Raw genomic sequence first — 287,109 nt, 5'->3', positions numbered from 1 at the left:
ATTCCTTCTGCGCCGAGACATAAAGAATCTGAGCTTTGGTAAGTCCTGAGACGAGTTGTGCAGTTTCGGTTAGAAGATTGTGGGCTCAGGTCGCATGTGAGGTGTGCGGTTTCACCGTGAACGGCACACAATTCTAAGCGTTCTTCACACTGTTTGTTTTGCTGGGACGATTGTCCTTCCCAGCCACCTTGCAGGAAGTGCGGCGGCGGAACCAAGATCTGACCAATAGGAATGTGAGCAGAATACGTCACTTCCGGTCTGGGGCAGTTATGAGATGGTGCCGCCACTTTCGTCTCTTTTGCCCCGCTGCCTTGACCTTGGAGGCCTCGTGTTCCAGGTGGTGTAACTATAAAATGAAGGCGTGGGAGTTCCCTGGTGGTCCAGTGGTTAGGACTCGGTGCTTTCACTGCCGTGGCCCGGGTTCAATCCCTGGTTGGGGAATTAAGATCCCACATGCGGCACGGCCAAAAAAAAAAAAAGGAGGGCCTCCAGATCCCCAAAATTGTGAGATGAGCAAGAAGGAAACCAATATTGTGTTAAGCCACTGAGATTTCAGGGCTACTTGGTACCAGTGCCTAGCCTGGCTCATTCTAATGCACTGTAATCCAGTTCTAGTCAATGAAATCCAAGGCAAGTATACTGTGGAGTTTCTGGATGGATACTTCCACTTCCAATAAATTTACTTTTATTGGATACACGGAGAGAGATATATAAGTAGTGCTCATTCATTACCCTGGCTAGCTGTCGGCTTCTTGGTTTTGAAAAAAAAGTCTCATTAGATTGTGATGCTGGGAACCGCAGCAGCCGTTATGTGAGCAGGAGTAGGGACCAAGAGAATTATAGAGATGACAACAGCCCAGAGCCTTAACATTGTGAAATTACTGATCTAAACTAGGATTGTTTGATTCCAGACTTTTTTTTTAATTGATTAATTAATTATTTATTTTTTGGCTGTGTTGGGTCTTCGTTGCTGCACACGGGCTTTCTCTAGTTGTGGTGAGCACAGGGGCGGCTACTCTTCGTTGTGGTGCACGGGCTTCTCATTGTGGTGGCTTCTCTTGTTGCAGCTCTAGGCACGTGAGCTTCAGTAGTTGAGGCATGTGGGTCTAGAGCACAGGCTCAGTAGTTGTGGTACACGGGCTTAGTTGCTCCGTGGCATGTGGGATCTTCCCGGACCAGGGATCGAACCATGACCTCCCTCATTGGCAGGCAGATTCCCAACCACTGCGCCACAAGGAAAGCCCCCCGATTCCAAACTTCTTTTGTAACAAACCATAAATGCCCTGATGGTGTCAGCCTTTTCTATTAATTGCATCTAATGCACCTGCACTGATACTAGCAGCAAAGAGAATGAGGAGTGTGGTTATAATAGATGAGTAAAATGAACAGCTGTTCTTTGGGGGAGGTGATGTCATTGTCATCTCTTGTCTTCACCCTCATCCACACTATAACCATGGCTGAAAAATAAAAATAACCCTGGGCAGTATTTCCCCATCTGCAGTGTGCTTTCACGTATATTTTCTGGCTCTAAGGTGATAGGCAAGTGGCAGCATAATGTAGGAGGTATCAGCTCTGTCGCTAGAGGCAGACACACTCAGTTTCAAATACTAGCTCTGTCACTCTCTTTGCTGTGTGACCTTGGACAAGTGACTTAAACCCTCTAAACCATAGTTTCCTCATCTATATAATGGAACAGTTATAGAAACTCCCATTAGCATCACTGTGAGGATAAAATGACATGACACTTGGGAAGTTTTTACCCATATTGTGCGGGACACTAAAAACACTTAATATACAGGATTCCCTAAAATAAGTTGGAGTTTGATTTTCATGACAGCCTGGGAAAATCGCTGGGGCAGGCATGAACATTCCTATTTTAGAGTGGAGGAAGCTGCGGCTTAGGGAGTTGAAGTGACTTGCTCAAGGTCAGAAACAGATTTTCATCCCAGATCCAGTGGTTCCCATTTCAAGGCTCTCTCCACAGTAACATGCTTCCTTGAAATTGCCAAAGAAGCAATACAAAATAAAATTTAAATTCTGAGATTCTTCCTTTTTGATCTCCAATAAATAGAATCATTTCCTTTAGAAGGGAATTATTACTGTAGCATATGTGCAATTGTGAGAGATTGTTAAATTTGTACTGAAAATAATATACTCTGGAAGTTTTTCTTAATCCTCTAGTATCAGCTCCATCCCATGACCACCACCTCTTACTTCCACCTTATAAAAATCGAGTGAAAATACATGTCTTCCTAATCTATGCAAGGTGGCATAGGTGCCATTCTACAAAATCTGTAAATCAAACAGCAAAGCTGACCTTTTTCTAACTCTTTTTTTTTCCTCCTACTTTAAAACCTTTATTATCCCATCTGATTTTTAACATTCAAAAGTTTACTTTCTGTGTCTTTGTGGCGACATGCATCTCAACATCAAGTTAATAGGATATGACTTGTACCACAATCTGGATCTACACCTCTGCCCTTCCTCTACGCCCACATCCTTTGTCATCAGAAAGTAACTGATATAACACAGGCCATATTTTTCTTTAAGCAATGTTTAATGATTCACTTGCAAAATAGGTCCAGGAACAAACTCTGTTAAAACTTGAATATTATTTGTTTCCTTAAACTTAGCTTAGTCATCACCTCCTTCGTAAAGCCTCTCCATGGGGTGACCTCTAATGAGGCACTTAACCTCACTGTGTTGTCATTGGTCTGCCTTGATGTCCACCTTGCCTTGGCTCTGCTAAAGGTGGTCTCTGCTCTACCCTCCTCTCCACCACTAGTGCCTTGCACCACACCTTGCCCGTTGCAGATGGGTTAAATATTTGCTGAATCAAGTGAGGAGATCAGTGCTTGGTGCATACCCTAAAATGGGTGAGATTCCTTCAGGAGACTTAGCTGTAATACTTGTTCCACCATTGTAGTGGAAGATGTGCTGGTCCTGGGGCTAAATCAATAGAGTGAGTCTGTCAGGCAAGAAGGTGAAGGTTATTATCAGATGCTAACTCATTCTCCCATGGGTGCATGCCATTCCTTCTTTCTTTGGTTGCTTGGTTTGCGAGACACAACTTTAATCTGATTCTGAATTCTCCTCTCTACTCGTGGACCACAAGATGCACCCCAGGGATCAGCCTTCTCTGCCCCTTTCTCCATTATCTCTCCAGATTCTGGGCAAAACCCTAGCTTGATCCTGCCTTTCGCCTTTGTTTGTGTGTCACTACTAGATTGGACTGTTCAGTATCTTACTCGTGTTTCCCACTCAACCATCCAAAGCCAAAAATATCATTAGATTCAAAGCAGAGAGCACAGCACAGACGATAAGGAAAAATAAAGAGTACCAGACCAACAAACACTGGATTTGCCTTAGACGACAGAGCACTGGGGATCTTGGAAAGAGTAATTTTCCAGGAATCATGTCACACAAGCCAAGATGGTAGGGGCTCTAACAACCACTGCCATTGGGAGTCTGGTCCTCCCTCATTTTCCTGCAAACTTGCTAAGTGACCTGGGATAAGTCACGCCTCTCTCTGGGACTGTTTCATCAGGGAGTCAAGTTTGGACTAGCTCAGTCGTTCTGTCTTCAGTGATACATCAGAATGCCCTAGAGAACTCGTTAATAATGCATATTCCACGCTTCCCACCCCCAGACACCCTGATTTAGGAGATCTGGGGAAGGCCAAGGAATCAACATTTTCAACACACTCCAAGGCTGAGGTGATTTCCTGGACCAAAAACACTGAAGTAGATGACCTCATAGTTCCCTTCCAGCCCTGACATTCCCTCAATTGTCAGATTTGGGGACCAGGGGGTAGTGAGAAAATGTTCGCAGCCAAAAAGTTCTGTTTGGGAAATGTAGCCACAAAAGAATATCACATGGCAGGTGGAAGGGACTGGTCAGGGAGGGCCATGTTCACTGTGCCCCTCAGGGCCTCTTGGATTGAACTGGACTTGGGGAGACCTCAGTCCTCACACAGGAGGCAAAATTGAGAGCCTCCCTTAGCTTCCTGCCCATCTCAGGCTGAGCTAGTCACTCTTCCTTTTGCCCCATTCAGATGCTCTAAACAAATGTTACATACTGAAAATACGTCTGGCCCAGTGCTAAATTAAAAAAATGTTTTCCAACATTTAAAAATTGGGCCCTTTTGGCTCTCGGAGCAGCACTATGGCGGTCGGAAAGAACAAGCGCCTTACGAAAGGCGGTAAAAAGGGAGCCAAGAAGAAAGTACCATGGTTGAAGCTCACGTTGATGTCAAGACTACCGATGGTTATTTGCTTCGTCTCTTCTGTGTGGGTTTTACAAAAAAATGCAACAATCAGATTTGGAAGACTTCTTATGCCCAGCACCAGCAGGTCCGCCAGATCCGCAAGAAGATGATGGAAATCATGACCCGAGAGGTGCAGACAAATGACTTGAAAGAGGTGGTCAATAAATTGATTCCAGACAGCATTGGAAAAGACATAAAAAAGGCCTGCCAATCTATTTATCCACTCCATGATGTCTTTGTTAGAAAAGTAAAAATGCTGAAGAAGCCCAAGTTTGAATTGGGAAAACGCATGGAGCTACATGGTGAAGGTAGTAGTTCTGGAAAAGCTACTGGGGACAAGACAGGTGCTAAAGTTGAACGAGCTGATGGATATGAGCCACCAGTCCAGGAATCTGTTTAAAAATCAAACTTTTAATGGTGACAAATAAAAGACCTCATTTGTGATTAAAAAAAAAAAAATTGGAAGATTTCACACTTAAAAATACGAGATTTCGAGACTTCCCTGGTGGCACAGTGGTTAAGAATCCACCTGCCAATGCAGGGGACACGAGTTCGAGCCCTGGTCCAGGAAAATCCCACATGCCGCGGAGCAACTAAGCCCGCGAGCCACAACTACTGAGGCCGCATGCCACAACTACTGAAGCCCGCGCGCCTAGAGCCCGTGCTCCGCAGCAAGAGAAGCCACTGCAATGAGAAGCCTGTGCTCTGCAACAAAGAGGAGACCCAGCTCACGGCAACTAGAGAAAGCCCACGCGCAGCAACAAAGACCCAATGCAGAAAAGAATAAACAAATAAAAAATAAATAAATAAATTAAAAAAAAAAAAAATACGAGATTTCTCTTGGAAAATCTGAAAGATCAGCCACACTGGGCTTGCATTCACATACGACGTTGGCTGGAGCTGAGCAGCTGCGCCCCCTTTGGGTGAAGACAGGCATTTTCCAGCTTCCACGGTCCGGCTGGCAGGCTGGCTCATTGGAGTTCCCATCTGGCCCGTCAGAGGGGGCTTTTGAGTTGGCTCCTCTGACTAAAATTTACTCTGGGATAACCCAGAGCAGCAGAGAGCTACATACTGGGAGAGTATAGTATTGCCTGCCGTTGAGGATTATGGAATTGCCTCTGGACACGACGTTTTTCACCCCTATCATTAAGAAATCAGCGGAGCTTCCCTGGTGGCGCAGTGGTTGAGAATCTGCCTGCCAATGCAGGGCCCACGGGTTCGAGCCCTGGTCTAGGAAGATCCCACATGCCGCGGAGCAACTGGGCACGTGAGCCACAACTACTGAGCCTGCGCGTCTGGAGCCTGTGCTCCGCAACAACAGTGGCCGCGATAGTGAGAGGCCCGCGCACCGCAATGAGGAGTGGCCCCCGCTCGCCACAACTAGAGAAAGCCCTCGCACAGAAACGAAGACCCAACGCAGCCAAAAATAAAATAAATAAATAAATAAAAAGAAATCAGCGGAGTGGAATTCACTTCTGTTTAAGGCAAGGTTGTTGTTGAGGCCATGGACCTCTAGTTACATGTTTTCTTCTCTGCAAAGGCACACTGGAGGCATCTCTTTATAATCTCAGTACCAGGATCACTACAGTGGTGTTTCTCTTGAAGATCAGCTGTGAATGGGGTTCAGGATTTCTTCTCTGTGCTCAGTCTCAAACTCAGGGCTCCCCTCTCAGAAGCGCTCCATGGCCTGCCTCGGGGCTACCCTTGTGAGTGGCTCCATTTCACTTCTTAGTCTTGTTTTACTATTGCTTTTTCCTACTTCTTTTAAATTTTATCTTAGTATAAGACATATCTTTGAAGAGTCAGACCTCCAATCTTTATTAGACTAAAGCAGGGTTTAAATAAATCAATTCCTCTACTCAACATATACCTTGATTATAGCACTTCCTACAACATATTATACTTACGTGTTTAGCTGTTGGTCCCTTCTACCAGATTGTGAAGATGGAGCTGCATTTTACTATTACTGTATCACTAACACCTAGCCCAGAGCCTTGCGTGTGGTTGGCATTTAATAAACGTTTGGAGAATGAACTTAAAGATGTTGCCGAATTGGCACAGCAGGGATCCATGGAACAGGTGGAGGGGTTTGACAAGGCAGAACTTCCCAGACCAGAGGGATGAAAGAGACCAGGTGTGTTCTGCCATTTCTGTAACTCAAGAAACATCCCATTACTCCAGTTATATCACTTCAGGATACTGAGTTTGGAGAATTCATAAGGGTTTTCTGGTGGAGAGAAGACGGGCTTTGGAGTCGACCTGGAGTCTGAAATCCAAGGATGTCTTTTTTTTATGATTATGGGCATTTTGCTTAAACTTTCTGAGCTTCATGCAGTTTTTGGTTCCAAGGTATCCTGAACCACCTTATCATCTTACACTGTATGTTTATCTGTAACTCTCTGGCACCCCTCTCAGGGCAGAAATCTTACAATACCTGTCTATATACATATACACTCCTCAGAGCAAAACTTATTATATAATTTTATTCTTTTCTCCTCTACATTACTAACAGTAGCCCAGTGTTAAGCATTTTAGAAAACCTGAAGAAATAAAAAATTTCTTGGTTTACACACGCATGTATAAAAATATATATTCAGATAAGCAAATATCTGCTCATTACATCGCCCAGCTTTTGAGAGCGCCAAAAATAAATAAATAAAACACGTGCAAATCAAAAGAGAGGGCTAGGTGGTTTTGTCAAAATTCATTTTAACAATTTTAGCTAACCAACATGTGCTAATGAAATTCAAGTTAAAGTTATAGCCAGTTAACATTACAGAAAACATTGTGTGTGGCTACTAAGGAGTATTCCTTAAACAGAATCTGCTTTGTGCTTAGAACACAGGTAGGTTTACAGTTTCAACAGTCAGCAGCAATAAAGATCAGGAAAATCCCCAACTTTTCTAATAACCGCTCTATCATAGAAAGGAAAAAAAAAAATGAAAAAAGTATCACCATCTTTTCACAATGGACATCAAAATCAGAACTGTAGGCTTAATAAGTGCTTGGATTAAAAAATACTAACACAATAAGATCCCTGGTTAATTACCTTTGATTTTTAAAAATCCACAAAACATAAAATAGTTGCTTGTTGGTGTAACAAATTTGACCCACAAGCAATAACCTGAACTATCTTTTCTCCATCAAGTACTTCAACAGTGCAAAATGTTAGTCATCTCAGCATTCAATGCTCTCCACATTCTGTCACTAAAGCCTCAAGATGAACCACTGCAGGGAGGTATCACTGCCAAGGAAATGCAAATCAGGCAAAAAATAATAATAATACAATGATTCACTCCTATGCCAGAGTCTCAAAGGTATATAGCCACTTTCTGATCTGAGGTGAAATAAGTAATTCAAAATGTCCATAAGCTAATGTAATAAAATACAGTACTGAATCTTTTGACACAAAAACAAAGAATAATTATACTGTTACTCAGAACAGTATTCAACATGGGCGAGTAGATCTCGATGTTCGGTGGCTGGATACTGGATATTGCACTTGGGACATTCCACCAGGCTTTCATTTAGTGCAGCAGTAGGACTTTTTGGTGAGGCAACTTTTCCTCTGTTTTCAGTCTCTCCTTGGCAAGTGACTAATGGCTCTGTGAAGGCAAACTCTCGAAGCTGCTTCTGAAAAATAAATGTCAAACGAACATGGTTTGTATAGATGGACTACCATCCAGCAGTTGTAACTGCTCCATAGGTACTCCAGTCGCTTCAGCCCTGTAGACAGATTTTCTTCTGAATCTCTGGTCACCCGTATTATGGTGGTAACATACAAGGCGGTTATAAATCACCCAAATTACCCAGGAAGTACTAGGGTTGGGTGTTTACATAGATAGGTTTTATTAAAATGCTTAGAGCCAAATGTAAAGGTGGGCGGGTGGGCAGTGCTGACAAAGTTTGCTAGGTTTGTAAAGGAGGGGTAACTTCAGTAATAAAGAACTACATGGAATTAAGAGCAGCAAAGAATTTTAGCAGGTCAAACAGGTTATACACAGAAATGACTAAGATGTTGTATAATTCCTTTGTGACTTCCCTATTTCCTGATTTTTTCCCTGAGGAATTTAGAATAGTCAGTAAAGCTTAAAAATGAGCACTTCACAACATAATATGAAGATGGTGGATGGTAGGAACACAAAGAAAAATACAGGAAAATTATGGATTCTTTTGCATACCCTTTGGCTTCCTATACTTTGAAAAACAGTCATCAACAGGAATGAATTATAAATTTCAATTTCAAATATTATAAATGGTCAATATCAATGACATAAATAGAGCCAAAAATTTATTTTCTGTCTTTTCTTCATAAAGAAATTACAAATGATTTTAACAACTGCTTTTTTCTCTTTTGAAAACTGAGGAATTCTGTTTGTAACATTTCACCATCTGCAAATATTCTGCAGTACTAGGATGATATATGAAATGTGTGCTAATGGGACATAACACACACAGACCCTAACAGATTTGGTCCAAAGCTTATTAATAGGATGAAAATAGGTAAATCAAAAACCATTTCCTCATAGAAGCATGTTATTTAAAAGGTTAATGTTTAAAAAGATTATGTGTTCAGGGTAACCCACAGAAAGTACTCAACTCAATATGCCTAGAAGAGAGTATTAACAGTAATAGTCCATTAGCCCTAAAACCAGCATTTTTTTCTTTCTTTCTTTTTAAATAGAAAAGAATAATTTCAATTCAGGATGTACAACTGCCCTGCCTTGCCCCCTGTATCCCCCAGGCCAGGCACTGTTTAGTGCCTTTAGAATCACAGAGCCCAGGGTGGGTGAGGAATGATCCCAGGCACCGGTAATGTTATCATTACCAAGAGGCCCATGATGTCCCTCTGTCTAGTCCGCTGAACTGATGCTCAAAGGGCAGTTGCTTCAGAAGAGACAGGGGATTTGATTTGATTGATTTGAGAAACAGCCATTCTTTAAGCTGTATCCTCCTACTTCAGGAAATGGTTTTACACATAAATAGAAAGATGGCAGAAAGAGAAAGATGAAAATAAGTTTTAGTTTAACCATTCCGAACTCACCAAGGATTCCAACTGTGTTATTTGATTTCTTGCTTTTCGGAGCTCCTTAAGAATTACATGCAATTGATGCTGCATATTTTGACGGTCAAGTTTTTCATTTTCAAAGTCTAAAGTACATGCCTGCATCTAGAAAAAATGCCCAAGACAAGATAATGACAGCTAGCATATACTGTCTAGTTTTCTTGACTGGATGCTTGCATTTTTTTTTTTTATTAGCACAAGAAGCAAACATGTATTGTACCATTAGAGCAAGAATTCCTCTGAGCACAGTGAGATGTTGATAAATGAAAAAGCTTTGTCCAAGGAGCAAAACCAAAGCTTGAGGTATAAGTGAGTGAGGAGCAGCTTAAGAAGTTGCTGGTTAGAATTCGTCCTCCCCATCCTCCTTTTTGTGGGGAAGGGAAAGAGATGGCTGTTCCCTGGTTTGGAATATACTAAAAATCTCTGGTGTCTCTTCTGAGAATAACTGGTGTCTCTTTGAGTTCCACTTGAAGTTATCAAGCAGCCCTATTAGGGACATCCAGTCAGACTAGCAGCCATTTAGGGAAGAATAAAATTTGCGAGGACAAACATCTACCTGTCAAGAAAATTGCCATGTCACCTTAGAGAATCTGGTTTAGCCTAAAGATAGTAACGGGAACATATGGCTGGCACAGATAGTCACTTTAAATATTTTGTTAAAGTTTTTAAGAAACATTTTCTATGACTTTCAAATGTTTCTTCACAGAATAGTGTAAACATGAGGAAAAATTCCATTTTCTAAAGGGTTAAATGGAATTTAGAAGCAACCCCAATGAATACCTGTTGTTCCAACAGAGCTACCCTTGTCTGCTCCTCTTGCTGCTTCAACAGAGTCGTGTAAAGAAACTGGACCTGTAGGATGTAAATAGAACCAACACTGTCACATTGACATTTTATGGTTTGACCTTGACCTGGGATGCATAACAGGCTCACATTTCTAACCAGGGCAACACCTGCTCTTCTGGGCGAGTCCTTCCAGCTGTGGTTGAGCAGCCTATCTATATAAGCAGCTGAGCAGTACCGCCCAGGCCAAGAGTTCCCTGAGGCACAGACTGAATGTTGATAAAAAACACTAAACCGCAGTGGACACACCCACTTTCCTTCAGGTTCTGACATCCACTAATATTTCTGAGTAGGATAACAAAGCTGGCAGAGCCTGGCCACCTCGGCCAGAGTAGAAGCAAAATTCTCAGTCACTTCTGCATAATCTTTCATAAATAGCACTGCTTGCACCTGCAGGCAGAAGTAAGGGTGGTAAAGACTAAGAAGGCAAATGTTACAGACTATTTTTTTCCCTCTCTCTCAACTTTTGGAGGATTTTAAAAATTACTATTCTTTTTTTTCTTAAATTAATTTATTTAATTTTTGACTGCGTTGGGTCTTCATTGCTGCACTTGGGCTTTTTCTAATTGCGGTGAGCGGGGGCTTTTCTTCACTGCGGTGCGCGGGTTTCTCATTGCAGTGGTTTCTCTTGTTGCAGAGCACAGGCTCTAGGCGAGCGGGCTTCAGTAGTTGTGGCTCGTGGGCTCTAGAGCGCAGGCTCAGTAGTTGTGGCTCACAAGTTCAGTTGCTCCACGGCATGTGGGATCTTCCCAGACCAGGGCTTGAACCCGTGTCCCCTGCATTGGCAGGCGGATTCTTAACCACTGTGCCACCATGGAAGTCCCCAAAATTACTATTCTAATAGTAGCAATAACTAACATTTACCTAGCCCTTTAATTTACAAAGCGCTTTTACATTCTCTCAGTTGACCTTCATAAAAGTCCTATGAGGCGAGAAAAGGTTGTTATATTTACTATTATTAATTTGACACAAATAACCTGCAAGTCAGAGAAGTTAGCTGATTTTCCTCAGGCCACACAATTAGAGACCTGGTATGGACCTCAAATTATGTCTTTTCCATTATTTCATGCTGCCAGGCAAAATTTAAATTAATGAGTTTCTGTTGAAGTAGTATTCAATTCTAATAATCCTCAGTAATGCCAACATTACTGAGACGGACATCCTGGATCCGGCTGTGAGCATAGTGAGAACGTGGAGGGCGTCTGGTAATTAACTTGAGCCAGTGTCATCACAATCTCAGTGCCAGCCTAGGAATCAGCCTTGATCCCCCCTTAACTTCCCCTCTTTCAGCTTCTCACACATACCTAACTCCTCCTCACTCAGCTTTTGTGTCTGTGATTTCCTCCCACTAGGAGGGAATTCCCACAGTCACCCACCTCGCCGGTTCCTTCTCACCATCAGCATTGTCCAAATACCATCTCCTCAGTGATGCTTCCGCTGGCCCCCAATTTCTCTTGGTCATATTACCCTGTTTTATTTTCTTTAGTTTACTTGTTTATTTAGGTACTTGTTTATGGTCTGTCTCCCTTCTAAGTATGAACTCCTAGGAGGGGGCAGGAACTTGCATTGCTCCTCGCTGGTTCCCAAGTAGTTAAAATAGTCCCTGACACTTAGTAAGTACCATGAAAATTCTGAATTATAAACCATGGAAAACCTTGCTGGTTAGACTCACCTGAGATAAGAGCTCTTCAGATCTCTTCTTCTCTTCTTCAAGTTTTTCCCTGGCAAGATCATTCTCTTCCTTGAGCCTTTGTATTTTCTCTGTTTTATGCCTATCATCTTCCAGATGTTGTACATCTGCCTTTCTTTGTGAACACAACAGCTGATTTAAATCTTGCACTTCTTTTTGGGTTTCTTCATATTTTCTTCGAAATTCACTAAGTTCAAAATTCAACTGAGTTATTGTTTGTCGTTCCACATCAAGATCGTTTTTTGCATTTGCCAAGAGATGGTTGTAATATTTTTGCTTTTCTTCCTGAAGATAACCTATGACAAACACATCAGGGCACAACTCACTTTATAAAAGAGAGAATTTTCCTGAAGAAATAAATGTAAATATGTTTCTATAAACAAGATCACATTTATTTCCTCACCTTCAAAAACGAAGAGTCAAGAGATAGGGAACATGGCTGATATTTGACAGAACAAGAAACAGAAGTTCAGGTATACTACTTGAAGGCACAAAATGAATAAATAGAAGAACTAGAAACAGTAATATAATTATTCTGAGGGAGGGAAAGTCACGAATGTCTAAAGAAAACAAATCAACAAATAGGGCCATTAACTCATTATTTATAGATATGGAGGTAAGTGTCAGAGAAGCTGCAAACCACTTGGCAAAAAAGACAGCATCACTCAGAAGAAACTTCACCTCAGTTCTAGGGTGAGATTCAAATGATTGAAGAATAATGTATAAAGATGTAATCTTTCTCTTGGGATTGATATGAATAACTGCTAAAGGGAAGCTGAGTAGAAAGATAAGGTCAGCACTGGGGGAAATAAAGTTGGAGAAGGACTTTGAAGGAGGGGAAGGATATGCAAGGTGGAGAAAACTTAATGTGCCTTCAGGGCTGCAAGATCCCTTTACCCTGTGACTTATGCCCTTTGGTACCAGAAAACAATGGGAAATGAAACAGACTGGCTAAAATGGTATTTCTTACTTCAGGGCTAGCAGACCTGCTCTTACTTTACTTTATAACACATGTCTATAAGAATCTAAATTTGATGAATCTCTTCTTTTGAAAAATGTCAGCCAGGCCAACCCTAAAGAACATTTTCATACCAGTACCTTCTGATTCAGTCTTTTTTGTCTCCTGTGGGAGTGCATGAACATCTGTTTCCAATTTCTGTTCCAGCTCAAAGATCTTCGCTAAAAGTCCTTTTACGTAGACCTCTCGCTGCTGATCATACACAAGCCATTGCTGATTTTTCTCCAGAGCCTCAAAGTGAAAATGAAAGCAAATCAATAATAAAAACCCAAACTCTTAAAATGGACAAGGGAGCCCAAGGGATGCAGTCTTTTCCAGCACACAAAAACTCTACAGCTCATATCACGGAATGATTCTAGGCAACCACTGTAAAGCTCCTGACACAGAGACACATTCTAAGGCCACACACCTTCAGAATACCTAATAACATGGCAAAGTCACGTCTACATGGGGTTAAGTTCATTTGTCTGCTGTTTCCTATACACAATTTGCTTTGTGTCTGTGTCCATGTCATTCTCTGTAAACAGAATGTCTTTGTGGTAGAGGTGGAAATGCACTGCTCAGATACTCTTTTAAGAAAGAGCTGTTTCCACCCAACATAGGGCTCTGCCTGGGAGCTCTCCACGGGGTGGACAGAGGCTCTGTCAGGTTTGCATGCTGGCCTGACGGTGCCCCTGCCCAGTCCTGCTGCCTTCCTTTTCCTTTCACAGATGTCGCTCCCCAATACACCATTTGCACTGCTAACTCCATTTCAAACTTAAATACCATCCTCTCTCTTTATCACCAATTTTCATCTTTTACATCTTTTAGAACTCAAAAATCCCAAATTGGGACCAGTCATCTGGTTTGTATAGGGGCTTATGAACTCAGCTGTTATATATACATATATCTACATATTTTTAAAAATTATTTTATCAACCATCTTCAGCTTTTTTCTGTTTGCTGTTTCTCTCAAATAGATAGTAAGTTCCTTGAAGTGGCAGACCATGCTTTTCCAAGAGGATTCCCAGCTTTTGCATACAATGTATAGTCAAGAAATTATTGGAATGATGGGATAATATTAATAAAATAAAATAAGCAGTGTCTGTTTAAGTTAGCTGGTAAGAGGGAAAGTGCTTCACTTTACTGTTACTGCTAATATTATTTTTTCATTTCAGTTACATCTTTCCTACAAGAAACTAGATGATGCCTTACCAGCCACCTAGCACAAGCTGGAAAATTTTGTAAAATCACATCTACATTTTCTGTGGATCATACCATCTGATCTGTGGCAAGACATTAGCAAAATATTCACATAAGAAGCTACATTAAGGGCTTCCCTGGTGGCGCAGTGGTTAAGAATCCGCCTGCCAATGCAGAGGACATGGGTTTGAGCCCTGGTTCGGGAAGATCCCACACGCCGTGGGGCAACTAAGCCCATGTGCCACAACTACTGAGCCTGAGCTCTAGAGCCTGCGAGCCACAACTACTGAGCCCACATGCCACAACTACTGAAGCCCGCACACCTAGAGCCCGTGTTCCGCAACAAAAGAAGTCACTGCAATGAGAAGCCCTCGCACCGCAACGAAGAGTAGCCCCCACTCACCGCAACTAGAGAAAGTCCATGCGCAGCAACGAAGACCCAACACAGCCAAAATAAATAAATAAATAAATACATAAAAAAAAATTGAATGAAGTTTCATATTTAAAAAAAAAAAGAAGCTACATTTACTTCAGTGGATACAACAAGGTAGAAGATATGGACAGAGGTGTATAGATTTATGAAATTTCTTAATGAAAAATTCTATTGATATTTTGATTGTTAACTAGGACAAATTCATATATCTTCTGATTCTAACTCTCACTTCTCTTAACCACTGGATCCTTGCAAATTCAGTCAAAGGCAAAGCCAAAGGAGCCTGTGGGGCATCCCCAGCAACTGTACAGACCTCCTCCCCCTCATCCATACCTCCTGTTTTGCCAGTAACAGCTTTCATTGTTGTTATTGAAAGCAGGACGTAGATTCAGGTTGAAAGCTAGCAAAGAAGGCAATTCACCTGTGGGTACTAGAGGGAAAAAAGTCTTGAAATTCTTATACTGTAGCACCAACATGCAATGAGATTATAACTCCTCTCTCCTTTCCAATCTAGGTCTTCAGTCCAAGAGGATGGGACCGCCCCCCTTTCGTTCTATGTTACCGGGAGGCTGGGGAAATAAGTCTCAATTACTATTTGTGTAAAGAGAGCATGCACGGCTAAACCTGATGTCACATGCATAAAATGTTATGGGTGAAGGGCCCCAGGAGGAGGCGCACACAGTGACGCTAACACCCCTTCGCAATGGCCAAGCTCACTGGTACTGAGCCCTCTGTCCCTGCTGCCCATGCTATCACCTGTCTGTCCCCACAGGAATACCTGCTGGAGCAATGATTCACTGCTGGGTCTTGGTAAACCCTGATCATTTGGGGATTTAGAAATCCTCAGTTGGAGGGTGATTTCCCCATTGAGAAGAGTGAGAGAAGATGCAGGCCAGGACCAAAAGCTTTAAGTCAGTTAATACAACGATAACTCAGTATTTTGAATTAAAATAGTTACTGCTAATAAGTTCAGTTCAACCTCTTCCTTGGTCCCCCAAAGTGCTAAATTTTTCTACTTATATTAAATAACTGAGAATATTTTAAAGCTTCAGGACACCACTTGCTGAACTGTAGCTATGTTCCCTTAGGCTGACATTAAAATTGTCCACCATCTGCCGCCTCCCATCTCTTCAGGTCGCAGCCTGGCCTTTCCTCTCCTCCACTGCTGCCTTGTTGTCTACACAACTGTGCACACACTCTGTGCCTCTTCCCTCTGTGCAGAGTGCCCTAGAACCCCTTCCTGTTACCTGCCCACTTAAATACCACATTTTCATCAAGTTCTGATGAATCCAGGCTTGTCTTTCAAGGCTTCTCACCATAACTGTCCTCATTAAGCTTCCTCTCCTTCCTAAGCCAATAGTGATTTTCATGTCCACTCAATCTATTCGGCATCTTATACTCATGACCTTGATTGTCTCCTGATGATACTTATCTTAACTACATCCTGAGCCCTCTGGACAGCTGAGCACAGGCTTGTTTAGATATTTTCTTTCACAGTTCCTTGTTTGTGTTCACTGTTTCCGTAACCAGTGGCTGCCTGATAAATGTTTGTGAACGATGTTGACAACATGGGGTGGGGAAACAATGGCTGCAAGAACAAGCAAGCCTTGTAGGCCCAAACCAGAGTTTGTGAGTGTTCAGGGAAGAGGAGAGGGCAGGAAAGAATCTAGCAGTTCCTTACGCACAGTAGAACAATACATTTAGAGTGATTCAAAAAGAATAAAACATTTTCAAAAATCGATTACTCATTAACTAAGTAATGCGTAATGGAACTGTCACAACTATTTCTATAATCTTACAAGTGTATAATATGTATCCTTTATGTCATAATTCATCCCAGACCTGTTAGAATTTACTATTATCAATAATGAAAATGTGGCAGCCAGGATGTGTAACTTCTTAACCTTCAGGGCTGCCAGAAAGAGATGGCAAAAACACAAAGTTCTTAACAAAAAAGTTGCATGGTGTAACTCTACTGAAGTAACATATACATACTGGAATACATTTTCAGAAGTGTTCAATTCTTTATGAATCATCCTGCATTTGTTGTAGGTACACTGTAAAAGGTGGGGCTCCTGCCCCCCGCCCCACAATCTCACTCTAGAAGTGTGAGATGGGATAAGTGGTAAGTACATACTGGAAGTTTTTGGTTGCATATCAGGGCATCTTCTTTCAGGTAGGAATTTTCATCCTTTAAAGATACAGGCAGGGGGGCTTCCCTGGTGGCGCAGTGGTTGAGAATCTGCCTGCCAATGCAGGGGACACGGGTTCGAGCCCTGGTCTGGGAAGATCCCACATGCCACGGAGCAACTAAGCCCGTGAGCCACAACTACTGAGCCTGCGCATCTGGAGCCTGTGCTCCGCAACAAGAGAGGCTGCGACAGAGAGAGGCCCGCGCACCGCGATGAAGAGTGGCCCCCGCTCGCCGCAACTGGAGAAAGCCCTCGCACAGAAACGAAGACCCAACACAGCCATAAATAAATAAATAAATATAAATAAATAAATTAATTAAAGAAACGTTTAAAAAAAAAAAGATACAGGCAGGGACTTCCATGGTGGTGCAGTGGCTAAGAATCCGTCTGCCAATGCAGGGGATGCAGGTTCAATCCCTGGTCTGGGAAGATCCCACATGCCGCAGAGCAACTATGTGTCACAACTACTGAGCCTGCACTCTAGAGTCCGCGAGCCACAACTACAGAGGCCTGTGCACCTAGAGCCCGTGCTCTGCAACAAAGAGAAGGCACCACAATGAGAAGCCCACACACCGCAACAAAGAGTAGTCCCCGCTCGCCATAACTAGAGAGAGCCCGCGCGTAGCAACGAAGACCCAACACAGCCAAAAAATAAATAAAATTAAAAAAAAAAAAAGATTACACCCCAAGAAGTAATCACATATTAAAAAAAAAAAATCCACCTGCCAATGCAGGGGACACGGGTTCGAGCCCTGGACCAGGAAGATCCCACATGCCGCAGAGCAGCTAAGCCCGTGCGCCACAACTACTGAGCCTGCGCTCTAGAGCCCACGAGCCACAACTACTGAAGCCCACAGACCTAGAACCCACGCTCCGCAACAAGAGAAGCCACCGCAACGAAGAGTAGCCCCCACTCACCACAACTAGAGAAAGCCCGCGTGCAGCAATGAAGACCCAACGCAGCCATAAGTAAGTAAATAAATAAATAAATAATAAAAATTTTAAAAAGATACAGGCAGTTGAGCTCTATGTCCAAAAAGATCTCTATATAGGGAAACTCTAAGTCTAGAGAGTTCCTCCAACCTTTGCTAGGCTGCTTCCACAAGTATCCTAGAAACTCATGAGCAAAGCTTCCAGGTATGGGACTTAAAGGATTTTCAATGTCTGTTTTCTATAAAACTAGGAAATGGATCAGGAAGACAGAGGCAGCCTCTGGAATCAATGACTTAGTCCAGGGCCCTCCCCCCAGCCACTCTTCTCTCTGCACGTGTCAGGCAGTTATAACATTAGTTTTCCTCATATGGCTGAAGAGTTCATTTATCAAGCGGAGATGCTGTATAGCCACTCTGTTTTACACACTCAAATTTAATTGATAAGAGATGTAGCATTGTACGACTCAAAAAGCACGCATATATCCTAATACTTATAAATCATTGTTAGATGCTAAAGATACCTAACTTTATACCGAATTTAAAATATGTCCGTATTTAAGCAATATTTTAATATAAATAATTTAAGTCAATGTTGGACGGTCATGAAAATTTTCTTATTTTAAATGAATCTGTCGATACATTACTTAAGTAGGAGAAGCAAAACTATATTGGTTTAAGATATGAGAGACAATATTCTTTTTCTTTTTAAATATGGACTGCTTCACGAATTTGCATGTCATCCTTGCACAGGGGCTGTGCTAATCTTCTCTGTATCGTTCCAATTTTAGTATATGTGCTGCCAAAGCGAGCACAAGAGAGACAATATTCTAAAAGGCCACGTGATGGCGATGTTACTTCAATAAAGTAGTAAACACTTCTTTACTCCTGACCTCACTGACTCTTTGCATCTACTCTTTCATTTCTTTATAGAATCAATAATAAATGGATTTGATAGCTACCAGTGAATGCTGACATTATGAGTTTTGTATCCTTAGAGTCCTCCTCGCATTAGTTATCTCTTCCAGCTTTGTGTCATCTACACATCTGTTAGACATGCATTTACCATTTCCATCCAAGTTATCAGTAAAAATACAGAACAGGAGTGGGCAAAAGTGAAGCCGTATGGAATGCTACTAAAGCTCTTCCTCCTGCTTTGGCAGGGATCCATTAAATATTCCTTGGGCAAAAACTCTAATGTAGATTGAAACGTTAGCCTATATTGGAGGAAGAAAAAATGTACATCAATTGACAAAACCGGAATATGGATGGTAGATTACACACAAGTATTGTGTCCATGTTAAATTTATTAAAGTTGCTATCTGTACTGTAGTCATGTAAGAGAGTATCCTCAAAAAAAAAAAAAAAAAAAGAGTATCCTCATCCTTAGGAATATACATTGAAGTATATAGGCTTAAAGGGCTGTAGATATATGCAACTATTTTATGGTTCAGAAAAAAATACTGGACTTCCCTGGCGGCGCAGTGGTTAAGAATCCGCCTGCCAATGCAGGGGACACGGGTTCGAGCCCTGGTCCGGGAAGATTCCACATGCCGTGGAGCAACTAAGCCCATGTGCCACAACTACTGAGCCTGCGCTCTAGAGCCCTCGAGCCACAACTACTGAGCCCGCGTGCCACAACTACTGAAGCCCACACACCTAGAGCCTGTGCTCCACAGCAAGAGAAGCCACCACAATGAGAAACCCGTGCACCACAACAAAGAGTAGCCCCCGCTCTCCGCAACTAGAGAAAAGCCCACGCGTAGCAACGAGGATCCAATGCAGCCAAAATAAATAAAATTAAAAAAAAAAATTATATCTGTGTGTGTGTGTGGATGGGGGTGGGGACTGAAAGAGAAAGAGTATAAAATGGGGTAAAATGTTAACAATAGTTCAATTTTGGTAAAGAGTATGTGGGCTTCTATGTACCATTTTCCATTCTTGTAACTTTTCTGTAAATTTGAATTTTTTCCAAATAAAAAATAAAATAATTATTATTTATCTTCCATAATTCTACATTTAAAAATCCGATTTTCCTTTTTTTTTTGGCCTCACTGCACAGCTTTTGGGATCTTAGCTCTCCGACCAGGGACTGAACCTGTTCCCCCTGCAGTGGAAGCTGACAGTCCTAACCACTGGACCACCAGGGAATTCCCTAAAAATCAGATTTTTAAAATCAAGAGCAAGAAATGCCTATTAAAACTGACTTTTAGCTATTCGGTTTCAAAGTTACTGACACTGGAGAATGTTTACAGCATTAACTCCGTGTAATTATTTCAAAATATCAGCGAGACCTAAATGGTAGCTGAGGAATGATACAGCTCGGCCTTAAGATTATTTTAGCATAACAAATACTGATTCTTAAAATAGGTGGGTAAACTTCTACAGGAAGTTTTGTGGGAGCTTTGCAGAGGGTGTAGGATTAGAATTGCTGAGCTCCCCAAAGCCAAATACTGTGACAGTGCAGACTCTGAGGAGTGACATTTCTCTTTCCCTACTGCTAAGTCCTCCAACTATAATTCTCCTCCTGGTCGAAAAGATCTGCTGAGACTCCAAAGGGATAACCAGAGCTAAACCACCTCTTGCTCCCCAAATGTAATTTAATGGTTCTTAAAGGGTGGTCTTCAGACCACTAACAGTAGCAGCAGCACCTGGAGCTTACTGGAAATGGAGAATTTCAGGTTCTACCCCAGACCAATCCTCATTACATAAAAATAACTTCAGCTGCTCTTTGAAGCAGTTAGCACTGAGAAGCCTAAAAATTACCGGTGTTTAAGAAAACAGCATCTATTTTCAGGTACTTTGCTAAAAGAGACACTAGTGAAATTCAAGAAACTCCGCAAGATTCCATTTAGTCATTCTTTCCAATTTTGTAGATGCTGGAGATAGTATATGACATACAAAAAACTTATTTTGATAGTTTTTTAAGAATTATGTTTCTTCTGTATTTTTGTTACCTCTAGGTAAATTACTTTGATGAGGGTATGTGGTACCCAGTTATACAGACACTCAACAGATTTAAATTCTTCTTTTGAAGATCAAATAGACCTCAAGGTACACCTGCTAGATAAGACAAAACAGGAATCTTGAGAGCATACCTAGATCAGGGTAGACATGCCAGTAATATTTCTGGAATCACAATATCTACCTACTGACCCAATAATTAAATCAAGAATTTCATACTTTGCACATCTAATCTTAAAACTTGAAAAAGTACAATGTGAATAGTAGTCTTGTGTCCCCAATTTATTTAATTTCCAATGAAACTCACCAATCCATTTAAGACATAAGTTTGAAGTAATACAGCTTTACCATATATCTAAAATAACCTCATATCAAATTCTAGAAAAAAGAAACATTGAATACACAAAGAATGTGTTTCCTTTTCAAACTATGAAAGCAAACCCTGGTTCCAAGGGAATAATTTCAAACTAAGGAGTACATCTTGCGTGGATAAACAAAAAGAAAAAAAAAACTACAAGTTAAATTACATTATAAAAATCAAATAGTTGAGCAAATTAGATTTAGGTGAAGAAGGGATACTGTTGAGGTATTTGGTAGAAATGGTGATTTCTAGGGCTTTCTATCCTAGAGTCCATACTTAGAGGAACTGGCCTTCTTGAATGCCTGGAAAGAGACTTAAAGGTAGTAACCTAGAGAGCTGATCTCAAACCATTCATTTCTCCATCTCCTCAAAAGATTTTTTTCAAGCCACAGCATTACTGCTGTCAATTTGCATGAAATTTAATAATAAATGAAGTAGTCCTCTTTAGCCATAACTTAATAAAAGAAAAATGAACTTACATCTTTCAGCTGTATTTCCATTTCATGATTACTCAATGATGAACTGAAGCAACTTGCAGCCACAGTCTACAAGTAAATCAATATTAGTTAACATCATAAATTTAACAACAGAAGTTTCCTCATTATATTTAGTTTCATAATAATACAGTATACTTCACAAGGGCATCCCAAAATCCAGATCTGGTATATGCCAGGTGATGGGTAGCAGAGCAGAATTAAGATGTCCTGGAAGCTTTCTAAGCAGATTGGAAACCCTGAGATTTCATATCTAATTTGACCTCTGAGGTCACCTGGACCCCAGGATCGCCAGAATAGCCCTCAATGCATATGAACAGCCCACTGATTTTCACCAGAAGGAGACAAAACAGCTGGGCTATTTAAATGAAATCTGGAAAATATTAAATTGGCAAATAAAAGACGAAAGTTGTTTTCTAGAATTATATTTGTATTAGCAATAGTATTAATTAGTATTCATTCATATAGAACTCAAAACATAATTTGTCCCCTCTTTTTTCTTCATTTTCTCATAGAGGAAAAAAAAGAGGGGAAGTAGGTGGTAAGGTACCCAGGCTAGTCAACAAAACTCATAAAAAGCTATATTTCAGTCTTTTAACAGCTATAAGGAAAGAGATGTATGTGAAGGATGGCAAAGAAGCTCAAAACATTTTTTTCTCCAAAGATGCTCTAGCCACCCTAGTATGTAGCCCTTTCTCCCTCTCAATTTAGTCCTTTAGGTAGAAACTATGACAGAGATAGTTCATCAAATCCCTTTCCTTTCTCCCTGGGCACATTGTGGACTACATTTCCCAGACTTCCCTGTGGTTAGTGAGGTCATGAGACTGAATTCTGTCCAATGGAATGTGAGCAAAAGTGAGATATGCCATTCCCAGGCCTAGACCTCTCACGCTCCGCAATTCTCCACATGCTCTCTAGCCCACAGCTGTGTATAGCGGATCTGGTGGAGGACTGCACCCTGAGGGATGGGGGAGCCACTAGAAGGAAGGAACGTGGATCTCTGAATGACTATGTGGAGCAAAGCCTCCTCCACTCCAACCTGCCCTAGGCTGTGACATGAGGGAAAAGTAATCATTTGTCACATAAGACTCTGAGATTTGTAGGTCGGTTGTTAGGCAATTAGACATGCTGACTAATACAGAAATGAGTAGTGGGTATTCCACAATTATAATAAGAATACATTTTTTAAATTATCATTTCTTCCAAGATTTACATTTCCACCTTCAAAAGTAAAGAAACTAATTCTTGAGCTTTAAGTAAAGGTTTAGTCAACCACATAGGATCTGACTATAATGTTTCATGAGTTTCAGTTCTACGGAAATTCTCTAGAAAAGCTTAACCTCTTTGAACTCATCTGTAGAAACACTCAATTGCCCATCTATGAGAGTACACATAAATTATAGGTACTCTAAACGGGAGATAAAGTAGAAAGACCCTTAACATTGTTGACATATTGTATCTGAAAGCCATAGATTTTCTTCTGTAGGTGGTATTAATAGTTGTAGTATTAGTATTATTCAAATGTCCAAATTTCCAAAAGAATCAAAGGTCTGATCATAAGAAACCATTTATTTAGCACTTACTACATGCCAGGCACTCTGCTAGGCTATTTACATATACTGTAACATTTAATCTCCAGTATTCTTACCCTGATTTTACTGATGTGGAAATTGAGGTTTAGGAGAGGGGTCTGGTGAATTCTAGCATTGTCTCCAAGGCTAGAGAGGTTAAGGAATTTGTTCAGTCACAGAGCTAGCAAGTGGAAGAACAAAGATCTGAACTCAGATCTGCCTATCCACAAATCCTTGCTCTTTTTGCTACACTAGTGACGCTAAAACAAAAGAGAGAGAGAAAAAGCATGTACAGTTAGGAAAAAAGCATACTTGATATTTTAACTGGGTATCTCAAATAAGAAAAACAACCAAAAAATGAAGCCTATTGTTTTCACAATACAAACTATAGAAAAAAGAACTCAACAAAATCTTCCTGGCTGTTGTAGATACACTGCGGATTCTGTATTCTGAATACTCCCTTGCATAAAACAATGGTGTGGGGAGTGGAGGGAGCCATATTACCTATTTTTGCTTATGGAGAAGTACCAGGCTATAAAAAAAAAAAGGAACCTGTTAGTATACTATAGTGTTTCACCATTTGCCAAGCATGTTTTAACAAACTCATTCTCCATAAGAATTACAAACTGTATCAGAAAAGATTAAAAATATCTGGGTTTAAAGAAATTAGTACCTGTGATAAACAAAGCGTATCAGCTTTGCCTTCAAGTTCAGCAAGTCTTGCAGTTGTAGCAGACAACTGTTTTTTCAATACATCTGCCTCTTCAGACAAGGATTTCAACAGCTGTTCCCTCCTTTCACCTTCCTTTGTTTTCTCTTCCAGCTGTTCAAGCAATGCAGTAGTGCTGTGTTTGGCTTTCAGCTCGTCTCTGAGTCGCTGTATTTCTTTGTCCTTCTCTGTGAGGCGATAAGCATTCTTCTCTCTCTCAGCTTCAAGGACTCGAATTTTCTAGATATAAACCAAGAAGAATCTTAGAACAAGGCCAGGTCAAACACAAAAATAAATAGTACATTACAACAAGCGTTTATGAAGTGTTTATTATATATCAAGTCAGCATTATACCAGATACCAGGGCAAAAAAGAAGATGAAGCCTGGGAGGGGAGTCTGGGAGAGAATGGATACATGTATATGCATGGCTGAGTCGCTTTGCTGTGCACCTGAAACTATCACAGCATTGTTAATCAGCTATACTCCAATATAAAATAAAAAGTTAAAAAAAAAAAGATGAAGCCAAGGTCTTATGCTCGGAGAAATCAGAGAGGTAAACCAATACACTAATGCAACATGGTAAGTGCTGTGGTTAAGATATATAGAAAATGAATGGGACATGGACACAGAAAGGAGAGATCAACTCTGTCAGCAGTGGTTAGAGAAAGCTAAAGAAAAGCTGGCTCTCACCTGAGTATCTGCTAGTCATTCCCCCATCATGCCAGTTCTAATAATCTTAAAGGCTAAAAGTGAGTCACACAAAGAGATACATGCTCACTGATGAACTTGAAGCAACAGAATTTAAAAATAACAAAATGTTCTACCCGGATAAAAGTGCATTCATAAACTTGCTTTTTGTTAGTAAATGATTTGGTGTCAAATCTAGAAGGTGACCTTCAAAGGAGTGTTCAACATTTTCAAGGATTTGAAAGATAAAGAAGACATGTTTGTTGAACTCCTGCTGGCATAAGAGAGAACGCATCAATAGAGAGATGATAGAAAAAGTTAGCAGAATGGCTTTACATGCTAACAAAGGAAAAACAACATAAAACTAAAAACTTGCATTTGAGGGTGGGGAAGAGAAGCAGTTGTTCAAATAAAGATGGGGAAATTGAGTTGGACAGTTGTACGAAAATGATGAGGGAATTTTCAGTTGCCTACAAGCTTAAGACAAGACAGTAGTATGATACAGTAACCAAAAAACCGAATTCCATTTTAAGCTTTCATAGAGTATATCATCCAGATAACGGGAAATAATAGTACTGTTTCAACCTGTGTTTGCCACTGTATGCAATACTAGGTACATAATTCAAGAGGGACATGAACACACCACAGAGTGTTCAGGAAAGTGACCAGGAGGAGAAAAAGCCAGTAAAGCCGAAGAATATGGGGTTGGTCTACAGAAAAGTAAGAGGAAGCAAGATTTCCTTGGATATCTGAAAAGTTGTCAATTGGATAAAAAAGAAAAATAGACTTGTTCTGTGTAGCTTTAGTTGCCATAACTAGAACAAACGGGTAGAAGTTACAGGAAGTTTAATTTCAATTGATCATAAAGGGGTTTTGATAGCCAGTGCTCGTCAGAAGTGGAATGAACTGGAAAGAGATCTCTCAGGAAAGCTATTAGATTCCTTCACCGGATTACAAAATAATCTTTATGTCTAAGATTGGTGATATGCGTTAAAAAAAAAATGTGTTAAAATATGTTAACACATATTATGTATTAAAAAAAATAAATAAATGTGTTAAAAAATAATAAATCATTTGGTTTTATGACGTGCCTATAAAGTAAAATTTAAAGGAATCCAATGATATTATTTAGTACAGATCATTTATTATCTATGAACAATAAAAGTACTTTTGCAAAATAAATTACAATCAAATTAACGATTAAATTTTAAATCCTTCCAGTTCTAGCAAATTCCTAACTGCTTTACAGACTATATCATACCAAATTGTAAATTAGGGAAATATAGTTTAACAGAACACAAAATGCTAATATCTGTAATGATTTTACCTTAAAAAAAAAATGAAGACAAAGATTACTTGTAAAGCAGCCAATATACATGATTAAATGGGTTTTTATTTTATTTTATTTTTTTAAATGGGTTTTTAAACATTCACATTAAAAGCTAAATCCCAAAGTTGACATTAGATTTGTTTTTTACATTTAGTGAACATAAAAACTACATTATATCATTATACTTTCTCATCTCCTACAGCAAAGCTTACTACAGTTTAAAGGGTCTTACCTCCAAAAGTCTGTGTCTGTCTTTATCAGTCAGCTTTCCTTTTCCGCTTGCAATTTCATCCACCGATGTTTTTAAGGCTGCAATTTCTCCCCTAAATTTTTCTAATGCAGCTTCTGATTTGGAGTTACTAGGCTTTGGTCCCCATTTACTTTTAATTAAATCTTTGGGACTTCTGGAAGACATCTCTGAAAATGTCTGTAAAAATAAAAATACAGTTATAAGTCTGAGTTTACAAGGTCAAATCTCTGGTTTGAAAAGGTCTAATAACTAATTTGCTAAACAGAAGAACTTTTCTATCTAAATAGAAGTGATATAGCCAAACCAGTAGGGTATGGAACAGGGACTGGGGAAGGCTTCTAGCGTGCTAGTAACACTATATATTTCTAAAATCTGGGTGATAGATACATGGCGAGTATTCAATATGTCAACTTGTACTCTTGTGTTTGTGCAGGATTCTGTATGTGTGTCATACTTCAATAGAAAAGTTTCATTTAAAAAAAATGGAGGGATAACCAATGATTAAACCATTAAATGAAGCCTGAAAGAAGCAGATCACAATCAAAGACAAATTTTTTTTTTTTTTTTTTTAAATGGGAGCACTACTTTAAATTTATTTATTTATTTATTTATGGCTGTGTTGGGTCTTCGATTCTGTGCGAGGGCTTTCTCTAGTTGCGGCGAGCGGGGGCCACTCTTCATTGCGGTGCGCGGGCCTCTCACTGTCGTGGCCTCTCTTGTTGCGGAGCACAGACTCCAGACGCGCAGGCTCAGTAGTTGTGGCTCACGGGCCCAGTTGCTCCGCGGCATGTGGGATCCTCCCAGACCAGGGCTCGAACCCGTGTCCCCTGCATTGGCAGGCAGACTCTCAACCACTGCGCCACCAGGGAAGCCCCAAAGACAAATTTTACCCAAAAATAAAAAGCTAATGATAAATAATGTAATTCTGAATATCTGGACGTTGAAACGTCATTACCTGACATAATGGTGCGTCCTCTGTTTTATAAGCTAGGCCTAGTTCAGATCTATCTTAATAATAATAGTCAGCTGAGAGAGCACAGTGGGCAGAAGTGAGAAGAATCCAATATGAGGCATTTATAGGAAAAAGAGACAATATTCACAGAATTCAGGAATGACAGGAATTAAGAATAAGGAGTAAGGAGAAGTTTAGCATATTTGCTAATAGTATTAGATGACATTTAAGAAGCAAGGGTATAATATAAACTCTAGGAGCAAAATACATAGCAAAAATTACTGTGTATATAATAAAAGTAGTTTTAATTAGGGAGGTTAAAAAGCAATTTTCCACCTATGGATCCCAAGATAAAATAATGGTAATGTGACTAGGGAATCCAGAGGAATATGATACTATTCATGCATTCAAAAAATATTGGAGAATTTAATTTACCAGACAGCGTATTAGGCGCTGGGTATACACTGGCAGAAAAAAGAAAAAAGAAAGAAAGAAATGAAAGAGAGACATGTCCCTTACATAACGGAACTTTCGATCTAGCAGACGCGGCAGGCAGTAACAAGGAAACGAACATAGATTCTCAAGTTGTAAAATAAATGTTATCCAGGAAATGAAAAGTACAATGATAAATGATACCAGTAACAGTAGAGGAGACCTACTTAGACACCTCGGTGGAGAAGGTTTTTCTACGGAAGGGACCTTAAGGGTCATCCTGTGTGGACTCAGAGAGCCTGAAAATACCATTAGTGGGTAAACTGAGTTGAAGAGACCATCTATCACAAGGTTAGCCCTGGAGTTTTGCCCATTCTAAGGTGAAAGACTAAGATAACCAGCAAAGGGCACGACGCCTCTATTACAGGCCACGTCGTCTGCAAGTGGAGGCAAATCTTACGAAAACCCTCACAGAAGATCTCAAGTGGGAAGACAGGCAAAGAAAAACTGCAAAAACGGGCACCTTTTTTCTCACCCCCACTTTGAAGATGTCTGTAGAATAGACATGAAAGTGTCTGCTAATCCGCAAAAGGCTGTACTAACGGAAGACCTTGGCCAAGTCACTCGAACTACCTGCGCTTGTCTGAAAGAGGAGGATAATACCCGCCGCAGGGCTGAAAGGAGGGATCGAATCGGCGACGGCCGTGAGGCACCCAGCCAGGGCCAGGAACCAGTGAGAGCCAGGGAAACGCGATGGGCACCCGGGAGGGCAGAGATTGAACCCCAGCTAACGCGATCTCCCACTGACCCCCCCCTCCCTCGCGGTCTCGCCCGGCCCCGGGGCTGCGGGCCCTGGCCGCCCCCGCCACCCTCCGCGGTCGCCCCCCGCAGCAGCCAGCCGGCACCTGAGGGGAAGCGCTGCGCCTCGCTTCGGCCCAGTCTCACCCTCCGGCGCGGGAGCCGCTTCCGGGAGTTTGAATCCCGCGGCTGTGGGGTGGGGCACGTCACTGCCGGCGGGGTTGAGGCACGCGCGACGGGATCGCGGCTCTCCGATTGGCTGCGGCCTCCGAGGGGCGGGGCCTGGAACCTGAGGGCCGATGGAGTGCGGGCTGGAGACCCTCAGGGCCGGGGTCGAAGGGTGGGGCTGAGGCCGAGAGGCGGGGTCGAAGAAGGGAAGGCTTTCGGCGGACCCGCTACCGAGTTCTGGGACTTTCTCAACGCTTTTCTGAGGTTTCAGACCTCAAGCTCGGTGTTTCTTTGTAAGGAACTGATTTGTGTTTATCCACTTTGGGGCTGAAGCAAATTACTATGCTGAGCGAGATAAACCCAGTGACTGTGAGCGGGGACTAACCAGATCCGCGTCCTTGAGCATGATTCGCCCTTCCGAGTACCAGTTTCGCCCTTTATAAAATGGGAGAATTGGATTCCACAAGGGGGCACAGCCTCCTTGTTTTCCTCTTGGGGTGAGCCTTCCTCCTCCCAGAAATCAGGGTGGAGCAATGGGGAGTGCAGCCTGTGGGAGGATTGATAGGCACGCCCAGATTGAACGCTGAGATTATGAGCCCTAGAGGAAGCAAGCTAGGCAGGCGTTTGCTCCAGATTGCTGCCCTCCGGCTCGGTGTCTATTGGTTAAATACGGGTCCTGGTTACCCGCTTTGAGGACTTTCTCTTGCTAAAACCCAGAGGCACAGAAAGCGTTTGGCAGGGCCTGCCCTTCTCAGGCCGAGCATAGACTCATCAGAGGCTTGACACAATAAAAAGGATACACTAGCAAAACATCCTAGGAAAGCAGCGTCACACAGGGATTAAACTCTGGATTAGGAATGACTTTAGCTCCTGACTGCCTCTTACTAGCTGTGTGTTCTTGAATAAGTTATTAACCTCTCTGAGCCTCAATTTCCTGATCTGTAAAATGATACAAATAATAATATCATAGGGCGGTTATGAGCATTAAATGAGAGAACCCATGTAAAGTGCATAGTGGGGCTTCCTTGGTGGCGCAGTGGTTAAGAATCTGCCTGCCAATGCAGAGGACATGGGTTCGAGCCCTGGCCTGGGAAAGATCCCACATGCTGCGGAGCAACTGAGCCCGTGCGCTACAACTACTGAGCCTGAACTCTAGAGCCCGCAAGCCACAACTACTGAAGCCTGCGCGCCTAGAGCCCGTGCTCCACAGCGAGAAGCCACGACAATGAGAATCCCGCGCACCGCAACAAAGAGTACCCCCACTCACCACAACTAAAGAAAGCTTGTGCACAGCAACGAAGACCCAACACAGCCAAAAATAAATAAAGAAATAAACTTATTTTAAAAAATAAAAAATAAATAAAGTGCATAGTGTTTAGTAAATGCTCAACTGATGTTAGCCATTATTACATAAAAGCAACAAAAACCCTATGTTACTAAATAGAATGGATGAGAAACCATGTAGAGAATTTTAAAGAATAAAAGAAAAGGCAAGGGCTTCCCTGGTGGCGCAGTGGTTGAGAGTCTGCCTGCTAATCCAGGGGACACGGGTTCGAGCCCTGGTCTGGGAAGATCCCACATGCCACGGAGCACCTCGGCCCGTGAGCCACAATTACTGAGCCTGCGCGTCTGGAGCCTGTGCTCCGCAACGAGAGAGGCCGCGATAGTGAGAGGCCCGCGCACCGCGATGAAGAGTGGCCCCCGCTCGCCGCAACTAGAGAAAGCCCTCGCACAGAAACGAAGACCCAACACAGCCAAAAATAAATAAATTAATTAATAAATTAAAAAAAAAAAAAGAAAGAAAAGACAAGAAGGTAATGTTTGGTCCCTGCTGCCAAGGAACTCACATTTCTGATGGAAAAGTGAGGAGAACTGGGCTCTTTCCTATCTGTTGTATTAACCTATCAGATGGGATTAGGGTGAGAGTGAAGGTGTGAATGCTATTCATTGCCCAGAGTTGAGAGCAGCCCAGAGTTGAGAGCAAGGGCAAAATTAGTCTCCATAGAAATCTACAGAGATTCTTGGATGAGAGAGAGAAAGGGAGATTTCCCTGCTCAGCTTTGAGCCAAATGGGGAGAGAAAAGACAGGAAGTGGGAGGAACGATGTGAAGAGGGGTGGCACCTGATAGACAGAGGACCTGGTACCTAGGCCTGCTGGGCCAGACTGCCCAATTACACATCTGCTCCCCAGGTCCCTCTCTTCTGGCAGGAGCTCCCCCTGTGACTGGGGACCCCTGAGGAAAAGGAGTAGGCAGGAGGCTCATTGGCCTGGTGGCTCATTTAATTTTGTAATTGTCATTGTTAGACCCGAAAATCAATGTTTGCCCTTCGCAGGTAGGTGGGGCTAGGCATGAAGTGTGAGAAGCTAGTAGTTTGCAAAAGGCCTGAAGAGGTGATAGTAATTTGATGTTGACAGTTGACTAGGAGAAATCCTGGGACAGGGATTCAAAATTCATCTTTATTCATTAACAAAGAGAAAGGTAATGGCCAAGTGGACTGGATATTTATCTCAATAAATAATTAGGTTATTTTCTTCCCAGTAGGAAGATCTTGGGAAACCAAAACCGTACCAAAAAGAGGCTGAATGGGTTTAGGCTTTATAAAAAGAAATAGTGAGGCTGTTGTAGATGAATGTACTCTTCACCTTTGAAAGGTTATGTCTTCCAAAGGAAAGCTAATGACTACCCAGGGCTTCTCCAGCAGATCCATCTGTGCTTTATTATACCACTTTCTGCAATCATGGAAAGGTTCTTTCTACTCAATCCATTATGGTAGCACTGGCCACATATGGTTGTTGAGTGCTTGAAATGTGGCTACTGTGATTGAGGAACTGAATTTTTTGTTTTGTTTTGTTGTGTTTTTGTTTTTAATACATTTTATTTATTTATTTACTTATTTTTGGCTACATTGGGTCTTTGTTGCTGCACGCAGGCTTTCTCTAGTTGCGGTGAGCGGGGGCTACTCTTCCTTGCGGCGCGCAGGCTTCTCATTGTGGTGGCTTCTCTTGTTGTGGAGCACGGGCTCTAGGCACGCGGGCTTCAGTAGTTGTGGCACGCAGGCTCAGTAGTTGTGGCTCGTGGGCTCTAGAGCGCAGGCTCAGTAGTTGTGGCGCACGGGCTTAGTTGCTCCGCGGCATGTGGGATCTTCCCGGACCAGGGCTCGAACCCGTGTCCCCTGCATTGGCAGGCAGATTCTTAACCACTGCGCCACCAGGGAAGTCCCGAGGAACTGAATTTTTAATTTTACTTAATTTAAATTTAAAAACCGATGGTTGATTCAGTTATCAAAAAAACTTTTATGTTTGGAACAACTTAGGTATGTAAGCCTATTTTTTTTCTTTTTGAAATTTTGTTTTTTAAAAATTTTTTGTTTTATATTGGAGTATAATTGATTCACAATGTAATGCTAGTTTCACATGTACAGCAAAGTGATTTAGCCATACATATTCATACATCCATTCCCTTTCAGATTCTTTTCCTATTCAGGTTATTACGGAGTATTGAGCATAGTTCCCTGTGCTACATAGTACATCCCTGGTGATTATCCACTTTACATATAGTAGTGTACATATGACAATCCCAACCTCCCAATTCATCCCTCCCCTCCTCCTTTCCCCCTTGGCAACCACAAGCCCACCCTCTAAGTCTGTGAGTCTGTTTCTGTTCTGTAAACAAGTTCACCTGCATCACTTTTTTAGATCCCACGTATAAGTGATATCATATGATATTTATCTTTCTTTGTCTGACTTACTTCACTTAGTATGATAATCTCTAGGTCCATCCATGTTGCTACAAATGGCATAATTTCATTCTTTTTTATGGCTAAGTAATATTCCATTGTATACGTATACCACATCTTCTTTATCCATTCATCTGTTGATGGACATTTAGGTTGCTTCCATGTCTTGGCTACTGTAAATAGTGCTACAGTGAACATCGGGGAGCAAGCCTATTTTATCAACTGTAAATTTTATGAAAGCTAAATACAGATGAAGTATTTCTGATGAACGTTTTGTGTCCCAATTGAGATGTGTGAAATACACAGCAGATTTCAATGACTAAGCTTTTTAATATTATTACATGTTGAGACAATAATATTTTAGATATATTAAGTAAAATAAAATATATTAAAATCAATCTTACTATTGTTTTTTACTTTCTTTACTGTGACTATTAGAAAATTCAAAATATAAATGTGGCTGCTGTTATATTTTTATTGAACAGCACTGGTATGTACACAATAAATGTTCTCTAAATGCAGGATGAGAAGAACCTGGTAAACTCTTGCCTCCTTCCAATCAACTCCACAGGGATTTTTTGAAATAATGCAGATCTGATCATCTAACCAAATCCCCATTGTGTCCTCTCAGGCCTAGCAGGCCTAGACTGACCTCCCCAACCTGGTGTCAAAGGCCCACATTAGACACCCTTCATTCCTTGACCAGGCAGGTTCCTTCCTGCCTCAGGGCCTTTTCACAGGAGGTCCCCCCTGCCTGGAATGCTCTCGCTGTTGCCTCCTTTCCTATCTCCCAGATCTCAGCTCCATCCTCCCTGCCTAAGGGAAGGCTTCCCTGCCTCCCAAGTAAAGGATTTCCTCTCTTTACCACGGATTTCTTCAAAGGCTTCACTCCAGCTATAATTGCACATTGAATCATGAGTGATTCTTTGATTGGTGTCCCTTTCCCTCATTCCACTGTAAATTCCTTGAGGAGTCTGTCTGATTTTGCTCACCCCCATATCCAGAGTACCTACCATCACAGTGCTTGAACAAATTAGGTAATTAATAAATATTTGTTCAGGGAATTCCCTGGTGGTCCAGTGGTTGGGACTCAGCGCTTTCACTGCCGGGGGCACGGGTTCAATCCCTGGTGGGGGAACTAAGATCCTGCAAGCCACGCAGCGCGGCCAAAAAATAATAATAATTTTTAAAATGATAAATAAATATTTGTTCAATGAATGAATGAATTAATGGGGGTCTCTTCTGCTCTAGACTACTGTGGAGAAACGATTTGTTTACCCTCCTCCTTTCTGTTATCGATATTCCTTAACAGGCACCAAAAGCATCGGTTTACAGCCCAGCCCCTTCTCGGGGTAGACCCACTGCTCTTTCCTGGGTTAGAGTTCCTCTCCAACCAGGAAGGGCTTCATTTTAAATCGGTAAATAGGGAGACCCCCTCAATATCTAACTGAGATTATAGCAGCCCTATTAGTGACATATTTGAAAGCCATTTCAGGGGCAGGTTGAGCAGATTTTCTCTGACTGGTTAATGTCATATAGGAGAATTTTCATTAGCCAGTCAGTGATGCTTCCTGACTTGGTTCTCAATTCAGGGTATATCCTATTTGGAAAGGGCAGCTCTCCAGACATTGACTGCTCTGCCTGTTTTAGCTTCTTTTAAAATTAATTTTAAGTCTATTGGATTATTAAAATGTTTCATTTGTATTCAGAGAATTGGTATGCAATTCAGTCATTTTGCTCCCCTGCTGGAAAATGCATCTCTAATAAGTCCCAACTGCCACTGAAGCCTGGCTTAAGGAGTTAAGAGCAGAGGTTCTAGGGACTTCCCTGGCAGTGGTCCAGTGTTTAGGACTCCACGCTTCCACTGCAGGGGGAAATGAGTTCGATCCCTGGTCGGGAAACTAGGATCCCACAAGCTGTGAGGCTTGGCCAAAAAAAAAAAAAAAAAAAGAGCATGGACTCTAGAGGAAGACTGCCTGTGTTCAGATCCCAGCTCCGCTTGCTGTGAGAACTGGGCAAACTACTTAACCAAATTAGGTCTCAGTTTCCTCATCTGTAAAATGGGGATGGTGAAATAGTGCTTACTTCATAGGACAGGGCAGTGGAAGGATTAAATGAGACAAAATAAAATGCTTAGAATAGCATCTGGCATGTAGTAAGCACATGGTAGATGTTAGCTGTTATTAACAGAGCAAATGAGGCTCTCTGAGCTGGGGCCTGCCTGCCTGCCTAGGCTCACTGCTTGACTGTTTCCCCTCGCATATGATCTCCCACCCACATCAAATGGCTTGAGGTTCCCATCGCTCACCATGTTTATTCGTCTGTGTTTCAGATCTCTCTCTCTCTCTCTCTCACTCTCACACACACACACACACACACACACACACACAGAGACATCAGTCCAACCACTAATTCTCAGTCCAGCTGTCACCTCCTCCAGGAGCCTACCCTGCTTGCCCACGCTGCCCTGTTGACACCTGCTCCTCTAGCATCGTGCTCACTCCATTGTGCTGCGATTTCCTGTGAGCTTCTTGCAGAGAGGAAATGTGCCTTATTCGTCTTTGTAATTAGCATCATACCTGGCACCAAGTAGACTTTCATTAAGTGTTTGCTGAATAAATGCACGTGTGCCTGAATGAATCAAGATTCTTACAGAAGAATGACTGGGAAACATTTGTTTATCAAACATTTTGATAGGAATTATTGTTTCCATAAAAGTGAATACAGGGCTTAAGAGGATCCCACTTTTCTCCATTCCATTTTTTCTAGGTTTATTTTAGAAAATATGCTCAAGTAAGTTAACACTTACTTGGAGAATGTCAGATTCATTCCTGTCTTATATCTAGCTCCTCCAATTGCCTTGAATAATGATAATATAATGATGCCAAATGTTATGAAATATTTTATCCCCTCCTTCCCCCCCTGTAGACTTAAGTCACTGTCAGGCACTTCTTAAAAGAATGAAATTTAAATATACTATATATTAAGTTATTTTAAAATAGCGTCCGCCTTTACACAAAACCCTATAATTAAACTACTAAAACATAGTATTTTAGATCTAAAAACCACTTTAGTTATCAACTGAAATAATTCTTAAAGAAGCGTTTCAGCAAAAAGATCTTAACAATGGACCCTCTGTGTGTGCCAATTTGAAAATTTCTGTTAGGTAATATCTAGGATTCTGTGAAACTGAAATTGGAATAAGATATTATGAATCTGTCTTCATTTCTCTTCCACTAAATCCTCTTGGCCACCCCTCTTACTTTGTTCCTCACGTCTAGATTTTTTGCTAAGTCTCTCCTCTCCCTTAAATATTCCTCTTTCTCTATCCCCTTTGCCTCAGTGTAGGCACAAGGCCACTCACCTAGATCAATGCATGAGTTTACTTGATGAAAAAGGTGAGGATAATGAAAGAACAGAATGTGTGCTCTCATCTGAGGGCCAGCTGGAAAAGGAGTAAAGCTCAGAAGACATAGGGTTTGAATCTTGGCTCAAGTTTTTAACTCTTCTGAGCCTCAATTTCATCAGTTGTAAAATGAGCCCAGGAGTCCTAGCTCCCAGAGTTGTGGAAAGCAGTGGGCGATAGACACGTGAGACCCGGCACGTGGTCTCCACTAGCTGGGAGCTCCATCAGGTCCGAACTTTGGCTTATTCTTGGCTGAAGCCCCAGCAGCTGACACATGGTACTTGTAGACTCTCAAATATTTGTTGAACAAATGGACATATTATTAATGAATAAATGTTTGATCATTCTGTGTGAATTTACTCTTAACTCTAACTCTTACTCTTCCTTGATTTTTCCAGGAGGAAATATTTTTCCTTAAGTGTTTTTCTTACCGTGTTGATTGGAATCTTACACATTTATATCTAAAAACTGATTGTATGATGAAAACAGGCCCTGTTAGCTTTTTATATTTGAACAAAGCTGAAGGGAAATCTCCCATCCTTTTCTTCTCCTTCCCTGTCTTCAACTATAACACTAGTGAGTGTGTATCCAGGAAAAAAATAAGGACTGTCCAAAGAGAGGCCACCAAGGACTTCCCTGGAGGTCCAGTGGTTAAGACCCCACGCTTCCACTGCAGGGGGCACGGGTTTGATCCCTCGTTGGGGAACTAAGACCCTGCATGCTGCGCCGGTGCAGCCAAAAAAAAGAAAAAGAAACAAAGGCCACTGGGATGGAGGAACTGAGGGGTTAGCCCCTTCCCAGGCTCACAGGGTATAGAGAGAACTCCAGTAGCCACCAGAGACTGACTCTGTTACATTCTTGGCACAGGAAGCTGGAGAGCTCAGAGGACAAAGTCCTTGAGAGCAGATAGTAACCAGGGCTCTGGTTATGATGCACCCAGGCTGGTGTATTTGTCTCCAGGGTGTGTGGAGGCTGCAAAGCATGTTGTAAGGGATACATTCCAATAGAATGTGGCAGGAAAATTCACAACCAAACTACCTGGTTCGGATCCCAGCTCTTCCATTTATTAGCTATAACCTGAACAAGTTACCTAATCTTTTTGTGTCTCAGTTGCCTACGCTCATAAAGTGGAGGTTATTATAGAGCCTACCTCATAGGGTTGTTGTTAGGACCAATGCAGTTGATAAAAATAAAGCCCTTAAGACAGGAGCAGCCTGCTGAACTGGGCTCCAGGGCGCTGTTGTTGCACCAGAGGTGGCAGGAAGAGGGTAAGGCTGGATGGTGCAGGTGCCCGTTGTGATGGTGTGTGAGCAGACATGCATTGCCTTTGCGTGCAGCTCTGCAGTCTCTGAAGAACAAGTTCATGTTCCCACCACTGAATCTTCTCCACCCAACTCCCAACACACACACACACACACACACACACACACACACACACGCACACCCGTGCACACACACACGTTCTACAGACAGTTTGGTGTAAAGTCATTCTGACTGGCAGCCTCTGAGCACCTCCTCCCTTTTCCAAACACCACCCACCTTACTTCTGCCACTGTCTCCCGCTGGGCTCAGGTCTTAAAGCTCCTCCTTCCCTCTTACTATCCAGTGAAACACAGCTCGTGGCTCTCCCTGGAATCTGAGCCTCAACGCTCATGACCTTGCTCTGCAGCATTTCCTGATGTCAGGAGAGAAGCTCTGAGGCTAGGCCACACCCCTTGGCCACCAACTTTTCTACCCCTTAACTTTAAGTTACTACTTTCCAAGTATCCTAACCTCTTTCTCCTCAAATATTTATTTCTGAGGATGAGGATAATAGTGTTTCCTTCCAGGGCTTCCCTGGTGGTCCAGAGGCTAAGGCTCCACGCTCCCAATGCAGGGGGCCCAGGTTTGGTCCCTGGTCAGGGAACTAGATCCCACACGCCCCAACTAAAAGTTCGCATGCCACAACTAAAGATCCCGCGTGCCGCAACTAAGAAAAGACCCTGCATGCCACAACTAAAGATTCCGCATGCTGCAACTAAAAGGTCCCGCATGCCACAACTAAGACTCAGCGCAGCCAAATAAATAAATAAATAAATAAAATAGTGTTTCCTTCCACAGCAAAGCCATTGCAAGCTTGTTAGGAGGAGGACTGGTCCTTTTACTAGGTTCTACTTATACTGGTTAGCTCATTCTCTCCTGCCTGTGTTTATTCAAAGTTATATAAATCAGTGCCAAATAGAAGACTCCAGGAAATGCTAGGAATTGGAAAGTTAACCTGTTGTAGGGCTTACTTAACAATTTAACAGAATCCTGCTTTTGGATATATTACATCAAACATACTCAAAGTTACCTTATGCTGCATTTAAAAAATATATATATATATATTTTTTTTGATGTGAAAACCTTGAAAGGATTTTTAATAATTACATTGTTGAAAATTTGGGTTATGATTAACGAACTTATGATAGGTTGTGATTTCTTGGTGGTTATCATGCATCCTCAGAAATTCATTTATAGTGTGAAAATCTAACTACAAGTTCTTTTCAACTGAGATGAAAATTTTATGAATACTAAAAACTTACCAATTAATGAAACAGGCATTTTGTTTTGCCCATACACTTTAAAAATTTTTTTTTATTATTTTTTAATTTATTTCTGGCCGCGTTGGGTCTTTGTTGCTGTGCTCAGGCTTTCTCTAGTTGCGGCGAGCGGGGGCTACTCTTTGTTGCGGTGCGCGGGCTTCTCACTGCGGTGGCTTCTCTTGTTGTGGAGCACAGGCTCTCGGTGCGCGGGCTTCAGTAGTTGTAGCATGTGAGCTCAGTAGTTGTGGCTCACAGGCTCTAGAGCACAGGCTCAGTAGTTGTGGCGCACGGGCTTAGTTGCTCCGCGGCAGGTGGGATCTTCCCGGACCAGGGCTCAAACCCGTGGCCCCTGAATTGACAGGCAGATTCTTAACCACTGCGCCACCAGAGAAGCCCTGTCCATACACTTTTAATGAAATAATTATTGTTTCAATTTTGAAGGCTTCTTTTTTACACTTCTAAGCCAGTATTTACAAATTTATTTAATTTTATTTCTTTACATTTTATTTTGATATAATTTTAGATTTACAGAAAAGTTGCAAAGCGTACAGAGTTCCCTTGTGCCCTTCATTCAGCTTCCCCTCATATTAACATCTTACGTACTCATGGTACATCTATCAAAACTAAGAAATTAATATAGGCACAATACTATTAACTAAAGTGCAGACTTTGGTATTTTTCCAGTTTTTCCACTAACGTCCTTTCTCTGTTCCAGGAGCTGATCCAGGATACAATCTTGCATTTAGTTCCCATGTCTCCTTTGTCTCTTTCGATCTGTGACAGTTTCTCAATCTTTCCTTATTTTTATGACATTGACACTTTTAAAGAGTACTTATCAGGTATTTTGTAGAATGTCTCTCAACCTGGTTTTGTCTACTTTCTCATTTTTTTTTCCAGCCACACTGCACGGCTTGCGGGATCTTAGTTCCTCAACCAGGGATCGAATCCAGGCCCCCAAACTGAAAGCACCGAGTCCTAACCACTGGACCACCAGGGAATTCCCTGTTTTCTCATTTTTAGACTGGGGTTATGGATGTTTGGGAAGAATACCATAGAAATGATATGGTATCACTTCTCAGTGCATTAATTTCATTGTATTTTGTATCAATTTATTGTATTTTTGGCTTCATATATTTTATTGGGCCTCTGAAAACCTGTAGAACCTGGGAACTGTAAGTCAGTTACCTTATTGGTCAGATTTCTCCACCTAAATGCACAAAGGCAATGCATGAATCTTGATTGGGTCCTAATTTTAAAATATACAAAAAATGAAAAATGATATTTAGTATAATTTGTTATTAACATAATTAGATAATCTGAATACACACAGATGTGGTCATGTGATTGTAATATTGTAGGCGAATGTCACTCTTACAAGGTGCAGTCTTTAGCATTTAAGGGTGAAATTTCATGTCTGTAATTACTTGAAAATAATTTTATTTTTAAAAATCTAGATAGATAGATAACATGATCATGGCAAAATGTTAATAGTTGTCAAATCTAGATAATGGGCATAGAGGTGTTAATTGTACTATATTTTTCGTTTTTTATATATTTGAAAGCTGAAAGAAACAAGTTCCAGCATATCTAAAAAAAAAAAACGATGTTCAAGGCCTTTATAAATCATAAAATTTTACTGAGAGATGTTTAGAAAATCTAAGTAGATTAAGTGATATAGTCTATTCTTGAATTGAAATACTTACAATGACATCAGTTCCCCCAAAAATTGATCTATAAATTTAATGCAATTTAAGACAGAATTCCAACAGATTTTTAAAATATTTGAAACTTGGTAAGCTGATCCTAATATGTCTATTAAAATGCAAGAAGAGCCAAGACACTTGAAGAAAAAGAACAAGATGGGAGGATAAAATCTTATTATGAAATTTTTATAAGGCTATATTAAGACAGTGGTCTTGGTGCAGAGACTGGCAAATAGAACAATGAAACAGAAGAGAGAGCACAGAAACAGACGCACACACATCTACAAACCTGATACATGACCTGGGTTTGGGAAAAGGACAAACTTTTCAATAATGGTACTGGGTCAATTGAATATCCATGTGGGAAAAAATGAAACGTGACCTCTAATCATACATGACACATAATCAATTACAGGTGGAGTATAAAACTTAGTGTGCAAGATGAAACAAAATGCTTCTGGAATATAATGCTGAAGAGTATCTTCACAATCTCAGAGTAGAAAGCATTTCTTAATGTGAAAAATGTCCTGGGAGTTCCCTGGTGTCCAGTGGTTAGGATTCAGCGCTTTCACTGCCATGGCCCAAGGTTGGTTCAATCCCTAGTTGGGGAACTAAGATCCTGCAAGCCTTGTGGTGCAGCCAAAAAAAAAAGAAAGAAAGAAAAATATACTAACCATAAAGGAAATATTTTTTAAATTAATTAATTAATTTATTTTTGGCTGCATTGGGTCTTTGTTGCTGCTCGCGGGCTTTCTCTAGTTGCGGTGAGCAGGGGCTACTCTTCGTTGCGATGTGCGGGCTTCTCATTGCAGTGGCTTCTCTTGTTGCAGAACACAGGCTCTAGGCATGCGGGCTTCAGTAGTTGTGGCTCGTGGGATCAGTGGTTGTGGCTTGCGGGCTCTAGAATGCAGGCTCAGTAGTTGTGGCGCACGGGGTTAGTTGCTCCACGGCATGTGGAATCTTCCCGGACCAGAGCTCGAACCCATGTCCCCTGCGTTGGCAGGAGGATTCTTAACCACTGCGCCACCAGGGAAGTCCAATAAAGGAAATATTGATAAATTCAATAATATTAAAATTACAACCCACAAAGCACTAGTATTCAGAGCACATAAACAGCTCCTGCAAATGAGTAAGAAAAACACAGAGTACCCAATAGAAAAATCCACAAAATATTTGAATAGGCATGTCATAAATTAGGAAATGTAAATATGAAAATGTATGAAACCTCATTCGTAATCTGAAAAATGCAAATTAAAACTCCAATGAAATATTACATACTCACCATATGGGCAAAATTTAAAAATCTAACATTGTCAAATGTATGAACGGGAAGTCTCATACACTGTTGGTGGGAGTGTAAACAGTACAATCACCGTGGAAAACAATTTTGAATTACCTAGTAATTTTGAAAATATGCATATACCCTTTGATCCAGCAATTCCAGTCACAGGTTAGACCCGAAATGCGCTCATGCACATTTGTACCAGGGAACATGTACAAGCATGTTCAGAGTAGCCCTGTTTGTAATAGCCCCAAACTCTGAATAATCCAAATGTGTATGAACAGTGGAGTAATTAAGAAAATGTGGTACACTCATACAACGGAATGCCATAGAGAAATGAGAGTAAACAAAGTAGAGTTATATGGATGAATCTCACAATATAATGTTGAAAAAAAAAGAAGCCAAACACAAAAGAATTCACACTTATATTCCATGTCTATAAAGGTCATAATATGTCAAAGAATTCATACTATGTGAATATGTGTATGTATGCATGTATATACACATAGGTACAAATATATGTATATAATGTTCATAATGTATAAAATAATTCATATGATCATAATCAAGCAAATCAAACTATTTGGGGGATTAAAAACTATAAAGAAAAGCACAGAAATTATTACTATAAAAATCAGGAAAATGGCTACTGATGGGGGGAAGGAGGTGGCTGTGATGGGGCATGTGAGGGACTTCTGGAGTGCTGGCAATGGTCTCTGTCTTGACCTTGATGTTTGCTCGTTAAACTGCCACATTTATGTTGTATGCATTTTTCTGTAAATATATTTCACAATGAAAAGGAGAAATAAAAACCAGCTCCAAAATACAAACATAATGTTGTCTATATTCCACTAAAATATATACTGTATTTAGTCTACATGTCCACTAAATACAATAATGTATATGACATTGGGTTTATTGGTTCTTTATATAAGCCATTGAGAAATTCACTGAGACAAAAGAATTCTTGCAGGTAAACCACACTTTTTCAATGCACTTGAAGTGTTTGCTTACAGATGGGTCTTCAGAAGCAAAAGAAAGTCCTACGTTTTTTCATTCTCAGTTTTAGCCTTTTCTTCTGAAACGCAATGAGATCCTGATGTAAACCCAACTTGCATTAATGGAAATGCTATGAAATGCCATGAGTAAGGATGAACTTCTGGTTGTGGATGTGTGGAATTTACTACGTGCTTTCTCTAGTTGCGGAGAGCGGGGCTACTCTTAGTTGCGGTGCGCGGGCTTCTCACTGCGGTGGCTTCTCTTGTTGCGGAGCACGGGCTCTAGGGTGGGATCTTCCCGGACCAGGGCTCGAACCCGTGTCCCCTGCATTGGCAGGCGGATTCTTAACCACTGCGCCACCAGGGAAGCCCTCTTCTAGTGATCTTAATCACCAGGCTACACCACCTAACACACCCTCTAGGCCATAAAGACCTTTTCCTTGGCCAAACTTTAGTTAAGCTCCTGAACTTTCCCCTAGGCCCATCTGTGTATTTCCTTGTAAAATTTAGTTTTAGCGAGAACCTTGCTGAGTCAGTTTAACCAGAACTCCCCTCCCTCCATATCTGATCACTCTGTACCTTTTGGGGTGCCTCGTTTTCCACCATCACCCAGGTAATGTCTCGTCACCCTGACCTATGTTCAGTAAGAATCCTGTTAGGTCGGTTGAGCCAGAATCCCCTTTTCCCCCTGATATTTTCTTCTGGTAATTTCCCTCCACTGACCCCCAACCTGCTCTCTGGCTATAAATTCCCCCTTGTCCATGACCTATTCAGAGTTGAGTCCAAATTCCCTCTTACACTGAAAGATTCCTCCCCTTGAATAAAGTCTTCCTTACCCACTTTAACAAGTGTCATCGAATATCTTTTTCTTTAACAAAGGAAAGGAAGACACTGCTGGGGTTTGGGTCCTGAAAGAGTGGAGAACTCCATTTTCACTAAAGACAGCTAGCAGCTTTTGATGAACCAGGAAAACTTCGGTCACCAGCTCTCACCTCGTAAGGATTTTTAAAGAAGTCCTATGGCGAATCCTTTTGTGACTGAAAAGGGTCAGCCCCCAGGACACTGATTTTGTAAACCGCGATTACCACCTCCGGATAGGGCTTGCTTGAAATAAACTCATTTATTTCTCTGCCATACAATAGGGGGCACCCTTTAACTGATTAAAAACAAATTGTTCTATAACTTGTTGCTGCGTGGGTGAGTTCCACAGCAGGAGAGAAGAAATGGCAAAAGTAAAAAAAAATTTTTTAAATGACGCAGTAAAGTTTTAAAACTCCATGAAGCTCAGCAAAGAATGGAAGGGGTAACAGAAATCCAATTAATTGGATTTCACGAATTTGTTGCTCTTAGCTGCAGCGTCTTAGTGGTCTCTTGACCTGTCCACATTTATTAGCTCCAAATCCTTTTCAGTTTCATTTGTTGCCCATAATTATTTTTAGCTGAGGTTTTGTCCTTTTCACTCCCACATTTCCCGAATTCTTAAGTGGGTGCCTGCGGCGCTGCGGAGACTCGGGCATTTGGGTATCAGTTTACACGTAACCTTCAGTAAATACAGTAATCCGTCAGGGACCCACCCATCGCCTCTCCTCCTTCCCTCTTCGCTGGAGAAGTCTTCCCCCGCCTTCTCTCCCGGGCGGCGCGGCCGCGAGCTCCAGAGCCCGTGTCTTCTTAACTTCGTTGCTGAAATTTGCTTTCTGCCCATTGAGAGCCATGCTTCGAGTGATTGTTGAATCTGCCAGCAATATCCCTAAAACGAAATTTGGGAAACCGGATCCTATTGTTTCTGTTATTTTTAAGGGTAAGGACAAGTTTTCTTCTTTTTCTCCAGTCCTGTTTTGGAATGTTAGTTTCTTGGGTCTCATTCTTTGAAAGTCTGCGAATGATCAAATCCTCTGCGGCTTTAGCTGGAGTTTGTTACCTGTTCAGGTCAGGGGAGAGGATGGATTTCTGTGGAAGGCATTTTCCCCATGGCTTTGAGACCCATTGAATGACCTGATGTTTTAACTCTAATAATGTGATTTCTATAAGCCCCTGGAGGGAAAGATGTACCAAATTTCAAGTATCAAAAAGGTCTGTGTTGGTTCAGATTAAGAGTTTCAGCAGTCTTGTATGCAGTTTTTATTTCCTCTGCCTGTGAGAAATGGGTAAAGGAGGAAAAAGCACAATTAGGTTGTTCCAGGTATCATTACTCTGTAAAACAGACCCCTGCTGCTTTTATTGTCACTGGGCTTCTGGGAGGTGGATTAAAGTTATTATTTTGGCTTGTTTTCATGTTAATTTGTGCCTTTTTGTAATTGTTCTTCATCTATCCAAAGTTGGGGTGTTTTGTTTTTTTGTCTGTTCGTTGCTGTTCCATAGCTTTTAAATTGCTTTAAATGAACTTGGAACAATGCAAGTCTGAAGTTCTGGGCATCTAGTTTGGACTTGCTCAATGACCTTGGGCATGTGACGTCATTTCTCTGGATGTCAGTTTTCTTTTGTGCAAAACAGGTGAGGGGGGTTTAGACTAGACCATCTTTACAAGGCTTATTGTAATTCCAACAGGTTATTTTTCCTGACATTTGATTGCAGTGGAGGGGGACAGGAGTGGTTGGAGTGATGGCACACTCCCAGCCATTGTAGGTGATTCTAGTTTTGGCTGGAGTGGTGTGGCTAAAGCTGAATTTAGGAGCTTTATCATTTTCTGTTTGTCCAAGGTCATTGGTAAGATTGCCAGTTCGCTCCCTGGCAGGAGGAATGAGAGGGAGTGAGAGGGGAGGGCAGAAAAAGTGGCAGCCTTGATGGGTATGTGGTTCCTGACCACGCCTCAGCGCATTCTCTCTTCCTCCAGGAACCTGACTACTTCTCCCTTATGGTTTCTGAGTAATCTGTGCCTTTCTCTTTTCTTTTGTCCATTTTATCTCTGTTTCTTTCCTTAAACCTCTCCCTCTGAGATGAGCAGGAAAATGCCAGAAATGAAACCCAAAGCTGCCAAATGATTGTTTAGTTAAAAAAAAAAAAAAAAAAAAAGATCTGGGGGACAAAAGTTGGATTCTTAAAGGACAATGTAGTTTGAGAATCTGGTTAGTGAATATCATGTAGTCATGTTTTTTTGTTTTTTTTAAAAATTTATTTATTTATTTTATTTTTTATGTAGTCATGTTATATCAGAGTTCATTTGCATGTATTCTTTTAAAAAATATTTTTCTCTTTTTAATTTTAGTTTTAAATGTATTTTTTATTGCAGTAACATTGGTTTATAGCATTTCATAAGTTGCACGTGTACAACATTCTATTTCTACTTCTGTGTACACTACAGCATGCTCACCACCAAAAATTTAGTTTCCATTCTTCACCACACAGTTGATCCCCTTTACACATTTTGCCTTCCTCCCCATTCTTTCCCGTCTGGTAACCACTACTCTGTTCTCTGTATCTACAGGTTTGTTTTTGTTTCGTTTTGGTTTGTTCATTTGTTTTTTGTTTGTTTGTTCTTTATATTCCACATATGAGAGAAATCATATGGCATTTGTCTTTCTCTATCTGACTTATTTCATTTAGCATAATACCCTCAAGGTCTATCCATGTTGTCGCAATGGCAGGATTTCAGGTTTTTTTGTTTCGGAGTAGTATTTCCATTGCATATATATACCATATCTTCTTTATCCATTCATCCATTGATGGGCACTTAGGTTATTTCCGTATCTTGGCTATTGTAAATAATGCTGCAATGAACATAGGGGTGCACATATCTTTTCAAATTAGTGTTTTTGTGTTCTTTAGATAAATGCCAGAAGTTGGATAGCTGAATCATATGGTAGTTCTATTCTTAATTTTTTGAGGAATCTCTATACTGTTTTTCATAGTGGCTGCACTTATTCACATCCCCACCAACAATGTATGAGGGTTCCCTTTTCTTTACATCCTCACCAACACTTGTTATTTCTTGCCTTTTTGATAATAGCCATTCTGACAGGTGTGAGGTGATATCTCACTGTGGTTTTATAATTTTTTTTTTCTTGAAGCAGCTACATAATAGAGACATAACATGAAAAGTTTGTTTCCTTCACCATTGACATGTAAAGACATGTAAAAATATGTTGGGTTCAGTCTGGTGATGTCATGGGGCAAGTCATATAGGTTATAATGGAATTAAAATTTAACACTATATTGAAATCTGACTTGTTATTTGTCTGGAGTGTATATGCATTGGTCAAACTTTTAAATGACTAAAAGTATGTCTGCCTTAGCTATGGACATAAACACTCAACTGAAAGTGAAAAACTTCAGTTAAGGTGGGCAAATATAGGCTATCTAAACCATTACTTTTGCTAGGTTATTTAACTTCAGTCTGTTTTCCAGTCTCCTTTCATAGTATCAGTTGAGCAGTAAAGTCATTCATTCATTCATTCATCTGATAAGCAACCCAATGGAAGAAACAACTCAACTTAGAGTAGGAACATCTGAACTCTGGCTAATATTGACAAAATAGCCGATGACCCAGATTTAATCACCCACGTCTCAAATTTCTCAGCTGTGGAATCATGGGAACTGATCTTGAGATTTCTTCCAGCTTTAAGGTTTTATAATTTTACAGTTCCATGTACTGAATAACTGCTCTCAGCAAGGTATGGAAGGCATTGCCTTAGGCACTAAAGCAGTTATAGTAATGAATATGGCATTTTTCTTGCTTTCAATCTATTCCAATGGTTTAAAACACTGGTGATGGCAAACCCTTTCCAGGAGTGCCTTCCAACTTTGAGCACTGGGTAAGATTAAGTAACATTGTTCTCTTTTTTTTCTTTTATTGTTTTTTTATTTTTGGCTGCATTGTGTCTTTGTTGCTGCATGCGGGCTTTTCTCTAGTTGTGGTGAGAGGGGGCTACTCTTCATTGCGTTGCGCGGTCTTCTCACTGTAGTGGCTTCTCTTTGTTGTGGAGCACGGGCTCTAGGCACACAGGCGTCAGTAGTTGTGGCTCGCGGGCTCTAGAGTGCAGACTCAGTAGTTGTGGCGCACAGGCTTAGTTGCTCCGTGGCATGTGGGGTCTTCCCAGACCAGGGCTCAAACCCGTGTCCCCTGCATTGGCAGGCGGATTCTTAACCACTGCTCCACCAGGGAATTCGCTAACATTAAGTTCTGATGGAACTGAGGATATTGATACCACCATATATCCATCAGTGGGAATGGAGCAAAGCTGGATGCACTTCACGGGGTGGCGTGGGGGAGAGTGGGGAGAGTAGGATGTAAAAAGCCCTAACAGAGGATCAAGGCAGCACCGAAGAAAGCCCCTGAGTTTACTGAAATGTGTACACTTTTGCCTCTTGAGTACAAAAAACAGCAAGGTCAGGCAGTAAGCAACACTTCTCAAGCTGTAGGATGGTGGGAAGAATGGCCAAGCGATGGGAGTGTTAATGGTGATACCTGTATAGACAGTGAGGCCCCCTGTTAGACTGTAGTTGGGAATGTGCTGTACTGACAACCAACTGGTGTAGAGTTGACCTCAGTCTCTCGTGTGCAGTCCCCTTCTGAGACTGAACTTCTTAGGACCTAGTATGAACCAGGAGGATTTGGGGGTTACTGAAGTCCCTGTGGTGTGGATGTCATAGATACTTAGCAGTGCAGAAGGAGATTATGGAAACCACAAAACCCACTTGATTTTTCACGTTCTTTGGGTTCACCAGGTTCCGAGAGCCGGCTCTGAATCTTAAGATCAGAGTGCCTGCCAGCCAGAGGTGGCCATTTTCCCTTGAGTTTCACGCAGACAGCCAGGTTGTGAGACTGAATCTAGCTGAGATTAGATTAGACAGACTTCTGAGGCCTCTATCAACGTGAAGACTTTGTTTTTTGTTTGTTTTGTTTTGTTTTAATTAATTAATTAATTAATTTTTGGCTGCATTGGGTCTTCGTTGCTGTGTGCGGGCTTTCTCTACTTGCGGAGAGCGGGGGCTACTCTTCGTTGTGGTGCGTGGGCTTCTCATTGCGATGGCTTCTCTTGTTGCGGAGCACGGGCTCTAGGCATGTGGGCTTCACTAGTTGTGGCACTGATGTTGAATATACCTTTTAAAGGTTGACCCTAGAAACAATGCCCTGGCAAGAGATTTGAGACATCTTAGTGCAATAAAGTCATTGATTCTTGGTCCTGAAAGCCACCATCAGAAGTCCGCCATGCTCCCTTCTTTCAGGAAGAATTACGCTTAATATTCTCTCAGGTGCTTTGTGGATGAGGCTTGGCAAAGGGCCACTTCACACATTTCTAACGCTGAGTGCCTAACACCTGCTACCCAGGGGCAAATCGGTGTCGTGCTACTTTTTGCTTTCTTGATCCTGGCAAGAAAAATGTGAAGCTGCCAGTTTTATGTTGAAAATTCATACATGAAGCGTTCAGTGGTCTGTAAGGCATAATGCATCTGCTGTGATATGGCAGCGGTGACCTTACCTACTTTGTAATTTCTATTGGACAGCTGTTCTGTTGAATAGGGGTGTGCTTTGAGTGGGTCTGAGCAGAGTTTTCACTCAGAAACAGCTGCTTAGACATCTGACACCTTAAGCCTTATCAGCTAACTTGGCCTTAGGCATTAGGATACAAAGCCTATTGAGCCCTGGGCTTTGGAGTCAGGGAGCCCTAGGAACAGGATCCCAATTCTCACCTCTTACTTCCTAAGTGCTCATGAGCTAATGAATTAAAACCTTCAGCTTCAGAGTTCTTAATAACACCTCTTACCTTGCAGGGGTGTTTGAGGATTAAATGAATACACATGTGAAATTGCACACGGGAATTCCTAAACTTCCTTCCCTATTTGATAACGTTTACTTTTATGGAGCCCTAAAATGTGCCAGACCGTATATCAGAAATCAAGTCTAGAAAAAATATGTATAACATGGTTTGGTCTTCTAGGGAAGCAACTGGTTGGAACACAAGAATGAGTTACAAACCAGAATAGACATGCAAAAATTATAATGCAAAAGCAGATGGAAGAGTGAAAAGCTCCATGGACAAAGTGTCCTTGAGTTGGTCTTAAAGGATGAGTGGAAATTTGACAGAAGTAATGAAAAGAAAGACATTCTAGGTTTGGAACAGCACCAAAAAAGGCCGGGGAGCCATGGGCCTGTGGGGTGAGGTTGACAGAGTAATCTGGTGTGATTGGGATTGTGCTTTACTCGTAAATCACTGGGGGGCCACTAGGCTGCATTGTGGACAGATTAGTTCTAGTCAGGTAGACTAATTAGATGGTTTACTAGTTGAGGCAAATGCTTTCCAGGGCAGAGGGAGCTCATTCCAGGGCTAGAATGAGAAGGCAGGAGCTAATGTGAAAGATACTAAGGAAGCAGCCCAATCGAATTAAATGAATAAGAAAACCTTGCTGGGCAGGCCAGTTGGGCCATCCTTCCTCACTCTCTTCTGTAAAATAGGACATGAGGGTTAGGGTTAGGGAGTGTTTAGCCTGTGCATGCCTGCAGGGCTGGGTGGGGTGTCTCTGCCAGAGGCCGGCCTGAGGGCATTAGCTACCTGAGACTGGAGAGGGAGGCCCCGGAAGAGGTAGAAGAAAGGCACAGAAATAGAAAGTGATACCAAAGACACATTTTGCTATTCTCCCAAAAGTCAAATGGGGAGCATTTCCTCAACCAGGCTGAGCTGTGGTCTCACTCGCATAAGGTCCTTCTCTCCCAACCCAGTTGTCCCACCTGAGGGGTAAAGTGTCATGTCAGCAGTTGTTGAATTGCAAGGAACTCAGGTTTGCTCAAGTTTTTCCCCTAAAGTTAGAAAGAAATTTCCCAGAATACAATCATGGGCCTCACCTGTCGGGCAGGGAAGCCTTTGCTCTTGCTCCCCAGGGGACTGTGTGCCTCAGGCCTCCACCCTTCCCTGCACTGCATCTGTCTCCTCTCTGCACATTGGCTGCCTTAGTGGGGACTCTTACCGCTGCTCCCTTGCAGTTAGCAGCTTGCATGGGGCTCTGGGTTACCACGGAGATGACTTGGTCCTGACTCCACATCTGCTACAGCATCCGTGTCTCTTAATTGAGATGCTTGAGACCAAGACTCCAACTGGTTCAGTTTTGGTCTCACCCCTGGTCCAATCAGCTGTGACAAGGAATACAGAATCCCCGGACAGACAAGGTGGATCCTACACAAAGTAAGCTTCTGAGGGCCGAGAACATGAACCATCCAGTTTATCTCCCTCGTCTGGGGATTAGACCTGCTTCTTCCCATCTTTAAGCTGTAATCTGACCCCACCCCCGCCCCTCCTTTAAGGAGCCCCCTTTCTTTGTAATCAACACATTACGTGAAAGGGGCTGAACTTTGGACTGAGCAGAGTTTCACTCCTGACTGTATCACTAGGAGCTAAACCTTTGGGGCAACTATGTTTCTGAGCTTTTCTTTCCTTGCCTATAAAATGGGGAGAATTACACGGACCTCACAAGGGTACTCTTAAGGATCAACGGTGATAAAACACTATCACAGTGCCTGGCACGTAGTAGTTATATGGCAAATGCTCCTTTCCTCCCCCTTTTATGCCTGACTCCTTCCCCACTGCTGGGGGTACATACAGAACCCTGGGGGACACCTGAGGGGTGGCCTAGGCTTACATGAATAAATGGGATGCCCTTCCGCTGTGGCGCACAGGCAGCTTGAAGGCAGAGCCCATGTCTGATTCATCTGTGAGAGCACATGATAGCCTCTCAGCTAGGCATATAGCAGGTTCTTTTTTTTTTTTTTAATGGTGCTCTAATGTACATAGCATAAAATTTACCTCTTCAATCATTTTTAAATGTACAGTTCTACTTTCTTTCTCTCTGATTACTCTTAGGTACCTGGTATAAGTGGAATCATGCAATATTGGTCCTTTTGTGACAGGCTTATTTCACTTGGCAGAATGTCTTCAGGTTTTATCCATGTTGTGGCATGTGTCAGAATTCCCTTCCTTTTGTAAGGCTAAATAATATTCCATAGTATGTCTATGCCACATTTTGTTTATACATTCGTCCACTGATGGACTTGAGTTGCTTCCACTTTTTAGCTATTGTGAATCATGCTGTGAACATGGGCGTACAAATATTGTTTGAGTCTCAGCTTTCAGTTCTTTGAGGTTTATACCTAGACGCAGAATTGCTGGATCATTTGGTAAGTCTATGTTTAATTTTTTGAGATACCACCATACTGTTTTCCATCGTGACTGCACTATTTTACATTCCCACCAGCAGTGCAAAAGGGTTCCAATTTCTCCACATCTTCACCACCACTTGTTTTTTTCTGTGGTTTTTGTTTGTTTGTTTGTTTGGGGATAATAGTCATCCTAAGGGGTATGAACGGTAGATTCTTAGCAACTCTCTGTTGACCTGGATTTTCGGCTCACATTTGCCTCATTAACTCAGAGTGAGAATCCCTGCAGTGATTCTGCAGCCTCAGAGGCCAGCAATGAAGCAGCCCTCCTGTGACCGGAAGCCTGCCTGGCAGGGGCCCAGCAGCAGGCTTGAGAGCCTGGTGGCCTCTTGACCAGTGGGGCCCTGGCCTTGTGAGGTCTGTGCAGCCACGGTTGTGCTGAGAGTCATAGCAGAGCAGAAGGCAAGTGGGAAATAGCCTTGGTTCCCTGCAGTACCAGGTCTTCTGGTTGGCCTGGGCTCTCCAGGCCAAGGCTGGAACCAGAGGTCACCCTGCTTCTCCCAGCAGCACATCCTGGGAGATCAAAGTAGCCCTAGATCAGGTGCCCTGTAGTTCTGTCCCCTAACATCCTATACTCCTTTGTGGCATCTATTGGAACATGTAGTTATGTATTTGCTGGCTTATTTGATTTCTGTGTGCCTCCTCAATCAGACTGGAAGCTTCATGAGGGCAGGGACCATGTCTCTTTCTCCAGCACCTAGCTCAGTGCCTGGCAAATAGTAGATGACCAATAAATAATGTTGAATGAATGATTCTGGCTCCTCCCTTCAGTCATTCAGTTTAGGATCTCAGAGGCCAGGGGGACCACGTAGGACCAAATGAGACCAGATCCCTGTGACCACAAACTACAAAACTGATCTTGAGTATTTAGGACTTCAGGATTTCCACATGCTGTTTGGGATCCATTAAGCTGCATCTCGAAGGAAGCTGGAAGGCAGGGGAGCCCTAGCCTACCTCTGACCTTGACATTAGGGCTTTGGTCTAATTAATGACAAGAAACCTCTCTGAATCTCAGTTTTCCTAGCTGTGAAGTGCTTATAAGGCCTACCCATGAAGATTGTAAAAGTCAAATGAGATGATGTCTTTAAGGTACGTGGACTAAAAATAGATGTTTATTCCCACCTCACCTCTTGAAGTCTGGCTTTACCCATGAGGAAACTGAGACAGAGACAGGTCAGGATTCATCTCTGGACTCTTGATTCCAGAGCCTCCCTGTGTTTTCCTGGAGGTCATCATGGTTACAGAGAAAAAAAAAAAAAATGTGCCTAAAACAACCAAGTCAAATTATGATCCCTTCCTCCCCGCTCTGAACTGATTGAATTGTTCTGTGTGGTAGGGGCATCTGGCCCCAGTCTGAAAGAGGAAGACCTTGTACCAAGAACAAAAGAACTTTAAAAAAAGAAGAAGAAAAAACAAAACCCAGCCCTCCTGGGGTGAGTTTCCCCAGGGCATGAAAGCCTTTAGGACATGCCGTGACTCTGAAGCTCAGAGCTGACATAGCTTAGCAGTGAATCAGTTCCTGGAGAGTCAAGTGGGAGCCATTTTATTAGTGGAGACTACAACTCTTACTTATTACATGTAAAGTATTAAGATCCTAATATTTGAATGGCAAGGTGAGTTTCCACTTCCCCTTACCTTAGTTTTCTGGTTTATTACTTTTATCATCTTTTCATCCCAATAGCATAACTTATCAATTAAAAAAATAATCCCTTCCCTTATCCCTCTTTCATTATTTAAAAAAAGACAGGGAAAAAAAACCCCATTCTTTTTGCTTACCTCTCCTCATTGTTGGAATTCACTGCCTGGGCAGTCCCTGTCTCTTTCCATCCTCTTTTTTGCTGCTGTTTCTTCCTACTGCTCCTCTCAGGCATAAACTCATTTAACAAATCTTGGTCGAGCGTGTACTTTGCCAGGCCTTGGGCTCAGCACTGCAGGCTGGATGGGAAACAAGCCAGACTTGGCCACTGCCTGCATGCAGCTTGTAGTCTAGCTGTAGATCCAGCGAGAGTTCAGTGAATGCAGAGTTAAATGAGTTTAAACTCCTGGAAAGGAGGCATAAATTTTGCAGATTATATTGATGACGAGCACTTTCTAGCTATGAAGTATTGCACTAAAGCTTCACATATATGCATTCATTTATTTCTCACCAAAAAAGTGAAGTCCCTCATTTTACAGCTGAAGAGACCACGTCTTGGGGACAGTGAGTTGCCTTGTTCAAGACCCCACACTAGGTTCCAGGTGGAGCTGGGATACACAGGCCCACCCTGAGGCTGTAACACCCACCTCTGTGTGGTGAGGCTGCATTTGACTCACCCTGGGGTAATTAGTGCACCTGGGCTCAGGGCTTAGCTCCCTAAACCTGACAATCCAGGCTCTGTTTCCCTGGCCAAATTCAGCCCTGAAGGCATCTGATCAGACCAGTGCCAGGGCCTGGGGCTGTGGTGCCTTGGAGCCAGACACCTCTGGCTTCAGGGGTCTTGTGTGGGGCTCCAGATGCCCTCCAGTTTGTCCCAGTATGCTGGACACATTATAGTGGCCTCCCATGTGTGACATGGCCTGAGGAAGGAGCTTCTTCCCAGGGCACTTACAGGGCAGAAAGCCCTTTCCTGGGCTTGATTGTGTTTGTTCTTCACAACAACTCTAGCAGGTGTCCAGGACATGTATTGTTTATACTCATTTCACAAATGAGCACCTTGGGTCTCAGAGAGGACAAGAGTGGCCAAAGCTGGGTGACCAGGAAGAGGCAAGGACTCGAACCCCAGACCAAGACTCTTTGTCTCATGCACTTTCCCACTGCGTCGTGCGTGTCTGGCTTTCCCAGTGCTTGGCATCTCTCTTGCATTAAGTCTACCCTCCATCCTCTCCCACTAACAAGCCGCCATCCACAGACACTCCCGATCTCCAGTTCTCCCTCATACCTGCAGCAACTGACCAGCCCAGCTCAGCTCAAGAGCCCCGAGGCCAAAGCTCTTCTCAGCATAGGAAGGAGGGCTGAGTGCAGTGGATCTCAAAACTGCTGGGAATGGCAAAAATCCCGTTAAAAGAGACGATTAATTATGGGATACCAAGATCTGAGGCTGAGAGTCATAATTCAGCTAAGATTGTTGCCTAGGAGGGTTAGGATGGAGTTATCAAGCTTTTGACTCAGTGCTTTGTGCTTATTTTCAAAGTTCTTTTCTGTGACTATTTTCTCTTGATACGATCTCTTGGAGTCAGGGAGGGCAGAGGAACTGGATCCTCTTCATGTTGTCTGATGGAGGCCGTTTATGATTCTGATGTGAGTCCTACACAGAGGCATGTCCCTTGTGTCCTGGCACTTTCACGCTCTCTCCTTTGATCCTCAATGCAACCCTACGAGGTGACCTTTTTCATCCCCTTTTCCAGAACAGTGAGGCCTTGAGGGGCCCTCTTGAAACAATAGGAGGTCATCTCCTCAAGCAGGGTCTGAAGTGAATCTGCAGAGCACCAGCCTTAATTCAGTCTCTAGCCAATTATGTCTCAGAAACATGTTAGCCAGAGTCACCAGAGGTTGAGTCTTAGGAGCCAGAACACCTGCATCGAGATTCTGGCTTTGTTTCTTACTAGCAGGTGAGCCTGGACAAACTACTTAATTTTATTGTGCTATTGGGCTTAAATAAGGATAATAATAGCAACAGCTAACATACGAAGCCCTTTGAAGAGTGCCTGGCGTGAGCCCCAAATTTGGTACCTATTACTCCTGGGCATTAGGTTGCCATGTTTATTAATGATGAAATCTAGGTATGGAGAGTTGGAGTCAGTGCCCAAGGTCACCCAGCTGGTAAGTGGTGAGAATGTAGCAGGTTGCCCGGCACCCTCAGCCTGAGGTGCTGGTGAAGAGCACAGGTTTGGAAATGAGGCAGGCATGGGGCTGAAGCTCAGCTCTGCCAATTAGTAGCTCTGTGATCTTGGGCAAGTCAGTTAACATCCCTGAACCTCAGTTTCCTCATCTGCAAAATGGGGATATTAGTACCTCCCTGTCGGGCTGCACCCTGCAGGCCTACAAGGACTGTGCTTGCCCAGCTTCAAGACCAAAGAAAGAGCCCGGAGTCAGCAACAGAGACATCAGTGGTTTAATGGAGTGGGGAGCTTACACGTCTGAAGCAAGATCCTAGAGCGACACCCCACCATGTGTGGTGGATGGTGGGCAGGACATGGTGGCAGTCTTCACTGGGGGCGGGGGGCAGGGCGGGGAGATTACCAATTATAGGGGAACTGACATCAGGTGGGCTCATTAGTTACCACCAGGCCAGCCAGCAGAAGGGCACGCCCCTCCCGGCCCCTTTGATATGGATAATCACCAGCTGGGGCCTGGGGCAAGTACTAGGAAGGTGAGTCAGGTGAGTAAGATACAGGAGAAGCAGGCACTGGTCGGGCAGGGGATGTACAGAGAACAGGAGGACAGCCATCTTGAGTGGCCTGACCGTATATACTCCACCCCTACATACCCTGTATAACCCTTACAATCTTGGTCCGCCTCTCTTCCGAGATATCCCTGGGATCAGGTATGTAGAGGGGCACTGCCACCAGATACCACAGGTACAATACAAACAGGCCACCCCTGGTTTTCACAAACCCAGAGCCACCCCCAAGTGTGTGGTCAGGCCACTCAAGATGGCTGTTCTCTTGCTCTCTGTACATCCCCTGCCGGACCAATGCCTGCTTCTCCTGTATCTTACTCACCTGACTCACCTTCCTAGGTACTTGCCCCAGGCCCCAGCTGGTGACTGTTCTTATCAAAGGGGCCGTGAGGGACGTGCCCCTCTGCTGGTTTCCCTGGTAACTAATGAGCCCACCTGATGTCAATTCCCTATAACTGGTAATCTCTCCTCCACCACACGGGACTCCCTCCCCGGGAGTGAAGAGTGCTGCCGCGTCCTGCCTATCGTTCGCTGCACATGGTGGGGTGTCGCTCCAGGACCTTGCTTCAGACGTGTAAGCTCCCCCACTCCGTTAAACCACTGATGTCTCTGTTGCTGACTCCGGGCTCTTTCTTTGGTCTTGAAGCTGGGCAAGCACGGGCCTCGTAGGCCTGCGGGGTGCAGCCCAACACTCCCGCGTAAGGATTCGACGTGAATGTGTTTAAAGTGTCTGGCACAGAGTGGATGCTCGTATTCAGTTCTCCACCGAGAGAGCCGATCCAGGTGCCTGGCCCACTTGGGCTCCCTTCACCCGCAGCCCAGGCAGTTGGCAGGGCTGGAACGTGACCGCACCCCAGGGTCAGCTTTTAGGAAGTAGATGCTGTATGGGTTGTTCAGATTGACTGGGCTTCACCGCAGCGCCCCTGAGGATTTGGTTTTGATTCAAGAGTGTGTGTGCCTGAAGGGGGCGGCTCCAGAGGCCACTGGGGCACTGGGAACAGAAAGCTGAGCAGTAACCCAGCCTGCCTTTTCGTCTGGGCGTTCCTTTAATCAGCAACGTCAGTGACTGTTTCAGAAGTTTACAAAACAGCCTCGCTTTGTATCACAGTTGCTGTTTGGCCTAAATGCCTTTCTCCCAGAACCGGTTTGGCAACATCTCCTGGAGCATTAGTGCAGCCGGTTGGGAAGCAAATAGAGATACTCCTTCAGCCAGGTTGACCTGGATGGGCCACCTGTCTTCGTGCTCCCCCGAGCCTCTCTAACACCTGAGGGCGGAGTAGTCTCCTGCTAGCCCTTCCTGGAGCCGTCCCTGCCTCCCGGTTCTTGTGGACGTTCTTCCAGACGCTGGTGGCTGCCAGGCTCACTGCCAGGGAGGAGCAGGCACTACCCACATGCCAGCTGCGTCTGGCGAGCGTCAGAGGCCTGGATTGGGGCCACGTGGCAGACTTGCTCCACCAGGGCTGTGCCCAGGCCCCTGGGCACTTCCTTTAGTCACTGGGGCCCTGCCCTCCAGAGAGGGCTCCACAGCCTGGGAAACCTCCTGGAGTCCACAATGGGTGCTGCTCAGGTGCCGTAAGAGGAAATAATACTGATGTACTAGCTCCTGCTGGTTTAGTGCTTACGATGTGCTGGGCCCTGTGCTGAGCACTTTGTATTCATTTTCTTAATCATTAAAGCAACTTTAGTCATAATACTTATATGAGCTTATCAAGTCCATTTCATTCAAATCATGGAGAAATGACTCGGGGGTGGGGGGGGGATAACAATGTTAATAATGCAGTTCCAGCCTTTAAGGAGTCACTCTCTGGTCTTAATCCTCCAATTTTGGAAATTGCTCTGTGTCTGTATCTTCTAGAGTTTGAATCCTTGCTCTACCACTCACTTGCTGTGTGACTTCTGATAAGTTGCTTACCCTCTCTGTGTCTTGGTTTCTTCCTCTGTAACTGGAGATGATCATAATAGGACTTACCTCTTAGGGTTGGTGTGAAGATTAAATGAGACAGTCATGGGAGGCGCTGGGAACAGTGACTAGGTCAGAGCAGTTAATAACTGTTAGCCATGTGTGGAAGGGCTTCAGGGGGCTCTGAAATTTTAAGCCAAATAGTGGATGCCTTTGTGTATGTCTGTGAATGTTTCTCAAAACAAAGGGGGCATAATCCAGGACCCAGAGAAGATGCAGAAGTATTTCTGAATGGGAGGTCAAGTTTAGATGCATGGCTGATCTACCTTGCGTACCAAAGAGCTGAGTTACTTAAGAAAGCTTTGTAAGTAGCACCCCCATTTCTCCTGGGGCCATCTCAGTAAGACGCAGCCATCTCACCAGTCAGGACTTGGGGGCACTTCATATTGGACCTGGAGGAAAACTTAGAGATCATCTAGTCTAAATTCACCAGTTCACACAAGAGGGGCTCTGAGCTTGGTGGTTGAGCCTTATGTCTCCCTGAGGTAACAGCTCAGAGAAATGGAGAGTTCCCTGATTTGAAAGCCCAATGAGAAGAGCTGGACCAATACCTGTCTTCTCCTTGCAGGATTGTTAGGATCAGTGAGATGGTGTGTATGTATTTGGAAGTATGTAAAATGTGTTACCGTCGTAGATGTTATTGCTTCCATGGGCACCTGGTATTACCAGTTGGTTCCGTTTCTCTGGAACCAATAGTATATATGTACATATAAAAGGAGAGAGACAGAGACAGCGAGAGAGGGACAGAGACAGAGAGGGGGAGAGGGCTCATGCAATTGTAGGGGCTGGCAAGACTGAAATTTCTGGGGCAGGCATATGGTCAGGCCACTCAAGATGGCTGTTCTCTTGTTCTCTGCTCGACCAGTGCCTGCTTTACCTGTATCTTACTCACCTGACTCACCTTCCTACTTACTTGCCCCAGGCCCCAGCTGGTGATTGTTCTTATCAAAGGGGCCGTGAAGGACGTGCCCCTCCGCTGGTTTCCCTGGTAACTAATGAGCGCATCTGACATCAATTCCCCTATAAGTGGTAGCCTCCCCTTCTTCCCGGGACTGAAGACTGCCACCACATCCTGCCTGCCGTCTGCAGCACATGGTGGGGTGTCCCTCCAGGACCCTGCTTCAGACGTGTAAGCTCCCCCCCGCCATTAAACCGTTGATGTCTCTGTTGCTGACTCTGGGCTCTTTCCTTGGTTTTGAAGCTGGGTAAGCACAGGCCTTGTAGGCCTGCGGGGTGCAGCCCAACAGCAGACGAGTAGGCTGGAAATTCAGGTAAGAGTTGATGTAGTCTTGAGACTGAAATCTAAAGGGCAGGCAAGCAGGCTGGAAACTTGGGCAGGATCTTCTGATACAGTCTTGAGGCAGAATTCTTTCTTCTCTAGGAAACCTCAGTTTTTCCTCTTAAGGCCTTCAGCTGTTTGCTTGAGGCCCACCCACCTTAAAGAGAGTAATCTGCTTTACTTAAAGACAGTTGATTGCAAGGGTTAATCACATCTATAAAATACCTTCGCAGCAACATCTAGACTAGTGTTGGACCAAACAACTGGCACCATAGACTAGCCAAGTTGACATACGATTAACAGTCACCCTGGTCCTCTCAGCACGGATGTACCAATCTGGTCTTAGGAGTCATGGTGTCTCTCTTGCCATTTCAATAAGAGTTCACACTGTAGGTGAATAGCAAAGGAAATGGTTCCGTGCAAGAGGGCATGGTGGCTTGGCAAGGAGTGCTTGTTCAGTTCTTGGGAAATGTTATTGGGAGGTTGGCATGGGAGTTAATTACTGCAATGGTGACCTTCACAGAACTGAGAGGGAAGCAAGTGTAGCTAATCAAAAAACAGGAAATGTCTCAAAGAATGCCTTGAATCATGGTCCAGAGTGTATTCTGCATTTGAATCAATTGTTATGTTCTGGGTTGAAAGTATTTAATTCCTTACCGTAGGCAGAAACAGTTCTCTTCATAACATTAGAGGTGGGAACAGGGGGAGGTAGGGGATGTGGAGAAGGGGAAAGAGTTTCCTGTAATTTAATCTGATGTTTAGTGCCTGCAACTGAGGCCTTTTTAAAAAAAAGATGTGGAATAATTGAATAAATGTGTGACGTTGTGGCTGCTGATAAGACAGGAATTTATGTACTTTTTTTGGCTGACATGTGAGAAAAGGCAATAAAATGTAATGTGTGCACATTTTTAAAAAATTAATTAATTTATTTTTGGCTGCGTTGGGTCTTCCTTGCTGCACGCGGGCTTTCTCTAGTTGCGTTGAGCAGGGGCTACTCTTTGTTGCGGTGCGCGGGCTTCTCATTGTGGTGGCTTCTCTTGGGGACCACGGGCTCTAGGCGTGCGGGCTTCAGTAGTTGTGGCACACGGGCTCAGTGGTTGTGGTGCACAGGCTTAGTTGCTCCGTGGCACCTGGGGTCTTCCCGGACCAGGGCTCGAACCCCCGTCCCCTTCATTGGCAGGTGGATTCTTAACCACTGTGCCACCAGGGAAGCCTTGATGTGTACACATTTTGATTAAAAAATCAGAGCCTCCTTCTTGGAAGGGGTTGGGCTGGGTTTCTCCAGAAAGGTAGGAGCTAATGCCAACTTCTTAATTTTTCCTTATTAACTAGAGAGATAGGAGGGTAGAGTCAGACTAGTCCTGAGTTAGAGGTTTTCTTCCTAGCTCCGTGATCTTGGGCAAGTTATCTCACCATTCTGGGATTGCTTTGCCCACTTGCAAATTGGGGATAATAACAGTGCCTACTTTGCAAGCTTGCTAGAAGGATTAAATGAAATGATGTATGTGGAGGATTTAGCACATGCCTGGCTGGGAGGGTGCGCCCCTATAGGGCAGCGCCATTAGCATCAGCATTATGCACAAGTACTGGGTGGGGCATGAAGTTCCACGTGCATAGTCCCACCCCATCTGTGGTCTATCAGTGGCATCTGCTGGGACTCAACCCCTCTGCTTTGTTCTCAACACACAACTGAATCATGTGTTCAGGAACATGTCTTGGAAGATTTGTTGAGCAACTTGGTGTTTTTCGTTGGATAATGAATTCTTGAAGTTATAAAGTCCAGTTTCTAACATCCTCCTTCCTAAGTGGCATGTATCAGCCAAGTGAAGCTTTGCCTGGCATTCAGGGCTTCGTCGTGTGACCATAACCTTCCCACACAGCCTGGTTGCCTTGACTTCCTTACACATACTGTGGTTCCAGCCCATTGGGCTGTGCAGTGTCCCCAGACATAACCTGTTGTCTCTTCGTCCATGGCTGACCCACCATGCTGTTGCCTTCATCTAGAGTGACCTTTTCTTCCCAACGCCACGTTTTCAGTTCCTTCTATCCCCTGCTCAGCCTCTGCTTCCTCTGTGAGGCCTCTGGTTCCCACAGGCTGAAGTCACCTCCCCTTCCTCTGAATTTGCATTTTCATCTGTACCCCTCTGAAGCCTTCTTTCCATATCAGTTACCTGTGGCCATATCTACCTCCTCGAGAGCGGGACCCCACAGTGACCGTTTCGGTGCTTGGCAACTGATATTTCAGAAATATTTGTTGGATGGAGGAATCAGGAAGTTGATTAATGTCGTGGAAGAACTCACTTAGCGGATCATTTCCGTGGGCTGAGCTACCAGGTCCCTTGGCCTGACCTGGCCAGTTATCACTCTCATTATTCCCCCTCTTATGATAGGGAACTCCAAGATAAGAATAAAGCAAGAAAGAGCATGATGGGGCTTTTTGTACTTGGTGAAAACATGCAGAAAGATTTGTTTGGTTCCTCTATTCAATAGCCCATAAACTACATTGATGGAACATTTTGAGACCAGGGACTATCTTACACTCTTTTGTTTCTCCAGTTACTAGAACATAGTAAGTGCTTAATAAATGTTTGAGAATGAATGAACAAGTGACCTTTTCCACACTCTTCAGCTGCTGACTCTGGAACCATCTCCACTGGGGGAGGAGGGTCAGTGGTACCAGGCTCAGCATCAAGATAGCCTTGCAGCTGTGCCTTCCCACACTCTGATTCCCAGGTCAGTAACCAGGCTTGGGACTCAATTCAAGTGGGCAAGTGCTGACTCTTTGGCAGCTTCCCTGGAACCCTTATTCCTGCCTTAGCTCCCTGCCTAGAATCTTAGGGACTTAGAGGAGACTGGAATTTTGCTTCAAAACCTTGCTCCCAGTTCTAAGCCTTGTATCCAATTTCTATAAATTATTTGCTGCCTTCTCCTTGCTTTACCTACTTGCTGGGACCTCATACAGTTGCCCATCTTCTCTCTTGAATGCCTGCCATGATCTCAGGGTCCAGATTCACTCCTTCCTGACTCAGTTCTCCACCCTATTCTCCCACTTCCCCCACCCCAAGCCCTGGTTATGGCAGCAAGGGTGGTGGTGAGCTGCAGGGACATTAATGGTGCCCTTTCATGCTTGTCAAAGGCAGGAATTCCTAACCTTTGTCAAGGTCCCTAACTCATTTGAATCTGATGACAGCAATAAACTCTCTCTCCAGAAGAACTCCCAGATGTAATATTTTATGTCTTGGAGCATGCAGTCTTAGACACTTTCAGGATACCTTGAAACCTGACCTTGGACTTTTCCTATGGCCACTGCCCAGGATGCCAAGACCATCACACACATCGTATCTATGCATCTTCTTCTTCTTTTTTTTTTAATAAACTTATTTATTTATTTTTATTTATTTTTGGCTGCGTTGGGTCTTGGTTGCTGCGCGCGGGCTTTCTCTAGTTGCGGCGAGCCGGGGCTACTCTTTGTTGCGGCGCACAGGCTTCTCATTGAGGTGGCTTCTCGTCGCGGAGCACAGGCTCTAGGTGCGCGGGCTTCAGTAGTTGTGGCATGTGGGCTCGGTAGTTGTGGCACACGGGCTTAGTTGCTCCACGGCATGTGGGATCTTCCCGGACCAGGGCTCGAACCTGTGTCCCCTGCACTGGCAGGCAGATTCTTAACCACTGTGCCACCAGGGAAGTCCCTATGCTTCTTCTTTATTCAACGTTTCTGACAGCTTCAAGTGAGGCATTGGTGTGGTAGCAAACACACACTCAGGTTTTGGAGCCAGGGAGACGTAGGTACAGATTCTGGCTCTGTTTCCTTATCAGCTGTGTGATCTTGGACAAGTTAACCAGCTTTTCTCAGTTAACCACCTTGTCTATAAAATGAGGATGAGAATGTTTACCTTGAAGGTTTATTGTAAGGATTTAAGAGTCACCGCAGTAGAATGCACAGCCTGGCACCTATAGATCGTTATTTAGAGGGAGCAGCTACCATTGTGGATAGAAACCATTTTGACCAGTTCCATCGATTTCAACATCCTTTGCAGGGCTTCTCTTTTTCTCCCACACTTTCTGGTACTGTACCAGAGAGGAAGATTGAGAGGTTTCTGTCAGACGAGGGGAAGAGTGAGCGGGGTCAATATGGAAGTGTGAGAGGGGAAATCAGGACCACTTCTAGGTGACATCAGAATCTGATCCAGTGAGGGGCTCTGGAGGCTGCATAGAAAGACCACAGTCAGAGTCAGGATAGGTCCAGGCATGAGCTGATGAGTCAAGTCCTGCCGAAGTTTAGAAAGGGAAGCCAGTTGGGCGATGGGAGCCCACTCAAGTGGAGGAGTTAATGCTTAGCGGAGTGAGGGTGGTGACTCATAGCTTTGCTATGCTGAGGTCGTGGAAGAATGAGGTGGCTAGTCCCACAGCTGGCCGTGTGCTGGGAGCCTTAGCAACGTGACATTCAGCTGAACAAAACCCACTACCTTCTCCATTCCACAGCAGTAGAGGGGAAGCTGAGGAGTGGTTCAAAGCTTGGCCACCAACGTGAGACTGCCTGGGTCCAAAACCTAGCTCTGCACCACTTACTAACTCGGTGACTTTGAATTCGTTACTTGACTTCTCAGTTTCCTTAGCTGTGAAAGGGGGATGAAAATAATTATACATACCTCCTAGGGTTTGAAGGAGATTAGGTGATGTGAGATAATAGAAAAAATATATGTTGGTCTGTGTCTTCCCCCCAACCCCATGCCCTCGCTCATTTTTCCTGGCACAGAGCTCCTAAAAGCCTTGTAACTTCCTAAGGGATAAGAGTACTAGGAGTATCTTTTGTTCTATTGAAGCCACTCCGGATGGGCTCCTGGATGGGGGCTGGTCACCAGAAAGACGAAGCCATGATTAGAAGCTGGGGATTTTCAGCCCCAGCTCCACTTCTCTAGAGTGGGGAGAAGGGCTGGAAATGGAGTTAATAATTGATCATGCCTACGTGATGAAGCCTCCATAAAAATCCCAGAAGTATGGGGTTCAGAGACCTTCCAGGTGGGTGAACACATCCATGTACCAGGAGGGCAATGCACCCCCAACTCCATGGTGACAGAAGCTCCTGTGCTTGGGACCCTCTCAGACCTCACCCCATGTATCTCTTCAGCTGGCTGTTCATCTATATCGTTTATCAATCCTATAATAAACTGGTAAATGTAAGTAACTGTTTTCCTAAGTTCTGTAAGCTGCTCTAGCAAATTAATTGGATCCAAGGATGAGGTCATAGGAACCTCAGATTTATCGCCAATTGGTTAGAAGCCCAGGTGACAACCTAGACTTGCTGTTGGTGTCTGGGGCTGGGGGCAGTCTTGTGGGACCGAGTCCTTAAGCCCTGGGATCTGATGCTAACTCCAGGTAGACAGTGTCAGGATTGAGTTAAATTCTAGAACACCCAGCTGATGTTGCAGAAGATTGCTTGGTTGGGGGAACATGCCCCGCCCAATACATCTGGTGTCAGAGTGTTGTGAGTGTTCTGTGTGATGGTAGAAGAGACCCACAGGAAGAAAAACTTTTTTTTCCCCTGAAAACAGGTGAGCTAAGGTTTACAAAGCCTTTTGTACTGAAACTTAGCTTTCATTTTGTTAAGTGTCTGGGGACTCAGGGACTCAGTAGAAGCCCCTGCTCTTTGGACTTTGCTCCAAGGAAGCTTTAGGCACTAGCTAGATAAACATTTACTCATCTGGGCAGGTGTGCTGTCCAGTCTCAGATGCAGAGAAAGAAGACCTTGTGTCCTCAGAAACAGTGAGCCAGGAGTAAAGGAAAGGCCCAATTCTCTGCCGGTCCTAGAAAGTGTTCATCTACGAATTACCTTGTATTAGGGCTGTGAGAGGGAATCCAGCATAATCTTTAAGCTGTGTTGGGGTCTTATCACATGTAAAGGCAGCTTGGACTTCAGAGCTGAAATTCCAGGTTTCTATCAGGGCACCACTGCTGCATATGAGGTCAGACACATTCCTCAACGCCTTTGAGTCTCAGTATCCTCATTTATAAAATGGGATGCCTGTGGGTCAAAGGTTACCTTCGTTGGCTTCTTTCTGCCACAAGCTGGGGAGATGCACAGGCCCTGCGTGACTTTGGTCTGCAGGATTTGCTGAGGGAGAGACAGAGGATCACAGCATTTCTGTGATTTTGAGTCTCCCGTCCCTCAGCTCCTTGTCGGTCTGGGGATGGGAAAAATGTTTTTAGGCCAAAAATGCTGTTCAGTTTGGAAAACTGATTCAGGTAGCCCTCACCCTAGTCAGATGAAGGTAAAATGCAGGCACACCTTTTGCCCTCAGGGAAAGGGTCTTTGAATGAACAGATGAATGGTACAGGCTCTGTAAATATTTCTAATTGACTGATATCTTATTTTTAATTTGCAGATGAGAAAAAGAAAACAAAGAAAGTCGATAATGAACTCAACCCAGTGTGGAATGAGGTGACTTCGTTATTTTTCTATTTTGTTTCACTGGATAAGCTACCTCTGATTGTCCCATCTTTGGTCAGAGGTTAACTCTTCCGTTTGGAAGGAGAATCTCTGCATTTCACCCCTACCCCCTCCACCTCCCTCTGTGGCCACAGAGACAGCAGAGCAGCTTAAGGACCCTACTGCACAGTGACATCTCCTGTGCAGTAGTGGTGTGGCAAGTGGAGCCTGGATGGGTTAAGGAGTGTGGGGTTCTAGCCTGGTGCAGCCATGCGCTTGCTGTGTGACCTTGTCCAGTTATGCTGCAAATTGGGGCACATCCCTAGAGTGAAGGGTGGGATTAGATCACTGCTGGAGTCCCAGAGGGAAAGCTCTGTAACTAAAAACATATCTGCATGTGATTCATCCAGATGGTATGACATGATACTTTGTGTGTCTGGAAGAGTGTCATTGTTTTTTATGTTGATAAAAGTAATATATACTTAACATAGAAATTTTGAAAACTTCAGATTAGCTTAAAAAAATTACTTTTGGTGCTACTATCCAGAAGCAAATACTGTTAACATCTCAGAGGGGGCTTCCCTGGTGGTGCAGTGGTTGAGAATCTGCCTGCCAATGCAGGGAACACGGGTTCGAGCCCTGGTCTGGGAAGATCCCACATGCCACAGAGCAGCTGGGCCCGTGAGCCACAATTACTGAGCCTGCGCGTCTGGAGCCTGTGCTCCGCAACAAGAGAGGCCGAGATAGTGAGAGGCCCGCGCACCGCGATGAGGAGTGGCCTCCGCTTGCCACAACTAGAGAAAGCCCTCGCACAGAAACGAAGACCCAACACAGCCAAAAATAAATAAATTAACATCTCGGAGGTATCAACAAATATTTATTGAATGAATACATTTAATAAAATAGGATGTCTTAGAATTAGCCAATTAGTATCATACAGTGAATACAGTTTCCTATCCTATTTTTTCCTACTATTATATCCTGAACATATACACCTATCATTCCATTCAAAAATGTTTTTATTGACTATGTAATATTGTATTGAATTGATATAATTTATAGACCTCCCCCCCACTACTGACTTTATATCTATTTTATAAATTGTTTCAGTGTTTAATAGATTTACAGATATGTGAAATTTTTAATTCTTTCCACTGAGTAGGATTTTCCTATGCTGACTAATTTTTAAAAAGTTGAACATCTGCCCCATTGTTTTTCCGAAAACCAGGTCAAACCGTTCTGGATAAGTGCAGTGATAAATGTCTTTGTTATTTTGCTAAGTCACCAGGCTGTGACGGCTTCCTTCCACCAACTGCAAATCCCTTCTCCCCTTTCCCTCCCAATGAGTTTCAGTATCCCTATAAAATAAAGACTACTCGTTCTCATTGGATGAGGCCAAGACTAAAAGCTTCTTAATGCCTATCTGAAATGCCCTGCTGGTTTCATGCAGGTTGAGAGGGAATTCCACTTCTCTGCAATTTCACTGGAACCCAGAGCACAGCCAGCTGCACTGCCAGCTCCATGAGAGCCAGAGGCCTGTCTGGTTGGTCCCTGTGGAAACTGTGGGTTCCTAGCACCTCACACAGAGCTCCAAGACTAAAATAAATAAAAAGTACATGTATGTGTGCATTTAGTGATAACATGCCTCTTTATTTTTAAAATTAATTAGTTTATTTATTTATTTTTGGCTGTGTTGGGTCTTCGTTGCTGCACGTGGGCTTTCTCTAATTGTGGTGAGCAGGGGCTACTCATCCTTGCGGTGCGCAGGCTTCTCTTGTTGCGGAGCACGGGCTGTAGGCGTGTGGGCTCAGTAGTTGATGCTCTCGGGCTCTAGAGCGCAGGCTCAGTAGTTGTGGCGCACGGGCTTAGTTGCTCCGCAGCACGTGGGATTTTCCCGGACCAGGGCTTGAACCCGTGTCCCCTGCATTGGCAGGCGGATTCTTAACCACTGCGTCACCAGGGAAGTCCCAACATGCTTCTTTATATTTGAGCTCAATCCATGTGGCCGATGGCAGAGAGGTATATGGTCACATGAGTAGGCGTGTTTTCCCCAGGGCATCATCCATCTTACCCCACTTTGTTTCCAATGCATTTTTTTTCTCATAGTGCATATGTATTTATCAAGTAAACTTCCCAATTGCAGCTTTATAACTGAAACCAAACCTAAATGAAATGCCAACCCCAAACCCATTTGGATTGGTAGGTATGTTCTAATATGAGCTGTGAGACTCCTCTTCCATCCATTCCAAACCCATTACAAGCAGCATCAGATCATCATCATGCACTGCTTTATTTAATTCATTTATTACATAATCAAAGACATCAGTGGAACTAAGTTAATTTATTTTATTTTATTTTTTTTAACATTTGCCGTTAGAAAGCAATTTACTGCCTTAAGATGAGAGACTCAGCTGACTACAGCACTGACCACGGTGGGACTTAAAATAAGGGGCTGATGCATTTCAGAAAATGTTTTCTTAGATTATTTACCACTTTCTTCGATAGTAATATGATTAAGAAAAGCAAATAATTTAAAAATAACCACTGAAGAAAGCATTTTCACATACATATTTTGTTCTATTTGTGCTACAGTTGTGGTAGGCATTAAGTCTAGTTCTCTGCCTATGAGACGGATTTGGTGACTTGTCCAAAGCCACAGAGTCTAGAAAACGGGAAGCTAGGAGTCTGGTTTGCTTTCCCATGAGCCTCAGCAGCCTCCAGGTTCAGAATTTGATCACTTTTATCTAACTATAGAACTGAGTACTTCAAAAGATTGTCATTGGTGGAGATGATCTGATATTTAGTATCGGTGCATCTTATTATATTCCCGGATCCTTTTAACAGCCTCTTTGTTTTTATAACCTACCTGTGGACAGATTTTGGAGTTCGACTTGAGGGGTATACCACTGGACTTTTCATCGTCCCTTGGGATTGTTGTGAAAGATTTTGAGACAATTGGACAAAATAAGTAAGTCGATTTCAATTGTTTTTCTCATTTTACATACTGTCTTACTATTGTTTATTTTGTTGAAGGAACATATCTTTAATAACATAATATTTCCAATATAATTGTGCTTTAATTCTGTGCCCTCCTCCACCCCTTATGAGCCAATATCAGGTGTGGTTAATCAATGACAGTGCTCTTTCCCAATGACTGCTGTATTCATAAGAGGTTGCAAACACTAAGCCACCACTAGTCTAGCCAATTTGGCACTTAACAGTGAAATCTTTTTATGCTCCTGCAGTTTCTTTGTTAACTACGTATAGGCACTGATGATTTATCCAAACTGTAGCTTTATTGGACACAAACAAAATCATTTCTTCTTCTGATTGTGTATAACCCATGTATGTCTCATTCAAGTTCTCTTTCCAGCCCTGCTTCCATTTTAACGCCTCGCTGGTTTTTTAGACCCAACAGATCCAAACCAGATTCCTACTCTTACTGCCCCTGCCAGTTTCAGATGGGGAAGAGTCATGGTGGTGCCCAGTGGTGGCACACAGAGTTGTCCCCTGGGTAAAGCTGAGGTTCCCATGGGACAGAATGACCTCAGTAAATTCACCCCAGTCCTTGATCTAGACTTTGGCCTTAGACTTGGAACGCAGTCTTAGGTTATCAATCCAAACTAACTAAACTCACAAGAGAACAATTCTTAAAACCATAATACTTGTTATTTTCCAATGGAAATAAATTGCCTGGATGGGGAGGGCATTCTACTCTCTGATTAATGAATTTTTTTTAAAATGAATTAAAAAAAATTTTTATTTTATATTGGAGTATAGTTGATTTACAGTATTGTGTTAGGTTCAGGTGTACAGCGAAGTGATTTAGTTACGCATATACATGTATCTATTCTTTTTCAGATTCTTTTCACATATAGGGTATTACAGAGTACTGAGTAGAGTTCCCTGTGCTATACAGTAGGTCCCTGTTGATTATTTTATATAATGTGTATATGTTAATCCCAACCCCCTAATTTATCCCTCCCCCCCACCTTTCCCCTTTGGTAATGTAAGTTTTCTATTAAGTCTGTGAGTCTGTTTCTGTTTTGTGAATAACTTCATTTGTATTATTTTTTTAGATGCCACATAGAAGTGATATCATATGATATTTGTCTTTCTCTGTCCGACTTAACTTCATTTAGTATGATAATCTCTAGGTGCATCCATGTTGCTGCAAATGGCATTATTTTGTTCTTTTTCACGGCTGAGTAATATTCCATTGTGTATATGTACCACATCTCCTTTATCCACTCCTCTGTCGATGGCCATTTAGATTGCTTCCATGTCTTGGCTCTTGTAAATAGTGCTGCAGTGAACATTGGGGTGTATGTATCTTTTCGAATTATGGTTTTCTCTGGATATATGCCCAAGAGTGCGATTGCTGGATCATATGGTAGCTCTATTTTTAGTTTTCTGAGGAACCTCCATACTGTTTTCCACAGTGTCTGCACCAATTTATTGTACATTCCCACCAACAGTGTAGGAGGGTTCCCTTTTCTCCACACCTTCTCCAGCATTTATTGTTTGTAGACTTTTTGATGATGTACATTCAGACTGGTATGAGGTGATACCTCATTGTAGTTTTGATTTGCATTTGTCTAATAATTAGCGATGTTGAACATCTTTTCATGTGCTTTTTGGCCATCTGTATGTCTTCTTTGGAGAAATGTCTGTTTTCCTTCATGTCATTTCACATGGGAAGCCAAATTACTCTCTATCTTTGATTGTAAGATATCATTGACTGTAAGATGTACTATTAAATTAGTAACATGCTTGGGGCGGGCGGTGTTGGGGGGGGAGAAGCCTGATATTAAATGCCCACATCAATTGTGAGAAGCATCCCAGGTTTTAGTAATGTGAATTTATTTTAAAATGTATGTCTTATTCTCAGGTACATTTGGTATGATCAGAAGACTGCAGTGAGAGCAGTAAATTAGAATGAATTTGTTGAGATAGGGTGGCCATATGCTCTGATTTGCTTTGGATAGTCCTGGTTCGTTGTCCCAGCACAATGATTTATGATGTCGCTTTTGCTGTCAACAGTGGCTTGATTTGGACAGTAAATTAGATGGTCATCTTAGTCATTGGGGTCTTCTGCTTAATGGCGTCAGACTAAGAGCCTGCACAGGCTTTGATAGCTACTGCCCATGTCACCTTTCATGAGATCCTTTCTTCCACGTTTCATTGCTGACCAAATGTCCCTGTGACCGATGCATTTTTTTCTTAAGCTACATAAATACATTCTGGTAGATTCTGGCCCTACTCTCTTGGATCGAAAAACCATTCTAGCTTTTTAAGGTTATGTTGTACATCTCAGCTTTGAAGCAATTATATGATTTTCTATCCCCCACCCCAACTTCCAGAGGGCAGTTTTATTTACCAGATTTCGAAGTTCTGGGGAAGTGGGTGATTTAGCCTCACTGTAGTCTCCTAACTGTTACGAATAATAGTTCTTTCTCTTCTTTCCTCTCCTCTTTCTGCAAGTGGTACCACTGTTTATATTCTAGACCAGCCCTCTCCGAAAGAAGTATAGTGCAGGCTGCATATGTAATTAAAATTTTTCTAGTAGCCATGTTATAAAACAAAAAGAAACAGATGAAATGAATTTTAATAATATGTTTTATTTACACATAGAAATGATAATATTATATACACTATGTGAATCAATATTTTAAGAATCATTAAGACATTTTACATGCATTGTATTCTTACACGCCGGATTTCAAAGACTTAGTATTTCACATTAGCAGCACATCTCTGTCCAGACCAGCCATATTTCAAGTGCTCCCTCACCACGTGTGGCTGGTGGCCATCACAGTGGAGAGCACAGCTCCAGACCACTGAGCTCAAAACCTCCGGTCTCTGTGGATCTTCTCCCTTTTACATCCTATCCAATCTGTTGCCAAATCTTACTTCTCTTTCTTTCCACTGTTTGTGCCATGTGCTTCTTCTATTTTTTTTAAAAAATTATTTATTTATTTATTTATTTATTTATTTATTTATGGCTATGTTGGGTCTTCGTTTCTGTGCGAGGGCTTTCTCTAGTTGCGGCAAGCGGGGGCCACTCTTCATCGCGGTGCGCGGGCCTCTCACTGTCGCGGCCTCTCTTGTTGCGGAGCACAGGCTCCAGTCGCGCAGGCTCAGTAGTTGTGGCTCACGGGCCCAGCTGCTCCGCGGCATGTGGGATCTTCCCAGACCAGGGCTCGAACCCGTGTCCCCTGCATTAGCAGGCAGATTCTCAACCACTGCGCCACCAGGGAAGCCCGATGTGCTTCTTACTTGTAGCCACAGCCAGCAGCCTGGTTCAGGCCTCATCACTTTGTGCCTCATCTATCTGAACTTGGCAATAAAGCCTGGCAGGCTGGCGTGGGAGTTCTCATCTATGTTTTAAACAAAGTTGTTGTTTTCTTGTATGTTTCATGCTCGAGAGAGAGTCAAAACAAACAAATACATGAAGAAATATGTAATAGATCAGGTACTCTGACGTGCTGTAATCTAAGGAGGAAACTGTCATAGCCCATGAAGAAAACTAAAGCAGAGTAAGAGGATGGTTACTGAGGGTGGGGGAAAGTTTTATGTGAGGTGATGATAAGGTGACAATTGAGCAGAGACTAATAAAGTGAAAGAATGAGCCATGCAGCTTTCTGGGGGAAAGAATATTCTCGGCAGAGAGAACAGCAAGTGCAAAGGCCCTGAGGCAGGAGTATACCTGGGTGTTAGAGAAAGATCGAAGAGGCCAGAGGGCTGGGATGGGGGAAGGAGATGAGATCAGCAAAGCCACAACATGCATGGCTTTGTGAGCCACGATGCGAGCTTTGGATTTCATTCCTAGTAGGATGGAAGTTTGTTGAAGAGTACTGAGTATGATCTTATTTACATTTTTAATGTATCGCTTGCACTTTCTGTGTGGAGTTTGGATGTAGGAACCAGTTAGGAAGCAGGGAAAACAATACTGGGAGAACATTATATATTTATTTTATACCTGTTGAAAACACAGTGGGGCCCTTGGATGACAGCAGGGCAGTATTTTAGCTATGTTTGTCCAAAATATTTGTGTATTTTGGTCTCGTATTTTCTTCTTGGCTTTTCTATGAAAGATTTGGCCTTGAGGCTGTGCTCACTGCTCAGTGTGGGAACGTCTCCCTCACCTGGAAGCACAGGGTGGGGGCAGAGAATTTTTCTACCGGCTTAAGGAATGTCTTGCCTGTGAACTTTGCTGTTGCCATGGAGACTGGCTGTGTAAATAGGGCCCTCACGCCAGAGTCTGCAGCCCCAGGGCATGTAAGCAAACAGCACCAGGCTGCCTGGGTTTGCCTGAGCATGGTGCCCACACCCATAGGGACTGGACCGGGCAGTCTGAGCACGCGCAGTGCTGGTGCATCAGCAACGTCCCTCCCTAGGTGCTGTGAGCTGGTGGGGCTGTTTGGCGCAGACTCTGTTCTTCCTCATTTTACAGTCATCCAACCAGCCTGTGGACTGAAAGAGGGTGAGGGAAGAGCTAGAGGAGCCTCTTGGTCACATGATGCACATGAAATGGTATTTTTAGCTGAAAAGTCAGAGTGGAAGGATTTTCCCAGTGGCTGAAGAATGAGAGTTCCCTTTCCAGACAGGCAATGTGGCCGTCCCTTAATGAGCCCTTTGAATGCATTATCCCACCTAATCCTCACAGATACCCAGTTTTTTCTCAGAGAGGTGTAGTCATCTGCTCAGGGTCACACAGCAGGTATGTATCAGAGTCAGCATTTATATTCAGACCTGTGCTCTTGACTTTTCCATTACACTGAAAACCTCTGACCACCTATAGGGACCAAAATGTAGGTGGAATGATTATCTTTTAGCTTAATTTTTTTTTTTTTTTTTTTTTTTTTTGCCATGCCGCACTGCTTGTGGGAGGATCTCAGTTCTCCGACCAGGGATTGAACCCGGGCCACTGCAGTGAAAGCACCGAATCTCAACCACTAGACCACCAGGGAACTCCCTAGCTTAAAAATTTTTTTCTAATTTTGCCAAAAATCAAACAAACAAAACAAACAAAAAAAAAACCCCACTCATTGTCGGAGTATTGATACCTCCTTCTTAGGTAAAAGTTTTAAGCAGGCATTTTATGCTATTGAGTAATAAGTCACTTAAGCTCATTCCCTGCAATGAACAAGATGAGTTCAGAGAATATATCTCATCTCATGTGATCTTCACAATGACCTCGAGAAGTGGAGATGAGACTTGAGGCTCAGAGGGGTTGAGGCTGGGACCCTGATCTCTTGGCATCCTGTCTGTGCTGTCACTCTGCTTGAGTTCTTAAAGAAGAAGCATCTTCAGGAGGCTGGAAATATAGGAATGAAAGATTTTTACAAGTTTTCAGATTTGTGCATGTGTGTATGCGTGTGTGTTCTGCTCATGCTAAGGTGATGTCACAGGGACCAGATTTACCCTCTCGCCTGACACAACTGAAAAAGTAGATGAAATACATGCCCCAGTGGTTTCAGATACTGGACACTAGCAGCACAGGACAGTGACCCCCAAGAGAGGGGGATAAATGAGCTGAGCCCTCTGAGCGCCCAGCTTCATGCCTAGAGAGCACTTCCAGGCTGCACTGCAGGACAGGCAGATCTTGGTTGTCTCCCAGGGTTGGGGAGGTGCAGCTGGGAGCCTAGAGCTAGGCGCGCGTGCACACACACACCCACCCACCACCCACGCAGAGTGCTCCAGAGATTTGCACAGGGCTCCGCTTGACTCCTCAGGTGAGTACTGGTCAGTGAGGAAACTACCTGAGGGCTAAGAATAGTTAATGCTCCCACCATCCAGAGTGGGAAAACCTTCAAATTCATGAGCATAAGGTAGAGTACTCAGAAGGATTTTACCTCAGTATTGTGAAGAAAAAAATAGATACATCGTTATTAAACAGATACACTGTTAGATGATATTATGAGTAGGTATGGACAATGAAACAGGTATTATAATCGTATTCTACAGGTTAAGGAAGGTAGAGGAAAGCTTGAGCAAGTGAAGTAGAGACGCGGAAGGTATTAAAAAAGATCCAAATTGAACGTGTAGGAATGCAAATTACAATGTCTGATATAAAATGACTGTAACTGTCTAAAAGTTTGCCTTCCTAGTACTCTTATTTTTCCCCTCCACCTGTGTGTGCTTGTACATTTGAAACCGTCACATATACCCCACACAAATGCACGGCAAAGTTAGAGACATCCTCTGAAGGTAAATTGTCTGCATTGCTGTAATGTAAGAAGAAGATAACCGAAGACCTCACAATATACCTAGGAGGAAATTTACCCGAGTTCTTGCATAAGAGGTGGTGTGGGCAAGTGGTCAGCTGCATGATCATGAGATCAGTTTGGATTTTGGCTCTGCTACTTACTGGTTGGGTGGCTTTTGGCAAGTTTCTTCATCTTCATGATGGTGGCTGGAATACTTCCTCAGTAAGTGATAGACATAAGGGCAAATTTAATATAATTAAGGAAAAAAATCACTTAAATTTCCTGATGAACAACATAATAGCTAATATCTATTGTGGGCTTACCATGGGCCAGGAATTGTGCTAAAACTGCTCCACACACCATCAGTTTTCATCTTTATAATGACTTTGAGTCAGACAGGCTTATTGACATCTTAGAGTTGAGAAAAATGTGGCTCAGACAGGTTCACCAAATTGCTTAAAGTCACCCAGCTCTTTATTTGGAAGCATGTGGATTTAACCTCGTAAATCCAGAGTTTAACCTCAGACCTTCCAATGTTTATTTCCTCTGTGTGTGTGTGTGTGTGTGTGTGTGTGTTGAGGGCCAGAGTGCCAGGATGTGAGTGAGAGCACAGCATAACTAACACACACACTTACACACAGGATGGTACTGGGGGCTGTAGAATTAGAAAAAGTAAAAGGACAAGCCTGGGTTATGAAATATACTAACTCCCTGGGCAAGGGTTTTTTGTTTTTGTTTTGTTTTTGCTTAGAGAAAACAAAGACTGCGGTTTGGAATGGAATTAATTTGATGGGATGGTGTGGTATTGCTTATGAGAAATTTTTGTTTACTGGTGTACGAAAGACCTTGTGTTCAAGCTTTTAATACTTTTATTTCCCCTAGTGGTGAGACCCGCTTCTGCCACTACCATGTGTAAACATAGCAGTGGGATTAATTAAGGCGGTCCCCATGACCTCTCCTTTTCCCCCGTGTGGTTGGTGAGAAGGGTTGAGGCAGGTTTTCTACCTGGAGTAGCTTCTCAGGCTGTGTGAAAGTCTAAGCCAGAGGCAGATGGTACTTGGAACAGAACTCCCAGTTCTGATTTCTTTTTAGTTCCGCTTTTTCAACAGAGCAACAAAGCTATGCAAAGATCAAAGCTGGTTTGGGCTGGCTGGCTCTGGGTGCTGGAGAGGCTGAACCCCGCTGTTTGGGGAGATCACAGCCCTGGTGAGAAACACCCAGAGAGACTGAAAGAGAAAGGCATTTCATAATAAGAGCTGTAATTATCTCCTGATTGTACTTGGAGGAACATCTCTTAGGAGAGGAAGCTTCATAACCTATAAATCATTTGCAAGGTCATTGGACTATCTTCAGTGATGTATCAATTAGTTGACTCATTCAACAAATATTTGCTTATGGCTGCTGTGTGTCAGACACTGCTATAGGCTCTGGGGGTACTCCATGCCTTTCATGGGGCTCACATCTGAGTGGAGGCAACAGACAATAAACAAGTAAATCCACATATAGTTTATCATGGTGATAAATATGATGAAGAAGAATGAAGCAGGGAAAAGGGGAGAAAAAGACAGGGTAAAGGGTGTGTGTGTGTGTGCGCGCATGCATGTACACGTGTGCTGGTTTAGAAAGGTTTTTCATATAAGGATTTGCTCTGGGGTCTCTCTTATAGTGAAACGTTTTATGAGACCTATGGCTTTAAAAATGCATTCAGATTCGACTAATTGGATTTTATGAGAATTCAGCTACAGCTGAAGTTTACTTCTGGTCTAATCCTGAAAATAAAAATTGTTTTCCAAACAGATTCACGGTGTATATGTAGCACTGATGGTGGGGAGGGAGCTATCTGATGTACGTAAGAGAAAGGATTGGTTTTAAGAACTCCGCACAGTGATTGTATAGAAATGGCTGTGGGTAGTTACAAAGGGTTCTTGTCTGTTCATTCATGCCCACTTGCCCACACTCCGCATAGATAAACCCGCCTTCCTGTGATTTAGGCTGTGCATGAGTTCAGACCAGCTTTCCCTGCAAGTACTGACTTGGAGTCATATTTTTTTTAGGATCCCTTTTTCCAGAATAGTGTCTGAAATAATAATGAAAAGTGATATTAAGCACTTACCAGATCATCCTTTTAATCCTTACAACAATACTGTTAGGTAGGAGCTGTCATTATCCCCACTTTGCAGATGAGGGCACTGAGGCTCAGAGAAGTTACACAATCTGTGGTACAAGGATAAGTCTGAATCAGTCAGCTCTGTCTAGCGCCAAGTTCTTAGTCACTATGTTATGCTGTCCCCCTTACTTTATAAGGTCCAAGTGCTTGATGAATGAATGAAAGAATACTACTGCCTTGAGTCTAAAGGATGAGGGCATTAGACAGAGACAGAGCCTGGGAGTTCTGTTGAACTGTCCCGAACGGGCAAGCGTAGAGCCAGAACTTTGAGGACTGAATGAACAGGAGAATTGGTCAGGAGCAAATAGCAAAATGGCGGGTTACAGTCATCTATTCAAGAAATAACTCTCGGACATCTTCTACATGCCAGGCATTAGGCTAGTTAACCCACCCCTGGCCTTGTAGCCTCGCTGCCCGGGAGAGCTTTGGGGAAGAGACCTGGGCTTCCACTCAGCTCCTTCCCCTGTTAAAGTGATGCCGTCTGCAGCAAAGGCTGGCCCTGAATCCTGCAGATACTGCCACAGCCTCCAGGCTAGTTCAGTGATTCCAAAATCTGGGCATGGAGTTTGTTGCACCTCCACCTCAGGGGGGCTTGTACACGGCTAGGTTGGGGAACCACTGTGGACTAGGAGTTTCTAGGTTTTCTAGAACCCCTGCTCCCTTGTGATGAACAGGACAAAGGCCTCAAAGTCCTCTGACAATCCTGGTGTGGAGTAAGGAGGGGAAGCCACGGGAGGGCGCAGGTAACTAGGTCTGCCGAGTAGATTCTGATGGAGTTTTGCTTTCTCCTTTGTTCTATTAAATAATTGATTGCTATGTCCATGTCTCAAACGTGAACCTGTATTATCACATGGAATGTACTTTTAGAAAACTGCACGTGTTCCCTGTTCCCCAGGTCTGGCTTTGCCAGCTGCCTTCCCTAACCCCCCGCCCTCCATCCACCCCTCCACCTGTTCTAGACCATTGTTTCTCAGACTTCCTGGGTATAAGAATTAACTAAAGAAAAAGTCTGACTCAGGGTCCTGGGAATCTGTATCCACCCTGCTGATTCTGCTGCAGGGAAGTCTGGGGAACCACATTCTGAGAAACAGTTTTAGGAGCTAATCCAGAGCGCAAGGGTGGGCCGGTTGGGAGACGCGGAGGGTTCCCCACAGGTGAGGTGGGTGGGAGAGCCGGGGAGGTGCTTTCCGGGGTTCCCTGTGATAGGACTCACCGCCATTGCCGCCTCTGCCTCTCCCCCGATCTGGTAGAAAGCAAGGTGCAGGGCTTGGCGCTCCCTCCTTTCGGCTCAGAGCCGAGGGAGGAGCTCCACTGATACTGGCCTAGGGGAGGGAGAAGTCTGCGGAGGGGACGGGACCCAGCCGAGCATCCCCGCTGGCCTTCTGGGCCTGGCGCAGACGACAAGGCCCAGCTGGCTGAGAGCCCAGTGCTTCAAAGGGTGGGCGAGTCATGGTCCTGCAGGAGACCTGGGAGCCACTCAGAAAAGCATTTGTTCCCCAGCCCCGTTGGGGATTGTTACTGCCCCTCGGAGGATGGGAAGTTGGTAGTTCTGCAGTCCTTGGGAGCAGAAACAGAGCAACGTGTGATTTACTTTCCAGCCTCCAACTTATTTTTCCTTTCCTTCATGAGGGAATTTCCAGTAAACCCTCCCCCAATAATCCATGTGGGCTGTGTCCCTGCTGCACAGAAGAACAACTCGCTAGATGTGAGTTCCCCTGACTAAGAGCTCAGCCAGCAAAGCCCTTACTCACCACAGTGGCATGCGACTGTTAACATTTGCGTCCAGGCCAATGGGGAAAACGTTTTCCATTTCTCTTTTAAACACACTAGACTCTGTTTTAACAAGAAAGAAACAAAAGTTCTTAACCAACACTTGCATGACTGAGTTGACTAGTTTACAGTTAAACTCTTTAGTTCCCCCAAACCTAACATCTAATTTTCAAGTAGTTGCTTCCATTGCTTAGAATTAGTTTGATGTCACAGAGAGAACCAACAACAAACTATATGGGCGTTTGTGGACTGAAAGGAATAGGAGAAGGACTGGCTCTTTCTTCATTTCAGAATACATCTGCTGTTTATTATTCTTGCACCATAAGTTTCTTTTTGAGGCGTGGTCCATCCATTTTAGTGTTGGGTGGAGCCCATGGGGAGACTCTTATTTTTCCATGAAAACACAGGGCAAAAGTTTCCCCATTACTTTCACACCATAATATTTTAACATATTTATAGCATTAGTAATATGAAAGAAATAGGGTCTTGGTTTAGTATCACCTTCTTTAAAGAAAATTGGCTTGTGGTCCGACTGAACTCTTCTTATTCCCTGTGTAGGAGGCCAAGTCATCATTTCCCAGTCTCTCACTGTATTTTGTATCCAAGCAACATCATAGAAAATAGGCCAGGCCAGGCTTGCCTTCAAAGCCCTATAGAGTTCAGACAACCATAGTGGATGTTTTCTTCAACTTACAGTGAAAGATCTTAGAAGTTGTAACTGTTTACACTTTTCTTCAACTCACTGAGCCGTTAAAAATATTTTGTGGATTAAAGTCTTTCTAGGCTTTCATCTAAACACGCACTATCTTTACTTCAGAAAAAAGAAATTTAAGTTTTCTTTGACGTCTCCCTCCCCTCCCCCCACCCCACCCCACCCCACCCCCACAAGCATAAGAATTTTATGATGAAAAAGCAAATCTTAAGAAATGGGACTAAAGGTTTCTGAAAGAAGGAATTGAGATCAGACTTCATGATTGGCTTCTTTTATTTCACTCCGTTCCTGGTCTGTTATTTGTTACCATACTCTCACACCCTCTCATGGGGAGGGGAAAGCGGCGGATACTGGATGAGTCAGAATGGAGGTTGTAAAACCATTCAGGGCCATAAAGGGCCAACAGATGGGTTTTGTGTTTTAGGCATAGCTGTTCTCCCCAGTTAGCCACAAGTCCCACCACTCCCTATTGTCTTACCTAATACTCACTGTATTCCACATTTCTGTTATTGGCCTAAACTTTCCTCCTGACACCCTGTGGGAATTTGTTTGACTCCTGATGTTATAGGCCAATGCCTTTGAAGGCAGAAAACTTGCCTAGTATTCTGGATTGTTCATTATGGACATTTTCTAGGATATTTTTTTCCCCCTAAATCAATGAACAAAGGCTTTAAGAGAAAAGAAATGTATAACATGAGAGAGTTTTCTGAATAGACATACATAGGAACATCACATGTATAAGCCAGTAGCAGACTTTCAGGGCTAAAAAGGGTCTGAGGAATTCTTTCAATCTACTCATTTGCAGATAATGAAGGGGGCTCAGAGATTTGGGTGACTTAAGCAAGTCCTCAAAGGAAGTTGAGACACAGAGTTAGGGGTAGAACAGGAATTGTCTAACCCAGTGGTTCTCAGCCTGTGGTGATTTTGCCTATGGAGACAACTGGCAATGTGTAGAGATGCTCTAGTGGGTAGAGGCCAGGGAAGGTGCTGAGCATCTGACAAGGCACAGGACAGCCCCCTAAAACAAATAATTATCCAGTTCAAAGTGTCAGTAGTGCCACTGTTGATAAATGCTGGTCCAACCCAGGTCAGCCCTCTTTCCACTTCAGTATCATCCCTGCATGCTGTATTTTTTGTTTTTTTGTTCCAGGGATTATTTATTGTTGATAGAGATTCAGGTCATCTTGGCTTCAGCAAAAGCAAATCAGTACATGTTCAAGTGTACAATGTTATGATTTTAATCATGAAGTTAGGTTATGAATCATGGAACTGTGAGGAGTAAAATCCAGTGTGTTTCCATGTCTTTCCAAGGTGACCAGTCAGATAACTTTTAAACCTTTTCACACTTTGTTCTTATTGAAAAAACTGAATTAACCAACCCCTTGGCCTGCTGTCTTGAAACATGGAGAGAAGCCCATGGCGAGAAGCTCACACCCTGTGGGGCTGGAAGAGATTTTGCCAGGGGTTCTCACCTTGTGTGAGAGGTTTCTCTGTTTCATCAAGTGGACATGGAGTCATGGGTAGTCTCTTGTCCTCAATATATCAGGGGAATAAAAACCCAAGTGAGAAGAAAACATACTGATGTTAAGAAAACAAAAACAAACAAACAAGAAACTAACATACGGAGTGAACGTACTCATCTGAAAAATTACTCTGTAAAGGTCCCGTCAATTCTCAGCATTGACAGAGAGACCTAATTTCTATATTGACCTAAAAGGGCTGAAAAGTGCACTCTTAATCCTCTGGAGGAAAAATTTTTCTTTTCTGACTCTACTTGTGATATTAGAAGAGAGGAGAATCCATCATGGTTGTTGAATGTCTTGGGTGTGTTCGTTTCAAGTCAGTGCACTCTTCCAAGAAGCCCTGTGCCAGTGGCTCACGTCGTGGGGTAAGTTGTGTGAAACAGGGTGCCATAGCAATGTTTGGTCTCGTGTGATATAATGTATCTATTCACAGAAAGTGAAGTCACTTATTCTGAGTCACTGGACGTATGTGGTTGGATGACAGACCCCGAATCTACAATCTGGTCCTATTTCTGAAGTCCGAGTGGGGGATGAGAATACAGATATATGTCTGTTTAAAAATAATGTGTCTATGTTGACATCAACTTTCACTTCCTGATTTTAAAACAAAATGTACATTTTTTTTTTTTAAGAATAATTATTTATTTATTTATTTATTTATTTTTGGCTGTGTTGGGTCTTCGTTTCTGTGCGAGGACTTTCTCCAGTTGCGGCAAGTGGGGGCCACTCTTCATCACGGTGCGCGGGCCTCTCACTATTGCGGCCTCTCTTGTTGCGGAGCACAGGCTCCAGACGCGCAGGCTCAGTAGTTGTGGCTCACGGGCCTAGTTGCTCCACGGCATGTGGGATCTTCCCAGACCAGGGCTCGAACCCGTGTCCCCTGCATTGGCAGGCAGACTCAACCACTGCGCCACCAGGGAAGCCCAACATTTTTAAATAAAATGAATATTTCTCCACAGGGGGATCTTTCCTGATTATTGTTTTTGCCTGAAAACCCAGAGCTATTTATATTCTCAACTACAGTTTCTTCACCACGGGGTTTTTGGTATAAGGAATCTCTCCTATCATTTTGAGGACTTGATGTTTAGTTTTCTAACTTTATGCTAATGGTATTCCAGGCTATCATATCTGCTATTGTTAGTATAAGTGGCTGCAAATATAGACAAGATATAAGTAAATAGCATTTAAAAATTCTTACTATTTCTCTTTTCCTTTTTCAGTATCTATACTGAGAGCACACCCCTGGACTCTCTTTGCTTTTTTTTTTTTTTTTTTTTTAAACATCTTTATTGAAGTATAATTGCCTTACAATAGTGTGTTAGCTTCTGCTTTATAACAAAGTGAATCAGTTATACATATACAATATGTTCCCATTTCTCTTCCCTCTTGCATCTCCCTCCCTCCCACCCTCCCCATCCCACCCCTCTAGGTGGTCACAAAGCACCGAGCTGATCTCCCTGTGCTATGCGGCTGCTTCCCACTAGCTATCTATTTTACATTTGGTAGTGTATATATGTCCATGACACTCTCTTACCCTGTCACATCTCACCCCACCCCCTCCCCCTATCCTCAAGTCCATTCTCTAGTAGGTTTGTGTCTTTATTCCCGTCTTGCCACTAGGTTCTTCATGGCCTTTTTTTTTTTTCCTTAGATTCCGTATATATGTGTTAGCATACTGTATTTGTTTTTCTCTTTCTGACTTACTTCACTCTGTATGACAGACTCTAACTCCATCCACCTCATTACAAATACCTCCATTTCATTTCTTTTTATGGCTGAGTAATATTCCATTGTATATATGTGCCACATCTTCTTTATCCATTCATCTGTCGATGGACATTTAGGTTGCTTCCAGGTCCTGGCTATTGTAAATAGAGCTGCAATGAACATTGTGGTACATGACACTTTTTGACCTATGGTTTTCTCAGGGTATATGCCCAGTAGTGGGATTGCTGGGTCGTATGGTAGTTCTATTTGTAGTTTTTTAAGGAACCTCCATACTGTTCTCCATAGTGGCTGTATCAATTTACATTCCCACCAACAGTGCAAGAGTGTTCCCTTTCCTCCACATCCTCTCCAGCATTTATTGTTTCTAGATTTTTTGATGATGGCCATTCTGACCGGTGTGAGATGATATCTCATTGTAGTTTTGATTTGCATTTCTCTAATGATTAATGATGTTGAGCATTCTTTCATGTGTCTGTAGGCCATCTGTATATCTTTTTTGGAGAAATGTCTATTTAGGTCTTCTGCCCATTTTTGGATTGGGTTGTTCGTTTTTTTGTTATTGAGCTGCATGAGCTGCTTGTAAATCTTGGAGATTAATCCTTTGTCAGTTGCTTCATTTGCAAATATTTTCTCCCATTCTGATGGTTGTCTTTTGGTCTTGTTTATGGTTTCCTTTGCTGTGCAAAAGCTTTTAAGTTTCATTAGGTCCCATTTGTTTATTTGTGTTCTTATTTCCATTTCTCTGGGAGCTGGGTCAAAAAGAATCTTGCTGTGATGTATGTCATAGAGTGTTCTGCCTATGTTTTCCTCTAAGAGTTTGATAGTGTCTGGCCTTACACTTAGGTCTTTAATCCATTTGGAGTTTATTTTTGTGCATGGTGTCAGGGAGTGTTCTAATTTCATACTTTTACATGTACCTGTCCAATTTTCCCAGCACCACCTATTGAAGAGGCTGTCTTTTCTCCACTGTATATGCTTGCCTCCTTTATCAAAGATAAGGTGACCATATGTGTGTGGGTTTATCTCTGGGCTTTCTATCCTGTTCCATTGGTCTATATTTCTGTTTTTGTGCCAGTACCAAACTGTCTTGATTACTGAAGCTTTGTAGTATAGTCTGAAGTCAGGGAGCCTGATTCCCCCAGCTCCATTTTTCGTTCTCAAGATTGCTTTGGCTATTCGGGGTCTTTTGTGTTTCCATACAAATTGTGAAATTTTTTGTTCTAGTTCTGTGAAAAATGCCAGTGGTAGTTTGATAGGAATTGCATTGAATCTGTAGATTGCTTTGGGTAGTAGAGTCATTTTCACAATGTTGATTCTTCCAATCCAGGAACATGGTATATCTCTCCATCTATTTGTATCATCTTTAATTTCTTTCATCAGTGTCTTATAATTTTCTGCATACAGGTCTTTTGTCTCCTTAGGTAGGTTTATTCCTAGATATCTTATTCTTTTTGTTGCAATGGTAAACGGGAGTGTTTTCTTAATTTCACTTTCAGATTTTTCGTCATTAGTGTATAGAAATGCAAGCGATTTCTGTGCATTAATTTTGTATCCTGCTACTTTACCAAATTCATTGATTAGCTCTAGGAGTTTTCTGGTAGCCTCTTTAGGATTCTCTATGTATAGTATCATGTCATCTGCAAATAGTGACAGCTTTACTTCTTCTTTTCCGATTTGGATTCCTTTTATTTCTTTGTCTTCTCTGATTGCTGTGGCTAGGACTTCCAAAACTATGTTGAATAATAGTGGTGAGAGTGGGCAGCCTTGTCTTGTTCCTGATCTTAGTGGAAATGGTTTCAGTTTTTCACCATTGAGGACAATGTTGGCTGTGGGTTTGTCATATATGGTCTTTATTATGTTGAGGAAAGTTCCCTCTATGCCTACTTTCTGCAGGGCTTTTATCATAAATGGGTGTTGAATTTTGTCGAAAGCTTTCTCTGCATCTATTGAGATGATCATATGGTTTTTCTCCTTCAATTTGTTAATATGGTGTATCACATTGATTGATTTGCGTATATTGAAGAATCCTTGCATTCCTGGGATAAACCCCACTTGATCATGGTGTATGATCCTTTTAATGTGCTGTTGGATTCTGTTTGCGAGTATTTTGTTGAGGATTTTTGCATCTATGTTCATCAGTGATATTGGCCTGTAGTTTTCTTTCTTTGTGACATCTTTGTCTGGTTTTGGTATCAGGGTGATGGTGGCCTCGTAGAATGAGTTTGGGAGTGTTCCTCCCTCTGCAATATTTTGGAAGAGTTTGAGAAGGATAGGTGTTAGCTCTTCTCTAAATGTTTGATAGAATTCACCTGTGAAGCCATCTGGTCCTGGGCTTTTGTTTGTTGGAAGGTTTTTAATCACAGTTTCAATTTCAGTGCTTGTGATTGGTCTGTTCATATTTTCTATTTCTTCCTGGTTCAGTCTCGGCAGTTTGTGCATTTCTAAGAATCTGTCCATTTCTTCCAGGTTGTCCATTTTATTGGCATAGAGTTGCTTGTAGTAATCTCTCATGATCTTTTGTATTTCTGCAGTGTCAGTGGTTATTTCTCCTTTTTCATTTCTAATTCTATTGATCTGAGTCTTCTCCCTTTTTCTCTTGATGAGTCTGGCTAATGGTTTATCAATTTTGTTTATCTTCTCAAAGAACCAGCTTTTAGTTTTATTGATTTTTGCTATTGTTTCCTTCATTTCTTTTTCATTTATTTCTGACCTGATCTTTATAATTTCTTTCCTTCTGCTGGCTTTGGGGTTTTTTTGTTCTTCTTTCTCTAATTGCTTTAGGTGCAAGGTTAGGTTGTTTATTCGAGATGTTTCCTGTTTCTTGAGGTAGGCTTGTATTGCTATAAACTTCCCTCTTAGCACTGCTTTTGCTGCGTCCCATAGGTTTTGGGTCGTCGTATCTCCATTGTCATTTATTTCTAGGTATTTTTTGATTTCCCCTTTGATTTCCTCAGTAATCACTTCATTATTAAGTAATGTATTGTGTAGCCTCCATGTGTTTGTATATTTTACAGATCTTTTCCTGTAATTGATATCTAGTCTCATAGCGTTGTGGTCGGAAAAGATACTTGATACGATTTCAATTTTCTTAAATTTACCAAGGTTTGATTTGTGACCCAAGATATGATCTATCCTGGAGAATGTTCCATGAGCACTTGAGAAAAATGTGTATTCTGTTGTTTTTGGGTGGAATGTCCTATAAATATCAATTAAGTCCATCTTGTTTAATGTATCATTTAAAGCTTGTGTTTCCTTATTTATTTTCATTTTGGATGATCTGTCCATTGGTGAAGGTGGGGTGTTAAAGTCCCCTACTATGATTGTGTTGCTGTCGATTTCCCCTTTTATGGCTGTTAGTACTTGCCTTATGTATTGAGGTGCTCCTATGTTGGGTGCATAAATATTTACAATTGTTATACCTTCCTCTTGGATCGATCCCTTGATCATTATATAGTGTCCTTCTTTGTCTCTTGTAATAGTCTTTATTTTAAAGTCTATTTTGTCTGATATGAGAATTGCTACTCCAGCTTTCTTTTGATTTCCATTTGCATGGAATATCTTTTTCCATCCCCTCACTTTCAGTCTGTATGTGTCTCTAGGTCTGAAGTGGGTCTCTTGTAGACAGCATATATATGGGTCTTGTTTTTGTATCCATTCAGCCAGCCTGTGTCTTTTGGTGGGAGCATTTAATCCATTTACATTCAAGGTAATTATCGATATGTATGTTCCTATTCCCATTTTCTTAAATGTTTTGGGTTTGTTATTGTAGGTGTTTTCCTTCTCTTGTGTTTCTTGCCTAGAGAAGTTCCTTTAGCATTTGTTGTAAAGCTGGTTTGGTAGTGCTGAACTCTCTCAGCTTTTGCTTGTCTGTAAAGGTTTTAATTTCTCCATCACATTTGAATGAGATCCTTGCTGGGTAGAGTAATCTTGGTTGTAGGTTCTTCTCCTTCATCACTTTAAGTATATCCTGCCACTCCCTTCTGGCTTGCAGAGTTTCTGCTGAAAGATCAGATGTTAACCTTATGGGGATTCCCTTGTGTGTTATTTGTTTTTTTTCCCTTGCTGCCTTTAATATGTTTTCCTTATATTTAATTTTTGACAGTTTGATTAATATGTGTCTTGGCGTGTTTCTCCTTGGGTTTATCCTGTATGGGACTCTCTGTGCTTCCAGGACTTGATTAACTATTTCCTTTCCCATATTAGGGAAGTTTTCAACTATAATCTCTTCAAATATTTTCTCAGTCCCTTTCTTTTTCTCTTCTTCTTCTGGGACCCCTATAATTCGAATGTTGGTGCGTTTAATGCTGTCCCAGAGGTCTCTGAGACTGTCCTCAGTTCTTTTCATTCTTTTTTCTTTATCCTGCTCTGCAGTAGTTATTTCCACCATTTTATCTTCCAGGTCACTTATCCTTTCTTCTGCCTCAGTTATTCTGCTATTGATCCCATCTAGAGTATTTTTAATTTCATTTATTGTGTTTTTCATCATTGCTTGATTCCTCTTTAGTTCTTCTACGTCCTTGTTAAATGCTTCTTGCATTTTGTCTATTCTATTTCCAAGATTTTGGATCATCCTTACTATCATTATTCTGAATTCTTTTTCAGGTAGACTACCTATTTCCTCTTCATTTGTTAAGTCTAGTGTGTTTTGACCCTGCTCCTTCATCTGCTGTGTGTTTTTCTGTCGTCTCATTTTGCTTATCTTACTGTGTTTGGGGTCTCCTTATCACAGGTTGCAGGTTTGTAGTTCCCGTTGTTTTTGGTATCTGTCCCCAGTGGCTAAGGTTGGTTCAGTGGGTTGTGTAGGCTTCCTGGTGGAGGGAACTAGTGCCTGAGCTCTGGTGGATGAGGCTGGATCTTGTCTTTCTGGTGGGCACGTCCACGTCTGGTGGTGTATTTTGGGGTGTCTGTGGCCTTATTATGATTTTAGGCAGCCTCTCTGCTAATGGATGGGGCTGTGTTCCTGTCTTGCTAGTTGTTTGGCATAGGGTGTTCAGCACTGTAGCTTGCTGGTCATTGAGTGATGCTGGGTCTTGATGTTGAGATGGAGATCTCTGAGAGATTTTTGCCGTTTGGTATTACGTGGAGCTGGGAGGTCTCTTGTGGACCAGTGTCCTGAAGTTGGCTCTCCCACCTCCGAGGTACGGCCCTGATGCCTGGCTGAAGCACCAAGAGCCTTTCGTCCACACGGCTCAGAGTAAAAGGGAGAAAAAATAGAAAGAAAGAAAGAAAGAAAGAAAGAAAGAAAGGAAGGAAGGAGGAAGGAAGGAAGGAAGGAAAGAAAGAAAGAAAGAAAGAAAAGAAAGAAAGAAGCTATAATATAGTGAAGTAAAATAAAGCTATTGTAAAGCAAAGCTATACAGACAAAATCTACCCCAGAAGCATATACATATACACTCACAAAAAAAAAAAAGGAAAAGGGGAAAAATTAATATATCCTGCTCCCAAAGTCCACCTCCTGAATTTGGGATGATTCGTTGTCTATTCAGGTATTCAACAGATGCAGGCACATCAAGTTGTTTGTGGAGTTTTAATCCGCTTCTTCTGAGGCTGCTGGGACAGATTTCCCCTCCTCTTCTCTGTTTGCGCAGCTCCTGGGGATCAGCTTTGGATTTGGACCCGCCTCTGCGTGTAGGTCGCCTGAGGGCGTCTGTTCCCCGCCCAGACAGGACGGGGTTAAAGGAGCAGCTGCTTCGGGGACTCTGGCTCACCCAGGCCGCGGGGAGGGAGGGGTACAGAGGAGGCGGGGCGAGCCTGCGGCGTCAGAGGCCGGCGTGACGTTGCAGCAGCCTGAGGCGCGCAGTGCGTTCTCCCGGGGGATGTTGTCCCTGGATCACGGGACGCTGGCAGTGGCGGGCTGCACGGGCTCCCGGGAGGGGCGGTGTGGAGAGTGACCTGTGCTCGCACACAGGCTTCTTGGAGGCGGCAGCAGCAGCCCCAGCGTCTCACGCCCGTCTCTGGGGTCCGCGCTGATAGCCGCGGCTCGTGCCAGTTTCTGGAGTTCGTTTAGGCGGCGCTCTGAATCCCCTCTCCTTGCGCGCCGCGAAACAAAGAGGCAAGAAAAAGTCTCTTGCCTCTTCGGCAGCTGCAGACTTTTTCCCGGTCTCCCTCCCAGCCAGCTGTGGTGCGCTAACCCCTTCAGGCTGTGTTCACACCGCCAACCCCAGTCCTCTCCCTGCGATCCGACCAAAGCCCGAGCCTCCGCTCCCAGCCCCCGCCCGCCCCGGCGGGGGAGCAGACAAGCCTCTCGGGCTGGTGAGCGCTGCTCGGCGCCGAGCCTCTGTGCGGGAGTCTCTCCGTTTTTCCCTCTGCGCCCCTGTTGCTATGGGATCCGCGCTGTTGGCTGCGGCTCGCGCCCGTCTCTGAAGTTCGTTTAGGCGGCGCTCTGAATCCCCTCTCCTCGCGCACCAGGAAACAGGGAAGAAAAAGTCTCTTGCCTCTTCGGCAGCTGCAGACTTTTTCCCGGACTCCCTCCCGGCTAGCTGTGGTGCACTAACCCCTTCAGGCTGTGTTCACGCAGCCAGCCCCAGTCCTCTCCCTGCGACCGAAGCCCGAGCCTCAGCTCCCAGCCCCGCCCGCCCCGGCGGCTGAGCAGACAAGCCTCTCGGGCTGGTGAGTGCTGGTCAGCGCCGAGCCTCCGTGCGGCAAGTGCGGGAATCTCTCCGCTTTGCCCTCCGCACCCCTGTGGCTGCGCTCTCCTCCGTGGCTCCGAAGCTTCCCCCCTCCGCCACCCGCAGTCTCTGCCCGCGAAGGGGCTCCTAGTGCGTGGAAATCTTTCCTCCTTCACAGCTCCCTCCCACTGGTGCAGGTGCCGTCCCTATTCTTTTGTCTCTGTTATTTCTTTTTTCTTTTGCCCTACCCAAGTACGGGGGGAGTTTCTTGCCTTTTGGGAGGTCTGACGTTTTCTGCCAGCGTTCAGTGGGTGTTCTGTAGGAGCAGTTCCACGTGTAGATGTATTTCTACTGTATCTGTGGGAAGGAAGGTGATCTCCGCGTCTTACTCTTCCGCCATCTTCTCTCCTCCTCTCTTTGCTTTTTGATTGCATTTCACAAAGGGAACTCCTTCAATTCACCCACTCTCATACCATGTTGTGTGTTATAACCCCAATTTACAGACTGTATTCCACAGGTTACACTTCTATATTGACCAACTCACTGGGGATGTGTGTTCTATAAATTTTTTTGATCATGTGCCCTAACTACAAAAATGTTTCTTTCCTTCATTCAGTAAATATCTATTAATAAGCAAACTATGTTCCAAGCACTGGGGTTAGAGGAATGAACAGAGCAGGAAACAATCCCTGCCTTTCAGGAGCTTCACTCTAGTAAGGAGGGACACAGGTGTACTTCTGTACCAGTATGTTATGTGCGCTAACAGGTAGATGGTCAAAACCACAATAAGATATCACATCACACCTGTCAGCATGGCTGTCATCAAAAAGACCACAAGCAACAAATGTTGGCAAGGATGTGGAGAAAAGGGAACCCTTTTACACTGTTTGTGGGAATGTAAATTGGTGCAGCCACTGTAAAAACAAAACAAAACAGTATGGAGGTTCCTCAAAAAACTAAAAATAGAGTTACCATAGGACCCAGCAATTCCACTCGGGTATATATTCGAAGAAAATGAAAACACGATTTCAAAAAGATATCTGCACCTCAGTGTTTATAGCAGCATTATTTACAATAGCCAAGATATGGAAGCAAGCTAAGTGTCCATCGACAGATGAATGGATAAAGAAGATGTGGCACATATACACAATGGAATATTACTCAGCCATAAAAAAGAATGAAATTTTCTTGTTTGCAACAACGTGGATGGACCTGGAGGGTATTATGCTTAGTGACTGAAGTAAGACAGAGAAAGAAAATTCTGTGTGTTATCACTTATATGTGGAATCTAAAAATTAAAACAAGTGAAAGAATATAACAACAAAAAAATAAGAGGTGGCTGGGTAAGTGGTAGAGGCTGAATATAATCCCTTGGGGTCCAGGAAGAGAAAGAAGTGCACGCATCCAACTTTTGAATGATGCTTCACAGCATGTGAGTTAGCAAGTTACCCCTCAGTAAACTAGCAACCTATTTACACTGCAAGAAAGTTTACTTGGGGGGATGTTTTTACAGTGGACAATGTTGGGTTTTTTTTTTGCTCAAATGTTCCCAAGTGGCCTTTATTTCACAAAACTATTTCCATTAAAATTATTTCCTATACCACTTTAACTATATGATACTATTCAAATGAAAATCAATCGGCAAATTTACAAATTATGCACTTTTAAGTCATTTCTTCTACGTTGAGGCTGTACACGTCAGACAGCATCAGTGCCCAGGCCTGAGTCAGTGAATTCCTAACGCTCTTCCATTAACCTGGACTCGGACTTTCACATTTGGTCAGGTATCCGTTACACCAAAGCAGCTTCTGAACCATGTGTTACCTGGCCCAGGTGGAAGCTTAGATTTTCTGTGTTCTTGTGTGGTTTCCTCAGCCCATTACTAAATCAATTAGCCAGTCTCTGAAGACCATGGCCTACATGAGATGAAGTCTACTACTGCTACTACCTACATGAAGGATGATGGAACCAAAACAAACAAGCAAAAAAAAATCAAAAAATTTTAGGAAATAAGGTGAAAGTGAGAAAAACTTCCGCATGACACCTGTATTAATTTTCTGTTGCTGCTTTAAATTACTACAAACTTAGTGGCTTAAAACGTCACAATTTTACCACGGTACAGCTCTACTGGTCTGAAGTCCAGTGGGCTTACCTTCAAAATGAAGGTGTCAGCTGGGCTGTGTTCGTCTTGGAGGCTCTAGGGGAGAATCCATTTTCTTGCCTTTTCCAGCTTCTATAGGCCGCCTGCATTCCTTGGCTTGTGGTCCCTTCAAACTAGTGACAGCTTGTTGAGTGTTTCTTGCAAGTCTCTTGACTCTGTCTCCCTCTTCTACTTTCAATCCTGGATTATCTGGGTAGGCCCAGTCTAATCATATTAAGGTCAGCTGATTAGCAACCTTAATTCCCTCTGCTACCTTAAACTCCCTTTTGTTTTGTATCACAGCATATTAACAGGTTACAGTGGGCAATGTTTTATGAGTTCTTTTAAATGTCCATTACAGAAGAATGCCTAAACTTTGTCCTACTTTTCTCTCTTCCTGGATTCTTCGAGGTTATATTCAGTCTTTGTCTCTCACCCATCGATCTCATTTGTGACTTGAAATTTCACAGGCACCATAGTTTGACTCTTGAAATGACTACTTGTTATGGAGACGTGGAGGCTGAAGTGTGATGGTTATTGCCAAAATACCCTGCTAGGGAGAGCACAAAATGGCCCACGCTTCATTATGAGTGATTTTAATGCTCGCAGATGAACAGGAAGAGGATTGGGAGGTCCAGTGCGGAAATGGAAACATGCCTCTTATGTGGGTTACTGTGTGCTTTTTCCTTTCCCCTGCAGGTTAATTGGCACGGCCACCGTAGCCCTGAAAGACCTGATCGGCGACCAGAGCCGATCGCTGCCCTACAAACTGATCTCCCTGCTAAACGAAAGGGGGCAAGAGACTGGGGTGAGCATTTCCCTCTTGTTGAATGGCTTTGAAGTGAGATGGCTTTGCAAAGGTTCATTAAGACAAGAGTGTGAAATTATAAGTAGCTCACTACACACACACACACACACTCTCCCTAATGGTTTTGAGATAAATAGGCGCATTTACAAATGATATGGCCTCATCCTGTACTCATACTGACAGAACTACAAAGTAGATTAACTTGATTTTCTATGGCAGAATGCTATAGCATGAGTGGGACCCTATCTTGGTACAGCTCTGGGCATATTCACTTGGTTGTTAACATTTGTATGGTGAGTATAGCTCTGTGTATCAGATACTCTTTGAAGCATTCTATATAAGGTAATTCATTAATATTAGACCAGAATATCAAGATGTTAATATGATTTTTTAAAATTAAATTAATTAATTTATTTATTTATTTTTGGCTGCATTGGGTCTTCATTGCTGTGCACGGGCCTTCTCTAGTTGCGGAGAGCGGGGGCTACTCTTCGTTGTGGTGCATGGGCTTCTCGTTGCAGTGGCTTCTCTTGTTGCGGAGCACAGGCTTTAGGTGCCTGGGCTTCAGTAGTTGTGGCTCGCGGGCTCTAGAGCGCAGGCTTAGTAGTTGTGGCGCACGGGCTTAGCTGCTCTGCGGCATGTGGGATCTTCCCGGACCAGGGCTCGAACCCGTGTTCCCTGCATTGGCAGGAGGATTCTTAACCACTGTGCCACCAAGGAGGTCCCCATGATCTTTATTATTCCATTAGCAGCTGAATGTTTTCTGATCACAGCCTCTCTAAACAAGTACACACTGATATTGTCTGATATGAGACCAGAAGAGAGAGACTCTTTTTCAAGTGCAGTTTAAAAAAAATTGACTCTAGCATCACAGCTTTCAGATTTCTTAAGGTTGCTAACAAGCACTCATAAAGCTAATATGCTTGCCCTGTTAACCTCTGACCTCTTTGTTTTCCAAACAATTTGTCAATATTTTGCTTGGGAGCCTGGGCAAAGGGAGAAAATTTAAAAGAGGCCATCCCTGAAGGCAAGAATGCATTAATGCCCATTAGGAATGTCAATTTTGCTGGTCTAGTCTCCAAAACTTATAGGTTTGCTGTGAATTAGCATTCTAATCATAAAATGTAAATTCAGAATGTCAGCTATCGTCTATCTACCCAAAACTGGCTGAGAGAAGTGATACTAAGGGAAGATGGTACAAGTCAGTGATTTTCCTGGCTGTTTTTTTCCTCTTTAAAGCAGAGAAGAAAGCATATGTAGAACCCTGAAATGGCAGAATTGTAGTCATTGAATGGGGTAAGGAAGAGTGAGGGCCTCAGGCCTGGCCCCTGGTATCCCCTCACCCCTGCAAGAGGGCCTGGAGCACCTCTGAGGACCCTGAAGTTACTGGGAAGCCACTGATACAGAGGTCGAGCCACTCATGGACTCTTCTAGGGTTTGAAAGGTGGATTCTTCAAGTTTGCCAGTTGAGCCCCTCATTGCATTCGGTGTTCCTATTGTGGCCTGGTTGTAGCCATGAGACGCTGCTCTTATGAGTCTATATTTGCCAAGAAACTGCTGTCAGAGGCATCATTTATTATCCTGTTCAGTGTCTCCCAGGTCATAGTTCTTAAGTTGGCAAAGAATGTGCTGATCCATGAGGGAGTATTTACTAACGAGCAGACAGATGGGAGAAAACAGGGCAATTGTGTGTGTGTGTGTGTGTGTGTGTGTGTGTGTGTGTGTTAGAGTTTACCAGGTGTAGCAAAAGTAGCAAATGGAAGTGTGGGATGCCCATTTCAATTTTTTTTTTTTGTGATTGATGGTTCCTTTTTTTATTTATTTATTTATTTATTCATTTATTATTTTTGGCTGCATTGGGTCTTTGTTGCTGCGCGCGGGCTTTCTCTAGTTGTGGTGAGTGGGGGCTATTCTTTGTTGCGGTGCACAGGCTTCTCATTGCGGTGGCTTCTCTTGTGGAGCACGGGCTCTAGGCGCGTGGGCTCAGTAGTTGTGGCACACGGGCTCAGCAGTTGTGGTTTGCGGGCTCTAGACCACAGGCTCAGTAGTTGTGGCGCACGGGCTTAGTTGCTCCACGGCATGTAAAATCTTCCCGGATGAGGGCTCGAACCCGTGTCCCCTGCATTGGCAGGTGGATTCTTAACCACTGCGCCACCAGGGAAGTCCCCATTTAAATTTGAATTTCAGATAAACAATGAATAATTTTGGTATAAATATGCCCCAAATTTTATGTCCTATATTTTATCTGATAACCTGGGTGGGTGTGTGTGTGTGTGTGCCATTCTTATTTTCAAAGGACTTCTTTTATTTTGAGGTTTATCCTTCCTTATTTTTGCTGTTAAAAGTCCTTTATTTTGTGAAATGATTATAGTAGTAGATGGTAGTTGAGGGCATGTGTTTGGCAAAATAAAACTTAGCGACCCTATGTTGAGTACCCCTCGCAAACTTTTTTGAAATTTTGTCGGTTTACAAAATATGAAAGTATAGGAAACTCTGCCCTAAAATAATGCCCCACGTGAGAAATTTAACTCAGATTTTTAAAATGGGAATAATTTTATCTCCTGTAACGAGTTAGTATGTTTCTTCCTTTCTGATAATGAAAGGTTATGTATAACATTTTCTGTTCTCCTTCTTGCCTTGGTTTCTAGCCAACTTGGGGTCATATTTAATGCAAGAGGTATGGCACTTATCTTCAACTTCATGTTTGCATTTTTGTTTCCTCTTTAATCAGACGTGTTTCCCTTTTTCTGAACCCCATTTTATGAATCACATCATTTTATAACTTTTTGTTAGTCACTTAAAATTCTTTTTGGAGAGAAGTGTGAAAATAAATTTCAGCAATTAACAAAGACGTCAATGAGCAAACAAAAAACTTAAAACACTTAGAATGAGCCTCTGTGACTGTAATTCTGTGATTGGAGGCCATCTCCAGCCTAGGAAGGAGGTTTGTTACAAGTTCAAGCTTCCTTGTCACAAAACTTTCCTCCAGTTTTGAGGCTGCCCTTTAGCAATGATAGATACACTTGGCAACCTGTACCAGGTGACTGCTTTCCCAGGCACGCCCGCCCCACCTGGCCTCACACATGGGAAGATATAATCAGTGGAGGGTGTGTCATCCTTCTCTCTTTCTCTTCTCACGTTCCCATCCCCCTGCTCACCCCTACTAGAACTTTTACTCCTGCTGAATGGGTTTGTGTTGAGTCTATAGCATTCTGATGCCCTGCACTGATTCTGTCTGCAATGAATTTTTTCTACCCAGGCCACCATTGACCTGGTGATCGGCTATGATCCACCTTCAGCTCCACATCCGAATGACCCCAGTGAGACCAGCGTGCCAGGCTTGGGAGGTAAGCTGACCCTCCTGAAGGCCCAGCCTACACCAGGGGGGATCTACTGATGGCACACAAGGACTCTCCAAGAAAGCTCTCCTTGTCACTATACTCTCTGTAGCTCCCTGCCCACCTAGACAGGGCCCCATGAGGCAGGTGGAGCTGCCCTGAACTGGGACATTACAAGAGTTCACCAAATGCCCTTCAAAGGAGAGGGGACAGAGAGACAGTCCTTTACTGTTGCCGAAATTCGGTGACAGAATACCGGTGCCAGATTAAATCTTGGAGACAGTTTTGGGTGAAGTAGAAAGAAATAGCTTTATTGCTTTGCCAGGTAAACGGGGCCACAGAGGGCTAATGCCCTCAAGACTGTGTGTCCCACCCTGGAAGGGGTAGTGAGGAATCTTATAATGTTCAAGGAGCAGGTCGTGATCAGCTCGTGAGCATTCTTCTGATTGGTTGGTGGTGAGGTAATTGGGAGTTAGCATCATCAACCTCCTGTTTCCAGTGGGTCTGGGGTCTGCGTGCTTGTGGACAGCGTACAGTTAACTTCTTCCACCTGGTGGGTGGTTTCAATATCTGCAAAACAGCTCAAAGGACATGGCTCAGAATAGTATCTGTAGTCCCTGAGGAAGAACTAAAGGTCCCTGACTTTGTTTAACGGCTAAAGTATTATTATTTTGTCTTCCTTGACTGTTGTTCTTTCTTTCTGCATTTTCTCACTTCTCTGATTAAATTTATTCTGTGACTAACGTTTTTCTACAGACAAAAGGCAGGCGGAGGATATGGGCGGGGTCTATCCTGGGAAGGCCTCGTGGGGTCCTGCTTGGTGACATGACTGAGCAGCCTCACGTGAGCCCGTCCAGCAGAAGGTCCCAGGCAGGGCTTTGCTTTGGGTTTGTAGCTTGCACCCCATACACTGTCGCCTGGTTGTGAGTCTCAGGAGTGGCCTGTACTCTCTTCACGTGTCTTCACCTCCTAAATGTGCCATCAGCAGGCTGCGCTCTCAGCCGCCAGTCTCCTGGTCGGAGCCCTTGGATTGGAGCCTCTCTCTCGCTTGGCCCTGACCCCCTCCCGCCTCCGAACAGCCCCTCGGTCCTTTAACCAAGTGCTTCCTGCCGCACAACCCACCTTGTGCTCCTTGTTCACGGACGTGGGTTGTGGGTCATTCAGGGCCATCAGGTGCTGCTTTGGATGGGGTTGGGGCGTGGGACTCGGGGTGGGTTTTGGGCCGCAGGTGGAGGGCGGTCTACAAGACAGTCAGGCCTTTCACGCAGCTGAGTCTGACCCCCCCCTTAGCGTCTTTGCAGGGTGACGGGATGCTAGACGTGTCTCTGTGTCTTCCTCTGCGCGGAGGGGTCTCACCAGACGCCCCCGTCTTCCCAGCCTTGGCGTGCACCCCAGGGAGGGAGGGCCCACTTGCCCCGCCTTGAAATTCTTCTTCCTGGGAGGGCACCCTGGCCCTGGTTCCTGCCAGGCTTGGCTCCTCAGGTCCTGGCTTCTCTGAGTTTTTCTTGGTTCTGAACTCAGCTCTCTGGCCACCCGAGGGGTCTTCTTGGCACCTGTGGCAGCACCTCCCTTCCTGCCCTGTGATGTCTCTGCCCTCTTCCTCTGTGACTTCTTCTCTGCCTCAGCCCATCCCAGCCATTGCCCCTGCTCGCCCAGCCCACTGATGCCCCGATATTAAGGTTTGGGCCCATTAATTGACCACGCAGTTGTGTGTCCAGCATGGGTCACCTGGCCCCTTCTCCTTTGGGGACATTTGGGACTGACATAGCCCCTTACCTCTTATAAGGGTACCAGCACATCAGCAACGCGCTCTGCCTTCACCCTCTGCCCACCGGCACCACGGGCACGCTGCTCTGTCCTTGGACACTCTTGGCCCTGCAAGGGCCCTGTGGTAGCTTGAGAACATCTGTGGCTCCCTTTGCTGCCAGAGCAGTGATGACAGATACATCACAGAGGAAACAGCGCAGTCCTGAGCAGCACGCCAGCAGGGGCTGAACCAAGTGGTCCGACAAATTTCTTTCTCCTCCGCCGATGCCCACTGTCACCAGCGTTTGCTTTGGCCTGGGAAGGACAGTAGGTACTTTCGGGCCCAAAAAAGGCAGCCCCAACTGGTGGGCTATCTGGTGTAGCCTCTGAATTGGGAGGACCAGGGTGCCTTTTCTTACACTGATGTTTTTCCTAAGCCAGATCCTATTTACTAGTTTCCTAAGGCTGCTGTAATAAAGTACCACAAACTGGGTGGCTCAAACTATAGAAATTTATCCTCTCGCAGTTCTGGATGCTAGATGTCTGAAATCAAGGACTCTAAGGGAAATTCTGTTCCATGCCTCTGTCCTAGCTTCTGGTGGTTGCTGCCAATCCTTGGTGTCCCTTGGCTTGTAGACCCATCACTCCAGTCCCTGCCTCTGTCATCACACAGTGTTCTCCCTGTGTGTCTCTGTCTTCACATGGTGCTCTCTCTGTGTGTCCATGTCCAAATTTCTCACGTCTTATATGGACACTAGTCATTGGATTCGGCCCACCCTAATCCAGTGTCATCTCAGGTTAACTTGATTACATCTAAAAGACCCTATTTCCAAATAAGATCACATTCTGAGGTTACAGATGGGCAAGACTTTTGGGAGGACACTATTCAGCCCTGTATACTGGTAGATAAAAGACAGTTTCATTATGTTTATTCCATTTCAAGAGCCAAAATGTTAAATGGGCCCTTTTGAGGTACCCCTTGAGCCGGGCCTTTAGGAAAAAAATAGCACTGAGGTTCATTCAAGTAGAAAGAGTAAACTTATGGTTTACAGTGAACTGGCATCACACAACTTTAGTATTTATGGAGTAAAGAAATTGGTTGCTGGGTTTCCTGACCCATTGCTCAATGCTGCAGTGAGGGTGGTAAATTCTGTAAAATACACCTCCTCCCCTCCAGGAACTTTCAGTTCAGGTTTGGAGACAAGACTTTTTTTTCTCAAGGTGTAACATTATGGATAAGAGCAAGGGCTTTGGGGTCACACTAGCCTACGTTAGATTCTGTCTATTGTTTTTGTTGTTGTTGTTGTTATAAATTTATTTTCTTTATTTTTGGCTGTGTTGGGTCTTCGCTGCTGTGCGCAGGCTTTCTCTAGTTGCGGCGAGAGGGGGCTACTCTTCATTGCAGTGTGTGGGCTTCTCATTGCGGTGGCTTCTCATTGAGGAGCACAGGCTCTAGGCACACAGGCTTCAGTAGTTGTGGCGTGCGGGTTCAGTAGTTGTGGCTCACGGGCTCTAGAGTGCAGGCTCAGTAGTTGTGGCTCACGGGCTTAGTTGCTCCGCGACATGTGGGATCTTCCCAGACCAGGGATCAAACCCGTGTCCCCTGCACTGGCAGGCGGATTCTCAACCACTGCACCACCAGGGAAGCCCCTCTGTGTCTATTGTTAATTAGCTATGTGACCTTGGGTAAGTCACTAAACTTGTCTGAATCTCAGTTACTCTACTGTAAGGTGGGGGAGAACAGTAGCACATCATGAAGTGGTTGCAAGGATTAAATGAGATAATGCATAGAAAGCACTTAGCCCAGTGCCTGGCATAGGGTAAGTTCTACCTTAATGTGGTCTTTATTATTATTATTATTACAAAAACAATTCTGGGTAGCTGTAGTTATGAGCTCAGTTGAGGGCCACAGTCTGTATGAACATTCAAATTGCTTCCTCTAAAAAGCAGAACTATTAGAAAAGAATGATCTGGTTTGGCTCAGAGTCATGTTGAGATGACTAAATGCTTTTTTGTTAAATATCTTAAGGGGGGGTGGGTTGTGTCCTAACGGACCAGGAAGACTTTGAGAATAAGCAATTTATCAAGCTGTTAGGAGCATAGGGGGAGGTCCCATCTCCTGAGATGGACCCTTGTAAGCCCAAGCTCAGAAAACTCGCCATTTCCCCGGAGCAAAGACTGCTTCCTTAGAAATGAGAAAAGCACCAACTCTTGAAATTTTATAACCCACTGGGGAGAAAACCCTTGCCATCCAGGCTTCCTTTGCCCAAGGCTCCTTCTCCTCACCTCGTGGGTTGTCTTGGCAGCACAAGTCAAGCTCCAGCAGTGCTTGTGGACTGAGTCCCCCATCCTCTTAGGAAGCTAGCTGATTTCCAGCGGGTTCCAATGGCAGGTGGCCAAGGTCTGCCTCAGAAGTTCTTTTTAATACCTGATACTGCTGGACGGAGATAGGAAATGAGCCAGAACTTGGGTTCCTTTTATTTGGATTTCAAAGAATGTTAGCAAGTGCTGGCCTGCAAATGAGCTGTGTCCGCAGGGCAATTTTATGTTTAAGTGTGAAATGACAAAGTGAAATTTCTTTATTTGAAAAATGAACAGGTTTCTTTGATCTGGAAGTGCCATCTTTGTTCTATGAGATTCACATTCACCACAGCTGGGTCAAGGGTGGCATTCTGAATAATGATTTTCATAATCTGGCTAAAAGAAACTTAGAAAAATCTTTTAATGTCCTAGATTATCTGGTTTTTTTTTTTTTTAACTTTTTTTTTAATTTGGCTGCATAGGATCTTAGTTGCAGCACGTGAGATCTTTCGTTGCAGTGCGTGGGCTCCAGAGCTCACGGGCTGAGTAGTTGTGGCACGCGGGCTCTCTAGTTGTCCCGCAGCATGTGGGATCTTAGTTCCCCGACCAGGGATCTAACCTGCGTCCCCTGCATTGGAAGGCAGATTCTTAACCACTGGACCACGAGGGAAGTCCCTATCTGGATGTTTTAAGGTAAAACTTTTTTTGTCTTAATGTGACAATTCAACCAAGCAAAGATATCTTTGAGTACTTAGTACAACTCCATGCTAGGGAAGACACTAAGGAAAAAAACCCAACACCTTACAGTCTTGGGGGAAATAAGAGCAACAAACATGAGACAGAAATAACGGCAAGGCAGCCACACCTCCTGCCATCACAGACCTTAACATAAACAGAACATCTGGCCAAGAAATTGGTTTTTTTCACTTTCCTTAAACTGACTCTTTAAAAATCTTTACCATTTTGTGTAAAAGTAACGCGTCCACTCCCTCTAATTTAAATATCAATAGATCTTTTCAAATTTTAAAACATGAACTCATTGGGGGTGTTTTTTGAGTTCAAAAGCATATCTGCTTATAAAAATATAAACATCACAGGGAATATAAGACACAAGAACATACAAATCCCTCATAGTCCCAACCTACGATAACCACTATTCACCATTACTGATATTGATTTTAAAGGTTACCATCCACATAGTGGGATCTGCAAAGAAGAAATTTGAAATGTTAATGATAGAACACAAAAGTGAAGATTTTCAGGAAAATTCACCTCTGCAAGTTGAAGAAACTAATTATGACCACAGATCATGGGAACTGAATACTTCAGAGGTTCGTAGGTTTTTGTTTTTTGTTTTTTTAAGACTCTTTTTTAAGAGAAGTTTTAGGTTTACCACAAAATTGAGAAGAATATACAGAGATTTCCCGAATGCCCTCTGCCCCCACGTACGATAGCCTTCCCCATTATCAATGTCACTCACCAGACTGGTGCAATTTTTTTTAACAAAGGATGAACCTGCATCGACGCATCATAATCACCCAAAGTCCATCGTTTACCTCAGAGTTCACGTTTGGTGTTTTACGTTCTGTAGGTGTGGACAAATGTATAATGGTATATATCTATCATAATAATATCATACAGAATATTTTAAGTGCCCTAAAAATCATCTGTGCTCTGCATATTCATCTTCTCCCCACACACCCCCCCAACCTTTGGTAACCATTGATCTTTTTATTGTCTCCATAGTTTTGCCTTTTCCAGAATATCACAGAGTTGGAATTATACAGTATGCAGTCTTTTCAGATTGGCTTCTTTCACTTAGTAATGTGCATTTAAGGTTCCTCCATGTCTTCTCATGACTTGATAGCTCTTTTTTAGTGCTGTATAATACTCCATTGTCTGGAGGTACCACAGTTTATTTATCCATTCACCTACTGAAGGATATCTTGGTTGCTTCCAAGTTTGGCAGTTATGAGTAAAGCTGCTATAAGTATCCATGTGCAGGTTTTTGTGTGGACTTAAGTTTTTAACTCCTTTGGATAAATGCCAAGGAGCATGATTGCTGGGTGATAGGGTAAGAGTATGTGTAGTTTGTAAGAAACCACCGAACTGCCTTCTGAAGTGGCTGTACCAGTTTACATTCCCACCAGCAATGGATGAGAGTTCCTGTTGCACCAACATTTGGTGTTGTCAGTGTTCTGGATTTTGACCGTTCTAATAGCTATGTAGTGGTATCTCATTGTCTTAATTTGCATTTTCCTGATGGCATATGATGTGGAACATCTTTTCATATGCTTATTTGCTAACTGCATATCTTTGGTGAGGTTTCTGTTAAGGTCTTTGGCCCATTTTTTACAGGTTGTTTGTTTTCTTATTGTTAATTTTTTTAAAAAATTAACTTATTTTTTGGCTGCGTTGGGTCTTGGTTGCTGTGTGCGGGCTTTCTCTAGTTGCGGCGAGTGGGGGCTACTCTTCATTGCGGTGTGCAGGCTTCTCATTTGCTGTGGCTTCTCTTGTTGCGGAGCACGGGCTCTAGGTGCATGGGCTTCAGTAGTTGTGGTACGCAGGCTCAGTAATTGTGGCTCTTGGGCTCTATAGTGCAGGCTCGGTAGTTGTGGCACACGGGCTTAGTTGCTCTGCGGCATGTGGGATCTTCCCAGACCAGGGCTCGAACCCGTGTCCCCTGCATTGGCAGGTGGATTCTTAACCACTGCACCACCAGGGAAGTCCCTATTGTTGAGTTTTAAGATTAAGAGTTGTTTGTATATTTTGGATAACAGTCCTTTATCACATGTGTCTTTTGCAAATGTTTCCTCCACTTCTTGGCTCGTTTTCTAATTCTCTTGATATTGTATTTCACAGAGCAGAAGTTTTTAATTTTAATGAAGCCCAGCTTATCAATGATTGCTTTCATGGATCAGGTCTTTGGTTTGTATCTAAGGGGTTCACTTTTAAGGAATGCTTTCCTGAAGCTCTTATTTCAAAATGACAAAGGTTGAAGAGCCTAGGGCATAGGTGGCTTAACTGAAAGTGTGTGGTGTCAGAAGGTCTGCTTTTCATTGCCTGCCTCTGAGACTTTTCCCATGACAGAGGGGTGGGCTGACTCAGACCACCGGCTTGACCTTCTGAAAACCTGTTGCTTTGCCGACTTGATTTGCCAGATGTCATTTAGGTTGACTGGAGCATACATCCCCGTGGCCAGAATAAACTACTTTTAAAATCTCACATCTATTTTTGAAGAACAGTCTGTTAAAAGTATGCATTGTTCAATGCTAAGTGCAAAAAAAACGAAAAAAAAAAAACAAAAAAAATTCATAACCAGAGTTGGCCACTTCAAATTCATTTCATTCCATGAACGCCAAAGTCATTTTGCTTGAAGTTAAATTCAATCTGGTTCAGAAAACATTTACTGATACCTGTCTGTGGAGCATACAGAGGTGAGAAAGGTATTGTTTGCCCCCAGGAGCTTGTGTTTCAGTAGAAAGGTAAGATATAAACATGAATAACTATAGGTCAGAGCTGAATCTAATAAATTCCTCAAGGGAAGACTAAGCTAATTATTATGTGGGAAACAATTTCTTAGAGAAAGTGCTTTTTCAGCTGTGTATTTCAACTGTATCCTTACCGCCTAGTACAGCACTTGGAAAACCACAATTGTCCAGTAAATGCATGGTTGATTGAATGAATGAATGGATGAATGAGTGAATGATAGATGAGCCATAGATATGGTTTAAGTTTTTGTTCAAGAGGGGCATTTTGGTGAACACTAGTGTATAGGCCAAAGTGACTGATTCATTCAGAGGAGTAATAAAAGGGAAGCATGTTCCTGAGGGCCGGGAGTGCCAGACTGAGACATTTGTCCTTGATGAACAGACCTTGAGGATCCATGGGAAGTTTTCTGAACAAGGGACTGTCTTGTTCAGAGCTGCCCTGGAACATGATCAATGTGTTAGAACATCATTGCAGGCACTGTTTCCACGATTAGGTCTCTAATTGGCTTTGTCCAGCAAACTGATTGTATTAGGCCATTTTTTCCCCCCCCAGGATATTTAGGAAAGTCAAAGTGAAGATAATAAACAAGTGGTTCTTAAATTTTAGAGACATGGTAAAATCATCGGGGGAAATCTTTAAATGTGCAGATTTCCAGCACCTATCTCCAGAGGGTCTAATTTAGCTGATCTGAAGGGGAACCCCCCAATCCGTATGGTTAACAGGAACTTCCAGGAGATCCTGATGAAGGCTGATTATGGAGCTCACTTTGAGAAGCCACGGAGTTGAGCATTTTACCTGGTTAACATTATCTTGTCCTGATCCAGGCAGAGCTCTTTGGGCAGCATTTCCTAGCCTGGCTCACAGCCTCCATCAATCAAAGGTAGATGCTGCCAGAATTTCCCTGCCAGCCTGTGTTTGCATCACTGTTTGGTTACAGGCACTTTTATGGTACCTTTGCTTTGGTCAATGTATTGGAACCGTTCCAGAAGATTCTTAGGGCCCATATAATGCCATTTACCCAAAAATCAGAGTGAAAGGTAATGAATTGCTTATGGTTGAATGCAGATATTTATTTATATAACTTCTAGTATGTCAGAAACCCAGCAAAGTTATTATTCAACATTCCAGCTAAATCAGCATATTATCTCCAAAATGTTTTCATGCTTAGAAACTTACTCTCTCGTGTTCTGCTTTGTACTTTTTAACTTACACTGATGATACCATACCAGCCTTCTGTCCTGATTTTGCAATGACCTTTGGCCCAAGGTAATTAAATTCTGCCTTAATCAGTACGACCATTTAACAAGACTTTGTCATGAGAAGCAAAATTAATATCACAGGCAGAGATTGGCATTCTAGGACTCTGGAAGAACAGGGTTGCTGTGGGGAAATAGTAAATACTGACAAAAAAAAAAAAAAAGCAAAAATATAAAGAAAGGAGTCTCCATCGAGGAATGGAAGAGGATTAGGTGGGATAGTGGCCCAATTAGTGCTTAGGTGGAAAAGATGAGAGGCATGGGAAGTGTTTGGATAAAGAAGCCTGCTGGCTAGGGTAGTCCTCGCCACCCTGATTGCCTATTTTCTCTGTGAAATAAGAAGGAAGGTCATTAGCTGATGGTGAGAAGGACAGAATGTTGGAAGCTTTCAAGGTGCAAAACAGGTGGGAGTTCAGAGAGGTGAAGGGATTTGACCTTGTTGGCTAATCAATGGCCATTTCAAACCAGGATTTAGGAGAACTTGGACATAGGTACTTTGGAAACATGGTAGGATAGCTGGGCAATCCTGTGAGTCCACTGAAGGTTTGAGATCATGAAATTAAAGTGACACTAGTCAGTAAGGTGTGTGTTCAAGTTCAGTTACCTTTGTGAATGAGTGTAGTAAGTGGAGAGTCAAATGAACCAGGTGAGTACGATGAAGTGAGGGGAAGGGAGGGATTGAGGGGCACTTAGAGGAGCTATTGCAGTGTTAGATTCCCAGAATCTAACAGGTTAGGAGAAAAGGACATGAAGGAAGTGGGGGCAGGGGATGTGATGTGGTCCATAGATTGGGGCGGCCTGTGTGACTGCACACCGTGGACTGGAGTCATACAAAGAACAAACTGGAAAGATACAAAAGATGGCCACTGGAGTCGTGTCTACACAGAAACTCAGAATGTGAACTTTTTTGGGAATAGGGTCTTTGCAGATGTAATCTGTTAAATGAGGTCATACTGGATTAGGGCAGGCTCTAAATCCAGTGACCGGTGTCCTTATGAGAATAGGTGAGAACCCACAGACACACAGGGGAGAAGGCCATGTGACAACAGAGGCAGAGGTTAGAGTGATGCAGCCATGAGCCAAGGAACACCAAGGATTGCCAGGAGCCACCAGCTACTAAGAGGCAAGGAAGTCTTTTTCTCTAGAGGCTTCTAAGGGAGCATGGCCCTGCCAACATCTTGATTTTGGAATTCTGGGTTTTGGAACTGTCAGAGAATAAATTTTCGTTGTTTTAAGTCACCCAGTTTGTGCTACTTTGTTACAACATCCCTAGGAAGCAAATACAACCAGCAACTTCCTATTCAGTCAGCAGTTCCTAACTTACTGTTGCCTTCTGTGGTCATGAAACACTCATACTTTGTAGATCCTCTTGGCTGCGTTCCAGGGCATGTCTGGGTCTCAATACGGGGCGGGGCATGCCAGTTCAGTGGCTAATGTTGGGTAATTTCACAACTTGTGCAGAAGGGTGTGTTCCGCAGTGCCCTAAGGGCCCCGGTCATTCTTTGTGGAACACTTAGGGTGTTAGCATTGTTTGATTCTGTGCAGCTTCCTGCCACATAAAGGGGCGATTTCCTGCTCAAACAGCCTTTTGCAGCTACGTAGAGGTGCGGGTGGTAGACATGACTTGGTGTGGTTTCCCTCTGATCCATCCCTGCAGCCTAAAGTCTGACTAGCAGAAGGTTTCCAGAAGAAATTGGCTCTTTGTTACTTGCAGTCTGTTTCTGGAACATCCATCAAGAGCTTAAAGAGGATTTGTTCAGAGTCCAGCACCACAAAGGGCTACGATTTACCCCTTCTTTTGCCATAAACAACCACCAACAACAAGTGGAACAGTCCACAGCAGGGAGGAAATCTCACTTGGGCCCAAGGTGGTCCAAGAAAGTTCATGTTAGTTGTTGGAGGAGCCTTAAAGCCATGTGGCCCAGCTATTGCCCAATCTGGAACAGGTTTGCACAGGGGAGCCTGACTGTCCATGCTTCCCTGAGGCTGGTGCCAGGGTTGGGAGGAGCGCCCCCTGGCATCTGGGTGCCCTCTCCCGCGAGCCCTGTGGGAGCTTTGCCAAACTGCTGGAGAACTCGAGAAGGCTCAAGCAGGGGTCAGGATGTCCTCATTCGTTTGTTTCCTCATTCCACATTCATCAAGCCCCTGCTATGTACTAGAAGGGTGCATGCCAGGCACAGGGCAGGTACAAAGAAGAAAAGGGCAAGCCCTCAGCTTCTGAAGAGTGGAGGTAGTGGGGAGGTGCACAGGTTAATAACAGGTGCAAGACTGGTGAGGACTGGATAGAACAATGTGTGGTAGACACGAGAGGGTGGACTCACTCTATCCGGTGGGGGTGGTGGGGACAGACCAAGACAGTATTTCATCTGGAACTTGAGGGAGGTGAGGAGCCCACCTGGTGGAGAAGAGGAAGGACATTCTGAGAGCTCGGATCCAGGCCCCAGGCAAACCCTTCTTTTGAAGCCTCTTAAAGAATAGGGAAGAGTAGGCCCAGATTATCACGCAGAGGTAGCTATTCTCCACCTGTGGCTTCTGTGGGGTTTCCTGGTGTCCTGACAAAGATGTTGAGGAACTAGGAGCACAGCATCACCTTCACCTGCAGCCTGGTTCTAGATCCAGTTTTAAACCAGTGAGGGAGGGTGAAGATGTGGTCTTGGTTTTAGCTCAGCTCCTAATAACCTAACAAGTTGCTTCAGCTTTCTGGACCTCAGTTTTTCTACCTATAAAATGGGGTGAGGGGCAGGTTGGATGAGGATCTTTAAGGTCCCTTCTAGTCTAAATTCTGCAGGTCTGTGACTCCTTGAAAGACTGAAGTGTGGCTCCGGAGAACGTTGGGTCAGAGGAGCAGAGGGCTGGGGAACAGAGCGGGAATGCACACTTGATGAACTGGAGACAAAGAGGGGGGCCTCGAAAGGCCCTGAAAATATTTAGAGTGCCAGCAGGAGAGCTGCACAATTCAGAGAAGTATGCGTGGGCCCTAGTGTCCAATGCCATGGAAGGTGGAGGATGAAGATTCAGAAAAGTGCCCTGAGCTTAGCAAGAACAGGTCCACGGTTGACCTTTGCAGAGCAGGTGCCAGGCTTAGATGGGACGAGAATGAATGGAGGGGTGGTGAGGAGGAAGTTTCCTCCCGGACTAAACTCTGAGGCAGTACATTGGGGAGACCTTTTACTTCCTTGTGGTTGCCACTTTCTTACTCTATGCCCCGTCCCCTGTGCCACTCACTCACTGCCCCCCACCACCCCCCGCCCCTTAACTGCTCGCTAGGAAGTGCTCCAACAAAACTGACTTCTCAACAAAACTAAAAAAAAAGAAGAAAAAGAAAGAAAAGATTGATTTGTTGGGTTGTGCTTTGTGCCAGGCATGGTATTAAAGGCTTTGCATATAGATTAATTTTATTTTTACAGTAACCTAGTGGTAAATACTATTATTTCCCCCTTTTTACAAATGAGGAGACTGAAACAGAAATTAAGAGACTTACTCAGACTCACATAGCTCAAAACTGGGATTCCAACCCAAACAGCATGACTCCAAAGCCCAAGCTTTAAGGGCCATGCTACACGGTGATTTGATGGAACTAATTCATACTATGATGTGAGTGACTGGCAGATGACTCCATGTTGAAATTGTCTCCTATGTGATTTTGCATCGTAAAGGAGGAGGTTCACGATCCAAAGGTAGGCAGTGCAAATGCTGGTATTTTTTAGACAAGGTAGTTCGTTGGTCTTCTAGTCTCTCTTAAATTATATTGTACAGATTACCAGGAGTTCAAACTTTTTGTCTATTAAGAAAAAAATCACTGAAGTTTGTCATTGAGTTTTAAAGAGTTTGTGAACCATAAAAAGGGGAGATATAGAAAGCAGAGTTGATTTTTGTTATTTTAGGAGAGAAAGATCTGTGTATATCTGGAGGCAGAGGGGCGGTCCCTATGGGGAAGGAGCCACTGGAGGTACTTGAAAGGGGGGACATTTAAGGGGTCCCCAAAGAATCAGCAGGAAGTGGGATCTCAGGCATGGGGAGGGGGTTCACTTGAAACACATTTTCCCCCCGAGTGTGAAGGGAAGCTAGGGGATAGATGTGTATGGAAGTGACAGACCAAGAGGACGAAGGGAGAGCATGATGGCCAGCTTGGTCTGCATGGCAAGAAACTGGGGGTGAGTTTCTCATCTGCCATGAGGGTGGAGAGGGCATTTGAGAATCAGGAGGCTCAGGCAGAAAGGAGACAGTACTAAACCTCATGAGTAAAGATCTAGAGAACAGATCTGTAGTGGGAAGGGTGGAGTTGAAGTATCCCCTGCAAGGCTTCACTTTTCCCTGGCATTTCCCCACCTTGCCGTCCTGCTGCAGGAAGGTCCCTGACCTCAGGCAGGGTTCCCAGGTCAGAACTGAGTGATTTCTGGCTGGGTCCATTTGCACCATCTCCTTGGTCTCCCCATGGCCTCTGACGTTCTCCCTGTCACCTTGAAGACAGCCTGAATGAGTGCTCTGATGCACGTGAACACATTTTCCTAAAGAAGCTGTATCTGAGTCACAACTCATCCCAAGTCGGTGTCACCAAGAAGTGTCTCCTTCACCTGCTGCCTCAGGGACACGGAAAACCCTCTTGGGTCCAGGAAACCAGAGTGTTCAGACGCATGCAGGGCGAGGGCCGTCTGATCAGGGCTGACTGATCCCTTTTTGGTGTTCTAGGAGAAGAGGAGGAGGATGGCGGTGACGAGGACGGGTTGGACAGTACGGTCAGGGTCCCAGGGCCCAGGGGGCCGGGACGGATGGTGTCGGAAGCTCACCTTGCCCGGAGGCTCACAAAAGGGAAGAGCAGCCGGTGGATGCTGTCCAACAAGCCACAGGACTTCCAGGTAGGAACAGCCCGAGGGGCCGTATTCCCGTTGTACCAACCCTGTGTTGTCCAGCTTCTGGCAATTGTGATGTTGCTGGAAGAGCTTCTGCCTGTGGGCAGTGGCTCAACTAATAAAAAGAGATGTCAGGGCACAAACCCGATAAGAAGAGCTCCCCATCTTTCTTCTGCAAGCAGCAGTAGATGTAGTCAATCCACATGAGGCTCTTCAGAGAAATAAAATCCCCTTCCGTGGTAGGAAAGAGCTAATTGAAGAATAGAGTCACAGGTATTGTGTTTTTCACAGCTCTGGCTACTTCCTTGGGAGACAGCCATGGAGTGAGTTGGTACCTCTCAGGGCTCAGGAAGACCAAGTAGGAGGCTGGGGTCTGAGCAGCAGCCTCTGTCGTATCCTGTGCTTTCCTGGGCCAGCTCTGGACTATTGCAACCCCACTAATGATCTTGGTTTTTGCAACCCAACCCCAGTTCCCATCATGAGAATGAGCGCAAGTGGCTACTCCCAGTCCGCAAGTACAGGACATTGCGAAGCTGCGCTGGCCTGGTTTCAGCGGTCCTGACAGGTGAACGAGCTGAGGCCGCACCTGAGGATTCTCTTACGTGCCGTGCTGGGAAAGCCTCAGTGACGACTCCCCTCCTGTGCTTGCAGATCCGTGTCTGGGTGATCGAGGGCCGGCAGTTAAGTGGCAACAACATCAGGCCTGTGGTCAAAGTCCACATCTGTGGCCAGACCCACCGAACAAGAATCAAGCGAGGGAACAATCCGTTTTTTGATGAGGTAAACGGGTGAATGCATGTCCTGCTCTGTGAGTCTGTTTTATTTGTATGCACCTTCCCGGCTTCCACCCACCTCTCCCCAGTTCCCTGTGGGAGGGGAACACATGTGCGCACACAGTACAAAGTTCCGACGTTAAACATTCTGCGCTAAGAACCACTGGGTCTTGAAGTCAAGTGGCCTGCTTCGTCGCTGGTTCTCAGAGCTGCCAGTGTCTTTCTGGTGGTTTTGCAACAACTTCTGGAGGGAGCCCTTTCTAATGGGTCCTCGCGACCCTTATGATGGAGCACACAAAGGACTTACACCTGCCTTTGCTCTTTTTAATTAGCAGATGTCTCTGAGGGGTGACTCCATGTAACCAAGTAACCTGATTGTCAAAGGTGTCAAAACCTACTTGACTATAAAAATAATATAGGTTAAAAAAAGCAATTATGAGCAAAAAGGGTTTTTTTCCTCCATACTGAAGTTATAGCCTGTTCTGTTGACCTCTTCTGCAACACTCCTCAAAAATACTGAATACCTTGACAGTTGTCTTCAATGCCACAAAACTCCACGTTTAGGACTGTGAAGAGAAATGATAAGTTAGGGGAATTTTTCAGAGTCCAGCCTTACTCTGCTGAGGAGATGCATTTCTGAGGTTCCTTGGGTCTCATGCTCTGATCTCTGAGGCCAGGCCTTTGGTACCACAGTTCCTCTTAGTTCCCTACAGCTTATAATCCCAGCCCTGGCTCTGGCGTTGGTTTTTTTCTGACTTCTATTCACAAAAGGAACTGGTTTCTTCTGTGTGGTGCTCCTGTTTCTTTCCCTTTGTTCAACCTGGACCCCAGCTTTTCAAAGGCCCCATCTTATTCTCACCTCTAACTTCTTAGATGAATTACAGGCAACAGCAGGCAGCTAGGTAGTGTCAAAGCTAACACAGAGGTGGGTGCATATGGAGATGGGGCACTGGAAGTGGACTTCGGGAAAGGCTGGGAGAGAGTCACGTTGGAGGACAAGACAAGATTGCAGGGAGGATGAGATGTGGGACGACTTGATGCCTAGAGCGTAGGACCCATCCAAGTGTTTATAATGCAGGACAAATATTTACTCAACCTCATTCTGCAGGAATCTCCAGCTCAGAATTTTCCATTTTAATGAATTCTTTTGAGATCTCTTGGTAAAAGGGAAGAATCAAATAACTGATTCTCAGACCAATTCATAAATCAATAAAAGGATTTTACTAAAAAATCCCTAGTTTACACATATATTCTTAACCAAGTGATTAAACTTGGTATCACCAATAATGGGACAAATGGACATGTGTGTCCTGATGTGATATAATGGAAGTAATCAGCATCATCTGTGTCATTTCTTGTCCAATGGTCAACTTGAATCTAACAATGAGGAAAAATTGACAAAAATCCAGATTGTGAGATATTCTGCAAAGCAACTGGTCTTGATAGAAATAAACAACAAAAATAAGCCAGGAGTATTGTTCTAGATAAAAGGAAACTAAAGAGATACAACAACCACATACAATGTAAGACCCTTGAGTGAATCCTAGATTTATTTATTTACTTACTTATTTATTTTATTCTAGATTTAAAAAAAGCTAAAAAGAACTTTTTTCAGGAAAACTGTAGAAATTTGAAAGCTGACTGTTACATGTTAAATTTCTTGGGTGTGATAATTATATTATGGTTTTATGAAAAGATATCCTTGCTCTTAGGAGATGCATGCAAATGTATTTTTAAGGAGTGAAGTGTTATGTTATCTAGAACCTTCTTCCAGATAGTTCAGTTAAAAAAAAAAAGTGACAAAGCCAAAAGCTAGTGTCCCAAAATGATGACAATTGGTGAACATAGGTGAAAGATGGTGTTTATTTACCGTTTTCATTTTTTTCTGTGAATTTGAAATATTTCTAAGTAAAAAGTAGAAACAAGTCTCAGTTTAAGAAAATGCTCAGTCTTTCTCTCTTAGGACAAAAGTTTATCGACACATAAACTTTGGCTTTATGGTACAACTTTTTTATACCCAATTTTCATTTCCCAGGAATCAACCTTAAACTTAACTGTAACAATGAGTTAAAATGTGGTCTATACCGACTCTGCTGAGGCCCTAACATTATCTAATGGGCAGAGTTGGCTTTAAAGATGTTTTGTTCGAAAGAACAAAATTCGAGTCACTGGATAGAAACAATAGCGCTAAAAATGGAAGAGAATTAACCTCAACTTTCCAGACATGCAAGCCTTAAGCACATGAAATAACCTTAGATCTCTGTTTTTTTTTTTCTTAATTAATTAATTAATTAATTAATGTTTTTGGCTGCTTTGGGTCTTTGTTGCTGCTCAGGCTTTCTCTAGTTGCGGCGAGTGGGGGCTACTCTTCATTGCGGTGGCTTCTCTTGTTGTGGGGCATGGGCTCGCGGGGCACGGGCTTCAATAGTTGTGGCACACGGGCTCAGTAGTTGTGGCTCGTGGGCTCTAGAGCACAGGCTCAGTAGTTGTGGCGCTCGGGCTTAGCTGCTCCATGGCATGTGGGATCTTCCTGGACCAGGGCTCGAACCCGTGTCCCCTACATTGGCAGGCAGATTCTTAACCACTGCACCACCAGGAAGTCCCTGCCTTAGGTCTTTAGTTAGCTACTAGATATCTGGTCCCAAATGAACAATTTTATTTAGTTAAAAAAAACACTACAGGGCTTCCCTGGTGGCGCAGTGGTTGAGAATCTGCCTGACAACGCAGGGGACACGGGTTCGAGCCCTGGTCTGGGAAGATCCCACATGCTGCGGAGCAACTCGGCCCGTGAGCCACAACTACTGAGTCTGTGTGTCTGGAGCCTGTGCTCCGCGACAAGAGAGGCCGCGACAGTGAGAGGCCTGTGCACCGCGATGAAGAGTGGCCCCCGCTCGCCGCAACTGGAGAAAGCCCTCGCACAGAAACGAAGACCCAACACAGCCAAAAATAAATAAATAAATAATAATAAAGTGCTTACCAGTGCTTGGCATATGGTAAGTGTCAATAAATTACTACTATTAAAAAACAAAAAACTACAGTTGTCACTTAACTTTTTTTCCTTTTCCTGACATGCAGAGTTTAAGTTGAAGTTCATGACACTTAACCTGAGGGCCTTTTCCAAGGTCCTTCAGTGGGTTCACGTGGTCACACCTAATTTGGGGTTGTGTCTTGTAGTTTTTTAGGAAGGCCCCCCCCCCAAATTGTAGCATCACATCCCACTAAACCTTAGACTACCCCTGCTGACATTCAAACATTTCTCTCTCTTGTTTCGACAGTTATTTTTCTACAATATCCACCTGACTCCTTCTGAATTGATGGATGAGGTCATCAGCATTAGGGTAAGGGGGCCACGGAGTAGGAGGGTAGCGCTCACTAACTGCCAGATGAAGCCGATAATCTTTTCACTGCTCTCCTTTCTTCCAGGTTTATAATTCCCATTCTCTGCGGGCAGATTGTCTGATGGGGGAATTTAAGGTGGGTGTCAACTGTCTGTTTCATTGAACTTACATCAAAGATGGGCACTTTCATAATGAGGAATCTGATTCCTGGCCAGGTCTCAGGATGCCCAGCTTGGTGACATCTTAAGGTTATGTGTAAGGCATTGATGCTGTGATTGTTGTTGAAGGTTGGACATGAATGCCCTGGGCGCTAGAAGCCAGTTGAGTGTCCTCTGACCTGGGTCTAGTCAACTTCCAAAGTACAGCACTTACCAGTGTCCTAAAGTAAGATGCCCAGAAACTGGCACACCAGGGCCCTTCACAGAATTCCTGCTGTGGATGGAAGCCAGTGCACTGCTACAAAGGGAAGGGTGCTTGACCGTGGCAAGAAGCCCATTACCCAGCTCCACTTGCCAGTGGCCCAGAGCTCTATCTACAAAGCCAATTACTGTAAATCTGGAGTATGAAAGGCAAGCCAAACCAGGGAAGAGAATCAAGATGCTTTTCCAAGTAACTCACACTGCAGTTAATGACAAAGACTTGGCTGGTGCCTTCTCAGCAATTCTACGTGGAATGGGCTGCTGCTTTTTTTTTTTTTTTAATTTATTTTTATTTATTTATTTTTGGCTGCATTGGGTCTTCGTTGCTGTGCGCAGGCTTTCTCTAGTTGCGGCAAACAGAGGCTACTCTTCATTGTGGTACACAGTCTTCTTATTGCGGTGGCTTCTCTTGTTGCAGAGGACGGGCTCTAAGTGCATGGGCTCAGTAGCTGTGGCTCGCTGGCTCTAGAGCGCAGGCTCAGTAGTTGTGGCGCACAGGCTTAGTTGCTCCACGGCATGTAGGATCTTCCCGGACCAGGGCTTGAACCCGTGTCCCCTGCATTGGCAGGCGGATTCTTAACCACTGCACCACCAGGGAAGCCCTGGGCTGCTTCTTGAAAGAAGGAGCTCCCAGTCATTAGAAGTCCTAGAAGATGATCTGGGTCTGGCAGACCTGTGTTCATACACTGTCTGCCACCAACTAGCCACATGTCAACCTCTGTGATCCTTAGTTTCTTCATCTGTAAAATGGGGTCATTGTGAAGACTAGGTGAGATAGGATATATAAAACACCTAGCACAGCACTTGGCATACTGAAGTGCCCAATCAGTGTGTATATTAGTATTAGCATTAACATTAATTAGTTGGAGAAAAAGGAGGAGGAATACTGGATAGGTGACTTCCCATAGGGTGACCAAAGTCCAGGTTTGCCTGAGACTGAGAGGTTCCACAGAATGTGAGACTTTCTGTGCTACTGGAAAAGTCTCAAGCAAACCAGGACACATTGGCCACCATGTCTCTTCCAGCTCTAAGACTAGCTCATTCATTCAAAATGATGGATTGAGAGCCTTCTTTGTGTCACACATCAGGCCAGGCATTGGGTATACAGAGAGGGTAAGATGGAAATGTTGGATCTCAAAGAAATTTGTCTAGTCAGAAGCCTTATTTTTAAGTGTAATAATAACGATGGTTTCTAGAAGTGACAAAACTGATTTTAAAATCTGTTTGAACTACTTTAAATTATTTTTTCCCAGATTGATGTCGGATTCATTTATGATGAACCTGGTAAGTAATGTTCTCCCATGAACTTGAAGACTCTGGGAATCTAGAAAAGTTGAGGGATCAGGGAGAATCAAAAAAATGTTTTTCTTGATTGAGAAGAGGAAAGGATACTTAGTGGGAATTATGGTAGTAGCAGTTTAGCATGAATGGCTTTTGTTTTTTTTTTTTTTAGTGGTAATCATCCAAATAGTAACAAATAGATAATTTCTCTCTTTTGTTGAGGGTATTTTAACCTTATCAAAATCAACTTATAAAACCAGTGAATAGAGCTTAGAGTCTTGTTTAAGTCACACCAGGGCAGGACGTGGGTGGGGAGTTAGGGCAAAGCAGAGGACATTAATATAGAGTCTCAGCTGGGGATTTTGGCATGTCATGAAGACACATTGGAGGACATGCTTGTTTATCTTACCACAGATGAAATCACAGACCTGTCAGCTTCTCTTTAGAGTATCCCTGTCCTCTTACGTCTTCTTTATTTTAGGTCACGCTGTCATGAGAAAATGGCTTCTCCTCAGTGACCCTGAAGATACCAGCTCGGGTGCTAAAGGCTACATGAAAGTCAGCATGTTTGTCCTGGGAACCGGAGATGAGCCTCCCGTGAGCCCCAAATTCTCTACCCTCTACATTTTTTTCACGAAAAAAGAGGACTAGGAGTTAAGCCAGTGGGCACCAGTAGTTGTGAAATGGAGCACAGCTTTCAATCAGTAACTCCAACCCTCCAGTTCCTCCAATTTTCCAGAAGTTGTTCTTTTCTTCATGACAGAATTATTATTCCAGCTCACTTAGGCTCCTTCCTGGTGTCTACGAGTGGGTTTTTCATTCAGTAAAGATACGTGTGTTTTGAAGGCTTCCCTGCATCACTGCATCTACAGAGCATGGTTCCCTTGCACAATCAGGCATCGCTACCTAAGGGGACAGTTGTTATTCTAGAAAATTGGACAGCAAGCCAGTGGCCAGAAAGAAATTAGAAGAACTTCAGGAGCTATCTCTCTTTCTCTCTTTCTCTACTATTTAGTGCTCAGAAGATTACAAAAGGACACATTATTTTCTTGTCCTGTATTGATCAAAGAAACATGAGCATTGATCTTGTAGAGCAGTTTTGAGGTTGAATTGGTGCTGAACTCTTAAGCCCAAAACACAGGAAATCCTAATGAAAACAGTTCTGATTGGTTTTATTTTATAAGCACCAATTTGGCTTCTTCAAGTTCTGCTTTCCTGTGTGTATAATTAGTCATCTTGTGTCCCCGCTAGCCTGAGATACAAGATCGTGGTAATGACAGTGATGACGTGGAGAGTAACTTGTTACTCCCTGCTGGCATCGCCCTCCGATGGGTGACCTTCCTGCTGAAGATCTACCGAGCGGAGGACATCCCCCAGAGTACGTATCGATTTAATCCTGCCCCAGGATTGTCAGTTATGTGCGTGATTAGATGTGTTAAAAATCATACTTTGAATAGTGATCGGTGCTCCCGCTGTATGTCTTTCTTCTTCTTCTTTACTTTTAAAGATTTTTTTGAAGGAGACATTAACTGAAGCATATGCTAATTGCCTTTCTTAGCAGTAGTTTAGGGTAATAACTTCCTGACTACAGTAGGCCTCCATTCTTTTTTAATTTTATATATTTTTGGCTGTGTTGGGTCTTCATTGCTGCGCGTGGGCTTTCTCTAGTTGCGGTGAGCGGGGGCTACTCTTCGTTGTGGTGCGTGGGCTTCTCATTGTGGTGGCTTCTCTTGTTGCGGAGCTCGGGCTCTGGGCGCGTGGGCTCAGTAGTTGCAGTGCGTGGGCTCAGTAGTTGTGGCTCATGGGCTCTAGAGCGCAGGCTCAGTAGTGTGGCGCATGGGCTTAGTTGCTCTGCAGCATGTGGGATCTTCCTGGACCAGGGATCGAACCTGTGTCCCCTGCATTAGCAGGTGGATTCTTTTTTTTTTTAAACATCTTTATTGGAGTATAATTGCTTTACAATGGTGTGTTAGTTTCTGCTTTATAACAAAGTGAATCAGCTGTACATATACATATATCCCCATATCTCCTCCCTCTTGCGTCTCCCTCCCTATCCCACCCCTCTAAGTGGTCATAAAGCACCTGAGCAGGCAGATTCTTAACCACTGTGCCACCAGGGAAGTCCCTGTCTTTCTTTTTAAAGGCCTTCATGGAGTTATTTTCATTCATTTTGGTCCTACTGAAAGCTACCCAAGCAGGTTCATGGGGCAGCCTATTGGTCATGACCCATGGCCATTATGGAGTCTCTGGCCCATTCATCTCCATCCCTTTTCTCTCCAGGGTTCCCCATCTTCCCCTTATTCTAGAGAATACCAAACAGAGGTCAGCAGTCAGCACTGCCAACTCCTTTCATCCCAAATGAAACTGAAATTTTATAAACAAATAAATGTGTTTGCTATCTGATTATTAAAAATGGCTGAGCAAAAGGTGGTTAAGTGCCAATAACTAGAAGTCTGTCACTATTATATTAAGAGATTGGATGCATTTAAGAGAATTGCTTAGGGGCTTACCTGGTGGCGCAGTGGTTGAGAATCTGCCTGCCAGTGCAGGGGACACGGGTTCGAGCCCTGGTCTGGGAAGATCCCACATGCCGCGGAGCAGCTGGGCCCGTGAGCCACAACTGCTGAGCCTGCGCATCTGGAGCCTGTGCTCCGCAACAAGAGAGGCCGCGATAGTGAGAGGCCCGCGTACGGCGATGAAGAGTGGCTCCCGCTCACTGCAACTAGAGAAAGCCCTAGCACAGAAATGAAGACCCAACACAGCCAAAAATAAATAAATAAATACTTTAAAAAAAAAAAAAAAAAAAGAGAATTGCTTAGAGTGATTCTATTCACAGAGGCTAGTCCAATTACTCCTCTGTCCTTGCTGAGGACCAAGCATCCTCTCTGCCTAACCTGGCCTGTCTGCTTCCTCCTGGGCCCTGGGACGTAGGACCCCTCTCCCAGTCCCCAGAAGGCAGCACCCACTGTACAGGCCATGGAGCACTTCAGGTTTTGCTACTTTCCTGGGGAACCACCCCCCCCCCAACCTTGTTTAACACCCTGTACTGCCTCCCCAGACCATCTTTCCCTCAGAAATATCTTAAATGAAGTGACTAAATTGAACCACATTATATGGCCTACTTGGGCCTATTCAGCTGAACTCTGTTCACTTTGAAGTTTGTTAAAACAGAGGCCTGCTGTTTGTAGTTGATTAAACAATATTTATGATTATGCCAAATTTCCTTGAATTTCTCAGAAAAAGTCAGATGAGGCCTATATGCTGACCTAAGGAACCTTTTCCAAATTGAAACTAGGCCTGAGTTTTTGAATTGCCTCTTACCCCACTTGGATGGACTTTCTTTATTCTACTGTTTTCCTCAATAAATGATTGATTCTCAACATAATAATTTATTGATTTCTTTTTCAAGGCGCTCCTGTTGATTTTCTCTTTCTCTCAACTAAGACAAAAAGGATTTCTGCAATCCAGTGCCACTGGTACTTGCCACTTTTGAGAATGATTCTTGTTGCAACTGTTTTTCTGTACAGGGGAAAATTTTTAATTTTGCTGAGTGATTTCTGTTCTTTTAAGAGAATCAAATTTAATTTCTGCTGTGTGACATGTTGCTTTCCAGTGGATGATGCCTTCTCACAGACAGTAAAGGAAATATTTGGAGGCAGTGCAGATAAGAAAAACCTAGTGGATCCTTTTGTAGAAGTTTCTTTTGCTGGAAAAAAGGTTTGTATGTGATCTAAATGCAGATGCCTCTAGAAACACATTTTTAAACCACCGTGCTTTCCTTGGAGTGATTTCTTGCTTATTCTTTGTTAAATTAGCCCCCTGATGAGCTGGGCACTGTGCAGAAACACAGATTATCTGAGTCTGAACATGCCAGACTTCTCCAGAGGTTTATTTTGGAGTGGAAAGTGTACAGGACTCAAAGTATTCAGTCTTTTGGAAGATTAGAATAGTGGAAGTGATTTCCCAGGTCTAAGCATTATCTTACTACTAGACGAAGTCCCTAGCCAACAATAATGATCCCTGGTAAATGTGGTAGAGGACAGCCCCCAGTACCCAGCTGCCCACTCCTGTCATGTTTCTCACCACCCGTGCTCCACTGAGCTGCAGAAACTAGACAGTCAGGCAGGGGAACCCCATTCCAGTCCTCTGAAAAAAGCTGGGGGACTCTTGGTGTAGGAACACCTGTAATTACCACTTTTACCTACAGAGATGGTCTAAGATTGGAGATTGGGATTCCATAGTATTTAGAATAATGATGTACCACAGATAGTTCTGGGCATGAGGAAGTAGCATCTTCTATGTATTTGAACCATGTGAAAGTGAGATTTGGCAAACTACACACACATACTGGGTTATGTCCTAGGAGAGTCAGTGGGAGATGGCAGAAAAGTTCTCAGTTCTGGAGCTAAATGAGGCCACATTTAAATTCAGACTTGACCCCTGTCCATAGGGAGTGAAGGCAAATTCCTTAACCTCTGAGTCTCAGTTTCCTGAGCTGTATGTGAGGATGATGATAATCTCATAGGATTGCTGAAAGAGTTTAATTAATTCGGGAATTAAACAGTGTGAGCCTACTAAGTATCAGATGCTGTCCCACGAGTTGGGGATAAAGAAGTGAGCGAGCCAGTCTTTGCGCTCATGGAGCTTACTTTGTAACAGAAAGGACAACAATAAACAAGTAAATAAGAAGTTGCATAATTTCAGTTAGCGCTAACTACTCCGCAGAAAATAAAGCAGCGGACAAGAAGTGATGGGTGGGGTGTTGGAGGCGTATCCAGCTAGGTTATCAAGTGGGACGCCTTGGAGGAAGTGACATTTGAGCAGAGGCCTGGATAATGCAGACATATTGGGGGGGAGGGGGGTGATTCCAGGCAGAAGGAAGAGCAGATGTAAAGGCCCCAAGGAGGATACACATTTGCAGCAAAAGAATGCCAACATGACTGGAGTGGAGCGAGCAAGGGACGAAACTGAGATGAGCTCAGAGAGGTGGGGTGAGGGGGGCAGGCAGAATATGAATCAGGACGGCAAGTATACCTGGGGAGCTGATGGAAGATGCTACACAGGAGTGACGTGAAAGTGAGGAGGCAGGAGAGGAAGTGCGGGTCCAGATGGGGACCAGCCGCAGGCATCTGGGGGCAGATGGGATGACAGTAGGGGTGTCAGCATTTACCAATGGATTGGATGAGGCATGTGAAGGGAAGAGAAGGGTTGTGGCTGACTCTGGTTCAAGCCTGAACACCCTTGTGAACAGCAGTGGAAAGAGCAGCCAGTCTGGGGAGCAGGGAGAAGGGCTGGTGGGCAGGATCAAAAGAGCTGTTTGGACATGTTAGTGTAGAGATGCTTATTAGACAGCATGTAACAAGTGCTCACTAAATATTAACTCTTGCGTCATTACACTAATCCAATGTTAGTAATCTGGCGATTGAAAACTAGCTTTTAGTGCATAGAAGAAGCAAAGATCAATGTTAAACCCGTGTCATATTTTACCAAATTTTTATCAAGAAAAATAAACTTTAACGAGGATACCAAGTCTATAACTTATGAGTAAACTGCTAGAGTCATAATCCACTATGCATATATTGTAAACTTTTCAAAATTAGAAACTTGAATACCTGCTGTTTTGTTTTGATGATTTTACAGGTTTGCACAAATATAATTGAGAAAAATGCAAACCCTGAGTGGAATCAAGTCGTCAATCTTCAGATCAAGGTTTGACTTTCTTTTCTTTTAGAAAAAAGTAAGAATACTTTAATTGTTACTGAATAAGTTGAGAAATAACCACTTTTTTTTTTCTTTCTCTTTAACAGTTTCCTTCAGTGTGTGAAAAAATAAAACTAACAATATATGACTGGTGAGTTAAAAAGGACTTGTGTCTAATTCAAAATTAAAGAATTAAATATTTGGATATTGAGAAACATTACTTCAGATGGTCTAACTCTTACTTTTCAGGACATTTGCTTTTCTTTCAGAGGGAAGGGGTACACTGCTCCTGGAATTGGGTGTTTTCTTGAAAAATAATAATAGTGGCTGTTACAGAAAAGCTTTGGATATCTTGGTTTAACTGCTCACAAACAAAAGGAAGGAAAAATGATCTGAATATAAGACAAGAAATCAAAATAAAAAATCAAGCCTTTACATACCATTAGGCTGTCCAAAATAGACTTCAGAAATGGAGTAAACTATTTCTTGGGAAGAATCACCAAAACATTCTGAGAGCTATTCTTTGTTATTGTTAGAAAGGAAAGTAGACAGAGCTCCCTATCTGAATGCAAAGAAAATTCATTGAAATTTTTTGATGGACTTTGTACTAGACCAGCATCCTAGCAACGATTGGCCATAATGAGGCCATTCTTGGGTATGTTCTAGTTGGATGGGGCATTCAATTGACAGCCCTTAGCTCCCTGAGAGTGGAAATGGTAAATAGCATCATCATTGGCACCAGCATCATTATCACCACCACCACCACCATCATCATCATCACCATCATCATCATCATCATCATGTTTATTATGATGTTAGCTGCTGTTTTGAGCACTGCTAAATGCCAAGTGCTGTGCCTCTTGCCTTCCCTACATTATTCCATTTAGTCTTTAGAGTAACCCTATGGAATAGAGACTATGATTAGTTCATTTTACAGACAAAGACTGAGGTTCAGAGAAGTCAGGTGACTTACCCACAGTCACACAGATAGTTAGAGACCCAGTTGGGTCCCCATTCTGTCTGGCCCTAGTTTTTCCTTTGGCTAAATGTATTTGACTTTCATGTTCATACCCTCTTGGCACTATGGCAACAAGGCACTTTGGGAAGAGGGGAGAAGGCTTTCTTTGTTCAGTAACTACATCACAGTTCATTGAGGGTCGTGAAGGGGCCTGAGGCCAAAATGCCCCTTCTGATGAGCGTGAGCTCATTTTAATTTACTTGGGACCCCGAGTCGACACTCTGAAGGTGCTCCAGGGCCTCAGGAACTGTCAGGAGTGTGGGCTTGGACCCTACATAGATCAGGTAACCACTCTGGCCTACACACTCTGCAGTGGGCTGATTGCTAGCTGAGCCATCCCCGAGTAGCCCATGGTCACAACAAATGGTGGGTTTTTCCCCTGACCTAGTCTGCCCTCTCCAAAGCAATAGTAGACTAGGATGTGCAGAGAGACCCTGTTTATCTGGGGAATCCTTGGATCCAGATCTTTGGTTACATACCCTGTAGGGTATTTACACAACTGAGGGAAAGCTAAGGATTCTTTAAATGTAGTCCAGACTCTTCTGGATGGACAGAGAGGATGCAAGCCCCACGCATGTGGCTTACTACCTAAAAATAAATTTTTCTCATGTATACTGTGTTTAATTAGTCACTTTCTGTAACCTAATATTATTATACTATATAATGTATAATATTATATATAACATATAATATTACTATAGTATACATAATAATATACTATAGTATAAGCTTTCCTCAAAATACTGAATGAACCTTTCTTCCCCCCCATGGGGTCCTAAACTTTAGAGTGGGTGTGACGCTAGATGGAATAAAGAAGAGAAGGAATTAAACAGAGGATGTTATCAATATAAACCTTGTGTGTTACATGTACTATGTGCCCAGCTACAGATCATTTCATGTTAGGCTCATAGACTCTCTAAGATACTCACAGAAATATACACAAAGTTGTAGGTACTTGTAGTGGGCAAACTTATCCCAACCATATAGATAAGATTTAGGTTATAGGCAAGCAAATGAAGTCAGAAAAATAGCATCTGTCACACAGTAGATGTTCAAGAAATGTTTGAATTGAAAGGGAATTTTTTTCCCCATGAAGGACCCTTAGAAATAGCCCACTGTCATTGTTAAACCGTCATAATAGTCAATATGAACATGATAAAATAAGATACATGCACTTATTCTATGTAATGAGATTTTTATTACCCTCATCATGTTATGTGCCTGCAACTGATCCATTCACTTTATGACAACAGTACTGAGTGTGGCCATAGGCAAATCCCTTGACCTCTGTAAAAATCTCAGTTTCCATAACTGAAATGAGTTGTCCGACTAGATCAGTATTTCTCAAAGGGTGGTTGGCAGACCATTTGCATCAGAATGGTCTCAAAAGTGAGACTCAATAAAGTCTCACTTTATTGAGTAAAGTGAGAGAATTTGAGACAAGGAGATGAGAGGTGGTGTGGGATGCAGAGGTGGGGAGCAGTAGTGGTTTCCAAGTGGTTTTAAAGCACAGTAAAGCTTGAGGCCCACTGGACAGGAAGATTTCTGAGGTCTAGGGTCTTTTCTGGCTCTCTCTTATTATTGTTGAAACGAAGATCTGTCTTCATAGATGGAGGTCTTAACCTGTTCTTTCATACAGGGACCGTCTTACCAAAAATGATGTCATTGGGACAACATATCTGCTCCTCTCTAAAATTGCTGCCTCTGGTGGGGAAGTGGAAGGTGAGTCACACAGCGGAGCAGGAACGAGACAGGGCGGAGAACTTCCGGAGAAGGAATGAACTGGGGTAGCCACCTGGCAATGGACTTGGTTTTTGAGAAGCCAAATGTGATGAGGCTAGTGAACCATTTCAGTGATGTTTTGATGGTGGCCAGCAAAACAATTGATTAGTAATTAATAACTGAGGTAACTATCAATTATCTGAGTTAAAAAAATTTTTGCTTTCTTGCTTCAATCCAAAAACTCTTTCCCAGTAGCTGTTTTACAAATTTTTGAGCGTCAATACGGAGGGTACCTTTTTTTTTAAGAGTGGCATTGACACCAGTCCACCCAAATATAAAATAATGTTCCCTTCTTTACTGACTTCCTTGGCAGGAACAAGGTCAAATGGCACTGAACCATGTACTGTCCACTCCAGATAATGTGCATTTTGTTTTTATGCATTTTGTGCTAACAAGCATTGATAACCAATATACCTTTTGTTGTTTTTCATACTGAGAACTAATTGCCTATACTTGGTATTATGGTCTGAAATTGTAATAGGGAATGAAGGAGCTAAATTAAGACGGTAAGAAAAAATTTAGTGTTAACACATTAATAATATGAGCAGCTTATTGTTTGTTACCAAAATAAAATTCTTGTAAATACCAGTAGATTAAACACATTGGGTAAAGTGAGAGAATTTGAGACAAAATTTTGTTTTAGGAAACCTAAGGGTCCTCTCATCCTTATCTTGTTTAAGAGAGGACTTTATAGGTTTTTAAAAAGATACTGTAAGCCAAGCAATAGATAGTATGAACGAGAACCTGAAACATAATAGAGATTTGATGAAGAAGATATAGATTTCCTCTCTCAAGAAGAAGAAGGAAAAAAAAAAGCATTAGAAATTCCAAGAAAAATAAAGAGTTGAACCAAGAAGATAATAGTCCAAATATATAGTCAGGTGTAGCATTATTTTAAGCAAATGATAGAAGGTGAGAAAGAGATTCCATGTAAACATTCTCTGCTAAGTGGCATAGGGGACCATGCTGCTGGACCTGTACAAAGGAATGGAATTACAACTCTCCTTTTCTCTGCAGAGAACAATACTTACGTGGTTTTTATAATGTGAACACTATTAAATGTTTTAAAAATTTTTTTGTTAAACCTGTAGTCAAGGCTCTAAACAGAAGGCGAACGTCATCGCCTCTTACAATGTAAAAGTACAGAAGATAGAGCTTAGAAGTGAAAAAAGGAAGGGGAGAGGTGGGGAAGGGTAGGCATGCTATTAGCCTCTTTTTATTAAGTGAGGGATACAGGTTAGATTAAATCATTGATTAGATAAAAAATTGGTTAAAGACTAGATTCAATTTATTGGTTAAAGGCAACCAAATAGAGTAATTAAAATCATGCTATAACTATATGGGAGGGAGGGTAAAAATTACTTAAATTCATTTAATTTAACAGAAAGTCATTAAATAATTACCTAAAAATAATTATTCAAGAAATAGTGGAATGAGCATTTTTCTTAGTCATTTGGTGGTTAACAGCCAGCACAAGTGAAGGTGAATTGTTACAGTGTCAGCCCCTGTCTCTGAGGTCTTCTCTCACGCAGGCCCTGCGGACAGTCAGTAACAGGGTCTCAAAATAACAGTGAGCAGCAGCCAACCTCCCCACCCTGAAAGAAACAGAGAATGTGCCTTAAGCTATAAACCTTTGCTCACACAGCCTTAGACTAAATGAACTTGGATTATCTGGTCTTAGTCCCAACTAAATTAGACACAGGACAAGTAAATGTTTTATTAAAATCATGAAATGTTGGTAACTTCCCCAGGCCTCCTTTGATGGTGGGAAGCTACTTCTCTGATGCTTCACTGCCTTGGGGCTGACGAGATTGGGTTATTTCATGCATGACGGTGCTGCCAGGTGTCACAGAAGTCTTGAGCCATTTTGTATTTAACCATCGACATTCGTGTACATTACAAAAGGGTGATGTGATTTGAGTCTGGATTTGGGGTTTTTCTGGTGTTGCTAAACCACTTGCCTAGCATTGGATTTGATTAACTTTTTCACTGTCTCTTTTATAAAGTCCGTGTTTCTCTTGTTGTTTAACCAACCGTATTTTTACTACATAGATGTCTCATCTTCGGGATCTGGGGCTGCATCATATACAGGTTTATGCTTTGTAATTTTGCTATCTTCTAGATCTTTCTGTTTACTATTATCTTATTAAGAACTTATCAATTGATTGCCTTTAGCTTTTTTTTTTTACGCTTTGCTGTCTTAAAAATAGTTTTGGTACAGTAACAATTTTTGTATTAGTGTTATATGGTTGTCCTGCAAAGCTAAGTTTAAACAAATGTGCTAACCAGGCTTTGCTACATGCCTCATGTTTTCACCTAGGTGCATACCATCCTGGCTTCATTGTAAATAATTGTATAACACTTTTTTGTTATTGTTGTTTATGCTTTTGTTATTGTTGTTTATGGTCTTCATCTTCCAACTATGCAGGATCATAACATGTCCTTGGGTTTGCACAGCACTCGCCATTCTTTGCAAGTTTGCTCAGTGCTCTCACACTTGACCTTACAACCCTGTCAGGGCAGATGTTGTTACCCTAATAGATGAAGACTTTGTGATTTAGAGACATTTGTTTTCTTTCAAATAAACATGACAATCCCTGCCATGCTAACCACCCAAGGTTGTAGTGAGAGGGAAAAGAGATACTGCATGTAAGAAAGTTTGCAAACTGTACAAAATTAAGGTTTTATCATGTGCCGTTATGTTTTGGCACAATGACTCATTCTTATTTGTTTTTAAAAATCAATCTCATTATCTTATAATCAGACTTTATGTGAATATTAAGTAGTCCTTAGGTTTGTAACAAGCTAGGCAGATTCCGTCACACTTCACTCCTTCATTCATTTGTTTAACCAATCAAAAAAATATTTATGTTGTAGTACTCCAAGACAGAAGCAGGACTAGGTGCTGAGGGAGTCAGAATAAAACATGCATGAATCTTACCCCACCTACCAAGGGAATTTATAGTGTAGTCACAGAGATAAGCAGCTATTTAAGGGTCAAAAATTAAAATATAAAATGATAACTTAATAGAAGTTCAAAATGCGAAGGAGCCTCAAAAAGGTGGAAAAGATTGCAAACTACACGTGTATATAGTTTGCTCAACTGTTTATTAATCGGCATTCTGCTCACCTGCTACTTCACATTTATCTTTCTGCCTTAGTTTTAAGCACAGAGCTGGAAAGGGCCATAGAGGTCATCTGGTCAACTTCTCATCCATAAAGGAATCGTTTTGACCATATCCTGAAAGATAGGCTGAAGTCTTGGCCTTAACATTTCCTCTGTCCTCAGTGCAGTCTGTCCCATTGTTTGACACCACTAATTCATAGGAAGCTCTTCCTTGCTTTGAGTGAACCAAAGCTGGCTTCCTTGTAGCTCCCAACAGTGGTCCTTCCCCTGCTTCTGGAAGTGAGTCCATCCCTCCTCCATATGGGAGCCATTCAGATGGCTGGCAGCAGCTCCTATTATACATCCCCATCTTCACCTGCAGTCTCCCTTTGACTCCTCTATTTGCTTACATTGCCTGCAGTGCCCCTCCTTGGGGAGTAGCTCTTGCTAAGACCAGGTAGCAGAAATACGGAGCATATTGGATTCTCATCAGAGATAGAATGTCATGAGTGGAGACTTCACATGGCTTATGAATATCACATGGTCATAACCGTAGGCAGACAGTTCATTGTTATATGTAAACATTTTAAATGTCTTGTATTTTAAAAATCATCTGCCAGATTTATACTAACTACTTGAGACTAAATGATGTTTTTGGAGAGCAAATATATAACAAATATATGTCATTTAAATGACTTCCCAAAACAATTATAATCTTTACCCCAATTGCCAATGACATGTTTACTAAAGAGCCAATTATAAACTTGCAGAAAATGGAAGATCAACTTCTTATTCTTTCATTTGAATAGCATCATCTTTTTGTAAGAATAACATAAGTTTACCTGAACTCCCCCCTGAAAATGTTTTTTGTTTAATGTTTTATAGCAATAAGATAAGGGAAATATGGCAGTTCTCACAAGTGTTTACAATTTGCACTAATACAACTAACTCACAAAATGGAGGAAAACAGTCTCACCCAGCTAACTAATAACTAATATTTATTTCAACAGATTGAGTGTTAAAAGCCTAAAATACTAATGATGATGTTATCTCTCAGCAAATACAGGAGAAACAGAGGTGGGCTTTGTTCCAACTTTTGGACCTTGTTATCTGAACCTTTATGGAAGCCCCAGAGAGTACACGGGATTCCCAGATCCCTATGATGAGCTAAATACTGGAAAGGTTAGTTCTTCAATTAAGGTTTGTTATTAATGAGCACTGATTAATGTGATTCCTTCTTCTAATAGTTATTAATCAAGTCTCATTTAGGGGACCCACCCCACCCCCAGAGACCCACCAGATGACTGATCAAGTGTTGAAGGATGTGGAAGTCTCATGTTCCTCAAGTCCTAGAATGCAAGAATAGGAAAGGATCCTGGAGATCATCTAATGTGGCAATTGCAAATGCATAGCATGGCCATTCCCCCATCCTAGACATAAGGCAGATGTCAGTAATCAATGTTGGCTCTTTCCAGAAAACAAATGTGCTACCTCAGAATTCCATTCAATGCCATGTTCTAGGAATTTGCCGAAAGACTGGAGGTGACATGCTTGACATTGCTACCACTGATCCGATCCAACCTGTTCATTTTATAGACAAGGACATGGAGGCCCAGAGATGGGAAGTGGTCTTTCCACCACATTAGAAGCCCAAGTACTGTCTGTTAGTTAGCTCCCAAAGCCCAAGAAAAGAGCTAGAGTAGAGAGAAAGCCCTGGGGATGGGGGTGGGGGTGGAGGTGGAAGCTTTCACTTCCTCTCCAGAGGGTTCTGTTGCCAACGCTACTTGGTATATTGGGAGGAGTAGCCACAATTAATACTCACACTCAGCCGCACCCAGAACATCTTCCTCTTTTATTTCCTGGCTACTCTGAGACTTGCCCTGGTTGCCAACATGGCAGCCTCCCTTTTCTGAGGAAAGGAGCAAAGTTAATGCAGATAAATGCAGAGCTGAAGTTGGGTGAGGGAGACTTCGAGCCCCTTCCACTCTTACCCCAGCATCTGGGAACCCTTTCTGGATCCGAGCATGGCTCGGAAGCCTCTGACACCAGCCGTGACTAAGATCCCTTTCAGCCCTGGCTGTCTTTGGGATCCTTCCTGAAGTCATAGGCTTTTCTTTCAGATACCAAAGACCAGCTGAGAGAGTTGCTGACTGATTCATTTTGGGAAGGAGAAACTTAAAGTTGTAGCTGGATGAGCCCAAATAGAGGGACAGATCTTTTCACTGTTGTTCATGCCTAGAAGAATAATCCTGTGCTGTTGCCTTTCAGGGGGAAGGAGTTGCCTACAGAGGCAGAATCTTGGTTGAATTAAGCACTTTACTTGAAAAGACACCACCAGATAAAAAGCTTGAGCCCATTTCAAATGATGACCTGCTGGTTGTTGAGGTAAATGTTGGAGTGTGGACTGTGTGTGGTATGGAAAGGGTGTTACAGAGTGTTGGTGGTGGGATGGTTAGTGCTGGCCTGCCTGAGCCAGCAGGCCTCAAGGGGGCATCCAGGGACTGAAGGGTCAGCTGTGGCAGAGGTGGAGAGATGGGAGTCATAGCAAGTGCAGCTCCACACCCTCTTGGTCTATCTACCACAGCCCTGTGGGGGTGATGAGACTTGCTTTATCTTTGAGATGTTGCTACCCTACTGAAAACCAGCAAGAGCAGTGATACCCCCAAATTGAATGGCCTGTTTGCTGACTGGGCTTGGGTGTGTCATGGGGAGGAGGCCACAAGAGCCATTCCAAATGATATAGCAGCCACCACTATTCACTTCCATTTTCAGAAGTAATTGCCATATCTCAGGCTTCCCAGCATGTGAGGGCATGTTTATACTAATGCCCACATTACAGCACCTCTGAGATGCCACTCCTCCTCGAAGACAGGAAGTCTTCCAAGTTCACCTTACCAACTATTTCTTGTTCTTTATTTTTTTTTTTTAATTTTTATTGAAGTATGGTTGATTTACAATGTCATGCTAGTTTTCAGGTGTACAGCACAGTGATTCAGTTATATATATATACATATACATACATATATATAGATATACACATACATATATATATATTCTTTTTCAGATTCTTTTCCCTTATAGGTTATTACAAAATACTGAGTATAGTTCCCTGTGCTATACAGTGGGTCCTTGTTTCTTTTTCTTTTTTTAAAATCAGCTCTTTCCCCACTATGGAGACAACTTATGCATAACATCCATGATTCTTATGGCAAAGAGCCACAGATGTAGTTTTTTCCTAGTAAATTCAAATGTCAGTGTAATTAATTCAAGGCAATAAATACAAAAAGAAGAATATTCTTATCATGAAACAGTTAGATGCTTAATTTTTTCCCTTGTCAGTTAATTGACATCTGCAGTACAGATTTGTTTGCATGTGTGTTGTGTGTGATGGATAGCCCAATATTAAATTAACCCTGTCTCTGTTGCTCACTGAATTGTTTCTGGCACATCCTATACCATTATTATGACTGTTGTTTTTTCTTTTTGATAAATCATGATAGTTTATTTATTTTTTTTATTTTTGAACTTTAAAAAAATTGACATGTGACATATAACATTGTGTAAGTTTAAGGTGTACAGTGTGTTGATTTGATGCATGTATATATTGCAGTATGAATACCACCCTACTGTTAGCTAACACTTCTGTCATGTCACAGAACTATCATTTATTGTGGTGAGAACTTTTAAGATCTAGTCTCTTAGCAACTTTATATAATACAGTATTATGGACTATGTTTACAGTGCTGTGCATTAGATTTCCGGAACTTATTCATCTTCTAACTGCAAGTCTGTACCCTTTGACCAGCATCTCCTCAATTCCCCCAACCCCTAGTAATGACCATTCTACTCTCTGCTTCTATGAGTTCAGCTTTTTTAGATTCCACATATATGTGATATAACACAGCGTTTGTCTTTCTCAGTCTGACTTATCTCGCTTAGCATAATGCCCTCCAGGTCCATCCATGTTGTTGGGCAAACAGAGGATTTCCTTCTTTCTTGTGGCTGAATAATACTCCATTATTTTATATATAGACACATACATACCACCTCTTCTCCAGCTATTTCTAAGAATCCTGGGTTGGTCCTTACATGTTCCAGAAATCTGAATTGTTTGCCGGGGCAGTCAGCTGACTGATGCCCCCCTGCCTACGGCCTCTCCTTGCGGGCTCCCCCACCCCATCCTACCCCCTCACCCGCCCAAAAGGCTTCCTCAGGCTGCTGCCCTCCCCTTACTTACCCTGCATTCCAAGAAGGGTTCATGTTGTGGGATCATGCAGTGTAAATTAATATTGGTTTGTTTTTTTACTTGTTAAAGAGACACTGAGTCAAAAGCAACAGGTTCGTCCAGTCAGCAGGGTCCTGGCCTGAGTCTGTCCGCTCCACAGCGCCATTACCTCTGAAGTCCAGGAATCATAATAGATCTTAAGGACAAGTTAAGAAAAAGGGAAAAGAGGAGCAGCTGTAGGGGGAGAGGTGGAGTAGCTTACGTACTGTTTACTGCCAGGATCATGCCAGAGAACGGCTAGAAACCACCCAAAGGCCTCCATGGAAACGCATGAGTGGTTCTGGCCTTGAGTAGTTACCGAAGGCTCTTGAAGATTCAGTTGGAATTGCAGTTAGGCGGAAATGTTGTGGTTTCTCAGCAATCGCAGTGCCTCCTTGTTCCATCACCAGAACGCAGTTTAAGTCCACGACCCTTCTCTTTGCTCTAAACATTAATAATAGAGGGGAGAAGGGGAAGGGAAAGGAAGAAGCCCGGCAAAGTGTAAAGGAAAAACTCTTTAGCAACTAGAATGCAAAACCAAATTAGTTTCCTTAACTCCAAATAATTAAACACATACAGGTAAAGAAGCTTATGTCGTAAAGTTAATTAAAATAAAAGCAAAATATAGAAACAAAGAACCAATGATATTTACTGCCCACGGTATATGTCAACAATATGAAAGAATAGCTTTTTAAAACTGAAATTCAAAACTGAATTAGTTTTCCTTGCTCCAAATAATTAAACCCAGAATGGTTTGTGTCACAAATGTAATAAAAACAGAAATGAATTATATAAACCAAAACCCCAACAAAATTAAAAAGCAGGAAAGGAGCTGAGATGCCAAGGATAAACCCACAGTTCAAGCAACCAGGAGTCCAGGAAGAGAGTGAGATGAGCAGATTTGTGCAGCTGCTGAGAGGACTTCATGAGAGTGGCCAATCTAGAAGGTGATCATGACGCTTGCCCAACTTAAAAAGATCCCGTGACCCGGTCATATGCAAGTAATGAAACTTTCTGGTAGAGTTGAAGAGGCTTTGACAAAAGGGCAACTTGGTCCTTGTGAAATAATAGAATATATATATATATATATATATATATCTGTCTCTGGTTCCTGGCACAGAGCTCCTAAAACCCCTGTAATTTCCCAACTGATAAGAGCACTTGTGAGCATCTTTTGTTCTAATATTTAGTCTTTGACTCTGGTTCCTGACACAGAGCTCCTAAGTCCCTTTCCTGGGTGATAAGAAAGTCTTTTGTTCTAATGAGGTGACTTGGTGGGCTCCTGGATGGGGGCTGGTCACCAAGCCATGATTAGAAGCTTGGAACTTTCAGCCCAACCCCCCATTATTCTTCAGAGAGGGGCTGGAAATTGGGTTAATGCTTGATCATGCCTACATGATAAAAGCCTCATAAAATCCCCAAGGTATGGGTTTCAGGGAGCTTCCGGGTTGGTGAAATCATGGAAGTACTGGGAGAGTGGTGTGTGCGGAGAGAGCGTGGAAGCTCTGCGCCTCTTCCCACAAACCTTGCCCTATGCATCTCTTCCATCTGGATGTTCATCTGCATACTTTATCATATCCTTTTATATTAACCCATAAGCAGTAAGTAAACTGTTTTCCTGAGTTTTATGAGCTGCTCTAGCAAATTAATCTAACCTGAAGAGGGGATTGTGGGAACCTCCAATTTATGGCTAATGGGTTAAAAGGGCAGGTGAAGTGGGTAGGGCAGTTTTGTGGGACTGAGCCCTTAACCTGTGGGATCTGATATTATCTCCAGGTGGACAGTGTCAAAATTGAGTTAAATTGTAGGATACCTAGCTGGTGTGGCAGAATTGCTCAGTGTGGGAATATCCTCCCCACATCTGGCGTCAGAAGTATTGACAGTGTGATCGTAGTGTGAGAGTAAAGGAGACACACAAGGGGAAGAGTGAGTTTTTCCTACTCAGTTGCCAAAGAGCCCAGAGCTCCCCCATGTCCCTAGAGCAGAAGTCAACCTGATGCTCCAGATGGGCTTGGTTAAGAGACCCCGTGAGAGATGCAGCAGGGTTCAGCCTGGGTGCTTTCCTAAGGAATCAGGCAGGAAGAAGAAGATCAGCTGTTGCAGCCCCAGGCTTAGAGCTCCCATCTGTCTGGCCCACGTTAAGTGTCAATAAATATTGCTTGAAACAACACATTGAGATTCATCCATCAGCTCCTTTAGACCAAAGGTGGCAAGTTGGGCAGTTTTCCTTGGCACAGTTTCCTTGTCATTGACCCTTAATGTCCCCTGCCTCCTGGGCCCACGGCCACTTTTATGAGCTATTACTTCCTACCTCTTATCAGTATTCTGCTTGACAAAACTCACCCCCCTCCCCAAATTTATCGATACTTCTGAAACGCTCCCTTATACCACCTACACCTACAACTTGCACTGGTCACTGAGGATCAGAAAGAGAGCCCCAAGGCCCTGCAAAGTTAAAGAAACATCCATCAATGGATGGGTTGAATTATAGTTCAGTAGACTATAATTTATATTCTTCAACTTTCCCTGTTGTAGGCGGTTTTGCCCCAAGGCTACTAAGCTGGCGGGGGTGGGGGGGGTGGGGGGGGGGATGGGGGGAGTGGGAACTGAGGCTGCAGAGTGCTCTAAACTGTGTTGCTAGTTACTTCTCACCACCTCTTTGTGCCCTGAGGGCACAGGGGAAGTAGGAAAGCGCTGGGGGAAGGGCAGTATTCTCAGCTTCACTATTATTACTCCAGGATCATGGGGCTCTGGGGCAGGGAAGCAGATGGTAGGGGCGCCCCTCGTGGATTTTGCCCTACAAAGTGGTCCAGGGAGCTGCTCCATCTTGAGTGGCTTGCTCACAGTGTGAGCCCACTCTGTTAGGAGTTGTGCTGGCCAGAAACACCACTTATTATCTTAGAGCTCAGACCCTCCAGGGTGAGGGTCCTGTCAGGGCTTCTGCGGGTGACTGTGAGTTCTGCGTGGGAAAATCCGGGGAGATCTAATGGAACCCTGGCCGTGTGGGGGTGTGCAGGGCAGAGCCAGCCCGGCCAGAGGCGGCATCCCCGCCTCTCTGCAGCACCTCTTGACGTGCCGTCGTTCTTTTCTGCAGTAACAGGCAGCTCTGGCTTAAATACTGATCGTTTTTTTCTGGGCCCTGACTTAGGTCCCAAATTACGTTTCATATTTTTGCTCCTTCCCTTCTCTGATATCATCCTAGATGGTTTACAAAGAAGAAGTTATGCTCTCTATATAAGGTCTGATTAATACAAATAACTTCCTACTTTGTAATTTTCATGCAGTAATTTAAACCAAACCTCGAATTTCCACGGCACTCCTGAACCATGGATAGTTCAGAAGGCTTAGGTGTGGGTAGTTAAGGGGACTCCTGACAAGTGACAAAAGTCCCTCAAGCCCCTCTCTACCAAAGTGACAGCAGACTAAGGTAAGGAAGTTTTTCAAATTGAAATGCCCAGGCAGAATCTCCAGAAGATGGGGCCCAGATATAAATATAAATATAAATATGTATATATATGTATATAAAAGGTCTTTGGGCGATCCAATTTGCAGCTAAGGTTGCAAATCAGTGTTTTAGAAAGTCTTTCAAAAAAGATTGAGACTCAGAGGGGTTTCTAATGAAATCCTATGGGAGGTTTCAATTGTACTATGTCAAAAATTTCTTTAACTAAAATGGAGATTTTGTAATAGTGGGATATCCCAAGGTATTTTTTTTTAATTGAAGTATAGTTGATTTACAGTGTTATGTTAATTTTTGCTGTACAGAAAAGTGATTCAGTTATGTATATATATTCATTTTAATATTCTTTTCCATTATGGTTTATCATAGGGTACTGAATATAGTTCTCTGTGCTATACAGTAGGACATATGTTTATGTCATTTATCCATTCCATATATAATAGCTTATATCTGCTAACCCCAATCTCCCACTCCTTCATCCCCCAACCCCCTCCCCCTTGGCAACCACAAGTCTGTTCTCTATGTCCATGAGTCTGTTTCTGTTTCGTAGATAGGTTCATTTGTGTCATATTTTACATTCCACGTATAAGTGATATCATATGGTATTTGTCTGTCTTTTTCTGACTTACTTCACTTAGTATAATAATCTCTAGTTGCATCCGTGTTGCTGCAAATGGCATTATTTCGGGTTTCTTTTTATGGTTGAGTAGTATTCCTTTGTATATGTATACCACATCTTCTTTATCCATTCATCTGTTGATGGACATTTAGGTTGTTTCCATTGTCTTGGCTATTGTGATTAGTGCTGCTATGAGCATAGGGGAGCATGTATCTTTTTGGATTAGGGTTTTTTCTGGGTATATGCCCAGGAGTGGGATTGCTGGATCATATGGCAATTCTATTTTTAGTTTTCTGAGGAACCTCTATACTGTTTTCCATAGTGGCTCTACCAACTTACTTTCCCACCAACAATGTAGGAGGGTTCCCTTTTCTCCACATCCTCTCCAGCATTTTTTATTGGTAGAGTTTTTAATGATGGCCATTCTGACCAGTATGAGGTGGTACTTCATTGTAGTTTTGATTTGCATTTCTCTGATAATTAGCAAAGTTGAGCATCTTTTCATGTGCCTATTGGCCATTTGTATTTCTTCTTTGGAAACGTCTATTTGGGTCTTCTGCCCATTTTTCAATTGGATTGTTTGTTTTTTTGCTGTTGAGTTGTATGAGCTGTTTGTATATTTTGTAAATTAAGCCCTTGTCAATTGCATCATTTACAGATATTTTTCTCCCATTCTGTAGGTTGTCTTTTCTTTTTTTTTTTTTTTATGGTTTCCTTTGCTGTGTAAAAGCTTGTAAAGCTTTGATTAAGTCCCATTTGTTTATTTTCATTTTTATTTCTGTTGCCTTGGGAGACTGACCTAAGAAAACATTGGTATGATTTATGTCAGAGAATGTTTTGCCTAGGATCTGCTCTTTTTCTTTTGGCCATGCTGTGTGGCTTGCAGGATTTTAGTTCCCCGACCAGGGATCAAACCCATGCCCCTTGCAATGGAAGCATGGAGTCCTAACCACTGGGATTCCAGGGAATTCCCTAGGATCTCTTCTAGGAGTTTTATGGTGTCATGTCTTATATTTAAGTCTTTAAGCTATTTTGAGTTTATTTTTGTGTATGGTGAGTGGGTGAGTTCTAACTTCATCGATTTACATGCGGCCGTCCAACTTTCCCAACACCACTTGATGAAGAGACTTTTTCCCATTGTATATTCTTGCCTCCTGTGTCAAAGATTAATTGACCAAAGGTGTGTGGGTTTCTTTCTGGGCTCTCTCTTCTGTTCCATTGATCCATGTCTGTTTTTGTGCCAATACCATGCTGTTTTGATTACTGTAGCTTTGTAGTATTGTCTGAAGTCTGGGAGGGTTATGCCTCCTGCTTTGTTCTTTTTCCTCAGGATTGCTTTGGCAATTCTGAGTCTTTTATGGTTCCATATAAATTTTATGATTATTCTAGTTCTGTGAAAAGTGTCCTGGGTAATTTGATAGGGATTACATTAAATCTGTAGATTGCTTTGCGTAGTATGGGCATTTTAACAATATTAATTCTTCCAACCCAACAGCATGGGATAGCTTTCCATTTCTTTGAATCATCTTCAATTTCCTTTATTAATGTTGTTTTTTTAAAATAAATTATTTTATTTTTTATTTATTTTTGGCTGCGTTGGGTCTTCATTGCTGCACGCGGGCTTTCTCTAGTTGCAACAAGTGGGGGCTACTCTTCGTTGCGGTGAACGGGCTTCTCATTGCGGTGGCTTCTCTTGTTGTGGAGCACAGGCTCTAGGAGTGTGGGCTTCAGTAGTTGTGGCATGTGGGCTCAGTAGTTGTGGCATGTGGGCTCAGTAGCTGTGGCTCGCAGGCTCTAGAGCACAGGCTCAGTAGTTGTGGCACACGGGCTTAATTGTTCCACAGCATGTGAGATCTTCCTGGACCCGGGCTCGAACCCATGTCCCCTGAATTGGCAGGTGGATTCTTAACCACTGCGCCACCAGGGAAGTCCCTAGTAATGTTTTATAGTTCTCAGCATATAAGTCTTTCATCTCCTTGGTCAGGTTTATTCTTAAGCATTTTACTTTTGGGGGTGTGATTTTGAAAAGTATTGTTTTTTACATTCCCTTTCTGAGATGTCATTCTTAGTGTAAAAAGATGCAACTGATTTCCGTATGTTAATCTTGTATCCTGCTACCTTGCTGAATTTGTTTGTCAGTTCTAGTAGTTTTTGTGTGGAGTCCTTAGGGTTGTCTATATATAGAATCATGTCATCTGCATGTAATAACAATTTCACCTCTTCCCTTCCAATTTGGATACCTTTTATTTCTTTTTCTTATCTGATTGTTGTGGCTAGGACTTCAAATACTATGTTGAATAGAAGAGGTGAGAGTGGGCATTCTTGTCTTGTTCCAGATTTTAGTGGGAAGGCTTTCAGCATTTCACTGTTGAATATTATATTGGCTGTGGGTTTGTCATAATAGCTTTTATTATGGTGAGATGTGTCCCCTCTATACCCACTTTGGTAAGAGTTTTTTTTATCATGAATGGATGTTGAATTTTGTCAAATGCTTTTTCTGCATCTATTGAGATGATCATGTGGTTTTTGTCTTTTCTTTTGTTTATGTGGTATATCACATTGATTGATTTGCATATGTTGAACCATCCTTGTGAACTTGGGATGAATCCCACTTGGTTGTGGTGTTTGATCTTTTTTATGTGTTGCTGGATTTGGTTTGCTAATACATTGTTGAGAATTTTTGCATCTATATTCATCAAAGATATTGGCCTGTAATTTTCTTTTTTGGTGGTATCTTTGTCTGGTTTTGGTATCAGGGTGGTGTTGGCTTCATAGAATGTCTTTGGGGGTATCCTTTCCTCTTCAATTTTTTGGAAGAGTTTGAGAAGGATTGGTATAAGTTCTTCTTTGTATGTTTGGTAGAATTCACCTGTGAAGCCCTCTTGGACTTCACAGGGACTTCACACTTTGTAGGGAGTTTTTTTTAAATTACAGATTCTATTTCACCTCTACTGATCTGTCTGTTCAAATTACCTATTTCTTCTTGATACAGTTTTGGTGGGCTGTATGTTTCTAGAAACTTGTCCATTTCTTCTGGGTTGTTGAATTTGTTGGCATATAATTGTTCATAGTATTCCCTTATGGTTTTTTGTATTTCTGCAGTATTGGTTGTTATGTCTCCTTTTCCATTTCTTATTTTGTTTATTTGAGTTCTCTCTCTTTTCTTCTTGGTGAGCCTGGCCAGAGGTGTGTCAATCTTGTTTACCCTTTCAAAGAATCAGCTCTTGGTTTTATTGATTTTTTTTCTATTGTTATTTTAATCTGTTTTAGGGATCTTAGGCTAGGGAGTGCAAAGTGATGGCACTGACTGCCTGTGCAGGTCTCTCTCCATTCTAGCTGCTGCAAACCAGCTGCTGCATTCTCCTCTGAGGCTCCAAAGCTCCTCCTCTGTCCCAGCTGATCTCTTCACTGGTGAGGGGACTTCCCAGGGTGCAGGAACCTTGCCTCTTTGACAGCTCCCTGCCAGGGGTGCAGATCCCATCCCAATTTCTTTCTCACTTTCTTTTTTCTTTTGTCCTTCCTGGTTACATGGAGATTTTCTTGCCCTTTCAGAGGTCTAAGGTCTTCTGCCAGCATTCAGTAGATATTCTGTTAGAATTGTTCCACATGTAGATGTATTTCTGATGCATTTGTGGGAGGCAGTGAGCTTCATGTCCTACTCCTCCACCATCTTGATCTCTCTCCCCAAGGTTCTTTGAGACAGGGGTCCCCAACCCCTGGGCCGCGGACCAGTACTGGGCCGCACAGCAGGAGGTGAACGGCAGGCGAGCAAAGCTTCATCTGCTGCTCCCCATTGCTCACATTACCACCTGAACCATCCGTGTCCTCCTCCCGCCCCGTCCGTGGAAAAGTGTCTTCCACAAAACCGGTCCCTGGTGCCAAAAAGGTTGGGGACCGCTGCTTTAAGACAGCAAACTACAGTGACTGTCAGATGTTCTTAAAATGGTCCTCAGGAAATTTAAAATAGAATTACCATATGATCCAGCAATTCACTGCTGGGTATATACCCAAAAGAATTTAAAGCACGGACTCAAATGGATATCTGTACACTCATGTTCATAGCAGCAGCATTCACAATAGCCAAAATGTGGAAGCAACCATGAATCCATTGATTTTTTGAATGGATGAACAAAAATGTGGTGTATAATTAAACAAGGAGACCATTAGATGGTGGTGGCTCTAAAGTCTTGGCAGCCTACATAGGTAACCAAAAACCTAGGCCTGGCAATATATCAAGATTAAGAAATCAAAAGTAAAGGACAACAAATCACAAATAGCCAAGTGAGCTTTCCCAAATAATGCAACCACTTAAGCTATAGCCAGTCAAGTAATCTCCTTGTCTTCCTTCTGGCTGTGCTCTATCAAAAGAGCACTTTCACTTACATGTAGAATCTAAAAAACAAAACAAATGAACAAACATAACAAAACAGAAACAGATTCACAGATACAGAGAACAAACTGGTGGTTGCCAGAGGGGAGGGGTGTGGAGGGATGGGTGAAAAGGTGAAGGAGATTAAGAGCTACAAGTTTCCAGTTATAAAATAAATGTCACAGGGATGTAATGTACAGCACAGGGAATATAGTCAATAATATTGTAATAACTTTATGGTAATTAGACTTGTGATCATTTTGTAGTGTATAAAAATATCAAATTGCTAGGTTGTACACCGGAAACTAATAAAATATTGTAAGTTAATTATATGTCAATAAAAAAATTTAAAAATACAAAATAAATTTTAAAAAGAAAGGAACAGTGTTTGATCTCTATTTCAGAAAAATAAGTGTACCTAATTTCATTTATTTTTAAATCTGACGGTAAAAGTCTTTTTTTTTTTTTTAATTGAAGTATAGTTCATTTACAGTGTTGTGTTAGTTTCTGGTGAACAGCAAAGTGATTCAGTTATACATATACATATCGTTTTCATATTCTTTTCCATTATGGTTTATTATAGGATATTGAATATAGTTCCCTGTGCTATACAGTAGGACCTTGTTTATCTATTTTGTATATAGTAGTTTGTATATGCTTATCCCAAACTCCTAACTTATCCCCCCTCCCCTTTCCCCTTTGGTAACCATAAGTTTGTTTTCTATGTCTGTGAGTCTGTTTCTGCTTTGTAAAGAAGTTCATTTGTATCATATTTTAGATTCCACATATAAATGTTATCATATGATACTTGTCTTTCTCTTTTTGACTTGCTTCACTTAGTATGGTAATCTCTAGTTGCATCCGTGTTGCTGCAAATGGTGTTATTTCATTCTTTTTTTTAATATTTATTTATTTATTTATTTATTTATGGCTGTGTTGGGTCTTCGTTTCTGTGCGAGGGCTCTCTCCAGTTGCGGCAAGCGGGGGCCACTCTTCATCGCGGTGCGCGGGCCTCTCACCATCGCGGCCTCTCCTGCTGCGGAGCACAGGCTCCAGACGCGCAGGCTCAGCAATTGTGGCTCACGGGCCCAGCCGCTCCGCGGCATGTGGGATCCTCCCAGACCAGGGCTCGAACCCATGTCCCCTGCATTGGCAGGTGGACTCCCAACCACTGCGCCACCAGGGAAGCCCTATTTCATTCTTTTTTATGGCTGAGTAGTATTCTGGTGTATATATGTACCACATCTTTATCCATTCATCCATTGATGGACACTTAGGTTGCTCATGTCTTGGCTATTGTAAACAGTGCCGCTGTGAACATTGGTGTGCGTATATCTTTTCGAATTAGAGTTTTCTCCAGATATATGACAGGGAGTGGGATTGCTGGATTATATGGCAACTCTTTTTTTTAGTTTTTTGAGGAATCTCCATACTGTTTTCCATAATGGACATACCAATTTACATTCCCTCCAACAGTGTAGGAGGGTTCCCTTTTCTCTACACCCTCTTTGGCATTTACTATTTGTAGAGTTTTTAATGATAGCCATTTTGACCAGTGTGAGGTGATATGTCATTGTAGTTTTGATTTGCATGTCTCTAATAATTAGCAATTTGAGCATATTTTCATGTGCCTATTGGCCATCTGTATGTCTTTTTTGGAGAAATGTCTATTTAGGTCTTCTGCCCATTTTTTGATTGGGTTGTTTGCTTTTTTTTGTTATTGAGTTGTATGAACTGTTTGTATATTTTGGAAATTAAGCCCTTGTCAGTTGCATTGTTTGCAGATATTTTCTCCCAGTCTGTAGGTTGTCTTTTTGTTTTGTTTATGGTTTCCTTTGCTGTAAGCTTGTAAGTTTAATTAGGTCTCATTTGTTTATTTTTGCTTTTATTTCTATTGCCTTGGGAGACTGACCTAAGAAAATGTTGCTAGGATTTATGTCAGAGGATGTTTTGCATATGTTCTTTTCTAGAAGTGTTATGGTATCATGTCTTATATTTAAGTCTTTAAGCCATTTTGAGTTTATTTTTGTGTATGGTGTGAGGATGTGTTCTAACTTCATTGATTTACACGTGGCTACCCAGCTTTCCCAACACCACTTGCTGAAGAGACTCTGACAGTAAAAGTCATTTTTTTCTTAATAAATTTATTTATTTTTGGCTGCGTTGGGTCTTCGTTGCTGCGCGTGGGCTCTTCTCTAGTTGTGCCAAGCAGGGGCTACCCTTCGTTGCGGTGCACAGGCTTCTCTTTGCGTTGGCTTCTCTTGTTGCGGAGCACGGGCTCTAGGCACATGGGCTTCAGTAGTTGTGGTGTGCGGGCTCAGTAGTTGTGGCTCACGGGCTCTAGAGTGCAGGCTCAGTAGTTGTGGCACACGGACTTAGTTGCTCCGCGGCATATGGGATCTTCTCCGACCAGGGCTCGAACCCGTGTCCCCTGCACTGGCAGGCGGGTTCTTAACCACTGCACCACCAGGGAAGTCCTAAAAGTCTTAATTGTTTCTGATTAGAAAATTAATACTTTAAACAATTCAAACTATTAGAAGTGTATAAGTTAGACAGTAAAGTTAGCCATAATCTCTCTACCTTCCCCAACATAACTACTGTTAACAATTTGATTTATATTCTTCCAGACTTTCTTTGTGCATATGCCAGTATTAAAATATATATTTAATGGGTTCACTTAAAAATATACCTTTTTTCCATGTTTGTACATATGAATCTACCTAAGCCTTTTTATGAAATTTCATTCCATTATATGGATGTAACATAATTTGCTTAACCAGTGGCCTATTGTTAAACATTTGTATTGTTTTCATTTTTTTCTCTATTTCAATCAACTCTGCAATGAAGATCCTGGTACTTCTGTCTTTGCCCACTTATTTGAGTACAAGGGGAACTGCTAGATCCAAGAACATTCTCCACTGGCATTTAACTCAACACTAATTATTACGGTTAGAATTACATCTGCTAGAATTCCACATGTAAACAAGAGCAAAAGGAGTTTCTCTGAGCCTTATGTCTGCTCATACTTTGTAGAAATATCAGCGAAGGCGGAAGTACAGCCTGTCTGCTGTGTTCCATTCGGCCACCATGTTGCAAGACGTTGGCGAGGCCATTCAGTTTGAAGTCAGCATTGGGAACTATGGCAACAAGTTTGACACGACCTGTAAGCCTTTGGCATCAAGCACTCAATACAGCCGTGCCGTGTTTGATGGTAAGACTGACAATGGCCATTCTCTCCTGTACACATTTACAGCGGGTACACCACAGGATGAGAAACATGCAGTGTATTCTCCCTCTGGCAGCCATTATCCCCAGCATATGCTTAGTGGAATGGGAAAGGTTGAATGGGGAGGAGAGGTGGCTGGAGTTCAGGCACCTTCAAGAATGAATGGTCAGACCCTAGAAGCTGCAGACCCTTGGCTGTACTCCAGTGCCCCCTCCCATGCCCAACTTTAACCCTTGCTGTGTTTTGTAAAGTCACAAGATGGCAACTAGCTGAACACTGAGCCTCCCCCCAAACAGCTCCTGCCCCAGCCCACCTCTTCCCTGCCGGGCCCCAAATCACTCTTAGATTGAGTAGTTGAAGTGGATGGAAAATCAAGCTTCTGGTTTTGGCTCAGTTACTTCCCAGCGCTATGACCTTAGCCATATCACTTCATTCTAACCCTCAGTTTCTTCATCTTCTCCAGAGTTGCCATGAGGATTAAATAGCTGTATTTGAACAAAGATAAATGAGAAACAGTCCCTGCTTTTAAGGAGCTTACATTCTAGTGTATAAAATAAATCATAATAGAAGGCAGAGTATGAGAGTGCCCTTATAAAGATATCGACAAATGGTTGGAGAGTATAGAGAAGGGAGAGAGAAATTCTGATCAAATGCCCCAACGGTTGTCGCCATAGTTTTTACCTAATTTTTGTACAAGTAGTGTTAAAATATAAAACGTGCTAGAAAATGTTGGCTAATAATTCTTAATTACTGTAAGGCTCTTAGTAATACCAAATTCCATGTATCTATCTAAGGCTTTTAAAAACCAGAAAATTCTTTTTTCTTGTCCTACTTCCAGCAAAAATATTTATTTAGAATAACAGTTTTCAGGGACAGCACATATAGTCTAATCTATGCTCTATTTTCTTCTGCTGTGTTATGTAATCATCAGTGATGCTCAGATACATGGTCCTGAATCACCAAAAGATCCTGAGATCATTGTGCTAGGTTTACTAGGGTCTTGTAGAGATTTTCAAAGCAGGCTAAATGAATAAGGACTTTCTATTTATTCCTCAGTTGCTTAATTAAATAAAATGAAAGAAGCAGACCACCCCAAACCACACCTCCAGGCCTGTGATTACTCAAGCCGTCCAGTTTGCACATCTTTTCAGTAAACGTGTTGTTTATTTTAAGTGTGCAGTGTTCACTGACCCTCAATATTCTACCCCAGGGAACTACTATTATTACTTGCCTTGGGCCCACACAAAGCCAGTTGTTACACTGACTTCATACTGGGAGGATATTAGTCATCGCCTGGATGTAGTGAACACGCTCCTAGTCATGGCAGAACGGCTGGTGAGTTTCTCTTTTCTGCATTTCCTTTTCACCAAACAGAGTGAATTATGTGTTAGTTAGAATGCAGGTTAGGCCACTGTACCACAAGACCACAGAATATAATGGTAAGCAAAATGAAAGCTATTTCTTTAGTAACAGTTGAGGTAGGTAATCCAAGGCTGGTATGGAAGTTCATTGGTGTTAGGGACCCAGGCTTTTTCCCCCTTGTTGCTCTGCTATCGCTAAGGAGTTGTCATAGTCTGCATGGGAGAGGCAGCTCACCACTACACCGACCCTTCAGCCTGAAGGAAGGGGAAAAGAGGGGGAGAAGATGACACAGGCCTTTTCCTTCAAGGGAAACACTCAGAAGTCACAGGCTTGATTTCTACTCATTTTCCACTGGCCAGAATCCAGTCATACAACCGCCTCTTACTACAAGGGAGTTGGGAAATACAGTCCTAGGCCTGGGCAGGCATATGTCCAGGTACAAGTTCTCTTACTGTGGAAAAGAGAGGATGGATGTTGAAGTAGGGGGACAACTCAGTTTCTGCCACAATTTGTATGTGAAGTATGGTGTGGAGAGTGGTTCATTCCAGTAGAAACATGCAACCCTTAGAGCTTTGCTATCAAAGCAGTAAGAATCTCTACTGTGGGAAGAAGTGGGCTCAGTAGACTTTCTTGTTTGGAGGTTGGGGTGGTTCCCTCTGGTGGGAACTTGCATAGATGTGATACCTTTGATTATCCTTCTAGTTGACATTGATGAGGAGAAGAAGAACGTGGTTGGGATATTTCTAATTAAGTCAAAGATACTAAGTTATTTCTATCAGGTATTGATAAAATCCATCTGGCATTAGTGTTTTGACTTCCAAATTATATGAATATTAATTTTTCTAAGATCCAACCTGTCAGGGTTGGACCATGACATTTGGGGGTCCTGGAATATACTTGATCTAAGACCCCACGACAGAAATCTGAAAATACTGTTTTATGTTTTAAAGACAATATTGAAGGAGAATTATACATTTAACTTAAGCATAATTGTTTACATAACAGAGCTACAATTGATATGCATTGTGGTTGTGGTATTAATTTCCAATCTCCATCTCAAGGGACTTGGTAGGGAATTGGTCACACCTCTATTCTAATTATGTTTTAGGTGTTCTTCAGCATTTTTCATCTTTGTTCTTCTCATCAGCTCTCTTCATTGACCAAGCTGTCCTAATTCCATACTAATCTGGACAGGACAGTGGATTTCCGTGATCTGACTTTTGGGGACCATGGTGGGCTCTCCTTCAACCTCTCTGTTGGCAGATGCTCAAAGTGATGCAATAATCTGTCCTGAGCTTATCTTGTACTTTCTGTACCCCAACCCTGGGATCACCATTTCTCCAAGGAGCCCTGGTTCCTTTTAGTAGGAATGGAGTGTGAAGAACAAGGTCTGGGTATTGGAGTGCTCACTGCTACTGAGATGTCATTGCTTCTAGGCCTTCTCAGCAGACAAACTTGCGTGAGAACACACATGTATATACATATGTATGTTTATGTCTATATCTCTCAATATACTGAATGCAATGAGTTTATAAGGATAACCCCAATTCCATTCTAATATCATGGGGTTTATTCTAGTCTTCACTCTTTCTGTATTTACAACTCCCTTCTCCAACAGTGAGAAACCTGGCTTCCGTTTTCCTCCATATATTTACTCATTAGTTTAACCCTAAAATCCGTAGGTGAAGTACCGCAAAAAACAAAGCTATTTAGAGTTTGATACGTTTATGGTTCTTTCCTTCAAACTGAGGGAATATAGTAAAAACACTGTACTCAAAAGTTACTTGGGTTACTTCAGTGTAGTTATGTTATTCATCTGAAATATAGTTAGGTTCACTTTTTTCTGTTTTACATTCCATTTTAGGGTTCCTTCCCCCATCCTTGTTGGTTTTTCTTTTATTTGCTTTTTGAATACTTGAAATTTGCCTGGTGTCAAAGGTCAAAGCTATATGAAAATCTTGTCTTATTACTTAAATATATGTATCAGTGTTGATGGCATTTTGAAGAAAAATAGTGTTGAGCTATAGTGAGCGTTATTAAATGTAAAAGAAAAAAACTTTTCATTTTTCTGTTAAGTCTTTTTGTGTATTTTTTTCTTGAAAATGAAAGTTAAACCTTTACCAGGTATAATGCACAATTACCAATTATTTCCTCCCTTTCCAAATTCTTCAGCAATCAAAAATAGAGGCTCTAAAATCAGGGATACAAGGTAAAATTCCCGCAAACCAGTTGGCAGAAATGTGGTTGAAGCTGATCGATGAAGTCATAGAAGACACAAGGTATAGTGATCTTATTCGTACTTTAGAATTCCCAGCCGTGCTCGCCTCCCTTAAACTGTAAGGCCTGAAGAGTCTCTAGAATTTTCTAGTGTTTGCCTGAAAAATGAATTTGAATCAGTCAGGCTTCTCAAAAGGCTGTCACTGGAAGAGTCTCTGAATCACCAGCAGGAAAAGCTCCACTTTCCGATCTGGTGCCGATTCTGAAGCAGCTGAGGGAGGCTGAGGTCCCACTTCAGGAAGCAGTCCCAGTGCAGCCTCTTGCAGGGGGTGGGGAAGCGGGGAGGGAGCTGGTCTGCCTCCCAGCGGTCCTTGTGTGCCCACCGCCCCAGGAAAGGTGACTCCTGGCTCCCCAGAGAATGGGGTCTGGGGCTGGGGCATTGATATTACCGTTTAGAACAGCGTTCCGAATTCATAAACACAATTTTAGCAACAGCCTTTTTACTCGCTCTTTTACTGGATGCCTAATGAGTACTCTGGCCAAGCCTCCCTTAGGTGAAGCCAAAAGATTCAACCCAAGCCAGAGAAACTTTCATAACTGTGGCTTAGGGTAACTGCTCAGATCTCAGGGTATTTGTAAATCAAAGGGGGAAGTGATAATTCTAAACTCATTTTAACTGTTGGCCAATAGAGCAGCGGTCAGGGAAGTTCCAAAAGAAAACTATATTAGATACTTCTAACCAGCAGCAGGAACCAGGGCTGTCCAGCACCCCCTACCCACAACCCCAAGCTCCTAACCCAAAGTCTCCCAGTCTTCTTGTGCCCTCTAGTGGTTCAGCTAGGTAACTGTCATGCAGCTGAGATCAAAGTATTGCTGGGTGCTTGTTTAAATTCAGAGAATTTATATCTGGGTCCTAAGAGGTCATCTCTTCCAGTCCCCTTATTTTATAGATGAGAAAACAGAGGCCCAAGGAGGTGAAAGACCCATCTGAGGCCCAAAGTTGGGTTTATTAGCATAACTTCTTTTCCTGCTACATGTTTCCCACCATCAGCATCTATTTGTTGAAGGTCTTATGTGTGACCTCTGAGCTAGCAGCTTCTGTCTATAGTTTTGCCTCAAAGCATCATTTCAGGGACTTAATCCTTCCAATGCATTGCCATAATTACCAATGCAACCAAACAAAAACATTTGGTAATACTTTTCATGTAGAAAATGCCTGTGAATTTTAAGAGATATCTATTTATACTGTTTTTGAATAATCGGTTTTTGAATAATCCAATTGGGCACTTTCTAATTTTAAGAAACTTGTGTTTAAGGGAAGTCATTTAGGATTTCCTTCATTTAAGAAGCTGGGTAAGGTTCTTCCCTGGTGGTCCAGTGGGTAAGACTCCTTGCTCCCAATGCAAGGGGCCCGGGTTCAATCCCTGGTCGGGGAACTAGATCCTGCATGCATGCCGCAACTAAGAGTCCCCATGCCACAACTAAGAAGCCAGCATATCGCAACTAAGAAGTCCGTATGCTGCAACTAAAAAGATCCTGCATGCCGCAGCGAAGATCCCAAGTGCCGCAACTAAGACCTGGTGTGGCCAAATAAATAAATAAATAAATATTTTAAAAAAATTTTTTAAAAGCCGGGTAAAATTCTAACCAATGAAAATTCTAGGTAGAAACAATGTGAGCAGAATTTCCTGGAATAGGTGACATCCTCACCGTGTGACCCCATCAGCAGCCCTTGTGAGAGGGGGGCCCTGGCAGAAAAAGTCTAATTCTGGCTCCAGCTCAGCTGTTCTAGTGGGAGCTTGACCTACACAAGTAGTTCTTAACGTTTTGGGGAGTACTCAGTACCCTCTGAGTACCTGATGAGATGATGACGATGATGGCAACATCATTTAGACTTTACTATGCGATAGGCATTGCTCTAAAGGCTCCCCATATATTAATTCATTTACTTCTCACCACAACCCTAAAAGGTAGTTATTATTTTCCCCCATTTGAAGATAGGAAAACAAGAGATTAATTGGTCAAGATCACCGAACTAGTAAATGGTGGAGCCAGGATTTTTACCCAGATAGCCAGCTCCAAAGCCTGTGTTCTTCATCACGATGTCATCTTCATCATGATGTCACACTGCATGTCAACACAGACAAACACTTTTCTTTATAAGTTCCAGGGATTCACAGACCTCCAGAGGCCCACCCGCAGACTGCCTAGGGGTGCATGGGCCCTAGGTTAAGAAGCCTTCCGCTAAATGATCTCTAATGTCCATTCTTCTCCTTCATTTTGTGGGTCTGTACAGTGATCATAGGAAGCAAAAGAAGGGAAGGCCAGTTCCTCCCAACTGCTGCCACTGTTTCCATCTTCTTCCCAGTGACTCCAGGGGCCTTGGGTCAAACCCAAGGAATTACTTTGGAATTTTCATCCCCCTGCATTCCCCATGAGAGTTAGGAGAGCCTGTCTGGCAGGTCTGCTCTTAAAGCCACATACACTCACCTTCAGCTTAAACCTGGTCACGCTTTGTGGAGTCTATTAGGAAACTGATGTGGTTTGTGAGATGGAAACCAACCGTAAATGAATTTGACAGTTCTGAAGCCTAGTAAGCTATTCTGCATATTCTCTGGTTCTTTTTCCTTTTTTAGATACACGTTGCCTCTCATGGAAGGAAAACCTAATGTCACAGTTCTTGATACTCACATCCAAAAGCTGCGATCCAGAGCTCTCTCCCAGATACACGAGGCAGCTGTGAGGATGAGGTCTGAGGCCACAGAGGTGAAGTCCACATTGGCAGAAATCGAGGACTGGCTCGATAAATTAATGCAACTGACTGAAGAGGTAAGGCTTTTAAACTACACTTGACATGGAGGAGGGATTCTGTAGAAGGGCACCAGGGATAGAGATGGTAGTAGGAAAATCTAGTGCGTTATCTTGCATATTGAGCAGATCTAAGCATGATGAAATCGAGGCATTACTGGGCTGAGGTGCTAATGGATGCATCATTGAGGTCAGGGCAGAAGAAGAATTTTGTGTTGGTTGTCCTAGAAAAGTCTTCATAGTGGACAAATCATTACCAGTGTCATGGTACAATCAGAATATTTCAATTAGAGTGATATAGTAGCAGATCTGTGTAGTACCTTTGTTTGGGATTGGGAAGACCTGGCTTTGATTCCCAGGTCTACCATGTTTAACCTTGGGCAAGGTACTCAAGCTCTCTAAGCCTCAGTTCCCCATATATTAAATGGAGATAAAACACAGCATTGCTTTATGAAGATTAAAGAAGGTGAAGAGCGTAAAGACCTTAGCACAGTGTGGGTCGCACAGTGAGGGGCTCACAGTGAGTGCTGGATAAATGTTGGCTGCCATTGACCTCTGTGGGTTGGAAGAACAAGGGAGTAGAAGACCCCTCCTACTGACCTTCAAAGGTGGGGGGTGGAGGGTGGGTAGTAATATATTTGTGGATAGAAATACATTTGAAAAACACACATGTGATTACAGGAAATTTTTATTTTTTACTTTATGCTTTGGTACTTTCAAAGTTTTTTTTATAGTAAACTTATATCACCTTTATAATCAGAAAAAAAGAGGTTTAAAAAAACTAAGTTAATATTTCATATTTGGAAAATATCAGATTGTGAGGTAGAGATGCTCTATGTCCTATGAAATACATGAAGCCTGTAACCCCTTGACTGCTGTCTATGGCTTTCTCCAAATGATGGGAGAGATGAATGGGGGTATTTTCCAAAATGCATCTCAGAGCTCTGTAGATAGGACCTTTGGCAGGTGAAGCTCCCCTTCTGCTTCCCTCTTTTCCCTTTGGCCAGTCACAGGCTGCCTCCCAGCCCTGCAAGCTGTGGTCCTAGAAGATGTGAGTGTCAGGAATTTGGGCTGAGCCCTAACCACAGTGTTTCTTTGCTAAATGGAGCCCTGAGGGTCCGGCCTGCAGGGTCTGTGGTGTCTCTGCATTTAGACTAACTATAGCTTTGCTTCCTTTTCCATCCACTCACGTGACCAGCCTCAGAACAGCATGCCTGACATCATCATCTGGATGATCAGGGGAGAGAAAAGATTGGCCTACGCACGCATTCCCGCGCATCAGGTTTTATACTCCACCAGTGGTGACAACGCATCTGGGAAATACTGTGGGAAAACCCAAACCATCTTTCTGAAGGTATGGCTTCGTCATTGTGTAACGTGAAATACTTAAGTGCAAAACCCATATTCCCAAGAAGGGCTGATTTATATTATTTGCCAGTCATTGAATGGCTAGGGCAATTGTGATCCATTTCAGCCTATTCTGGCACTTCCTCTAGGGTGGTAATTCCCAGAGTGGCCTGAGGTCTGCTGGCTTCAATCAAGGACATTTCCATAGAGGTCTCTGTGACGCTAATATTAATATGGCATTGTGAATGCTTTGCTTTCTGGAATGATTTTCCACTTACTTCTAATGTCTCATGTGAAGCAGTGCCTCTCTTCCTTTCTAGTGAGTGTTTGGGAAGCAAAAAAAAAGGGAAGGTAATATAGATAGTCCATGGAATCTATACCTAACCAAATGGGTCCTCAAATTGAAAAATTTTGAGAATTACTATTTTAGGGCCGGCGTTCTGAACATTTTTTGGAGTCGTAGACTCCTTTAAGAGCCTGATGAAAGCTACTGGCCCTCTCTTCCAAAAGAATGCACGTCTCCGATGCATCCAATATTTTGCATCCAATTCAGGGGCTTCGTAGAACCCATAAATCCATCCCAGGACCCTGGATTAAGAGCTTCTCTTATGTGCCTAAGGAGAACCAGAGGAGGGCCTGCGGATGGAAACAAAGAGATCCAAATGGTTGCCAGATGCAAGTTTTACATCCCTCTCCCTGCCAGACTCCAACCGAGTTCCTTGGAGTTTCAGGGAGAGGAAAAAAATTCAAAAGGAGAAAAAGCAGTCAGGGGAGAGTGTTCTCTTAAAACAGGGAGATATATGCTAACTTTTTAAATTATTATTAATTTATTTATTTATTTATTTTTGGCTGCATTGGGTCTTCGTTGCTGTGCGCGGGCTTTTCTCTAGTTGCAGCGAGCGGGGGCTACTCTTCGTTGCGATGCGTGGGCTTCTCACTGCGGTGGTTTCTCTTGTTGCAGAGCACGGGCTTTAGGCACGCGGGCTTCAGTAGTGTGGCACGTGGGCCTAGTTGCTCCACGGTTGCTCTCTAGAGCGCAGGCTCAGTAGTTGTGGCGCACGGGCTCAGTTGCTCCACAACATGTGGGATATTCCTGGACCAGGGCTCGAACCTGTGTCCCCTGCCTTGGCAGGCGGATTCTTAACCACTGCGCCACCAGGGAAGTCCTATGCTAACTTTTAATAAATGCACTCTTTGCTCTTTAGTCAAGAGGGTGAAAGTAGAACCAAAATGATTATCTTCTTTCAAGTGTCTCTTGGTGGAATAAATTTTACTTAAGGTAGAACCACAATTATAATTGACCTCAGCAGTGCGTGGAAGCAAACTGATTAATAAATAAAACTTCACAGGGGGTGGGAGAGCTCTGTAGATAGGGCCTTTGCCAGGTGAAGCTCCCCTTCTGCTTCCCTCTTTTCCCTTTGGCCAGTCACAGGCTGCCTCCCAGCCCTGCAAGCTGTGGTCCTAGAAGATGTGAGTGTCAGGAGTTTGGGCAGAGCCCTAACCACAGTGTTTCTTTGCTAAATGGAGCCCTGAGGGTCCAGCCTGCAGTGGTATTCTCTGCATTAGGTTTCCGAACTCAGTGGATAAACAGCAAAATGCTTTTAAGAGAATGTTTTATATATTTATTGATTTTGTTAACACTCATTATTCAGTTTAGGGAGTTATTTAATTCAGTGGGTTTTTTGTTGGTCTTAGGGCCCCTTTCACTCTTAAAAAAGTCATTGGAGATCCCAGAGAGCATTTGTGTATGTGGGTTACATCTATCAATATTTACTGTAATAGAAATTAAAACTGACATTAAAAAGTATTTATTAATATATTTTAAAATAAACAATAATAAATCCATTATAGGTTAACAGAAACTATATATTTTTATAAAATATAACTATTTCCTTTTAAAAATCAGAGAGCAGAGTGATACTGTTTTGCATTTTTGCAAACCTGGCTTTACAGAAATATAACTGGATTCTCAAAACTGCTTCTACGTTTCGTCCTATGGACTAAGTTGCTTGGTTGAAGTATATGAAGAGAATCTGGCCTCACACAGATATGTATTTGGAAAAGGGAGGAGTATTTTAATAACTTTTTCAGATAATTATGGGTACTCATCTTTGATACAATACCAAACTCAAGTGGTAGCTTTTAAAAGGTTAATTGCAATGTGGAATCTGACCTACCTGACCTACCAGTGAACTTTTCATTCTCTGCTACATTAAAATCCATTGGTCTATCTTGTACTTTGAATGGCTCTTTTAGCCATGCATGATTTTGTAACATTAAGCATTCATTTGGAAAATATTGATTCACTGAGTTATGCAAATCTTCCTAATGTTGACACATTTCATCATACAGTATTTTTAAAAATCACATTCATTGGGACTTCCTTGGTGGCGCAGTGGTTGAGAATCCGCCTGCCAATGCAGGGGACACAGGTTCGAGCCCTGGTCCGGGAAGATCCCACATACCACAGAGCAACTAAGCCCGTGAGCCACAACTACTGAGCCTGCATGACACAACTACTGAAGCCTGCACGCTTAGAGCCCGTGCTCCGCAACAAGAGAAGCCACCGCAATGAGAAGCCCGCACACCACAACAGAGTAGCCCCCGCTCACTGCAACTAGAGAAAAGCCCGCGCACAACAACGAAGACCCAAAGCAGCCAAAAATAAATAAATAAAATAAATAAATAAAAAGAATAAAGAATCACATTCATTGATATCACTTACAAGAAAAGCCCTTATGTATTGGGATGCTATCAAGCTCACCCCCCGAGACAGAAACAAATTTTCCAAAATTCTAATTTTAACTTGAAACCTTGAATTTTTTCATTGCAACAAAATACAGTCACCTATTATCCTTGAAATGACAGGCTCACTTTGTTTATTTTCAAGAAAATGTCTGCCCCATATATCCAAGTATGAATAACCATATTTGTCAGCCAATCACTGTTTCAGGAAGAAAAGGTATTCTATTAAAAAAAAAAAAGGCTAGTTCTGTTCACAGCTCAATTGCATAAGTTTTTTTTCTCAGAACATATACTAATATGCAGCAGAATTTCATCACACAAAATATTAAAAAGACATGTATTCAGGGATCATGATTTAGGATTAGCCATTTTTACTGCTTTATCAAGTAATTAGTAAGTAAAACTGGCATTTTGTTTTCTTCACTGAGAGTGATGAAGAAAACTATTACTACCAATGCAGTTCGGTGTTACTGTCTTGATTCCTGTTACAGTGCTTGGAGTTATACCCACCATTGCTTTTGCACCATCAGTGCAAATGTCAATGCAGTGAAAAAAGCAAGTAACATCCTAGTATTATTAGGAAAATAGTTTTGACCTTGTGAGCCTCCTGAATAGGTCTCAGGGACACCCAGGGGTTCCTGCTTTACTTGTTATTTTAATCTTTGCAGAAGGGTCATTTGGAAATATTTTAACTGCACAAACAAAATTAGACTGCTGAAAACAATGATTAGATGTTCAGTCTACTTTTGTTTTGAGCTTAATGCACAGCCTGTACTGTGCCCAGCATAACGGGTCATGTTATTGTGCATTTCACAGTACCCACAGGAAAAAAACAATGGACCAAAGGTGCCTGTGGAGTTGCGTGTGAACATCTGGCTGGGCTTAAGTGCTGTTGAGAAGAAGTTCAACAGCTTCGCAGAAGGAACATTCACCGTCTTTGCTGAAATGGTACATTTAATGACATCACTCTTTTCCTCTTTGTGTGGGAGTACTTTTACTTTTCATCCTAAGGGAAAATATTCAGATGTCAAACCAGCCACCACCATAATCGCTACCTAAAACCCCACATTCAAGGGCCCTTGACGAAGGGGGTAGGGAAAGATTGACTGGAGGTCTACATTGGGACACCCCAGAGTGATTCACACACAAGCAACCCAGGAGTGAGAACGCTTGAGAGGTGCCGACCTTGAGAAGCCTGCTTGGGGTCTGGAGTGGTTTTTTTGTAATTGAAAATATAGTTGATTTACAATATTGTGTTAATTTCTACTCTACAGCAAAGTGTCTGGAGTCTTTAAACCACAGAAGACTCAATCCTCAGTTGGGGAAACCTCAGAGGGGTTTGCGCAAGGGCAAAGAAAATGCTGCCTGGATACTTGAAAAACAATAGAGATAATTTGTAAATCCTTCACTGAGTTAAAAATCCATTTAGCTAATTAGAAATCTCATTAGAGTTAAACCAATGAAAATAATTTTCACAAACTTTTACAGCTAAAAGTGGCGTTAGTTGGATTTTTTTTTACTGGAAGTACTTATTGATGTAAATGTATTAGATATATTCAGTGGGTCTCTTCTGACAATTTTCAGATGAGCTCCATTCTTTCACAGATGGGCCTTCATGCTCAAATAATTGGGGAGAAGACTATCTTCATTCTAGCTAATTTGTAATTGTGTTTCTGCTGCCCGCCACTATGCCCGACCACTGGTTTAGGATTGTGGTTCTGATGTGCTTGCTGGGCAAGAAAACCCATGGCCATCTTTTAGTTTTGCTTTTTTTAATTTAACAGTGCCTGGCACGTAGTAGGCTCCTATAAATATTTATTAAATAAATAAAGGGTGACAGAATTCATCCATCCATCCATCCTCCCATCCAAGCCTTTAGGGAGTGGTAGCTTTATGTCAGGCACAGAGGCAGAGGCTGAAGATGATGAAGCAGCCAAGCCCTGTCCTCAAGGATCTCAAAATCTATCACAATAATAAAACTGGGTGTCTTGTTAAAAAAGAATCCCACCCCGAGGACTGTGATTCTGTAGCTGAGTTAGGGATTAGCACCTGCAGTGTGGGTGGATACGGGGCATTGCGGTCCACTTTGAGAAGCAGTGAAACCCATGGGAGACACACACAAAGGCCTTAGGATGCAAGCTTTGAAGTGCGATTGGAGAGAAATAGAGGGTGGGCTGGAGGCCTCAGGGGAGGCCCTGAGTCACAGATGTTGATGGTCAGTCATCTGGGCCGTGCGGAGGGGGCATCAGAGCACATGTGGGAGGGGCTTGCTCCTGCCCTCCTGTGGGATTTCTTGGCATCCACCTGCCCTACAGCTCTGTGGCTGGGGCCCAGAGAAGCCTAGCACTGAGCAAGGAGCAACCCTGCCTCTGTTTCCCATTTCCAGATCTTTTCTTGCACAGAGTGAACTCTAGTTTCAACAGGTGTAGAGATGATCCACCCATTTTAGTTGTTTTGCGTGACTCTAGTTTCTCCAAATTCTAACAGCCTCTGAGTATCAGAAGGGGCACATTTAATGACAATAATGGAAATTTCACTGGTTCTTGCCTTCCTGGGCTAATACCAGACCTCAGTTCTCTGCAAAATTTCACCGCCCCCCCCCCCCCCCCCCCCAGATTTCTGGAGGTCTCACTAGTGCTGTCTTAGATATTGCTCTGAACTTTAGGCACAAGGGGCTGTGAGACTTAGGGGCACATGCATGGCTTCTTTGGTTTCCAAGTGACAAGGACACAGAGTGGAGGAGCAATTCCTGCCACCTCTACTTGGAAGCCAGCATGGCTGTAGTATAATCCAGGTGAGGACCTTGGCATGGACAATAGGGCAGCAGCAGCAGTGGAGATGGGAGCCTCATGTGGCTTTGAGGCCTTTAAGTAGCACCTGTGGGGCGGGACCATTAGCACATGTGAAGCACCTCAGAGACCTCCAGTTTCCTCATCAGGCCCCTACCCAAACTTCTTCCATCATCCTTCAGCCAAAAACTCCCCTGCTGCTTATGCAAATCATCTTCTGGGTGAGCTCATCAGCAGACAAAGATATCAGCTTGGACCCAAGCAGAGACTCTCACCACTGGCAAATCTCAACCCTCTTTATGGTTGACATAGTGAAAAACAGACCATTGTAGATTTTATAAATTCTGTCTTAGAAAGGAATGCCCTGTAAACCTGGGTCTGCCATTGCCACAAAACCTGCTTCCAGAAAGGTCTTGATCCACTCACCATACTCCAGAGGGAATGAAGGCTCAGAATTTTTAGGCCCCATAACAGCTGGGTGCTAAAGGACCTTCATGTTTCAGATGGGTTCTTTGTGCTGCCCAGGAAATGTACCACTAATTATAATATTGTTTCTGTGGGGAAATGTGCCCAAGTTCTCGGCAGCAGACTTATAAATAAAGTTTTAGAAGACTACATGTTCATAAATTGAGGACTTTTGTAGGTATCTAAAAGATTAGGTTCGGAGCACCATTTGGAGCCATTCAAAATAATGGTAGAAACAACTAGCATGATATATCAATGTTTACAAAGCACTTTCACAATCATTTGTACATTTGAACTTCAGAACAACCCTATGAGAAAAGTAGTATTATCCTCAGATTACAGATGAGAACACTAAGTCTTAGAAAGATGAATGATTTACCGAAGTTGCATAATCAGCAACAGCGCAACTTAGGTCCGTACCTTCTGAATATAAAGCTTTTTCACTTTTCCTCATTGTTTAGCCTAGGTCCTAGATGGACTTGAAAATTTATGTGTTGGCTTTATTTCTTGCTCCCTGATGATGTTTCTCTAATTTCTTTTTAATAGTATGAAAATCAAGCTCTTATGTTTGGAAAATGGGGCACTTCTGGATTAGTGGGTCGTCATAAATTTTCTGATGTCACAGGAAAAATAAAACTCAAGAGGGAATTCTTTTTGCCTCCAAAAGGCTGGGAATGGGAAGGAGACTGGATAGTTGATCCTGAGAAAAGGTAAGTTTTTCATTTTCTGAGAAAAAAGGATGGTAATGAAGTCTTTCCTTAGAAATTGATAAGTGAATCTTCTCCATCATCATTCTTGATCATATTTACATAACACCCACTGAGCAGAAGTAAGTCCACAGAAACTCACAGAAACTTGAAAGATGTCATCAATGTCCCATAATAAAACAAAAAAGTATAAAAAGCACCTGGTACTAACATTATTGAGAACTTATTACATGTGAATGTGTGAAGCAGTGGGCTAAACACATGAATCATCTTATTGAATCTGGATTGCAGTCCTACAAGATAGGTAGTGTCAAAAATCATGAAGAGTCTGAGATTTTTATCCTACTTGCAAGCTAGCAAGGTCACCTGCCACAGTTTCGTGGATGTTGGCAGGAGACACAAGACTCCTAAAGCAGAGACAAAGGACTGTATTGCCCACAGCAAATAGTAGTAGTATTAGTAGTACCAGAGTATCAACATTTGCTCTTGTTCTCCAAGCCCCAATTCCCACAGGGCGACAAAAAGAGGGCCAGGTGACACTTGCACATGAAGTGGATTGTATAATAGAAAAGGAACCCTGAGCTTAGGGCACCTGAATCCTTTATAATGGGTAGGTAGTAAGCGTGCTGGCCCTTTGCTCTGGAGAGAAACACTATGTCTTCCGAGGTTTTCCTCATATAAACATCCTTGAGAAGATAGTCTGCAACAAAGGTCATGGAGCCTGTGTTTAGACTCACAAAGAATTATCTCCCAACAAAAAATAGTGTTATCTCCACTTTACAGATGAAACTGAGACCTAGAGGGATTAAGTCACTTGTCCAAAGGCACACAGACTGTGGGTGAGTGGTGTAGACAGGGCTAGAACCCAAATCTAGCCTGGGCACCAAAACCAGCTCTCAACTGTTATGCTGGAATGTCTGCAGGAAACAGTAGAGGGCATACTTTAAATGGATGAATTGTATGGTATGTGAATTATATGTCAAAGGCTATTATTAAACAGGAAGAAAGAAACAGTACAGGGGGCAAGCATGCGTCCCCTGGAGTCTGGAGGAAACCAAAGCCTGGTTTCTATGTGTTGCCAAGAGTACTGGAACCAGAATGCCCTCTTTTCTCCAGCTCAGGACAGTGTACTTGTGTTCGGAGGAAACAAGCTTGTGAAGTTGGATTTTAAGACCTTAAACCAGAGTTTGCTCTCTCTGTCCACATTTGTTTCCCATAATGACACAGGATTAGGGAAGGAGGGAAAGAAGTGTGCTGGGTCTGGTCTGTTAAGACCCAGTGTCTGCACATGATTGCTTTTAACCCATGACAGCTTGCTTTGGATGGAGTTGGAGTTGCTGATGAGGGGAAGGGAAATGGGGTTTGAACTGGAAAGAAGGAAGGAAGGTTAGTGAGGACAGGGAAAGGCCAGGGGAATTGGGACTGGAAAAGCAGGTCAGAGCCTGTCGGAGCTGGATGGGACCCCAGAGGTGGCAGCCAGTTCTGTTCTCCTTCTTTGGGGCCCAGAGAAGTGATGGACAAGCCCAACTGATACAAAGGGTGGGAACTTTCTGTTTTCTGATTTCTTTCCAGTGCTTGAGTCTAGGGGAGGATACAGCAGGGAAAAGATGTAGAGACAGTAAAAGGAAAAAAGAAACCTCACTTGATTGGATACCTGGCAGAAGACTTAAGTCAAAGTTGGAACCTCTGTACCTTCTTCTCTGGGCTGTCAAAATAGTTCCAAATCCAAGAGGAAAATTGGCATGGCAGGGAGTCAGTATGGATTTCTCAAGTGCCCAAATGGACTTTGGAGTCTTAAATGACCTGGTTTGGCTGTCATCCCTACCTAGGAACTATCCAGAAAATGTAAACTCCTCCCTTCAGTTTGTGTTACGTAGACCAAGCAAGCCATGAGTAAAAAGTTTCCACACTAGGCCCCAGGAGACCGTCTCCATTCCATTTTTTAAAATAGGTGGAAAGAGGGAAGATGACTCTTTATTCTTTTGAACTGTTAGCCAAGAGTCTTGCTGAGAAAATGCTGAATGGCCCTGACCTGACACAGAAACAGAAGCCTGGTCCCTAGAAGAAGCTGCCCACAATGCTGTTTTCCCAGTCCCCACCCTAATTACTGGGCAGGAGCAACTCTGCTAATTTGAGAGGTTCTCTGTAATTTAGGGCTCATTGTTCCAGCGGCCCCTCTTCAAAGGAATGTCAAAAGCTATTAGTACAAAGAAGAGTTTGGAGCGGAGAACCCAACGGGGTAGGGCGAGGAGGGAACGGGGGCCACCCCCAGGGTGTAGATGTCTCCCCGCCATTGGAAATAGATGGGGTGGTCGGTGACCACCTTTGGTAATGCGAGCCTCCTCTCCCTCAGCTTGCTGACCGAGGCAGATGCGGGTCACACAGAGTTCACAGATGAGGTGTATCAGAACGAGAGTCGCTACCCCCGGGGCCAGTGGAAGCCAGCAGAGGACACCTACACGGATGCGGTGAGCGCAGCTCCCGGGGATAAGCCCTCCTGCCTGAGCTCGGAGAAACCATCGCTGGATCACCAAGCACAAGGCGGGGCTGCCCGGTCTCTCCTGCTCCATCTCATGTCATAAAGCCTTCCCTTTATAACTGGAGCCTCCAAAGCGCATCTGTAATCAATTCCTATAGGAAAGACATGGGGCCTGTTTAACTAGGTGTTGGTACATGGTAAAGTCTGGGTTGTGAAATTTTTTTTTTACTATATTTATTATGGAACTAGTTTTAAAAATCATAACAAATTGAATGCTCATGTCTTTAGAACAGTCAAACAGCATAAAAGGAAATTAAAAGTAATTCTTCTCCCTGATCCATATCCCACCCCCACCCCCAGAGATAACCATTGAACCACTGATAGCAGTTTTCTGTTCCTATACAAATATATAACTTCTTTTTTTCCCCACCTGAATAGAATTGTGTTGTATGCACAGTTCTACAACTTGTATTTTTCACATAATATATCTTGACATCTTTTGATATCAATACATATAGATCTATGAGCCATTTAGAAAATTCCTACAGAGTGTTTTATTATATGTACCCCTCTATAATTTATTTAACTAATCCTCTCCTTGTGGATATTTAGGGGTTTTCTGCCCAGTCTTTGTTTTTTATAAACAATGTGACAATGAACATCCTTATAAGTACATTCTTATTCACTTATGAAAGTTTGTCTGTAGGAGAGGCACCTGTTGGCTTGGTCAAGGTTTCAATGCATATAAAATTTTGACAAATATTGGCAAACTACTTTCAAAGAGGTTGTACAAATTTATATTTCTAGCAATAGCATAGGGGGCTGTTTTTCTAGACACTCACCCTCCCACTTTAACATCTTTGTCAGTACATGAATAGATGGTATCCTGTTGTTATTTCAATTTTCACACTCTTAAAGTGAAGCTGACTATTTTTCTATGTTTATGGACCTCCTTTATTTCCTTTACTATGAACTTTTTTCATAACTCTATCAGTTTTAATGCAGAACTTAAGTCAATATTTCACGTAAACTTTGCTCAGTCTTACATGATTAGCATCTACAACCTCCTGTAGCATTACCCCATTCTTGAAAACATGTGTTTTTCATGCTTTATCCGTCTCTGATGGGTTCTCTGCAATATAACCCCTCATAAAGAGTTGTGCCATTTCATAATATTAAGTTGAACCATATGAAATTGCTGATATTTGATCATTTTTGACCTACAAAAACAATTTCCCATGGTTTAACATAACATATTCCCTAATAGTGGAAGCAGAAAGTATTCTTTAAAAATCTAGTTATTGCTTAGCAATTGTGTATAAATAAAGATTACGGCTTTTTCTGAGAAAGATTGATGTGTATGATGGTATTGAAATGAGTGAGTCTATAGTTAAGTGTGAGGAATTCTATCTCACCTATGCATCTTATTTAACACACTATGGCTTCTCTCTCTTTTTTTTTTCTAAGAACGGTGATAAGGCAACCTCACCCAGCGAGCTCACTTGCCCTCCAGGTTGGGAATGGGAAGATGACGCATGGGTCTATGACATTAATCGTGCAGTGGATGAGAGAGGTAACATTTCAGACCTATTACCTGACCAGGGGCTCTCCAGCAATGCCTTGGTTAAAGTCAAGTTTCCTTGGGAGGGAGGAGTCTCACGCCCCTTCGTCTAAGACGACCAGGTCAGGTGGTGTTACCTGTGACTATTCAGACGCAAAATCTGAAGGACAAGCAAGTACTTGGACAGGTGCAGGGTGGGGGGCTGTCAAGAATGAAAGATACAAGGTAACAGGATGCCGGGTGGCTGGACTTTGAGATGCCGGGGATCCAATGAGAATTTGGGAGGGGACTGGAGTTTGGAGCTTCTCTAGTCTAACCACGGCATACCCTCCCTGGGAACATCACACTCAAGGGCCCCCTAGCTCAGAAAGAAGAACTGCAAAATGCCTTAAAAGTCACCCTACTCAGCAGTAATGCAGATTATTGACATAGCTTCTGGTAATGATATTTATCCTTTTCTTTTTTTTTTTAATTTTATTTATTTATTTATTTATTTATTTATGGCTATGTTGGTTCTTCATTGCTGCGCGTGGACTTTCTCTAGTTGCGGTGAGCGGGGGCTACTCTTTGTTGTGGTGCGCGGGCTTCTCATTGCGGTGGCTTCTCTTGTTGTGGAGCATGGGCTCCAGGCTCACGAGCTTCGGTAGTTGTGGCACACGGGCTCAGTAGTTGTGGCTCGCAGGCTCTAGAGTGCAGGCTTAGTCAGTAGTTGTGGCGCACGGGCTTAGTTGCTCTGCGGCATGTATGTGGGATCTTCCCAGACCAGGGCTCGAACCCATGTCCCCTGCATTGGCAGGCAGATTCTTAACCACTGCGCCACCAGGGAAGTCCGATATTTATCCTTTTCTACAAATAGTAATCTAAAGTTAAATGAACTAGAACATTTAGAATTATCACGAGAGAAAATTTGACTTTTAAATTTCTTACAAGAGGGAATAGTACACATGAAAGAACTAGCATTGATATGGAAGGTTTCAAATAGATTATAAATTTCTTGATGGGACTTCCCTGGTAGCACAGTGGTTAAGAATCTGCCTGCCAATGCAGGGGACATGGGTTCGAGCCCTGGTCTGGGAAGATCCCACATGCCGCGGTGCAACTAAGCCCGTGCGCCACAACTACTGAGCCTGTGCTCTACAGCTCGCGAGCCACAACTACTGAGCCTGTGTGCCACAACTACTGAAGCCCATGCACCTAGAGCCCGTGCTCTGCAACAAGAGAAGCCACTGCAGTGAGAAGCCCACGCCCCACAACGAAGAGTAGCCCCCACTCGCCACAACTAGACAAAGCCCACGTGCAGCAACAAAGACCCAACGCAGCCAAAAATAAATAAATAAATAAATTTATTTTAAAAAAAAAGTTTCTTGATGATCTTGATGCACAAACCAGGCCTTTTAATAATAGTTAATGTTTTTTGAGTGCAAACTATATGCTAATCATGGTCCTAGTGCTTTGCATGCATTATTTTGATTAATTCTTTTGAAAAAGCTATATTTTACCTTTCTGCTGGGGAAATTTGACCATCAGCAGGTTTACTAACTTGCAAGAAACTTTAAAAGTAAACAGCCCCCATGTGGTGATGCAGGGATTTGAACCCAGGCTGTTGACTACACAGGCCATGCCCTTCATCGCTGTCCCTAAATGCCTCTTGCATTGTGCTTTACTCTTAGATGCACTCAATTACCATGAATGACTAGAAGTAGAAACATGGAGGAGAACCCCAGGGCCACAAAGGAAGCTTCTTGAAGAGGGATCCAGGGGAATAGGGCTGTATTGTTTGGCTGATTGCAGCAAAGTGATAGGAGCAGTGGCGTTCAGTCGTGACAGTGGAGAATGTTGGGGGGCAGAGAGTGACCTAATGATTCCTGGAACTTTATTTGGCAATCTGGCAAGTGCATCTCGTTTGGATAACCATTCACAAACTCTGTTCCAGGCTGGGAGTATGGAATTATCATTCCTCCTGATAATAAGCCCAAATCCTGGGTTGCAGCAGAAAAAATGTATCATACTCACAGACGCCGAAGGCTGGTCCGAAAACGCAAGAAAGACTTAACACAAACCACTTCAAGTACTTCAAGGGTAAGAGGAGCAATGGGAGGGAGCTGGGGGCTCTGCCTTCCAGACCACACAGAACCATAGTTAACTCGGCTATTTCTACAGAAACCATTTGCCAGTCAAGGGGCCTGATGCCCTGCTCAAGGGTTATAAAAGTGTATCCCCACCCTAAACCTGCTGATTTAGGAACTCTGGGGGTGAAGCCCAGCATTCCGTGTTTCAGTAAGTCTTCCAGGTGATTCTGAAGCAGGCTAAATAATGAGAACCATTCAAGAGGCAGTAGTAGAAACAGAAATTATTTTGGTAGCATAATGTAGTAGTGGCAATAGCTCAGGACCTGGAACAAGACACCTGAGGATTCAAATCGTGGCTTCATTTCCTTTCTCATCTGCAAAATGGATATAATATCATGCATCTAATTAGGGTATTATAGGCTTAAATGGAAGAAGAAGAATAAATTGAGTGGAAAAATAATACTCATAACAATAATAAGTGGTATGTTCTGTGTGCTTTTTGTGACGGTAGGTACTGAATATACATCATCTCCAATCCACAAAATCTGCATTTTTATCCTCATCTTACAGATAATGTTCACAGAGGTTAAATAGATTTGCTTTAGGCCATGGGTCTAGTAAGTGATAAGAGTGTTTGAACCCAGGCTAAGGTCATTCCAAATACGATTCCACAAAGTGCCTGACTCATAGTAGATGTCATGAAGTGCCTTTTTATTAGATAGTGAGCTTTTTGGTACTTCTAAGGTTCCAAAGCTCAGGACCTTGTTCCTAATAAATAATGGAGTAGAATGAATGAGCTAATGAATGAATATTTGTTTTGCAATCATCCTTATCCTGATAGGGTGAGAAGTTTCTAGAGGCACTTGACTCCCTCTTTCCACATGAGAGCACCAAGGTGAAGTGGAAAGAACACTGAGCCACCAGTCAGAAGACCAGAAACATGGCCCAGTTCTATTCTACCAAAGAGTATTGTTGAGACTTAGATCATGTTCCCTAACCTGCCTCACTCCTGGCTGCATAAAATATTTTGGTGTCACTAGTAATACTGCCAGAAGGTCAATTATAAGATTGTCCTTGACCTGGGTTTTCTGTTTATTCAAAGTTGAAAAATATAACCCCTACATGGAACTCTTATTTCTGAGATCATAAATATTATTCAGTATTATTTTACATCTACTAAATCTAGTCATATTTTAAGATATTTACATAAAATTTCCACCACTGAAATGTCATCTGCAGGAGGGCAAGGACCCTGTCTTTTTCTTCACTGCTTCCTCAGCTCTTAACCCAATACCACACTTAGAGTTACTGAATGAATTGAAAAAAAACATTGAAAACTGAGATAATTATATATAGTTTTTAAGATTAAAAGTGCTATAGTCGTTAGATAGTAGTTATTATAGAAGTAATATACTCTGACTTACTTATTAGCTATAGAAGCTATTACCTTAGACAAGACACTTAAACCCTAGGGAGGGTGGTATCGTTTTTTTCCCTCTCTATATAAAATGGACATAATAATATTTTCCAAACTATATCATAATGGCAATGTTCTTCTGAGCTAATGAAGTGAGGAAATAGGAAGCAATTTGGAAAAGAATCCATTTGCTTTCCCCGTTCCCTCATGCCGCCCCCAACCCCTGCTACCAAGTCTGAATAAGGTGCCCCTCCTGACGCTACAGCCACCACTCATTTCATTTCATCTCATTTCACTTTACCTGCCTGCTTATCTCTCTCCATCCCCAGAGTCCATCAGCTCTGCAAGGGCAGAGAGCCTGTCTATTTTGTTCTTTGTTGTATCCCTGGCTCCTAGCCCAGTACTTTGGCACAGAGTAGATTTTCAATACGTATTTGTTGATGGATCACATAATCTGCTTTATCAATATAAGGAATATTGTTATTATGATTATTATCATTCAGTGTGTTACTTCTATTTTAGGCCATGGAAGAATTTAAAGACCAGGAGGGCTGGGAATACGCTTCTTTAATTGGCTGGAAATTTCACTGGAAACAGCGTAGTTCAGATACCTTTCGCCGCAGATGCTGGAGGAGAAAAATGGCTCCTTCGGAGACGCATGGCGCAGCTGCCATCTTTAAACTTGAAGGTGCCCTTGTAAGTAATAAATAGCCAAAATTCAAATCATATTCGCAGAGGGAAAATACATGAGTGTTGGATATCATACCATCGACTCCAATACTGTAAGACTGCACATAATTTGGGAGAAAGCTGCACATCCTAGGTGCTCAATAATTTTTGTAGAATGAATAGACCATTCACATATGAAAGGTTCTACGAAGCACGTTTAATATTGTTTCATCTAGCCTTTTCCAAGTATATCTGTTCCAAAACCTTTGCTTCAGGTGACATCTATTAACATCCCTTTGGATTATACTTTGGAAACTACAACTGTTCAACAAACAAAGTTAAATATGCAGATGTGAGGGGAAGGAAAACAGAAGGATGGCTTACAAAATTGGAGAACAATTCATATGGAAGCACAATAAAAAGGCAGAGAAGAAAAAAGCACAAAGGTGGAAGGAATGAATAAGATAATGGTCATGGTTGATTTAAAACAATGTGGTAGTCAGGGACCATTTTTAGAAATTTGTGTTTGGACACAACCTATTTTTATATTTCTACACAGTGACCCTTCTCTGTTCTTCTTCCACTGCTCTTTTTCCTCCTCCATTCCTCTTAATCCACTTATGTATCCTTTATGCTCCTCCTTTTTTTTTTTTTTTTTTTTTCCCTTCATGGGCAGGTTTGGTAAACCTGGCCTTGGGGTAGAAAGGCTGGCTTCGACTTCCTGCTCTGTCGCTGTCCTGGGCTTTATTCATCTTTAAAAAATGGAGTGATTGGATGAAGAAAATCTCTTTTAAAAGCGACCATCCCATTTGTTTGTAATTCTTAGCTCTTCGTTTGTTTTTAGGCATTGTTAATTGGTTTTCCTGACTCTTATTTTAGGGTGCAGATACTACCGAGGATGGAGATGAAAAGAGTGTAGAAAAACAGAAACACAGCGCCACTGCTGTGTTTGGAGCAAACACTCCCATTGTTTCCTGCAATTTTGACAGTAAGTTTTAAATATGTATTTGTGTTTTTCACTTCTATGACGTTCATCTCAAGGAAACTCTTTGAATTCACCAAATATGATAGATAAAAATCCCTTTATGCAAATGTGACTTTCATTTTCATCACTTGATGGAGACGATTTTTTAAAATACAGTTTTCAAAATTATATTTGGGGTAGAGGGTGGTCAAATCATTGATTTCAACATAATCTGTCTGATATGTACTCATGCTACCTATTAAGCTCTCGCAAAAGATTATTCTAATTGGAAAAAAGGTTCAAAAAGTTAAGGTTGGTTTCAATGATAACCTTCAGGAATTTTGGAAGCAGACCTACTCTGTAATAATAATAGCAAATACTCATGTAAGTCTTCGCATGTGCCAGGCACTCTACGTATATTAACTCATTTAATTCTTATAACTACCCTAGAAGGTAGGTACTATTACTGGTCCCAGTTTTACAGGAGGAAACCAAGTGTAGAAAGATTAAGTAACTTGACCAAGATCTTATAACTTGTAAGCACTACAGACAAGATTTGAACTCAAGTAGTCTGGTTCCCAGAATCTGTGTAATGAATCAAAATGCTCTCCTGCCTCTCAAATTATGTGTGTTTGCAGGGGCAGGGAGGGATGGCAGCATAGTGGGGAGGGTCGTATATGCATTAGTATAATAATGATAAGGAGTATAAAGTCTTTGAAATATCAAAGAAACGTTTAGCAGATAACTGTTTGCTAGATCTGGTGCTGAAATGGTCTGGAAAGCCCTATTTCTATAACTCCTAGAGACCAAGTGTCATTTTAAAGGTCGGCGATGACAAGCAGTACCCTAAATCCAGGTAGTTTACACCAGGAGTATGTTCTCCTGATTGAGCTTCCTGTAGTACTTTTTAAATAAGTTTCATTTTGCAGGAGACAGAACTACTTTGGGAAGACATGTCATCACCACTGTATATGTGTTCTTTACCGTGGGGAAATAGATTTGGGTAACCCATTTATCTGAAGCATATATTATCTCCAAATACAAATACGGTGTTCTGTTTCTTGTAAGTAACCTCCATCCTGTTCTTTTTAGGAGTCTACATTTACCATCTGCGTTGCTATATCTATCAAGCCAGAAACCTCATGGCTCTAGACAAGGATAGCTTTTCAGGTAAAGGAAAAAAGTCTCCATCTCACATGTTATTACGCAGCAGGCTAGCTGGATTCTACTTTTCATCAAGTGGATGCTTTGAGTTATTTCTCACAACAACAAAAAGCCTTTCCGTATTGAGAGTAGTTTGATATGCATGAAGTCAATTGCTCAGTCATTAGATACTTGCTGAGTATACCGAGCATGGTTGCTGAGTGCTGGAGAAGATTCATGGTCTTTTAATACTAATCATCATTAATTGATTAAGTGATTAAAAAAACACCTTAAGAAAAGCAGTTTCTGCTTTCTGTTTATAGCTGTGTTTTTACCCCTGGGCTCTTGGGTTAATTGGTAAGTCCTCACCTTTATATATATATATTTTTGTAGCTCTCTTACGTTGACAAAAAGATCACCAGATCACCCATTCCCCTACTTTGGAGTCCATCTTGACCTCCTCTGCTGCCTGCTCCCCAATTCCCAGCACCATCAAACCATGAGGCTTCATCACCCCTCACACTGACACCCCAGCTGCTTTTGTTGCCTTTGGACTGGTTCTAAGAGGAAGGTCCTGGGCTCCTGCTGCTGGGGGATTTGTGCTGTTGCTAGTGGGACCATGAATAGTTCCTGGGCTCCCTGGGCTATAGGGGGAGCATTCTACTTCAAGACCTGAAGGCCATCAGAGCTTCCCTGGGGCTTCTATGGAAACAGCTCTAAGAGCAGTTACCTGACACTCCAGCATGCTTACATCAATTGTGAGGTATGTTCCGAGCACTAATATTAACCAACATATGTGAATGGTTTCCTTTTCTCACAAATTAAAGCAGATTCAAGGTTATCTCTGTAATACACATCTCCAAAATGGTTTTTGAAGACATTTTTGAATATTCACCACCAGGGGGCACTCAATCATTGAAAGTCAAAGTTAATTTCTCGACTAAAGTTGCGTAAAACTCTAAGCACATTCCTTGCAGTTTGAGATAAAAGATACATCATCAGGGCAAAAGCAAGGAATCCCATTCATGAGATGCTGCAGTGCTAAAAGCCAAGCACCCTTTGAGCTTATGCAGAAGCTTCAAGTTAGACGGCAGGGTATTGCTCAGATAGGTCAGCTCCCAAGCAATTGCAAAAAGGTTTGGTGAAATTATCTAGCATGGAGGAGAAATGGATTACTTCTTTTTTTTTTTCTCTTATCTTTTTTCAGCTTTATTGAGATATAGTTGACAAATGTAGTTGTAATATATTTAAAGTGTACAACGTGGTGATTTGATATATGTACACATTGTGGAAGGATTTCCACAACATTCATCGTCTGTCGTATTTACCTGATGTGTGAGTGTGTGAGAACACTTAAGTTCTACTTTCTTAGCAAATTTCAATTATACAATACAGTGTTAGCTGCAGTCACCACGTTATGCATTAGATCCTCAGACCTTATTCATCTTGTAGGTGAAATTTATACCCTTTCACTAACTTCTCTCCATTTCCCCTGCCCCCAGGCACCCTGACAGCACCATTCTACTGCCTGTTTTTATGAGTTCGACTTTTTTTGTTTCACATATAAGTGATACCATGTAGTATTTGTGTTTCTCTGTCTGGCTTATTTCACTTAGCATAATGCCCTCTAGGTTCATCCATGTTGTCACAAATGGCAAAATTTCCTTCTTTTTTAAAGCTGAATTATATTTCATAGTGTGTATCTATCTATCTATCTATCTATATTTTTTTCTTTATTCATCTATAGGTTGGCTTTCATTTCTTTGGTGGTTTACTTTGCTGCACAGAATCTTTTTTAGTTTGATGTTGTCCCACTTGTTTATTTTTGCTTTTGGTGTCAAATTCAAAAAACCATAGCCAAGCCAGTGTCAAGGAGCCTACCCCTATATTTTCTTCCAGGAGTTTTACCATTTCAGACTTCAGCCATGGCCCACTGTTATTCTTTTTTTCTGTTTTAGATCCATATGCTCATGTCTCCTTCCTTCATCGAAGTAAAACCACCGAGATCATCCACTCAACTCTGAATCCTACATGGGACCAAACAATTATATTTGATGAAATTGAAATTTATGGGGAACCCCAAACAGTCCTGCAGAACCCACCCAAGGTTGTCATTGAACTTTTTGACAATGACAAAGTGGTAGGTAATTGAGAATTTCTAAGATGGCTAGGGGAATGATGGAGATTTATAGGAATGTTTGTCGGGGAATTTAAGGATTGCTTGTTTCTCTAGGGCAAAGATGAGTTTTTAGGACGAAGCATGTGCTCTCCTCTGGTGAAACTAAACTCAGAAATGGACATCACACCCAAACTTCTCTGGTACCCCGTAATGAATGGAGACAAAACCTGTGGGGATGTCCTTGTAACTGCAGAGCTGATCCTGAGGCACAAGGTACTTACTGAGTTCTCACTCATATATTTTTTCAGAGTAGCCAATCAAAACACTTGTTAACAACTCCAGGCACTATTTACTTGAACTAAAGGGAGGCATTGACATTTCCATGTTTGTTTCACAGGATGGCTCCAACCTTCCCATTCTTCCCTCGCAAAGGGCACCAAATCTGTACATGGTCCCCCAGGGCATCAGGCCTGTGGTTCAGCTCACTGCTGTTGAGGTATGCTGCTCACTCTGTTTTATTGATCAACTAAAATGGATGTGTCTATAGAAATGGAATCTTTCGTATAGGAATGGAATCTTGCTGCATCTTCTCTTGCTGTCTCCAATTTCCTATAGAATTTGTCTAAAAAATTGAAATATTCATGGAAATAGAATGCTTGTCAAAGCAATAAAAACAAGTCAATCCCAACATTCCTGAGGGAATGTAGAATTCCCATTTACGGGGAGCCAGTGGATGTCTAAGTTTCCTGTGTCAGCTGGAGAACTGGGAGAGAGGAGACAGACTCAGAGCAGCGTGTCTTTATGTGCAGAGAAAAGGGGACCTCAGAGGGAGGTATAGGGAGGGAAGGGAGGAATGAGAAATGGTGACATGTCAGACAGAGCAGATATAGACGGAAGGAGCCTGATGGACAGCGTCCTGCCTACTATTGAGGGCTCTCCCTCTGTCCAGTCAAGCAGCTGTTACCTGGAGATTTCCGTTCTTGGGGTCTTGCTAAGACTGAGGCAGATGACTCTAAACAACAGCTCTTATTTTTTTACTTAGTGCCTGCATGTCAGTCACTATGTTAAGAAGTTTACACTTGATCCTCAGAATAACCCACGATAGGTGATGCTCTCAGCCCCGTTTGCAGATGAGACAGTGAAGTTACTAACTGGCCAGAGTTCTCAGAGCTGTGATATGGCGCAGCCAGGGTTTGATCCCTGCACTCTTATCCCCTCTGCTTTTTAGCAGCTTGGGTAGGAGAGGTAAATGGGCAAAACCCCTTTCTCTGTATGACCTCCAGGTTTTCTAGAGTGACGTTCTCAGAGATTTGAGGCAAATCTGTACAAGTCAATCTTAAAGAATTTACCAGTTATTAAGACAGGATTTTTCCTTTTGAATATTATTTTTCATATGCTGGGTTTCCTTCCCTTCTCTTTACATTGTTTTCTTAGATTCTAGCTTGGGGCTTAAGAAATATGAAAAACTACCAGATGGCTTCTGTCACCTCCCCCAGTCTCATTGTGGAGTGTGGAGGGGAAAGGGTAGAATCAGTGGTGATCAAAAACCTGAAGAAGACGCCCAACTTCCCAAGTTCTGTTCTCTTCATGAAAGTGGTACTGTATCAAGACTCCGTACTAGTTCACGTGTGTTGAATAGCTGAATTGTACTTGAAAATGAATATATACAAATCACACACATATTTTATATATATATATATATTTCCAAAGTCTGTAGTTTATATATTTCCAGTCTGACAACAAATAGAAAAACCCTGCCTTGCAGACAGCTTGTCAGTGACTTTTCCCCCTTAGATTCTCACACTGTAGTGATGGTTTCTTAAAGCTTCAAACAACCCCAGTGACACAGAAGTATCTATGAGCAATACTAATGTATTTCTCCAGTAAACTTTCCATCTAGTCAGCTCTCTGTAACAGGCTCTTGGTCGATCCCCCGAGAGCGGAATATTAACCCCCAGGCCCTGCAGGTGTACGTGGACCAGAACCCTCTGGATGGTGACTGGCTGGCTGGGGAAGGGCAGCTGCGGGGTGATGGGGCCATGTCCTAAGAGCCCATGACTGTGCCCTGCCTCCAGGTGTCCCTGGGATGGTGCCACTTTGTTCCATCAAAGTTACCCTCTGGTTATTAGAAAGGCAGCAGCCTCAGATCTGGTTCACAGTCCTCCATCATAGACCCTATAATACTTTGGAGCAAGAAGAGGTTACTCCGTCTTTCCGTTTTTAAAGCAGTTAAATCCTTAACTTTTTAAAAAGGAAAAAATCTTTATTTTTTACTCTACTATACAAAGCGTTAAGAAATAAAGGCATTTCTTCAGTTTCATGGGGTGGAAGGTCCAGAACCTTCCCATTTCTTTCCCCACCCCAGTCATTTTTCTGCCCTTGGGGTCTCCAGCACACCACTCTTGAACTCTAGGGTCTTGGAGCTTAACTTCTCTTACAGATGAGGCAGCTGAGGCCTGGAGAGGGGAACCGCCTTATGCAAGTTCCGTAGTGAGTGCCAGGTCCCGCGTGCTGTACTGCAGTGACTCTGTCGAGATTGCAGCAGTAGCTACACAGAGCTCGGTGCTGGCTGCATTCACACTCCCTGCATTAAGTCTTCAACCCTGCAGGGCAGGCATTTTCACCCCTCTTATGTGTGCTTTGGAGGAAACTGAGATGTTAAGTGATTTACACAAGGGGACACAGCTAGCAAGTGGGTGGCCAGAGTTTGGACTTAAGGTCCCTCCAACTTCAAAGCCAATACTTTTCCCCTTGCGGTGCTACAGATGAACGCCACCTGGAAGCTCCGAGCCAGAATCCCAGAGTGATCCCCTGGGCCACTCTACCCACCCTTGTTCCGTCCCCAGCCCCTTCCCCACCTCCCAAGCTCTAGCCTGGAATCTAGCCTCAGTCAGCAGAGGTGAGGAAAGCCACTCAGTTGATCCCAGCTTCTACTCCTGTGTGAAGACGAAGGTGGAAATCATCTGAACCACGCACCAGGCAGACCTGAGACCAGCCCGTGATTCCCCAATCAGACAATGTCACCAAGGCTACCAAATTCCATATAGAGGAACCAGGAGGCATGGAGGAAAAATGAGCATCCCATTTTGGCATTGAACTTCCAGGGCTGAAAGACTCTCAAGCCACAGTTATCTCCCGTGAAGGTTCAGTTTTATCTCGATCTAAATTTTAACTAATTCTAACTAAATGCTGACTTCACAACCTGTTACAGAGCAGAGCCAGGTGCTAAGGTACAGTGCTAAGCACTTCACATATATTAATTCAGCACCCCTACTCTTATTAAGGAGATCACTGGGACAGAGAAGAGTTCCCTAAGACCATGCAGCTGTCAGTGGCAGAGCCAGGGTTTGATCCCGGCTCGGAGCTCAGGCCCTTCAGCTCCAGGCTGCTTGCCTGGCGTGTACATTACTGAACTGCTCGCTGTGGGTCCCAGGGGCTACACCAAATGGGCAGAAAGAGCCTGGGTTGGTCCCTTTGGGGGAGTTAATTGGCAAAGCTGCCCTTGTCAGGTCTTAAACAGAAAAGTAACACCTACCTCTGTGACCCCCAGTTCTTGCCCAAGGAGGAATTGTACATGCCTCCGCTGGTGATCAAGGTCATCGACCACCGGCAGTTTGGGCGCAAGCCCGTTGTGGGCCAGTGCACCATTGACCGCCTGGACCGCTTTCGCTGCGACCCTTATGCAGGAAAGGAGGACATCGTGCCACAGCTAAAAGGTAAATGCAAGTCTCTAAATAGCATCTTGGGACTTTTCATGTTGAGTTGATTTAATCTTTACAAACTCTCAAAGTAAGTACTCATTGTCCAGATTTTGCAGATGAGGAAACAGTTTGATTTACAGCATGCTTTGTAACTTTCCCAAGGTAATATAGTTAGTAAGTGGCAGAACTACCCTTGAATCTTGGCCTTGTTTGAGGGGGCCCAATGCTCAAGCTATTACTTTCTGAATTGTCCTGCTCCTGGATGAACATTCTTTTTTGTATCATCCAGCAGAGAAGGCAAGACAATGGGTGATTGCAGTTTGCTGTGATAAATTTTTTTAAAAATAAATTTATTTATTTTTCGCTGCGTTGGGTCTTCTTTGCTGCACATGGGCTTTCTGTAGTTGCTGCGAGCGGGAGCTACTCTTCGTTACAGTGTGCTGGCTTCTCATTGCAGTGGCTTCTCTTGTTGCAGAGCACGGGCTCTAGGCACGTGCGGGCTTCAGTAGTTGTGGCTCGCGGGCTCTAGAGCACAGGCTCAGTAGTTGTGCGCACGGGCTTAGTTGCTCTGCGGCATGTGGAATCTTCCCGGACCAGGGATCGAACCCATGTCCCCTGCATTGGCAGGCTGATCCTTAACCACTGCGCCACCAGGGAAGTCCTATGATAAATATTTTGATGGGGAAATACAGGGACCCCTCCATAAGCACTGAAGGAGTGGGGGATTTTTATTTTAAATTGCTTTCCATCTATTGTCCTGCCTCATTAATGCATCACAACATTGTTGTGATATAATTTGAAAAATATGATTTCATTGTTATCTATCGAATTAAAAATAACACCTGCTTGAGTTTAAATTCCTGGCCTCGGGTCACATAATTAATAAGTGATGGAGCAGGGTATAATACTTACTGTTGGGTTCTATACTAAATAATAACTAATGAATAGCATTTTGCTCTTGTTTATTCAAGAATTACTTGTTTTTTAATTTACCATGTGCCAGAGAGTGTTAGGGGCTGGGGACTGGGTCCCATCCGTGAACAAGATCCCAGAGCCCTTAGGCTCATGAGGTGAAGCCCAGTGGAGAATTGACACCCATTCATCTGATCGTTGGTAGCCTCCAAACTGAAACAGCTGTCTTCTATTTGAGAGCTGTTCTGCTAACCAGTTCTATTTAATCTTCCATAAGGTTTGGTATTGATCTGACAGAGCCTCTGAAGCTCATCTGCTATGTGGGTCTGAGCATCCTGTATCCCTGATTCAGAGAAGAGAGAAAAAAATTCAGTCACACTTGAGCAAAACCCTACATGTGTTTATCCATACATTTCCCATGCAAAGCATTTTTGTGCTGAGTTGATGGTGCCTAAAACAGCAACATTTTTATAACATCAAGGATTAATGTAACTGCAGGCATTCTTTTATCTGGGGTTACTTAATGGAGAGAAACTGTTTTCCTAGTGTTTTTCCTACTGCTTTCATGAGAGAAAGTTCTTTGACACAAATATGTGAAATCATGAGGAAGGTACAAATGCTGCAAATTTTGTCTGGCCCCAGAATCGCTTGTATGGACCTACTTGTGTCTATGGGTCAGGGTTAGGCAGAGGTCTCCTGGTTCATGATTCTTTGTAGTTAGTGTGAAGTGGGGTCAAGGCTTCAGAAAGCCCCTGAAGAGGAAAATCCTTAAGGTGTATGGGGAGCACAGGGTTCCCAAGGCCAGAACCTGTTATTTTAGATCAATCTGATAGTTTCTTAAAACCAAACTGAGGTAGGAGTTGAGGAATGTACTTGGTTGGCCTAACGTTGGAAGCACACAGAATAACTTTCCTCCTGTCCCCGAGGCTTTGTTTACATGAGGATTGTAAAGTGGAGGAATGATAATATAGGAAGGAACTTGCATGCAGTTGTGTTCCGGCATGCCTGCCCTCCTGGCTGTCCCGTTCTGTGTTGCTGCAGTTGTTGGGAGTTGGAGGGGAGCTATCTTGGAAGCCTAGAGACTTCTGATAGATCTGGGGGTGCCACCTAGCAACAGCATAGCAATTGGCGTATCATAGATGCTCAATAAATGTCAGTCTCCTCTGCTTCCCCGGTGCTCCCCTGATCACTTATCTGACATTTACTAAGGGCCTACTTTGCTCTGGGCTCTGGTATGATGGTTAAAACACAAGCTTTGGGGTCAGACAGACCTAGATTACTTACTTTCACTTGTGATTAATTGTTTAACCAGAAGCAAATGACTTGCTTTCTCTTAGCCTCAGTTTGTTTGTTTTTTAACCTCTATAATGGGTATAATGCCACATATGCACATATTCTACAGGATTTTTGAGGGGTTAAATGAGGTCATGTATGTAAACAGGTTAGCCCACTGCCTGGCACATGGTAGGTGCCTAAAAAATGGGTTTTCCCTCCTTTATGTCCTATACATCAAATGCTGGGTTAAACACAAAGTTCTTTTGGCTTGGCAGAGTTTGTTCTGTCTGAGTTCTGCCCTCCTGTTGAATGTCTGGCTGCCTGATGCCTTCTTCCATAAAGGGTAGCTGCACCTCTCATCCCACCCCGCCCCAGGCTGAGGCTTCAGCACCCCCTGCAGCTGAACCAAACCTGGTGAGCCCAGGGGCTGCTCCTGAGCCCTTGCTCTAACCTCAACATCCAGAGCCACAAATATTCTGGGAGTTATTTAAAGCCAGGATGTGTGCCTTTTCCCTCTATGTACACTGTGAGAACCAAGCTGAATGAGCCACTGCAACTTCAGCCCTGAAATGTGCAACTATTCACCCTGCTTTGCTTTTCTGTGTCTTAGAACAGATTCCATGAAAAGGAGGCTCCTTTGGTGTAGCTCCCCCCAGCCCCCATTGCCCCGACCTCACTCCTACATCCTCTAAAGACATGTGTTGACACAATTCTTTTTTCAGCATTTCCTGTGTACAGGATTGGGCTAATTGTCTAAGATAAAAGAAAAAAATGGGCCATAAAATCCCCTTAAGAATGTCTAAAACCGTATCATATTTTGGGAAAAGCAATGAATTGGGTTATTTTTCTACATTCAGACGTGGTCTTCTCCATTTAGTAAGTCTCATCCAGGAGCAAACTCTACCTTCCACTGTGTGGCTGTTGAACTTGAACTTGGAGTAGAATGTTCACCACTATATTTTTGTAAGTATCTTAGATTATGAAATTGTCTTGCAGCCTCCTTTTTGTCTACCCCACCCTGCCGGGACGTCGTTATTGAAATAGAAGACACCAAACCATTACTGGCATCAAAGGTAGGCTTCAGAACTGATCATTGGATGATGTCAGTTTTATCTTCCAGGCATCTAAGCATTAGGTGAATTCAGTCAAACAACCATTCAATGCAACTAAAATAAAATAACAAATCAGCTTATCACGGTAAAAAACCTGAATCTTACACTCATCAGTAGCTACGGTGACATTGTGTGGACTCATGTCCTCTACCCTCAGTCACCCAGGATACTTAAAATATACTCAGACCCGTGCTCCACTCTCCATGAGGGAGAGGGATCTAGACAACAGTAAATTTTAAAATCTCCCCAAGTGATTCTAATGTGCAGGCAGGTCTGAGGACCTTTAGTGTGGACAGTCTGAGTGATATCATTTGCAATAAAGAGAAATTTCAGGAGCAAATACACAGCACCACAACATTCAGAAGAGGGATACATGTAGCACACCACTTTTTTTCCCCTACGTGAAACAGAAGTGTCATGGATTTTTAATGACCCTATTTGTCAGTGTATGGGACATCTCCGACTTTTATATTCACTGTGGTTTTCCAAATCAAGAAATTGGTGGAAATGCTCACTCAGGACCCTATGTTAAAACCATTCCAGCCAGTTCGACAAGAAGGAGAGGGAAAAAAAAAAGTTCCCAGCCCAGAAAAAAGAAAACATCAAATATCTCCCCGTTCCTGTTGGCATTCACGATGGACTTTCACAGCATGTTTTAATGTGCAAACTGGCCGAAAAGTGCACATGATTGCACTTTAATGTGTTATGTCCATAAACAGTGCCTTTAAAGAAATCCACTTTCTTCCCACTGCATTAAACTCACTAACAATTGGACCATACTAAATGTGGGCTCTACAGCCAGCACTGCGTAGCAGTGTGTTTGATTCTATTCCCTGAGAATCCTCCACAGTCAGAAATGACAGTATCAAATATGCAAAACCACTATGTTCACTTTATAAACAACCCCAAATATTCCCAATAAAACAGTAGTAGCCTAGGGAGAAGCTAAGTATAATATACTTAAGATCTTTTATGTACGTTTTCACAACAACTCTGGAAAAAGCCAGTTTAAGATCCTGCTCTGTAATCAGCCTCCAGCTTTCCTGCCTCCCATTGTCAATCAGCTCTTCTTTGGGCCTTCTGTATACTCAGTAGCCCCAGGTATGGAGGCCCAAGAAGAAGAATAAAGCCAGTCTATGCCGCAATCTCATTCATTTCTTAACAGTAGTTAACAGATGAGGCTACTGTAGCGACACATTGTGAAAGTTGAGTTTACATCATATTTTAAGTTGCAACTTAGCAGGACTGAGGAAGGTAGTATCAGTCATTCTCATGTACTATAAATAACTTTCACTCAGCTGCTCTCCTAACACCTACTGGAGGTATACTGTGTTGATAAGAAAGGCTATTTGGAATTGCCTCTAAAAATCTGATACCACCTATTCATTGGGGAATATAGCACTCATCTATGCAAAGTCAAATGAGCAAAGTTGAGCTTTGGAAGAGCCAATGACAAGCTTGCTGATGTCCTGGATTACATATACATGTAATATATGTGCATGCATGTAATATGCATACATGCATGTGATATGCATGTGTTACATGTACATGTGATGTGTGTGTAATGAATACCTATTACCACTAACTCAATTCAAGCCTTTTATTGGTAAATGGAGGGAATGGGTCCACACAGTGCTGTTGATGGGAGCTGTGGAATGTGGCTTCAGGTGACAGTTTCGGGCTCACAGAAACTCACACCACTACCTTGTGGTGACCCTGGGAGCTCTTAACAGATGTGCTCAGCACCACCACAAGTAAAGCGGGAAATAAGCACTGGGGACAAATTGCTAAGTGCTAGCCAGATAACACAGACGTTCCTACATGGCCATTTCAACAATTACCTTCCAATTCCAGTGCTTAAGCAGTATGTCAACAGCTCTCAGCAAAATGGCTTCTTCAACGACAGTGCATGTATGTATGATAAGAAAATGCATGAAGCTGCCTGGGGCTGCGGGGACCTCGGTCTAAAGACTTGAACTCTCCTTTCAGATTCTTTCTAGATTTTGGAGTGAAAGACGATCTTTAAACAAATGTGATTATTTTAAGCTTCAGGGGAGAATCTTCTATGCCGTTTGGATATAATGAAGCAAGTTACTTTAGCTGCTTCAGCTACTTTGCCACGTGAACTAATGAGCAAGCGGACATGAATAAATTCTCCCATATTAATCCTAGATTTTAACATCAGCAATCTGTTCTGAATAACGCTTTTTAAATCATAAACTATTCATTTCTTTGAAATGATTTCAAATAGCTGAGAATAGATGTGAATAAACAGACTCTAAATATATGAATTCAGGAACCATTCAGAATGTGAAAACACTTTTGGCATAAAGTCCCTCTCTCCAAAATCTCAATTCAGCTGTGATGATTTAACTTTTAATCGCGCTCTGACATGAATCTAATAGAAAGAATTGTTATGTCTATCTGTCTCTCTGCCTCTCTTGGCATTTCTGTGTGCTGAACAAAAGTCGATGCGGAAAATGCCGAGGGGCACTTGCAGAAGAAGCCCCGTGGCCGCCCGGCACTCCCTGCAGGAAGCGCCTGTAGTGAGGAGTCGCTGTCCCCTCACAGTGGAAATGAACTTGAAGTTAGGAGGTAGCAATTCTTCAAACTGCCCCTAAGGGTGAGCTTGGCTGATGTTCCAGCAGGTACCAAGAGACAAGTCAAGCCCCAGCATCCTAGCTGTCCATTCTCTCATCTCCTGGTGGATTCTCCACGCAGAAGCTCAAATGGGAGGATTTGGCCAATGAGAGACTTGACATCCATTTATGGATGGATATGTATTTGGTGCTTTATTGTCGGCATGGGGAAAAATCAAGAGAAGATGCTTACGTGATGGTGCTGCAGTCATGTTGGACATAAACATCTTGGGACAGGAGTTTTTGAAGGAATGAGAATTAGGCCAAGTTGGGGATATACTTTAGAAGCTAAATGGAATAAAAGGTTTGGGGCAGGAAGATGAGCAACTGTATTCATCCCCACCTCCACCCCACCCCTCCCCCTTTGTGATCACTATGCTGGTGGACAGATTGATTGTCTAACTCTATTAAAACATGGGACATGGGTGGCTACCTCCAACCCTTTTATTTTAATACTGTTTGTAACTCTTCTGCACATTTTCAGAGAAGAAACCAATAAGGTGTGTTTAATTATGAGATCATCTTGAATTGAATAAATAATCCATCAAAATGTTGATAATATAAGGCATGGATGAAAAATAACGTCTCCTTTTCTCTTTCTCATTGAACCTAATGCTCATGGGGTCTCCGTCTCCATGTGACCTGAACATGGTTTGTCCTCTTCCTGCCCATATATATGTGATGGGCAGCTAACAGAAAAGGTAACTATTATACACGTTTTGCTAGACTTAAGATTCATGTATTTTCTTCCTATAGCTGATATGTAAATAAATAAATAAATAAATAAATAAAATTTTAAATCCAGGGTTGGGTTACTGATCCATGAAGGGGAAATAACTGTAGGTGTATGTATAAACATATATATATATATACCATATATAAATAAGAAATAGCTTTTCTTGAGTGTTCCTTCTTCCTTCCCCCCAGATGGAAGAGGAGGCCATGTTGCTGGTGACACACTATTTTGAGCAAGCTCACTCTTCCTAGGTAGATTAAGCCATGGGTGGGTCTGATGGGATCTATTCTTGTTATAAATCTGAGTGGAATTTATAGCAGCCTTCGATAAACTACAGCCTTCTACAGTTTGAGAATGTTGCACAAGTGATTCTAAATGCTGTCCCTTCTGCCCAGTCTAAGAACCACCGGATTCTGAACTCTGGCTGCACGTTACCTGGGGAACTTTTGAAAGCATCCTGGGTGCCAGGTCTCACCCCAGGCTGATTGAATTAGAATCTCCAAGAATAGGTTGGGAGCCACTGGTCTAAACAAACCATGATGCCTCCCTACTCTTGCTTCACATTTTATAATTTTCAAAGCTCCTTCTCCTAATGATCTTATTTCATGTCCGGAACAACTCTATGAGAGACTTCCCTGGTGGTCCACTGGTTAAGACTCTGTGCTCCCAATGCAGGGGGCACGGGTTCAATCCCTGGTCGGGGATCTTGGGGAACTAAGATCATCCTGCATGCCACACAGCGTGGCCAAACAAAACAAAACAAAACAAAACAATCCTATGAGATGGATGGGGGCAGGTAGTGTTATTATCCTATTCAGTGGATGAAGACAGTGATGCTCAGAGATGTTAAACAACGTACCTGATGTGGTGTGGCTTGTAACATAAGGGTATGGCTTCTAACGTAAAGGATGGAACTTGAATTAGAACCAGTTTTACCCACTCTTAGCTTAGTGAGCTTTGTTTTGCAACGCATTGCTGGCTAAAAGGGCTAAGGAAATGAAACAGTGGAAAACACATACTGGAGGATGAAATAGTAAACACATACTGAAGGTTTTCTTTTATCTGCATATGTAAATATCAAGTCAACAGGATAAAAGAGTAAAAACAAACAAATGAATAGATTGTATCCATAGAATGTAAGAAAATCATCTAGTGTAGCTGTGGCCATTAAAGCCAAACACATTTCATTGGCCAAGGATCATCATTTCACCTCCAGCTTCTGGGTAGAAGAATCCTGAATACTTTGGTGCATGTAAACAAGAGTCATATAATCTTGCCTCTTTTAGGTTCAGAAGTACCTGTTTCTCTTGTCTATTACATATGAGTTTTCTTGCAATGATTGGAAATCCAGGGCACCACTAAAGAGTTTTCCATTTTCATGTGTCTTTCTTTAGGAGGAAGAAATTATTGACTGGTGGAGTAAATATTATGCTTCCACAGGGGAACATGAAAAATGTGGACAATATATTCAGAAAGGCTATCCCAAACTCCAGGTACCTGGGCCTATGCTACTGTCGGTGGGGGATTGACATGCGTTAAAACTGGCCACAGGCAGAGCTGAGTGAAAAACTGAAAGGTCCAATGGTGGGTGCTGAGGCTGAGGGGCCAGGAGCACCTCTGGCCTCCTGGGGAGCCCCCTTGTGATGGATTTTGGCTTTGCCAAGATTCCTCGGGCTTGAGGACAGCTGTTGATTTATGGTTATGTGACTGCCACTTTAAGGCTTGGGGACATCTGGCCGAGGGTTGGGAATGGGTTGGCACCGCACTAATTAGGCCAACGATTGTCCATTTTGACCAAGGGAGACCTTCAAAGTCATGGTGCTCTTGCAAAAAAGTATGAAATGTCAACATGCTTTATTCTGTCCTCTGAACGAGCATCAGTTTCACTAGCTGAGAAGTTGATTCTTTTACATGTATGTAGTGTACAATCACAACTCTGTGTCCAGGAGGAAGACAAGCTATTGGACTAGGCCGGTCTGGCTATGGATGATCTTTCTGTTAATGGTTTGGGTTTTCCAGTTCTTTATTCATTTTTTCAGAACGTGGAAAAATCTACTTTCTTTCATGTGATTGTCCTAACATCTCAATGCAGCTTGAGAAACACCAGCATGTAAAGAACTGCTTATCTAGAGAAATAAATTAGATCAGCCCCACAGTCCGTCCTCCATTCCTCCCTCTTTCCTTCCTTCCTTCCTCCTCCTCCTCTTCTAGCTTTTTATCGAGGTATAATTTACATACAATAAAGTAATCCATTCAGTGAGTTGTGATAATTGTATATACACCTACATAAACCACTACCAAAACAAGGCAAAGAACATTTCCATCACCCCAGAAAACTCCTTTGTTTGTACCCCTTTCCATTCAATTTCTCACAACCTTCCAACCCTCTTAGAGACAACTGATCTGATTTCATCATCGTAGATCGGTTTTGCCTTTTTTTATACTTCAAATAAGTGGGCTCATACAATACGGATTTGTGTGTGTGTGGCTTCTTTAGCCCAACACAGTAGTTTTGAGATCCATCATATTGTCTTGTGCATCAGTAGTTTGCGCCTTTTAATTGCTGAGTCATATTCCGTTGTATGGATATACCACAACTTGTTTATCCATTCTCCTGATGATGAAGCTGCTATGGACATTCTAATACCATGTGGACATGTTTTCATGTCTCTTGGATGAATACCTAGGAATACAACTTCTGCATCATAGAGTAGCTGGATATGTAACTTCATAAGAAATTGCCAGACACTTTCCCAAAGTGGTCATATCATTCTGCACTCCAGCCAGCAATGTGCGAGTTCTGGCGCTCCATCCACATCTCATGCCCATTGGGTACTGTCAGTCTTTTTGATTTTAGATTCCACCTGTATTTTAATGAGAAATTAAGAATCTGTTGATGGTTTGCAGATATATGACTGTGAACTAGAGGAGGTAACGGAATTCGAGGGCCTGACAGACTTCTCAGATACTTTCAAGCTGTATCGAGGCAAATCAGATGAGAATGAAGATCCTTCTGTGGTAGGAGAGTTTAAGGTGAGTAAAACATGTGTGTCTGTCCTGTTTAAAATCCACCTTTATTTTCTTTATAGACCTAGGATAAAGGACAACCAATCTCTGGGTCAGGGACATATCCTCTGACATCTGAAGGATGCTAGAAAATGCTAACAAGGAAGAGGACAGTGGGGTCGGGGGCAGAACACTCAAAGCCATTCTCCGTATCTTTCTCCCTGCTGATGCCAAGCAGCCTTGAATCCTGTAGAGTCAGCCTCTCTAAGCTCTAGTTCACACACACACACACACACACACACACACACACACACACACACTCACTCTCTCTCTCTCTCTCTCTCTCTCCCCCCCCCCCAACCAGGCTTTCAGCAGGACCAATGCAGCACTTTCCCAATCCACTGTCCTTGCCACCCTTCTCGTCCACACTCTAGTCCATCCTTGACGCAACCAAATCTGATCGTGTTTCTCAACCGCTTAAAGACATCGCTTGAGTTTCCACCGGGTCAAGTCTCAACTCCTTCCAAGGGTTGGGCTGGCCTTTCACAAGCTTCTTGTCTCTCCTGCCACTGCATCCTCTCCAAGCCCCAAACACACCCCATCCTCTCACAACTTGGAGCTCTGGGACAAGTTCTTCTTCATTCCCTGGATGCCCTTCCTTCCCTCTCTGTGGTCTGACAAACTCCTACTCATTCTTTTAAGCGCCAGCCAGCTCCGATGTCACATTCTTTGTGAAGTGTTCCCTGGGTGACTCACTCCTACCCCAGGCTCCCTGGGTCCCCGCTGCTACTAAAGTACCTTTCACATTGTAAGTATCTGCTTTCACAACTGCCCCTCCCTCCAACCACAGTTGGCAAATCCGTGGCAGACGTGCTGTTACTTCCTAATCCTTTCCAATAGCAGACATTGCTAATCGATCAGACCATTTTATCCTACATGTGGTTTCAAAATCCTTCTCATTATAGCTTTCCACCAAGCCATCAAAGATAGCATGAGAGTCAAACCTATTTAACACCCCTGTGCCAGAGTGGATTCCTTGAGTTCATTTTTTGGCCCCCAGTACCTGGCACATGGTAGGTGCTTACATCATGCTGCTTTGCTGAGTGAAAGTAGCTGGAACTAAGACCCACATGTTCTGAATCCAATTTTAGTGCTTTCTCTTGTACGTAAGCTGGTTTCAAGATAAAATATAAGGCCTCTCAAGCTGGCCTGATGGCTCACTCATTCAGAAACTGCTTATTGTGTCCCTGCTTCATGCCCAGCCCTGTGTTAGGTCCTGGAGATAGAGTGATAAACAAGAAATATTTCCCTCCCTCAGGAAGCTCACAGTCTAGTGAAGAATATAGACAATAAATAGACAGTGACGATGCAGAGGTCAGTGCTGCAATAGGGGTGAGTGCGGGGTTAGAACAGAGTGTTAGGAAACATATCCAACCCAGGGGCAATCAGGGAGGTTTCCCAGAAGAAGTGACACTTTTCAGCTGAGACCTGAGGGATGAATAGGAGTTTGCTTGGGAGTGGATGGAAGGGGGTTTACAGGGGTGATTTTTTTTAAAAAAGGGAAATCACCCTTTATACTTTATTGAGTTTAAAAAATAATCATTTTTATTCCTATCTTCAAAAAATGTGCAGAATTTCACTTCTCATCACCTCCTTTGCCATCGTACTGGTCCAGGCCACCTCCATGTCTTGCCTAGGTTTTTGCCAGGCCTCCCTACCTCTGCCCTGCCCTTTCTTCTCCCATGTGATCTATTAAGTAATTACTTTATCATCACTCACTTTCCCCACTGGAAACACACAAAGCACCCCATAGCCATTTCTTTCACAAAACGCAGCCCTTCATCCCCCAATCCCACAGCCCCCGTGGCTGCCCCCAGTGTCCTGGGGGAAAGGACACTGCCCCAGGCCCTCTGCCCTGATCGCCCAAGGTCCTGCGAGTACATCTGTGTGTCTCTCTCCTAGGGCTCCTTCAGAATCTACCCCCTGTCGGATGACCCCAGCGTGCCGGCCCCTCCCAGGCAGTTTCGGGAACTACCTGACAGCGTCCCACAGGAATGCACGGTTAGGATTTACATTGTTCGCGGCTTAGAGCTCCAGCCCCAGGACAACAATGGCCTGGTAAGAGTCTGGGCGTGGCGCCTTCTCCTATAGCAACATAATTACAGTCATCAGCCACAGTAATTGTCATGTTCTTTCTTTCTGGGCTCTGTTATCTTACAAGGGGAAAGATACTCTATCAAAACAATCTGTTCAGGAGGATTGTCCCAGTGGGGATTTATCTCAGAGCTTGAAGGGGCTTTGGAGCCTCTGGTTCACCCTTCTCATTTTACAGACGTGACCTCGGAGGAGGATTGCTTTGTCACTGCTCCTCGCCACTGCCTCTCCTCCAAACGAGCGCTGGCTGCATGGCGCCAAGAGGGAGCATTGCCCAGACCTGGTCTGAGGCTACCCCTTCTCACCAGCGTGGGAGCGGGGGTGGGGTCACACCTGAGTCTGTCCCAGAAACTGCCGTGAACTGGCACCCCATGGTGACATAACCTGCCGTCTGTTTTGTCCCCACAGTGTGACCCTTATATAAAAATAACACTGGGCAAAAAAGTAATGGAAGATCGAGACCACTACATCCCCAACACTCTCAACCCGCTGTTCGGCAGGTAACGGGCATTTCCTAACACTTTTCTGTGGTTCTTTTCTTCTTGGCCTCTGTGCTAAGGATGCAATGGGTGCTAGGCTCTGCTCTAGGCCCAGAAGCTGTGAAACTATGTCTGTGAACTATTCAAATATCCAAGTCGGTGGGGCAGGTAATAAATACGTAAATGCACAAATACAAGAAATTTGTGGAAGTGAAAAGTACCACGAAGAAAACTAAACCAAGTCTGAGAGATTTGCTGTGAGACCTGGAGGGGCAGGGGGCGGGTAATGAGGCCCAGGAGTCCAGAGGGTTTGTGGCTTCTAGACAAGAAGGGTAGGCAGTGATTTACGTGTAGTGACAGGTGGTTCTCACTCCCCGATCCTGCTGAGCTCTTTCTGGGATGCTTTGACTCCACCACTTTGAGCCAGTGTATGTGTTACTGACTCTGTTACTAAAACTGAGAAGGCAGCAGAAAGTGATGGGGTCAGATGTCCTGCTCCCTGTCTTCTGTTCCCGAAGATTTTATTTATGGCTGCGTTGGGTCTTCGTTGCTGCGCGCGGGCTATCTCTAGTTGCGGCGAGCGGGGGCTACTCTTCGTTGTGGTGGGCGGGCTTCTCATTGCAATGGCTTCTCTTTGCGGAGCACAGGCTCTAGGCACGCGGGCTCAGTAGTTGTGGCTCACAGGCTCTAGGGCACAGCCTCAGTAGTTGTGGCATGTGGGCTCAGTAGTTGTGGCTTGCGGGCTCTAAGGCACAGCCTCAGTAGTTGTGGTGCATGGGCTTAGTTGCTCCACGGCATGTGGGATCTTCCTGGACCACGGCTCGAACCCGTGTCCCCTGCATTGGCAGGCAGATTCTTAACCACTGCGCCACCAGGGAAGTCCCCCGAAGATTCTTGAAATAGCATTACCGTCTTCATCATTGCCACTTTACATCTGTTCTGGACTGTTACACTGATCTCATCAGAACCTTCTCAAGGGTAAGGTGCACCCAAGTGACCTCTAAAGAGGACGGGCTTTTTTCAGCTATAAACTACTTCCACATTTAATAATAGCTACTATTTGCGGAGCTTTTACTGTGGATGTGCACTGTGCCGAGCCCTTCATAGAAAACATCTCAAAAATCTCACAACTCTGAGGGGCTCCCCTCACCTGACAACAGAGGAAACGGAGGCACGGAGGGAGTCAGCACCAACTCACTCCACTGCTGGGCGCCAGAGCCGGGACTCATGCCCAGGCCACCTGAACGCAGCGTCTGCATGGCCACCACCATCTGATTTTCACCTCAGTGTCAAACCTGGCAGCTGACAGGGCAGGGAGTCGCGGCCCCACTTTGCAGGTGACAGAAACAGGGCAGCAGAGCTGTGTCCACACAGCTGGTGCACCGGGCAGCCAAGATTTAGGTAGAAATTCCTGACCAAGCCCCAGGCTTTTCCAACACTCTTGGTAATGTTTCATATTCCGGGCCAAGCCATCACCTGTAGAAAAATGTTCTTTGCACAGAGTATTTGTAAAAATAGTGTTATTTTTCCCCAGAACCCTGCCGAGAAGGAGAACACTTTGTTCTTATTTGACGTGTGCCTGTATTTTAATTTCTGGCTTTATTATCCTGCCCATCCGCTTCTTTTGTACTCGCGTTTGTTGGTGGGTGCCCTTATGCAGTCCTTCCCTCTCTTGTGTGTACGTGCGTGTGCACGCGCGCACATGCACACCTTCTGTGCCGCACACCCCGGGGCCGCGTGCCAGGGCCAGGCAGTGGAAGTAATCCTCTGGCAGGGCAGTTTGATTGTTTTCCTTTTCTTCCCCTGATCCAGCCCTGAGGTCTAGACAGGAAAAGGCACGCAGGGCAGGAAGGAGGGCTCCATGCGAGGGAGACAGGGAAGCAGCGAAAGCCAGCTTTTATGGGAGAAAGGCGGCCCTGTCTGAATCGCTCATCTTGGAGGAGCCAAGCACAAGCTTAATTAAGTGGCAGGAAAAGTCTAGCTTGGAGCCACCCCGGAAGGAAGTGATGCCGTCAGGCTCCGCACGGCCAATCGCCATCTCCTGAACGTGCAGACATCACCCCGCCCAGCAGGGTGGAGCCAGGGAGACACTGGCTCTGCAGCCCCTCCCACGGCTCCGGTCCCTGGCCTCCGTCTTTTCCAGGGTGACTTTCTTCTCAGCGGAGACCCTCAGGGATTCCACGAAAGGAATTCAGGAAGGAGCAACCTTTCCTACTTGCTCGGCCACTGTTCAGCATCGTTATCCCATAACATTCAATGGGATGTCAGTCTGCCAGAAGATGTTAATTGTGTTCTAAAGAAAGACGTATTCCTTCATCAAACCAAGATGCTTGGGTTAAAAAGATAACTGCAGGACTTCTCAGAACCTTCGGTTTGCCCAGAGGAACACCAGAAGTGGTTCTCAAACTTATTTGAGCAAAGAATTCTTTTTGTCAAGGGACACATATTACCTGTCCCTTGGAATCCAGTAATGGAATTTGGGGGCTCGTGTGGATATGGTGCTTCAGGTGTGGCCATGACTCCAGCACCTTCTATCCTGGGCCGCCTTCCTCCTGCAGGCCCCCGCCTGGCTGCAGCAGCCTGGAGAAGTCACTGAGATGTATCTAGGAGACGCCCTAGCAGCTTGTCTCCAGAGCCCCACTGACACACACCCTTCTGCTCAAGAGATGAATACTCCTGGCTCTTTGGGCAAGAACCAGTCCACACGCCAGAGTGACAGGAGGAGGAGTGGAGGCACAGTGAGAGAGGAGAGAGGCAAGACGCCTCTCACAGTTTTCTGTCCACAAAGTTTATTGAGCATCTACTATGGGACTCACCCCTCTGTGTGCAGATACAGAACCAAACCCCACCCATCTGGAGCTTATGCTGTACAGTTATCACCATCTCAGAACTGGCGCCATATTGCTCACCTACCACAGAAATTACTGCTTGATTATTTATCGTTCTCTCAGAAGTGTTTGCATTTTAATACAGATACTATCGAAAAGCCTCCACAAATCAGTGGCAGAGCCAGAGGGCCTGGGAGGAGGGAGGGGGCCTTCTTGGCAGCCTTCCACTCCCCCCTCCAGACCCTCATGCTCCTGTGGGGTGAGTCCAGGGTGTTCCATGGGGTAGTGGTCTCTGTTGAGGCAGAGAAGGGAACATAGTAGGGGCACAGATATGGGGGCTATAAATCGGGGTGCTTGTGCCTTACTAATCTCCCAGCTGGGTAGAGATGCCTGGGTGCCCAGATAATAGGCAAATGTGCTAATAATATTATAATTATTAACAATAATTATTATATAACTTATAATAATTTATTATTATTACTACTATAGCTATTGGGTTTTGAGTAATGCACTCATACCAAATGCTTTCTAAACATTTCTTCCCTTGACCCTTGTAACAACATGGGATGGTAGGGATTATTATCACCATTTTACAGATGAGAAAACTGAGCACAGAGAGGTTAAGTAGCTGGCCTAGGGTCCCGCAGCCAGTAAGCAGGAAAGCTGGGATTCTCGTTAGGCATTTAAGGCCCCGGATCTTCTCCTGAGCAAGTGTACAATCTGTTGCTCTCATTACTAACGTGCACTACTTAATCAAGCACCCCTGCCTGCCGCCACCCACCTGGTTATCCCAGCCATGATGTCCTCCTCCTGCAGCCCCAGCCCCAGCCCGGGGAGTCTTTGTGCAGAGCCCTGGTTTGTGTGAGACACCTGGGTGGGATCATGGCGATTCTAACCTCGCATTTGTTTATTCAGAATGTATGAACTGAGCTGCTACTTACCTCAAGAAAAAGACCTGAAAATTTCTGTCTATGATTACGACACATTTACCCGTGATGAAAAAGTAGGAGAAACGATTATTGACCTGGAAAACCGATTCCTTTCCCGGTTTGGGTCCCACTGCGGCATTCCTGAGCAGTACTGTGTGTAAGTGTGTGTTGACAGTTTGCTCCATCTAACATTAATACCTGGGGAAGCTCTGGCGCTCCACCTCAGGGCCTGTCTTAACTGAGCCCCTGCTCCTTTGAGTTGGGTAGATACCGTTGTTGATAATAGAATCATCTTAGAGAGAATCAGGACCATAGCATTGCCCATTCCCATTGGCGTCTGTGTACAACGCTGGCCCCTGGAGCAGTGCAGTGCTCTGTGGGGATGGCGCAGGTAGCAGCCGCTGAAGAAGCAGTCTCCACTCTCCCATTCTTTGAGCCCCTTCCCTCCTTGATGCCTGGGACCAAGAGCTGGCAACGTTTGATGGCAGGAATTCCCTGCCCCTTCCTCCAAACTGATCAATGCTGTGATGTCCCTCTTTCCCTGAGTGCTAAACAGTGCCTTTCTGTAGTATTGAATGAGATATAGCTTGTGATTTCTAATTTATAAGTTTACCTATTGTGATTACAGCGATCTCAGTCAAACTCATTTTTTACAGAGGAGGAAACTGAGGGGTGGGGGGGAGTACCAATTGGCTGAGGCCAAAATGATTGTGGATTTTAGGTCTCTAAATCCTAAATAGATTTCTAGGCAAAAGCCAACGTGTAGAGCACATTCCCTGCTCCCCCGTTAACATGAGAGCACCTATAAGTATGTGTGTGTATGAATCCAAGAAGAACTTGTGTGCCCTGCGGTAACTCTGGGTGTGGGATCTAATTCACAGTTCTGGAGTAAACACCTGGCGAGATCAATTGAAACCAACACAGTTGCTTCAAAATGTAGCCAGATTCAAAGGCTTCCCACCACCTGTCCTTTCTGAAGACGGAAGTAGAATCAGATATGGAGGACAAGACTACAGCCTAGATGAATTTGGTAAGCACATTGCCATGGACGGCAAGCTGGTTACAAGGTACAGCAACCCATTTATGCTGCCTGGTTTGCATTGGGGAGGGGGGTGGACAGAGCAGTGCCCTAATACCATAGGGAATTCCGTACACATGACCGTCTAACAAAAGCCCCATTATAGTAGAGTTTTGCTGTCATGTCAGGTGTCAAAGTGGACACGTTTTCTTGTCTGTCTTATGTTTCACTTGACCTTTTTAGGTCATAGCCATTTGAGCTTTGAACACAAAGTTCTAATAATTAACTTATTTCCATGTAATGCATAATTAGCTCAAAAGTGCTCAGACGGTAGTGGAAGAATTTCTCTTCCAATTTTATTCCATCATTCTCCCAGCCCTTCTCTGAGAAGGCTCAGGGAGGCTGGGGGCTGGTTTGAAGAATCTGCTAAGTTCACATCTGGCTCACATCCGAGCTCGGGGTCTTGCTCTTTCCTAAGCAGTAATTTATAATGCAATCTGTCCTGACACATCAACAGCTAACTGCATTATGACAGAGACTGAAATAAGCTTAATAGAGCATAAGAGCTGTGGCATGATTCAGTGTTTCGTAGGGAGGAGGGCTTCCTGGAGGGGCTGGCAGTGGGCTGGCTTTGAGGGCACATGGGATATCCAGAGAAAGCTGAGCAAGGACACACGGGAGTGAAAGTGCTTCCTGATCCTCAACTGTTTTTTCTTGACATTGTAAGAAACTATATTTGTCTTTCTCTCTTAAGAGGACTTGGTCAATATCAGGGACGATAAGATGTTTAACAAATGTCGATGCTGCTGTTAACATGAGAACTTGCAAAAGGGACTGGGAATAAACTGGCAAGCAACATGGCCCCAGGGAGAAGATTACCCCCAACAATTAAACAGCACCCCCAAAAAGCTGTATCAGTCAGGGTTGTTCCAGTTACTTTTGTCACATAACAAATCACCCCAAAAGTTAGCCGCTGAAAACAACCATATTGTTTTATTTTTTTTTAAATTTTTATTGGCGCATAGTTGATTTACAGTGTTGTGTTAGTTTCTGCTGTACAGCAAAGTGAATCGGTTATACATATATCTACTCTTTTTTAGATTCTTTTCCCATATAACAACCATTTTGTTTTACTTATAGTTTTGTGGGTTAGCTGTTCAGCAAGGGCTCACCTGGGCAGTTCTCACTTGAGTTGCTCACGCAGTTGACTGCCGTCAGATGTTGGCCAGGGCTGCAGTCATCCAAAGGCTCGACTGAGCTGGAGGTCCAGGATGGCTCACGCACACGGCTGGCATTTGCTGCTGGCTCTTGGATGGGAGCTTACGTGGAACTGATGACCAGAGCACCTACCCAGGCCTTTCCCGTAGGGTGATCTCTGGGCACCCAGACTCCTTACACGGCTGGCAGCTTCTGCCAGAGCTAGGACCCCAAGAAGACCAGCGTGGCCTTTCATGGTTAGCCTGGGAAGTCACACAGCATCCTTTCTTTAGTGGTCACATATGTCTGCAGATTCAAAGGGAGAGGACATAGACCCCACGTCCCAATGGGAGGAGTGACAGAGAATTTGGGGACTATGTTTTTTAAATGCCACAGTGATGCTAGCTAGCTACTGTAATAGTTAAACTTACAAATTTCAGTGGCTTAACACAATAGAAGTTTATTTCTCATAAATTCAAAACAGGTACTCCTACAGGTGGGTGGCCCTCTTCCAAACAGTGCTTCATGGACTAGGCTCCTCCATCTTATAGCTCTGCCCTTCTTCAGCTCAGGTGTCTAAGGTCACTGTTTTCTTCTGCATCCGGAAGAGAAAGTGCACACAGAGGATCCTACATGAGAGGGTTTTATGGGCTAGGTCTTGAAGTGGCACACACGTCACTTCCACCTACGTTATATTCTAGCCTACCTTGTTTGCATGGCCACACCTAACTGCAAGGGAGTCTGGGAGACGGAGTGAGCCCCTGACACCAACATAAATAGGGGCTGCTCTCACACATTCTGGAGCATTCTGGTCTCTTTACTGTTGGCAGCCCACAAGTCAGAAATGAGCCTGGTTGGGGCAGGGCTCTTGGTCAGGAGCTTTTTTTTTTTTCTCTTAATTTTAATTAATTAATTTATTTATTTTTGGCCCTGTTGGGTCTTCGATGCTGTGTGCAGGCTTTCTCTAGTTGCTGCGAGCGGGGGCTACTCTTCCTTGCGGTGCGCGGGCTTCTCATTGCGGTGGCTTCTCTTGTTGCGGAGCACGGGCTTTAGGCGCCCAGGCTTCAGTAGTCGTGGCACGTGGGCTCAGTAGTGGCTCACGGGCTCTAGAGCGCAGGCTCAGTAGTTGTGGTGCACGGGCTTAGTTGCTTCACGGCACGTGAGATCTTCCCGGACCAGGGCTTGAACCCATGTCCCCTGCATTGGCAGGCGGATTCTTAACCACTGCGCCACCAGGGAAGCCCAGTCAGGAGGTATTTCTATCAACAACTCTTTCACAAGCTGGTTTGCACACTGGCACCGCCTGACCATTTTTGCAGAGTCTGGGGTGAAGTACTGCAAATCCCTCAAGGCGATCTGGCTGAACTGTTCCCGGATGCCCATCCCTGTTTCACTGTCCTTCTTTATTGCAGAAGCCAACAAAATCCTGCACCAACACCTCGGGGCCCCTGAGGAGCGCCTTGCCCTTCACATCCTTAGGACTCAGGGGCTGGTCCCTGAACACGTGGAAACTAGGACTTTGCATAGCACCTTTCAGCCTAACATCTCCCAGGTAAAGGGCTCTCTAACTGTGAACCCCTCACCCACACTCCAAAGGCAGTGGTGATAGCTGACACAGACTTGCCTCTTTTATCTTTTTTGGATACTTTTAGATATACACGAAATAGAAATGAAACTCAGGTTAGCTTCATCCCCAAGGGGAATTTATTGTAAGAATTTTCAGGTAACTCACTAAATCCAGACAGGAGAGTGACAGTGACTCAGAACAACCTTGGACCAGGATCTCTCCCTGTCTCTTGTCTGTTTCTGAGTCTACTTTACCCTGCACTTTTCCTTCCTGTGATCACCTTCCCATGTGGCAGAATATCGTGGACCGTTTCTGAGTTTTTTATGTTATAATGTAGCCCCATCTACTTCCACATGTGGAAAGGATTGGTTGCCCCAACTTGGCCCATTTATCCAACACTGGACCACTCAGCTCTAGCCAGGAGGACAGGGATACAGTACACAGGATGGCTCATCACAGGGACCATGCTGATAGTGATGGGGGAAGGTCAATTCCCAGAAGCTGGGGAGCAGCTCCCAGAGAAGCAAGGAGAGACATGGAAAATGACAAAACAGTCCATGTAGAAGCTTGTTAGAATGAAGATTTCCAGGCCATGCCTGCAGAGATTCAGATTCAATAAGCCTGGGGTGGGGCAGGGAATCTGAATTTGTAACAAGTATCTGGAGAGGTTCTGATGCAGATGGTTAGGAAGTCACGCTTTAAGAAATATTTATCTAATGGATGCAAATATTGTTGACACTGATAGCTGAACCGTGGTCTCTTAAAAAGTGACCACAGGTAGCCTGGGCTTACTAGATGATTTTGTCACTCACTCTTATTTTGTTCCATATTTTGATTTCTTCCGTCTCTAATTATCCTTCTTTCCCCACAAAGAGCCCATTTCTCCTTCTCTCTCCCCTCCTACTCCTCAATTGAATAAAGTCTTAAGACATTACAAAGCGAGGAAGATTGCTCCCTGGGCTACCAATACTTCATCACCTCTGCCTACTGCATTGGACAGACTCTGGCTAGGTCTTAGGAGACACCTGGATGCCTAATTTCTGCGGTGTGCTTGATGTATAATAGACCCTTGAGCCCTAGAGATTAGTGGGAAGAGAGTCAGGATCACAGTAAAATGTATCCCTTTTCAAGAGCTTCAGTTAATTCATTTTGATCACAGTGCGTTAGGAAACCAGCCTAGTGGTTTCCTTGGCAACCTTCTTAAAGACCAGTCTGTTTTTGTCATGAAGGCAGAGTCTACAGAACATACAAAAACAGTTTGGGGAATTTAAATTGGTTTGTATCGTTGATACAGTGTGTTAATGGCATTCCTAGCCTGTCTGGAAGAATACTCCAGTCAGATATATGGGCCTGGTCTGTAGCCATCAAAGACTTGAGTGGGGCCTCACCAAGATGGCGCCACAGGTGTCAGTCCCCAGGCTCTCACTCTCCCCCTTCCTGCAAGCTCCCCCTCAGGCAGTAGACACTAGCAGGTCAATGCAGGGAGTCCTCAATTTGGGGGGAACAGTAATGTTCTTGTCATTGTTTGAGTCTCTCCTTCAAAAGTGCCATGCTGTAAGTTTTTCTTTTACAAAATTAAATACAGTTTTAAATTATTTTTATTTTCTCTCTTAAGGTAAGTGGAGAAACCCTTGGGTGTCACAAAACTGGGACTGATACCAAGTAGGCAATGTGAAGATGGATAGAGTGACAGCGGGAAAACTGTTCTGAGAGTGAAGGGCCCAACTTTTAGTCATTGTAAGAGGGTGTGTGTGTGTTTGTGTGTGTGTGTGTGTGTGTGTGTGTGTGTTGGGGGTTGTGTTAGCATTGGGAAGCCCCTCATTTTATTAACCAGGGAAGACTCAGACTGATACAGGTCGGTACATGCAGCCATCAGAGACTCCTGGGAGAGAATGGGGGGCGGATGGCCCAAGTGACACTAAAGGTATAAGATTCATCTTGGTTTGTTCTTTTACTCCATTTTTTTTTTGCCTTCCATATGGACTAATAAATTAAGAGGCCTGAAGAACTCGTTTCACCTAAGACGTATGAAAGAAAATTATAGTCTCTACCACCCATAATATAACTTCATTTCTCTTTTCATTTTTGAATGGCTTAGGGAAAACTTCAGATGTGGGTGGATGTTTTCCCCAGGAGTTTGGGGCCACCAGGCCCTCCTTTCAATATCACACCCCGGAAAGCCAAGAAGTAAGTAATCTTGAGACCCTGCTGTATCTTACTGGGGTCTTGGTTCAGGACCAGAAAAAAAAGCACCTTCAAAATGTGCTCCTTTCAGATACTACCTGCGTGTGATCATCTGGAATACCAAGGACGTTATCCTGGATGAGAAAAGCATCACAGGAGAGGAAATGAGCGACATCTACGTTAAAGGGTAAGAAAGACTGGCATGCAAGAGCATGCCAAACTCGGTGAACAAAGCAGACTCTCTCTTTCATGAGTGTTCATTATTGAAAGTGTCCACTATAGGATCCTTGATTATTTGAAGCTATTATATTTCATTAATGCAATCTGCTTAGGAAGCTCTAGGGAGACAAAGGGAGAGAGAACAGAAAGAAAAGAGAAACCTGCATGCATGTTGTTTATGAACAGAGGCATCTGATGCCTATAAGAACTAATAAGTGTTTCTTTTCTAAGAAAGTGGGTTTTGTTCAGTTTATTAAGCAGATTTGTTAAGAGACTTTTTAGTCATGCAGTTCATTTTTACTCTTTTTTAATACCTTGAGTAACTAGCCTTAGAAACAGAAGTAGAGCTTCCAAAGTTTCTTTTTTTTAATATATTTTATTACCAGAAGTTAATGTTCATGGAAAAGAGGAAACATTAGCATAATTTTTTTTTTAACCACAAAACCTTATTATGCTTTATTTCTTGTGTTAACCCTTGATCAAAACCAAGAGCATAATATTGAAACAGAACTCGGTAAAGATATGCCTTTGGCACCAAAACGTTAAATTATTATAAAATCCTGAAAAAGTATTTGTTTCCTATCTTGATCAGTCTGCAGATAAAATTATACTTGTCATTTAATGCTTTTTTTCTAAAAAGAGAATGCACTTTCCAAAAATTGAGCCAGTAAATTAGTTGTGCTTCTCTTTTTTATTCCACAAAGTTTTTATTAAATTCATACACATCTGGTTGTTTGCTCTTCCAATTTCTTTATTAAAGGATACCATTAGTCAAGATAACTTTTTGTAATTAGCTGCTACAATTGTTGTCAGATTTATTATTTCTCCCCATTAAATTGTTGGATTCATATAGAAGATTTTATAGATCTTCTCCCAAACTGTTGTTTAGGTTTTCAATCTGTTTCCTTGCTTGTCCTTGATTTACTTTAATCATGATTACGTTTTTTAATACAGCAGGTTCTTATATACACTAATATGTATAAAACAGATAACTAATGTCAATCCCAATCTCCCAATTCATCCCACCACCCCCATTAGCATAATTTTAAAAAATCATTCATTCCACCAACATTTACTGAGTGCCTGCATCCAATGTGCAGAGTGTCATAGGTATTCATTATTCTGTTACTTGCATAGCTCAATTCCAAATAATTCATGTTGATGTCAGTTTCGTGTTTTATATATATATATATTTTTTAATATTTATTTATTTATTTGGTTGCGCCGGGTCTTAGTTGTGGCAGCCGGGCTCCTTAGTTGTGGCACGTGTTGTGTTATATGTTGATAGTGAGTACAGAACCCAGTGATTAAGAAGTCAGACTCTGGAATCAAGCTACCTGGGTTGAAATCCGGTACTTTCCCTACTAGCTGGACAAGTTTGTAAGCTCACTGATCCTCATCTGTAAATGGGAGATAATGATAGTATCCACCACTCTGGAATATTCAGAAGATTGAGTTACTCAAAGCATTTAAGATAGCGCCTGGCAGATAGTAAACACTATGTGCATTAGTCAGGGTTCTCCAGGAAACAGAACAAGTAGGATGTGTGTACGTGTAGAAAGAGAGAGAGATTATGAGGGATTGGCTCACATGATAATGGAGGCTAAGAAGTCCCACGATTGGCCATCTGCAGGCTGGAGACCCAGGAAAGCTGGGGGTATCATTCAGCCTGAGTTCGAAGGCCTGAGAACCAGGGGAGCCAATGGTGTAAATCCCAGTCTGAGGTCAGGAGGAGATGACATGAGATGTCCTGGTTCAATCAATGAGGCAGAAAAAGGGGGTGAATTCCTCCTCCCTCTGCCTTTTGTTCTGTTCCAGGCGCTCAGTAGAATGGCTAATGCCACCCACGTTGGGGAGGTCCATCTACTGAGTCCATCAATTCAAATTCTAGTCTCATCCAGAAACATTCTCATAAACACACCCAGAAATAATGTTTAATCTGGGCACCCCACGGCCAGTCACGTTGACACATAAAATTAACCATCACACTATTATTATTACTATTCCACATGGATTGAGTTTGGTTCCTTGATATGTAAAAGATAAGACTTGTTGAAATTTAATATATTCATAAAGTGAGAACAAAGTTTCACTTATGATCCCAAGTGGCCTTCAATCAAACCTTTGTTAAAGACGTAATTACTGTCATTTAGGTTCACTATAAACAGGAAATGTTTCATCAAGTTCTTCATTATTCTTTCTCATTTCAGGATCTTATTGCCATTCCCCAGGGAAAACTAATTCCAGCTAATTATATATATGCAAATTTATTTGACTATCATAAGCATTTTTTTTCCAATCAGGGAAACAAACCCAAGTAATACTGGACTGAGAGATAACTCGAGTAATCAAAGAATAAAGCAAGATCTAAAGTACCATGTCATATTTGGAATGGAAATCTAATTACTGTACGTGAAAAGATGAATAATGCACAAATAACATGCTTAGCACTACAAGCATATGGGTATTACATACAAAGTTATACGTACAAGTACACAAATGCATACACTTAGAGTAGTTGTTTAACTTGTTTTCAAATTAAAATGTGAAAAGATTCATGAAAAAGAGGGAAGAGCTACAGTGGGTGGGCAGTCTAGGGGAGGATGACGGTGCTGTTTATGGAGGGGTTAGAAGCTGAAGCTACCAAGGTCACAGCCAAAGAGTATGGACTCTCTTCAGTGAGTTAGTTCAAAAGCTTAAAAGTTAGTTGTCAAAAGGCATCTTTCAACTCAGCTTACCTGGTTAGTCAATTGACTAGAAAAAGTAAAACTAGTATAGTTGATTGCTATCAATACCACTACTAATAATAGGACCTAACATTAGCTCGTGACTTTCTAGTCTCCATGGTCCTTTGAAGCAGAGTAATAGTCCTGGACTTTGAGGTCAGACAGACCTGGGAGTTATACTTACTTCTGTCCATTACTGGATGTATGAGATGTACATCCCCTCTGAATCTCAGCTTCCTCATCTGTGAGATGGAGCTAGTTATACAGTAGGAAAGAATAAAATAAGGCATTCTACATACCTGGTTCATAGTAGTTGATCCTTAACATGAGTTAAGGATTTCCCCTTCCCACTCTGGCTCTTCTCATTCTGTCCTCAGGTTGACCATGTGAAGGGAGCACATATCATTAACCTCATTTTACAGATGGGAGAATGAAGCTCAGAGGGTTAATGGCAGAGCAAGTTCACAGCCAGGCCTGCCTCCTACTGACAGTCTTTATTTGGGGAATCCAGGCATCAACATATATATTTTTTAAAAATAAATATTTATTTATTTTTGGCTGCACTGGGTCTTCGCTGCTGCATGCGGGCTTCTCATTGTGGCTTCTCTCGTTGCGGCACACGGGCTTTGGTAGTTGTGGCACACGGGCTTAGTTGCTCTGCAGCATGTGGCATCTTCCCGGACCAGAGCTCGAACCCGTGTCCCCTGCATCGGCAGGCGGATTCTTAACCACTGAACCACAAGGGAAGCCCCGGCATCAATATTTTTAAAAGCTCCCCAGTTGATTCCAATGATTCTAATGGGTAGTGGGTGTTGAGATCCATGCATTCCACTACTTTTCCAGTCTAAAATCTCGTGTTCCTCTGGTTCCAAACCAGGAGTCTTCCCCATAGCTGGCAGATGTGATAACACTTCCTCCCAGACATGTTCATTCATTCATTCCTCCCTCCAACCGGTCTGCTGTGTGCCAGGCACAGGCCAAAGGGAACTTTCCAAATGTCAAAAGTTAAGATGTCCAATTGTTGATGGAAATGAATTTTCATAGATATGAGTATGGATATAGCAGCTTACATCTCCCTTGCTAGTCTCATTAATGTGATCATAGTAAATTTAAGAATTAAAAAATAAAGTGGTAAGATTACTTGAGTCGTGCCTGTTTTGTTTGCTTAAGTAAAATCTGGAAAAGAAAATGCTAAAATTTTGAACTGACCCATATTCATTGAGCCTATCAGCAGTGATGACAGACACTGATGAGTTATAGTTAGGGAGACTAAAAACATAGCCAGCAAGCTTCACCAGTCCCAAAATAGAAGCTAAATTGTTGATATTTTCCAGAAAATTTCACCTTATCCCTGTTAACTGAAGTCTAAAGGGTTTCCTTCTTTGGTTTTAGAGGAATTATATTTTATTTGGCTACCATGTGTGTTGGATGCAACAGAGTGCCTCCCCTTCATAAATCACCCCCCAGCTCTATAGATAACTGGAACCTGCCCAAGAAAAGTGCATTAATTCTCCTGCCCTTCACTCTCTCCTAATCACTGCGCAATTTTGCGGCTAGATTACTTGTCAATCACATGAAGCTAAGTCTGTTTGCTTCTGCTTTTCAGCTGGATTCCTGGCAATGAAGAAAACAAACAGAAAACAGATGTCCACTACAGGTCCTTGGATGGTGAAGGGAATTTTAACTGGAGATTTGTCTTCCCTTTTGACTACCTTCCAGCTGAACAGCTCTGTCTCGTTGCTAAAAAAGTGAGTTCTGAAATATGCCAGTGGGGAGTGGATGTCATGGGTCTTCCTTAATGCAGATGCTCAGAAAAGGTTGGGGCTGCTCAGAGTCTTGGAGGTCATGGGTCCAGCTCCTCTTGGTACAGATGGGGACTTTGAGACCCCAGTGGGGTAGATACTTGCCCAGGGTCACACAGCTATGGCAGTTATTTGTGTAGTTATAACGGAAGTATAAGGAGTACAACTTTGCTTCCACTAACATGTTGGCAGTAGGGGGAAGGATCTGGTAACTGGGGGTCTTGTGTCAATACATACAACAACCTAAGTATATGTTTATGTCACAGGGAGACTGATTTCTTCCCCTGATAAGCAGAACTGTTGCACTAATTAACCAGAGGCAAAATATTAATGTAGGTGAAATATCCCTCTTACCTTCCTTATTAAACTTAAGCATCTGCCTGCCTTCCTTCGGGAGCACTTCCATGAGGGTTCATGGCCCTCCTGGTCTTAATTTATAAGACTCCCAGTTACAGAACTCAACTCAAACTGGCTTAAACCAAAAGAAATGATTTACTGGTTCACATTACTAAAAAGTCCAGGGTTGGCTGGCTTAAGGAACGCCTGGAGCCTGGGTTGAACTGATGTCTTTAGAAACTGCTCTCACCTTCTCCGCCCCTCTGCCCTGCCTTCTTCCATGGGCCTCACTCCCTGGTGAGTGCAAGGTGGCTGCCAGCAGCCCCAGCTCGTATCCTGCCCTCTCAGCAACCTCAGCAGAGACAGGGGAATGAATCCCCAAAGGCACCAACCAGAGTTTTGGAACTGGGCCCCAGCGTCTGCCTGTTTGAGGCCATGTGTCCATCTCCGAACCAGTGTTGCCCAGGGATGCAGCGCTCTGATTGGCGAGACTGTGGAGTTAGGGATAAAGTCACTTCTCCCCAGATTGCATGGACTGGGGGAAGGGCATCTCTAAGGAAAATCTGGTGCTTTCATCCAAAAAGGGGAGCCTAAAACCTGGGTAGGTAATAACAACAGATGTCTTTTATAGGCCCTTGTCCCATTTCTCCCTTCCCCACCCCCTCCTGCCATATTCTATAAACTTTTCCTAGCTCTGCCCGGTCACCTCCTCACCCTACACCTGATCAGAATATACCTGCCTCTCGTCCCATCTGGCCAGGCCCTACCCCCTGCTGGCCCTTCTCAGTGCTGATGCTCTAGTGAGCACTTTTTCTGTCCAGGTGAGATGAATGCCTTCAAAGGGACCTTTCTAGAGACATATAGGCTCATCCTGATGTTGAACCATGCACACTTTCAGATAATGAGACAGACCGGGGGGAAGGCAAGGGATCTGGGGTCAGGTAGGCCTTTAGGTAAAGTTACCTTTCCTATTTACTCACATCTAGAGCTGGACCTCTCAGCGTCCTGAGTAGTCCTTGGAGCATGACCCCACACAGGACAGCCGAGTGGGGTCAGACAGCAGCAGAGTGGGCTTCTCAGCCCCTCAGAGCCAGGCCCTCTGAGCCCTGCAAAAGGGACCATTCCTGGAATGTCATCTGAAAAACGAGAAACAATCCAACAACCTTCCTTCAAATTCATGAAGCACTGGGGGATTTCCCTTTCTTTTGGGGCCAGAGGAACTTAGGTGTAATCAGGCTGTGGGGACGTCATTATTATCCTGGGCTAATACTGTCTGTCTGGGCAGAAGCAGTGACAACAGGTGAGAACCTGCAGGACACACCCTCTCCCCACCTAACTCTAGGCTGAGGGATCTGAGGGTCATAGTTGACCACGGTATATAAAACGCAGCAGTATTTTTCAAAAGCCAGGACATTTTAAATCTGCACTAACAAAAGAGTGAAACGTGGGCCCCCATCTCCTCACCCCCGTGTGAAATGAGTGTGCTCGGACATCCTTGGGGGGTTGGGGAGGTCGCTGAGCAGAAGTAACTCCTCCGCAGGGGATATTTCGGTCTGGCCTGGGACGGCTTAGCTTTGGGAGGATCATCTAGGCAGGCTACAGTCTTTAGGCCAGGAGACATCATCACTCTCCAAACCGCAGGAGGGGCAGCAGGAAGTCACACTGATAGGAACATGGCAGGAAACCTTCTGTTTGGGAATTGCCTGGGACAACCTTTTTGTCACCCAGCTGGTAGTCTTGAGATTTCCTGGGGAGCCCGACTGCCTTATATCCACCTGGGGTAGAGGGGTAGGCCCAAGGGCGGGGTTTCGGGTGAGGATGCAAAGGAGAGAAGAGGCCCCATGCCTTGATGCTGGGTTTTCAAGAGGCCCAAGGGGAGGGTGTTAAGAATCCAGTAATCAGTGTCATTTTGGTTTGTCTGTTCCTGTTGGCATTTTAGGAGCATTTCTGGAGTATGGACCAAACTGAATTTCGGGTCCCACCCAAGCTGATCATTCAGATATGGGATAATGACAAGTTTTCTCTGGATGACTACTTGGGTAAGGCTTACCTTTGGATACTTTTCTCTGAGAAATTGTGCTTGAAATTAGTAAAAGCAATTAAAACTTGGAATCAATTATTTAACTCTCCAGTACTGTGGGGTGGGGTCCCACCCGGGGTCCCACCCCCTGCCTGGATGTCCCCGGAGCGGGGTGGCCTGCCCGTCCGCTGCCCAGGTCCTCTGAGAAGTGGGCACAGTGACTGGCGCTGTGGGCCCCAGCCACTCCCAGGGCCCTTGCACCAGCTCCTGTCTTGCTAGGAAGACACAGATTTTGTTTTCAGGGATGCCACAGCCTTGCCTCCACTTCCAAACCTCTCTCTCTCTCCCTACTCTCAGCACCTCAGAATTGGCTCCCTCCTCCTCCACGCTGCTCTCAGCGGTCACTGCAGTCCCCTGATGCCCCACCCTTCTCTGGGGTAAAAGGCCCTTGTTAAACACCCTGCTCGGGCCCTCCATTTCCTGGCACACACCCTGGTCCCCCCAAAGCACAGTGTTCTTATTTTCTCTCTCCCAGGCCTGGGGTGTCTCATTGGCCTGCTCTGTTTCTTCCTCTTTTTTTTTTTTTAATTTATTTATTTATTTTACTTATTTATTTTTGGCTGCGTTGGGTCTTTGTTGCTGCGCTCGGGCTTTCTCTAGCTGCGGAGAGCGGGGGCTACTTTTCGTTGCGGTGCGCGGGCTTCTCGTTGCCGTGGCTTCTCTTGTCGCGGAGCACAGGCTCTAGGCGCGTGGGCTTCAGTAGTTGTGGCTCGCGGGCTCTAGAGGCCAGGCTCAGTAGTTGTGGCGCACGGGCTTAGCTGCTCCGCGGCATGTGGGATCTTCCCGGACCAGGGCTCAAACCCGTGTCCCCTGCATTGGCAGGTGGATTCTTAACCACTGTGCCACCAGGGAAGTCCCACAGCCTCAGTCCTGATCCTTGTAGAACTGGGATGATGGGCAACATTCTTTGTTTACTGGCATGGCAGGCAACATTCCCTGTCCACAGTAGTGTGCTAACTTAGAAAGCATAAAGAATAGCAGAGGGTTTTCCCTTGGAATTTAAACGAAAGAGTCTGATAACAAATAAAGAGAATGACTTTATTTCTAAATGGCTAGTGGGCAAATGGTTGCAGTTATCACCAAAAGGAGAGACAAAATAAAAGCAGGCATAAGTTCCAGAAAGGCTTGTGGGCTATGGATGCATTGTAAGATGAAGGGCAGTTTCTGAGCCTAAAAATTTATAGAGAATCTGCCACAACCTCCCTGTTACTCTCTGCTGCCACTGTTGAAGACCACCTCTTGTCCCCTAGTCCATAGACATGACCCAACACACACATACCTTTTTCTGAAGGAGAGGTTTCCTGGGAGTTCCCAAGCCCCAAAGACAGTCAGTTAAAGACAGTTATTAACTACAAAAGAGTTAATGCCTCACATCACCGAAGAAAAATTGTGCTTCTCCAGGCACCCTGAGCTGGGCTTCCTAGTTCCTGGGGAGAACTTTCTGTTGAGAATTCAATGTTCTTTCTCAAGCTCTTGTTTTTCAGGTTACACTAGGAGAAACTTGAACTTGACTGTTTGATGGAGCTTCCCATGTTCCAAGTACCAGTTTTCTTTACCCAACGCCAAATGACTATGTTAGGGGAAGTTTAGAACCAATATGAGCAAATTCCAAGTCCAAGTTCAGTGGAAATTTTGTCTGGAGATGTTTAATTATTTTGAGTTTGCAGAAGAACTCTTTTTATGCTCCTATCTCTGAGAAATTAAATGGGTTGTTCTCTGTGAGATGCAGAGCAGTGGACAGATACTTCTTCTGCCACTTTCCATTCTATCTGGAAAGAATTTTAACTGCACTGCCTACCAGGGTCCGTTTCTCTAACTCACCTGTCACCTGTTCAGAGTCATGGTCTACCTCTCTTCTGACAAGTACATTCTGTTCACTTGTGAACAACGGCTGATCCACTTGAAATTTATTTGGGTTTAATGTTTCCTTGGCTAGGTGTCCTGGAACTCGATTTGCATCGCAGCATCATTCCAGCAAAATCACCAGAGAAATGCAGTTTGGACATGATTCCTGACCTCAAAGCCGTGAACCCCCTTAAAGTGAAAACCGCCTCTCTCTTTGAACAGAAGTCCATGAAAGGATGGTGGCCGTGCTACGCAGATAAAGATGGCTCCCGTGTGATGGCTGTATGTATGAGTATTTCCTGGTTGAGGGTCGTTTATTCCTTTTCTCCTTTAGGTTTTCCCCTTTATGAGTAGATTTGCTCTGGATAAGATAAGGGAGGTTAAATTGGTGGTACTTTAAGTTTTGGGAATGGTTTGTACCTGGGATTATAGGAGAAGGTGGCAGATGCTGTTAGCATATGTTTGGGGTTGAGTGGAAGATAGAGGGATTGGAATTGTCAAAAAACTGGGAGCGCAAGTGGTTGCGCTGTATTTCTTTAGGACTCTCCTCCACCAGGAATGCTAATTTATGTTGAGCTTCCAGTACAATTCAGTACAGAAAAAGAAACTTAAAATTTGAGCTGTCCTCATCTTTAAAAAAAAAAAATTTTTTTTTTTTAAAGATGGAGGAAATAGGGAGTGTTGACATCCATTGAACATGAAGGCCATAAGTTACAAGCACATTTGGAAAACTGAAGATAATTTTGATGTAGAAGCAAAAGTGCGGGTTACCATGCCTGTCACAAAAAGACTACCTAATTCATTATGTATTATTAATAATAATTAAAATTTTACACTACTTATTATAAACTGGACAATATACTAAATGCCTTATATTCATAATCTTGTTTTTTAAAACAACTTTGAGGTATAATTTACATAAAATAAACTGCACCCACTTAAAGTACAATTAAGGTGCACAATTTGATGAGTTTTGACAGATGTATATGCTCATGAAACCACCACCGTAATCAAGATCCAGAACATTCCCATTACCCCAAAAGTTCTGTTGTGCCCTTTGCAGTCCATCACTTCCTCTACCCCTGGCGCAGGAAACCACTTATAAGCTTCCTGCCACTAGAGGGTAGTTTGTACATAACCTCATTTAGTTCTGCTGATAACCCCATGAAGCAGCTATTACCTACATTTTATAGATTCGAAGAACAGGCTTGGAAAGAAGGACCACCTTGCCATAGTCAGACACCCACCTTTGACTCGTCGACAGAGGAGGCATCTGTGCTCCATCGCCTAAATGAGCGTCAGGGTCGGAAGCTCTCAAATTGTTGGTGACCTTGTGGGCACCAGGGTTCTTGAAAGTCTGTTACAACCTTAGTCAAGCCTGGCTATAAGAGTGGACAAGTTTCTAGACCTCTCGCAGCCTCTGTGTACTCATGTGCACACGAGGATCACAGCAGTACCTGATTTATAGGGCTGCCCTGAGCATTACACGAGATTATCCACATAGAAGGCTTACGCAGTGCCCAGTGAACCAGTCAGGAACCTGTGAACAGGGAGGCAGCATTCATTCATTCACTCACTCATGCATTTCTTCAGCTAGTGTACATCGAGTGCCCACTAAGTGCCAGCACTGCTCCACGCAGTGGGGGTACCAAGGGGAGCACGAAGGCTCTCTTGGAGCCCACACTTAATGATCAGTCAATGTTAGCTATTGTGGGACTTCCCTGGGGGCGCAGTGGTTGAGAATCTGCCTGCAAATGCAGGGGACACGGGTTCGAGCCCTGGCCCAGGAAGATCCCACAGGCCGCGGAGCAACTAAGCCCGTGCGCCACAACTACTGAGCCCGGGTGCCACAACTACTGAAGCCCGCGCTCCTAGAGTCCGAGCTCTGCAACAAGAGAAGCCACCGCAATGAGAAGCCCGCGCACTACAACGAAGAGCAGCCCCCGCTCGCCGCAACTAGAGAAAGCCTGCGCACAGCAACGAAGACCCAACAATGAAGACCCAATGCAGCCAAAAATAAATTAAAAAAAAAATGTTAGCTATTGTTATCAGCAGTATTCGGGTTATTCTGGGTCCAAGTAAAGTTACAAAGGGAGGTATGTGAGCAGGCAAGGAGACAGATGTGAGAAAGTTAGAATGATGGGGATCCAGAGACTGAAAAGCAGGGAGGAGGGAAAGCAATTTGTCCTCTCAGTTTCCCACAAGGGGTCGGTTCAGAAACACATGGAAGAGGAAATGTGATGAAATCTCTTGAGGAAAATTTAAGGCAATCTAAGGATTGTTTTACAAGAATAAAAATCATTGCTCGGGGAATACTCCTCGGGTCGAAGTGAAAATATTTGTGAAACGTGATGTCATGTGTTTAACCTGTTCTGCTTTACTGAAGGGGAAACTGGAGATGACGTTGGAAGTCCTCAATGAGAAGGAGGCCGACGAGAGGCCAGCCGGGAAGGGACGGGATGAACCCAACATGAACCCCAAGCTGGACCCACCAAAGTGAGAGACCCTCTTTGTTCTGATCCCCAAACACCTGCAGTCTGAAAGCCCCCCTTCCAATTGCCTTAATGCAATGGATTAGCTGTTGTCTTAATTTTTGTACTGAACAGGGGAGATGGGGGAGGGAGACGTTGGTGATCTGGCTCCACTTTAACCATCCTCCTTCCCATGAAACCAAAGTCCAGTGTGTCTTCGGCATCTTAGAAAGCCCTAAAAGGTTAAAGGCTCTCTCAGCCAACTAAGGGGAATAATATCTTTTCTTGACTTTATAAAATGTTGTTAATCATTCTTTAAGCTATTATGCTCGGAGGTATAAAATATCTGTCCCTCCTGAGTCGGGTAGGTAAAACCATTTCTTTGCAATGCAGCCGACCGGAAACTTCCTTCCTCTGGTTCACCAACCCGTGCAAGACCGTGAGGTTCATCGTGTGGCGGCGGTTTAAGTGGGTCATCATCGGCCTGCTGTTGCTGCTAATCCTGCTGCTCTTCGTGGCCGTGCTCCTCTACTCCCTCCCGGTATGAGTCCCTGGCCTCTCGTCTTGCCTCTTTGGGTGTGAATTATGGTTGGTCATCTCACTTGGTACTTGCCTTTTTTGCCATCGGGTAAAATGACCTACGTTAGCACACTTGTGGTGTTACAACCCGTCAACCTTTGGAAAATTTAGAGTACTGTGTCCTGTGATTAGGATTACATTCTCACAGTTTCATGAATTATAGGCAGAACTTCATGGTCTGAAAAAAAAAAAAAAAAACCTCTGGTCTCAGGAATTCTAGGAGCAATCCCTTAGGCCTTTATGAATGTGTGTCTTAAACCATAGCCAGCATTTCTGACGGATCTTCCTGCCTTCAGACTTTCTTGTTCCAAACCATCCTGCATCCTAACTGCTGACATTTCACAGATCCTGGGCTCATTATAGGCCTACACAAACCTTGAACTCCACCCAAACTAGAGAGCTGGCCTCTCCAGACAAGTACTGCCCTTACCTGCCAGGATGCCTTTGCCAAGGCTGTTCCTTTGCCCATGTTTTGTCTATTAAAACCTCCCTCATTCTTTAAGGCCCACATTACATAACCTCCCCCTCAAATCTCCCTTAATCTCCACAGTCATAAATGGGAGGTTTGTCAGTGTGCCCAGAAGTGCCTTCATTGCTGAAATCGAATTTGAAAATTTCTGCATCTCGACTTCATATGCTTCTTATCTCAACAAATTCCTTGAATGGAGGAATGAAGGCACTTCTAGGCACACTGACAAACCTCCCGTTTGACTCCCATTTTTGACTGGCGGTGCTACTGGAATCTAGTGGGTAGAGGCCAAGGATGCTGCTAAACATCCTGCAATGCACAGGACAGTCTCCAACAAGAATCATCTGCTCCTAAAGGTCAATAGTACCAAGATTGAGAATCCCTAAGATATATATACATGGCCCTCTTTCTGTTTCCTTTTCAGAACTATTTGTCAATGAAGATTGTGAGGCCAAATGCATAATGGAAGCAAGGGCTTCTTTTCCAGAGTCATCCAGCAATGAGGGAATCCTGTCTCTGTTTACAGATCAAAACCGAGAGTGATTTTGTTTGTGTCTGAGACTATATTCCAGGGGCATGTTACACTACTTCACCGAGGCCCATCACTTCCCAGAGGCTCTAAGTCCAGGTCAGGCCAACAAGCAACATTTTTATCTTTTGAAGTATTAAAAGTTTTAACCATGTTTTTTCAGAATACTTTTCAAGGTGGCTGGTTCCATTTAAAAATCATCTTTTTTTTCTGTGTCCTAGTTCTATAATTCAATTTTTGGAAATTGCTGAAGTCAAATTTGAAAATTTCTGCATCTCGACTTCATATACTTCTTTATCTATAGTTAACAAAAAAGGACTGTGCCTTAGCAAGTAGTTAGAATAGGTGGAGGAATTTTTATTTATGCCTGCAACCATTGTTATATTTTGTATGGATAAATGTCATGAGACTATTCATCCTCTGTGATGAACCCAAATAAAAACATTCTGCCTCTGACACATACCTGTTTGTTGTAGCTGTGGGCCAAGCTGGGAAGGAGACAATTTCTAGTCTGGGTCTCAGTGGATGGAATGCCAGGGCATACCACTTGGCTGTAAACCCCTTATCAGTGTGCTGCCAAAGCTTGGCCAGTGGGCCAAACTGAGGCTAATATAAGAAATTGACACTTATTTAAAGTACTTACTCTATGCACACCATTGTTTTAAATGCTTTATACATATTAACTAATGTAGTCCTCAAGGTAATCCTATAAAGGTAGTAGGTAACATTATTAATCCCATTTTTCCCTTGAAGAAATTGAGGCATACTGCATGTAAATCAATGAAGTTAGAACACACCCTCTCACCATACACAAAAATAAACTCAAAATGGCTTAAAGATTTAAACATAAGACACGACACTGTAAAACTTCTAGAAGAGAACACAGGCAAAACATTCTCTGACTTAAATCGTACCAATGTTTTCTTAGGTCGGTCTCCCAAGGCAATAGAAATAAAAACAAAAATAAGCAAATGGGACCTAATGAAACTTAAAAGCTTTTGCACAGCAAAGGAAACCATAAACCAAACGAAAAGACAGCCCACACAATGGGAGAAAATATTTGCAAATGATGTGATCGACAAGGGCTTAATTTCCAAAATATACAAACAGCTCATACAACTCAACAACAAAAAACCCAACCCAATCCAAAAATGGGCAGAAGACCTAAATAGACATTTCTCCAAAGAAGAAATACAAATGGCCAATAGGCACATGAAAAGATGCTCAACTTCACTAATTATTTGAGAAATGCAAATCAAAACTACAATGAGGTACCAACTCTCACCAGTCAGAATGGCCATCATTAAAAAGTCTACAAATAACAAACGCTGGAGAGGGTGTGGGGAAAAGGGAACCCTCCTGCACTGTTGGTGGGAATGTAAGTTGGTGCAGCCACTGTGGAAAACAGTATGGAGGTTCCTCAGAAAACTAAAAATAGAATTACCATACGATCCAGCAATCCCACTCCTGGGCATATATTCAGACAAAACTCTAATTGAAAAAGATACATGCACCCCTATGTTCATAGCAGCACTATTCACAATAGCCAAAACATGGAAGCAACCTAAATGTCCATCGACAGATGAACGGATAAAGAAGATGACGTACATATTTACAACGGAATACTACTCAGCCATAAAAAAGAATGAAATAATGCAACACGGATGCAACTAGAGATTATCATACTAAGTGAAGTAAGTCAGAAAGAGAAAGACAAATACCATATGATATCACTTATATGTGGAATCTAAAATATGACACATGGGGCTTCCCCGGTGGCACAGTGGTTAAGAATCCACCTGCCAATGCAGGAGACATGGGTTCGAGCCCTGGTCCGGGAAGATCCCACATGCCGCGGAGCAACTAAGCCTGTGCGCCACAACTACTGAGCCTGCGCTCTAGAGCCTGTGCCCCGCAGCAAGAGAAGCCACCGCAATGAGAAGCCTGCACACTGCAACGAAGAGTAGCCCCCATTCGCGGCAGCCAGAGAAAAGCCCACATGCAGCAACGAAGACCCAACACAGCCAAAAAATAATAAGTAAATTAAAAAAAAAAAAAGACACAAATGAACCTATCTATGAAACAGAAACAGAATCATGGACATAGAGAACAGACTGGTGGTTGCCAAGGGGAAGGAGGTTGGGGGAGGGATGAAGTGGGAGATTGGGGTTAGCAGATGTGTAAGCTTTTATATATAGAATGGGTAAACAAGGTCCTACTGTATAGCACAGAGAACTATATTCAGTATCCTATGATAAACCATAATGGAAAAGAATATTTTAAAAAATGTATATAAATATTATATATACACAATATATACATAACTGAATCACTTTGGTGTACAGCAGTAATTAACACAACATTGTAAATCAACTATACTTCAATTAAAAAAAAATAAGAATTAAAAAAAAATTTTTTTTAAAGAAATTGAGGTATAAAGAGGTTAAGTAACTTGTCCAAAGTCACACAGCTAATAAATGGTATAGCTGGAATTTGAACCTAGGCAGTATGGGTTCTTTTCCTCTTAACTTTTTTTTGGGGGTCTGGAAATTTCACCGCAATATTTGTATTTATTTGCTTTTTTTAAAATTGAGAACTGACAACATTATATTAGTTTCAGGTATAGAACACAATGATTCAAATTTGTATATATTGCAAAATGATTACCATAGTGAGTCTAGTTAACATCTGACACCATCCATAGTTACACAATTTTTTTCTTGTGATGAGACCTTTAAAGATCTATTCTCTTAGCAACTTTCAAGTACGCAATACTGTATTATTAACTATATTCACCATGCTGTACATTACATCCCCATGACATTTATTTTATAACTGGAAGTTCATACTGTTTGATTCCCTTCACCCATTTTACCCACTCCCACCCCTCCACCCCCTTCTGGCAGCTACTAATCTATTCTCTGTACTTATGAGCTTGTGTTTTGTTTTGTTTTTCCTTCAGATTCCACATATAAGTGAGATCTTACAGTATTTGTCTTTCCCTGACTTCACTTAGCATAATGCCCTCAAGGTCCATCCATGTTGTTACAAACGGCAAGATTCCACTCTTTTATGGCTGAATAATATTCTATTGTGTATATATACCACATTTTCTTTATTCATTCATCAATGGACATTTAGGTTGTTTCAATATCTTGGCTATTGTGGAAAATGCTGCTATGAACATGGGGTGTATATATCTTCTTCAGTTAATGTTTTTGTTTTCTTCAGATAAATACCCAGAAGTGGAATTGTTGGTTCATATGGTAGTTCTATTTTTAATTTTTTGAAGAAGCTCCATACTTTTTTCCATAGTGTCTACAGCAATTTACAGTCTCACCAACAGTGCACAACTCAGCAATAATGGCAAGACAGTCCCACTGCACTATAACATTGTCTAAACGCCCAAAAGCATTGCCATTATCGAACCATTTCTTGCTCCCCTCGATTCTGTGTTGCTCTTAGAATAGAACTGTTTGCTGTTCTCACCATGGTCTCATATATTAACAGGACAATGTTCTCACATGTTCTAGAAGATACACACTGTCCTTGGTATCAGCATAGAGCCACACTGGGTTGCTACTGTCACTCATTACTTGACCATCTCAGCTCCATGCTCCTCTTGATGGCCCTCCCACTGGTGGTATAGCACTGTGGTTAAAAGAAGCTAAGAAGTGCACAGCAGAGAAAATCATCAACAAAATGAAAAAGGGTTCCAGACAAGATTGTTATTTGGAATATTTAACCATCATTATGGCACTGGCACCGACCAATCCAAACAGATGCTTCACCCCATCAAAATGGAGAACAGCCGTAAAAAACTAGAACAGCCATACCAGAATGTGCAGGCTGAATATCAGCCTTCCTTCCAGGTACCCCCCCCCCCCCCCACAACACATTCTCCCACAGCGCCTCACTCAAGTAGTTTCTGAGCAGATACATGAATGGCTTTGAGGAAAGTCTTTTCCTCCTTTGCCTTCAGCACACCTAACTGGTATTCACTAGTGTAGCTCCTTTGAGTAAGTGGCGGCGAAGCCCTATTAGGAATGAATAATTCCCAGAGAGAATATTGAACTGGGCTTTCTGGGTGGCACCCCTCCCCCTCCTCCCATCCCCCGTCCCCCCAGAAAACACTTCATCTTGTCAAAAGATAATGGTCCCTCATTTGAGGTTGTTAGCCGCCTGGTGACCTATAAATGATAGCTAAAAGCTGGAACTAATCAACAGTCCAGTCAGATTGTCGCTTCACTGTGAATTAAATAACACTTAGTCCTAACTGATTCTAGCAAGTGCCACCATTAACGCTGGAGCCTTCATTAGGAAAAATAAATCTCCATCAATGTCTTGAGAGTGACAGGGCACTGAAAATCTTGACAGGCTAACGCTTGATTTTGTTTTGTTCTTCCTTTCTCATTTTCAGGCTAGGGGGGAAAAAAACGTCACAATTAGCCCTGCATGTTACTTTAAAGAGCTATTTATGGGCAGAGTTCTGAAACCCATTTTGGCAAGGAAGCTGAGGGGAGTGGAGTGGTCTGGTTTTCCAGGTGCTGGCCGAGCGGCAGCTCCTTGCCCCTCGGAGTTCACCCGGGCTCAGAGGATTGTTTGTCCAAAGACTGGAACTGACTTGTCTCACCACCGTTGAGCAGATGTTATTACAAACACAGCTAGAAGGTGAGGGTGCTTTCCAGAAATGGCTGTTCAGTTCAGAGAAAGTACAACTTGACTACCATATGGGGAACCAACGTTGACAATGATTTCAAGGTTTAAAAACCCTCTACAGTTTAAATATTTCATGCTAAACAGATTTCTTTGTGAGGTCAATACCTTCAGTACTCTGGACCACATGCATGTAGCCTCCCAAGGCAGATGGGAATTCCATTCCAAAGAATGCCTTTCAAAGTCAGCTTGATGTGGAATTAGTTCATGATGGAGTCGATGTTGTAAATAGATTAAGCACCCGCCATCTTGGCAGCTGAGTTTTGTGTGTGTTCAGCGTTGAATGGCAACTCCCTAATCTTTCTCAGGTTAAACATAATGGGGTCCCAAGGAAGATCAAAGGAAGGCTGCTTTTCCCTTAGATATACATCCCCGAAATGAAATGCCAGAGTTCATGAAGTTCAAGAAAAACACCAGAGAAACGTGTAACTTGGACTAACTGCAAAGCCTAACAAGTAAGGAAACATAATGAAAAACACAGGCTCGCCATATGCATGGTCAAGCTCGGAACCTCAGGGGTGCAACTTTGCAGGAGATGCAGACTCTAGATTTTTACTATTTAAATAAACTTAACAAGAAAGAAAAATTGTAATTTTTTTGAGCGACTCCCTCACAGTAAATTGAATGCTTCTCAGGGCAACCTGATTTTGCCAAAATTTATCTCAACTTCTTAAAAAGGCCCATTCAGTCCTTGACTAATATTAATGTGCTACTTCCATGTGTTTTCACAAAATCCTAGAGCCAAACCCGTAATCCTCCCCCCGACATATTTCAGTGAAGTCCTGCCCCAGCAATTATCAAGAGGAGGACCAGGAATATCCAGCTGGATTCCAACGCAGCACGGCAGCCGTTCAGATGAGGTTTCACCTGGGTCAACGGGATAAACAAAATGAATAGATGGAATCCTGTCTTAGAGGCGGCAAGAGCATGGGGCCAGGGGCTTCCAGACGTCTGGAAGCCCGTGAGCTCACCTAGCTCGGTCACGATGTAACGCTGTGACTCTGGGTATCTCCTCTCCAGTCTCCTTTCCCTCATTTGTGAAAGTAAGCGCTGAATTAAATGACCTTGTCTATCCCTGCATTGTATTACGGTTCTGGTTCTGCTTATCCGTAGCTCAGTTTCCTCATCTATAAAGTTGAGACAATAATCTCCATAGAATGATTGCAAAGATAAAATGATTTAACAGATGCAAAAGTGTTTAGAACAGAACTTGGCACAAAATAAGCACTCAGTATATTCTAGTTATCTCATCATCATCATCATCATAGGACAGGAACAGCCAAACACATATGGGCCAGAAGGTGACAGACATGTTCTGCTTTTGAAATGTCACCTTTGAAAGGATGTGAATCACCACTATCCAAAATGATACTGATTTTCCCCTTCAAGTTCTAACTGCATATTCCTAATTAGAGAAAGCAGATAAAAATGCTAAGGTAGTTCCTCAAAAAAATAAACATAGAATTACCATATAATCTAGCAATTCCACTTCTGGGTATACACCTCAAAGAATTGAAAGCAGAGACTCAAACAGATATTAGTACACCCCAGTTTGTAGCAGCATTATTTACAGTAGCCAAAAGGTGTAAGCAACTCAAGTGTCCATCAACAGATGAATGGATAAACAAAATGTGGTCTATACATACAATGGAATATTAGTCAGCCTTAAACAGGAAGGAAATTCCAACACATACCACAACATGGATGAACCTTGAAGACATCCTGCCAAGTGAAATAAGCCAGACACAAAAGAACCAATACTATATGGTTCCACTTATATGAGGTTCCCAGAGTAGCCAGAATCATAGAGGCAGAGATACAGAATGGTGGTTGCAGGGACCGGGGGATTGGGGGGCGGGTTGTTTTTCACGGGTACAGAGTTTCAGTTTTACAAGATGAAGAGAGTTCTGTGGGAAGGGTTACAGTAACACAATAATGTGAAAGTACTTAATGCCACTGAGCTGTACACCTAAAAACGGTCAGTTCTATGTTGTGTATTTTTTTTACCACGAACACATAGAAAAAGTCTGAGAGAATGAAGGGTCCCTTCAGACAACCCCCTCCAGGAAGTCAGTTTTTGCCTGTTCCCTGTGGATCCCGGTCCCAGGCAACAGGTAAAACTTGCTGACTGACCAAGGCATGAATCCTGTCTTGTGACCAAAACACAGGTCACAAAGGGGCCTTTTGACAGCTAAATCCAGCGCCGACAGACAGTTCGTTTGGCCCAAACTGGCTTTTTATAATGAGCTGCCAGTTGTTTAAAAATTGGACAAATTCGCATGAAAAAGTCATATTTTGAGCTTTTCTCAACCGATTGATTGTAAGGTCTCTCAATACTTCACGGTGCAAAAATTGGCTGGAGTCACATGCCTGCGGGTTCACCACAGACCCCCTTACCAAGCCCCCCTCGCTTCTCAGACATTTCCTGCCCAGCTCCGAGATGCTGAGTGTGGGACTCAGATACATTTTGTTGTCAAAGTAGCCAGAGAAGGGGGTCGTTAACCAAGGCATGGAAAAAACTGCAAGCCCCCAGGCTGGGTAGGTAGGTAGCTCTTTCAGCCTGTCTCCATCACTGCAGCCAAGCCCCTGCCCTGCTCCACCCTGGACTTCAGGATTCCCTCCCTCCTGGGCCCTCCTTACTCTCCCCAGCTGCCCCAAGTCAGCCATGACCCCAAGGTTCAGGGAAATACGATCAGCTGTCCTCAAACAGGCTTCTCTCAGAAAGAAAATCTGAATGACCGATATGCAAAGAAACTCACCCCATTAATAGGGAGGAAAATAAAAAGTAAAGCCACAATGAGATATCCTCTCCCACCTCCAGATTGGCAAAAAGATTTAAAAGTCTGACATCAAGGACCCTTGAGGGGTGTGAACAGCATATATTTTTTACACAGCTGGTGGGAGTACAACTGGTAAAACCACTGTGGAAAACAATGTGGCATCTGCTAAGGGTGACTGATCTGCTCTGTGACCCGGCCCTCCTCCGCTCCTCAGTTTGAATCCTAGAGAAACATCCACACACGTGTGCCTACAGATGGATTTAAGAATGTTTGAAATACCAAAACACTGGAGGAATCCCTGTGGCCATGAACACTAATTGGACAGTACACTGAGGTGCGGTCCTAGAATAAACTGCCATAAAGCATTTTGAATCGCAGCTACACGGGACAACACAAATAAACCCCAGGAACAGTGCTGAGTGGAAGAACAAGTCGAGAGAGATTAGCTGCAGCATTGTTTCTCTTATATACAACTTAAAAACATGTTAAACTATATTGTTTAGGGAGTAGAGACATGGTAAATCCACAAAGAACAGCAAAGGGATGATAGATTCAGGAGGGGGGAAATCTTAGGGATGAGGAGGGGGTGATGGAATCAGGAAAACGTCCACAGAAGGGTCCAAAGATAACAGTGATTTTTTTCTTAAACTGGGTGCTGGATACAGGAGTGTCTGTTCATTGTATCATTATTCTTTATATTGCATATATCCGATAGAGATATTCTTTTATAGCCAATATATAATTTGTTTAAAACATTTGTTTCCTCTCCCAAAATGACTGGGTCATTGGACAGTATGCTGGGGTTAAACACAGAGATCTTCTTTTTGATGTAATCAAACTCATTGCAAAGGTGATCAGTGGACAGAGTTGTGTAAAAGTTGTTTATCACGGCCATTCAAAACCTCAGGTCCAGCAAAGGTTGGAAGAGTGTCAGGGTCTAATCAGGAAACGGAGTCCACATCAGGGATTTCAGTAGAGGGAACTGTAATTACAAAGGGTGCCTCCCTGAAGCAGAGAGGAGGCGGGTTGCCCTGTGGGAATAGGGACCTCCCACGAAATCGCAGGGACTGCCAGCAACATTGCCCAAAGCAGAGCGAGAGAGGGAGAGTGCCCTGTCTTTTCCTCCCTCCTGCCTCCCGTCTCCTGGCCCAAGCAACAGAGCTTGCATAGGTGACTGCTTGCAGTACAGAAGAGCACAGGGAAGGGTGGAGAAGGGACCTGAGCCCAACGTAGACAAGCTGCAGCACCCGCTCCTGGGTCCAGGCTCTCTTAGTTAATCTTTGCAACAACTCAGTTGGGTAGGTTATGTGTTTTTCCTCTTCTACATATGAGGAAGGCTCAGAGAGGTTAAGTAACCGGCAATTTAGTGGGGCAGCCAGGATTTAGACCTGGACAATCTGACTCCAGAGCCATTCTCTCTGCTGCTCCCACTCCTTGAGATCCTACTAATGATTTAGGTCAGATGAAATAGTAACAAAATCAAACTAGGGGACCAAGACCTTAAGGATTAAATTAAATTATTTAGTGACTGTCTCTTTCTCCCCAAAGGGCTATATTTTTACTGTAATTTTCATTCCATTACCTATATCAATCCTACACCACATTTGTCCTAGTGAATGAGAGGGGGGCTTCCAGAGTAAAACCAATTGGCCTTCCCAGTTACACCAGTTCCACATATGTCCTTGAAGAGTTTCCACTCCAGGCTCCCACTGGCTCATGCAGTGAATGTAGTGAAGATTTCTGATAAGGGCTCATGTCAGCCCTGGAGGGAGATCCTGGCATGAATGTTGCAGATAGAAGAATCTGGGAGATAGTTCTCTCCTTATACCTACAACATAGAAGGCCTGAACACATCTCCTAGTAATTTTCTTTCTCTCTTTATTGCTTTTAAGATTTCTAAATTAATTTATATTCATTGTAAAAACTTTGGAAAATGCAAAAGAAGCATAAAAATATCTGAAATCTCACAATCATGAGATAACTACTGTTAACATTTTGCAATACTTCCTTCTAGTCTTTTTTTTTTTAAAAGACATAAAATTGGGATCCCATCCCCAGAACTACCCTGGCCTTGCCTTCACAGCAACCCCAGTTTTATAGCTTGTTTTCTTCTCCCTCATAAAATTGTATTTCATAAAACTTTTTCCACATCATGGAAAAAACTGATTTATAATGGCCATTTAAAATTCCATCATATGTATCTCCTATACTTGAACTAATCCCCTATCATTGGACATATACTGTTTCTAATTCTTTGCTATTTTAAGTAATGCTGCTTTAAACAACCCTGGACAAAGATGTTTGCCTGCATTTCACAGCCTCTAGATCTACTAAGCTGTTAACATTATAAAGGCAGGACAGTGTTTTTTGTTCAGCCAACCTAGTATATGACACAGAGCAGCCATTGTTGAATGAATGAATGAATGCATTTCTCATTAGTTTTTTAAGTTAAATCTCTAGAGGGGAAATCCTTGAGTAAAAAGGCAGGAGCATATTTAAGACCCTTGAGACAAATGCCAATTGCTTTCCTGAAATGTTGTACCAATTTACCCCCCCCACCCCACCCCCAGCAGAGTCTGAGAGGGTTCAAGCCAGACCCGATAGACATTCCTTAGCCACTCTCCATCTCTATGGGGTGCCTTTCCCAAGCCCTGATTGCTGGACACCCCCCAGAGCAGTGCGAGAAGAAGGGATTGCTGTCAGGGCTTAATAATAAGGCTTCCATAAGTCTTCTCTGAGTACCTCCTATGAGGACAGTCTCCCCTCTGTGTCTGGAGAGGCAGAAAAATCCTCCAACATCCTTCAGAAAAAGCACATACTTGGAAATTTTTCACTTAGAAAATGTAAATTCTGCTAAAGAACTCTCAATGTGCTTAAAATAAACTGAGCAAGAGTCCCCAACCAGTAAACTGAGATCTAAGTCCATCTTTAAACCTCACCAACTGTTAAATAACTTCTTCATGTTCTTTTTAGAAAGAGGAAGAAGGGGCTTTAAGTTAACTCACAAAAAACAGAAAAGCAGAAGAATCAAACAAAATTTTCAGGAGGTTAAAACAAGGGTAAGAGAAGAAAAACAAATACATCAATTCTAAGAGTGAGCATAGTTGCTCCTATTTAGGTTTAAAAAGTGGCTTGGAGGAGATTGGTTCAAGATGGCAGAGCAGAAGGACGTGCTCTCACTCCCTCTTGCGAGAGCACCAGAATCACAACTGCTGAACAATCAATGACAGGAAGACACTGAGACTCACCAAAAAAGATACCCCACATCCGAAGACAAGGGAGAAGCCACAATGAGATGGTAGGAGGGGTGTAATCACAATAAAATCAAATCCCATAACTGCTGGGTGGGTGACTCACAAACTGGAGAACACTTACACCACAGAAGTCCACCCACTGGAGTGAAGGTTCTGAGCCCCACGTCAGGCTTCCCAACCTGGGGGTCTGGCAATGGAAGGAGGAATTCCTAGAGAATCAGACTTTGAAGGCTAGCAGGTTTTGATTACAAGACTTTGACAGGACGGGGGGAAACAGAGACTCCACTCTTGGAGGGCACACACAAAGTACTGTATGCATCGGGACCCAGGGGAAGGAGCAGTGACTCCAGCGGAGACTGAACCAGACCTACCTGCTAGTATTGGAGGGTCTTCTGCAGAGGCGGGGGGTGTCTGTGTCTCACCGTGAGGACAAGGACACTGGCAGCAGAAGTTCTGGGAAGTACTCCTTGGCGTAAGCCCTCCCAGAGTCCGCCATGAGTCCCACCAAAGAGCCCACGTAGGCTCCAGTATTGGGTCGCCTCAGGCCAAATAACCAACAGGGAGGGAACACAGCCCCACCCATCAGCAGAGAAGCGGATTAAAGTTTTAGTGAGCTCTGCCCAGCAGAGCAACACCCAGCTCTACCCGCCACCAGTGCCTCCCATCAGGAAACCTGCACAAGCCTCTTAGATAGCCTCATCCACCAGAGGGCAGACAGCAGAAGCAAGAAGAACTACAATCCTGCAGCCTGTGGAATGAAAAGCACATTCACAGAAAGATAAACAAAATGAAAAGGCAGAGGGCTATGTACCAGATGAAGGAACAAGATAAATCCCCCCCCCAAAAAAACTAAATAAAGTGGAGATAGGCAACCTTCCAGAAAAAGAATTCAGAATAATGATAGTGAAGATGATCCAGGACCTCGGAAAAAGAATGGAGGCAAAGATCAAGAAGATGCAAGAAATGTTTAACAAAGATCTAGAAGAATTAAAGAACAAACAGAGATGAACAATACAATAACTGAAATGAATACTACACTAGAAGGAATCAATAGCAGAATAACTGAGGCAGAAGAACAGATAAGTGACCTGGAAGACAGAATAGTGGAATTCACTGCTGTGGAACAGAATAAAGAAAAAAGAATGAAAATAAATGAAGACAGCCTAAGGGACCTCTGGGACAACATTAAACGCAACAACATTCGCATTATAGGGGTCCCAGAAGGAGAAGAGAGAGAGGAAGGATCCGAGAAAATATTTGAAGAGATTATAGTCAAAAACTTCCCTAACATGGGAAAGGAAATAGCCACCCAAGTCCAGGAAGCGCAGACAGTCCCATGAAGGATAAACCCAAGGAGAAACATGCCGAGACACATAGTAATCAAATTGGCAAAAATTAAAGACAAAGAAAAATTATTGAAAGCAGCAAGGGAAAAACGACAACATACAAGGAAACTCCCATAAGGTTAACAGCTGATTTCTCAGCAGAAACTCTACAAGCCAGAAGGGACTGGCACGATATAGTTAAAGTGATGAAAGGGAAGAACCCACAACCAAGATTACTCTACCCAGCAAGGATCTCATTCAGATTCGATGGAGAAATCAAAAGCTTTACAGACAAGCAAAAGCTAAGAGAATTCAGCACCACCGAACCAGCTCTACAACAAATGCTAAAGGAACTTCTCTAAGTGGGAAACATAAGAGAAGAAAAGGCCCTATGAAAACAAACCCAAAACAATTAAGAAAATGGCAATAGGAACATACATATTGATAATTACCTTAAATGTGAATGGATTAAATGCTCCAACCAAAGACAAAGGCTCACTGAATGGATACAAAAACAAGACCCATATATAGGCTGTCTACAAGAGACCCATTTCAGACCTAGGGACACATACAGACTGAAAATGAAGGGATGGAAAAAGATATTCCATGCAAATGGAAATCAAAAGAAAGCTGGAGTAGCAATACTCATATCAGATAAAACAGACTTTAAAATAAAGAATGTTACAAGAGACAAGGAAGGACACTACATAATGATCAAGGGATCAATCCAAGAAGAAGATGTAACAATTATAAATATATATGCACCCAACATAGGAGCACCTCAATACATAAGGCAACTGCAAACAGCTATAAAAGAGGAAATCGACAGTAACACAATAATAGTGGGGGACTTTAACACCTCACTTACACCAATGGACAGATCATCCAAAATGAAAATAAATAAGGAAACAGAAGCTTTAAATGACACAATAGACCAGATAGATTTAATTGATATTTATGGGACATTCCATCCAAAAACAGCAGATTACACTTTCTTCTCAAGTGCGCACGGAACATTCTCCAGGATAGATCACATCTTGGGTCACAAATCAAGCCTCAGTAAATTTAAGAAAATTGAAATCACATCAAGCATCTTTTCTGACCACAATGCTATGAGATTAGAAAGCAATTACAGGGAAAAAAACGTAAAAAACACAAACACATGGAGGCTAAACAATATGTTACTAAATAGCCAATAGATCACTGAAGAAATCAAAGAGGGCATCAAAAAATACCTAGAGACAAATGACAATGAAAACACGATGATCCAAAACCTATGGGATGCAGCAAAAGCAGTTCTAAGCTCTTGACAAAATTCAACACCCATTTATGATAAAAACTCTCCAGAAAGTGGGCATACAGGGAACCTACCTCAACATAATAAAGACCATATATGACAAACCCACAGCAAACATCATTCTCAATGGTGAAAAACTGAAAGCATTTCCTCTAAGATCAGGAACAAGACAAGGATGTCCACTCTCACCATTATTATTCAACATAGTTTTGGAAGTCCTAGCCACAGCAATCAGAGAAGAAAAAGAAATAAAAGGAATACAAATTGGAAAAGAAGAAGTAAAACTGTCACTGTTTGCAGATGACATGATACTGTACATAGAGAATCCTGAAGATGCCACCAGAAAACTACTAGAGCTAATCAATGAATTTGGTAAAGTTGCAGGATACAAGCACAGAAATCTCTTGCATTCCTACACACTAATGATGAAAAATCTGAAAGAGAAATTAAGGAAACACTCCCATTTACCATTGCAACAAAAAGAATAAAATACCTAGGAATAAACTTACCTAGGGAGACAAAAGACCTATATGCAGAAAACTATAAGACACTGATGAAAGAAATTAAAGATGACACAAACAAGATGGAGAGATATACCATGTTCTTGGACTGGAAGAATCAATACTCTGAAAATGACTATACTACCCAAAGCAATTTACAGATGCAATGCAATCCCTATCAAATTACCAATGGCATTTTTTACAGAACTATAACCAAAAATCTTAAAATTTGTATGGAGACACAAAAGACCCCGAATAGCCAAGGCAGTCTTGAGGGAAAAAGAAGGAGCTGGAGGAATCAGACTCCCTGATTCAGACTATACTACAAAGCTACAGTAATCAAGACAATATGGTACTGGCACAAAAACAGAAATATAGATCAATGGAACAGGATAGAAAGCCCAGAAATAAACGCACACACATATGGTCACCTTACTTTGACAAAGGAGGCAAGAATATACAATGGAGAAAAGGCAGCCTCTTCAATAAGTGGTGCTGGGAAAACTGGACAGCTACATGTAAAAGAATGAAATTAGAACACTCCCTAACACCATACACAAAAATAAACTCAAAATGGATTAGAGACCTAAATGTAAGACTGGACACTATAAAACTCTTAGAGGAAAACATAGGAAGAACACTGTTTGACATAAATCACAGCAAGATCTTTTTTGATCCACCTCCTAGAGTAATGGAAATAAAAACAAAAATAAACAAATGGGACCTAATGAAACGTAAAAGTTTGCAAAGCAAAGGGAACTACAAACAAGACAAAAAGACAACCCTCAGAATGGGACAAAATATTTGCAAATGAATCAATGGACAAAGGATTAATCTCCAAAATATATAAACAGCTCATGCAGGTCAATATTAAAAAAACAAACAACCAAATCAAAAAATGGGCAGAAGACCTAAATAGACATTTCTCCAAAGAAGACATACAAATGGCCAAGAAGCACATGAAAAGCTGCTCAACATCACTAATTATTAGAGAAATGCAAATCAAAACTACAATGAGGTATCACCTCACACCAGTTAGAATGGGCATCATCAGAATATCTACAAACAACAAATGCTGGAGAGGGTGTGGAGAAAAGGGAACCTCTTGCCACTATGGAGAACAGTATGGAGATTCCTTAAAAAACTAAAAATAGAATTACCATATGACCCAGCAATCCCACTACTGGGCATATACCCAGAGAAAACCATAATTCAAAAAGACACATGCATCCCAATGTTCATTGCAGCACTATTTACAATAGCCAGGTCATGGAAGCAACCTAAATGCCCATCAACAGATGAATGGATAAAGAAGTTGTGGCACATATATACAATGGAATATTACTCAGCCATAAAAAGGAATGAAATCGGGTCATTTGTAGAGACGTGGATGGATCTAGAGACTGTCATACAGAGTGAAGTAAGTCAGAAAGAGAAAAACAAATATCGTATATTAACGCATATATGTGGAGCCTAGAAAAATGGTACAGATGAACCAGTTTTCAGGGCAGAAATTGAGACACAGATGTAGAGAACAAACGTATGGACACCAAGGGGGAAAAGCGGTGGGGGGGTGGGGTGGTGGTGTGATGAATTGGGAGACTGGGATTGACATATATACACTAATATGTATAAAATGGATAACTAATAAGAGCCTGTTGTATAAAATAAAATAAAATAAAATTCCAAAAAAAAAAAAAAAGGCTTGGAATGTCCAGGATGCTAAGGTGAGGAAAAGAATATCATATGGCTGTTTTTACCTATTTCATAAAAACATACCAGGTCCAAAGAAGAAAACAAGTATCTCTTATACCAAAAGGTGATAAAAACATCTCCCCAGGATGTAAATTGATGCAGCCCCTACGGAGGTTCCTTAAAAAACTAAAAATAGTGTTATCATATGATCCAGCAATCCCACTCCTGGGCATATATCCAGAGAAAACCATAATTGGAAAAGATACATATGCACTCCAATGTTCATTGTGGCACTATTCACAGTAGCCAAGACATGGAAGCAACCTAAATGTCCATCAACAGATGAATGGATAAAGAAGATGTGGTACATATATACAATGGAATACTACTCAACCATAAAAAAGAATGAAATAATGCCATTTGCAGCAACATGGATGGACCTAGAGATATCATACTCAGTGAAGTAAGTCAGACAGAGAAAGACAAATATGATATCACTTATATGTGGAATCTTTAAAAAATGATACAAATGAACTTATTTACAAAACAGAAACAGACTCACAGACACAGAAAACATACTTATAGTTACCAATGAGGAAGTGGGGGAAAGGGATAAATTAGCAATTGGGGATTAAGAGATACATACTACTATATAAAGTAGATAGACAACAAGGACCTACTGTATAGCACAGGGAACTATATTCAATATTTTGTAATAGCCTATAATGGAAAAGAATCTGAAAAAGAATATATATATATATATATATATATATATATGCAAAGAGATATATATGTCTATATATAACTGAATCACTTTGCTGTACACCTGAATCATTGTAAATCAACTATACGTCAATAAAAAATAAAATATTAAAAAAAAGTCCCCCTAGGATCTTAGTACAATTCGTAACATTTGCTATGTCCACAATGTATGGTAGCTGACGTTGTTGTTACTGTTTGTCAAGTGCAGAAATACCTCTTGTAATGACTTTTGATACAAGTCAGAGTGTGATAGGAAAGCACAGTCCTTTGAAGGACTATTCTTATGGCTGACATATATAACTATTATGAAGAGTACAGCTTTTCAATTCTTGCCCAAGTATTGTTCCTTTCCACCAGACTTTTGATACTGAACTAGATTATGAACATGGCAAAAAGATCAAAGCCGTGCTCTCTGGGGAGGCCCCGTTGCTGCTGCCTGGGGATGTGACGTCCCTGTGTGTCCCGCATGCAGATGGGGTGACATTCAGGAGGCGCACCTGGATGGAAGCCACACCGCCTCTGCAGAAGTGGGTCTAAGCCAGTGCCCTGGCCACATGCTCTGCCAGTCTCTCACCGTCTTACTTGTTTTGGAGGCTTTCTCTGACTTGGAGCTGCCACTGTGAGCTTATCACTCCAGACCTGGTTGCACACCAGCTCCTGCTGCCCAAGCAGGCTGGCACGTTCAGAGAGCAGGATGGTATAAAAGTACTAATAATGGTGATACACTTCCTTCACAAGACCCTTGACCTCAGAACAAAAATACCAGTGCTGGGGACACCCAGGAAGCTTGTAAGATGTTTTTGCAGTAGCCATTGGAAGAGGGTTGCCACCAGGCATTTTGGAAGGGCCCAAAGAGGGCACTTGCTTGTTTGAGCGGAGTCCAGGCCCCTGGGGTGGACATTTCAGGGGGCCTCCGAGGCTCTGGGGGTCATCCCCATCACCTCCTCTAGAGTCTGTCTCTTCTCTTTGCTTCTCCCCTCTCCCTTTTCTAGTTCTTTCTTCTGCTCTCCTTTCCTCTCCACTGTCTCTCCAGGTATGTCTTTAGCCCCTACAGGTGTTACCTCACAGGACATTGGTACTTAGGGCTGAGAAATCTGCCAGCCCCCAACAGGAGCAGAGACCCTGCCTTACTATCGCTGTGTCCCTGAAGCAACTGGCCTTGTGCCTGGCCATCGATGAGTTATCCTGCCTCGGACCTCGAATAAAGCAGAAAAGACAGCTGTCCTGAGTTTAGTCACTCCATGTGATACCGCCTCCCTATAAAGGATTACCACATGGGCACTTTGTGAACTTTTACCCCAAAATACCCTTATACACAGAGAAATGGACTTCAAGCCTGTAGGGTTTACCTGCAGGTTCAAAGTCTTGCTTTCATTTATAAATCTATTCTAATTTTTGCTTTCCATTTCACAATCTTTTAATTTTAATCAGGTTTTGATTCTGTCTAGTACTGCAGCAAATGAAAAATGCCTACAAATTTTCACTAAACACAGAGAATATGTTTGGGGTAGTCCAACTCAAATTACAGGCTCTATGGAATACGTGATCTTCCCTTTGGGTCTCCTTCCTTCCCAGAAAACCTCAAAGAGAGAGGTTGTCACTCTTCCTCCCCTCCCGCCAGCTGCAGAGAACTGCTTCTCACCAGGGCAACTCTGTCAAGCGCTACAGCATAAGGAACAAAGAAACGCGTGTATGAATGGATTTCATAACAGTTAAGATTCACCTGAGCAGTGCTGGGGGGGTGGTGAGGGGCAGGCAGTTCATATAAAAGTAAGGTTGTAAAGAACTAGTTAAATGACTCATCTCCCTGCTCACCACCTTTGTCATCTCCATTACAAATTATATCCCAGGAACATACTTCACATCTTTCCCACGGCTTAGCAACACCCTGGCAGGCATACACGAGGAAGGCCTTTGCCCCAGTTTAACAGATCTTTATATTCTTTTTTTTTTTTTAACTTTTGGGTTTATTTTATTTATTTATTTATGGCTGTGTTGGGTCTTCGTTTCTGTGCGAGGGCCCTCTCTAGTTGTGGCAAGTGGGGGCCACTCTTCATCGCGGTGCACGGGCCTCTCATCATCGTGGCCTCTCTTGTTGCGGAGCACAGGCTCCAGACGCGCAAGCTCAGTAACTGTGGCTCACGGGCCTAGTTGCTCCGCGGCATGTGGGATCTTCCCAGACCAGGGCTCGAACCTGTGTCCCCTGCATTGGCAGGCAGATTCTCAACCACTGCACCACCAGGGAAGCCCCTGTATTCTCTTAATCTAGCACAGTCCTGGTGCATAGCTGGTGCTCAGAGATACATAAAACCCTTTCTCAACAGCGCTGACCAACTCCCACGGGGCTCATTGTCTTGTTGGGGAATCAAACACATAAACAAATTATTAAGACCTGATATGATGGCAGGTACGATGCACTTTCAAAATAGAGGGTTGGAAAGGGAAGAAGAACTTAAAAAAAAAAAAAAAAAGGTAGGAAAGAGTTTGGTATAATGGCCAAGAGTTGGGCCCGGAGCCTGTCAGGCTGAGGTCAAATCCTGGTTCTCCCTTCCCACTTACTAGCCAGGTACAAGTTGTACAGCCTCAATTTCCTTTCTCTACAGTAGAGATGGTAATAATAGCATAGGCATTAAAGGTTTTTTTTTGTTGTTGTTGTTTAATATAAAGCACTTAGCACAGTGCCTAGAACTCAATAAATGTGAGTTATTATTGTTGCTATAATGATGATGATTTCAACAGAGGAATATAAGTAGGTTAAGCATGGATCTAGAAATATGGCCTAATGTATTGCAAAGGAGATTATTCCATCATAGAATCAGCCAAGATCTCTTTCGGAGAAATGGAAGGGTATAAGGGCTACTGCTGTCACTTTGCCTATGTTTCAAACTCTGTCCACAAGATGGCAGCAGCAGCCTCAGGTTCCTCCTGGGTCTACAAGGCATTCCGTTCAGCCTACATTCCAGGAACCCCGCCCAAGACAGGCATCTCTGGGACATATTTTAAGTGGAAGGCAACCAGCACCGCATCTAAAGGATGCCCTTCCTCTGGAATGCTATAGACGTCTATGGCTAGACAAAGACGTTCTGGCCTTGGGAAAAATTGGAAACCACCCATTCATTCATTCACTCATTCATTCCTTCATCATATATGTACAGAGACCTTACTGCATCCCAGGCATCCTGAAATGGAACAAAGCAGAGAAGGCCCTTCTCTCATGACCTTACACACAAATCAAACACAGGTAGATCACAGGAAGGAGTCTCCCACCCAACTAATAATTACAAGCCTGTGGACTGTGGAAATACACAATTGAAGGTTAAGCAAAGAAAAACACGTACATGATCATAAGTCACATTGACTCTGCTTTGTATGCTGCCAGCAGTGGGAGGGAATTCGAAGGGACAGAAGTTAGTAGAATGCGATCATGATTGGGGGTTTTGCCCCCTGTAAAATTACTTATGTTCTTCCCACCCCGCCCCCCCACCTCCTTTAAGCTAGAAATCTGGGCTGGGCTAATGGAAGCCATCACCTGGAATGTCTAGGGCAGCCGTGCAAGGTTACATTCCAGGCTCCAAGCAAAAAAATGCCAGCAATTTGCCTTTTGTCAACTGCAAATTAAAGTAATTTCCACGCAGAGGGTTTCTCCTGCTGGCGGTGAGCACCCCCAAAAAAGGCCAGGGCTATTAGTGGCAAGCCTTTACCTGGCCGCCCCATCAGGGCAAACACACCTGAGGTTGAAGGTGCCTCAGGGTTGTAATCAGGGGATCCAGAGGATCGTTTGCTTGGCTCTTCTTTCACTGAAGCACCAAACCCAGTGGGCATATAGTGGGGCCTGGAGATGGGAAACAGGGATATGTCTTCAGTCCCTCATAGCACTTTCTAGAATGTGGGACAAGAGAGGCAGTCAGCTTTAAAAAATGAAGAGAAGGTAAATTTGTGTGTCTGCCACACCTAGTGCTATGATGACAATAAAAAACAGCCACCGTTATTGAGAGTGCCAGGCAGACACTATGCTGAGGTCACAGCTACGTATCACCCAATCAATCGTCGAAAGAGGTAAAAGAGGTATTATTGTTTTCACTTTAAAGATGAGGAAGTTGAGGATCTGTGAAGTTATTTAAGTGGTTTAGAGAAAATCGCCAGTATTAAATGATAAAGACGGATTTAAACTCTCATTTGTCAAACTCCTCAACCTGGATCCTTCACCTCCACACAGCCAACCGACTGCAGAGATGGATAGAGGTCTGTGTCATCACCAAAGACAAAGAAGTTATGCATTCACTGATTCACTCCCATGAGACACTGGGCATACAAAGATGAGTGTTGTCAAATGCAAGCTGAAGTAACCTTCACGCAAAGAACTTGCTGCCATGACAGGTCCAAGCTCAGAGACCAGAGGTGTAAACAAATCTGGAATATCCCTTCAACCAAAGAGGGAGGTCAATGCCCAGAGTTTAGATTAGGAGCAAATGGACAAGGTCCCTTCCCTTGTAGACAACATGCTTACTTGGCTGATTAAAAGACGTTGTCACAAACACTTAGAAGGCAAGCTTTACGTCCCTGTGTGCACTCCTCACCCTGGAAAGAGCTGCGACCTGTCCCCCAACCCCCAACACACACACAACCTGGCCTGTACCCAAAGCCAGCGCCTGGCTGGGGATTTTGCAGATTCCAGAATCTCTCCGGTCCTGCACCCCCTCCCTCATGTGGTTTCCACCAGAGTCCTGCACTCCGTGACCTCACGGGAACGCCATCATCTTCCCTAATCTATGGCCTTTCTGGGCCTCCTTTTCCTCACGTGGTAGCCCAAATAATTGGATGTCTTCCATCTCAGACATTTCCGACAGCTGCCATTTACTGAGCACCGGCTGTGTGCCAGGTGCTGTTCCAGGTTCTTTACGATCAAGACCTTGTTTAATCCTCATAGCCTCTCCCCAAGTGGGTGTGGCACCTCCAGTCCATAGATGAGTTTTAATACTCAGAAATATCCTGGGTGATGTCTCCAAGGTCACACAACTAGTAAGTTGAAAGCCAGGATTAGAAGCCAGGTTAGTCTTGAGCCCCAAAGCCTCAATATTTCTCACCACCTCTAAAAAGAAGAGGCAAAGGTTTACTCTTTGTCAACCAGGTTATTAAGCCACCACCACTGCCCCAACTCTTCCTACCAGAAGGCCTCACAACCACCTACACAGTTTTCACCTCATCTTTGTCACCATCCTCTTCTACTTTCCTTGGCATTGTTCCTGGAGGATTTTGGTACCTGACACACCCTTGCCTGTCATCATTCATTCAATATTCATGGAGAGACCCATGGCCCCCCCCTGACCTTCGGCCTTCTAAGATCCTTTCAGTCTTGCCCCCACTCTAGACACCTCCGATCCCCAACCACGTAGACCTATGGAAATGCTCTGCATCCAAGATCTTGAGTCCCAAGCTCCTGTCTCCAGCCACAACCCCCATGCATCACCACTCTCACCAGCCCCACTGGTTCTTGGCCTAACTTGACTTCCTCCATAGACAGTACCCACGTCAGCCACTTCCTCTCCACCTAAGTCCTCTCTGCTCTCCTCCCCTGCCCCCCAGAGCACCTCTGAATCAACTCTCTTCTTTCTAACCTTAAATACCACAAGAACTTTACACAATCTCTCTTTCATGTTCTCCCCTTTCTCAGGAACAGTCAACCCTCCTCTCCCCATCACTCCATCCCCACCACCACAACTTACCTCCTCTCTAAGCTGCATGTCACTCTCTGGGCCATGTCCTCCAGAAGAACCAATCTTTCTCAAATATTCCCTCCCTTTCTGGCATCTTCAAACTCCCCCTTCTCTTGGAGCATCTCCCCGTGGCTTGGGAAACCTCCCTAGCTGGACCAATAGTGGTGTTTCCTGCCCTTGGCTGTTTTGGAAGACTCACTCTTCACACCCTCCTCTCACCACATCTGACTTCCCTTTTCACTCCAGTGAAACGCCTCTCTCCTGCCACCGCCAACTCCTAGCTTCTAAATCTAATGATCGTTTCTCAGCTCTTATTTCTTTTGACCTATAAAAGTAGGATCTGCTGTCAAACTGAGGCAGGAGCTAGATGGGCCCCAGGCTGAGCAGCTGGAGTTTGTCCTCTGTGGACAGATACTCCAAGATGAAGATAGCAGGGGAGGGCTTCCCTGGTGGCGCAGTGGTTGAGAATCTGCCTGCCAATGCAGGGGACACGGGTTCGAGCCCTGGTCCGGGAAGATCCCACATGCCGCGGAGCAACTAGGCCCGTGAGCCACAACTACTGAGCCTGCGCGTCTGGAGCCTGTGCTCCGCAACAAGAGAGGCCATGATAGTGAGAGGCCTGTGCACCGCGATGAAGAGTGGCCCCCGCTTGCCGCAACTAGAGAAAGCCCTCGCACAGAAACGAAGACCCAACACAGCCAAAAATAAAATAAATAAATAATAAAAATAAAGGAATTCCTTTAAAAAAAAAAAAAAAAAGATAGCAGGGGAATAATAGGAGAGGCTGAGCCCTGCCCAGATAAAAGATAGAGACCACATATTTCTCTTTCTCCAGGTCAAGGAGACCTTCCTGACTATACATGGGCAGAAGGGCTCCTTGGAGGTCAAAAGGGGAGTGATGTCAACCTACCCATAGGCCTCTTCGCTGGAAGCCATCTTGGCTAAGAGATGCGCACGCACACATGGGAGGATCCTGAGATATACCACATACAGACTCAGAACCAGGCAAAACAAGATGGGCAAAGGAAACCCAGAGGAAATGCCCCATATAAGTGATTTAAACTACCACGAGCACGCGACTTTCTCTCTGAGTCCGCCCGTGTGTGCCTACTCACACGTACTCTTTTTCTTCCTAACACACACTCTGTTTCAATACTTTCCGTCTTTGTGGGAATTCATTTCTGCAAAGCTGAAGGGCCAAGGGGCTTGTCACTGGCCACCGGTCTAGTGGCTAGGATTCAGCGCTCTCACTGCTGCAGCCTGACCTCAGTCTCTGGCTGGGAACTGAAATCCTGCTTCAAGCAGCTGCAGGCCGAGGCCACCCGAGATCAAAACCAGATCATTATGACTCCATTGCTCCTAACCTTTCCTTCCTATTGCCTCTCAGATCTAAGTCACCCAAGTTCTGTGAGCCTCGCTTTCCCCATCGAGGGAAGGATGTTTCTGCCCTTGGAGGAAGGAGGAAAACGAACGCCAATATCATAGGGTTGTTGCGGCTGTTGAATGAGGTACCATGTGCCTGATATATTGAAGGGGTCCCTAAGTAGTTGTTACGATTAGTGTCCCTACAACAGCAAACACTGTACACCTCTTAAGGATAGACATCCTTATGGCCCTAAGAAAACCCAGGAATTTGCCCTGCACACAGTAGGTACAGAATCAGTTCACTGTTGACAGTGATGACTGGCTTATAATCTCCAGCTATTTCCCCAGTCTTTTAATTTCAATAAACCACAAATGCTTTTTCCACCATGGACTTGGCTATTTAATGGTCTCAATCCTTTGAAAAGGAAAATGACTCCCTTATTTTTCACTTACTTGCTGTGTGTTAAGAGCCCTTTGATGTTCCAAAGGCCTTTCAAGAAAGCCTCCTTAGAAATAGGAGCTTGGCTTTTGCCACAGGGAAGTGAACTTGAACCCCAAAGGTTGAGCTGGGACCCTGGAGTCCCAGGCAGGCGTTTTCCTTGCAGGCTCCAGGCCTGACCCCAGCCCCAAGCTTGGAGAAAATGCTATTTGCAAGCTCTTCATCCTTCTCAAAGCTGTCATTTTCGTCAGCCCCACTGGGCATTTTGACAAATGCCTTTGCTAATTACTTAATTATTTTGGCCTGCACAAGCACAGGGGCTGTTTCCTTAAAGAAAAGAGGGCTTAAGCCCATCCATTCTTACCCAGGCAGGGCCTGAAAGTAGCCCACCTCAACCCCGCTTCAATCCCATTAAAGTGTTTGGCTAACTAAGCTCCCCCACCAGTCAAATTAACTCATGTATATTATGATGCAAGAACCAGAGGCACAAAGCCCTCCTTCCCCGGAGCCAGGCTAAAGCTGGCATTTGTTTTTTTATGCCCTTAGCTTGTTTCTTCTAGTTCAAACCTCTTTTGCATGGGAAAGAAACCTGTGCTTATCTGCTGACTTTCAATTAAAGAAACAATTAGGTTAAATGGTAAATGCATCAATGGGTCCCTCCTGGAATTAGCGGGGAGTGTGAGCCTGTCACCCAGTCGTCAGCACAGTGGGGCGCGCAGCAGCTGGAAAGTGTGGAAGAGATTCCGCAGGATGGGAGGCTGAGCTGGCTTTCCCCGGGCTGGCCAGCCCGACATTCTCAGTCTCTCTAGGAAATGCTCTCTCTCTGAGCATCCTGCCCCTCCAGTGCCACGCCTGCCCGCTGGGTCTTCTTCACACCCTGGAGAAAAGGCCCTTGACTAGTCCATTGGCTCAGGGTACAAGGAAGCCAAAACAAACTCAGAATCTACCCTGAAACGCAAGTTGTGTTTGGAGGTGTGAATTATTCAAAGCGCGGTTGTCCACCCTGATCAGATAAACAGCCAGGGGCCCCATCCAGAGGCTAGCACTGTGCCTGGCACATGGTAGATGCCCAGTAAAGAGTGGCTGGTGTGGAATGAAGCCACTGCCCATCCTGTGGGGTGTCGGGCCTGCAGGTGGAGTCAGGCGCAGTTGAGTCTTGGTGAATCACTGGAGGGGCCAGGAGACTCACAGAGGCTTCAATTAGGGTTGACCCAGGTATTTGTTTGCACAGCTGGGACCAGAGAAACTGAGCTGACCCTGGGTCTTTCTCATGAAAATGCAATGAGGGCAAAGCTACCCCTGAAGATACCAGCATCCTGCACATAGTCCTTGACTACTTCATAAACTCCTTGGCTAGCTTGAGATGCAGGGATCTTAGAGACATGCTCCCTTCTCTGTGGAGAAAGGAATTGAGGCTTAGAGAGGGTGAGTGATTTGCCTAAAGTCACAGCCAGTTAGAAAATATAAGAAGCACATATTTCATTTGCTATAATGACTGAAAAGATAACATTCGTAGGGATAAATTTAACCAAGATTCTGTAGGATCTGTAAGAAAAAAATTGTCAAGTCCTAATAAGGTTCACAAAAGAAAACTGAAGTAAATGGGAAGACATGTCCTTCTTTTGGATGTCATTCTCCCTAAAGTAATGTATATACTCCATGCATTTCCAAATAAAATATCAAGAGGATGGAAGAGGGCTGTAAAATGATATTAAAATCTATCTGGAAAAATAAACATGTGAAAACAGATGGGGAAAAATCCAAAGAAAAATAATGACTTAGCACAGCTCCTACTAGATTTTAAAATGCATCATGAATTAACAGTAATTAAAACAGTTTATAGTGGAGAAAAAAAATAGCAACAGAATAGGAGGGGACCATAAATAGACTGAAATACATGTGGACATTTAGTTTGTGATAAAAGTGGCATTTCAATTTAGTGAGGAAAGAGAGATGATTCAGTAAATGACTTGGGGGGACCACTGATAATCAGTTGGGAAAAATCATGACGTTAGACCCCTACCTCAGTCCTTAAAACCAACAAAATTCTAGACAAAGATTTAAATTTTAAAAATGAAACCATAAAATGTCAAAAAAAATACGAAATGTATAATCTAAGAGTAGAGAGGAACTTTCCAAGCAGACCATGAAACCCTGAATCTAAAAGAAATGACTGATGTATCTGACTACATAAAAAGGTACCATTTCTGTATGGCAAAAATGCATGCCATAAACAAAATAAGACAAAATAACACTGGGAAAATTTGTTTGCAACCTGTGACCACTGATAAAAGGTTAGTTTTCTATTTTACAAAGAGTTCACTCCAATCAGCAAGATCTGTAAGTGCAGCTCAATAGAGGAACAGTCACAGGAGGTGAACAGGCAGTTCAGAGAACAAAAGACCCAAGGTTACTCGCAGAACTTCCAATGGCACCACTTCAGCTCACTGAACAATCTTTCCCGTGACTTATTTTCCTCAGAAACTCCATCAGTGGCATTTTCAGCTGTGTATTTGCTTAGGATTATCACTGTTATTTATGTTCTTCCTGAGCCAGCTGTTCAAGGGGAGGAGTCCCAGCACAGCCTGCGAAGCCAGGACAACACAGTGGGCCACCTCCCTGCCCCTGCCAGTCCCCGAGACCCCTGCCAACCCTCCCGCAGGTGCCAGGGCTCCATGCCGGGGTGGGGAAGGAGGTGACCACTGCACTTGAGGAAAGGGACAAAACCCACACCATTTAAATGTCACCAAACATTCACTGGTGTTGCTTTCTGCTAAATTCCTCCCTCACTGTTCTTGGCTCCCATCAGAGCCAGAAACGTGGTATCGACTGTTATCACTCATCATGGGTTTAGGCTTCTGTAACTCCAACCAACTATTGATAGAATGCAGAGAACCCAGAAGGTTGGCATAAAATCTCTGATAAACAGTTACCACTCTTTACCCCATAGGACTGACTCTCCCTTGGCCCTTGTCAGTCCTGGCTTTCTGCACAACCCCATCAAGACTGGTCATCTGCTGCTTTCTCAGAGGGCAGCATGTGAAAGACCAGACCAGGGCTCTGCCACAGTTAACGGACTGATGGCAGAAAAAGGCTGGTCAAAGGCACAGAAAGCGGAGGGCAACACCGAGGTGATGCCTCAGGGACAAATGGAAAGAAAGGCCAAATGCAGTTTCCCAGGCGTGTTTAAGGAGAAAAATAAGAAGATGTTTTACCCTGGAAAAGATCAGCTTCAATGACTGCCTTAAGTCACGTACCACAGAGTATCAATAAACGAGGTACTGATGAGTCTCAAGGTCAGGAATCTACCTACTAACTTATTTGGTTTAAGCAAAGACCACCCCACAGGAGCCATGCAGAGAACAGTGTGGAATCAAATAAAACTTCCAGCGCTGATCTGCACATGAACACGTGACAACTATTGTATTATGTGGTCGGCATAAACAGGAAACTCAAAAGACCAAGTTTACATGACTTTGTTTTCCTGTTACAAATTAACCGAAGTCTCAGTGTCCCTGTCTGTACATTGGAAATGATAATACCCGCCCCCAAGGCTCTGTTGCAGGCCTTAAATAAGGTATGTCAAGGGCCTGGGTAGCATCTGGCACATGGTAGACAGGTAATGAATAGAAGCTTTCGTTGTTATTGTTGCTGCGCTTTCTTCACGTTAATTTCTCAGTTTCCAGAATCAGAATCTCAGAATCAATCACTATTTTTTTCCTGTAATATATTAAATCATTATTTTCTCTGTCTCTCACATACACACACCTTACATACCTTAAAAGACAAAGATTCAAGTTCTTGGGGTGATCACAGGCTAAAATTTTGTTTTCAATGCCCATGGTAATAATAACAGCTAACACTTGACAGTGCTGTGTGCTGGCACTGGTCTAATGACTTTACATGAATTAACACATTTATTCCTCACCACAGCCCCATGAGGTCAGTAATCTTATTATCACTCATTTTACAGAGGAAGAGATTGAGCACAAGGGAATTAATGACATTAACAGGTCTCACGGCAAGTAGTAGGCCTGGAAAGCATTGCTTTGTGAAAAAAAGATGAACAAGAGTGTATTCTGTAGCGAGTCATTAATGTAAACACACACACACACATACATACAGATATATACTCCTATAAAGAGAGAGAGAGAGAGAGAGAGAGCATGCACAATTTGAGAGCTAGGGGTAAGAGGGACACTTGCTTTTTCTCTTCTGAACCTTTTGTTTTACCCATGCACAAAATTAATCAATCCTTGAAAAGTTCTCCCAGCTCGTGCTGTCACTCCTTTCTGGAGTCCCCTACCCCTTTAAGCACGTTCAGACCTATTTCTGTGCCCTCAGATGCCAGCACACACAGGTCATCTGTCCTGAGGCCTGCGATGCCAGGCAGGGCCTCGCCTGCTTGAGGGAGGAGATGGCTGGGCCCCAGGTCCCAGACAGGCGACAGACCCCGGACGGGGCTACAGAGCTCACTTCCAGACACCTTTGCGGGTGTTGGTGGGGACCAACTGCTCTGGTGACACGCCCCCAGCTCGGGTTTTGCATCCGCACCAGGCTTGGAGGTAGAATGTTTGGGGGGCCCTGCCCAAAGAGGACGCCCTCCCCTCTTCACCTGATCTTCATTGGCCTGCCTCCCTTTCAGAGGAGACAAAGCTTGCATTCCACAATTAGCGACAGAAGGTTTAAAATGCAGGTCATGGAGGAGTTCACAATCCCTCCTAAAAGAGTTTCCACTTAGGTGTTAATTATTTCAGCCTCCTTCCTGGGCTGGGCAGGGTGAGAGGAAGAAAGAGCCTGTGGGTCCCAGAGGCTGTCAGCCCCAGGTGGGCCAAGGGGGGAGGTGGGAGACACCTCCCTAATCCTCCTTTCTCCTTCCCCTCCTCACGGGGCAGGACACACACCCCACTGGGTGTTCGAGGCCCACTCCCCTGCCACCATCCCCCATCTCTTCAGGCAAAGGGGTCCACAGAGGAAGCAGAAAAATCACTCCCATCAGTTTCCTGGCTCCACAAAGCCTGACCACACCTGGAGAAGGTGTAGACCCACGTCCCTGGAGGGGAGATCCAAGGAGCCCAAGATACTGAGTGGGGTGGGCACAGACTTGAAAGATCCTCTTCCCTGGTGCCCAGAGAACAGGACAACTGAGTAGAAGCCACCAGGAGTGAGAAGGAATATGCTAGCACAGTACCCAGACTGATAAACCCAATAAATGATACCTCACAGCTATGTATTTTAGGGCTTTAAAATGGCAGGAGTTAACACATGCTTACTGCAAACATTCAAACATCAGAGAAGAATGTGAAAGTAAAACTCCCCGCCCCTGCCACTGGAATTTAGTGTGGGTTCTTCCAAAACTCTAGGTGTGTGTGTGTGTGTGTGTGTGTGTGTGTGTATTATATGCATATGTAATCAAATACATAGGTAGGTTTTTTTTGTTGTTGTTTTTTTGTTTTACAATAATGAGATCACTTTAGATGCTTTGTCTTGTGGCTGCCTATTTGCTCTTTTTCTTCACTCAGTTAATATACTGTGGATTTTTTTCCATATCAGTATATTTGATACCTATGGTTAATATCAGTAGTTTAAATAAATACTTTATTAAAGGTATAGAGTATACTGTTTTAATTTTGTTTCCAATTCTCAAAGTAGTGCATATTTAAGGTAGAAAGTTTGAAAAGTATACAAAAGTATAAAGAAGCACCCACAATCGCCGTACCTGGAAACACCCACTGTTCACAGTTTGGTTTGCTTCCTGAAGGAATAGCTTGGTACAACCAGAGCCCTGAGAGGCAGGGGATTCTGGCAGTTAACAGTAATGATGGCAACTACCAAGTCGTTTGTCTTCTGGTTTCTTCCTTTTCCCCAGAAATGTATCAAAAATCCTTCCACAGTTGACATTCGAACTCCTGCTGGCTGTCCCATCTCCCTCCTTCCCTCCCCAGTTCGCTGGACCATAACGTCCATGAGAACAGGGACCATGTCCAGTTGGCTTGTGCTGAGCACAACACACGACCAGCTCCCAGCAAATGCTTTTTGAATAAATGAATCAACCAAGCCAATCTGCGTGCACCCCTACCTCCAGGCCTTTGCTTATGTCCTTTCCCTACCTAAAGCACCTTTTCCTTCCTCACATAGTGTCTTCAGTCCTGGCACAACCTGCTAGGGGCTGCTGTAGGGTCTGCTTCCAAGCTCATCTCCTCCAAGCCCTTCCTGTCCGGCTCCCCTCCCTGTGCTCAACCAGCCTCATCTCTCTACATTCTGACTTGGCCAACCATTCACCAGATGACCTGGGATTCACAACCCCATCCTCAATAATTTTTTCTTCTGGAAAGCTGAGCCAAGGGAGACTGCTTTGGTAGGTGGTATGGCTTTTGTTTCCAAGTGGAGGTTAGGAGGTTAACTGTGTGATCTGTGTCTGCCACTCTCTCTCTCTAAGGCTTAGTTCCATCTTCTGTGAATGAAGGGATTGCCCCACTGTAATTCTGTGGTTTCTTCTGAGTGCCAAGTTTTATGATTCTGGGCTTTGATGTATATTTCATTTCTTATGCCCTTTCGCTTTGATAAGAAGTCTCACCTCTTGGAAAGATTTCATGAACCTGGATTCCTGGCTTCAATTCTAAGACTATGCAGTTGGAAAACACCAATGGCCTTTGTTTAATTAGAGCTGATGTTCAAGAATAATCCCAGAGTTTGCTAATTATGCTTTCTTGTTCTGGATCATAGTTGGAATTTATGATAGACAGACATTGCCTACTTCTGAACGACTTGGTAAGAGCTGGTGATGCCTCCCTCTCCCATCCCTTTTCCATTTTTCCCAAAGAAGTACTGGCTTCTGCCCCTGAGGATCTGGCCCTGATGCTGGTGCTACTATTGTTGTCAAGGGCTGAGACAACATCCCTTGGGATCCCTGTAGCTATGAGAAGTCTAGTTTCCAGAGGTCTTGTATATTTCCCTTCCCCCACCACGCACAGCTCCACTTACACCAAGCCTACTGTTCCTTTCCATGGGAGGCTTTGCCTCTTATGTTTTCCCAGCTAGAACAGTCCCCAAATTGGTTTATGAAATTGGTGTGCTTAATTTCAGTTCCTATAGGTTCTACTTCTGGAAGTTCTATTTGGCTCTTTTTTATATCTGCTAGATTTTTTTTTTAGAGTTTATGTTCGAATTTATAATTTATATAATAAATTTGTTTGATAATCTAACTTCACTACTGAAATTAGGTGCAGGTTTGTTTCTGCTATATGTTTTTTCTCTCGATTTTTACTCCTGTTGCATTCCTTGCACTACCCAAAATCTTAAGGGATAAAGATGCTTTAAAAGATACACTGAAACAAAATTCCTCAATCATTCAAAAAATCCAGTAATTCAATCATTTTGAAGTGGCAAAAAGGGATATGTGTTTGGATATATATGTGTAAACTCTAGATCATCTCTCAAGTTCTATTGGAGTCAGTCTACTGAACTTTTGATCTCATCTCTTTGTAGAGCTGACTTCCTGTGACCTTCCTTCCTCATCCTTGGCTATAACTCACCCATTGTCCTCAGGTTTACATGATAATTGCATGTGATGTTTGCAAAGGTTGTCACATCCATTACTACTGTGATTCTCTTCACAGTCCTTTGAGATAGGCAGAACTGGATCATTTTATCTCCATTTTCAAGATAAGAAAACAGTAAAGTCAAGTGTCTGGCCCAAGGTCAGAGGCGTAAAGAACAGGGAGGGAGATAACAGAACCTGGTGCTTTCTGTCTCCCTGTAGCATCTCTTCTTTGGTGGAGAGTGAATCCACCAGTGCCCACAATTACAGACAGACTTCACAGGGCTCTGTATTTATCACCCAGATACATTTCCTTCTAGCAACTGGGTTGAAAAACATGACATTATGGGAAAGAGCCACATCTTCCCTGGTCACTTGAACTGGCTGGAAGATGACAGGCCCTCAAGTCACTTTCAGTGAGGTCAGGGTTCCCAGGCACAGCCCAGAAGCTCCTGTGATTACTCTTGCGTTCCCTGAGTGAGAGGAGGAGTGATCATCCAGGAGAGATGGAAGGAAGGAGGAGGGACAGACCTCATTAACAGGAGCTGGAGAACTGGGCCTGCTGAGCTCAGACTTATTGGGGCTGCAAGTCCCTAGAGAAATGTGGCACCTACTTGCAGAAATCTTTACAGCAGGAAGAGCGAGAGACAGACCACTGGGTCCCGGAAAATGAGATCCTAGAAAAGACCTACAATAGTCTGAAAGTGGACATTTTGGAATGGCTGGAAGTCTCCCCTGGGGTGTGGGAGATAGGGAACAGTAAACACCATTCTCAAAGCGCCCCTGGCCTCTCGGTCAAGCCGATGATTGCTGGAATGCAAAGAACGAGAGAGAAAATAGGCCAGGCATTATTTTTTTAGTGAAGCAATCTGATAGGGATATAAGAGAGAGGGACTCCTTTTACAGCTACAAGACCCTTGAACCCCATGAAAGGGTGTGTGATGCCAAAGTCAGACAGACCTGGTTCACAAGTCAGCTCTCCAGGGACTGGCTGGGTGACCTTGGGCAAGTTATTTAAGTTCTTTGAACTTCAATATCTTCATCAGCAGAATGGGGATAATAATAACAACACCTACGTTATAGGACAACAGATATAAAGTCTATTAAGTGTATGGCATACAGCTAGCAGTACTACCCTTCATTTTACAAACAGACACTGAGGTCCAGAGAAGTGACTTGCCCCAGGCCATCCAGGAAGGACAGTCTGATGGATGGTCACTACAGTTAAGCACTTATTTGGATTTTTTAAAAAAATTTCTCAAGGATTCAGTTTCTTCATCTGTAAAATGGGAATAATAGATATCCTCAATACCTTATCTGAACCAGGTATTCAGACCTTAGAAAGTTAGTATGGTGTGAATACCATCCCCACGGTGGGGTCTGGGGCAGTACCTAGTAATTAAACACATTAGTACTTCTGCAGCAAAATGTGAGGTACTTAAATTAATCAGGAGAAATAAAGACTATATAGCTTTATGTTGGTTCAGGTTAGATTTTGTCATAAGAAGAATTTTGGTTTTTAGAGCTCTGAAATGTTCAATTGTGGGCCTGTGATACCTACTTCAAATGGTCTGGAAGATTCTGCAAGTTAACTCACATCAAGTGGCTGGCATAGGTGGGAGCTCTGTATCAAGGTTAACTATTACTATCAGCTAGTCTGGTGCTCAGCAGTGCTACCAGTTGTGGAGAATATCTAGCAGGATGTGACAATCTCAGAGACCCTCGAGAAGACGTCCTACCCATGCACTCAGCCTGAGTGCACCATGCCCTTCCCGCAGGGCTGGGGAAGAGAGGAAAAGAAGCAGTGCTCTGTGAAGACCTCCTGTGCAATTGGGGAATGAGGAGATGATGCCCTAAACCAGAGACTGAAGCCTCAAGGGCCAGGCAGGGAATGTAAAGGAACAAAGAGGCCTGGGTGTGGCCTGTGGGACAATACCTGCCCATCCCAAAGGGAAGATGACACCCACTTAGAGCTGTTGGCTGCTTTGGGCTACCAGACCTTGTGATTTTCTAAGATAAGTCAAAATCTGAATGTATATATGTATATATGTAGTGTCCTGATTTTTACCTATTGGTCACTAATATTTTTAAACACTGTACAGCTGTGGCCCTTTGATCTAAATAATCATAGTGAGTATAATTTGAGAGTTTGCTATGTGTTAGGCAGTGCCTTACAAGCGCTATATGCATTATATTTAATCCTACAGGAGAAATATTAATGCCATTTTACAGAGCAGGAAAACTGAAGCTCAGATCACATTAGATAAAAATGGTTAATGCCCTACAAGTCAATAAAACTGTAATCTTCAGGGCTCCTATTTCTACAAACAGAAACCATTGACATGCCTAGTGGGAAGACAACTCGTCAATCTTCTACAAGTTAATATGCAAAGTTACAGACTCTGGACTTGAAGCAGTAATTAGGGCTTCAACATATAGATTTGGGGGCACACAAACATTTAGCCTATAACAGGTAGTAAATAGTAAGTCAAACAAATTGATAATTTCCCAGAGCCTCAGATGATCCTTAAGTGAGTGTGTTAGACAATTCTCTAGTATGACATGGAAACAAAAGTATGCAATAACTTCTCTGCCTTATTTCCAAATTTTGGATAATTTTTTCTTAGCAAGAAGTTCGAAAGCAAGTTTTAGTGAGCCATCACTAGATAACTCAGGAAAGCAGTTTTGTTCATATGAAAATAAAGTTAGCACTGAAAACTGCGAAAGAAACACTAGCAAAATTTTATCGATTGATTCCCTTTTTAAAATATTCTTTGTATCTATCACCAAATGTTTCTGTCATTATAGCACTTCCTTAGGACAGGCTGGAAATTTCATGATTTTGGCTTCTCTTTCATTGGTTACATTTTAAATTGGTGCTTCTATTTTAGAGTCACTGTAGCCCTCTTGCTAAAATGGATGCAGTCCTCTAATTTTAACAGACTCCACAGTTATTAAGCACATATCACTGCGTCAGGTATTGTGCTCAAGCCTTTTAAATATGCTATTCCATTTAATCTTACCAGTAGTTTTGTGAGCTAGATGCTACTGACCCCATTTAAAGATGTGAAAACGGATGCTCACAGCTAGTTACTAGAAATGCCAGAAATCAGACTTGGGCTTTCTTACTTCAAATCTAATATACTTTCTACTGCTTAGCGGTTTAAATGCTGCAACATTTCCTGGAAAGGCTGCAACAATGATATTAAACAAATATTTATTGAGCATTGAATATCATATTGCCAGACACTAGAGAGAAAACAATGAATATGATCAATAGAGTCTCCGTCCTCACAGAGCTCACAGTCAAGGAAGTACCTTATCTTATCCATTTTGCATCACTTTCCTGTCTTTCAATCTCAGGTAGTCACATTTTATGAACTTGTCTCAGGATCTTAGGCAAGAACTCTGTCTGGGTCCCTCAGTCCCCTAAAACCTGAAACATGTCAGTTTTGCCAAGGAAAGGAACAAGAGCAGTGTCATGGCCAGAGCCCCCTAGATACCTCGAGGATGCAATTTCCCAATGGCACTGGTGTCAAAAGCCTCTAATGCTGAATTAAGCCAGTAGCATCTATACATGTGAGAGGGACCTCCAAGAGTATTTCAAACACTCCTCCAGGAGTGCTTCGTAAACAATGACTATCTTCCCTGGGTCCACTGGAATTCTTTCTGCCTCTTTGAAGGGCTCACTGGCAATATTTTTCCTTGGATTTCCAAAAGAATGGCTTTTTCAAGATGGAGTCCAAGAAAAACAGGATTCCTTTTTACATTTAATTATATGTCTTGCTTCATTTCTCTAGCTCTACTGTTTAGGATGACAAAGAGAAGAGCAACCACATCCATATAAATTCCATTGATGGACAAAAACCTCAGAAAATTGGCTGTCCCTCTCTATAAACAAGGAAAAAACCACCCAGGGATATTGTAGAGCCAGAAGTCGAGACTTGGCTATTATTTCCAATCAGGAAGCTATTTCGAAATTCCTAATTGAACTCCAACATGGTGTGAGTTCAACAAATGTCGACAGTCAGATGGAAGGATGGAGGGATGGATGGAGGGAAGGAAAGGTGGATAGGTGGATGTGTAATTAATTGAACTTATGTTTAGGATAGCTCTATGACTCAGTTTTCCTCTGCTACAGGGGCAAAGTGGGAAGACTTTCTGGTCTAGCCAAGCATCACTTGGGCAGTTTGGGGAATTTGGTTCTATACCAGGGAAATATCTAGGGGCTTTCTGGTCCCCTCCACATGGCGGAAGGAAATTGAGCTTGTTGGTGTTGGTCACATCACTGGGCTGAACACACATGAGTGTGCCCTGACTCGTACCCATGAATTCAGTGTCCTTTGAGCTATTTTTATTCTTTATCTTGTATCCATAGCATAATTTCCCCAACCCTGAATAACGGGGCTTACTTGATTATATTTAGTATTTACCTTCTCCGGAGGTTTTCTTGCCATGTTATTGTTCTCATTGGCCTGTTTATGCCACAGAATGAAAACACTGCATTCTGAAAAGGACAGTGTGTTTTTTTACATGAGGGAAAGAAAGAGTCATAATTGGTTTTGATTGTTAAACATTAAGAATAGGCCCTGTCATCTCTATTTAAACTCAGTGAAATGAGAAAATGATGTTCCAGCTCTGAATGAATTATCCATATTGCCTAAGTAAAGTAATTATAAAGGGATAAGTGGAGAAAAATGGAAGGAAAAATCAAGGCCATGATGCAGCATGACTCAGAAGCAAGGGCTCTGGTCCCTGCAATGCTACTAACTAGCTATGTGTTCCCAAGCAAGTCAGTTAACCCCTCTGCCCTTGTTTCTTCATCTATAAAATAGGAGGATGAATCTTGAGGATTTCCTACCAGAGTCTTGCTATTTACTAGCATTACGGGTTTTTCAAAGGAAAACTTTCATAAGACCCTTTTTCAGGTAGAGACTAACTTTATTTTCCTTCTTTCTTCGACTTTATCATACTTTCAGCTCCAAGCCATCTTTTCTATTTCAGTTTCTTCAATGTTGTTTTTCTTGCTACCCTTGACTTTGTCTTCCCTTTCTCTTGACACGTTCTCCTGGGCATTCCTGCTGCTTACTGCAATGTCAATCTCAGAGAAAACTCTGTTACAAGAGTTGTGAACCCTGATGTTGAGTCAGAACAGATAAATAACACGTCATGGGAAAGGTACTTGAGGTATTTGCCTCTGAGGTAACTGCCATTAGCCAAGATTCACATGAACACTTTCTAATATTTGAGTCTTAAAGATGCAACCTTTATGGGATTGCTTTTGACCCTGCAATTCCCCTCTAGGAATGCACTTGCACAAGAGTACAAGGCGATAGGTTCAGAAACGACCTTTGCAGCATGGCTTGAAAGAGTCAAAATGGAAACAACCTAAGTGATTCTGCAATGGTTAGAAAAATCATGGTCCATCCAGGCAACGGGCAGTCCATTTGGGCTCTGTGACATGTGAAAACATACGTTTTGAGGGATGGTTCCAGGACATGAAGAAACCCGTTGAGGGACCCAGACACTGTAGCACCTTTCTTTGTATGGAGCAGAGCACGAGCTTCCTTGTTAGAAATTAGTAGGAAAAGGCCATGATGCTCCCCTCCCTAAATAAGTGCTACCACCTATAAACTTCTCCTTGAGGTGAAAGATCTGAGGCTTACTCTCTTCCTGACCATAAATGCAGTCTTCTGTCTGGATTAACTGACACTACTGAGCTCTAACCAGGAGTGCTGGGGGCTGGGACTACCGTGATTAGGTTCCCCGCCTTGAAAGGCACATAGAGACCCAAACAGACAATCATAGTGCAATGTGGTGTCTTCTATTAAAGAGATAACCTTAAAGAGCTGTGGAAATGTGGGGTTTGGAGGGTGAGAGGGGGCAACCTAATCCAGGCTAGCAGGGGACAGAGGGGGCGCATAGTGGGGCAGTGAGGAAAGATTTCCCAGAGGCGATGACCCAGAGCTCAGGACCATTAGAGAGTCTGGCCTTTCTGGGATCGCTCATACTTGGCAATAGGTGCCCAAACTGCCTCACCCTGCATCCTAAAAGTCTGCGTAAGGCTCCTATCTGTGCCTGTGACTTCCTCTGTCTCCTCTTCTCTCTTCCAAGCCAGCAGGTGACATCCAGCCTGTTCCACCTGGCCCCTCCCTACTTCCCATTCTGACACTCCAAGGGCAGTGTTGCTCGGTGTTCAGTGTTGTGAGACATGAGCCTCAGTTTCCCACCTGTGAAGTGGCATTAATCATAGTATCTAAGCCACAAAAGCAAAAATACACAAGTGAGACTACATAAAACTAAAAAGCTTCTGCACAGCAAAGGAAACCATCAACAAAATGAAAAGGCAACCTACTGAATGGGAGAAAATGTTTGCAAATCATATATCTGACACAGGGTTAATATCCAAAACAAAGAAAGAACTCATACAACTTAATAGCAAAAAAAAAAAAAAAAAACCCGATTAAAAAATGGGCAGAAGGGGCTTCCCTGGTGGTGCAGTGGTTGAGAATCTGCCTGCCAATGCAGGGGACACGGGTTCGAGCCCTGGTCTGGGAAGATCCCACATGCTGTGGAGCAACTGGGCCCGTGAGCCACAACTACTGAGCCTGCGCGTCTGGAGCCTGTGCTCCGCAACAAGAGAGGCCGCGACAGTGAGAGGCCCGCGCACCGCGATGAAGAGTGGCCCCCGCTCGCCGCAACTAGAGAAAGCCCTCGCGTGGAAACGAAGACCCAACACAGCCAAAAAATTAATTAATTAATTAATTAATTTTTTTAAAAAAATGGGCAGAAGATCTGAATAGACATTTTTCCAAAGAAGACATACAGGTGGTCAACAGGTACATGAAAAGATGCTCAACATCACTAATCATCAGGGAAATGCAAATCAAAACCACAATGAGATACCACCTCATACCTGTCAGAAAGGCTATTAACAAAAAGACTAGAAATAACAAGTGTTGGTGAGGATGTGGAGAAAAGGCAACCCTCGTGCAATGTTGGTGGGAAGGTAAATTGGTGCAGCCACTGTGGAAAACAGTATGGAGGTACTTCAAAAAAATTAAAAACAGAACTACCATATGATCCAGCAATTCCACTTCTGGGTATTTATTCAAACAAAACAAAAACACTAACTCAAAAAGATATATATGCACCCATGTTCTTTTATTATCATTATCAGATGTTATTACTAATTCTTTCTGCCAATAGGAGTTGGTATAGCCAGTGATATGCTGGTAAATATTTAACAGGCTCTCCAAAAAAGAAGGGAAAGAAAAAGCCCTGGTTCAGAGCATTTGCTAATTTCCATGGTGTAAATACTCCCACCATGGTTGATTTTTAGCTCCTGAAATGAATGTCTTTGAATGTGGAGTTTGGAAGGTGATGCTAACAGCGAGCTTTGAGCTGGTCCCAGCGATCGGGGTGTCACCTCATCCAAGGATACTCACTTTAAAAAGTGTTGATTACACCCCTCAGTTCTGCTTGACTTATTCCTTGCTATCATATGAAGAATGAGATATATTATACACAGGAGGCTGTGTGAAGACCGAGCCAGCCTGCTGGGTCACATCCTGGCTCCATCATGTACTGGCTCTGGGACCCTGGATAAGTTATTTACCATCTCTCTCCATCAGTTTCTTCATTGGTTACCTGGCACATATGTGTAGTATGTGTTAGCTATTATTATTAGCAGTGAGGGACTTTTTGCTGCCAACACAATAATTAGTACCTTGCATGTGTATAGCATCTCATCATTCATAAAAGTCTTTTTCACACATAATCATATTTGACTTGCATAATAGCCCTGTGTTGAGACCGCCTTGTCCCGTAGTTGAAAAACTCCACATTGGAGATGTTGTGGCTGTTAGGCGGAACTCTTGTGTTTCAACACTTGGTCCTAGGTTCAGAATTGTGTCCTAATCAAGCACATTGGAGGACATGAGCTTATATCACTAAACTGAGCCTGTTCCCGAAACTCCTTTAAAATCTTTTAAGTTCTCAGAAATGAATCAAGGAATACATAATTTGCTATGTAACAAGGCAGACAGCAAATCAAGAGGCCTAAAACTGTGTTGCAAAGACCCGGAATGGGATTGTCCTTGTCTTGATAGCTCAGGGAATCACTATGATCCAGGCATGTCCTAAGTCATAATACCAGGATGGACTTAGCTCACAGGCTCCCCCTTCAGGCCTTCCTCTCACACTGAAGGAGGTCCTTAGAACTCTTTGCCTCCTGATTCTCAACTGGGTTCTGCTCAGGTGAGGTTGCCTAAGGAGTTCCAAGATGGGCAAGATATTATTGTACTAAAAACTGAGTCATTGCTGCACTATTTACAACAGCCAGGACATGGAAGCAACCTAAATGTCCATCGATGGAGGAATGGATAAAGAAGATGTGGCACATATATACAGTGAAATATTACTCAGCTATAAAAAGAATGAAATAATGCCATTTGCAGCAGCATGGATGGACCTAGTGATTGTCATACTGCGTGAAGTAAGTCAGAGAAAGACAAATATCATAAGATTTCGCTTATATGTGGAATCTAAAAAATGGTACAAATCAACCTATTTACAAGACAGAAATAGAGTCACAGATACAGAAAACAAACTTATGGTTACCAAGGGGGAAAGTGTGGGAGGGATAAATTGGGAGATTGGGATTGATATATACACATTACTATATATAAAATAGATAACTAATAAGAACCTACTGTATAGCACAGGGAACTCTACTCAATAATCTATAATGACCTATTTGGGAATAGAATCTAAAAAAGAGTGGATATATGTATATGTATAACTGATTCACTTTGCTGTACACCTGAAACTAACACAACATTGTAAATCAACTATACTCCAATAAAAATTAATTTAAAAAAATAAAAAATAAAAATTGAAGAAAGAGGTTGCTGAGAAAGAATGCACCTGAAATGTGTTTAACATGTTCTATTTAAATATTTGCTCCTTGCTGTTTTCTTTTTATGTTAATTGCGGTAAAATAAACATAATGCAAAATTCACCGCTTTAACCATTTTAAAGTGTACAATTCCATGGCATTTCATACGTACACGATGTTGTGCAACCATCACAGCATCTAATTCTAAAACATTTTTATCATCCCCCAAAGAAACCCTATCCCCATTAATAGTCACTTCCATTTCCCCCACCGCCTACCTGCTGGCAACCACTAATCTGCTTTTTGTCTCTGTGGATTTGCCTATTCTGGACATAACATATGTATATATGTGTGTGTGTGTGTTATATAACATGTTATATATGTGTTATATATATGTTATATATAACATATATATGTTATATCTGTTATAACCTAACATATATCATGTGTGTTCTTTCATGACTGGCTTCTTTAATTTACCATCATGTTTTCATGGTTCATCCATGTTGTAGCACGTTTCAGAGCTTCATTCCTTTCCATGACTGAATAAAATTCCATTTTATGTGTATACCACCTTTTGTTCATCCATTCATCAGTTTGTGGATATTTGGGTTGTTTCTGTGTTTTGGCTATTGTGAACAGTGGTGCTATGAACATTCATGTACAAGTTTTTATTTTTGACCATCTGCCTTTGATTCTTTTGGGTATATGCCTAGGAGTGGAACTGCTGGGGCAGATGGTAGTTCTGTTTCATTTACTGAAGATGTTTTCTCTTTATCAAAGTTACCTTTGATACAAGGAAAAAGTTATCTTAGAATGAAGAGTATAAGCTCTGGGACCAGAGAAACCTGACTGAATCCCAGCTCTTTGGCAAGTAGCTGGTTGACCTGTTAACCTTTCTCCTACGTAGTTGATGGAAGAGCAATACTTTAACAGCCATGGCATTACTAGTAAGCAATTACGTGCGTGATACTTTACTATGTCCCAGACTCATAAAAAGAAGAGGAATTTCTTGTTTTTTTATGAGGACAAGGCCTTACTTATTATGTCCCAGGCTCAAAATAGAAGTGGTGAAAATGTGGTAAACAGTTGACCCTTGCTAGCTCCCAGCCCCATCAGCTTATCAAATTAGGTCTTGTTTAACATCTCCTCTCTCTCCCAACACTTGTTTTCCAGAATTCTCAGGGGAGCCGAGTCTCCATGGACACAGCGAGGAGTCTGCTCACGGTCTTCTGCCTCTGCTAGGTACTGTGCCCTGTCCTCACCAAGCCACTGCCCTCCACAGGGACTCTGCTGGTGGCCCCCTTGGGTCTGCAGTGCTACCCTGCAGTCCGGGCAGAAAGGAAAGGGTACAGGGGGAGACTAGCCCTCTCTCCCCACTCGGTGTGACATCCTGTCCCTTAGGCTCTGACCCAACAGTGCTTGGGCACAGTCTCCACAAGTCCATAAGTACAGCTCCTTCCCCACTGCAGAGGGCCAGTATCTGCGACAGGGGGACAGAAAGAGTGGTCACTTCCTCCGTTCGTCCTCCCTCCCCAGACACTCCTGAGGGGAAGATAAAACATAACAGCCACAGAAAACCTCCACCCTCCTCCGTCGACCAAGAACTAAACTTCCGTGCACAGCAACTCATACAAACAGGTCTTCCGGCGAGCGGCCACCCTGCTCCCCTCCCAGCTGTGTCTCAGCTCCAGCTCAGCCTGGGCTGCCGCTTTCAGACGCATTATCTCAATCTGTCCACAGTCTTGGGAACTAGCTAACATTATCCCATTTCATGGATTACAGTAGGAGATATTCAGTATTAAAACAGCACAGACTAAGCCTATCCAGCAAGCAGCAAATGTAGCAAATCCCCCATCTGTCATCCCTGGCCAGGGACTTGGTTATCTTAAGGCACATTGCTGGAATGCCTGGACACCTGCATATAAACTTCCCTGTGTGGCTTCCTTTTTCTAGCTAATTGTTTAAGAATATCCCTTCTGATCCCCTATCTTTGCTGGCTATCATCTTTTATGACCCCTGATAGGATCCCAGACCACCCCCGGTTTGTAAAAGTTTTAGACAACTTAGAGTCTATAAAAACAGATGCCAATCTTGGCTCCCAAAAGGCTAGGATGCTAGGAGAAGTCAGGGTCTGGCTTAGCTGTGTTGTTTACCCAGGACAGCAGGAAGAAAACAAGGTTCTGGAAAACATGGATGTAACAAGCCTGCTATCCTGCCATCCATTATGGATGGAGAGGGGGATTTTGAGATTTAGATAAACCTGGGCCAAAATGCTCTCCTGGTTTTATCTATCTTTTAAAAGGAACCTCAGGAGCCATAGGAAGCTGTGAATTCTGAAGGATGTGTACTGGTATCCAACCACAGGTGGGGAAACTGAGGCTCAAAGAGGCTAAATAACCTGTCCAAGTTCACACAGCTGGACCAAGCCAGAAAAGGTCACCCAAACCAAAAAGTTAGAAGTTGGAGCTGTCACTTCAGGCCAGGATGGTTAAAGAACTTTTCTTCAAGCTCCAAAGCTGACCTCTCATCACGGCCCCTGTAGGCTGTAATTTCCTAGGACCTGTAGAGTGAATTCCAGGGGGTCCCAGACTTTTATGGGAAATAATTACATCTTTCTTTTAATGAATCTCTAACTGCAATTTAGCATTTCCTTCAATGATCAATGTAGACCGCAAACTACAGGAATGTTGGCAGAACCTGGGATTTTGTCACCAAAATCATGGATATTTTACATCATATCCTAGTTACTGCACATATCTCAAACATATCATTTACACTCCGCACTGTTTCAAAATTAAGACAGTTATTAAGCCTGCTGCTAGATCTTATTTACTGCATTAGTAGAGAAGCTGATATATTTCTATGACACAATTTGTTTTTAAAATATACATAGATAACTGTATATCCATATAATTGTTTTTTGTAATCATGTTATATCTAATTTATATATGTACACACACACTTAGAAGCATCATGCATATACACACACACATAATTTTATGCATTTTAAAACATTCTTTGGCACATATTTGCAATAGTCCAAAGATAGAAGCAACCTGTGTGTCCACTGATGAATAAAATGTGGTACAGACATACAACAGAGTATTATTCAACTGTAAAAAGGAAGGAAATTCTGACAGATACTACAACATGGATAAACCTTGAGGACATTATGCTAAGTGAAATAAGCTAGCCATAAGATGACAAATAATGTATGATTCCACTTATATGAGGTACCCAGAGTAGTCAAATTCATGGAGACAGAAAGTAGAATGGTAGTTGCCCAGGGCTGGGGGAAGGAGGGTATGGGGAATTAGTGTTTAATGGGTACAGAGTTTCAGTTTTACAGATAAAAAGAGTTCTGTGGATGGTAGCACAACAAAGTGAATGTACTTAATGCCGCTGTACTGTACACTTGAAAGTGGCTGATGGTAAATTTTATGTTCTATGTGTTTACCATAATTAAAATTAAAAAGACATTATTTGGCAAAGGGACTTCATAGACTTCATCAGACTGCCAAAGTGGTCTGTGACACAAAAAATCGTGAAGAAGGCTGCTGTAATCCAAATAATGAAAATTCCACCCTTAGTGATACAAGAAAGTCTGTTCCCCATCTCCATACTCTACCCACAAAATTTCCATGGGACCCTGCTCCTTGTAAAATGGAAGGCGTCCAGGAGCCTGAGGACCTATTTCTATTACTTAGTAGCTGGGTGACCTTGGGCAAGTCATATAATCTCTTTCAATTTCCACTGTTTCAGAATGGAAGGGTCGCCCCTGTCCCTCGTCCCTCATGGACGGTGGGGGAGATCAGGGGAGATGATGGCATCTGTGATCATCCTGACTGTCCACTTTGTCCTTGCGCTTCCTCACTGACCCCTCCCCTCAGCCTGCAGAATCCTCCTGCATCCCAGCCCGCCGCAAAGCCTCCTTTGATCACCCTGGTTGACTCAGTGGCTTCAAAATCCACCTTCAATTAGTGGGTGATCTTTCATGGGTAAATATACTCCCCCCCTTGACCAGCAATTAACACCAAGGACTTTGGGGTTAGACAGAGTCTGGATCTGAACCTTGGCCTTGGCATTGACCCGCATGCAGCTGTATGTTCTTGATGGAGAGCAAGCTACAATACTTAATGTCCCTGAGCCTCAGTTTCTTTATCTATAAAACAGGCTGACAATAGCCACTCCATGACAACTGTTGTCACAACTCAGTGAAATTATGAACATAAAATGCCCGATACATAGTAGATATTAAGTAAGTGGTAGTCAGTAGTCTTATTCTTATATCAATAGTTATTACTCTTGGACAATAAATATCTTCAGCACGTGGATGGAAAATGTGTGTCCCCCACAGAACCATAGACACAATCATAATCTACTGGGCTTATGGGCTCATAATAAATATTGGAGACACAGATGAGGACAGAGAAATAGTTATCACTCCTTGGATAGTTATCACAGTGGTGAACTAAGCAGGTATTAGGATTCCCCCCTCTTGGAGCCAGGGCCTTTCTTCTAAGTGCCCTCAACCTCTCTGTGTTCACACCTGGATAAGTGACTTAATCTTCTAATCCTTGACTTACCATCTGGAAAATGAGGACCAGCCATGGGTCCCTTTTGCCGCCCACACCCGATCCCTCTCACAGGCAGAACCTCCATCTTCCGGACCTGGTCTAATCAACCCCTCAGGATCTCTCTCCACCATCCAGTCCCAGATTTCCTCCCCAGGGTGCCCAGGCCAGGGTGCACGCTCCGGCCTCAGCGCTGGGACCCCCAAAGCTGATCAAGGACCTGACCGGCTAGGCAGGGTTGGAAATCTCTCAGAAACACCCCACCTCCACCCACCCAGCAGCCAGCAGAACAGCTGGGAAGTAATTAGCGGCCACCATAATTGTGCTACCCTGGATGGCCTGCCCAGGCCACATGGGGGAGGGGAGTTCCTCAGAAGGCTGGCCACAAAATGGGTCAGCAGGTCAGTGAGGGCAGAGGCATAGCTGCACCTTAGTCATCTGATGCCCCATCCCTCCCTCTCACCATCCAGCCTTCTCCCTCTTTTGTTCACACAAACATCCTTCATGAATTCACCCAGCCACCACTTGCCTATTTTCCCATCTTACATTTATATCCCATATGCATTTATAAGGCAACCTGCAAAGATGATAATGATGGTGGTGATGGTAATGATAGTAATTAGCCATTAGTTGAGGCACTGGCACTGTACCAGGCCCTGTGCTAAGTATCTTATTGCTTCTTTTTATTTTCAAAACTCCTCTAAGAGGTAAGTTTTTTTTTTTTTTTATAAATTTATCTATTTATTTTATTTTTGGCTGCGTTGGGTCTTTGCTGCGCGCGAGCTTTCTTTAGCTGCAGCAAGCGGGGGCTACTCCTCGTTGAGGTACATGGGCTTCTCACTGCGGTGGCTTCTCTTGTTGCGGAGCACGGGCTCTAGGCGCACGGGCGTCAGTAGTTGTGGCACGCGGGCTCAGTAGTTGTGGCTCGTGGTCTCTAGAGCGCAGGCTCAGTAGTTGTGACACACGGGCTGAGTTGCTTAGCAGCATGTGGGACCTTCCCAGATCAGGGCTGGAATCTGTGTCCCCCGTCTTGGCAGGTGGATTCTTAACCACTGAGCTGCCAGGGAAGCCCGAGGTAAGTATTATATTATCATTATTCTTGTTCTCCCAAGAGAAATGAGGGATAGAACGCAGCTCATGAGTGGCAGAACCCTCAGCGGTCTGTCTGCAGAGCCCAATTGCTAACCTCTCTGCGTACTGCCTCCTAGGTGGGCATAAAATGCAGCTACGGTAAATGCATCAGAGCTAGACAAATCATCAAGGCAACAAGAAACAGAAAGCATAGAGCCCTCTCTATACCTCACACATTCTAGCCCTATGTGTACAATCTTGGACAAGCCACAGAATCCTCAGCCTCAGCTTCCCGACTTGCAACAAGATAGCGCTGCTCAGCCTGCAGGGTTATTGTGAGGAGAAAATGTAATAAAGATGCAAAGCACTTGGCATGTAGTAGGTACCTAATAAATGGTAGTTACCTCTCTCAGTCCTGTATTGGAATCCCTTGCTTTGGCTATCTTGGGAAGGAACTTTGTTTCTGAATGAACATCACTGATTCCTATGTGACGGAACCCCCACATTGCCAGCAGGAAGCTGGAGGCAGAAGGAGGGAGAAAGGCAACAGTCAACGCTTGCCCCAGTCCAGTGGCTCTTTTCAAGACACCGTGGAATTGGACCCAGTGGAAGGCAAAGTCCTGGCCTCCTGACACCCCATTTGGGATTTCCAGTTCATGTTCACATGCACAGAGCAGAGGCTGAGAAGCCGAAGTAGTGACAGATGTGTGTTCTCTTGGCCCAGGGATGGGAGCATAGGAGAAGGAGCGGGAGGGGAGGGAGTGGGCACTGGGAAACCAGAGCAGAGCCAAGTCTCATTTTGCAGCCTAAGTGGAATTTGTGCAGCTCCACGACTCCTCCAAACAAACAGCCTGGCTCTTTATAACGGTCCTCATGTCTGCACTGTGTGCATTGAACTGCCAGCTCCACAGGCAAGTGCAGGGTTTCTCCTTACCCCACCGTGCCCAGGTCAGCCTCCTCCATGCCAAGGATATCTACTCCCTATCAGTGGATTGTTTAGCCTGTGATCTCTCTATTTCTCTCTCTTCTCTTTTTCATGACTCTATAAAGAATTATAATTGACTTCAAGAGGTCAAAGCATTCTTCAAGGACAGCCTCAGCCAAGAACACCCTTGCACACGGCCTGCCATACATCATTTTTGGAGCCAACTTGATAGCACATGATGCCGTGTGCCATGGAGGAGACCTGAGAGGGAGACAGTAAGTTGGGTTCCAGCAGGTTGTGTAGACATATGGCTGGAGGTCCTATGAGGGCAGGCTGGGAATAACTAACCTTCAAATCAGTTTTCCTCTCAAAGTGTGGCCTCAAGCCACCTGCATCTGAATCACTAAGAGTCTTGGTTAACATGCAGCTCGGACACACTGAATCAAATTCTCTGGGAGGGAGGCACCCCATGATGGTCACTGTGAAAGCAGCCCTCCTCCAAGATTCTGATGAACTCCAGTGTTTGAGAACCACTACTTTCGACCTTAACCAATTTGATCTCAAATTGGCTTCCACTGGCACCTTAGCAAACTGAACGCCTACCTTTCCAAAACGGGTCATTTCTGCACTCCAGACACCCATACCTCCCACACTTCAGTGTGTCCCCTCCCTTATCACACCCACTTACCCATTTCATTTCCCTGCCATCCTCTCATATCTAACTTGATGAGTACACAAGCCTCAAACCAAAATTAGTCTTTTAAGAATAAGACCTAGACATCCATTTACAATGCTTGGTGTCAGTCTATTTATCTCTCGTAAAAAAAAAATACAGTGTGTGTGCGTGTGAAAAAAAAATTTTTTAAAAATAAAGATTTAAAAAAAAAAAGAATAAGATCTAGAAATAAGAATTCCAAGGAGTGAGAGAAGGGGGGAAAAAAAATAATGTAATCATAGTTTCTTGCAAGGGGGAGTATAAAAATGGATATAAAAGGACCCTTTCATCTCAACTTTCTATAAATGTTTAAAATAGGGTTGGTGATAATTAATGTTTCTATAAGTATATGCTTAAGAAGTCGTTACAATCGGCCTTTGTCTGCTCAGAGCTGGCAGCTTGGACCCCCCCATTTCAGAAGGGAATGTTTGAGGGTCATTTCACATTGCCTCACTCCTGGCAATTCGAGAGCTGCTATAATTCTGCCAAAGAACATAGAGGGTTTCCCAGTCAAGTTCCATCCTGATTTTGATTATTGTTTATCTCCAGTCCCTGTCTGAATAGTTGTAGTAAAATAGAGGAAGTTTTACTCCTGAATCCAAGGTCAGCTTGTAATGAACCATGGTTTCAATTGCATGAACAGCTGCTTCTTTTATAAGCAAGGAGGGTTCACTTACAGTTCAGGGTAACACAGAAATAATTTAAAGAACAAGGACGCTTCTATTCATTTATTTTTTTATGTTTTTGAAACATTTTGACATTTGAGTGGCTGGAGAATGTGGATTATTGACTAGACTCAACAGGGCAAAAAAAAAAAGCCAATAAAGTTTTTTAAAAAAGAAATACAATATTTCTTGACCTACCCCCAACCTAATCATTACATAAGAATTTAATTTGTGTAGGGAGAGTTCAAATACTAGACCACACACTTTTTAAAAAGGTACACTGGACGTTTTAAAATTTTTTACACCAAATACCTTCAGAAAGGTCCAAAATATAAAGCAAATCCCTCTCCCCCCAAAAAAACAAACACTACAGTGTGAATAAAAAATTGGCTCTCAGTTTAAAAATGAGTTAAAAGAGTATTTTCCTCATTACCACCAATTGGACATAAAATGGAACATTTTAGCTTTGCATTTTTTTTTTAACATCTTTATTGGAGTATAATTGCTTTACAATGGTGTGTTAGTTTCTGCTTTATAACAAAGTGAATCAGTTATACATATACATATGTTCCCATATCTCTTCCCTCTTGCGTCTCCCTCCCTCCCACCCTCCCTATCCCACCCCTCTCGGTGGTCACAAAGCACCGAGCTGATCTCCCTGTGCTATGCAGCTGCTTCCCACTAGCTATCTATTTTACATTTGGTAGTGTATATATGTCCATGCCACTCTCTCACCCTGACACATCTTACCCTTCCCCGTCCCCACATCCTCAAGTCCATTCTCTAGTAGGTCTGTGTCTTTGTTCCTGTCTCGCCACTAGGTTCTTCATGACCTTTTTTTTTTTTTCCTTAGATTTCATATATATGTGTTAGCATACTGTATTTGTTTTTCTCTTTCTGACTTACTTCACTCTGTATGACAGACTCTAACTCCATCCACCTCACTACAAATACCTCCATTTCGTTTCTTTTTATGGCTGAGTAATATTCCATTGTGTTGCAAATATGCCTGGCGCTTAGCCAGTAATCGTAGGGGACTATTATGTTCCAGATCTGCGGGGACCTTGCATGTCACACAGCCCAGCCTCCCATCTGCAGAAGGAGTTGTTGCCACCACAGCCCTGAGAGCTGGTTGCACAGCCTAGTGACTAAATAAGCACGTCTAGTGAAGGAGCAGCATCCCCCAGCGCAGTTCAGTCGTGCTCATTGTTACTGATCTCTTCAAGTCGGCTTTCTCTCTCAGAATCAAAAATGCATGTACTCTTGGACCCAGAAACCCCACTTCTAGAAAGTCATCCAACCACTAGACTTGCCCATATGCAAAATGGCGTTATGTACAAAGTTCTGCATTACAACTCTGTTTGGAAACCACCTCAGTAGAAGACCAGTTAAATAAATTATGGTACCTCCCTACATTGGGATACTCTAATAGTAAGAGCCAACATAAAATGAATGTCGGGGCTTCCCTGGTGGCGCAGTGGTTGAGAGTCTGCCTGCCAATGCAGGGGACACGGGTTCGAGCCCTGGTCTGGGAAGGTCCCACATGCCGCGGAGCGACTAGGCCCGTGAGCCACAATTACTGAGCCTGCGCGTCTGGAGCCTGTGCTCCGCAATAAGAGAGGCCGCGATGGTGAGAGGCCTGCGCACCGCGATGAAGAGTGGCCCCCGCTTGTCGCAACTAGAGGAAGCCCTCGCACAGAAACGAAGACCCAACACAGCCATAAATAAATAAATAAATAATTAAAAAAAAAAACAAAACAAACAAACATAAAATTAATGTTACAAGTGCCAGGCTCTGTTCTAAGTGTTTTGTTTTGTTTTTTAAATTCATTTTATTTATTTATTTTTGGCTGTGTTGGGTCTTTGTTGTTGCGTGTGGGCTCTCTCTAGTTGTGGCGAGCGGGGGCTACTCTTCGTTGCGGTGCGTGGGCTTCTCATTGCTGTGGCTTCTTGTTGCAGAGCACGGGCTCTAGGCACGATGGCTTCAGTAGTTGTGGCTTGCGGGCTCTAGAGCGCAGGCTCAGTAGTTGTGGCTCACGGGCTCTAGAGCGCAGGCTCAGTAGCTGTGGCGCACGGGTTTAGTTGCTCTGCGGCATGTGGGATCTTCCCAGACCAGGGCTCGAACCCGTGTCCTCTGTACTGGCAGGCGGATTCTTAACCACTGCACCACCAGGGAAGCCCCTGTTCTAAATGTTTTGAAGGTATACATTTATTTCATCTTCATGGCTATTATTATACTATCGTGCCAGTGAGGAACCTGAAGCAAAGAGATTTAGTAAGTTGCCTGAGATTTTACAGCTAGTACACAATGGAACTGGAATTTCAAACCAGGCATTCATTCACGTGTTTATTAGTTTGACCGTTCAATAAATATTTATTGTGTGCCTACTGCAATACACCCTATGTGGCAATGGGACAGAGTCCTTGCTGTCACAGAGTCTGCTTTCTAGTGGGGGAGATGAACAGTAAACAACTACACAAATGCATACAAGTTGTGCTGAGAAGAAAACTAATGCAAGGTAGGGGATAGAGGATGGCGGAGGGCTGCCATTTCAGATAAGCTGGCCTTATTGTTTCACAGGTCTGAATGCAGCAAAGGAGCGGGCAGCAAAGGCTAACCAAGGGCAATCTGACTCCAGAACTCGCTTCTTCCCAAATAGGACTCAAAGCCTCTCTGTCAGTAATACGACCATGGCCACTCTGTGTACAGGTTAGGAAGGCTCTCCAAGTTTCTCTCTGAACCAATGTGTGAGACAGTGTGAAGAGTGTGCAGTAACTTCTGGTTATGTACATGAGTGTGTGTAATGTTTGTAAATGCACAGATTCTCCGGAAGGACACAGAAGAAGCAGAGAATAGTGGCTGCCTTCAAACCAGGGCAAAAGGAGTGACACCTACTTTTACTATATGCCTTTTTGTGCATTTTGTATTAAAATTTTATTACGGATTATTTGACATCTACAAAAGAATATGTGCAACACATATGCAAGTTATACAGTATAACTTTTAAAAATCAAAAAATATCAGTGCAGAGAGTGTACTTCTCCACTAGAACATTTTCAGCTCCATCAAGGCTACCTGTGGGTTCTTCATCTACCCAATTCGTTTTTTTTTTTTAATTAATTAATTAATTTATTTTATTTTATTTATTTATTGTTTCTGGCTGCGTTGGGTCTCCGTTGCTGCGCGTGGGCTTTCTCTAGTTGCGGTGAGCGGGGGCTACTCTTCGTTGCGGTGCACGGGCTTCTCATTGCAGTGGCTTCTCTTGCTGTGGAGCATGGGGTCTAGGCATGCAGGCTTCAGTAGTTGTGGCACACGGGCTCAGCAGTTGTGGCTCGCGGGCTCTAGAGTGCAGGCTCAGTAGTTGTGGTGCACGGGCTTAGTTGCTCCACGGAATGTGGGATCTTCCTGGACCAGGGCTCGAACCCATGTCCCCTGCATTGGCAGGCGGATTCCCAACCACTGAGCCACCAGGGAAGCCCCATCTACCCAATTCTTACACACACACCACCACCTTCCAAGTATCACTTTCCTGAATTTCATGTCTATTATTTTCTTGCTATTTTTTATAACAACTTTATTGAGATATAATTCACACACCACAGTACTTACCCACTTAAGGTGTACAGTTCTTATGGTTTTTGCTGTTTGTAGAATTGTACAACCATCACAACAATCAATTTTAGAACATTTTCATTACCCGCAAGAGAAGTTGTATACCCATTAGTAGTCACTCCCTATTTCCTCCAAGTACCCTCCACCCCAGCCTTAGGCAACCAGCAATCTACTCTCTGTCTCTACGGATTTATTTATTCTGGAAATTCACATAAATGGAATCACTGTGACTGGCTTCTTTAACTTAGCATAATGTTTTCAAAATTTATCCATGTTGCTGCCTGTATCAGGACTTTGGTTTTTTCTAATTACCAAAAAATATTTCATTGTATGGATATACTACATTTTATTTACCAGTTGAAAGACAGGTTGTTTCCACCTTCTGGCTATTACAAATAATACTGTTTCTTACTATCTTTTAAAAACAATTTTATTATATAGATATATCTTTAAGCAATATATTGTTCCATCTGGCTTGATTTTGAGTTTATAAAAACTGTATCATGCTGTATGTAGTCTTCCACAATTTTTTCATATCAACATTAAGTTTCTAAGATTTTCCCATATCATTGCATGTATCTGTATTTTTTTCACTTCCATCACTATATACTATTCCACTGTATGAAAATACTATAATTTATTTACCCATTCTCCTGTTAGTGGACATTTGGTCATTGAGGCTCTTACAGTCTTTCCCAGAACATTCTTGTATGTATATTCTGTCCCACGTGTGCAAGAATTTCTCTGGGGGCATGCCCTACATGGTAGATGGCTGGGTCCTGGAAGGTGTAAATGGTCACTTTCTCTAAGTTATTATACCACCAGCAATGTGTAAGGGTTTCTATTGACCCACATCCTTACTCGGTATTAACACCTCTTGAATTTTGTACAATGTGTTTATAATGCCTTTTCAAAGATTAGGGAATTTTAAAAAATTCTCCCTCATTCAGAAGTGAAGTCCACTTTCCTGGAATCCAACCATCGACCCTCACTCTGTTATTTGGAGCTATACAGAGCAAATCTAATTCCTCTGGGGAATTCCCTGGTGGTCCAGAGGTTAAGACTCCGTGCTCCCATTGCAGGGGGCACAGGTTCCGTCCCTGGTCAGGGAACTAAGATCCCATATGCCGCACTGCCAAAATAAAAATAAAAATAATCCCTCTGTCTGAAGTGCCAACCCTTCACACATTTGAAGACAATTATTTTATTTGTCTAATCCTGTCTTCTCTAATGTGCCTGGGTAAGTCAAGGTGAGAAAACAGAGAAGTTAGGATGGGATGTACCCTTCCGTGATTAGATGTGGAGCAGAATTTCCTGGTCCCTCAGGAGGCTGATGGGATTTAGGTCTGAAAAGGAGTGCCATGGGCAGTAAGTTTGGAAATGCTGGACTAAATGAAGTTAGGGCATTTTCTTGGCTACAGGACTTCTCAGAACTAGTTCACATTATGAATGTCTGAGAGAGGCCGTAGACTTTATAGAACACCTTTTGAGAAGTACTTAGGCCATACTGTTCTTAAGAAAAAGTGAGGACTTGATCTTTGGTTCCCTTAAGTTATTTTCATTCACTTTTGTTTCCTTTAAGCACCAATATGCCTCTGTCTTCCTCCTCCCCATCTCCACCCTGCCCACCAAAAACATTTCCTGTAAGAAAAATTTTCTATCAGTCCTTTAGAACACTGATATGAATTTTTATTCAAGTCATGTTTTTCCCAGAGATTCCAGCCCTCACTAGAATAGAAGCTTTGAGCCTAGATTAAAGACAATTCCAGAAAGAAGAGGCAACTTCAAAGTAAGTACTGAAAGCCTTTTCCTTCTTTCCTAATTTCTGCTCATGGCTGAGGTCAGAAAATGCAGTTCCGAATGGCAAAAGCCAAGTGAAATATTGCATGGTAATGTGTTTTGTCAGTGGTCATGGACAAATATTCTGATGATAAGGATTGTAGATCGTTGAATAATAGCTAACATTTCCACCTCACTGATAACATGATATTTAACCCTCCGAAAAACCCTGAGAAATAGATATTATCTGCATCTTACAGGTGAGGAAACTGAGGCTTACCCAAATCATTCAGCTCTGGAAGTTTCTGTCTGACCCCAAAGTCAGCTCTCTCAACTCCTTGCTCACCCACCTTATGGTCAGAACAGGCCTTGTCAATTACCGGCTTTACAAAACCTGCTGTATGTAACCCCACCTGATCAAAAGCACAGCAGCCTTCTAATTGGCCCTCCCTTTTTCCCTGGAATACTAAGTATTCCATCTCCTTATACGTCCATTTGGGCTTCCAGGACATAATTCTTAGCTAACTTCTCTCTGACAAGAACACTCCAGGCTTAATTTTTGGTCTCTTTTACTTTTCTATGGGCCCCAGCCATCTTCTCCAGATGGATTAAACCAAATCTCTCGGGCTTCCCTGGTGTCGCAGTGGTTAAGAATCCGCCTGCCAATGCAGGAGACACGGGTTCAAGCCCTGGTCCAGGAAGATCCCATATGCCATGGAGCAACTAAGCCCGTGTGCCACAACTACTGAGCCCGTGCTCTAGAGCCCACGAGCCACAACTACTGAACCCACGTGCCACAGCTACTGAAGCCTGCACGCATAGAGCCTGTGCTCCGCAACAAGAGAAACCACCGCAGTGAGAAGCCTGTGCACCTCAACAAAAGAGCAGCCTCTGCTCGCCGCAACTAGAGAAAGCCTGCGCACAGCAACGAAGACCCAACATAGCCAAAAAAAAATTAATTAATTAATTAATTAAACCAAATCTCTCTATGTGTTCTTAGCAGATCCCATTCTTGATCTCATTCTAAGCAGAAATCTGCCAAAAAGACTTCCCTGACTCATGTTCCACCATGAGCTCAGCCTGAAAATTAGCCACATGGATAGTCATTCCTTTTAACCACGACCAAGGGTTCACCCTGGCCCAAGCTTACCCTGAACCCAGATATTTGGGATCAGATATGGATTCAAGCGCAGTCAAGGATGCCAAGGAACCCAAATTAGGCAGCTCTCCCTTCCCCATTTTTCTTTTAATTGTATTCACAGACACCTGGGCGGGGGGGGGCGAGTTAAAAAAAAGACTGAGTTCCTGGGTCCAGTTCTGGCTGTTTGAACCCCCAATCCCTGACTTTGCCCAGAACACAACACCATGGGGTTCAGGAGCAACCGCGGGTGTTCCCAAAGGTTCTGATCTGAGAGGAAATACCACCACAAAATGAAACGAGTTTTAGAGTGCTTGTCCCCAAACACTGCCTTCTGGAGGAATTTGCCTCATTTTACATGTGATGCTGCCCTCAACAGTCATTTCTGTATCGTCTGACTCTGGCCATGACTAGTTGGACCGGGAGTGACATCTGACCCAATGAGGGGACCATCCATAAACTAGCCAGCAACGTATACTTACATGGCCTGGCTTAAGAAAATGAGTCAGACCAGTCAGCTTCCTCTCTTGAGAATTTAACCTAAAAGCCTCCAGGGGAAATTGCCAGGTGGCAGTGGTGGTGGCACTACCCTGAAAAGCCCAGCAGTACTGAGATGGGAATGGCCATTACGGCCCATGTGTGAGGTGAGATTTGGAGGAAAGGAGAAATTGGAACCACACAAGAAAGCCAAGGAGGGAAAGGGGGGAGAGTAGATGCACTGAGAAAAGCCAGGAAACCATTAGAGAGGGAGAAGAAAGAGAGAGAAAGAGAAAGAGAGAGAGAGAGAGAGACAGCCAGCCTTGCAGAGACAAGCCTCTGTTCCCAGTGGCTCTAGGGCTTTCCACTCTAGTCCCAGTGAGATGCCCTGTGTTGGGCTCTGGTCCACAGATTTTGCTGTGTTTCCTTTTGGGTTCTCATAGCTAAGGCCCTTTTTCTTAATGATATTCAAGTGGGTCACTCTTCTTTGAAATCAAAAGGATTCTGAGTAGAATCCCCCAAGTTCTACTATCTACTTGCCCCATCAGTCTGGCCCAAAGCAAACACTACTAATCCTTTAAATCCTAGAAGCCCCATTAAGAGAAGTAAAATCTCTAGAAAACTTAAGATTCAAACAGGTCAATTTTTTGGTTTGTTTTAGTTTTTAAAAAGCAACAGAAATGTGCAAATGTGTATAATAATTTTATCTAAAATCTTATATAGCTTATATATAGTCTTGTTTAAGAACAAGAAAATATATTATCTGTAACACTGCTTTCACATAACATTATTGCGTTGCACGGTTAACATTTAAAGTTATATTTATTTAGACAATCACTACAAACTGCCTATTGGATTCACCTCTAATATTTTATCCACTAAATTATAATTTCCAAGAGGGAAGGGCTTTTAGGGGTTTTTTTGGTCCATTATTATATATTCATTATTATCGTATTCATTTTTCCTCCCGATTTTATTTTTTTGCATATACATATTTTATTTATGTATTTTTATACAGCAGGTTCTTATTAGTTATCTAGTTTATACATATTAGTGTATATATGTCAATCCCAATCTCCCAGTTCATCCCACCACCATCCCCACTGCTGCCCCCGACCAGGCTTTTAGGTTTTTTGTATGTTTGTTCAATGCTATGTTCCCACATAAATATTTGATTAACAAATTTTAAATATCCGTTTTTAAATGGAGTTACAAACTAATAATTTTAAAGGATTTTCCATATAATTTAAAAAAATTTCTTTTTAGTTTACCCAAATCAGGCAAAACCTGACAGCAAAAGAAATCACCCCCATTATCACAAAGTCCTAAACAATGTTGTCTTTTAAAGACAAGCAGACACTGAAAGCATTAATTTGGGAAGAAAGATCCAAGGAAGAAATAAAGGGCAGATGAGGTATCACCTCACACCAGTTAGAATGGGCATCATCAGAAAATCTACAAACAACAAATGCTGGAGAGGGTGTGGAGAAAAGGGAACCCTCTTGCACTGTTGGTGGGAATGTAAATTGACACAGCCACTATGGAGAACAGTATGGAGGTTCCTTAAGAAACTAAAAATAGAGCTACCATATGATCCAGCAATCCCACTACTGGGCATATACCCAGAGAAAACCATAATTCAAAAAGACACATGTGGCTTCCCTGGTGGCGCAGTGGTTGAGAATCTGCCTGCTAATGCAGGGGACACAGGTTCGAGCCCTGGTCTGGGAAGATCCCACGTGCCACAGAGCAACTAGGTCCGTGGGCCACAACTACTGAGCCTGCGCGTCTGGAGCCTGTGCTCCGCAACAAGAGAGGCCGCGACAGTGAGAGGCCCACGCACCGCAATGAAGAGTGGCCCCCGCTTGCTGCAACTAGAGGAACCCCTCGCACAGAAATGAAGACCCAACACAGCCAAATAAATAAATAAATAAATAAATAATAATTAAAGGTGCTAATAATTAAAAAAAAAAAAAAAAGACACATGAACCCCAATGTTCATTGCAGCACTATTTACAATAGCCAGGTAATGGAAGCAACCTAAATGCCCATTGACAGACGAATGGATAAACAAGTTGTGGTACATATATACAATGGAATATTACTCAGCCATAAAAAAGAACGAAATTGAGTCATTTGTTGAGATGTGGATGGATCTAGAGACTGTCATACAGAGTGAAGTAAGTCAGAAAGAGAAAAACAAATATCGTATATTAACGCATGTATGTGGAACCTAGAAAAATGGTACAGATGAACCGGTTTTCAGGGCAGAAGTTGAGACACAGATGTAGAGAACAAATGTTTGGACACCAAGGGGGTAAAACTGCGGTGGGGTGGGGATGGTGGTGTGCTGAATTGGGCGACTGGGATTGACATGTATACACTGATGTGTATAAAATTGATGACTAATAAGAACCTGCAGTATAAAAACAAACAAACAAAAAAACAACTAATACTAAACTTTCTTTGGGTTATTTGTATGGAAATATGTTAATATAAATGTTTCAGACATTACATGACATTTCTAAAAAAAAAAAAAGAAATAAAGGGCATAAAAATCCCACAACTTATTAAGCATATTTCTTGCCATAGAGAACCTGGCCTAAATTTTCTGAGTTAGCTCGCTCTGTAGTCCCCACTTCACCCAATGCTTGACATTTATTATCTTCACATATGCCTAAAAATGGGGGAAGCGTGTTTGGACCAAACCGAGATAAGCTTCAGAGACTGTGGGGTGCACTGCAGCATCCCCCATGCCCCACTGCCACTCTGAGCCATTGGCAGAGACCAATCTCTGACACTTCCCAGCCATGACAGAGCTTGGATCTCAGCTCCCTGACCCCTAAAATGGTCCAAGAGGAGAAAAGGACAATCCTTAATTTCTTCTGAGTGTTAATTGTCCCTGATTCCAAACTCCCAGCTTTCACAGATATATTCAGGACTTTGCTGTACTTCTAGACCTAGACAGCTTCCTTCCCACATGGCAGAGCCAAAGCTGTCAGAAGCCAGGGGAGACAGGGGCTGAGCCCTGCTGAGAACCTGCCAGCCTGGCACAGGCACGCTCTGCCTGGAAGGCACCCAGACCACATTCCTGATCCAAACACCCGGTGTCTGCGACATTTGAAAGTACCTTTCTAACTTCAAGCCCAAGCTGTGGCTTGATTATTTAATCTACTCCAATGCAGTAAGTACTACTTACAGTGCAGACTTTGAACCAGACAGAAGAGATTTACCATCGGATGACTGGAATGATCAAGGAAAAGTTTCTTAAGTGTGTCTTTATTTTTATTCTCTATTTTTAAGTAGAGGTACATCGAGAGTGGGAAAGTTCCTTAAAGGCCACCTCTGCCCCGGGGTTTCAATCCTCATTTCCAAATGAGCTATGCCTGGGTGTTTCTCTAAAACTATGGATTCTGGGGTCTCCTTGAGAGAGAGTTTCTGAGTCAGAAACTTGGGGGGTAGCGTCCAGCACCTGTGGTTTAATGAGCCCTGCAGGCGATTATGATGAGCTTCTGGGTTTAAGATACACTGCCACGGACCTGGTCCTAGAATTCGGAATATTCCTGTGGGCATGCGGCACTCTGTGTAATGGAGATCTGATGTATAGGAACTCGTGCTATGGAGGCTCCTGGGATTTCATCAGAAATACCTGTTCCAGGGAGGGGCTGGGGCTCAGTAACTCAGGGTGAGTTTCCTCACCCCACCAGGTCCCAGGGGGGTGAGAGGAGTCAACAAGAGGCAACTGGTGTTCAGGAACGGATCTTCTGAAAGGTTTGAATCCTTTCCCTTTATCTGTTCCAGCACTGACCAAGCCTCAAACACGGGCTCAGTGGGAAAAGTGGACTGTGTCGAACCAGCCTCCAGACTCCAGCCATAAGCTGGCTTTTTCCCAAACTTTTTATTTTGATGTTTCTCAAGTCTACAGTAAAGGTGAAGAAAATAATGCACTGCACATCTATATGCTCTTTATCTGGAAAATTCAGTTAACACTTTATCATATTTTTGCCGGGTTGTTTCCTTTCTTCCTCCGTTCTCTTCACATACATACTTTTTTCCCTCCCAAATCATCTGGGAGTAAGTTGCAGAGATCATAACACTTCGTAGCTAAGGACTTCCGCATTTATTCCCAAAGACACTGTGCTACATAAGCACGGTATCACTGTCGCATGCAGGAATTTTTAATATCAATATGGTACTACTACCTAATATGGGGCCCATATCCAAATTTCCAAAATTTTTGCCAAGATGCCCTTTGTAGCTTTAAAAAAATATATTAATGATCCAATCTAGGATCACACATTGCATTTAGTTGTCATAACAGCTTTTTTCTTTTTGTCTTCCACGATAGTGACATTTTTTAAGTATAAAGATAAGTTACACTGTAGAATGGTCCTCAGTTTTTAGTTCCTTCCCAAATTTGATTGCTTCTTCATGATTAGGTTAAAGTGAAATGTTTGGCAGGAATATTAAGAGGTGACCTTGTACCTTTCCCAGTGTCTCACATCACAGGGCACCTGTGGTCAGTTTGTCTCACTGTAGATGACGTAAGTTTGATCATTTGACACAGAAGCACTTTGCTCTTCTAATGCATGGACATCTGTAGGGTGATATTTTAAGACTGTGTGAATATCTCATGCTCTAAAGGTTTTATCCAGTGGTTAAACATCCATTTATGAACTTTTACTTTCCTCAGTTATCAAATGGTGCTTAGAAAATAATGATTTCCTAATTTTGTCACTCCTTATACATTTATTTGGTAGCATTACCCTATAAAGAAGAGCTTTCCCATCTCACCCCCATATAGAGATATATTTTAATATCTCAATGGATTCATTCGTCTTTTATTTGATGTGTTGCTATTTATCACTTTCACTATTCTGTCTGATGCTCCAATTGACCCAAATTTAACCAATGTGAGCTCCTTCAAGATGGTTCCTACATCTTTTTGACATCCCCTCAAGTTTTTAACATTTCCTTACTTTGAGTACTTTCCGGTATAACAAGACATTCCAGACCCACCTAGTACTTTCCCTTCCCTGGCCCTGGAATTAACCACTTCTCCAAGGAGCTCTGGTGCCATTTAGAGCTCATTACCAATGATGTGTCCTTGCTTCCAGACCTTTGGAGGGAGCAGAACTAGAAATACATATCTATTTTAACAGTGTGTTTGTACTGATATTCCAATTTCAACCCAGCACCAAAAGTTCCTCCTCTCCTTCCCCCATGCCATATTCACATCTCTCTTCTTCCACCATAAAATCCTACTTCCCTCAAATACCAATCTATTTACTCATTTACTGCAATATACTCAAAATGGTTCAGGAATTACTTCACCACAACCACTAACAACCACAAACCACCTAAGTGAAGGGGGAGAGCTTTGTACTTCAGTAATCCTTGGCCTATATCCCACAAGGGTGTGCAGTAAGAACTGTGTTCACAAGGCCCTTGGATGGGCTCTTTGCTTTCCTCTGTATGGTTATATTATCAACTTGATCTACAGTTAGGTTCAACTAAGCTTTTCATAAATATTGAGAACACACTCAAGATTATAGTCACGGACAGAAGCTGGAGGGCAAAGACCCATGTTGATAATTCAGGGCACACTCATTCTTCCAGTCGCTGAGGGGGTAGGAGCGTCCACATCCTGCTAGGAAAACAGACCAGGACACTTCTTCCTCCACATGACACAAAACTATCAGCAAACAAACACACACTCGTCTGCAGAGCTAAGGCCAAATGAAGTCCCAGCTCAGACCTTTCAGTGCCCATGTGTGTCTCATTGTTTTAATGCTTCTTTGATTTGGGAAAGGAAAGCTGTGTTTAGAGAACATGAGAGACAGACAAAGGGAAACAAGGAAGGGACTGAAAGAGAAAGAGGGAGAGAAAACCAGAGGAGAGAGGGAAAAAACAGAGATGGAGAGAGCGGCATCCACACAGAACCAGGGCTGTGTAGTGCCCTACAGAGCCCAAACTGCATCAGTCTGCCATAAACCTTCCCTGAAGTCTCCTCTTTACAAAGGGGGTGAGTTTGAATTGGAGGGTTGACCCTCCTGTCTGGGCTAATTAGATATTTGGGAGAACCCAGCAAGCACTGGTGCTCCACAGTTGCAGACACTGGCTAAGCCTCTGGTCCAGCCATGGCCTAAGAACCCTGTGCAGCAGCTGTGGGCGTCAGGGCAGACGCCTGTGTTATCAGGGTGCCACAGGGTGGTGCTGGCGACCTTGTAAGACTTCCTCCCTAGTTTTCTGGGTGTGAGTCAGCTCAAACTAGGGATCTTCACGTTCATGGGCCATGCCGTGGGCAGGGAAGAAGGAGAGGAGCCGAGCCCATCCTTTCTGATGTCTACTTGACGCTGTCATGGCACAGAAGGAAGCCAGAAAATTCACATCCGACTTGGAAGTGAGAACTTTGGGTGAGGGGTGAAGATAAAGAGGAGCTAAGGGTCTGCAGTTCCTACAGATGTGCCTTCCCCCACCCTCCTCGGTACCGCTCTCCCCAGACAAACCCACTAATGGAGGGCCCATCATCAATTCTGCAGGGTGTGGTGGGCTGCAGCCCTGCGGAAGAGCTCTCTTTGCTGCCCCTCTACCCAACCTACTCTCCGGAAAGCAGCTTATGTGTATTCCCCCTAAAGTAAAAACCCGGATGTAGATTAAAGTGTGATCCTCCAAGAGAATTTCAGCAACAGATCCGTAGGCAGTAGAGGTTAGAGCACTAATGGTAGAAATTCAGGAAGGCTTTTCCAAGCAGAGTTGATATTCAGGGGCAGGGATGCTGCAGGACTCCCTTCACATCATGGCACTGACCACTATAAGGCTGGCCCCGAGTGGAATAACAAGATTTGAGGGATGCTTGGAGAAGCTGGTTTCCTCCTAATTGATTTAATCTTTTGCGTTACCATAAAACTTGAGGGCTTGAGTAAATTCAGGGGGCACCACAAAGTTTACTTTAGCAAACAACCGGGCCAAAATCTCACACAGATCTGCCTCAGACATTCCAATCACAGTGTGAAATCACAGCATTGGTAGGACCCAGGTAAAGTGTAACATCATTTAGAGAAAAGAAGTAGGAGAACAAAATCACTGGACATGAACATCTAACCTCTTGCCAAATGCCACACTGAATTCAGGTCCAACCTACTTACCCTAACAGATTTAAGAACATCCTAAAGTCACTAAAAGCTTTTCAAATTAAATTTTATCAAAAAAGTAATTGAACAGAGTTTAAAGAGTCAAATAATGCTAACAAGCTTATAACTTAAAAAAAATACAGTTAATCTTGTTTAATCTTCCCTTCACCCTACGCTGGATTTTTGACATGCAGTGAAATGCTGACAACATTCTTTTAAGGAGACAGGTAAGAGAAGGTAGCTGAACATGGGTATGGAACCAAAGACCCAAGGGAGAGTGGAGATGTGGCTGTCACCATCTTCTAAGCTCTCCTGGTTCCCTTAACCATGGCCAGGAGGCCTAGAGCACCACAGGTCCTAGAGAAGAGTGAGAGGAAAGAAGGCTCCAGAAGCACCATCTCAGGGAAAATATGAGACTGAGAGACCAGCTGACAAACTTACCAATGGGAAAAATTGTACAGAGAAACATATTTGGTGGATTAGAAGATGTGGGAAGACTTAGCCAAAGGTTCAAAGAAATCTAAACAATGAAAAATATGAACGGTAATTAGCCCCAGGAAACTAAAAATGTTATACAAGAAAACAAATGTCATAATGGTACACCACTTGGCTCAGCATTAAACAAGATTAACTGTATTTTTTTTTTAAGTTATAAGCTTGTTAGCATTATTTGACTCTTTAAACTCTGTTCAATTACTTTTTTTGATAAAATTTAATTTGAAAAGCTTCTAGTGACTTTAGGATGTTCTTAAATCTGTTAGGGTAAGTAGGTCGGACCTGAATTCAGTGTGGCATTTGGCAAGAGGTTAGATGTTCATGTCCAGTGATTTTATTCTACTTCTTTTCTCTAGAAGTTTCACATTCAGAGGGAAGTCAGGGGCTTGGAATGTGACATCAGATCACGTCCCTTGGGGTAATGGGAACTTCCAAAAGTCACCCACAGCTCAGGTTACCCTGAGAGCATCAGGCATCCTTGGGAGCCAGAAATTTCCCTGGCAGGGCAGCCCCGGGCTGAGAGACAGTGGATGGGTTCTAGTCTTGGCTCTGCCACCAGTAGGCTAACAGTGTGGGGTGAACTCAGACAGTTTATTTCACACACCCTACCTTTCACCCTGGGCTTCAGTTTGCTCAGCTCTGAAACTTATGAGGTAGGGAAAGGGAACAAGACAATTCTATATCTATTGTTTCATTTGATCAGGAAAGCTTATCCAGCACCTCCCATGTCTCTGCTGGACACAGGAGTTAAGCCATGAACCGGACTCACAAAGGCTCTGCCCTCACGTAGCTTTTACAGTCTAGCGGGGGAGACAGATGAGAAACCAGGGAGTAGGTAAATACATAATTCAAACCACTGAGATAAAAAATAATGGAGGGTAGGGTATTGGGTGCTTATTAGATGGGGTGGTCAGGGATAGCCTCTCTGAGGAGGTGAGTGTTGAGCTGAGGTTTGAGTGATGATAAAAAGCAGTTTGAGTTTTATCCAAAGCGCCAGGAGGGGAGGGGATTTAGAGGAGCATGGGAGGGCTTTAAGTGGGAGCAGTGTGATATGGGCTGATCTGTGGGTTTAAAAGCATCCCCTGGCTGCTGTGGTAGGAGAACAGGGTGAAGCGGGAAAACCCCAGGAAGCCTGCTCCTGTGGTCTGGGCAAGCATGAGGGTGGCTAGAGAGGAGTGAATAGATTCGCAATGTAATTGAGGTCTTAGACTATATCTGTGGTTCCTTCCAGATGGAGTGAGTCTGTCAGCTTGCCTTGAAAGTATCAGGCTCATCAAGCCATAAGCAGTGACTTAATGGAGACTCCTAAGGAAACTACGGGACAGAGATTTCCTTTTTTTTAACATCTTTATTGGAGTATAATTGCTTTACAATGGTTAGTTTCTGCTTTATAACAAAGTGAATCAGTTATTCATATACATATGTTCCCATATCTCTTCCCTCTTGCATCTCCCTCCCTCCCACCCTCCCTCTCCCACCCCTCTAGGTGGTCACAAAGCACCGAGCTGATCTCCCTGTGCTATGCGGCTGCTTCCCACTAGCTATCTATTTTACGTTTGGTAGTGTATATATGTCCATGCCACTCTCTCACTTTGTCACAGCTTACCTTTCCCCCTCCCCATATCCTCAAGTCCATTCTCTAGTAGGTCTGTGTCTTTATTCCCGTCTTACCACTAGGTTCTTCATGACCTTTTTTTTTTCCCTTAGATTCCATATATATGTGTTAGCATACTGTATTTGTTTTTCTCTTTCTGACTTACTTCACTCTGTATGACAGACTCTAACTCCATCCGCCTCACTACAAATACCTCCATGTCGTTTCTTTTTATGGCTGAGTAATATTCCATTGTATATATGTGCCACATCTTCTTTATCCATTCATCTGTTGATGGACACTTAGGTTGCTTCCATGTCCTGGCTATTGTAAATAGAGCTGCAATGAACATTTTGGTATATGACTCTTTTTGAATTATGGTTTTCTCAGGGTATATGCCCAGTAGTGGGATTGCTGGGTTGTATGGTAGTTCTATTTTTAGTTTTTTAAGGAACCTCCATACTGTTCTCCATAGTGGTTGTATCAATTTACATTCCCAGGTACATGTAAAAGTATGAAATTAGAACACTCGCTAACACCATACACAAAAATAAACTCAAAATGGACTAAAGGCCTAAATGTAAGGCCAGACACTATCAAACTCGTAGAGGAAAACATAGGAAGAACACTCTATGACATAAATCACAGCAAGATCCTTTTTGACCCAGCTCCTAGAGAAATGGAAATAAAAACAAAAATAAACACATGGGACCTAATGAAATTTCAAAGCTTTTGCACAGCAAAGGAAACCATAAACAAGACCAAAAGACAACCCTCAGAATGGGAGAAAATATTTGCAAATGAAGCAACTGACAAAGGATTAATCTCCAAAATTTACAAGCAGCTCATGCAGCTCAATAACAAAAAAACAAACAACCCAATCCAAAAATGGGCAGAAGACCTAAATAGACATTTCTCCAGAGAAGACATACAGATGGCCAACAAACACATGAAAGAATGCTCAACATCATTAATCATTAGAGAAATGCAAATCAAAACTACAATGAGATATCATCTCACACCGGTCAGAATGGCCATCATCAAAAAAGCTAGAAACAATAAATGCTGGAGAGGGTGTGGAGAAAAGAGATTTCCTTCTTAAAAAGGCACCACCAGGGCTGGTGGTTTAGTCAGTGAAGATGACCTGAATTTAAGCGCTGCCTCCCCCGGGCGGGTAACTTTGTGCAGTGCACAGCCTGCCAGCGCCCCGTACCCGCCGGCTGCTCCTCCCAGCCCACCATCCTCTGCTCCCCTTCCAGGGACCTGGAATTCCCAGGGGGGCCCTGGATCTCACTGGCAGCCCAAACAGGCCCAGAGAGGGAGGAGGGGAACCCAGGAATCAAGAGCAACAGACAGAAGGAAGAGAGAGTGGGGGTGGGAGAGAGAGGGGAAAGATGGAGGAGGAAACAGGAAGAGATGTGAAGGGGAAAAAGAGGAGAAGAGCAAGACTGAACTCACCTGCATGAACTTTTAAGACACTGTCTGGGGTCTAGACTCCTCCGCCCCTCCTCCACATTTCTGGTCTGTCCCTGTCTGGCCCCATCTAAGTTTCTATGTTCCTCCCTCCCTCCCTCCCTCCCTCCCTTTCTTCCTTCCCTCCCTCCCTCCCGTCCCTCCCTCCCTCCCTCCCTCCCGTCCCTCCCTCCCCTCCATCCTTTCCTTCCCTCCCTTCCATCAATATTGAGTGCCAGGTGCTGGGGCACAGACAGGAGCCGAGCAGGCCAGTGCCTGCCCTTGTGGAGCTCAGACAGACAGAGGTCAAATAAACAAAATACAAATACAAAATTAGAAATCATGGTAAGTCCTAAGACAGAATAGAATGACCACCCTCTGAATACATGATAGGGAAAACTGGCATCATATCTGGGGGGTCTGGGGCCGTGAGGATGAAATAAGGTTCCTTCCTCCCAAGTTTTTGTTTCAAAATTTTCAGCCCTATAGAAAAGTTGCAAGAATACTACAAGGAATACCTTATATCCTTCATTCAGATTGATCAATTATTAATATTTTGTCACATGTGCGCTCTCTCTACATACACTTTTTTTTTTTTTTTTTGCTGCACCATTTCAAAGAAAGTTGCAGATATCATGCCCCTTCACCCCTAAACATTTCAGCATATGTATCTTTACTGGATGGTTAGGGTACCCCCTTGGGAATGGCTGAGATCAAGCCCACGGAGGAAGAAAGACAAGACACAGAGTTTGATTTGAGCAAAGGAGTTTGGTGCAGGTCAGGGAAGCTCAGCCTCCAGAGCCCAGCTCCAGGCTGAGATGCAGTCTATGAAGTTCCTGGTATGCAATAAGCACCAAATAACCATTTGTCTCCTCCTTTTGTTTTGTTCTTTTGCAAACTACTTTCACATTGCCTAGTTCGTTTCACCTAAATACTGACCCTATACAGTGATCGAGAAGATGTTTTCATTTGACAGATTTGAAAACTCGAGGCTCAGAAATGGTTCACGGAGGAGTTCGTGCCAGGGTCTGGGTAGCACTGCAGATGCCCCAAGGCCCTCCAAGGCAGACTCCCCTGTGTCTCTGGACATTTCAAATGCCGCGATGTTCCCTTATCTCTCTCCAATTTGCTGTGTGAAAACGGAGTTGAGAAAAAAGGTGAAGCAAAGGGGGCCAGGCTCCAGGTTTGAGAAAGGATTTTTTTGAGGACAGCAGCTCCTCCCGCTTTGCAAACCCATTTGTGAGCACAGAGGCAGCTGTGCCAAAGAGGTCCCGAGCATGGGCGATGAGCCTGGCTGGGCACAGACGCGGAGGGCAGTGTACCACATGGCGTCACCACTAAGTTCTGAGACCCATGGGCACCTGGAAGGCCTTCCCAGGGAACCAGGACCAGCGTGACATCGTGCTCAACCACAGACAGCAGACTGAGGGAGGAGAAATGACCCCATGGCTGCTGGCCCTAAGGGAGGACCAGGGGCCTCTGCTAGGTCCGGCGACCCCCTCTGGGGCCAGGCCCGGTCGATAGTCCTGAGACCCGAGTGAAAGCCTGCAGGCAGTCAGGCTGCCCAGGCCTGTGCCAGAGGGAGAGGCTGCTGGTGGACACGACCGGGCTGTGCCCTGACGCCTCAGGGCCGGCCCAGGCCACACATGGCACTGACATGACGCTGCAGACCTGGCTAGGCATCTCAAGAGTCTGTGATGGGCCTGCAGGAGAATAAACAGCAGGGACATAGGCCATCAGGCTCAAATCGCCTGCTGGTCAGCTGCCCTGTCCCCGCCAGAAAGAGGCCACTCAGTCATAGCCCCCCAGCACTTTCCCACATTCCCCTTCTTGGACAGGAGGTGCCATAGCCCATCATCGTCAACAAGGACTTATTGAAGGGGACAAAGTGCCAGGCACCGTGAGTCACAGAGCTGAGCAAGACCTAATCCCTGCCATGAAGATGCTTTCATAATGAACGCTGAAGAGGAGGTCAGTCACCATGCACTTTGAGGGGTTAGTTAATGGAGAGAAAAGACAAGTGACAAATAAATCCAATACAGTGCCTGTCACAAAGCAAGAGCTCTGTAAGCTTGAAATGAAATACAGAGAAGAAAAGAAGGGAAGGATGGAAGGAGGGAGAGGGAGGGAGGGAGGGAGGGAAGGTATGGAGAGAGGGTAGAAGATACTAGATAATAATCTTAATGCAATTTTTTGTGACAGAAGGTGAGCTCGGGGTCTTTCTGCTCTGCCATCTAAAATTGCATCTTACTACAATTTCTTGTAATGCTTTGGTGCCAGCAGGAAATGCTCTGACTTCTGATACAAAAAGGCCACAGAACACATACTCTAGGGGCCCATTCAACCTTCAGACACATAGCCACACCCACCTGGGCAGACATTCAACCTTACACTATAGGCTCAATGCCCTTAATTCCCCTTAGGTCTACAAAGACTCCTTCAAAATCGCTTCTCCACTCCTGTTTACTCTCCACTCAGCCAGGCACTGGGATGGACCACCTCCACTTTTCAGCCCCTACCACTTCCACACCACACTCAGCTCACGCCCCCAGACACACAACCATACCCCCAAGGCTGCAGCCACGCACACAGCCCAACGTGCAAGCAAAGCCAAATATGCACGGACCCTCAGACCAGACGATCAATGCCCCCATCCCTCTCTGTATTTACGTTTATAGTCACCTCCTCTTCCCACCTGGAATCACATTGACAGTCCCTGCTTTGGTCAAATTCACACCTGAATGCAGTGGTCAGTGTTAGACTGGCTGGCAGGGGTCACATCCCTGTGACCAGCTCCAGCGTGTCAGAGTGTCAGCATGTCACACAGAGCTAGGGGATATATGAAAGGGGTCTTTGCCTTCCAATAACAATGTCTTTGTCAAGGAAAGCAGAGGAGATACTCAGCCCAAAGCAACAGGATGGCTTCTCTGACCTGAGCCTGCTTCCTACATCGTCTCAAGGAGAGAACATTCCTTACAGGATCAGGCATCTAGCCCCAGGAAGGAACCTTAGATGTCTGAGTTCCAGAATGAGGCAGACATCTCGGGCGGGGATGGCAGGGGGGGAATCTGCCCCTCTGAGTAATCTCTACGGATACTTCCCAGTCCAGTTATGCTCCGCAGAAAAGGGCAAAAATAATAGCAAATACCATTTGAAACACCTTGTGATACTATTGTCATGTTATTATCATTATGTACCTTCAATCCCTCATCTCACTTTATACAATCTGGACTATTTGTAATGTCCCAGCTTCCGTGTAACCGTGGCCAGGAGAAAAGAGGTCTGGGTTCTTGGGAAGGCCATTTAAAGCTCCTTGTGTGTCAGATTCCTCACCTCGAAAACGCGAGAATGCTCCAGATGATGCCTGCGGCTCCTTCAAGTGTTAACGTTTTACACCTTCTACACATCTACAGAGCAGCGCTGTCCAATAGAAATTCAATGCAAGCTACGTACATAATTTAAAATGTTCTAGTCACCACATTAAAAAAGTCCAAAAAGGTAGGTAAATAATTTTAATAATATATTTAGCCCAATATATCCAAGATATTAGCATCTCATCAAGGAATCAGCGTTTAAAAAATTATAATGATTTATTTTACATTCTTTTCTCAAACTAAGTCTTCAAAAATCTGGTATGCATTTTATATTTACTGGCACATCTCCATTTGGATGCTAAATTTTCATCGGAAATACTGAATCTGTTTTTAGATTTCATAAGAATTTATAGTTGTAAAAGTAAAAGGTATGATCCACATACCTAAGCCGTTCCAAACAAATTTTAAAAATTCTTCCAATAACTGAATTGAGCATCTGTTTTTAAATTAAAATTAAATAAAATGTAAGGTCTCGGTCTTCAGTGGCACGAGGCACATCTCAGTGTCCCATAGCAGCACGCAGCTGGTAGCTACCGTATTGGGCATCTGGGCAGAGGGGGCTGGAGCATGTAAGGGGGACTCCTAGGGCGCCGTCCTCCCCTCTGTTCACACTTGCCCCCAGAGCACTGGACAAACTGCTAGTTGACAGGGAGATGGGAAGTGAAAAGATTTAACAGCCCATGTCACCCCATCAACACCTGCCCCACCGCCTCGCTGTCTGCGAGCCAAGAAGCCAGAGAAGGTGCCAACCCCACCTTGTCCACAGAAAGAGTCTCCAGCTCATTTCCACAGAGCTGCTGCCAACATTTCCGCAGGCGGTGGCCACATTTCCAGCTCAGACGCAAAGGCACGGGCGGGCGTCTGAGCTTCCTTTCCTTATTCAAAGGAATGCCTGCCAGGCAGCTGGCCAGGGCTACAGCCCAGACTCTACGTGTCATGTTGGGGAATTGGGCTTTATTAGCAAAAGTCAGATGCAGGGTGATGGGAGGTGGGGAGACAAGCTACCAGAGGGACAGCAGGTGAAACACGAGCATCAGAAAGCAAGGTCAAGAGGACATGCCACTCCAGGCTCTGCATTCTAACACGGGCTCAGGGAGAGTCTCTGGGTTTCAGAAATACCACCCGGCACCTCATCCCTGAGTGAGGGGAAGCTTTGAAAGACACCTCCAGGACTTTTATGCTTCCCCGAGCAGCAGAGAGAAGTTAAAGCTAGCAGGGGCTTCACACACAGTGTTATTATCTTCATGGAAAAATTGAAACGCAAATAAGTAACTTGCTCAAGGTCATGTAGCGACAAAGCTGAAATTTAAACTCAAGTCTGTTTGAATCCAAAGCTTGTACTCTTTCTACTAATAATACCGAATGATAATAGATGATGTTTATAGCACAGTGCCATGTGCCTGGCACCATGTTGTATGCTTTATAAAAGTGAACTCAGAGGGCTTCCCTGGTGGCGCAGTGGTTAAGAATCCACCTGCCAATTCAGGGGACACGGGTTCGAGCCCTGGTCCGGGAAGATCCCACATGCCGTGGAGCAACTAAGCCCGTGCGCCACAGCTACTGAGCCTGCGCTCTAGAGCCCGCGAGCCACAACTACTGAAGCCTGCGAGCCACAACTACTGAGCCTGTATGCCACAACTACTGGGGCCCGTGTGCCTAGAGCCCGTGCTCTGCAACAGGAGAAGCCACCGCAGTGAGAAGCCCACGCACCCCAACAAAGAGCAGCCCCCGCTCGCCACAACTAGAGAAAGCCCACACGCAGCAACGGAGACCCAACACAGCCAAAATAAATAAATAAATAAATTTATTTTTTTTAAAAAAAAGTGAACTCAGAGATACAACATTTCTGTAAAGTATGATCTCATGCCCATTTTATAAATAAAGAAAGCTGAGTCTCAGAGAGGTTATGTAACTTGCCCAAGGTCTTGAAACTTGTAAGTGATAGAGGTTTGAACCTGACTTCTAAGCTCACGCACTTAGCTATGACATAAGGCCTCTTAATAAGTGAGAATACTTACATAGCAGACACTGCGGATCCTGCCCATGTTCACCCTGAGCTCACTACAGCCGGGATGGTTTCAGCCCATCGACAGTGTCCCACCTCGAATACTTGCATCTCTATTTCTCTGCCTGAAGGCTTTCTTGGGTACCTGGGGAGCTTCGGGGGAGCTCTATACCTTCTGGGGTGTATCAGTTGGGGCTGCCCTAATGAAGTACCACAAACTGGGTGGTGTACAATAACAAAAATTAGTCTCTCACAGTTCTGGAGGCAATAAAGTCCAAAATCCAGATGTCAGCAAAGCCATGCTCCCTCTGGAGGCTCTAGGGGAGGATCCTTCCTTGCCTCCTCCTAGCTTCCTGTGGTGGCCAGCAATCGTTGATGTGCCTTGGTTTGTGGCGGCATCACTCCAATCTCTGCCCCAGTCTTCATGTGACCACCTTCCCTCCGTGTCTCTGTCTTTGCGTCTCTTCTCCTCTTCTTATAAGGACACCAGTCACATTGGATTAAGGGTCCACCTACTGCAGTATGACCTCATCTTAACTAATTACACCTGCAACAACCTTATTTCGAAATAAGGTCACATTCTGAAGTTCCAGAAAGAACATGAATTTTAGGGAGACACTTCAATCCAGTCCGGGGGCCAACCCTCAACCAATGGGGGAAGTGAGCGGGTAGGTGAATGCTCCAGCCACTCATCCTCAGGTGGCACAATTCCAAGATGTGCTCCTCATGGTTTCCCAGAGGTTCCCCAGTCTGACTGAGCCTCAGTTTCCCACAAGAGCCCACTCATTAATGTACCCATGATTGGTTTTTCTAATTTCTCTGTCTCAATTTCCCCACTTCTTCATTTGGGCTTCCTGGGATCACCTGCCAAAGAAATTCTCTGTCTCCAAGTTTGTTTTGTGGGGAATCCGAACAAATGACCTATTTTAGATTAAATGTGAAAAGAAAACGAACTTTGGGCCCTAAATCTGTTCGGTATGCTCTGCCTCATCCCAGGAAGCCGGTAGACATTTCAAGGGTCATAATGATGACGACTTTCTATTCCATGTTGGCTTAAGCAGACTGCTGGGGGCCCACAAACACTTTGTAAATGACTCTGTGTGTGTGTGTGTGTGTGTGTGTGCGCATGCACGTGCACGTGGTGGGGGACTGAGTTGGAAGAAATAGGATATGTGTTGAAAGTTGGTCCTAGGCCTGTGGCATCATGTAAAATAATTTTGCTAACAGTTGTGCAATCACCGTTGAGGATTTTACGTCATTCCCAAGAAAATCCAATATACTAGCAACAGAGGAAAGCACTAGGAAGGGAGGACTATAGAATGGTAATAACGTAAATTAGGAATTTTCCAAGACTATTATGGACAGCATTCACCAATTCTGTGGTTTTCTTCACTATGGGCTCATCCATTTCCTAGTTCAACATTTCTCAAAATGCATCCTGCAAGATGCTCCTGGGAATAAAGTTTCTGCGGCCCAATTGAGTTGTGAATGCTGATTACTATTTACTGCCCTTGAAGAGGCACAGTCCATATTAGTATATTAAAATTTCTAAAATCTCGACACTGAAAATAAAATTCAGTTTAGTATTGTTCCCCAGACTTATTTTGCCACAGAACCCTTCCTTCATGTAATATCTATTTAATATCCCACAGAACCGATATTCCACAGGGTCCACTTTGGGAAACCCCAATCTATTTGACCAGTGTGTGTGCAAAAATGTCTGCTCCAGCCCACAAGCCTCCTACCGCAGAGTGTTCCAGGGCACAACTGTCCTTTTGGGTCCACATCTCATCCCACCCCAATCTCCAACCTCCCTTCTTCCTTTTTTTTCCTTTTTCCATTTTTGGTTTAGGTCACATGGATTCCTGGCCATGAGCTAAATCCCCCACCATCATGGGCCAGAAATATAAGCCCTCCTGCCTAAGTGCTGCCCCTTGGTCAAGCAGGGCTTATGAGTGGCCCCCTCATACCTACCTCTTCCAGGTGCAGAATGGGGCAGGGACCCTCGGGAGATGGATATCTACACAGGAAGGACTCCATCACCAATAAGCATCTGTGAGCATCCACGAGCAGTCAGCATGATTCAGACCCTCCTGCTTGGCTAGTGACACCAAAACCACTTTCCAAACATGAGCTCTGTTATAGGTTACATTGTGTCCCCCAAAATTCGTATGTTGAAGTCCTAACCCCCAGTACCTCAGAATGTGAACTTATTTGGAAATAGGGTCATTGCAGGTGGAAGTAGTTAAGATGAGGCCATTGGAATAGGGTGGGTCTCTAATCCAATATAACTGGTGACCTTATAAAAAGGGGAAATTTGGAGACAGGACGACACGCAGGGAAAATGCCACACGAAGACTGGAGTAATGGTAACAAAAGCCAAGGAGCTACCAGAAGCCAGGAGAGAGGCTTGAAACAGATCTTTCTCTAGCACCTTCAGAGGGATGGTGGCCTGCTGACACCTTGATTTCAGACTTCTAGCCTCCAGAATGTGAGACAATAAATTTCTGTTCTCTAAGCCACTCCATCTGTGGTGTATTGTTATGGCAGCCCCAGAAAACTAACACATGGGGGTGAACTCTGCCTGTTCTCCCATTCAGTATCTACCTGCAGTGTGCTCCTGACCCAACTCCCTCCGGATGGAATGAGATAAAAGATAGCCCTGATGGCCATGTGGATAGACTCAGGACCCCTCTGCTGGCTGGGGTGTTTACATCTTCCTCTTGATGTCCACTGTGTCTGTGACCTCTGACCCATCACATCCCAGGCTCTCATAATTAGTGGGAGTGGTACTCCCAACTCCCCTCCCAGTCCTCTGGGTTTACTACAGACCCCTGACAAAGCGGCTGTGAAAGTGGTGGCAATGTAGCCTGGCTGGGAAAGCATCTTTGAGAGGGATGGTGAAGTTCAACCCCAGGGGCATGGATCCTGGACCCCTCAGAAATTCAGCCAAAGCTACTGGCCTTCCCCTACCACTTAATCAGGCTGGACCCTCTGTGCTGTGGTTTGTTGCCATGGAGATGAGCAAGATACAGCTGCCTGTTTCCAACACTGACAAAGCCACTGTGTTTGGAGGCATTAGATAGAGCAGGGTTCCCAATCTCCACACTACTGACATTTGAGGAGGATAATCTGTGTTTCAGGGACTGTCCTGTGCATTGCAGGACGTTCAGCAGCATCCCTGGCCTCTAACCACTAGATACCAGGAGCCCTCCTTCCCAAGTTGTGACAACCAAAAATGTCTCCAGCTATCTTAGTCCATTTGGGCTGCTATAACAAAATACCACAAACTAGGTACTTTATACACAACAGACATTTATTTCTCACAGTTCTGGAGGCTGGGATGTCCAAGATTAAGGTACCAGCATGGTTATGTTCTGATAAGGGCCCTCTTCCTGGCTTATAGCCAGCGCCTTGTCCCTGTGTCCTCACATGGTAGAAGGTACCAGAAAGCTCTCTGGGGCCTCTTTTATAAGGGCACTAATCCCATTCATGAGGGCTCTACCCTCAGGACTTAAGCACTTCCCAAAGGCCCTACCTTCCAATACCATCACATTGGGTACTGGGATTTCAACATCTGAATATACGGGGAACACAAACACTCATACCATAGCACCAGACATTGCCAGATGTCCCTTGGGGGGCAAAATCACCCACAATTGAGACCCACTGAGATAGACCAACTTCAATACTCTCTAATCTGAGGTCTTTATAATCTGAGGTCATTTTATTTTATTATTTCAATGATTTTAAGTTTTAAAAACCTATTACCATTGCCTGATATCAGTTATATAAGAAAACCTTATAAAGAAAAAAAAAAGACTAGAAAAAATGTTAGTCATAGTCGTCTCTGTATGCTGGGTAGTAGATTCGCAAGTGGATTGTCTATTTTTCTAGATTTTTCTCGTATGCATATTGAGCATGTATTTGTTTTATAATTGAAAAAACTCTATTTAATTGGTGACTTAGGCATTTCGCGTTAAATACAACAGTAAGACTCTACTGCACACCTGATTTAAAAATCTAATTAAGCATAACCAGAGCAAGGTGATAAAGGAGAAAGAGCACAGTTTTTAATCCTGGCAACTCTACTCACTACTAGCCATGGGGATGCTGTTAACATCTGCCCTGCCAGGAGGAGTCAAGGCTGAATGTGGTAGTATTTGTAAAGTATCTAGAGAATAGTAGGGGTTTAATAAATGACAGCTCAAACAATTATCAGGCTCCCTTTTCAGCTCAAGGTTCTAGGCCCCTCTTTATCCCCTGCCTTTGCTAGTGTGGAATCCTCGCCACAGAGTCACCAGAATGCCCTTGCAAGGCCCAGTAGGATATCCCTTGGCAAGTGAGTCCTTCTTCCCAACCCCTCCAGACTCAGGAACCCCTAGGAAGAGACAATGGCAGTCATCACTTATCATTATCATGCCAGGCACTGTGCCCCACACATTTCACACTTGGTCTCTCTTCTTCTCAACCACCCTACAAGGCAGAAATAATGATCCTCTTCTCAGAGATGGGAATCTAGCTCAGAGAGGTTATGTTACTTCCGCAAGGCTACATAGCTGGGAAGCAACAAGTCAGCATCAAACAGTCCAGCCTCTTCAGTTTACAGGTGATAAAACTGAAGCTCAGGGAATGAAGAGACTTGGTGCCCAAGGCCACCCACAATGATGCAAACAAGAGCCAGACTCTTCGTGGCAGTGTAATAATGTTCAAGCACACACATGAGCTGCTCCAATGGGAGGGGAGGACGGGGAGGATGTCGACATTTCACCAAGCAATTACTCAAGTCAGGAGGCAAGGATAACATGGTTTGAGGAGTAAGATCTGGAGCCAGACAGGCTGAGTTCCAAGCCTGGCTCTATCTCTTACCAGCTATATTATCTTGAGCAAGTTACTTAAAGTCTCTGGGCTTCCATTTCTCATCCTAAGAGGAAAATAATAATATATTTAAGAATAAATAAGTTAACAATGAGGTACCACCTCACACCAGTCAGAATGGCCACCATCATAAACACTACAAATAACAAATGCTGGCGAGGGTGTGGAGAAAAGGGAACCCTCCTATACTGTTGGTGGGATTATAAGTTGGTGCAGCCACTATGGAAAACAGTATGGAGGTTCCTCAGAAAACTAAAAATAGAATTACCATATGATCCAGCAATCCCACTCCTGGGCATATATTCAGACAGAACTATAATTCAAAATGATACATGCACCCCTATGTTCATAGCAGCACTATTCACAATAGCCAAGACATGGAAACAACCGAAATGTCCACTGACAGATGAATGGATAAAGAAGATGTGATACATATATACAATGGAATACTACTCAGCCATAGAAAAGAACGAAAGATTGCCATTTGCAGCAACATGGATACAACTAGAAATTATCATACTAAGTGAAGAAAGTCAGAAAGAGAAAGACAAATATTATATGATATCATTTATATGTGGAATCTAAAATATGACACAAATGAACCTATTAGACTCACAGACATAGAGAACAGAATTGTCATTGCCAAGGGGGAGGGGGTTGGGGGGTGGAAGGATGGAGTGGGAGATTGGGGTTAGCAGATGTAAGCTATTATATATGGAATGGATAAAAAAAGGTCCTACTGTACAGAACAGAGAGCTGTATTCAATACCCTATAATAATGGAAAAGAATATTTAAAAAAGAATGTATATATGTATAACTGAATCACTTTGCTGTACAGCAGAAATTAACACGTTTTAAATTAACAATATTTTAATAATAATAAAAAAGAATAAATAAGTTAGTCCACATATGCATTTGTAATATATCCGCCACACAGTAAACACTCAATAAACATTTAGGTGTTATCAAACTTTACACAGTGAGCTAAGAAATTAGGGAGTGACAATTTTTTGCCACAAAGCATTTTATTTCTTGCCACAAAGCATTCTTCCCATTATTTAAAGTAAATCACCATCATTGTGAAAAACTTGGCAAAGACATAAAAGTATAAGGGGAAAATAACAATCACCCAGAATGGTAACTAATTAAAGCAACAACAACAAAATTTTTACTTTAGGAAATTTCTAATATAGTGAACCTCCATGTCCCATCACCCAGTTTCCTTAAATACCAACTCCTGGGACTTCCCTGGTGGCCCAGTGGTAAAGAATCTGCCTTCCAATGCAGGGGACATGGGTTCAATCCCTGGTTGGGGAACTAAGATCTCACATGCTGCAGGGCAACTAAGCCAGCACACCACAACTACAGAGCTCACGTGCCACAACTAGAGAGAGAAAACCCACACGCCACAACTAGAGAGAAGCCTGCACCACAGCGAAAGATCCCACATGCCACAATGAAGATCCTGCATGCCGCAACTGAGACCCAAAGCAGCCCAAAAAATTAAGAAAATAAATAAATAAAAATAAATAAATATATATAAGAAGATACCAACTCCTGGCGATCTTATTTTATTTATAGCTTCATTGATTTTTCTTTCCTCCCGCCTCCAATCTCTTGGAGCAAATTCCAGACCTCATATAATTTCACCTTTAAATATTTCAGAATGTGTCTCTGAAATATATGAATTCTCTCTTTTTAAAAAAGTTACAATACTCTTCAGAAATTGGGCATAGAGGGAACATACCTCAACATAATAAAGACCATATATGACAAACCCACAGCTAACATCATATTCAACAGTGAAAAGCTGAAAGCATTTCCTCTAAGATCAGGAACAAGACAAAGATGTCCACTCTCACCACTTTTATTCAATATAGCTTTGGAAGTCCTAGCCAAGGCAATCAGAGAAGAAAAAGAAATAAACGGAATCCAAAGTGGAAAAGAAGAAGTAAAACTGTCACTGTTTGCAGATGACATGATACTGTACATAGAAAATCCTAAAGATGCTACCAGAAAACTACTAGAGCTCATCAATGAATGAAAAAAGTTGCAGGATATAAAATTAATACACAGAAATCTGTTGCATTTCTATACACTAACAACGAAAGATCAGAAAGAGAAATTAAGGAAACAATCCTATTTACCATCACATCAAAAAGAATAAAATACCTAGGAATAAACCTACCTGAGGAAGCAAAAGCCCTGCTCTCCAAAAACTTTAAGATGCTGATGAAAGAAATCAAAGATGACACAAACAGATGGAAAGATATACAATGTTCTTGGATTGGAAGAATCAATATTGTCAAAATGACTATACTGGGGCTTCCCTGGTGGCACAGTGGTTAAGAATCCACCTACCAATGCAGGGGGCATGGGTTCGAGCCCTGGTCTGGGACGATCCCACATGCCGCAGAGTAACTAAGCCCATGCGCCACAACTACTGAGCCTGCATGCCTAGAGCCCATGCCCTGCAACAAAAGAAGCCACCGCAGTGAGAAGCCTGCACACCACAACAAAGAGTAGCCCCTGCTTGCCGCAACTAGAGAAAGCCCGCGCGCAGCAACAGAGACCCAATTCAGCCAAAAATAATAAATCAATAAAATAAATAAATAAAAATGACTCTGCTATCCAGGGTAATCTACAGATTCAATGTAATCCCTATCAAATTACCAATGGCATTTTTCACAGAACTAGAACAAAAATATTAAAATTTGTATGGAAACACAAAAGACTCCAAATAGCCAAAGCAATCTTGAGAAAGAAAAACAGAGCTGGAGCAATCAGGCTCCCTGACTTCAGACTATACTATAAAGCTACAGTCATCAAAACAGTATGGTACTGGCACAAAGACAGACTTATAGATCAATGCAACAGAATAGAAAGCCCAGAAATAAACCCATGCACTTATGGTCAATTAATCTATGACAAAGGAGACAAGAATATACAATGGAGAAAAGACAGTCTTTTCGATCAGTGGTGCTGGGAAAACTGGAGAGCCACATGTAATAGAATGAAATTACAACATCCTCTAACACCATACACAAAAATAAACTCAAA

At 43.3% G+C, this 287,109-nt stretch overlaps 2 protein-coding genes, 2 long non-coding RNA genes and 1 pseudogene across 11 annotated transcripts; 3 read left to right on the top strand and 2 right to left on the bottom strand.

Moving 5' to 3' along the window:
- The first annotated feature begins 4,126 nt into the window (after positions 1-4,126).
- On the top strand, positions 4,127-4,726 carry LOC309636312 (small ribosomal subunit protein eS1 pseudogene; annotated as a pseudogene). Its single transcript has one exon. The product of its transcript is annotated as a small ribosomal subunit protein eS1 pseudogene (transcript).
- Positions 4,727-6,731: 2,005 nt separating this feature from the next.
- CEP55 (centrosomal protein 55) lies at positions 6,732-28,400 on the bottom strand. 2 transcript variants are annotated; one of them, XM_082408721.1, is made up of 9 exons: positions 28,276-28,400; positions 25,969-26,163; positions 23,683-23,958; positions 21,424-21,489; positions 12,964-13,114; positions 11,848-12,161; positions 10,113-10,184; positions 9,312-9,437; positions 6,732-7,900 (listed from the first exon to the last, which is right to left on the bottom strand). In XM_082408721.1, the coding sequence occupies exons 2-9, from the start codon at positions 26,149-26,151 to the stop codon at positions 7,700-7,702; spliced, it is 1,389 nt and encodes a 462-aa protein (XP_082264847.1). In that variant the 5' UTR covers positions 26,152-26,163; positions 28,276-28,400; the 3' UTR covers positions 6,732-7,699. The 2 variants fall into 2 exon arrangements, with proteins under 2 accessions (XP_082264847.1, XP_082264848.1); XM_082408722.1 differs by lacking the exon at positions 28,276-28,400 and adding an exon at positions 28,004-28,169.
- Positions 28,401-43,538: 15,138 nt separating this feature from the next.
- On the top strand, positions 43,539-208,327 carry MYOF (myoferlin). Of its 4 annotated transcripts, XM_082339372.1 has the most exons (55): positions 43,539-43,825; positions 65,168-65,223; positions 68,088-68,179; positions 91,771-91,879; positions 95,139-95,226; positions 108,702-108,868; positions 109,514-109,642; positions 112,911-112,973; positions 113,059-113,109; positions 114,646-114,676; positions 115,155-115,270; positions 115,925-116,051; positions 118,287-118,390; positions 120,314-120,382; positions 120,481-120,524; positions 123,031-123,113; positions 125,226-125,264; positions 127,337-127,461; positions 128,548-128,664; positions 142,025-142,202; positions 143,428-143,552; positions 145,752-145,858; positions 148,433-148,625; positions 149,803-149,958; positions 153,513-153,644; positions 156,497-156,660; positions 159,011-159,125; positions 160,604-160,709; positions 162,631-162,776; positions 164,706-164,879; positions 165,732-165,840; positions 166,909-166,986; positions 168,918-169,099; positions 169,193-169,351; positions 169,476-169,574; positions 170,513-170,674; positions 172,629-172,794; positions 175,963-176,039; positions 177,933-177,989; positions 179,407-179,418; positions 180,848-180,946; positions 182,361-182,486; positions 184,422-184,577; positions 185,022-185,113; positions 188,836-189,006; positions 189,731-189,879; positions 192,477-192,616; positions 194,730-194,818; positions 194,907-195,002; positions 199,367-199,508; positions 201,838-201,937; positions 203,915-204,105; positions 206,210-206,319; positions 206,688-206,835; positions 207,767-208,327. In XM_082339372.1, the coding sequence occupies exons 1-55, from the start codon at positions 43,738-43,740 to the stop codon at positions 207,803-207,805; spliced, it is 6,243 nt and encodes a 2,080-aa protein (XP_082195498.1). In that variant the 5' UTR covers positions 43,539-43,737; the 3' UTR covers positions 207,806-208,327. The 4 variants fall into 4 exon arrangements, with proteins under 4 accessions (XP_082195498.1, XP_082195499.1, XP_082195500.1 ...); XM_082339373.1 differs by lacking the exon at positions 125,226-125,264; XM_082339374.1 differs by lacking the exon at positions 177,933-177,989.
- LOC309604713 lies at positions 71,198-81,855 on the bottom strand. Of its 3 annotated transcripts, XR_014231008.1 has the most exons (4): positions 76,537-81,855; positions 74,585-74,637; positions 73,411-73,531; positions 71,198-71,591 (listed from the first exon to the last, which is right to left on the bottom strand). It is a non-coding gene; the product is annotated as an uncharacterized lncRNA (long non-coding RNA). The 3 variants fall into 3 exon arrangements; XR_014231006.1 differs by having other exon boundaries at positions 71,198-73,531; positions 74,585-74,641; XR_014231007.1 differs by having other exon boundaries at positions 71,198-73,531.
- On the top strand, positions 95,234-104,183 carry LOC309604731. Its single transcript, XR_014231027.1, has 2 exons — positions 95,234-99,957; positions 100,449-104,183. It is a non-coding gene; the product is annotated as an uncharacterized lncRNA (long non-coding RNA).
- Positions 208,328-287,109: the final 78,782 nt, after the last annotated feature.

Source organism: Balaenoptera borealis (genome assembly GCF_965194805.1).
Source record: "Balaenoptera borealis genome assembly, chromosome: 10".
In the NCBI taxonomy this organism is placed as follows: Eukaryota; Metazoa; Chordata; class Mammalia; order Artiodactyla; family Balaenopteridae; genus Balaenoptera; species Balaenoptera borealis.
The sequence above is the reverse complement of the archived record's forward strand: the minus strand, read 5'-3'. Positions and strand labels throughout refer to the sequence as shown.

Bases quoted from the DNA above. Each gene is read 5' to 3' on its own strand.
- MYOF (XM_082339372.1), top strand. From the start codon at position 43,738: ATGCTTCGAGTGATTGTTGAATCTGCCAGCAATATCCCTAAAACGAAA. The intron at 189,007-189,730 runs GTAAGTGTGTGT...TCTAATTCACAG, and splicing joins ATTCCTGAGCAGTACTGTGT to TTCTGGAGTAAACACCTGGC. The intron at 189,880-192,476 runs GTAAGCACATTG...TCTTTATTGCAG, and splicing joins CTACAGCCTAGATGAATTTG to AAGCCAACAAAATCCTGCAC.
- CEP55 (XM_082408721.1), bottom strand. From the start codon at position 26,151: ATGTCTTCCAGAAGTCCCAAAGATTTAATTAAAAGTAAATGGGGACCA. The intron at 21,490-23,682 runs GTACTAATTTCT...ATTTACTTGTAG, and splicing joins ATACGCTTTGTTTATCACAG to ACTGTGGCTGCAAGTTGCTT. The intron at 9,438-10,112 runs GTATTCATTGGG...CATTTTTTCTAG, and splicing joins TAGCTCTGTTGGAACAACAG to ATGCAGGCATGTACTTTAGA.